The sequence below is a fragment of the Thalassophryne amazonica genome, unplaced genomic scaffold, assembly GCF_902500255.1.
Source record: "Thalassophryne amazonica unplaced genomic scaffold, fThaAma1.1, whole genome shotgun sequence".
Lineage (NCBI taxonomy): Eukaryota > Metazoa > Chordata > Actinopteri > Batrachoidiformes > Batrachoididae > Thalassophryne > Thalassophryne amazonica.
Genome location: NW_022986251.1, coordinates 89902 through 371782, shown reverse-complemented (window position 1 = coordinate 371782; position 281881 = coordinate 89902). Strand labels below are relative to the sequence as shown.

At 43.7% G+C, this 281881-nt stretch overlaps 3 protein-coding genes and 2 long non-coding RNA genes across 10 annotated transcripts; 3 read left to right on the top strand and 2 right to left on the bottom strand.

Annotated features, from left to right (window-relative positions):
- Positions 1 to 53261: 53261 nt before the first annotated feature.
- Positions 53262 to 97415, bottom strand: zcchc4 (zinc finger, CCHC domain containing 4). Its single transcript, XM_034165346.1, has 13 exons — positions 97255 to 97415; positions 85731 to 85852; positions 85567 to 85649; positions 84923 to 85195; positions 84207 to 84287; positions 64525 to 64597; positions 64294 to 64444; positions 63266 to 63366; positions 60700 to 60821; positions 57601 to 57676; positions 57466 to 57517; positions 57072 to 57219; positions 53262 to 54861 (listed from the first exon to the last, which is right to left on the bottom strand). The coding sequence occupies exons 1-13, from the start codon at positions 97337 to 97339 to the stop codon at positions 54723 to 54725; spliced, it is 1506 nt and encodes a 501-aa protein (XP_034021237.1). The 5' UTR covers positions 97340 to 97415; the 3' UTR covers positions 53262 to 54722.
- On the top strand, positions 64552 to 84217 carry si:dkey-219e21.4 (nuclear factor 7, ovary). The gene is made up of 5 exons (XM_034165347.1): positions 64552 to 66152; positions 78768 to 78863; positions 78954 to 79252; positions 79327 to 79457; positions 83509 to 84217. The coding sequence occupies exons 1-5, from the start codon at positions 65967 to 65969 to the stop codon at positions 84111 to 84113; spliced, it is 1317 nt and encodes a 438-aa protein (XP_034021238.1). The 5' UTR covers positions 64552 to 65966; the 3' UTR covers positions 84114 to 84217.
- A 3281-nt stretch (positions 97416 to 100696) lies between the features above and the next one.
- ablim2 (actin binding LIM protein family, member 2) lies at positions 100697 to 277505 on the top strand. Of its 6 annotated transcripts, none has more exons than XM_034165343.1 (22): positions 100697 to 100855; positions 139148 to 139297; positions 151971 to 152154; positions 155544 to 155656; positions 155739 to 155865; positions 159551 to 159644; positions 169861 to 169948; positions 170116 to 170174; positions 195000 to 195077; positions 196055 to 196198; positions 197146 to 197263; positions 197613 to 197855; positions 198283 to 198360; positions 203461 to 203568; positions 206419 to 206472; positions 233286 to 233323; positions 233423 to 233531; positions 233606 to 233664; positions 261553 to 261613; positions 276622 to 276629; positions 276719 to 276799; positions 277381 to 277505. In XM_034165343.1, the coding sequence occupies exons 1-22, from the start codon at positions 100843 to 100845 to the stop codon at positions 277492 to 277494; spliced, it is 2121 nt and encodes a 706-aa protein (XP_034021234.1). In that variant the 5' UTR covers positions 100697 to 100842; the 3' UTR covers positions 277495 to 277505. The 6 variants fall into 6 exon arrangements, with proteins under 6 accessions (XP_034021234.1, XP_034021231.1, XP_034021233.1 ...); XM_034165340.1 differs by lacking the exon at positions 100697 to 100855 and adding an exon at positions 134110 to 134222; XM_034165342.1 differs by lacking the exons at positions 100697 to 100855; positions 198283 to 198360 and adding an exon at positions 134110 to 134222.
- On the bottom strand, positions 264790 to 276819 carry LOC117505809. The gene is made up of 3 exons (XR_004559269.1): positions 276707 to 276819; positions 273788 to 273796; positions 264790 to 264801 (listed from the first exon to the last, which is right to left on the bottom strand). It is a non-coding gene; the product is annotated as an uncharacterized LOC117505809 (long non-coding RNA).
- A 664-nt stretch (positions 277506 to 278169) lies between the features above and the next one.
- LOC117505808 lies at positions 278170 to 278981 on the top strand. The gene is made up of 2 exons (XR_004559268.1): positions 278170 to 278325; positions 278524 to 278981. It is a non-coding gene; the product is annotated as an uncharacterized LOC117505808 (long non-coding RNA).
- Positions 278982 to 281881: the final 2900 nt, after the last annotated feature.

The following is a 281881-nucleotide window of genomic DNA, read 5'->3' as shown; positions in this document are numbered from 1 at the left end:
TTGGGTGTAATTTGGATCCTGTTGTGATTGTACACTGACGGTGTAACTTGGATCCTGTTGTGATGGTTACACTGATGGTGTAACTTGGATCCCGTTGTGACGGTTACACTGACGGTGTAATTTGGATCCTGTCGTGATTTTACACTGACGGTGTAACTTGGACCTGTTGTGACGGTTACACTGACGGTGTAACTTGGATGCTATTGTGACGGTTGCACTGACGGTGTAACTTGGATCCTGTTGTGACGGTTACACTGACGGTGTAACTTGGATCCTGTTGTGATTTTACACTGACGGTGTAACTTGGATCCTGTTGTGACGGTTACACTGACGGTGTAACTTGGATCCTGTTGTGATTTTACACTGACGGTGTAACTTGGATCCTGTTGTGACGGTTACACTGACGGTGTAACTTGGATCCTGTTGTGACGGTTGCACTGACGGTGTAACTTCAACTTCAACTTCAACTTTTTTTTCTTGTATAGCGCCAAATCACAACAAACAGTTGCCCCAAGGCGCTCCACATTGCAAGGCAAGGCCATACAATAATTATGAAACACAGTCTACGTCTAAAGCAACATAACCAAGGGATGGTCCAGGGTCACCCGATCCAGCCCTAACTATAAGCCTTAGCGAAAAGGAAAGTTTTAAGCCTAATCTTAAAAGTAGAGAGGGTATCTGTCTCCCTGATCTGAATTGGGAGCTGGTTCCACAGGAGAGGAGCCTGAAAGCTGAAGGCTCTGCCTCCCATTCTACTCTTACAAACCCTAGGAACTACAAGTAAGCCCGCAGTCTGAGAGCGAAGCGCTCTAATGGGGTAATATGGTACTACGAGGTCCCTAAGATAAGATGGGACCTGATTATTCAAAACCTTATAAGTAAGAAGAAGAATTTTAAATTCTATTCTAGCATTAACAGGAAGCCAATGAAGGGAGGCCAACACGGGTGAGATATGCTCTCTCCTGCTAGTCCCCGTCAGTACTCTAGCTGCAGCATTCTGAACCAACTGAAGGCTTTTTAGGGAACTTTTAGGACAACCTGATAATAATGAATTACAATAGTCCAGCCTAGAGGAAATAAATGCATGAATTAGTTTTTCAGCATCACTCTGAGACAAGACCTTTCTGATTTTAGAGATATTGCGTAAATGCAAAAAGGCAGTCCTACATATTTGTTTAATATGCGCTTTGAATGACATATCCTGATCAAAAATAACTCCAAGATTTCTCACAGTATTACTAGAGATCAGGGAAATGCCATCCAGAGTAACGATCTGGTTAGACACCATGCTTCTAAGATTTGTGGGGCCAAGTACAATAACTTCAGTTTTATCTGAGTTTAAAAGCAGGAAATTAGAGGTCATCCATGTCTTTATGTCTGTAAGACAATCCTGCAGTTTAGCTAATTGGTGCGTATCCTCTGGCTTCATGGATAGATAAAGCTGGGTATCATCTGCGTAACAATGAAAATTTAAGCAATACCGTCTAATAATACTGCCCAAGGGAAGCATGTATAAAGTGAATAAAATTGGTCCTAGCACAGAACCTTGTTACTTGGATCCTGTTGTGATTTTACACTGATGGTGTAACTTGGATCCTGTTGTGATGGTTACACTGACGGTGTAATTTGGATCCTGTTGTGATTTTACACTGATGGTGTAACTTGGATCCTGTTGTGACGGTTACACTGCCGGTGTAACTTGGATCCTGTTGTGATTTTACACTGACGGTGTAACTTGGATCTTGTTGTGACGGTTACACTGCCGGTGTAACTTGGATCCTGTTGTGATTTTACACTGATGGTGTAACTTGGATCCTGTTGTGACGGTTATACTGCCGGTGTAACTTGGATCCTGTTGTGATTTTACACTGATGGTGTAACTTGGATCCTGTTGTGATGGTTACACTGACGGTGTAATTTGGATCCTGTTGTGATTTTACACTGATGGTGTAACTTGTATCCTGTTGTGACGGTTACACTGACGGTGTAACTTGGATCCTGTTGTGATTTTACACTGACGGTGTAACTTGGATCTTGTTGTGACGGTTACACTGACGGTGTAACTTGGATCCTGTTGTAATTTTACACTGACGGTGTAACGTGGACACACCCCAAACACTCGCAGGTGATGCATACACAGACTATCTTGATAGGGCCCCATGTGTTCATTTCAAATTCGGACTTTTATGAAACAGGTCCATTTGTTGAGCTCTGCGAAGGTTCAAGAATCAGCTTTTAACTGTTGCTTTGAATTTAAAGAGGAACAGAAATGCTTTTTGAGAATTTGTTTGTGCATTCCTTGGTAAAAATTAAGTATTATTCATACACTTGCAGAATGTTTGAGTGTAGTGTAGATAATATTATTTGAATCCAATTTGCCGCTAAATTGACATGTAAATGGGGACTGGCTGAAGTCAGTGGAGGGCACTTCCTGTTGACGTCACTGGTTGGGGTCGTCCTCTGCTGGGGACGAGTGCAGTTTATTGAGCTCGCTCACTGAAGTTCTATTAGTCTGGTCAAGAAACAGGTGGAATACGCCAGAAAGCTGCGCATGTTGGCAAAGCCACAAACGGAGGCACAAGGGAGACAATATTTCCTTCCATAAGTAAGTGGTTTTAGTTCTTCTTGTCACATTTGGTTGATAAACAGGTGTATGTTGTATGTTTCCTGCCCGTGCCTGACGACACTCACACACAGAGATGTGCACACCACTGACTTCATGAATAAAACTCACTCAATAAAGGATAATTTTGTTTGTGTATATATATATATACATACAGTACATACTGTTTGCTCTGTATGCACCACTCTGCATTTAATCATTAGTGATTGATCTCTGCTCCCCTCCACAGCATGTCTTTTTCCTGGTTCTTTCCCTCAGCCCCAACCAGTCTCAGCAGAAGACTGCCCCTCCCTGAGCCTGGTTCTGCTGGAGGTTTCTTCCTGTTAAAAGGGAGTTTTTCCTTCCCACTGTAGCCAAGTGCTTGCTCACAGGGGGTCGTTTTGACCGTTGGGGTTTTTCTGTAATTATTGTATGGCCTTGCCTTACAATATAAAGTGCCTTGGGGCAACTGTTTGTTGTGATTTGGCGCTATATAAAAAAAATTGATTGATTGATTGATTGATTGATATATATATATATATATATATATATATATATATATATATATATATATATATATATATATATATATATATATATAAATGTTTGGTAATGGTTTTAGGAGCTGCTCTGTGCTGAAAACACCAGCAGCTCGGTTCAGCCCGGCAGCTTGGAACAGATCAGATCCCTGTAACTTTCAACGCTAATATTTGGGAATGTGTGGGTGTCAGAGTAAGTTTAATACTTTCCTGACATAATTTAATGTCATTTAATTTTACTGGCTCGATATCCAGGTCAGAACGGCATTTTAACACGTATTTTGGGAGTGTTTTTTTGAGTGTGTTCAGTCGTGAATCCCCATTGAAAATGCATTAACATCCGGGAACTTGGTCAATATTTTGCGCGGTTAAGAGACGTCATGTCGCTGTCCATGAAGGGACGCTGGTGTTTAGTGGGCAGCATTGGGAGTGTGGACTCTAGTAGTCATATATAACCTCTTTGTTGGTGCCTCTGGCAGGGAATCTCAACGAGGCTCATCTTCCCCCAACCAGTGACGTCACCCGCCTGACCTGCATAAATGGCGGCAGCTGGTCGATGTCAAACCCTCTCCAACCACGACTGAAACAAGGTTTTCTGTAGATGTTTATGGTCTTTAGTGTTTTTTGAACTATCAAAAGGATGCCTTTTTTGTGTTTATTCATGGTATACGTAATCTGTTCCCCTTTACAGTGAGGGGAACAGCCCGGAAGGCCGCACGTGAGGTGCCATCGACAGGCCTTATCTGTCCATCCTGGGGGGGATCCCAGTCCTGAATCAGTCCACCAGAGTCTCAAGGTCCCACAGTCAACATCTCAGGACTGGGAAGGGAGGGAGGGAGGGAGGGAGGGGGAAGACGAAGAGGCGGGGAAGATGAGGAGCAAGGCTATCAGGAGTGCTCCTCGGTGGGAGGATTTGATCCCAGCGGCCTTGAAGGACAGCTGGCGTTTGGAAACCAAATAGATATCCAGATTAACAGACGCCTGTCAGATTCCACAGTCTGAAACTTCAGAGTGGCTCCCAAATACATCTGAATAGAGGAGAGGAGATGTGGTCTTACTGACGATCAAAGCGGTTTTCCAGTGCAGCCATTCTCCCCGAGATGGATTCCAACGTGCGGTTGACACCCACCGACTGAGCTGACATTGCCCTTCCAATCGAATCAATCATGTGGGGCAGCCTGGACGGGCCAATTAATGCCGCCTCCACCTTCTTAATTTTCCGGTAAACCAGTGCTATGGCCGCCCCACACAGCAGAAACCCGGTCACCACAGCTCCAAATAAGTAAACATCTTCAACGTCCTCCACAGACAACGTGTACAGGCACATGACTTGCCACCTCCGCTAGCTGTCCATCACATAACCCGCCACATGTGTCCCGGCAGGACAGGTCGGGTCCTCTGCTCCCGAGGGTCTTGTGGAAAAAATAGTATCAATTGCGTTCAGAGACCACTTGATCAGATCCATTTTGCTGTTTTCCAGAGGAGCAGGGCTGGCAGCCTCACAGACAAAACACACTACAGTAGCAGGAAAGTTGGGGAGGGAGGAGGAGAGAAAAATGCGACCGTCCCGACCGAGAGCAAGAAGGCAAAAAATTACTTACTGAGGGAAGGAGGTTGTTTGCCAAAATCTCACAATACATGACCCCATCCATCCTCCCTTCAATACGGTGCAGTCGTCCTGTCCCCTTTGCAGAAGAGCACCCCCAGAGTATGATGTTTCCACCCCCATGCTTCACGGTTGGGATGGTTTTCTTGGGGTTGTTCTCATCCTCTAAACATGGTAAGTGGAGTTGATTCCAAAAAGCTCTATTCTGGTCTCATCTGACCACATGACCTTCTCCCATGCCTCCTCTAGATCATCCAGATGGTCACTGGTGAACTGCAAACGGGCCTGGACGTGTGCTGGCTTGAGCAGGGGGACCTTGCTGCCCTGCAGGATTTTAAACCATGACAGCATCATGTGTTACTAATGTAATCTTTGTGACTGTGGTCCCAGCCCTCTTCAGGTCATTGACCAGGTCCTCCTGTGTAGTTCTGAGTTTTCTCAGAATCACCCATACCCCACAAAGTGAGATCTTGCATGGAATCCCAGACCGAGGGAGATTGACAGTCATCTTGTGTTTCTTTCACTTTCTAATAAATAATCAGAACAGTTGTTATCTTCTACCAAGCTGCTTGCCTGTTGTCCTGTAGTCCATCCCAGCCTTGTGCAGGTCTACAGTTTTGTCCCTGGTGTCCTTAGACAGCCTTTGGTCTTGGCTATGGTGGACAGGTTGGAGTGTTATTGATTGAGTGTGTGAACAGGTGTCTTTTATACAGGTAACAAGTTCAAACAGGTGCAATTAATACAGGTAAAGAGTGCAGAATAAGAGGGCTTCTTAAAGAAAAATTAACAGGTCTGTGAGAGACAGAATTCTTGCTGGTTGGTAGGTGATCAAATACTTATTTGCAGCAGTAACATACAAATAAATTCTTAAAAAAATCATACATTGTGATTTCCGGATTTTTTTTTAGATTATGTCTCTCACAGTGGACATGCACCTAAGATGAAAATTTCAGACCCCTCCATGATTTTTAAGTGGGAGAACTTGCAAAATCGCAGGGTGCTCAAATACTTATTTTCCTCACTGTAATGTTAAACATTCTGACCCATTTTCCTCTCCAGATTATTAATTTATTCCTAATAAAAATGTACTTTTGTTGAGGATCATCTGTCCCTCCAAACAATAGAGTGTTGCAGCCGGGAGGTTGACTGACGTGTCACGTGACCCCATGTGGGCTGGACCGGGTCCTGATGTGACACAACAATTAAAAAAAATTGTGAGTGTAATCCTGATAATCTCACAAACGTGCTGAGATTAAATAACAGAACATATCTGATTGAACTAAATTAAGTTCAGCTTCTCACATATGTTAAAACTGAAAGGTTTTTATTTTTTTCGTGGATTTTTATACAGTTCAGACGGCGATGCTCCCATCTGATAAATTACCCAAGAGGTTTGACCTGATTCTGGCTGCACACTGTAATTAAACAAAAACAATGATAACGACCTTTCTGAGAGTCAGATATGTGCAGGAGCTCAGGTTCTCATCGACGTGCACCCAGCTGGTCCCCGGCCCGAAGGCGGTGTATCCTTACCACCAGATGGCAACCTGCCGTCCCAGGAGGGCCCAACCCCCCTCACACACCCACACCAATCCCCAAAGCTCTCCAAGCCAATCAGAGTCCAGCTCTAAAGTCAGCTGACGAGGCAGAGATGAGAAGGGGGACACTTAATGTCTCTGATGTCCTTTAAAGGACTGAAATGTCTTTGCAGGAAAAGTGCTGATCTGAAAATATTTTCCACTGGACTTTATTTGTACTGCACCAGAAACATCAAAGGAAGAGAGATTTTAACACGTGGTGGTGAACGTAAATCCACAAAAAGCTGATCAAAGACAGGTTTAATGTTGAGATGGAAACCTGAACCATCATCATGCTTTGAGCTGACAAGACCTGTTTGATTTTTAAACATCATGCTACAACATTGTGCTGACTGTTATGAGTCACAATCAGGGCAATAAATGAGGATGAGGAAGACGTCTGTTAAAAGGAATTGGGACAAATGGAGAGATGAAGAAAGTGAACATATATAAGGAGGTGTGGTGTAAGGTGAAAAGAGAAGTGCCAATGGCTGAGGAAAGGAGATATAATGAGCTGTACGTAAAGGTAAACAGCTGGAAAGGATGTGCAGCAGGTTAGGGTGGTAAAGGATGCAGATGGTAATGAGCTGACAAGGGAGGAGAGTGTGTAGAGAAGGTGGAGGGCGTATTTTGAGGAGTTGATGAATGAAGAAAATGAGAGAGAAAAGGCTGGATGATGTGGAGAGAGTAAATCAGGAAATACAAGAGATTAGTAAGGATGAAGTGAGGATGAAGAGTGGAAAGGTAGTTGGTCCAGATGACAGGGCTAGAGTTAGGGTATACAATGAGTTGTACATGAAGTTGAACACCAGGGCTGGTAGATAATAATGTGTAAAAGCCACTGTTTGAGATGATACAAGGAGAATTCAGGAGTACTTTAAACAGGTGGTCTAAGAAGACAGACGGTGGTGAGGAAGAAGAGAATATCTCATGAATGTACTGTTGTCCGATAAAGGGGGTGGCTGGCATCAATGAATTCCATGAATGTGTTGTGTGGGCCGCCAGAAGAGGAGGTACTGCTGGCCCACCACCAGAGGGCGCCCTGCCTGAAGAGCTGGCTTCAGGCACGAGAGGGCGCTGCCGCCATGGACACAGCCGGGGGTGACAGTTGTCGCTCATTACCTCTTGACAGCTGTCACCCATCTACTCAACATCATCTCACTCCATAAAGACCAGACGTCATCTCCACCTCGTTGCCAAGATATTATACTTCATAGGAGGTAATACTCTCAGCCTTTTTGTGAGATTTGTAACTCTGTTATTGTGAGAATTTGCAGGAGAACCGGTCGTTTGTGAGGAGGCTGTGCAAGACGGCGCTCCTTTTCAGCTGAGACCGCTGCAACATATTGAGTGAGAGGTGGAGGTGGCATTCCCACCGTTGTTGTTACTGGGTGTACACACACCCACACTTGACTGTCTTTGTTCTTCGCCAGCAGTACCAGATCCGACAGTCGGGGACGGTGATCACCTGGGAATTCGGGACTTGGCGGCTCCAGTATTCACCAGGTTCTGGGGCGGCGGAAAACGTGTGGTTCCGGCTCTTCTCAGGACAGACGTCTTCTATCCTCGAGCCTGCCCACACGTCACCTCTGTGTATTGACTGTTATGATATTCTGTGATTGTCTGTATGTTCGTTGTGCACATTCACAACATTAAATTGTTACTTTTTGGCTCATCTATTGACCGTTCATTTGCGCCCCCTGTTGTGGGTCCGTGTCACTACACTTTCCCAACAGAATGGCCAGCAAAGGCTGGGCTGAAGGATATCAAAGAGGTTCTGATCGTGCAATGGCTGCGCAAGAACAGACCCTGAGCAACAGGTCCATAAATGCAAAGTTCCATCAAAGCAGACAGGACCCGAAGTACAGGTTGAGACAGTCTAGCATGTAGTGGAAGAGTGCAAGATTCAAGCTGGGACAGCATAGACTGAAAGCCACAACCACGCATCTGAGTTCATGGACAGGAACATCTATGCCAAATATGGCCTGGAAGTGCCAAAGTCCAAGTAGGGAACATTGTCAAAGGTGGTTGAGAACAGCAGAGTTAAGTAGTGTGGGACTTCAACTTACACACAAACAGGTGCTGACCAACCAACCAGACACAGCTGTGGTTGGCAACAAGCAGATTGTGCAGCTGGAGTGACAATAAAAGTGATGCAACATCAAAACCCTAACCCTAACATACTGGGGGTAAAGGAAGGAAGGATGAGACAAGATGTGGATGGTCATGGACAGTTTCAAACAACAACAAACTGGACTGGACTCACAACACTGACACCCTGTACAAGAAAGGCCAGAGTTGCCTCCACCTCCTGAGGAGACTGAGATCCTTCGGAGTGAGCAGGCCTCTGCTAAAGACCTTCTACGACTCTGCTGTAGCCTCTGCTCTCCTATATGCTGTCATCTGTTGGGCCCAGGGCAGCACAGAGCGGGAGAGAAAGAGACTGAACAAGCTGGTCAGGAAGTCCAGCTCTGTCCTGGGCTGTCTTCTGGACTCTCTGGAGGAGGTGGCTGAGAGGAGGGTGTTAGCCAAGTTCAAATTCATCATGGACAACTCCTCTCACCCTCTGCACCGGACTGTAGTGGAGCTGAGCAGCTCGTTCAGTGACAGGCTGAGGCACCCTCAGTGCAAGAAGGAACGATACCGCAGGTTGTTCCTCCCTGCAGCTGTCAGACTGTACAATAACACTGTGAAATAACCACATGCAATAATATGTCCACAAACCAATTAGCTAAACTGCAGGATTGTCTTACAGACATAAAGACATGGATGACCTCTAATTTCCTGCTTTTAAACTAAGATAAAACTGAAGTTATTGTACTTGGCCCCACAAATCTTAGAAACATGGTGTCTAACCAGATCCTTACTCTGGATGGCATTACCCTGACCTCTAGTAATACTGTGAGAAATCTTGGAGTCATTTTTGATCAGGATATGTCATTCAAAGCGCATATTAAACAAATATGTAGGACTGCTTTTTTGCATTTACGCAATATCTCTAAAATCAGAAAGGTCTTGTCTCAGAGTGATGCTGAAAAACTAATTCATGCATTTATTTCCTCTAGGCTGGACTATTGTAATTCATTATTATCAGGTTGTCCTAAAAGTTCCCTAAAAAGCCTTCAGTTAATTCAAAATGCTGCAGCTAGAGTACTGACGGGGACTAGAAGGAGAGAGCATATCTCACCTATATTGGCCTCTCTTCATTGGCTTCCTGTTAATTCTAGAATAGAATTTAAAATTCTTCTTCTTACTTATAAGGTTTTGAATAATCAGGTCCCATCTTATCTTAGGGACCTCGTAGTACCATATCACCCCAATAGAGCGCTTCGCTCTCAGACTGCAGGCTTACTTGTAGTTCCTAGGGTTTGTAAGAGTAGAATGGGAGGCAGAGCCTTCAGCTTTCAGGCTCCTCTCCTGTGGAACCAGCTACCAATTCAGATCAGGGAGACAGACACCCTCTCTACTTTTAAGATTAGGCTTAAAACTTTCCTTTTCGCTAAGGCTTATAGTTAGGGCTGGATCAGGTGACCCTGGACCATCCCTTGGTTATGCTGCTTTAGACGTAGACTGTGGGGGGGTTCCCATGATGCACTGTTTCTTTCTCTTTTTGCTCCGTATGCATCACTCTGCATTTAATCATTAGTGATCGATCTCTGCCCCCCTCCACAGCATGTCTTTTTCCTGGTTCTTTCCCTCAGCCCCAACCAGTCTCAGCAGAAGACTGCCCCTCCCTGAGCCTGGTTCTGCTGGAGGTTTCTTCCTGTTAAAAGGGAGTTTTTCCTTCCCACTGTAGCCAAGTGCTTGCTCATAGGGGGTCGTTTTGACCGTTGGGGTTTTTCATAATTATTGTATGGCCTTGCCTTACAATATAGAGCGCCTTGGGGCAACTGTTTGTTGTGATTTGGTGCTATATAAAAAAAAAGTTGATTGAAGTTGATTGATTGATCGTCTCCGATCGCGGTCCCCAGTTCTCCTCGCAAGTCTGGAGGAGCTTCTGCCGGGAACTGGGGGCCACGGTGAGTCTCTCGTCCGGGTACCACCCTCAAACCAACGGGCAAGCAGAACGGGTAAACCAGGAGGTGGAACAGGCCTTGCGCTGCGTGACTGCCGCGCACCCGGCGGCCTGGAGTACCCATTTGGCCTGGATCGAGTATGCCCATAACAGCCAGGTGTCTTCAGCCACCGGCCTCTCCCCTTTTGAGGTGTGTCTGGGGTATCAGCCCCCGTTGTTTCCGGTGGTTGAGGGAGAGGTCGGTGTGCCCTCGGTCCAGGCCCACCTACGGAAGTGCTGTCGGGTGTGGCGTGCCGCCCGTTCTGCTTTGCTAAAGGCCCGGACGAGGGCAAAAGCCCATGCAGACCGTCGGCGGACCCCGGCCCCTGCGTATCGGCCAGGGCAGGAGGTGTGGTTATTCACAAAGGACATTCCCCTCAAAGTGGACTCCCCCAAGCTACAGGACCGTTACATCGACCCTTTCAAGATCCTTAAGGTCATCAGTCCAGCCGCAGTGAGGCTTTAGCTTCAGGCCTCACTGCGGATCCATCCTGTGTTTCATGTGTCCTGAGTCAAACCGCATCACACCTCACCCCTCTGTACTCCGGGTCCGGCGCCGCCTCCTGCCCGGATCATCGATGGCGAGCCGGCTTGGACTGTACGCCGGCTCTTGGATGTCCGTAGGATGGGCCGGGGCTTCCAGTATTTGGTGGACTGGGAGGGGTACGATCCCGAAGAACGCTCCTGGGTGAAGAGGAGCTTCATCCTGGACTCGGCCCTCCTGGCCGATTTCTACCGCCACCACCCGGACAAGCCTGGTCGGGCGCCAGGAGGCGCCCGTTGAGGGGGGGGTCCTGTTGTGTGGGCCGCCAGAAGAGGAGGTACTGCTGGCCCACCACCAGAGGGCGCCCTGTCTGGAGTGCGGGCTCCAGGCACCAGAGGGCGCAGCCGCCTCACAGGAGCAGCCAGGGTGACAGCTGTCACGCATCACCTGCAACAGCTGTTACCAATCATCCGATCAGCAGGGGTACATCAGCAGGACGACGTCTCCACCTCTTTGCCGAGATATCGTTCTACCTGGAAGGTAATTTCTCAGCTGACTGTGTGACAGTAACCTTTTGTGACTTTTGTGCGTTGTATAGCAGACTCCTTTTCCAACGAGAGGTGGAGGTAGTTTTCCTGCCGTGCGGATTGCTGGGTGCAAACGCGCCCACATTTAATTGTTTTTTTGTTCCTCGCCAGCAGTACCAGGTCCGACACGCGGAGGCAGTGGCCACCTGGGAGTTCGGGACTTGGCGGCTCCAGTATTCCCGGGGTCTGGTGGTGGAGGAAATCGTGTGGTTCCGGTTCTGCTTTGGACAGACGTCTCCTATCTTCGAGCCTGCCCACACGACACCTTTTGTAATTTGGCTTTTTGTCTATTGTTGTAATCTGTTGTATTTGTTGTGTCCATTCACAACAGTAAAGTGTTGTTATTTGACTTCCTCCATTGTCCGTTCATTTGCGCCCCCTGTTGTGGGTCCGTGTACCTACACTTTCCCAACAATCTCAGCTTTTTGTTTGTGTCATTAATATTAGCTAATAATATGAACGAGGCTCCATCGTGTGGACCAGAACCCCACAGACACACACACAGCTGGGATGGGCATTAACACATCGAACACAAATAAACTCACACAAAGTGGAGTGGAAACATCCCATCACAACCTCCAACAGCCGTCAGTGTCACTATGTCCAACAGCCAATGACATCAACACCTCCATCGGCCAGTGATAACACAACTACATCATTTTGATCTTTCTTTTGCAGTTTCATATATTTGGAGATTCTTCTAAACGAACAGTCAATCTGAAAGACTTCTGTGCCAGTCCTTGGCTTCTGTGCCACGCCCACTGAACCTGTGCACTGAGTGTCTTGGGACAAATGTCTGATTTGCAGAAAGTAGCTGAACAGGGTTTTGGCATTAAACACGTGAGCAGCCTCACTAAGTCCTCCGACTACAGAGACATCATTTCCTGACGGCTGCAACAAGATGCGATAATGGAAACAAAATGCTGTGCACAGATCCATAAATCATCTGCAACGGAGACAGAGCAGAAAGAACAGAGATGAAAATCACAAATCAAGAAGAAGAACAAATATCTTCAGCGCTGCTTCACAGTGAGAAAAATGAATTAATAAATGACTTGATGATGATGAGAATAATGTGACCACTCGCTCGGACCTCGTGCATGCTGGGAAAAGCTTCAGCCCCCTGCAGGCAGTTTTATTGTAAAGGCACTCTGGGGGCTTCAAAACCTCTTTAGCCTGAACTGAAACTGTCTCAGACGTCCCAGGAGAGGACAAATGGATCCATGAGAGTCACATAACTGAGCCAGAACAGAGAGCGGACCGAAGACTTGTTTGGAGTTATTCTCTGGAATCTCACTTTGTAAAGTTACAGCTATGTATCTTATTCTACACACACACACACACACACACACACACACACACACACACACACACACACACACACACACACACACACACACACACACACACACACACACACACACACACACACACACACAAATATTTACTCATAACTGCTTCTATTTTTGCTCTTCACCTCTTTGCTTTTTTCACAGATGTTTAACTGTACTCTGTAAGTATCTCAGCCACACGGGGTGTGCAGCCAGTACACTCTGAGTGCCATCCCAAACCTGGACAAATGAGGACGGCTGTGTCAGGAAGGGCATCCGGTGTCAAACAAGCCAACATAACCATGCAGACTACAAATCAAACTTCCATACCGGATCGGTCAAGGAATGGGTTAACAACGACCATCACTGATGTCGTTTCCAAACAGGGTGCCGACAGAAATTGGGCTGCTGTTGGGTGAAGAAGAACGAGAAGAGGAGGAGAACATGTTCAGAGACAGCGGGAGAACAGGAAAACAAGAAAGGTGGAAGTGAGAGTCAGGACTTTGAATGTTGTCAGTCTGACTGGTAAAGGGAGAGAGCTGACTGATATGATGGAGAGGAGAAAGGTAGACATATTGTATGTGCAAGAGACCAAGTGGAAGGGAAGTAAGAGCAGGAGCATCGGCGGTGGGTACAAGTTGTAGTATCATGGTGAGGACAGGAAGAGAAATGGTGTTGGGACCATTTTAAAGGAAGAGTATGTTAAAAAGTGTGTTGGAGGTTAAGCGAGTGTCTGACAGGGTGATGAGTGTGAAGTTAGAAATTGAAGTGGTGATGATGAATATCATCAGTGCATATGCCCCACAGGGAGGTTGCAAGATGAAGGAGAAGGAAGATTTTTGGAGTGAGTTAGGTGAGGTGGTGAAGAGTGAACCCAAGCATGAAAGAGTGGTGATAGGAGCAGACTCAGTGATGTGTGGTCAGGGGAGGCTGTTGAGGCTGTGCCTCACCTGTCATCATGGAAAGAAAAAATGTAAAATGAAAAAATTAACTAAATGCTTATATTTATCTAGTAATTTGTACTATAAAGTTATTTTCCTTTTAACGTTACCAGTTTTAGATTATTTTTTACTCAAAATCACTGAATTTTCACATTTGCTGTTCAAATACTGAGCAGAGACGTGCACTGAGGCAGCAGCCAGTCATTCCTCACCTTAGATTGCGCAATCACTGAGCTAACTGGTGGCACACTGTGCAGTCAGACTGTCTCAATGTATGTCGCTATTAAAATTGTCAAACACTTTGGTTATATGAACTTAAATTCCATAGTTTAGCTGATGTGCATAATGTACAGTGTTTTTTGTCAACAGTTGTATGTGTGTAACATGTTTCGTGTGCTGAGCGATCACAAAACAGCTGCAAAAAGGCACCAAGTGAAGCACACAGTTCTCCTGCCTCATGTTAGGAGGCACTAGTGATCCCAGGGATTCTTCTTGCAGCAACAACTCAGCTGAGGAATAAGTGACAGCAAACTACAGAGCAGCCGTTCATTTATTTTTTCCTCTTGCCTGGACTTTACTTTCAGAATGGAGGGTTACAGATCCAAACTGAAATTATTTTCTAAACTGGACTTTCAATCGAAGCAGGGGGCAAAAATTAAAGGACGACCAAAGACCGGAGCTAAAAGGTTTGCTTCAGGCAACAGAAGAGCCGCTCTCTTTTCAAACGGAGTGGGACACACATAAAGTCTGGCTGTGTGGACATCCAGCAAGGAACTGCCTTTTTCTGCTTTTCCTGCCTTATTTTCTCAACTTGTGACAATGTCTGGACTCAGATGGATATTGTGACCTGAAGAAATTACAAAGAAGTGTCATCAAACACGAGCGCTCGACCACTCACATTCAAAGTCAGAAAAGGATGAAAACATACAATTGGAACAGGACTGATGAAGGACGACTTTCTTTCCTGGCAGTGATCTCCACTGAGACAGAGAGACTTTAAAACTGAAGGAAGATAAGGAAAACTTCCACAAACAAGTCATCAATGCTTTTGTTCAGAAGGAGCGGCACATGGATGTCATTTATAAGTAAAGGTAAGGCCATAATAAGGTTTTTTAATTAATTGTTAAAAAATTGTTTTGTGTGCTACAGTTTGTATGTGTAAAGAATGCTGATATGAGATTTTAAACATAACCTGTTAACTCCTGCAAATCAAACAGTGAATAATCTGCTCTGTGGGGTTCATATGTATTTAAATCTGATTGTGATTAAGTTAGTGCCTCACCAGCCATCAACCTCACCACACGCCACTGAGCGGACTTCAATGACATGTTGGTGAAGGGAACAGAGGTGATGAGGAAGTAATGGGTAGATATCAAGGACAGGAATGTGGAAGGACAGATGGTAGTTGATTTTGCAAAAAGGATGGAAATGGCTGTGGTGAACACCTACTTTAAGAAAAGGGAGGAGCACAGGGTAACATATAAGAGTGGAGGAAGGTGCACAGGTGGACTACATTCTGTGTAGGAGATGCAAGCTAAAAGAAATTAGAGACTGTAAGGTGGTGACAGGAGAGAGTGTAGCTAGAGAGCATAGGATGGTTGTTTGTAGGATGACTTTAGATGTAAAGAAGAAGAAGAGAGTGAGAACTCAACAAAGGATCAGCTGAAGGAGGAAGACTGTTGTGTGAAATTCAGTGAACAGGTGAGAGAGGCACTGGGTGGACGGGAAGCAATTTTGGACAACTGGAAAAGTACTGCAGATGTGTTGAGGGAGACAGTTAGGACAGTACTGGGTATGACATCTGGACAGTGGAAGGAAGACAAGGAGACTTGGTGGTGGAACAAAAAGGTCCAGGAAAGCATAAGGAGAAAGAGGTTGCTGAAAATAAATTGAGATAGTCGGAGAGATGAAGAAAGTAGACAGGAGTACAAGGAGATGTAGCATAAGGACAAAAGAGAAGTGGCAAAAGCTAAAGAAAAGGCATTTAATGAGCTGTACAAGAAGTTGAAAGTAAGGAAGGAGAAAAGCACAAATTGGCCAGACAAAGGCACAGAGCTGGAAAGGATATGCAGCAGGTTAGGGTGGTAAAAGATTCAGATGATAATGTGCTGACAAGTGAGGAGAGTGTTTTGAGAAGGAGGAGGGGATATTTTGAGGAGCTGATGAATGAAGAAAATGAGAGAGACAAAAGGCTGGATGATGTGGTGAGAGTAAATCAGGAAGTACAAGAGATTAGTAAGGAAGAAATAAGGGTAGCTATGAAGAGGATGAAGAGTGGAAAGGCAGTTGGTCCAGATGACATTCCAGTGGAGGCATGGAAATGTGTGGGAGAGATGGCAGCAGAGTTTCTAACCAGATTGTTTATTAAAATCTTGGAAAGTGAAAGGATGCCTGAGGAGTGGAGACAAAGTGTGCTGGTTCCTATTTTTAAGAACAAAGGTGATGTGCAGAGCTGCAGTAACTACAGAGGCATAAAGTTGATCAGCCACAGCATGAAGTTATGGGAAAGAGTAGTAGAAGCTAGGCTTAGAAAACAGGTGAAGATCCGTGACCAGCAATGTGGTTTCATGCCGAGGTAGAGCACTACAGATGCAATGTTTGCTCTGAGAATATTGATGGAGAAGTACAGAGAAGGCCAGAAAGAGTTACATTGTGTGTTTGAGGATTTAGAGAAAGCTTATGACAGGGTGCCAAGAGAACAATTGTGGTATTGTATGTGGAAGTCTGGAGTGGCAGAGAAGTATGTGAGGTTAGTGCTGGACATGTACAAGGACAGTGTGACAGTGGTGAGATGTGCAGTAGGACTGACAGACTCATTCAAAGTGGAGGTGGGATTACACCAAGGATCAGCTCTGAGTCCTTTCTTGTTTGCAGTGGTGATGGACAGTTTGACAGATTAGATCAGCCAGGAGTTTCCATGAACTATGATGTTTTCAGAGCAAGTTGAGTCCAGCCTGGAGAGGTGGAGATATGTGGTGGATAAGTGGTGAAAGTAGATGAGTTTAAATACTTGGGGTCAACTGTTCAAAGTAATGGAGAGTGTGGTAGAGAGGTGAAGAAGAGAGTGCAGGCAGGGTGGAGTGGGTGGAGAAAGGTGGCAGGAGTGATTTGTGACCGAAGAAAATCAGCAAGAGTGAAGGAGAACGTTTACAAGACAGTAGTGAGACCAGCTATGTTGGACGGCTTAGAGACAGTGACACTAACAAAAAGACAGGAGGCAGAGCTGAAGATGATGAGATTCTCTTTGACAAGGATGGACAAGATTAGGAATGCACAAATCAGAGGGACAGCTCAGGTGGGACAGTTTGGAGACAAGGTCAGCGAGGTGAGACGGAGATGGTTTGTACATGTGTAGAGGAGGGACTCAGGGTATATAGGGAGAAGGATGCTGAGGATGGAGCCACCAGGCAGGAGGAGAAGAGGGAGGCCAAAGAGGAGGTTTATGGATGTGCTGAGGGAGGACATGCAGGTGGTTGGTGTGACAGAGGAAGATACAGAGGACAGGGTGAGATGGAAACGATTGATCTGCTGTGGCGACCCCTAATGGGAGAAGCCAAAAGAAGAAGTGAAATTGCACAAGTGTGTGTGTGTGTGTGTACCAAAAACAAACACACACACACGCGTGCGTGCGGGTGCAGACGTGGCCCTGGAGCAGATAAACACCTCTGACTCTGGATCAGCAGAAAGGCCTCTTGAGATCTTTCCGGCATGAAGCATCCGGAGAGACGAGTGGTGCACGAGGCCTTATATAGTCACAACAATGTGTTCAGACAAAAGGGCAAAGGTCAGCAGGGAGACGATGGAACAGGACCCATCCGGACAAGCAAAGTGAACTCTGTTCCTCGCGGCTCAAAGGGCCAATCACAGACATCAAAGGTGAGAAGGTCTGTGTTTTGGTTTGATCCCATACACCAACCCTGGACCCAAAGTCCCATGACCTAACTGCTCAGGAATCCATGGCAACTTCTTCAAAGTGAAGCATGTGTCCGTTTGTCTCCACGCGTTACCTGTATGACAGGAGAGGGGGCGGGGCTAAAAGCAGCATTCATGCACAGAAACGATGCTGAAACTCAGCGTGCAGCTGGAAGATGTTGTCTGCCATGCGCAGCGAGCTGAAGTGTGTGGTGTTAATGTGCTAATGTTAATGTGTTAATGTGTACTCACCCCATGGCGCCGAGAAGTCCTTCTGCTTCTGCCGCAGGTCCGCAGCAGCTTCAGGAACACGCACGTGCATGGAGAGGTCTGTCCCCCACCTCCAGACTGCAGCTCGATCCTTTTTAGGAGCTGAAGTGGACGAGGAACACGGAGAGCTGTCAGAAAGACAGCGAGACGGACAGAGACGGATCACCCCCCCTCCCTTCTGTGTGGGACACTGTGCAGGCCCTGGAGTGGGACCGGACCCCCCAGCCTCTCCACTCCGGTGTCTGTGGGAGAAAACATCTGGAGCCGTCCAGTTCTGTGGAGAAGTGCAGAACACCAACCCAAACCTTTAAACGTTTCACTCAGATGATGTCACACGTTTAGAATCTTATTGGTCTCATCTCTGAGACTCTCACTGGACTCTTCTGAGTCTAATGTTCCAGGGACTTTATTTATGATTTGGAAGTGAACTGGCTCCCCTGACAGTCAGTGAACGCCTTGAGTCCAAAAGGACAGAAAACAAGCTGGAGACACTTTACAAATCCACTGCGGGTTTTTAGTCCATGAGTCCCTGTCCAGGTATTACTGAGAACTCAGAGACACTGACTGAACTAGTCATCGTTCCGAGGAAACCTGCTGGGAAAACATTTATGTCCAGCAAAAGAAGAAGAGAAGAAACAAGGAGATTCAGAGACCCAACGTCAAAATCACTCAACAAAACATCACATTCAAAGTGACATCAAGACAGTCTCACCAACCCTGGACTGAAGGTGAAACCAAAGACTGATTTAATATAAAAAGAGAACTCAGTCCACACAAGGACCAAAACAGGGGGCTCTGTGGCACAGGACATGGTGTGTCTGGTTGAGACTACCTGCCTTTGTCCTTGGACAAGACTGCCACTTTCCAGTCCAACCAGCCAAAAATAATACTGATCTCAGTTGAAGAGTAGCCTATGATGGACCGGCATCCCTTCCAGGAGAATTCACAAACTCATCAGTTTTGTGCAACAGTGTCTGGGGGAAGCACTGACTCTCAGGGACCTAGTCCCTGAGAGTCACCTCTACTGGACCTAGTCGCCTCTACTGGACCTAGTCTAGGTGACATGTGGATTAGGGAATTCCCAAGTCACCTGAAGCAGATAGCAGTAATAAATGGACACAGGATAAGTACAGCTGAGTTCCTTCGGGGGGGGTTACACAAGGCTCAGGACTAGGCTCTGTTCTAGTCCTCTGTTCCAGAATGACATCACAGAGATTATGTAATTCTCTGAAAACAAGACAGATGATGCTCTTCTGTCGAGAACAAGACCAATTTCTGATTACGGCACTGCAGATCCACCAACACGCTCACAGACGGGACTGATACTAATCCAAAGGAAGGTCGCATCCCACATTACACACATATCTCAGGGCGAAGGTGAGAATGATGACCTCTTGACAAATAAGCGTATGGAGTCTACAGATCTCTGATCTTTGTTTCCACAACCGGCTAAAATGCCCTAAATAAATAAAATAGCTTGAGCGCTCACACGCATGCACGCACGCACACACACACACACACACACACACACACACACACACACACACACACACACACACACACACACACACACACACACACACACACACACACACACACACACACACACACACAACATACTGTGTGTCAGACCTCTGGCCGAGGTCCCCTCAGTTATTTGCTGACTTTAAAGTGTAAAGTTCATTATATGAGCTTTGCGCCATGCAGCGGTGCAAAGCTCACTCATGGTACGGGGCGTCCTAAACAGGAAGTGCCGAATTCTCAGTCACAGTGAAACAGGAAATGTTCAAATGTCAAACACTTCCTGGATTGACAGATGAGAGCCCATGGAATCTTGCGGGAACTCAGTAGCAAGCTCACACTCAAACAGGAAGTGCCGAATTCTCAGTCACAGTGAAACAGGAAATGTTCAAATGTCAAACACTTCCTGGACTGACAGACGAGATCCCATGGAATCTTGCGGGAACTCAGTAGCAAGCTCACACTCAAATAAGAAGTGCCAAATTCTCAGTCACAGTAAAACAGGAAATGTTCAAATGTCAAACACTTCTTAGCATGGGTGGAGCTAGGGTGGAGCTAGAGCGGAGGCCGGGGTTTCACTGGACTCCCCTGAAATCTGATTGGACACAGATGATTTACATGTCACGGCACCACATGTCTGGTTGAAAGAGCTGCATTTTCAAATCAGTGAGTCACACTGACTGCTAGGTTCCTCCTGTCCAGTAGTTGGTGCTGTGTACCACAAATGTTCTAATCCACCTTAGTAGAAGAAAAATGTTTGCTCCAGATTTGTACTGAACATGTCGTTTGAACTGTGGACTTCAAATCACACCAAACTTATATTGGTGAGTAGACGACTGTATTTTATGTCAGAAATGAGGTCCAGGTTGTTAAAAGCAGCATTTAATTCAGGTTTAATTCAGGTTGGCTCATATACACATTTAAGCTAACAGACAGCAGCTGGTTCATGCTCTGTTGGCTTATTAGTGCAGCAGATAACTGAAACAATCCTTCAAATGGTGATACAAGCATCAAATTCAGCACAAATACAACTGGAGCAAAATTAATGGAGCAACTTTAACTTTTGATCCCTGTACAAACTGAAACTGACCTTTGTCACCATTCTTGCTGCTTTTACCTCATAACTCCATAACATTCAGTCACAGATTGTCCAAACTATACCTTTTTGGAATCTTTATGATCAGGCAAATAATGTGGTGTAGTTTTCTATATGATTGGAGCATCTTTTAATTTTGACCAGGGGTGGGCAACTTGTTCCAGAAAGGGCCAAGAGGGTGCAGGTTTTCTTTCTGACTCCACCAGGTGATTTCACTGATTAATATCACTTTGAGCAGATGGAATCAGTTAATCGGTCGAATCACCTGGTGGAGTCAGAAAGAAAACCTGCACCCTCTTGGCCCTTTCTGGAACAAGTTGCCCACCCCTGATTCTGACCCCTGTGTAATTCTTCAGCTGACCCCTACCTGGCTGCCTATTGAAAATTCAAGTGGCCAATCAGTTTTTTTTAAAGAGTTCATGTCTATGGATTATTTGTGCTGAATTTGATGTTTGTATCACCATTTGCAAGATTCCACTCTAAATATTCTCTTATCTGCTGCACTATACCAAGTCTGTTAGAAAAGTATCCAACCTTATTATTTTTTTAAAAAACCATATGGATTTGAATCACGTGTGATTGCGTCAGACAAGCTTGAACCCTTGTGCGCATGCATGAGTTTTTTCACGCCTGTCGGTTGCGTCATTCGCCTGTGAGCAGGCTTTGAGTGAGGTGTGGTCCACCCTCTCGTCTATTTTTTATTGCTAATAAATGTCTGAACGATTTGGAGCTTTGCTGCATCAATTTTTTCCAGAAACTGTGAGAGACCTCCAGGTGGACACCGTTCGAAAAATTAATATGGCTTTCAGGGACGATTTTATGGGGATTAAACAGATTACGGGGTGTTACTGCCGCTTTAAGGACGGCCCACAACTGCTGAGAGCGCGGCGTGCTCCCAGCCCCCATCGACAGGCTGACATCCCGCTGGAACAACCAGATCATTTCCAATATGAAGGCTTTGTTGATCCGGGACCTCGTCTGACTTTCACAAAAAGGCAGAAGGCGTGGACATCAGCACTTTATCGGCACATTCCACCGTTACAGGAGTTTTTTTCATGGAAAAAGAAGCGGAGGGACGTGCCACCGTGCCGCTCATGGCGCGGCACAAAACCACCTCGGTGTTGGTCTCACAGGACGGCTTTCAGGTGGATTTCAGACAGCTGTCAGTTGCTTTTCAGTCGTGTGATTATCCGATTGTGATTGTGCATGAGCTGGACCTGCCCCAACATGTCCTGGAAGGCTTCATCACGGCGTTGCTTTGCGCCGTGCGGCTGCACCGCGACACGCGGTGGAGCAGCTTCTCTTTCCATGACAAAAAACTCCTGTAACAGTGAAATGTGCTGTTCATTTTTAAACTGGACGCTGTCTTGATCCGGTATGTCATCTGACTAGCATAGGAATTGTGAAAAGACGTGGACATCAGCACTTTTCCAGTACATTCCACCGTTACAGGAGTTTTTTTCATGGAAAGAAAAGCAGAGGGACGCGCCACGGAGCTGTTCATTACGCGGGACAAAACCACCTTGGTGTTGGTCTCTCAGGACAGCTTTCAGGTGGATTTCAGACGGATTCCAGTTGCCGTGTGAATATCCAATTGTGATTGTGCATAAGCTGGACATGCCAGAACATGTCCCGTGAGGCTTCATCACGGTGTTGCTTTGTGCCGAGCGGCTGCACCGCTACGCGTGGAACTCCTCCGCACGTCTGTCTTAATGTGCCGGAAAAGTGCTGATGTCCACGTCTTTTCACAATTCTTGTGCTAGTCAGACGACATACCGGATCAAGACAGCGTCCAGTTTAGAAATGAACGGCACATTTCACTGTTACAGGAGTTTTTGTCATGGAAAGAGAAGCTGCTCCACCGCGCGTCGCGGTCGGCGCAAAGCAGCGCCATGATGAAGCCTCACGGAACATGTTCTGGCATGTCCAGCTCATGCACAATCACAATCGGATAATCACACGACTGAAAAGCAACCAACAGCCGTCTGAAATCCATCTGAAAGCCGTCCTGTGTAACCCAACACGGAGGTGGTTTTGTGCCGCGTAATGAACGGCTCCGTGGCGTGTCCCTCCGCTTTTCTTTCCATGAAAAATCTCCTGTAACGGTGGAATGTGCCGATAAAGTGCTGATGTCCACATCTTCTGCCTTTTTGTGAAAGTCAGACGAGGTCCCGGATCAACAAAGCTTTCATGTTAAAAATGATCTGGTTGTTCCAGCGGGGTGTGAGACTGTCGATGGGGGCTGGGAGCGCGCCGCGCTCTCAGGAGTTGTGGGCCATCCTTAAAGGGGCAGTAACACCCCGTAATCTGTTTAATCCCCATAAAATCGTCCCTGAAAGCCATATTAATTTTTCGAACGGTGTCCACCTGGAGGTCTCTCACAGTTTCTGGAAAAAAACTGATGCAGCAAAGCTCCAAATGGTTCAGACATTTATTAGCAATAAAGGGTGGACAACACCTCACTCAAAGCCTGCTCACAGGCGAATGACACAACCGACAGGCATGAAAAAACTCACGCATGTGCACGAGGGTTCAAGCTTGGCTGACGCAATCACACGTGATTCAAATCCATATGGTTTTTGAAAAAAATAATAAGGTTGGATACTTTTCTAACAGACCTCGTATGTGAGATGTAAGATGTTGCTCCTCACTGTTTCTCAGTTGCCCTCAAAAGTATTGGAACACTTGGTATTTCACACATTTTAATTTATTTATTCCATTTCAAATATATATTTTTTTATAAAATTATCTTCCTTAACTCAAACTGAAAGCAAATCTCACCAACTTGATATAAATGAATTAAAAATCTAAAATCCAGCTTCCTGATGAAGTGGTGTAGAGGAGGAATTTCTTCAAAAGAAGACCTGAAAGTTCAGCTACAATTTGACAGAAAGTACATTTGAGATGAAAAACTAGATTTGATGTTTTGGTGAAAGAAACGTTTGTATTTCTTCATAATTGATGTAAATAAAGTCCAAGACATAATGTTCATGTTTCCATCCCCTAACTTGTCTGAAGAAAACTGGCAATAAAACGTATTATTATTTACAGGTTTTATCAAGATTTAGAAATTTGCTTTGAGTTTGAGTTTGAGGAAGATAATTTTAGATATTTTTATTCTTTTTTTTTTTTTTTGTATTTCTTGTATTTCAAATGGCATAAACAAATTAAAATGTGTGAAATTCCAAGTGTTCCAATACTTTCAGAGGACACAGTATCCTAACCTTATGATGAGTGTAAAATGAGTGTGATATTATTACTGTTTGGTTTAAGAAGGTTTAATTTTCACTGTTGCTGCACTTTGTATCAAATCATAGTCATATCGTTTATCATATTGATATGACAATTCAGTAAGGTATATCTTCTACACTCAACAAAAATATAAACGTAACACTTTTGGTTTTGCTCCCATTTTGTATGAGATGAACTCAAAGATCTAAAACTTTTTCCACATACACAATATCACCATTTCCCTCAAATATTGTGCACAAACCAGTCTAAATCTGTGATAGTGAGCACTTCTCCTTTGCTGAGATAATCCATCCCACCTCACAGGTGTGCCATATCAAGATGCTGATTAGACACCATGATTAGTGCACAGGTGTGCCTTAGACTGCCCACAATAAAAGGCCACTCTGAAAGGTGCAGTTTTGTTTTACTGGGGGGGATACCAGTCAGTATCTGGTGTGACCACCATTTGCCTCATGCAGTGCAACACATCTCCTTCGCATAGAGTTGATCAAGTTGTCAATTGTGGCCTGTGGAATGTTGGTCCACTCCTCTTCAATGGCTGTGCGAAGTTGCGATGACGAACTGGAGTCAGGTCGAGACCCCGATGAGGACGACGAGCATGCAGATGAGCTTCCCTGAGACGGTTTCTGACAGTTTGTACAGAAATTCTTTGGTTATGCAAACCGATTGTTTCAGCAGCTGTCCGAGTGGCTGGTCTCAGATGATCTTGGAGGTGAACATGCTGGATGTGGAGGTCCTGGGCTGGTGTGGTTACACTCGGTCTGCGTTTGTGAGGCTGGTTGGATGTACTGCCAAATTCTCTGAAACGCCTTTGGAGATGGCTTATGGTAGAGAAATGAACATTCAATACACGAGCAACAGCTCTGGTTGACATTCCTGCTGTCAGCATGCCAACTGCACGCTCCCTCAAATCTTGCGACATCTGTGGCATTGTGCTGTGTGATAAAACTGCACCTTTCAGAGTGGCCTTTTATTGTGGGCAGTCTAAGGCACACCTGTGCACTAATCATGGTGTCTAATCAGCATCTTGATATGGCACACCTGTGAGGTGGGATGGATTATCTCAGCAAAGGAGAAGTGCTCACTATCACAGATTTAGACTGGTTTATGAACAATATTTGAGGGAAATGGTGATATTGTGTATGTGGAAAAAGTTTTAGATCTTTGAGTTCATCTCATACAAAATGGGAGCAAAACCAAAAGTGTTGCATTTATATTTTGTTGAGTGTATTATATATTCCAAATCTAAGGTGGAACTCTACTAGTGTTTAAAGTACACAGAAATATAGTTTTAAAAAGAGACAGAGTATTTCCACTTAGGTGCCTGGTCTTGAGAACCAGGGATGGTAGGTTGAAAAGCTTTTTTATCCCATGGGAACTCTCACTACCCACCAAAGAGGCTCAAGAATATGGACAGCAGGTATATAAGTGACATTTACATGACAATTTATATGACAATATTGAGCTGAACACTTTGAATATTAATTTACAGCTACATAAAATAAATACTTAAAGTGGCGGGGGGTTAAGAGGGCTGTAATTAGGGGGGTCAGCTGAAAAGCAAAAAAAAAGAAAAATGCTTAAAAAGGTGAGGAGTATAGGGGGCAGAGCCCCTCCAGAAGATGAAAGGTTTTAGTCATGTTCATGCTCCCAAGAACAATTTTACTGAAAAAAGTCTGAAGGACATGGTTAGATGGTGAGGAGCTTTTCCAGGCATGTGACAGGCAAATAAAGAAAAATTCTTAAAAAAGCGGGGGTCTGGGGGGAGCAGCCGCCCAGCAGCTGAAAGGTTTTTGCCATGCTAATGCTCCCCTGAAGCATTTACTCAAAATAAAGTCTGAAGGACCTAAATGACATGGTGAGATCTTGATGAGTTTAGCTCGTTCACCTCCGCGACATATGCATACGATAACTCGATTGCAACTGACGTCACATTTCCCATGATCCTCCGCAATCCGCTCGTATCCGCCATCTTTGATGTATACAATTGCATTGTGACATGGCTCAGTGGCGGACGCGTGTAATTTTTCTAAGATTTATTGCGAATTAAGTAGCAATGATAAGGCTAGATATCATGTAAAGATCACTGAGTGTGGGGGGATCGATCCATACAGCAATCTAGTCAGTTTTGAGGACGATGTGCGCCTGTGGCCATCAGTGGACTACACCGACATTGTTAATTATTTAGTTTTGACTACGAGCTTTGTAACAGGTAAACAAATGAAAGCTTACTAAAGCCTTTCAGCCTACAATTTTTCTGTATCTGGATGGGTTCGGAACATCACCGTGAAAGTGACAGAGAGAGAGAGGAGGATTGTGTTGGCCAGGGTCAGTACAGAAACTCATGGAAAAATGTTATACCTGCAAATGTTTTCATTGTAATTCACTTTATTTATTTTTAATAATGATTTAATTGATTTTATTTAAATTTTATTACTTAGGTCAACCATTCTCAAAGGGCAAATGAAACTTCACTAAAGCCATGGGTGTTGTTGGAGGCAGATGGGGAGGTGGTTACAGCACACTGGGATTCCATGGCTGGGTAAGATTTTTTTTATTTATCTATTTATTTATTGTTTGTTTGTTGGTTTGTCCCTCCCTGTTTGGAGTTTGGGGGAAAAGGCAGGTCACTGTGCGAAGATTAAAGGTAACATTGATAAGTGTAACAGTTGTCCCTGTCTTGTACAACCATTTCACAGTTGAAATTTGTTACATAATCATTGTTATATGTATGATCAACAATTTGTTTATAGATTGAGTGAAGTTTGCAGTCATGCGCGTGCTGTGCTGCTTGCGCTGGAGGCAGGGAGCAGGATGAGGGATCAGCAGACATGCACAGACAAGAGTTGCCAGTGGGCGCTGCCACCAGCACTGAAGCAGGTAAGATCGTGTCTAAAATGTATTTGTACCAAAATGATTAAGTAAAAAACTACATCATGACTAAACAAAGTGTTTGAAAGTCAAGAGCAGCCAAGAGACAGCACAGAGAGAGGACGGAGAACTTCTACTCTAACGCTGACCCCAGGAGAATGTGGCAATGTCTGCAGCACATCACAGACTTCAGGATAGCTCCAGAACCACCACCATCAGCTCATCGGACAGCCTGCCAGACGACCTCAACACCTTCTACACCCTCTTTGAGAGCCCCACCCCACCACCTCTACAAAATACAGACACTCTGCGGCCACCCAACCCCCCTCCCCCCCGCCAGTCATCACATCAATTCAATTCAATTTTTTTTTTTTTTATAGCACCAAATCACAACAAACAGTTGCCCCAAGGCGCTTTATATTGTAAGGCAAGGCCATACAATAATGATGTAAAACCCCAACGGTCAAAACGACCCCCTGTGAGCAAGCACTTGGCTACAGTGGGAAGGAAAAACTCCCTTTTAACAGGAAGAAACCTCCAGCAGAACCAGGCTCAGGGAGGGGCAGTCTTCTGCTGGGACTGGTTGGGGCTGAGGGAGAGAACCAGGAAAAAGACATGCTGTGGAGGGGAGCAGAGATCGATCACTAATGATTAAATGCAGAGTGGTGCATACAGAGCAAAAAGAGAAAGAAACAGTGCATCATGGGAACCCCCCAGCAGTCTACGTCTATAGCAGCATAACTAAGGGATGGTTCAGGGTCACCTGATCCAGCCCTAACTATAAGCTTTAGCAAAAAGGAAAGTTTTAAGCCTAATCTTAAAAGTAGAGAGGGTGTCTGTCTCCCTGATCTGAATTGGGAGCTGGTTCCACAGGAGAGGAGCCTGAAAGCTGAAGGCTCTGCCTCCCATTCTACTCTTACAAACCCTAGGAACTACAAGTAAGCCTGCAGTCTGAGAGCGAAGCGCTCTATTGGGGTGATATGGTACTACGAGGTCCCTAAGATAAGATGGGACCTGATTATTCAAAACCTTAAAAGTAAGAAGAAGAATTTTAAATTCTATTCTAGAATTAACAGGAAGCCAATGAAGAGAGGCCAATATGGGTGAGATATGCTCTCTCCTTCTAGTCCCCGTCAGCACTCTAGCTGCAGCATTTTGAATTAACTGAAGGCTTTTTAGGGAACTTTTAGGACAACCTGATAATAATGAATTACAATAGTCCAGCCTAGAGGAAATAAATGCATGAATTAGTTTTTCAGCATCACTCTGAGACAAGACCTTTCTGATTTTAGAGATATTGCGTAAATGCAAAAAAGCAGTCCTACATATTTGTTTAATATGCGCTTTGAATGACATATCCTGATCAAAAATGACTCCAAGATTTCTCACAGTATTACTAGAGGTCAGGGTAATGCCATCCACAGTAAGGATCTGGTTAGACACCATGTTTCTAAGATTTGTGGGGCCAAGTACAATAACTTCAGTTTTATCTGAGTTTAAAAGCAGGAAATTAGAGGTCATCCATGTCTTTATGTCTGTAAGACAATCCTGCAGTTTAGCTAATTGGTGTGTGTCGTCTGGCTTCATGGATAGATAAAGCTGGGTATCATCTGCGTAACAATGAAAATTTAAGCAATACCGTCTAATAATACTGCCTAAGGGAAGCATATATAAAGTGAATAAAATTGGTCCTAGCACAGAACCTTGTGGAACTCCATAATTAACTTTAGTCTGTGAAGAAGATTCCCCATTTACATGAACAAATTGTAATCTATTAGACAAATATGATTCAAACCACCGCAGCGCAGTGCCTTTAATACCTATGGCATGCTCTAATCTCTGTAATAAAATTTTATGGTCAACAGTATCAAAAGCAGCACTGAGGTCTAACAGAACAAGCACAGAGATGAGTCCACTGTCCGAGGCCATAAGAAGATCATTTGTAACCTTCACTAATGCTGTTTCTGTACTATGATGAATTCTAAAACCTGACTGAAACTCTTCAAATAGACCATTCCTCTGCAGATGATCAGTTAGCTGTTTTACAACTACCCTTTCAAGAATTTTTGAGAGAAAGCCCATCAGCCCAGGTACACAAAGCCTCGAGGAGCGTCCGCCCCCGGAAGGCTGCCGGGCCAGACAATGTACCAGGACGCGCGCGCCCTCAGTGTCTAACGAGCTGGCTGATGATCTCACCTCCATCTTCAACCTTTCCCTCAGGCAATGCATCATCCCAAGATGCTACAAGACCACCACCATCGTCCCCCTCCCCAAGAAGAACCCCCATCCTGTCTGAATGACTTCTGGCCAGTAGCACTCACTTCAATCATTATGAAGTGCTTTCATAACAGCATCCTGGACACCACCGACCCACTGCAGTACGCCTACAGGCACAGCCGGTCTACGTCAGATGCCATCGCTGCCACCCTTCACATCTCCCTCTCTCATCTGGAAAATAAAGACTCCTCTTTATCGACTACAGCTCCGCCTTCAACACAGTCGTCCCCCACAAACTCACCCACAAACTGTTAGCCCTCGGACTTCACCCCTCCCTCTGTGACTGGCTTCTCAACTTCCTGACTGGCAGACCACAGTCTGTCAGGAACAGGAGAAGGATGTCAGCCACCATCACTACTAACATGGGGACCCCACAGGGCTGTGTCCTGAGCCCTATCCTCTACACCCTGTTCACCCACGACTGTGTCGTTTCCCACCCCAACAACACCATCATCAAGTTTGCCAATGACACCGCAGTGATAGGACGCATCACTGTCAGAGACGAGGTGGCCTACAGGAGGGAGGTGGACAGTCTGGTGACGTGGTATGGAGACAACAACCTCACCCTCAACACAGACAGACAAGACCAAGGGGATGATAGTGGACATGAGGAAGGAGAGAAGGCCTCACCAGCCACTGTTCATCCGAGGTCTTGAGGTGGAGAAGGTGAGGAACTTCAAGTATCTGGGGGTCCACATCAGCGATGACCTCACCTGGACATTCAACAGCACACAAGTGGTGAAGAAGGCTCAGCAGCGGCTCTATTTCCTGAGGAGGCTGAGGAAATTTGGGATGGCACCCAAGATCCTCAGGAACTTCTACAGCTGCATCACTGAGTCAGTCCTGACCACCTGCATCACTGTGTGGTACAGCAGCTCTACTGTGTGGGACCGCAACGCCTGCAGAGAGTGATAAGGACTGCGTCTAAGATCACCAGGACCCCACAACCCTCTCTGCAGAGCATCTACCACCGCAAAGTCCACAGGAGAGCTGTCTCCATCATCAAAGACCCCACTCACCCCCAACATGGACTATTCACACTCCTCCCCTCAGGCCACAGGTTCAGGACTGTGAGATGCAGAACCACCAGGTTCAAGAACTCCTCCTTTCCCACAGCCATTAGACTGTTAAACAGCTGAACTCCTCGCCCCCCGTCACTGGTCACTTTATCTTCTATTGGACACTTTGCTATATTACGGACACTTTATTCTATTACACTAAAATACCTGTTAACTTGAATCCATCGGCTCAATTGCACTAAATTGCACAAAACCTTTTAATGGTGAATGTTGCACAAAACAGTGAATGCTGCACACTGATGCACTATTATGTACGTATCATGTAGGCCATTACACAAGTATACTTTATATTTCCCTTCTTACACTGTATATTTCTTTTTATTACATTGCTTGTTATATTCTGTTGTTCTTACCAGCATGCTTATTTTATGTTATTTCATTTTCCCCCACTTATATTTAGATATTTTATACTTAGTTATCTCTCTCTCTCTCTCTCTCTATATATATATATATATTTGTTTATTTGGGCATCCATTGTGGGCAGCAAAGTAAGAATTTCATTGCACAGGGAAACATGTTTCTTTACTGACAATAAAAGCTTTGAATCTTGAAGTTGATGACTTGCCAGTGATTTTTTTTTTCCATATGATTATATTGCAACATCAGCATAAGCAGGTCAAAAGTTACATGGTGTTTTAGGACACACACTTGGTTACCAACTCACTGTAAAAACAAAATATATGGTACAGTTACGGGTGTTGTCAAAAGTTAAATCAAGCTCAGCAAACAAAACTAATTTACTTTCTTAATAAGTCACCAACCCACACTTTTGAGGATGTTAATATGATGATTTTATGTGAATTTTAATGTCAGTGTTTTACAAACAAAGTGATGTTTGCCCCTTCCTCCATTCGAAAATGAGTTTGCTGAACATTATTGTCAGCTGTATCTAATGTCTAGTTTTTATTTTAGGTTCCATACGTGCAGTTGCGGAGTGTGGACTTCTCATCAGCCCACAAGAAGAAGAAGGACCTTGACAACCATAATAAGTCAGCAGCAGCACCGAGGACAGTCACAGGGAGCGGTCACCTTAATAACGTCATTCCAGGCGATGAACAGAAGATGATCTTCTTCACAGAGGTTGGTTCTCGTAACTTTCAAGTTATGCTGCTCTTGATATATTTTATGAAATGGGTGTAAAACAGTATTTTTGCAATAATTTGATATAAATAAATGAATTTAAATAAATTAACCCCTTAATGCCCGTATATAAAAAAATGTTTTGTGTGGGTTTTTGCCTTTAAGTAGATGGTAAATAATGTTGAGATTATTAATTTCACTTTTGCACAAAAACTAGATCGTAATATTGGGTATTCTGGTAATGACTTTATGTTATAATGTTATAATAATAATGATGGTATGTTGCAAATTTGCGACAACGGGCATACAGATCAATTTGGTAAGTTGCATATTTGAGTCAGAGATTGTAGCATATATGCGACGATGGGCGTTAAGGGGTTAAAAAAGCTAGATGATTTTCATTCCATTACAGGGTTAGAACTTTACAGTAAAAAAGTGGTCCGTGACCACCAGACTTTGCTCTGGACCCCCTGAAACGCTCACGTTAAGAGGTCCACTTGATCACCACCATCAATAGTTAACTAACCCTGCATTAGATTAGATAGTTTTTAACCTCATTATGTTTATTTATTTTCTAAAAGCTGAACCAAACTGGAGAGAAGACATCCATCCTGTCCATCCTGCCAGGCAGCTTTAGCGATCGCATCACACCAACGCAGCAATTTCCCAGAGACCTGAGAACCCTCTTTGAGGTGGAGGCACTGGAGCTTCAGTACATTGAGCCTCAAAAGTGAAAGCTGCCTGCCAGAAAAACCCAGCAAAGCCAGCCGTCAGCCTGATTAAGTCAATCTGCTACCCAAACAAGTCTACATTTTCAAATGAAGCTACACAGTAAGTTCATTTCAGAAAGTTACAGGGGTGTCCTTGATTGGTTCCATTGAGTAGTAGACTGTAGATGACACAAGCACTAAAAAACAAATTATTCAATGCATTCAATAAAACATGGTTATGAAGGCTGTGCAAATCATGTGATGATATATGCAAAAATGACAGAAATGCCATGAACACTTATGAAAAATGTTGATATATTTTTTATATTAAATAACACAAATTAGAAAACCACAATATATTTAGTCTTTCTGTATAATTCATCTCTGTAGCGCCATGGCATCGATTAGTCCTGATTAAATAAAATATATTAATCCTGTCTCAACAATCTGAGTTTTCAGTCATCTGGAGATCTTCAGATAAGTTTTGGAGACATCCCCCGATGGTCCAACACTGCTTCGCAGAGGAAAAAACAAAGTTCTTCAAAGGGAAGCCCTCGGCTTTTATCGGTTAAACTTCGGTTATTATGAATTACATGACATTATAATTGCTTCACATCAGAATCTGAGCTTCTCCAGGGCAGGAGAACCTAAACTTTATGATCAAACTAAGGCAGGAACCTCTCAAGACTGCAAAACTTCACCCATGACAAGATGGGGCCATAAATCTTTGAGTCTCCACAACTAACTACTTTCTTTGTTTAAAGCAAAGACCTTTGGCTTGAAATAAAAATTTAGATCAGTATTTCTTTCATATATATCCAAAGACTTATAATGTTGTTTGCATGTATTATTCAAAGTGCTTTGCATGTAATCATTCCAGTTTATTGACATGTACTCATTTTAACTGATGTGTGTGTGTGAGACCTTTCTGCAGTATCTAAATGTTGAGATGGAAGTATTCTGTTTATCCAAAGGATGTGTTTAAGTGATGCTGAATAATGTGTCCATTTGAGTGTCTGAGAACAATTAGTATTTCAAATAAATTCATGTGTTTAAATAGTTGAATCATTTGTCTGCTCTGAGGAGCCTCGCTCAACCCTTCTGCACCCTGCTTCTGCCTCCTTCTCTCTCTGCTTTCTTCTTTGTAAACGCTTAAATAATTTTTTTGGGCCCGGCTCATTGCTAAACTAAGCTAAGCTACCACATGGCATTCATTCATTCTTTACTTTTGGATAAACTTAAAGTTTTAACCTGACACTTTAAGGTGCGTCAAGTCTTTTGAATTTTTAAGAGAACTTCCGAGCTGAGCTTTTCAAATTAACAGCGAATTTACATAAAAGCGACTTTTCCTTTTTCATTAATTCTCAATGCTCTTAAAATTTATTTTTTTCTAAATTCACAAAGATTTTTAATCTGGTTCAAACAAATCTTTTTAAAAAGCTACTAGGAACCATTTTCAACAAACACCTTCTACCTCTGGGCTCCTGCAAGCTGACAACAGAGCCGATTTAAAACCCTGACTGCCAGCAGATAACGTCTGCAAAGCCGACACAAGCCCTGGGATCACTCGGGGACACCTCTGGTTAACCCCTCCGACCCAGGTGAGCTCACGCTGCCCAGAGCAGAAATATTGACGACGGACGAACGAAACCAACCCTCCAACTGCAGCTAATTGACCCAGTCCAGGCTCCATGAAAGAGGTTTGTTGTCAGTGGATACAGGTGGCTCATCCTTTTTCTTTAAACGTATTCATATTTAATATTTTTCTTCATAATTGGCTTTGAAATTCATCACTAAGTTTTAAAGTGTCCCTGCCATGCCATGACGTTTTTACATATATTCTTGAAGAATAAAAAAAGCTTTTTCCAAATGTTGTCTTTGGTTTTTTACCATAAAATTACACTGAACAAGGATTTAGAAGTTTCGTTACCCATCTGAGAGTGTGAATTTACCACCTCCGAGTTGACCTACTTTTTTGCTGCGACGGATGTGACGTCAGTCGAGTAAATGTGTCGCAGCACCGCTCTGTTTACCAACACGGCAGACACGGACAGTGAAGGCATAGTGCGCGATTATAGCGAAGATTTAAGTGACATATCGATTGTTTGTAAATAATGAGCGGCTCCAAACCGTGTATGTTCCAGCCGAATGTGACAGAAAGAGGATGAAGTGCTGCTGTCAGCTGACAACAACAACAACATTGAGGAGGACGATATAAGCTGGTGAATAGTTTGTTCACTCACCACCTTTTCTTATAAAAAATCATTAATTCCTGGCACGGTGTGTTTGTGTATGAAAAAATTATTTCAGCAGCACAGCGTGCTTAAATTCAGGAGTTTGTTCTAAAATCACTGAAAATAAAGTTTCTGTACATTCTGTATATATTTAACCATTTATAAGTCAGTTTCTTGTGATTGCTAATTCTTCACATTTATTCAAAGCAAATGATTGTAAATCTTTATCTGAAAAGCTGTAGACCCACATGAGATGGGAAAAAAGATTACTAAATAAAAGAAAATTTTACTTCTATATCTGTTGTCAAATTTTATCAGGCATAATATTGTAGAAAAATGTTTATGCTAAACGGAGACTTTCCTGTCTAAAATACACATATGGAACATCTGTAATCATAAATTGTATCACATCTAATCTACTTTGAAGACGTCTGAACAAAAAACAGGCTGTTCAGTTTACATGCATATGTATATTTAGAAAACACAAAAATGTCAATGTTCTGTTTTCTTTCAGGTGTTCATGTGAACACAGTCAGCCGATGCCTCTCGTGATCGAGTCTCCTTCTCATATCAGGATCAGCTTTGCAGGTAAGTTGTCTATGTTATCTCAGTAACACCCTAACTTTCAAACAGCATTTTGTTACGTATATAAGCTATTTTTTTTTATTAATGTTGTTTTAACTTCTGTTTTAGGACTTTGGTGGCAACCCTTCATTTGAATGAAAATGCAGGAAGACAACAAAAGCAGACAAAGCAAGAGAGACCACGGTTCAGAATATACTTTCCTTAGTGGAAAAGAGGAGGATTAAGAAAGTTAGCCACAGATCCAACATGTGATATGTGGAAAAAAAAACAAAACAGATTGTTATTTGTATATTTTTATATAGCATGATAAAATGAATAAAAATACAATTTCACATAAGTTTCACATTGTTTCATTCAAATGAGAAGTGTTTTACAATTTGTTAAAAAACATTTTATTCAGTCTATGTGAGCGACAGCAAAAGAGGTTCTTCAGATCTACAAAACATCAAACCGAGCAGAAATACCCACCAATGATCCTCCTCCACTGAGCAGCCAACGTAAACGGACAAAGCTGAGGCTGATGCTGCCAAGTGGACCAGGTACCACCGATGAGCCCGACCCCTCACTCCAGAGGAGGAAACTGGAAGCCAGTGTGGTCGGATGATGGTGATGGAAAAGTCCTCCTTATTTTGAATACAACACAAGCTGGCAGTGCCAACCTTCTGTGCCTTCACAAGTGTCCCCAGCACAACCACACAAATTGCCGATATGCGATATGACGATACTTTCTGCAACAAAAAACAGTATGGATTGATGTTCAAAACAACAGTTCATTCTTTTTGTATTTGAATATTTTTTACTTTTTTCTATAAACCATGTAAATGAAACTTTCTATTTCATGTGCTGACTCGTACTGTGGAGCATCATGTGGGCATAGTGTGCCACTCTGAGGACATCTGCATCCAAACACACACTCGAGAAACTCGCCAGCTGTGTGACACATTGAGGATTTTCACCACCATGTTGCATCTCCGCCAAGACTGCAGAAATTTCCCTGCAACAGCGAGACTCGATCACGAGTGGCATCCCCTTACCAAAAAATAGTACTGATAAGTATATAAAAAGTAAACTGGAAGTATACTTGAAACATACTTGCATGTACTACTTTTTGGTAAGGGTCGGCTGACTGTGTTCACATGAGCACCTGAAAAAAACAGAACATTGACATTTTTGTGTTTTCCAAATATACATATGCATGTAAACTGAATAGCCTGTTTTTTTGTTCAGACGTCTTCAAAGTAGATTAGATGTGATACAATTTATGATTACAGATGTTCTGTATGTGTATTTTAGACAGGAAAGTCTCCATTTAGCATAAACATTTTTCTACAATATTATGCCTGATAAAATTTGACAACAGCTATAGAAGTAAAATTTTCTTTTATTTAGTAATCTTTTTTCCCATCCCATGTGGGTCTACAGCTTTTCGGATAAAGATTTGCAATCATTTGCTTTGAATAAATGTGAAGAATTAGCAATCACAAGAAACTGACTTATAAATGATTAAAATATATACAGAATGTACAGAAACTTTATTTTCAGTGATTTTAGAACAAACTCCTGAATTTAAGCACGCTGTGCCGCTGAAATCATTTTTTTCATACACAAACACCATGCCAGGAATAAATGATTGTTTATAAGAAAAGGTGGTGAGTGAACAAACCATTGTGTCATCCTCCTCAATGCTGCTGCTGTCAGCTGACAGTTGCGCTTCATCCTCTTTCTGTCGCGTTCGGGTGGAACATACACGGTTTGGAGCCGCTCATTATTTACACCCTTAATATCTTCATCAGAAACTTCCTCATCTTCTTCAAAAACAATCGATATGTCACTTAAATCGTCGCTATAATCGCGCACTATGCCTTCGCTGTCCGTGTCTGCCGTGTTGGTAAACAGAGCGGCGCTGCGACACATTTACTCGAATGATGTCACATCCGTCGCAGCAAAAAAGTAGGTCAACTCGGAGGCGGTAAATACAAATTCTCAGATGAGTAACGAAATGTCTAAATCTTGTTCAGTGTAATTTTAGGGTAAAAAAACAAAGACAACATGTGGAAAAAGCTTTTTTTATTCTTCAAGAATATGTAAAAACGTCATGGCGTGGCAGGGACACTTTAAGCTTTATCTCTATTTCTTCCAACGTCTCATGAGTGAGTACAAAAACTGTTTCCATGAATGAACTTATTTTCATCACTGTCTATCAAATGCCAGTCAAGTGTTCATTTCTTGTATAAATTGTAAATAATTCTGCCGGGGTCATTTGTGTACAGAAGGAAACTCTTGGTCAACCATATCGTAGAATTCATGACTTTCAGATCAGAGATTGATTAAATTAAATTGAGACTAATTAATTAATTTGAGACTGATAAATTAATGTTTAAATTATAGTACCTATGCTATTAAAACTAAATAGGTGGTGCCCCATTACTGATTAAATAATAAGTATTAAACCCTAAATTAATTATTTTGGTGACCTGTTACATTGGGCCTAGTCCAATCTGATTCAATTTGGGCGTTTAACTACTTATTCACTATAAATTGCTACATGCCTCTGGAGCCCCGTGTGGTGGGATTCAGTACTAAATTTATTTTATTAATTAAATGTTACATGTTTGGTGCCCCGTGTGGAGGCTTTATTATTAAAACTGTTACACATCCATTGTTGCTTCTGTGTGGAGGAATAAAGATTTAAACAAAAACATTACATATTTATGGGTCCCCATTGCGAGGCCTGAATATCTGTAAAGTGTCTCAAATGAATAAATAAAGTTTATTCAATAAATAAGAAAATGTTACATCTCAAACTGACAAAAAAAAAAAAATCAGTATTTTGTTTCAGGTGGGGATGTGAAAATGAAAAAGAGGCACAGGAATTATACTTTCAGTGCACAGCAGCTTCTCTAGCTCTTGGTGTTGGTGTGAATTTTGGCGATACTGCTGTCAGTAAAACAGCTATAAAGTACAGCGCGGTACAGCTTATAGCGCTAAACGGTGACCTTCATGCTCAGTTTCCCCTCGAACATAAAGTAGTGCTTGGGAGACTGAATATTTTAAAAACTTTGACGCAAAGACGGCAGTGTTAGCTTGGAGCAAAGAGGAGGCGGTGCACGTGGAAACAGAAGAGAGGCAAAGAGCCAGTCCGCTAACCAAGCTAAGGGCCAGTACTAGCAGGCCAGCTATTCCATCGCTGTTTTTATCCAACATTCAGGCTGCGGATAAGAAAACGGACCTGCTACAACAGAGACTGCGCCAACATGAGACGCAGAGCTGCAGAGTCTTTGTCCTGATGGACACGTGGCTTAACAACACCACACCGGACTCCGTCTTTGAGCTTGGCGAGTGACTATTCTGCTCTGACAGGGACCCGCTGCTCTCCAGAACAGTCAAAGCTAGCACTCTGCATCTCCGTGAACACAGATTGGTGTGTGAAGAGTGTTGTGGTGGACAGACACTGCTCTGTGGCTGTGGGACATTTACTCACGAAATGCCGTCCTCAGGGGCTGTTTACACTCTCCCCCCCCAAGCAGCTGCTAATGACGCCCTGAAGGAGCGACAGCGTGCTTCTGCACGACACCGTCAGTTTGTTACTAAACAAACACCCAGAAGTGTTGTTTCTGGTGTCTGGGGACTAAAACCACATGAATCTGCAGGACTTCTCCCTCTGTTCCACCAGCATGTTAACATCGCTACTCGGGGAGACAACATCTTGGACAATGTGTTTAGAAATGGACTGTGGGCTTACCGAGTAGCGCCCTGACCCCATCTCGGTGCCTCAGACCACATCTCCTCCCTGCTGGCTCCCACTTACTGCCCAGTGTGGAGGAGCAGAATCACAACAAAGACCATCTCTGTTTGTCCTGATGGTGCTGTGTCAATGCTCCAGGATGCTCTGAGACCACAGACTGGCAGGGAGGCTGAAACATCAGGAAGACGTGTGGACTTGGAGGAGTACATGTCAGCTGTCCTTGATTACATCAGGAAGTGCATGGAGGATGTGACCATTGCCAAGACTATCACATCTGACCAAATCAACCCCGAGGAGCCCCCAGTCATCCGCATAACAACAGATGAGGTGAGGAGAATGCTGCAGAGGGTCAACCCCCGGAAGGCCTCAGGCCCTGATGAGCGCCCAGATAGGGTTCTGAGAGACTGTGCACAACAGCTGTCAGGGGTCCGAACAGACATATTTAACATCTCGCTGTCCAAACTCGAGTCCCATCATGCCTGAAGACAGCAACAATCATCCCTATGCTAAAGACCTTTGCAGCTTCGTGCCTCAATGATTACCGCCCTACTGCACTCACCCCTACCAGCATGAAGGGCTTTGAGAGGTTGGTGATGAGGCACCTGAAACAGACCATCGACGTAGCAGAGGACTCTCACCAGTATGCATATAGGTTGATCTGGTCTACAGCTGAGGCCATCTCTCCATGAGGCTGCTGTTTCTGTTCTTCAGTTCTGCATTTAGTAAAATAATCCCACAGAAACTGGTGTCCAAGTTGGCAGCATGGGGAGCCTCCTGTACCTTATGTAACTGGGTCTTTCCTGATTTGATGGCCTATAGGCTACAGAATGTCAGGATCAATGACAACATATCCTCCACCATTGTCCTGAACACTGGTTCACCTCAGGGCTCTGTGCTCAGTCCACTGCTGTATACACTCGTGACCTATGACTGCAGAGCACACAAGAATAATCTTGTGGTGAAGTTTGCAGATGGCACAGTAGTGGTTGGACTCATCACCCAAGGGGATGAACAGGCTGGAGGTGGAGGACCTGGCACAGTGGTGTGGGGACAACAACCCGATCCTTAATGTCCAAAAGACAAAGGAGATGGTTGTGGATTTCCAGAGGTCTGGAATTGCTCTGCTACCTGTCCACATCGATAGTCCAGCTGTGGAGATGGCCCCCTCCATAAAGTACCTTGGGGTATACTTGACCAACACTCTCACCTAGCACACCAACACCACACCTGTAAGGAATAAGGGCCACCAGCACCTCTATTTCCTGAGGAAGGCAGGACTGGAGGCTGATGTCCTCAGTTCCTTGTACAGCTGTGTGGTGGAGAGTACCCTGACCTCCTGTCTTACTGTGTGGTGTGGGGCTGCACTGTAGCAGAAAAGAAGGCACTCCAGAGAGCAGTAAAGCCTGCACAGAGGACCATCGGGTGCAGCCTACCACCCATCAGGGACATTTAGACCACCAGATGCAGAGACAGAGCCACCTGCATCCTCTGTGACCCACCCACCCTGCTCATGAACTGTCTCCCACCCCCGCCATATGGATGGAGACTGCGCTGCACCCAGGCAAAAACATCTAGACTGAGAAACCACTTCTCCACGGATGTAGTCAGGCTGCTGAACTGCTCCCTTACATTAAATGCTTATTTGCCCACACACACTCTTTTAGTCACTCTGCACTTTCTTGACCATTTCTGCACTGACCACCTTAAACCGCTGCTGCTACTGTACATCGTGCAATGTTATACACAGGTTTTCTGATATTTGTATATTATTATGATATTGTTTATTTACTCATATGTTTACCTTAGCTTACAGAACTGACATGTGAAACTATGTTTCATTGTATTATATGTCTGAGTCAGTCGATATCCTGGAGCATTTCTGGACCTGATCCTGCAATCCGGGGATGCTTTAAGTATTCGTTCTTCTTGAGACTAGGAACAAAACACCAGCAGACACTGCCACAATTAAAGATCACAATCTGTTCAGGACATCATTCAAAAACATCATGGATGTGAAGTCAGGGTTCTCTGAACCCAAGACCCTGCCGAGGACTCGACTGAATCCTCTTCTATCTGTAACGAAGGGTGCATTTTAATTTTGGCTTGTTGTGTCCACTACAAACTGCTTTGAGCTACAGTTCTCTTAGATAAATCAGAGAACATGTTGCTCTGCCTTGTACACCACTGTAAACAAAAAAAAAAAACGGTGCACGGGGAGATCTCGGACCTACCTCTGGTCTGGAAATTAGGTGGGTCTCCAAGGACCAGCATGGAAAATATAACTGTTCTACTGGGACTTATCCTTCATATTTGTGCTAACACTAAACACACACAGACAAACAACAAAAAACAAAACAAAGCGGACTCCATATTCAGTTCAGGATTTGAAAATGATTTTCATCATGCTCCAACATCACAGAATAATCAGCTGCTAGATGTAAGAAAGTCACATTCTGATAAATCTCTGAAATGTAATCTTAAAACATCTCTCCGGTCTGTGATTTATAATAAATGCTGTATCTTCAATTCAATTTAATTAAATTTATTACATTTATATAGCACCAAATCACAGCAAAGCTGCCTCAAGGTGTGTCACACGAGTAAGGTCTAAGAACACAGGAGACAGTGGTAAGAAAAAACTCCTTCAGATGATACTGAGGAAGAAACCTCAAGCAGACCAGAAACAGAGGGGTGGTCCACTGCTTCACCCATTATATACTCAACAAAAATATAAACGCAACACTTTTGGTTTTGCTCCCATTTTGTATGAGATGAACTCAAAGATCTAAAACTTTTTCCACATACACAATATCACCATTTCCCTCAAATATTGTTCACAAACCAGTCTAAATCTGTGATAGTGAGCACTTCTCCTTTGCTGAGATAATCCATCCCACCTCACAGGTGTGCCATATCAGGATGCTGATTAGACACCATGATTAGTGCACAGGTGTGCCTTAGACTGCCCACAATAAAAGGCCACTCTGAAAGGTGCAGTTTTGTTTTATTGGGGGGGATACCAGTCAGTATCTGGTGTGACCACCATTTGCTTCATGCAGTGCAACACATCTCCTTCGCATCATCCGTGAAGAGAACACCTCTCCAGCGTGCCAAACGCCAGCGAATGTGAGCATTTGTCCACTCAAGTCGGTTACGACGACGAACTGGAGTCAGGTCGAGACCCCGATGAGGACGACGAGCATGCAGATGAGCTTCCCTGAGACGGTTTCTGACAGTTTGTGCAGAAATTCTTTGGTTATGCAAACCGATTGTTTCAGCAGCTGTCCGAGTGGCTGGTCTCAGACGATCTTGGAAGTAAACATGCTGGATGTGGAGGTCCTGGGCTGGTGTGGTTACACATGGTCTGTGGTTGTGAGGCTGGTTGGATGTACTGCCAAATTCTCTGAAACGACTTTGGAGACGGCTTATGGTAGAGACATGAACATTCAATACACGAGCAACAGCTCTGGTTGACATTCCTGCTGTCAGCATGCCAACTGCATGCTCCCTCAAATCTTGCGACATCTGTGGCATTGTGCTGTGTGATAAAACTGCACCTTTCAGAGTGGCCTTTTATTGTGGGCAGTCTAAGGCACACCTGTGCACTAATCATGGTGTCTAATCAGCATCTTGATATGGCACACCTGTGAGGTGGGATGGATTATCTCAGCAAAGGAGAAGTGCTCACTATCACAGATTTAGACTGGTTTATGAACAATATTTGAGAGAAATGGTGATATTGTGTATGTAGAAAAAGTTTTAGATCTTTGAGTTCATCTCATACAAAATGGGAGCAAAACCAAAAGTGTTGCGTTTATATTTTTGTTGAGTGTATATTTTATACTCCTTGCTTGCCTCTACTGGTGGTTGGCTCTCACTGCGGTATTGTATCACTTCCTGTTCCGGAGCACAGCGGTGTTTTTCTGTATCTGTTAGCTGTTTAATCTGCGCAGTTAGATTGATCTAGTTATCTAGATTACGATTTGTTTCCCAGTGTAATCTTTACGTGCCTTAACTAAAGCACTCCTTCTGCTGAATCACCTCTAAATTATTTACACATTATTCACTTTGCGTGTTTTTAGGAATCCGCTAGCTTAGCGTAGCTACTAGCTCTTAGCCGATTTAGCATGGCGGCTTCTCCTGTCTCTCCCGCACTTTTCTGCTCTGGGTGTGAAATGTTTAGTTATTCCTCGGCCTCTTTTAGCAGTAACGGTACTTGTAATAAGTGTAGCTTATTCGTAGCTTTGGAGGCCAGGCTGGGCGAATTGGAGACTCGGCTCCGCACCATGGAAAATTCTACAGCTAGCCAGGCCCCTGTAGTCGGTGCGGACCAAGGTAGCTTAGCCGCCGTTAGTTACCCCCTGGCAGATCCCGAGCAGCCGGGAAAGCAGGCTGACTGGGTGACTGTGAGGAGGAAGCGTAGCCCTAAACAGAAGCCCCGTGTACACCGCCAACCCGTTCACATCTCTAACCATTTTTCCCCACTCGACGACACACCCGCCGAGGATCAAACTCTGGTTATTGGCGACTCTGTTTTGAGAAATGTGAAGTTAGCGACACCAGCAACCATACTCAATTGTCTTCCGGGGGCCAGAGCAGGCGACATTGAAGGAAATTTGAAACTGCTGGCTAAGGCTAAGCGTAAATTTGGTAAGATTGTAATTCACGTCGGCAGTAATGACACCCGTTTACGCCAATCGGAGGTCACTAAAATTAACATTAAATCGGTGTGTAACTTTGCAAAAACAATGTCGGACTCTGTAGTTTTCTCTGGGCCCCTCCCCAATCAGACCGGGAGTGACATGTTTAGCCGCATGTTCTCCTTGAATTGCTGGCTGTCTGAGTGGTGTCCAAAAAATGAGGTGGGCTTCATAGATAATTGGCAAAGCTTCTGGGGAAAACCTGGTCTTGTTAGGAGAGACGGCATCCATCCCACTTTGGATGGAGCAGCTCTCATTTCTAGAAATCTGGCCAATTTTCTTAAATCCTCCAAACCATGACTATCCAGGGTTGGGACCAGGAAGCAGAGTTGTAGTCTTACACACCTCTCTGCAGCTTCTCTCCCCCTGCCATCCCCTCATTACCCCATCCCCGTAGAGACGGTGCCTGCTCCCAGACTACCAATAACCAGCAAAAATCTATTTAAGCATAAAAATTCAAAAAGAAAAAATAATATAGCACCTTCAACTGCACCACAGACTAAAACAGTTAAATGTGGTCTATTAAACATTAGGTCTCTCTCTTCTAAGTCCCTGTTGGTAAATGATATAATAATTGATCAACATATTGATTTATTCTGCCTTACAGAAACCTGGTTACAGCAGGATGAATATGTTAGTTTAAATGAGTCAACACCCCCGAGTCACACTAACTGTCAGAATGCTCGTAGCACGGGCCGGGGCGGAGGATTAGCAGCAATCTTCCATTCCAGCTTATTAATTAATCAAAAACCCAGACAGAGCTTTAATTCATTTGAAAGCTTGTCTCTTAGTCTTGTCCATCCAAATTGGAAGTCCCAAAAACCAGTTTTATTTGTTATTATCTATCGTCCACCTGGTCGTTACTGTGAGTTTCTCTGTGAATTTTCAGACCTTTTGTCTGACTTAGTGCTTAGCTCAGATAAGATAATTATAGTGGGCGATTTTAACATCCACACAGATGCTGAGAATGACAGCCTCAACACTGCATTTAATCTATTATTAGACTCTATTGGCTTTGCTCAAAAAGTAAATGAGTCCACCCACCACTTTAATCATATCTTAGATCTTGTTTTGACTTATGGTATGGAAATAGAAGACTTAACAGTATTCCCTGAAAACTCCCTTCTGTCTGATCATTTTTTAATAACATTTACATTTACTCTGATGGACTACCCAGCAGTGGGGAATAAGTTTCATTACACTAGAAGTCTTTCAGAAAGCGCTGTAACTAGGTTTAAGGATATGATTCCTTCTTTATGTTCTCTAATGCCATATACCAACACAGTGCAGAGTAGCTACCTAAACTCTGTAAGTGAGATAGAGTATCTCGTCAATAGTTTTACATCCTCACTGAAGACAACTTTGGATGCTGTAGCTCCTCTAAAAAAGAGAGCTTTAAATCAGAAGTGCCTGACTCCGTGGTATAACTCACAAACTCGTAGCTTAAAGCAGATAACCCGTAAGTTGGAGAGGAAATGGCGTCTCACTAATTTAGAAGATCTTCACTTAGCCTGGAAAAAGAGTCTGTTGCTCTATAAAAAAGCCCTCCGTAAAGCTAGGACATCTTTCTACTCATCACTAATTGAAGAAAATAAGAACAACCCCAGGTTTCTTTTCAGCACTGTAGCCAGGCTGACAAAGAGTCAGAGCTCTATTGAGCTGAGTATTCCATTAACTTTAACTAGTAATGACTTCATGACTTTCTTTGCTAACAAAATTTTAACTATTAGAGAAAAAATTACTCATAACCATCCCAAAGACATATCGTTATCTTTGGCTGCTTTCAGTGATGCCTGTATTTGGTTAGACTCTTTCTCTCCGATTGTTCTGAGTTATTTTCATTAGTTACTTCATCCAAACCATCAACATGTTTATTAGACCCCATTCCTACCAGGCTGCTCAAGGAAGCCCTACCATTATTTAATGCTTCGATCTTAAATATGATCAATCTATCTTTGTTAGTTGGCTATGTACCACAGGCTTTTAAGGTGGCAGTAATTAAACCATTACTTAAAAAGCCATCACTTGACCCAGCTATCTTAGCTAATTATAGGCCAATCTCCAACCTTCCTTTTCTCTCAAAAATTCTTGAAAGGGTAGTTGTAAAACAGCTAACTGATCATCTGCAGAGGAATGGTCTATTTGAAGAGTTTCAGTCAGGTTTTAGAATTCATCATAGTACAGAAACAGCATTAGTGAAGGTTACAAATGATCTTCTTATGGCCTCGGACAGTGGACTCATCTCTGTGCTTGTTCTGTTAGACCTCAGTGCTGCTTTTGATACTGTTGACCATAAAATTTTATTACAGAGATTAGAGCATGCCATAGGTATTAAAGGCACTGCGCTGCGGTGGTTTGAATCATATTTGTCTAATAGATTACAATTTGTTCATGTAAATGGGGAATCTTCTTCACAGACTAAAGTTAATTATGGAGTTCCACAAGGTTCTGTGCTAGGACCAATTTTATTCACTTTATACATGCTTCCCTTAGGCAGTATTATTAGACGGTATTGCTTAAATTTTCATTGTTACGCAGATGATACCCAGCTTTATCTATCCATGAAGCCAGAGGACACACACCAATTAGCTAAACTGCAGGATTGTCTTACAGACATAAAGACATGGATGACCTCTAATTTCCTGCTTTTAAACTCAGATAAAACTGAAGTTATTGTACTTGGCCCCACAAATCTTAGAAACATGGTGTCTAACCAGATCCTTACTCTGGATGGCATTACCCTGACCTCTAGTAATACTGTGAGAAATCTTGGAGTCATTTTTGATCAGGATATGTCATTCAAAGCGCATATTAAACAAATATGTAGGACTGCTTTTTTGCATTTACGCAATATCTCTAAAATCAGAAAGGTCTTGTCTCAGAGTGATGCTGAAAAACTAATTCATGCATTCATTTCCTCTAGGCTGGACTATTGTAATTCATTATTATCAGGTTGTCCTAAAAGTTCCCTAAAAAGCCTTCAGTTAATTCAAAATGCTGCAGCTAGAGTACTGACGGGGACTAGAAGGAGAGAGCATATCTCACCCATATTGGCCTCTCTTCATTGGCTTCCTGTTAATTCTAGAATAGAATTTAAAATTCTTCTTCTTACTTATAAGGTTTTGAATAATCAGGTCCCATCTTATCTTAGGAACCTCGTAGTACCATATCACCCCAATAGAGCGCTTCGCTCTCAGACTGCAGGCTTACTTGTAGTTCCTAGGGTTTGTAAGAGTAGAATGGGAGGCAGAGCCTTCAGCTTTCAGGCTCCTCTCCTGTGGAACCAGCTCCCAATTCAGATCAGGGAGACAGACACCCTCTCTACTTTTAAGATTAGGCTTAAAACTTTCCTTTTTGCTAAAGCTTATAGTTAGGGCTGGATCAGGTGACCCTGAACCATCCCTTAGTTATGCTGCTATAGACGTAGACTGCTGGGGGGTTCCCATGATGCACTGTTTCTTTCTCTTTTTGCTCTGTATGCACCACTCTGCATTTAATCATTAGTGATCGATCTCTGCTCCCCTCCACAGCATGTCTTTTTCCTGGTTCTCTCCCTCAGCCCCAACCAGTCCCAGCAGAAGACTGCCCCTCCCTGAGCCTGGTTCTGCTGGAGGTTTCTTCCTGTTAAAAGGGAGTTTTTCCTTCCCACTGTAGCCAAGTGCTTGCTCACAGGGGGTCGTTTTGACCGTTGGGGTTTTACATAATTATTGTATGGCCTTGCCTTACAATATAAAGCGCCTTGGGGCAACTGTTTGTTGTGATTTGGCGCTATATAAAAAAATTGATTGATTGATTCTAACAGTTACAAGGTTTTTACAAAGTTTAAAATGCTGAAGAAACAGAAACAGTCCTCAGTTGAACAAAAAAAAAAAACAGTTCATCTTGGGTCTTTAATCTATGCGTGTCCATGTCCAGCACAGGCAGAGTCAGTGGTGCAACAGGCAGGGCATCCTGAGGTCAGTCCAATGTCCTGGGGTGCAGGGCCAGCATCCAGTGAAGGTCTCGTCAGTCTCCTGGACAGAGAGGATCTGGAGAGAACAGAGATCGGAAAAACTGCACCTGAGGAATTAGTTCATCAGCAGGGAACGGAGAGATTACTAAAGTGGTCGCCGGCAGCTAGAACCAAGCTTCACCAACAGACCCAGAAATTAGATGAATTAAAAAGAGAGGAAGTATAGATCCATATCACACTGGAATGCTATTCATACAAGAGGGAGAATAGATGCATCTTTAGTCTGGACTTGAATGTCTCTATGGAATCTGACTGTTTTATCTCCGTAGGGAGATCATTCCACAAAACAGCCACATGGTATGAGAAAGGTCTGTGGCCTGCAGAATTTTTTTTAACCTTAGAAACAAAAAATAGTCCCGTGCCCTGACAATGCAGAGGCTGGGTTTAATTAGGGCAGCAAGGTAGGGAGGTGCCAGTCTGTGAATAATTTTATATGTTAGCAACAGAACCTTAAAATCAGATCTCACAGAGACAACAAGCCAATGAAGCTCGGCCGAAATTGGTGTAATGTGGTCAAAAGTATCTTGCATGTATGTGCATTTGCCTGTCCAAATACGTACGGGCCAGAGTGAACTGGGCTGCATTTTTTCATGACACTGGGGGGGAACTGTGGAGGCACAAGCAATTAAAGTCATCCTGCGTCACAAAGCAGTTATTACATCACTATGTGAGGAATTGGTGAATTGGTACCCTTCAGGTACAGGCCCCTCGAGTTCTGTGGCGGTTCGGCGGTTGTCTCCTGCGTAACTGAGGACGGGCGCTCTCCTCCCTGGGCCTGTGCTCTGCTCTGCATCCTGCTCCCCGTTTCCCCACTGCTCCACTCAGCAGGACCTCGCTGTCCATCTCCACAGCGTCTCTTATCTGGCAGGACAAAGTCCACTTCGGATGTAGCAGAACCAGAACTCTGCCATTTCTCTGCAGATCATCCAGTGAACGAGGCAGGCGGCATTTTAAAGCAGACAGACAGGGTGGAAGAACGGGTTCAAATATCACCAGAGAGGACAAACTGCCCACTCGAGGAGCTACGTTCACATTTCTAGTTGAAGTGACTTGATTCTGACCTTTTTTTTATGTGCCTACAAGAGTGTGTATTATCCAATTTCTACAATGCGTTTCCAGCTGCTGGAAACTCTCTTTTTATTGTCATGCACACTGACAAAATAACAATCATGAGATTTAAAATGAGACTTATCTTCATAATTAACTGGTTTATTTGATAGAGAAAAAGAATCGCTTGATTTCGCTGGCTTGGGGATGTGAGTAACATTTCAGTTTACATTTTTTTTTTTTTGGGATCTTTTCTTCTTGGTCCAGTGAGACATCAGCATCAATTTGATCAGTTAACACTGAGCCTCGGCTCGTGTGTCATACATCACACTGACAAAGTGAGGAACCTTGGGGTAATTTTTGATCCTTCGTTGTCCTTTGGCCTCCACATTAGAAATATTTCGAGGACTACTTTCTTCCACCTGAGAAATATAGTGAAGATTCATCCCATCCTGTCTATGGCTGAAGCTGAGACACTGATCCATGCCTTTGTCTCTTCTAGATTGGACTACTGCAATGTTCTATTTTCTGGTTTACCGCAGTCCAGCATTAGGGCTCTCCATTTGGTACAAAATGCTGCAGCCAGACTTTTGACATGAAGCAGAAAGTTTGACCACATTACACCCATTTTGGCATCTCTTCACTGGCTTTCTGTCCCAGTGAGATCAGATTTTAAGGTTCTGCTACTAGTTTATAAAATTATTCGCGGACTGGCACCTCCCTATCTAGCTGACCTAATTAAACCTTACGTACCGGCCCAAGCTCTGTGTTCTCAGGGTGCAGTACTACTTTGTGTCACCAGGGTGAATAGGAAGTCTGCAGGTCACAGAGCTTTCTCTTATCGTGCCCCTGTTCTGTGGAATGATCTCCCTGCGTCAATAAAACAGATTCTGTGGAGACTTTCAAGTCCAGACTTAGGAGCTAGCAGCGCTAACCCATTTCCAGAGGCTGTATAAGGGCTGCAGTCTCATGTGCTTCACGGAGACGTGGCTGGATGAACATGTACCAGACTCTGTTATTAACATGGACGGCTTCACACTTATCCATGCGGACAGGACATTGGCGGGAAGAAAAGACGAGGGGCCTCGCTGTTTATGTGAGTGAGAGATGGTGCAATGCAGCTCATGTTCATGTGAAGGATCAGATCTGCTCCTCGGACATGGAGCTACTCGCGGTGAGCATGAGGCCGTACTATCTCCCACGGGAGTTTGGGAGTGTGATTGTGCTCTGCGCGTATATTCCTCACTCTGCAGACGCCACAGCTGCCTCTGAGCGGATTCACAGTACAGTCACACGGCTGCAGACACAACACCCCTGCGCTCTCCTCCCAATCACCGGGGACTTTAACCACACTTCCCTCTCCGCCACCCTCCCTACGTTCACCCAGTATGTCACATGTAAAACCAGGGACAAAAGAATACTGGACCTTTTTTACGCTAATGTGGAGGATGCTTACACCTCCACCCCCCTCCCCCTGCTGGGACACTCTGATCACAACCTCATCTATCTGCTCCCCCAATACACACCCAGGGTGAGAAGAGAGCCAGTGGAGAAAAGGTCGGTGAAACTCTGGACTGAAGAGGCCACTGAGAGGCTGAGGGACTGTTTCAGAACCACAGACTGGAGCATGTTTCAAAACTCTCACGGAGAAGACATCAATGGCCTGACCCAGTGTGTCACTGACTACGTGAACTTCCGTGTGGAGAGTACTGTGCCCACCCGGAGGGTACGGTGCTTTCCCAACAACCACCCCTGGGTGACCCCCAAGCTGAAGGTCCTGATGAACCAGAAGAAGAGGGCTTTCAACTCGGAAGACAGAGAGGAGCAGTGTAGATTCCAACAGGAACTCCAGTGGAAGATCCGTGCAGCCAAGAAGGAGTATGGAAAGAAGATGGAGGAGCAGCTGGCCTGGAACAACGTCAAGGACGTGTGGAGATGCCTCAAGACCTCCTCCGGATTTGGGCAGGGTGCCAGCAGGACTGCAGATGGAGATTCTCGGTTTACAGAGGAGCTAAACAGTTACTTTAACCGTTTTGGCTCCTCAACACCTGCCCCCCTGCCTGCTCCCGGCTCTCCACATGTCTCCAGCAGCCAGCCCTCCAGCCCTTCTGACTCCCCACTTTCTTCCCCCTGGCCACCTCCACTGCCCCCCGGACTTTGTCCCTCCTCTCCCTGGACTGTATTCGGCACCAGCCCACCTCAGCCCCTCCCTCCCCCGTCACTGTGACTTCAACCAAGGTGAGAGGCCAGCTCCTGCAGCTGAAGCAGAGGAAAGCAGCAGGACCTGATGGGATCTCCCTGAAGCTGCTCAGGACCTGTGCAGATGAGCTCTGTGAGGTCCTCAGTGACATCTTTAACAAGAGCCTCAGCCTGGGGGTGGTCCCCACCCTGTGGAAGACCTCCTGTGTGGTCCCGGTTCCCAAAACACTGCACGCCAAGGAACCGGCCCACTACAGACCAGTTGCCCTGACCTCCCACCTCATGAAGACCATGGAGCGGCTCGTCCTGTCTCACCTCCACACCGTGGTGAGCGACATCCTGGACCCGCTGCAGTTCGCCTACAGGCCCTACATTGGGGTAGATGATGCTGTCATCTACCTGCTGCAGCGGGCGCGCACCCACCTGGAAACCAGCGCGAGCGCTGTGAGAGTCATGTTCTTTGATTTCTCCAGCACTTTCAACACTATCAGACTGGCGCTGCTGTAGGGGAAGCTGGCGGACGCAGGTGTGGATGGACACCTCGCTGCCTGGACCATCGACTACCTCACTGACCGCCCACAGTACGTGCGGCTGCGCAGCTGTCAGTCTGAGGTGGTAAGATACAGCACTGGGGCCCCCCAGGGCACTGTCCTCTCGCCTTTCCTCTTCACCCTTTACACCTCAGACTTCACCTACAACATGGACAGCTCCCACCTCCAGAAGTTCTCTGATGACTCCGTCATTGTGGGTCGTGTGTCTGAGGGGAACGAGTTGGAGTACCGGTCGGTCATCACAGACTTCATGGACTGGTGTGAGCGCAACCACTTGTGTCTCAACACCAGTAAGATGAAGGAGATGGTGATCGACTTCAGGAGGAAACCACCACCTCACCCACCGGTGAACATCCAGGGGGAGGACATAGAGACTGTGGACAGTTTCAGATACCTGGGTGTTCACCTCAACAACAAACTGGACTGGACTCACAACACCGACGCCCTGTACAAGAAGGGACAGAGTTGCCTCCACCTCCTGAGGAGACTGAGATCCTTTGGAGTGAGCAGGCCTCTGCTAAAGACCTTCTACGACTCTGCTGTAGCCTCTGCTCTCCTCTATGCTGTCATCTGTTGGGCCCTGGGCAGCACAGCGCGGGAGAGAAAGAGACTGAACAAGATGGTCAGGAAGTCCAGCTCTGTCCTGGGCTATCCTCTAGACTCTCTGGAGGAGGTGGCTGAGAGGAGGGTGTTAGCCAAGTTCAAATCCATCATGGACAACTCCTCTCACCCTCTGCACCGGACTGTAGTGGAGCTGAGCAGCTCGTTCAGTGACAGACTGAGGCACCCTCAGTGCAAGAAGGAACGATACCGCAGGTCGTTCCTCCCTGCTGCTATCAGACTGTACAATAACACTGTGAAATAACCACATGCAATAATATGTCCACAAATCATGTGCAATAACAACTCGTTTACAAATCACTGCACTAATGTCACCTTACCACATCTATATCGATATTGTAAATAAGATGCTCCTATTTTCAATCATGTTTATCTATGCATATATATATATATATATACACACTCAACAAAAATATAAACGCAACACTTTTGGTTTTACTCCCATTTTGTATGAGATGAACTCAAAGATCTAAAACCTTTTCCACATACACAATATCACCATTTCCCTCAAATATTGTTCACAAACCAGTCTAAATCTGTGATAGTGAGCACTTCTCCTTTGCTGAGATAATCCATCCCACCTCACAGGTGTGCCATATCAAGATGCTGATTAGACACCATGATTAGTGCACAGGTGTGCCTTAGACTGCCCACAATAAAAGGCCACTCTGAAAGGTGCAGTTTTATCACACAGCACAATGCCACAGATGTCGCAAGATTTGAGGGAGCGTGCAATTGGCATGCTGACAGCAGGAATGTCAACCAGAGCTGTTGCTCGTGTATTGAATGTTCATTTCTCTACCATAAGCTGTCTCCAAAGGCGTTTCAGAGAATTTGGCAGTACATCCAACCAGCCTCACAACCGCAGACCACGTGTAACCACACCAGCCCAGGACCTCCACTTCCAGCATGTTCACCTCCAAGATCGTCTGAGACCAGCCACTCGGACAGCTGCTGAAACAATCGGTTTGCATAACCAAAGAATTTCTGCACAAACTGTCAGAAACCGTCTCAGGGAAGCTCATCTGCATGCTAGTCGTCCTCATCGGGGTCTCGACCTGACTCCAGTTCGTCGTCGTAACCGACTTGAGTGGACAAATGCTCACATTCGCTGGCGTTTGGCACGCTGGAGAGGTGTTCTCTTCACGGATGAATCCCGGTTCACACTGTCCAGGGCCGACGGCAGACAGCGTGTGTGGCGTCGTGTGGGTGAGCGGTTTTCTGATGTCAATGTTGTGGATCGAGTGGCCCATGGTGGCGGTGGAGTTATGGTATGAGCAGGCGTCTGTTATGGACGAAAAACACAGGTGCATTTTATTGATGGCATTTTGAATGCACAGAGATACCATGACGAGATCCTGAGGCCCATTGTTGTGCCATACATCCAGGCCACAATTGACAACCTGATCAACTCTATGCGAAGGAGATGTGTTGCACTGCATGAGGCAAATGGTGGTCACACCAGATACTGACTGGTATCCCCCCCCCCAATAAAACAAAACTGCACCTTTCAGAGTGGCCTTTTATTGTGGGAAGTCTAAGGCACACCTGTGCACTAATCACGGTGTCTAATCAGCATCTTGATATGGCACACCTGTGAGGTGGGATGGATTATCTCAGCAAAGGAGAAGTGCTCACTATCACAGATTTAGACTGGTTTGTGAACAATATTTGAGGGAAATGGTGATATTGTGTATGTGGAAAAAGTTTTAGATCTTTGAGTTCATCTCATACAAAATGGGAGCAAAACCAAAAGTGTTGCGTTTATATTTTTGTTGAGTATATATATATATATATATATATATATATATGACCTGCCATCGATTTCAATTTCAGGGACACTTCTATAATCTTAAAAATAATAATAAAAAAGGCTGTTTTTGCTAAAGGTCTTTTTTGGTGGTGGGGGGGGTCTCGGCCAAGGAGTAACTGAGTGTAGAATTGCCACTGCAGGTGACCCTCCAGTCACTTCAGAAGTCCACCTTTCTCTCCTTAACCCTGTGACTCCATGGACCCATTGGTGAGTCGACGTCAGCATTGTCTTTGCCTCCCTGGGGTTTCCCACAGTCAGCGCTTATCTGGTATGAGGTCTCTGCAGCGGTACTCATCATCATTACTATGGACACTGTCAGTCCAAAGACCTCCAGCACCAAGTCGTCCCACCGAGTCCTCACTCAGCTCCTCAGGTGTGGCAGCGAGGGATTCCCACAGCACCACCCAGGGAATGAAGTCTGTAAACCCTTCCATGTGGACATCCACGTCAGTGGAGTCCACGAGCGTCTCCAGCACACACAGCGGGTAAAATAAGTATTGAACACATCACCATTTTTCTCAGTATATTTCTAAAGTTGCTACTGACATGAAACTTTCACCAGACGTCAGTAACAACCCAACTTATCCACACATACAGTTCATCCCGAAAGTAGTTTCACATTTTGTCATGTCAGTCTTATTCCAAAATGGATGAAATCCATTTGTTTCCTTAGTGGTTGTGGACATTCAGGTGAGGATGTGACCAGCAGGAGCCTGTTCTCCGTGAGACCACCAGTCCATCTGCAGAGGGTTAAAGGTCACTGAAACATTGGGTACTTCTGCACTGAGTGAAAGGACACACACAGCCACAACACTGCCACCATGGGGCCAAACCTAAAGGACCAACCAGGAGCCGGTCCTCCTATGTGGTTTAGAGCTGATGTCATAAAGGAGCAGGTGTGTCTTATTCATTTACTGACAGTAACAAATGCTGCTCCAGTAATAAATGTTCATGACGTCAATCCCAGGAGAACTTTAGTTTTTCCCTCTGCCGAGTAAAGGCTTCGGGAATTCTTCTTTCATCATATTTTTAAAGACTGCTGACTCATTAAAAACCTGACTAAAGAGAAACCACTTGGATGCTCTGTGGTGTTACTAAAACACTGAGCGGCTCCAGCTGACGTGTTGGCCGGCGTTCTCCATCACCGCCATTTAACACATGTGCAGGCAACCACCCACGGGCGCGCACACACACCCACACACTCTAAAGCTGGTGATTTTCTTCCTGCGGTTCCTCGGACATCATGGTCCTGATCTGCATCTCTGGACTGAAGAACCCGGCTCAGACCAGGAACCCCCAAAACCTGCAGCAGAATGCTGTTTTTTTGTTTGTTTCATTTCATGGCGTTTGAGGAAGAAGAATGTGTCGTGAGTGAAACCGCCCGTTTCCAGTCATTTAGAGCTTTTTATTGGTCGACATGTAAGAGTCACACAGAAACAGTCTGTCTTGGACTTTTTGAATGTTGAGCGGGCGTTTTGTCAGCTCTGCCAGTCGATCCGTACTTCCTCTTGGCTTTGCAGACGGGACCCTGGGACACAGTTCTGGTTCTGCCTTTGGACTGAAACCTACAGACACAAAGCACCGACTTCAGATCCTTTTTTTTTTTTTTTTTTTAAATAAAAGAGACTTTGTATTTTATTACATTTAAAATGTTTTTACTTTGTGTATTTACAGACAAACGTACGATTCCACAAACAGACGACCTCCTAATTTGTCTTGAACATAATTTATCAGACGAACCCGTCACCAGCTGAATTACTGTCGAATGATAAAGTTACACGTGTGACGTATTCAGGACCGTTTATTTATTTCATATTTAAAAACTGTCTTCATGTTTCCAGATGACATTCTGCAGTGAACTTGACTAGTTATTTTTAGTACATGTAATAGACATGTAATCCACAGTATCACCAGCCCGACTGTATTAGTACTAGATAAGTACACATAGAGTCGCACACATAGTATTACACATAAAAAAACCTTCAACAAAATTAAAAGATGATAAAGGATCTGCAAAAAATAAAAAGCTTCCAAACAGCAACATGAAGCATGAATAAAGATCTATCAAACTGGAGGACTCTGGGGGTGTGGCTTCATGCTGACCAATTGATTATTTATTGATTGTTATCTGGTTTGATTCATCTGAGAAAAAAAATCTGTCACCTCAATTTTAATTTTCTTTAATTTGTCGGGGAAAAACAAAAATAAATTCTCTGCAGAGTTTTATTTTAAAAAGTTTAAATTTTCACCTTTAAAACACAAAAATCAGGTTTTAGTGAAACACACGGTGTCTAAAACGTTTCCACAGCAGGGGACACAAGACAAAAACAAAAGTTTTGGTTTGTGTTTGAATGAATTAATCAGTTTGCTGGTGCTGTTTGAAGACATTTACTGTGACTTAAAGAGCTCACCCACAAGTTCTACCAGGACGTGTAAGGCAGGGCGCACTCTTATCCCATAATGCACTGCATCGTTTCCAATCACATCAGCACACATTAAAAACACACAGGTTAGGTGGTGGAAACTTTATAAAGCAACATTTAACATGTTCTGAGCTGAACCACAAGATTCCAGGTGAGTCCACCGTCTTTCCCTGTGGACTCAGGTCCGGCTCTGGCCTTTAGGTTATTTCCACAGGAGAGGTCTGTGGACTCACCCGGAGGTCCGGGTCTGGTCTGGTTATTTCCACAGGGGAGGACTGTGGACTCACCCGGAGGTCCGGCTCTGGCCTTTAGGTTATTTCCACAGGGGAGGACTGTGGACTCACCCGGAGGTCCGGCTCTGGCCTTTAGGTTATTTCCACAGGGGAGGACTGTGGACTCACCCGGAGGTCCGGCTCTGGCCTTTAGGTTATTTCCACAGGGGAGGACTGTGGACTCACCCGGAGGTCCGACTCTGGCCTTTAGGTTATTTCCACAGGGGAGGACTGTGGACTCACCCGGAGGTCCGGCTCTGGCCTTTAGGTTATTTCCACAGGGGAGGACTGTGGACTCACCCGGAGGTCCGGCTCTGGCCTTTAGGTTATTTCCACAGGGGAGGACTGTGGACTCACCCGGAGGTCCGGCTCTGGCCTTTAGGTTATTTCCACAGGGGAGGACTGTGGACTCACCCGGAGGTCCGACTCTGGCCTTTAGGTTATTTCCACAGGGGAGGACTGTGGACTCACCCGGAGGTCCGACTCTGGCCTTTAGGTTATTTCCACAGGGGAGGACTGTGGACTCACCCGGAGGTCCGACTCTGGCCTTTAGGTTATTTCCACAGGGGAGGACTGTGGACTCACCCGGAGGTCCGACTCTGGCCTTTAGGTTATTTCCACAGGGGAGGACTGTGGACTCACCCGGAGGTCCGACTCTGGCCTTTAAGTTATTTCCACAGGGGAGGACTGTGGACTCACTTGGAGGTCTGGCTCTGGCCTGGTTATTTCCACAGGGGAGGACTGTGGACTCACCCGGAGGTCCGACTCTAGCCTGGTTATTTCCACAGGGGAGGACTGTGGATTCACCTGGAGGCCCGACTCTGGCCTGGTTATTTCCACAGGGGAGGACTGTGGACTCAACCGGAGGTCCGACTCTGGCCTTTAAGTTATTTCCACAGGGGAGGACTGTGGACTCACTTGGAGGTCCGGCTCTGGCCTGGTTATTTCCACAGGGGAGGACTGTGGATTCACCTGGAGGTCCGACTCTGGCCTGGTTATTTCCACAGGGGAGGACTGTGGATTCACCTGGAGGTCCGACTCTGGCCTGGTTATTTCCACAGGGGAGGACTGTGAACTCACCTGGAGGTCTGACTCTGGTCTCCGAGTGGACAAGCTTGGCGTTTGTGTCCTGAACATCCGCAGCGGAAGCAGCCATCGTTCTGCTGGGTGCAGACACACGGGTGAGCCGGCAGGGCGCAGCGGTCACATGACGGGCAATGAGTCCACGCTGAGAGAAACAACACGACAAATGTCCACACAAAAGCAGGACTGTGAGGTTATTGGTGCTAAATCCATCAGCACATTTAGTTTGAGTCTCGTTTTAGTCACCTAAGACTTAGTTAACTAACATCTTGTTATCTTTAGGCGACTAAAACCAGACAAACAAGACTAAGTTATGACCACAGCATGCTGTCAAACTGAAGACAGGTGGTTCCAGATCTGGTTCCTGTGCTCAGTGCGTGTGTTTACGTACATGGCTTCACACACTTGTGACACAGCGAACAGTGCTTCCATTCACGGCCGTCCTGCACACACACAGAGAGAGACGTGTCAACGCAGCATTGACACGGCAGACTCTCCTGATTGATGGCGTGGGGGGAGGGGTTACCTTGGAGGGGCAGATGCCACATTCAGCACAGTGTTTATTCATGGCGCTCACGTATCGCTCACACACAGGGCAAAACCTGGAACATTAAAACCTGTTACTTCATCAAAAGACTAAGAAGAGAGGCAAGAATACCCCCGGCGCTGACTCCACCCACAATCTACTAAACATCAGCAAAACAGGAGAAGAAGAAGAGTCTTTTTCTTTCTCGATGTACCACCCCAGAACTAAGCTTCAGCTGGTGGGGGTAGTCGACTCAAGTCCACCTGGAAATGAATTTATGGAGTCTACTCATCCATGGGATCAACCCTGACACTCCATCTCTTTTGGGCACAAGAGTTTTTTTAATCCCATCTGTGCCACAAAACCCCCTCCTACATCCCTCTGGATCATCTAGAAGAAGGAACCTGCTGTGACTGAGAGGGAACCAGGAGCGCAGCAGACCACCATGACAACCCGCAAAGCTATACCCAGGTACAGTCAGGGCAAAACCATCCTGGGCTGTATTCAACTCCAGCGTGTACGTTTTAACTCTACCAGACAATGACAATACCCTTCTAGTCCAGGTTATACCACCATGGTGTTTTTCAAGGTCCAGAAGGTTTTCGTGTAAATGAACCCTTTATTATTTTGTGTAAGTAAGTGTGTGAGCACACACGTGTATGTGTGTGTGTGTGTGTGTGTGGGGTGTATAAACTGGACTCTGTCAAAATGGGGTGTAAACCAGGCAGGTGCCTTTCAGCCCTGGTATACTTTGGGCTGGGGGTATCCTGGGTTGTTGAGGTTAAAAGGTCAGCAGATGAAGGTGATGAACACAGAACACATTCCTTTAATTCAGGGTTCCTACAGCTGAAGGGAAGACTTACCTAAACATGACAATAACACTGGGGGTGGGGGGTATAAATCAAATATTTATGGGTCAAATATTTCTGCTAACATAGAACATGTTAAACTGTGCTGCTAAATGTTCCTTAAGAAGCAAATGTCCATTAAATTGACAGTTCATCAAGTGAAATTGTCGAGTTGAACTGAACATGTCTCTGCTCAGAGTTCCTGGAACAACCTTCAGCATTTTCTTGGTTCCATGCTCTCTTTGTGTGGCGCTACTGGATGTTTTCACTTAATTATAGTTTTAAAAGCAACGTCACAATAAAACCTGATGAAAATCTGACTTCTCATGTCCTGATTTAAGACGTTTTAATATCAGTGAAGGCCCTAATGAATTTTAAGTCTTTAACAGGATCTGCGGGAAACCTGAAATTAAACACAAATAAGGAATGTGAAAAGAACCAAACTAGCTTTTGAGTAATGGTGCTGCAGATACAACTCCAATTCCAATGAAGTTGGGACGTTGTGTAAAATGTAAATAAAAACAGAATACAATGATTTTCAAATCCTCTTCAACCTATAGTCAATTGAATACACCACAAAGACAAGATATTTAATGTTCAGACTGATAAACTTTATTATTTTTGTGCAAATATTTGTTCATTTTGAAATGGATGCCTGCAACAGGTTTCTAAAAAGCTGGGACAGTGGTATGTTTCCCACTGTGTTACATCACCTTTCCTTCTAACAACACTCAATAAGCGTTTGGGAACTGAGGACACTAAGTGTTGAAGCTTTGTAGGTGGAATTCTTTCCCATTCTTGCTTGATGTACGACTTCAGTTGTTCAACAGTCTGGGGTCTCCGTTGTCGTATTTTGCGCTTCATAATGCACCACACATTTTCAATGGGCGACAGGTCTGGACTGCAGGCAGGCCAGTCTAGTACCCGCACTCTTTTACTACGAAGCCACGCTGTTGTAACACGTGCAGAATGTGGCTTGGCATTGTCTTGCTGAAATAAGCAGGGACGTCCCTGAAAAAGATGTTGCTTGGATGGCAGCATGTGTTGCTCCAAAACCTGGATGAACCTTTCAGCATTGATGGTACCATCACAAGATGTGTAAGTTGCCCATGCCATGGGCACTAACACACCCCATACCATCACAGATGTGTAAGTTGTCCATGCCATGGGCACTAACACACCCCCATACCATCACAGATGTGTAAGTTGTCCATGCCATGGGCACTAACACACCCCCATACTATCACAGATGCTGGCTTTTGAACTTTGCGCTGGTAACAATCTGGATGGTCTTTTTCCTCTTTTGTCCAGAGGACATGACGTCCATCATTTCCAAAAACAATTTGAAATGTGGACTCATCAGACCACAGCACACTTTTCCACTTTGTGTCTGTCCATTTCAAATGAGCTCGGGCCCAGAGAAGGCGGCAGCGTTTCTGGATGTTGTTGATGTTTGGCTTTCACTTTGCATGGTAGAGTTTTAACTTGCACTTGTAGATGTAGTGACGAACTGTGTTAACTGACAATGGTTTTCTGAAGTGTTCCTGAGCCCACGGGGTAAGATCCTTTACACAATGATGTCAGTTTTTAATGCAGTGCCGCCTGAGGGATCGAAGGTCACGGGCATTCACTGTTGGTTTTCGGCCTTGACGCTTACATGTAGAAAGTTCTCCAGGTTCTCTGAATCTTCTGATTATATTATGGACTGTAGATGATGGAATCCCTAAATCCCTTGCAATTGAACGTTGAGAAACATTGTTCTTAAACTGTTGGACTATTTTTTCAAGCAGTTGTTCACTAAGTGGTGATCCTCACCCCATCTTTGCTTGTGAACGGCTGAGACTTTTGGGGATGCTCCTTTTAAACCCAATGGTGACACTCACAGTTAGTGTCCTCAGGTCCCAAAAGCTTATTGAGTGTTGTTAGAAGATGATGTAACACAGTGGTAAATATACCACTGTCCCAGCTTTTTTGAAACGTGTTGCAGGCATCCATTTCAAAATAAGCAAATATTTGCACAAAAACATTAAAATCTATCAGTTTGAACATTAAATATCTTGTCTTTGTGGTGTATTCAATTGAATATAGGTTCAAGAGGATTTGCAAATCATTGTATTCTGTTTTCATTTACATTTCACACAACGTCCCAACTTCATTGGAATTGGGGTTGTACAAACAGTTGTGGTCAAATAAAAAAAAAAACAAAAAACAAAAAAAAAAAAACCCCAGCCAGAACGACACCCAGTGTTACCTGTAGCCATCCTCTTTGGGTAGGAGGAAGTCTCTGGGTGAGATGTTGGTGAAGATTCTGACAGGAGACTGTTTCCTGCCCGTCTTCCCATGTTTATACAGAGGGTGGTTGTCATAGTCCACCTGCTCAGACAAACAAGAGTCATCAATAGATGGTATGTCCCCCCGGTCCCTACAGATCAGAAACATGAAGTGATGGGGGACCACCCAAGTACACCCTTATGCTAAATATGAATGAAATTGGTTACGTGGTTTTTGAGATATCACGTTAAAAATAAAAAATGGATGACAGACAGACACACAGATAGACATGCTGACAGATGGATGTGCCGACAGGCTAAACATCTTAAACAAATTGAGTAGTGCTCTGGGCAGAATTTTGCTCCAAACCAGAAAGCAGCTATTCATATTTTAAGAGTGGTTGTATGGAGCTAAATCCAGACAAAAAAATTTTGTAATCTGAAAATAAAAAAGATTGAAAAAATAAATTTTGAAACTGAAAATTCAGTGTTTGTTCTTGAATTTTATAATCATTTAGAAAGTATTATTAAAATAAAAAGAAGTGTAAGATATATATTTTTTAGTTTAAATAATTTTTTGATTCAGCTCTGTAATTTTTTTGATCAAATAATTTATTTTCAGTCAAATTTCTTTTTTCACCTTCAGATCTTATTTTTTCAGTTTCAAACTTTTGACCCCATTCTGGCGTGGGAGGGCGTGGCTTCGATTGAGAGGGGCGTGGAATTGTGAGTGACAGCAGAGCAATCAGTCGTCACATGATGTTGCTTTCATGACTCTGTTCCCGTCTCCATCGTGGATTACTACGCGGCTGGCGCGTGAAAGAAAATAGAGAGAATGAAAGCTTATTATGAGGCTTTAAACCCTCGAGATAAAGCTGTTTATTGTGATCGATGTGTAGCAGTTGGTTCAGTGGATCCATATGTTGTACTGGATAGTGAATTTAATGACGATGTAACAAGGTGGCCAGCAGTTAAAGCCTCGCCGGCCTTCTGCAGAGCATCACAGCGGAACTCTGAAAGCGGACTGATTGCTCTCCTGTCACTCACAATTCCACGCCCCTCTCAATCGAAGCCACGCCCTCCCACGCCAGAATGGGGCCAAAAGTTTGAAACTGAAAAAATAAGATCTGAAGGTGAAAAAAAGATCTGAAGGTGAAAAAAAGAAATATGAATGAAAATAAATTATTTGATCAAAAAAATTACAGAGCTGAATCAAAAAATTATTTAAACTGAAAAATATATATCTTACACTTATTTTTATTTTGATAATACTTTTTAAATGATTATAAAATTCAAGAACAAACATTGAATTTTCAGTTTCAAAATTTATTTTTTCAATCTTTTTTTTATTTTCAGATTACAAAACTTTTGGCCTTGATTTAGCTCCATATGGTTTGGGCTAACAGCCAATCAGTACCTGACGTCAGGAGCCATTTGCTCCATGTGATGAGTACCTCTCAGACATCAATTGGCCTATGTGAAGCAGAAGAGTAAGATTTATAATGTTCTGTAATCTACTGTAAAACCACAACTTGGGGCAATTTAACTTATGAAGCAAATTTCATATTTCTGTTTTTCATGTCATTTTATGTTATGTGTAGGTCCTAAATACCAATTAAAAGGTCAAAAACACTAACATCTGACAGACATAGTGTTTGCTCCCTCCTTCAAAACTATCTCACTGTATTAAATTATCTGATGGAGATCTCTGCCTCACTGGATAAAATTTTATCTGTAATCAGTGAGTTCTTCTGTCATCTGGATATTTTTTTCTTCCAATATTTCAAAGTGGGGTCGCTTTACTTATTTTTTTTAACCAATATAACCCTTTTAATAACGGTCTTATTTGAACATGAGCTGAACCTGGAATGATTTCATTGTAAAGGATAAAACCTGGATGAAAACGTTCTGAATCATAGTTTTTCACACTTTCTTGTTTCACTAAGTGAGACTGTGAGCTAAAGATGATCATAAGTTGCTGCTTTAACAAGCGTTTTGTGCTAAACTCTGCTGCTCACACAAATGATCATGTGATTGTCTGTAAACAGTAAACAGCTTGTATAGTTTAACCATGAGAGAAATCCTCCCTCTAAGTCCCCTCTACCCTTACCCCTCTCCACTGCTCGATTCAAACACCATCTCTGCTATTCAGCGTTTTCTCCTGTTGAACAAACACAGAGCTTTTTGGAAACACGAAGCCTTTAATCTGTAAATTAAACTGTTGTTTCTGAATGTAACAGCAGCTACAGAGACAGGAGGAACTGTGGATTATTTCATGAAGGATTTTGATGAAGTTTTTTCTTTAACTCGGACAAAGAGAAATGCTGCTTTCAGCTGTCAGTGTTATAAATGGTAGATACCAACATCGGTAAAAATGCTGAATATCGGCGCCGATAATCGATGGACCCCTACCATTGACCCACTAGACAATCTTCAAGGGTTAGGACGATGAATAAATCCACACAAAGCTTATCTATATTAACAACTTTTTTGTCTTTTTACTTGAAATATTTTGGACTTCTGGATCCTGACGGTGTGCAGACAAACCTGGTAATCCAACATGGAGAATGACGGCAGACACTCCAGGATCCGAGACTCAAAAAAGTAAGGAAAGATCCAGATCATGGCCATTTCAACATGGGCACTGTCTGTGCGCGCGCGCACACACACACACACACACACACACACACACACACACACACACACACACACACACACACACACACACACACACAGCAGAAATGACAGTAAATTATTTAAATGGGTCATTACAAATCAAATACAAAACAAATCATTTGATTTCCTGTCAATCACCTGATTGATTGTGAACTAATCAGTGCAGTCATCACTTCAGAAGCATCTGAATATAAACACCAGTGAGAAGGGCCTCCTCTGTTTTTATGTTCTTCAAGTTTTCAGGAGCCATCATGTAGTCCTGGTGGGACCTTTAGCTTTGTAAATGTGCGTTATGTTTCCCCCTGTGGCCTGTGCTTGCATCGCATATTTCAGGTGCTAAGAAGAGAGATCGGCTGATTGGTCAAGTGGACGCACCAGCCCATTGCTTCAGCTATAAACCACTAGCTGTTAACTGACCCAAACTGGGACTCTAAGCCCTCAGGACATGATCCAGCAGGCAGGTGCCTCAGTGTTGAGGATCCCACTGCCTGAAGAAGACCAAGGACACACCAACATCAAACCTGGCCAAAGGCGCGCACACATCAAACCTGGTTAAAGAGATGCTGATGTTAAACCAGGCCAAAGACAGGCCCATGTTAAACCTGATAGCAGATAGATGGTTACGTTGACAAGGTGAAACACCACCTCTTCAACGTAATCATCAGTTGTCTACCAGGTAGCTGCCATCCAGGACCCAAGGCGGTTCAGCAGTGTGGAAGATGCAGCAACCATGCATGCTTCCATACCTGAATGGACTTGTCCTGTAGAAAATACTGTCAGAAGCCTGAAATCTCAGCATGTGACAGTGTCCAGATGTGACATCATCTGACGTGTGTTTGAAACAACCACTCGGAAGACAAGCTAGAGAAGCATCAGTTGGACAAAGCTGTGATACTGACTTGGACTCTGCACCTTCCTCCATGTGTGGGAGATCTGAGAGAAGCTGTTGGCCAGAGGTTTGACCAGGCCACCGAACGGAGGGTCAGCGACCATCACCAGCCGCTGGTCTTCAGACTGCTTGAGGAAGGTCTGCAGGACTCTGCTGCCAGCCTAGGAGATAAACATTCCAATCACCCGGCATGTTCGGAGGAACAAGGTGACCGGTTTGGGTTTGGTTTAGGGTGACCTACCTCTCCGCTGAAGAAGTGGTGGTTGAACATGTTGTAGTGGCAGAACTCATCCTGGCTGTAGAACTGAGCATACCTGAAACATCACCATGGAAACAAGACGCGATCACATCAAGTCTGAAGACTCATCCCCAGTTGGATCTGGTCTTCAGTCCATCACATGTTCACAACACAGCTTTTTCCCCACTACATCACAAGTCAAACATCACCACCTAGTGGCCAACTGACTCATTACACTGCTGCTTCGTTCCACAGGGGCTTTTTTCTTCACTAATCAGCTACAATTACACACATTTCTAACAGGTTTGATCACAGCGGTTTCACCCATCTGTTTTTTACTGGTGGTGGGGGGAGAAGCAGGCGTAGAACCTCCAAGTCCTAGACTCGTCACCACACAAGCTAAACATTTTTTAACATACCTCCATTAAGTTGCCTAATACTTTAATTAATCACACAGTTTATAATTATCCTGTTTGAACTTCGAGGTGTCTGTGCGTGAGGTCAGGGTCAATGGTCAGAGGATGTCCCGTCTCTTCCACATTAGGGATTAAACTGAGGTGAATTAAGATTCCAGGCTTCCTAAAGGAACATGTCTTGGTGGGTTTTTACAGCGGGGAGCTGAAAAAAACTCACCCAGAACACAAGCAAACACAGGATGAGGTGTGGATCCAGGAAACCAGCAGGCGGGTTCAGGGTGCAGGTAGCAACCTGTCACACGCGCCACGCCCCTCTGACCTACTTCTACATTCCTTCGATGACACGTCAGGGAGACGGGTGGACGGGTCCCAGGTAAGACACTTTATCAAAGAAAACAGCCAGACTGCACGTTCAGGACGTTTCAGTGTGAACAGACGTGAGGGAGCGACTACCAAAACGCACCCATAGAGCTAAATGCAGACCAGCGTGAGCTATAAAATACACACCGCGCGCAGCCTACAAGAGCATCTCACTAAACTACAATATCATGAAAAACAGTTTGTCAGGTATTTCATATACTCAAGACCCTCTACAAGTAAACTGAACTGTTCAATCCATCATCTTGGCTTTTCTATTTTTAATTAATTTATATCAAGTTGGAGAGATGTGCTTTGAGTTTGAGTTTAAGGAAGATAACTTTAGAAATTTTATATCGAAAATCCTGATTTACTTTTTGTATTTGAAATGGCATAAACAAAATAAAATATGTGAAATATGAAGGGACTGAATACGTTTGGAGTGAACTGAATATAAAATGTTTACTTTTTTAAATAACTGGAGGAAAAATATGGAACTTTTCCCAAAACATTCAGATTTTTGTGAAGCTCCTGTATGTGTTCATTCTGTAAAACCTGTGGAGAGATGTAGTCTGGATCAGGCTTTTACAGCCGTCTGAAAAACTGAAAACTGGTTTTTACTCATCAAATGACAAGGTGTACAACGACTGAAACACGTGAACATTTCCAGACATGGAAGAAGAAAAGGAGGACCCAAAAGTCCAGAGCGATCTTGGAGTGGTCTCTGCAGGAAGCCAGCATGGACTTCAGGATGGACTGAGCTTCACTCCACTGGACTCCAACGAAGAGACTGTTCAGCCGTTCCCACGCTCACCAAAACTACAAAGACACAGAGTCACGGCTGGACGTCTGTCTGAGGTAAATGTTCATGTACAAGGTCAGACAAACTAACACAACTTCCCAAATATACACGGAAACTTCTGAGATCTATCCCAGGACCAAACCACTGCCCCACATGGTCATGTCTGAAAGCATGAAAACCTCCTGGGACAGTACAGGGTCTGGAGTCCAGCAACCTTTGGTGATGAGGAAACTATTTCAACAAGTGGTGGGCTCCAGGTTACAGAAACGGCCTTGTGACATGAGGGGATCTGGATTCAACGCCCTGATCAGTTAGGTACTATCACCAAGGTGCAGTAGTATCCTGACATCAATGTGTGAAGGGGTTAAGGTGGGCCATCAATGTAACTCAATACAGTCCATGCAAATACCTGGCCTTGTGTAGCTGACACTGGGTTCTTCAGGGCTGTGAAATGAAAATTGTGAAATCCGAGGAAAATTTGCAGGAGGTCTGGGGGGGGGGATACAGCTCCCCAGGAGCTGGGGTCTCGGCCCTGTGGGGCTCCAGAATTAAATTTTTTATCTAATGATACTTTTTCAGCATCTCCTGGAAGAACAAATCTCAATATTAGTGGATATTTAACTGATCCTACATTCAACTTTTTATTTGACCTGTCAATGATGATGTTGAAAAAACAGAATATGACATGGAAGTAGGACCTGGAATGATTTTCCTTTTAATTGTAAACTAAATTATGCATTAACTCAGAACAATTAAACTACATGAAATTCATGAAGACTGAAAAGACTGTTAAAGTATTTCAAAAACCACAGCTAAAGCTTGTAGAATATGTTAGAGATTATCCTTCATTTTTTTTATTTAAATAGTAACAGTATGATTAATGACAAGTCTATTGCTAACCACTTTAATGAATATTTTGTTAATGTTGGAAAAAATCTTGCTAGTAGTATTGACTCATCGAATAACAACTTCTGGGTCAATAATACATCATTTAATAAATCTATGTCAATGTTTATTGGTGGCACTTCTTCTTTGTCTTTCGGCTGTTCCTGTTAGGGGTCGCCACAGCAGATCAATCGTTTCCATCTCACCCTGTCCTCTGTATCTTCCTCTGTCACACCAACCACCTGCATGTCCTCTCTCAGCACATCCATGAACCTCCTCTTTGGTCTCCCTCTTCTCCTCCTGCCTGGTGGCTCCATCCTCAGCATCCTTCTCCCTATATACCCTGGGTCCCTCCTCTGCACATGTCCAAACCATCTCAATCTCGCCTCTCTGACTTTGTCTCCAAACCGTCCCACCTGAGCTGTCCCTCTGATATGTTCATTCCTAATCTTGTGCATTCTTGTCACTCCCAAAGAGAATCTCAACATCTTCAGCTCTGCCACCTCCAGCTCTGCCTCCTTTTTGTTAGTGCCACTGTCTCTAAACCATACAACATAGCTGGTCTCACTACTGTTTTGTAAACTTTCCCCTTCACTCTTGCTGATATTCTTCGGTCACAAATCACTCCTGCCACCTTTCTCCACCCACTCCACCCTGCCTGCACTCTCTTCTTCACCTCTCTACCACACTCTCCATTACTTTGAACAGTTGACCCCAAATATTTAAACTGATCTACTTTCACCACTTCTACTCCTTGTAACTGCACTATTCCACTGGGCTCCCTCTCATTCACACACATGTACTCAGTCTTGCTTCTACTGACTTTCATTCCCCTTCTCTCCAAAGCATATCTCCACCTCTCCAGATTAGACTCAACTTGCTCTCTACTCTCACTACAGATCACAATGTCATCTGCAAACATCATAGTCCATGGGGACTCCTGTCTGATCTCATCTGTCAACCTGTCCATCACCACTGCAAACAAGAAAGGACTCAGAGCTGATCCTTGGTGTAATCCCACCTCCACCTTAAATGAGTCTGTCATTCCGACTGCGCATCTCACCGCTGTCACACTATTCTTGTACATGTCCTGCACTACCCTAACATACTTCTCTGCCACTCCAGACTTCCTCATACAATGCCACAACTCTTCTCTTGGCACCCTATCATAAGCTTTTTCTAAGTCCACAAACACACAATGTAACTCTTTCTGTCCTTCTCTGTACTTTTCCAACAGTATTCTCAGAGCAAACATTGCATCTGTAGTGCTCTTTCTCGGCATGAAACCATATTGCTGCTCACAGATCTTCACCTGTTTTCTAAGCCTAGCTTCTACTACTCTTTCCCATAACTTCATGCTGTGGCTGATCAGCTTTATGCCTCTGTAGTTACTGCAGCTCTGCACATCACCCTTGTTCTTGAAAATAGGAACCAGCACACTTCGTCTCCACTCCTCAGGCATCCTCTCACTTTCCAAGATTTTATTAAACAATCTGGTTAGAAACTCTACTGCCATCTCTCCTAGACATTTCCATGCCTCCACTGGAATGTCATCTGGACCAACTGCCTTTCCACTCTTCATCCTCTTCATAGCAGCCCTCACTTCTTCCTTGCTAATGTCTTGTACTTCCTGATTTACTCTCACCACATCATCCAGCCTTTTCTCTCGCTCATTTTCTTTATTCATCAACTCTTCAAAATATTCCACCTTCTCAGCACACACTCCTCACTTGTCAGCACATTACCATGTGCATCTTTGACCACCCTAACCTGCTGCACATCCTTTCCAGCTCTGTCCCTTTGTCTGGCCAATCGGTACAAGTCCTTTTCTCCTTCCTTACTATTCAACTTCTTGTACAGCTCGCAATATGCCTTTTCCTTTGCTTTTGCCACTTCTCTTTTCGCCTTACGCTGCATCTCCTTGTACTCCTGTCTACTTTCTTCATCTCTCCGACTATCCCAAAACTTTTTTGCCAACCTCTTTCTCCTTATGCTTTCCTGGACCTCTTCATTCCACCACCAAGTCTCCTTGTCTTCTTTCCACTGTCCAGATGTCATACCCAGTACTGTCCTAGCTGTCTCCCTCACCACATCTGCAGTACTTTTCCAGTTGTCCAAAATTGCTTCCCCTCCAACCAGTGCTTCTCTCACCTGCTCGCTAAATTTCACACAACAGTCTTCCTCCTTCAGCTTCCACCATCTGATCCTTTGTTGAGCTCTCACTCTCTTCTTCTTCTTTACCTCTAAAGTCATCCTACAAACAACCATCCTGTGCTGTCTAGTGACACTCTCTCCTGCTACCACTTTACAGTCTGATTTCTTTTAGCTTGCATCTCCTATAAAGAATGTAGTCCACCTGTGTGCACCTTCCTCCACTCTTATATGTTACCCTGTGCTCCTCCCTTTTCTTAAAGTAGGTATTCACCACAGCCATTTCCATCCTTTTCGCAAAATCAACTACCATCTGTCTTTCCCCATTCCTATCCTTGATACCATATCTACCCATTACTTCCTCATCACCTCTGTTCCCTTCACCAACATGCCCATTGAAGTCTACTCCTATCACCACTCTTTCATGCTTGGGCACACTCTCCACCACCTCATCTAACACACTCCAGAAATCTTCTTTCTCCATCTCACAACCAACCTGTGGGGCATATGCACTGATGATATTCATCATCACCCCTTCAATTTCCAACTTCACACTCATCACCCTGTCCAACACACTTTTAACATACTCTTCCTTTAAAATGACCCCAACACCATTTCTCTTCCTGTCCTCACCATGGTACAACAACTTGTACCCACCGCCGATGCTCCTGCTCTTACTTCCCTTCCACTTGGTCTCTTGGACACACAATATGTCTACCTTTCTCCTCTCCATCATATCAGCCAGCTCTCTCCCTTTACCAGTCATACTACCAACATTCAAAGTCCCCACTCTCATTTCCACCCTTCTAGTTTTCTTCTTCTCCCGCTGTTCGTGGCAACGTTTTCCTCCTCTTCTTTGTCGTCTTCGCCCAGCAGTAGCCCAATTTCCACCGGCACCCTGTTGGGCAATAGCACCGGTGGCGGACGTTGTTAACCCGGGCCGCGACCGATCCGGTATGGGAATTCGATTCTGAGTCTGCATAGCTCGGTTGGCTTGTTTTACGCCGGATGCACTTCCTGACGCAACCCTCCTCATTTATCCAGGCTTGGGACCGGCAATCAGAATGTACTGGCTGCACACCCCATGTGGCTGAGTTTATTGGTGGCACTGATGAGAGAGAAATAATTGATTTGGTGTATGGTTCTAAAAGTAAGAAATCGACTGATTTTAACAGTTTGGATATGGCTTTATTGAAAAAAATTATTGATTGTGTAGTAAAACCTTTCAATTACATTTGCAATTTGTCACTGAGCACTGGTACATTTCCCTCTCAAATGAAAATAGCCAAACTAATACCTCTGTTTAAATCCGGCGATAAACACACCTTTTCTAATTATAGACCCATTTCACTTTTGCCACAATTTTCCAAAATTTTAGAAAACATTTTTGCTAAGAGACTGCAGGACTACAACCCCTGGCAAAAATGATGGAATCACCGGCCTCGGAGGATGTTCATTCAGTTGTTTAATTTTGTAGAAAAAAAGCAGATCACAGACATGACACAAAACTAAAGTCATTTCAAATGGCAACTTTCTGGCTTTAAGAAACACTATAAGAAATCAGGAAAAAAAATTGTGGCAGTCAGTAACGGTTACTTTTTTAGACCAAGCAGAGGGAAAAAATATGGACTCACTCAATTCTGAGGATTAAATTATGGAATCATGAAAAACAAAAGAACGCTCCAACACATCACTAGTATTTTGTTGCACCACCTCTGGCTTTTATAACAGCTTGCAGCAATTTACATGTTCTCTTCAGGCAGTCATCTTTATAAATCTCATTGGAACGGCACCAAACAAAAGTCACCTTGCCCAATGCAGATTCAAGATTCATCACTGAATATGACTTTCATCCAGTCATCCACAGTCCACGATTGCTTTTCCTTAGCCCATTGTAACCTTGTTTTTTTCTGTTTAGGTGTTAATAATGGCTTTCGTTTAGTTTTCTGTATGTAAATCCCATTTCCTTTAGGCGGTTTCTTACAGTTCGGTCACAGACGTTGACTCCAGTTTCCTCCCATTCGTTCCTCATTTGTTTTGTTGTGCATTTTCGATTTTTGAGACATATTGCTTTAAGTTTTCTGTCTTGACGCTTTGATGTCTTCCTTGGTCTACCAGTATGTTTGCCTTTAACAACCTTCCCATGTTGTTTGTATTTGGTCCAGAGTTTAGACACAGCTGACTGTGAACAACCAACATCTTTTGCAACACTACGTGATGATTTACCCTCTTTTAAGAGTTTGATAATCCTCTCCTTTGTTTCAATTGACATCTCTCGTGTTGGAGCCATGATTCATGTCAGTCTACTTGGTGCAACAGCTCTCCAAGGTGTGATCACTCCTTTTTAGATGCAGACTAATGAGCAGATCTGATTTGATGCAGGTGTTAGTTTTGGGGATGAAAATTTCCAGGGTGATTCCATAATTTTTTCCTCAGAATCGAGTGATTCCATATTTTTTTCCCTCTGCTTAGTCTAAAAAAGTTACTGACTGTCACAATTTTTTTTCCTGATTTCTTATAGTGTTTCGTAAAGCCAGAAAGTTGCCATTTGAAATGACTTTAGTTTTGTGTCATGTCTGTGATCTGATTTTTTTTCTACAAAATTAAACAACTGAATGAACATCCTCCAAGGCCGGTGATTCCATAATTATTGCCAGTGGTTGTATTTATCAAAATATGACACACTCTGCGAAGAACAATACGGATTCAGAAAGTCTCAGACTACATCACTTGCTGTGATGGATTTGGTGGAAAATATAGCGACTGCAATTGATAATAAACAATACATAGTAAGCATTTTCTTTGTTTTACAGAAAGCATTTGACACAGTTAATCATGGAATACTATTATCTAAATTGCAGCAATACGGAATCAGAGGTCTTGCATATGATTGGATTAATAGTTATTTACATGGCAGATTTCAGTATGTTCACTTTAACAATATCGATTCTGAACTCCAGGAAATTACGTGCGGTGTGCCGCAGGGATCAGTATTGGGTCCATTGTTATTTTTACTGTATATTAATGATATAAGCTGGGTGTCGAGATCACTGAGGTGTGTCCTTTTTGCTGATGACACAACTGTGTTTTGCAGTGGTGATAATGTCGAACAGCTTCTGTACATGGTGGAGAACGAATTGGGAAAGTTCAAGGCTTGGTTTGATGCTAATAAATTGTCACTCCACCTTGGGAAAACTGTATTATATAAACAATATGGAAATTGAGGTAGTAACAGAGAAATTCCTTGGTGTTATAACTGACAATAAACTAAGTTGGAAAGTACAAGTATAAACTATATTAAATCAAAAATGTCCAAATCTATCGCCATCTTGTAGAAAGCCAAAGACACACTATCAGGGGAAGGGTTACTTACTTTATACCATTCATTAATAGCAGCATACATGACATATTGCATTGAGTTGTGGAGAAATACTTATAAATCAAACACTAATCAAATATTCCTTCTACAAAAACGAGCCATACGTATCATCTGCAATAAACATTTTCATGAACCAACTCATTCCTTATTTATTTCTTTGAACATAATAAAATTTAGAGACATGGTGGAGTGTTGTATGGCTGGGGGGCCTGGCTGCCTTTTTGTTTCTGTCTTTTGGTTTTCCTTCCAGGTGGCTTGCATTTGGGACTGAGTGGCTGTGTTGCTGAGGTTATCAGGACCTCACCCTGATCACCTGCGGCTCGTCAGGACTCACAGCTGAGGTGCATCTATATGGATTGGAACATGGTGGCATTTAAGACTGGAGTATACAGTGTGTATTTGCCAGAGACTCGACCTTGTGACCAGACGGGTGAGATCGTCGTCTCGGGAGCCATCTCATCATCAGTGGATGCAGAGAACGTCCAGGGTTTGATGCACGGTCTGTGAAAGAGGAGGGGGTGAGGTCTCACGCTCGTCAGCACACTTCCTGAGGTACGTTAGATTTTGTGACTAACATTTATACAGTCAGTAAATGTGGTGTCCCTCACACCTTTTTATATTGAGCTGTATGTTAGTCATGTATCGGCTTCCACTGCAGTGGAGTTTTGTGAACTGGATGTTCCATGCCTGCAGGTTGGGAAGCTGATTAGTAATCAAGCCAGGAGGTGTTTGCTGTTTGTACACCTTTAAGTGTTCTCTCTGTGTGTAGAGTGTGGACTCACATAATGGTTCCTTCTTTCACAGACTCGGTTTGTTGCGGCCACCTGGGGGGTGTCGGCGGGGTCCTTGGGTCCGAACAGCTTCTGGCTCCGGACCGTTAGCGCTGCTGGGAGCGCACCACGCCAGACCGCACTTTCTTTTGTTATTTTTTGTATCACTGTTATGTATTAAATTCAGTTAGCCTTTGTACCGTGCTCTGCTTATTTCATACTGGGTCCTTCAAACGCTGGTCGGTTCTCCGAGCTGCATCCGACACATAACAGTGGAGTACACTACACTACAGATTTTGTTTAAAGCAAAAAAACCAAGCCTTGCCGAGACATGTCCAGAGGCTGTTCGAAATGAGGGTTTCTGAGTATAGTTTACGTGGCTGTGTATTATTTAATAAACCGTTAATTCGCACTAATGTAAAAGGTTTTTGTGTATCCGTGACAGGGGTGAAGATGTGGAATGAGTCTCCTATTGAGATCAAAAAGTGTGGTACTCTGGCATGTTTTAAGCGACTGCAAAAAAAGTAATTGTTTCAAAATATTGTAGTGGGATTCGTCGTGAAGTGACTGTGTCAGGCATGTAGTGTTTGCTTGTGTGTAGGTATGTATGCTTAGGTATATGTGGGTATGTCCTGTAACATGACTGGGAAGCATGGTATAGTGATGGTATATGTATTGTACAAGTATTTGTGTGTGTATATATATGTGTGTATAGATATATGTGTATGTATATTTATATATGGATGTGTGTGTGTGTGTATGTATATATGTTTGCATGTATATATATATATATATATATATATATATATATGTATATTTGCATACGTGTGTGTGTGTGAATCTAATTAGTAGTGAGTGTATTTATTGATTTCGTGGAATAAGGGGTGGGTCTTGATAAGTTATGCTTCTACCCACCCCTTTCGGTCACATGGGTTTTGATTTTGGTCAGTTTTGGATTATTGTATTTTGTTTTCTGTTTTGCTGTATTGTTGTTTTGTTTTGTGTTTGTAAATATTGTATTTCTTTTTTATTCAACCATGTGTCGAAATAAAATAATTCAATTCAATATTTGGAAAATCATGGTAAATATCAATAACATACCTTATAGTAAAAAGTCACTTATATTCTTGTGTAAATTCATGCAGCCTAAATCCATTCAAAGCCACAATGTCTTTTTTTACAATGAAAGAAAGTCTAGATTAGTGAAAAAAAGTCACATATCTTGTCTAAAATCCTGTTTGAACAGCAGAATGTTTATTTTCCAGGGAGATAAAAATTCTACCGTATTTTCCTGAAGGGGGACAGTTCACTTTTCCCGTTTCTTTTATCTTTCCAGTGTGTTGATAAAGCCAGCGACAATTCCACGGATTCTTGTCCTTATCAGACTTTTTCAAACTGTCTTTCTCACCATCTTCTTTCTGTGCGACGTCACTCCGTGACACAGACATGCTGCACAATTCTTCTTTTAAAAACTTTAGCGCTCTAAAAGTTTGGGATGTCCACATGCTACGTTTATCTTAAGCGCCGCACAGGAGCCACACAGCGTCACCGCAGCAACCAACCAGTCCTGCTTTACGACAACTGTCGTAACAGCTACACTTTGAGTGGCATTTTTCCTCCGCGAAACTCTGTGGATCCGAGGAAACTGATTTGTATCTGTAACACACAGATCAGTCCGCGGACTTATAAAACTTACACGATGTCGTAAAAAGGAGAACGCTTTGCGATAAGCATTTTAAAAACTCAGTGATGTTCACAATTAAAGAGTACATCACTAACACCCCATCCCATGGATCCGCGGAGTTTTCACAGCACTGGTTCTTGGTGGAATGTCCCGTTTGGTTTTCAATGACCTGCTGGACTCGGTCTTCAGACGTGTGTCTGTTTATGCTGTAAGTGAGACATTCACTCATCCCAGGAATGACATTCAAGTCTTTGGGTTCCAGGTGCAATTTCAATTTATTTTCATTTATATAGCGCCAAATCACAACAGTTGCCTCACTCAAGTAAGGTCTAACCTTACTAACCCCCAGAGCAGCAGTGGTAAGGAAAAAACTCCCTCTGAGGAAGAAAGCTCATCAGACCAAGACTCAAAGGGTTGACCCTCTGATTGGTCCATGCTACAGACACAAATTACAGAACAATTCACAATATATATATATATATATATATATATATGAAATGCTGTTGGTGAACAGGACAGGAGGGTCTCCAGCACAAATACCCCACCCATCTCTGGATGGAGCTGCACCTTAAACAGAGAGAAAAAACAGATCAGGCATCAGAAACGGTTGAGGAGTTGATGCATCCCCGTAATGATAAATAAGGTTGTTGTTCCACTAAACACAGCAACGAAACTGTAAACTTAATAAGTGAGTGATCAGAGACCACTGATGTAAGAGTCAATATTTGTGACAGCAATACCACGTGCGAGAACCAAATCCAGGGTATTTCCACTAATGTGCGTCGAGTCCTGAATGCACTGACGAAATCCCAATGCATCCACAATTGCCACAAATGATTTGCAGAGGGGATCAGAAGGCTTATATATATGAATGTTAAAGTCACCAATGATCAGAATGTTATCTGCACTAGTTGACAAGTTAGAGATGAATGCACCAAATTCATGTAAGAATTCAGAATATGGGCCAGGAGGCCTATATACAGTGACAAATTAATACGGCTGATTTTTATTCTTCTGATCTTGGCAATGTGTAATATCCTGAGCAGAGGAGAGAATCAGATGTTCAAAGGAGTTATATTTGTGACCCTAACAACTAATAAGCTAAACCTAGATTTATAAATAAGAGCAACACCCCCGCCTTGCTTCGCATCACGAGGGACGTGACTAAATGTATATGCTGGTGGGCAGGCCTCATTTAAGGGGAGGACAGCTGTAGGTTTAAGCTAGGTATCACATAAGCCAATCATATCTAAGTGATGATCAATAATTAGATCATTAATCAACAATGATTTTGAAGATAGTGATCTTATGTACACCTGTGAAGAGCTCATGGACTTATGAGGTTCCTGGACAGAAGGTGTTTGTGATGCTAATCCCTTGGCAGGAGAGCGAAGGTCCAAGTCTTCAGGTTACTTGTGCTGTATGGTTGAGAGACTTAGAGTCCAACTTGACTATGACTGGATGTCAACGGTAACTAGGTCTCTCCCTGGAATGACTTAGTAGTAGTTTTTCAAAAAGGTTTACTTTGATACAACCCCTGGCAAAAATTATGGAATCACTGGCCTCGGAGGATGTTCATTCAGTTGTTTAATTTTGTAGAAAAAAAAGCAGATCACAGACATGACACAAAACTAAAGTCATTTCAAATGGCAACTTTCTGGCTTTAAGAAACACTATAAGAACTCAAGAAAAAAAAAATTGTGGCAGTAACGGTTACTTTTGTAGACCAAGCAGAGGGAAAAAAAATATGGAATCACTCAATTCTGAGGAATAAATTATGGAATCACCCTGTAAATTTTCATCCCCAAAACTAACACCTGCATCAAATCAGATCTGCTCGTTAGTCTGCATCTAAAAAGGAGTGATCACACCTTGGAGAGCCGTTGCACCAAGTGGACTGACATGAATCATGGCTCCAACACGAGAGATGTCAATTGAAACAAAGGAGAGGATTATCAAACTCTTAAAAGAGGGTAAATCATCACGCAATGTTGCAAAAGATGTTGGTTGTTCACAGTCAGCTGTGTCTAAACTCTGGACCAATACAAACAACATGAGAAGGTTGTTAAAGGCAAACATACTGGTAGACCAAGGAAGACATCAAAGCGTCAAGACAGAAAACTTAAAGCAATATGTCTCAAAAATCGAAAATGCACAACAAAACAAATGAGGAACGAATGGGAGGAAACTGGAGTCAACGTCTGTGACCGAACTGTAAGAAACCGCCTAAAGGAAATGGGATTTACATACAGAAAAGCTAAATGAAAGCCATCATTAACACCTAAACAGAAAAAAAAAACAAGGTTACAATGGGCTAAGGAAAAGCAATCGTGGACTGTGGATGACTGGATGAAAGTCATATTCAGTGATGAGTCTCGAATCTGCATCGGGCAAGGTGATGATGCTGGAACTTTTGTTTGGTGCCGTTCCAATGAGATTTATAAAGATGACTGCCTGAAGAGAACATGTAAATTTCCACAGTCATTGATGATATGGGGCTGCATGTCAGGTAAAGGCACTGGGGAGATGGGTGTCATTACATCATCAATAAATGCACAAGTTTACGTTGATATTTTGGACACTTTTTTTATCCCATCAATTGAAAGGATGTTTGGGGATGATGAAATCATTTTTCAAGACGATAATGCATCTTGCCATAGAGCAAAAACTGTGAAAACATTCCTTGCAAAAAGACACATAGGGTCAATGTCATGGCCTGCAAATAGTCCGGATCTTAATCCAATTGAAAATCTTTGGTGGAAGTTGAAGAAAATGGTCCATGACAAGGCTCCAACCTGCAAAGCTGATCTGGCAACAGCAATCAGAGAAAGTTGGAGCCAGACTGATGAAGAGTACTGTTTGTCACTCATTAAGTCCATGCCTCAGAGACTGCAAGCTGTTATAAAAGCCAGAGGTGGTGCAACAAAATACTAGTGATGTGTTGGAGCGTTCTTTTGTTTTTCATGATTCCATCATTTTTTCCTCAGAATTGAGTGAGTCCATATTTTTTCCCTCTGCTTGGTCTAAAAAAAGTAACCGTTACTGACTGCCACAATCATTTTTCCTGATTTCTTATAGTGTTTCTTAAAGCCAGAAAGTTGCCATTTGAAATTACTTTAGTTTTGTGTCATGTCTGTGATCTGCTTTTTTTTTTATACAAAATTAAACAACTGAATGAACATCCTCTGAGGCCGGTGATTCCATCATTTTTGCCAGGGGTTGTAAAAGCAGGTACTCATAATACATGGTCTCATTTCACACAGCTGTAAGTGGGTACCAGCCTTGGCGGACTGGCGACCTGTCTAAGGGGGAGACGTAGACATCCACATAACGCTACAGCATCCAGAGATAAGCACCATCTTATCAACAGGTATTAGAGCTGAGCACAATATGTCATCTTTGAGAAGACCTCAATCAGGCCAACTGCCTCCATCATCAGTCTGAGGGACAGACCCCAGAGGCTAGGCGGGGCCAAAGCCATGCCCATGTCTGACCTGGCTGGCAGGTGCTGTGTCCTGGTATTTCTGAAGTCAATGACAAGCACCTTTGTCTTGTTGGTATTGAGAAGTCACTGTTCTGACATCAGGATGTGATGGCCTGGACCTCATCTCCACCAGGTTTGTGCCATCTCTGCAGTTGAATATGTAATTTGTGCTACAAATTGGAGGGCAGTCGTGTGTAAAAAGTGAGTATCAGAGTGGACTGAGAACACAGCCTTGGGGGGTGCCGGTGTTGAGGAGATGAGATGTCCAAGACCTTCATCCAGCTACAAAGGTGGTAGTCCAGGCTTGTCTTTTTGCAGGAGCAGCTGCGCAGACAGCAGGAGGAGCTGCAGGCGGAGAAGGTGAAGGTTGAGGCTCACATTCAGTCTCTGAAGAAACGGAGGGCAGATCTGTCTGTAAGTAGGAGACGGTCCTAACCCACAGACCCGCAGGTCACATGTCTTGGTGCTCTGTTGTGACTCAGCAACTTGTTTTCCTCATTGAAGAGGAGCACAGAGGTGATGAAGCAACAGCTACGGGAGCACTTCCAGAGCATGCAGACCATCCTCAAGCAGGACGAACAGACAGTCCTGGACTCTCTGGAGCTGGATTTGAGACAGACACGGAACAGACTGGACCAGGTCCTCAAGAACTGGACTCACCACCTGACCCAGGTGACGGAGAGTATCAGCACCACCCAGAAACAACTGAGCAAGACCACAGAGGAAGAACAGGAGGCGAGGACCAGAGTCCAGGACAGTCCACCAGAGCAGTTTAAGAGCAGAGGACATCAATTGTGTTCCAGGTCTGTTTGAGATCTCGAAGGACTTCTTTTCTTCCAACAGTTTGTCTCACCTATCATCTCTCTGCTCCTCACAGTTTGAAGAAACTGCATGCCTCAGAGGAAGACATTCGACTGGACAAAGAGCACTTTGAGAGGCTCCTCAGGTCGCTCAACTCCATCTCCAAAACCCTGAGAGCCCAGCTGCAGCGCAAGACCCTTATGCTAGGTAACGCTGCCATCTGACCTCTGACCTCACAGTGCTGGGGACTGCTAGTATTTGGAAATCATTAAGGACACGTCATGGTAATTAAGAGAGATTAGACTCAGATTTACATGGACCGGGACAACATGCACAATTCATATTAAGACTCAAAATTCACAAAATATAATATAAACACAGTTTGTTGAATAAGAGCATAAACAGATAAACTGTGCGGTTAGTTACAAAGACAAATCTGAAATAAATCTGTTATTTTGGAAACATCAAGGAAAAAATAACGGGAGGAAAAAAGTTAAGATGTATTTGGCTTTTTGAGAACAAAGCCAAAATGCTAAGATTAAAGACGAAATGTTGAGAATAAAGTTAACATTTCAAGATTAAAGTCAAGCTTTTGTACCAGCGTCAGTTCATGTGATGTGAGCATCTGCAGAAGGTCCTCACAACCCAGAAGCGGTGTAACAGTATATCTTCCCCCCATTAAACTCCCCCCCACCACACCCCTGAAAGGCAACATTCCTACAGGGCAGCACTGATTAAAGCCTCGGTCCCACCGAATAATAAGCCATGAATAATGAGCCACACACGGGTGTGTCAGCAGTTATTTGAAGAATGGTGCACGTTTTAAGCGATCACGTATCCACAACTGAGGCGCCTCTATGTGCCAGGTAACAGCCTCTAGTGAGCCATGACCGACCTGTCATTTGAGCCCCATCCAGCCTCGAGCGGCTTGTGTCGCCACATATGTTCCATGTAGTGCCATGTAACGTGACATTGGTGCACGTTTGGCATGGGTTTGGTCCAAACCTCCAGCCCTCCCACACTTCTCACTTCTTCTTCTCAAGATGTCACATTTTTTAAACGCAGTCCAAAAGACGCTGCACTGAGTGAATGTGGACTCCCGCGTCCAGGGATACAAATTCTGACGGGAATAACTACTTTGGCACGACACCGGCTGGTGTGTGTGCATCGGTGCTCCGGCTGCTGTTCACCTGTGTTCCAGAGTGAGTAAATGCAGCAGTTCTGTGTGTTCACCCAGCTCTCTGTGACCACACACACAAAAAAAAAAGACACCACAATGAGGTGGCCGCTTTAATTTTATACACCTGCAACTGTGTGGATCACTCCCCCCTCCAAAAAACACACCCATAACAAGACCAGCTAGAACCAAACCAGGGGTTCCTGGACAGTCGCCTCTGCGCTTCTTCTCACAGGCTTTATTTCTTCTGCGGCTTACAGTCACCGTGATCCAACTTTTAACTTTGTGTTTGACCATTAATGTCTGCAAAATCGCTCTTTTGCATGCTCTCGTTCTGTGTTCCTGGACAGTCACCTCTGCACTCCTTTTTGCTGGCTTTCTTTCCAACCACAACTTTGCTGGGTTTATTCACACAGTCATTTTGACACCATGATCCAACTTTTAACTTTGTTTGTTCATTAATGTCTGCAAAAATCACTCTTTTGGAAGCTGGCGTTTTGCATAAATGCGCGTCTTGAGTGCCAGTCATTGCTTCAGTGGGCACAGAGTGTGCCTCATCTGATCCATTAACAAGATGTTTCAGCTATGTATTAATCCTGGTAGGATGAAATGGGTGACAGTGCTACAGCAGACTTGCTATGCAGGGAGTGGGGGTAAGATATCCTAAGAACAACATTTAAGCTGCGTTGACACATAACGACAAGTCACGCATTCCACGAAGTATATATTCTTGGCCCCTGATCACGAATGCGATGATTCGGGGCAGAGGCGTCAGGTGTCCTCAGGAACTGCTGCAACCTGTTACCACTTAATGGCACGTGTTGCTGGAGAATTATCAGGAACTATTACGCACGGTCAAAAATAATGTTCCGCATTGTTGCGTGCTACCGCTCATAACAGCGCACTGTTAAGTTCTGTCACGCTGTGAGTGAGGCGAACTGTCTCCACACACACCCCCATATTCATCCAACTGTCAATTGCTGAACAATTCAGATCGCTTCAGTTTGCTCCTCAAAATCCACAGCAGAAGAACTTTGTGACTGCATGCTTAGTTGGGCTCTGTGCCATGGAGTGGCGTAGAGAGGAGGAGGAGACTGAGAGCCAGATGTCTGGCTCCACGCAGCTCTCGTCTCAGCCGTTTTCCCAAACATCAGGCACATGCGCTGAGGAGCATTGGAACAAAACTTTTAGCCAACATGACGTCACTGTCCTTCAGCATACTGCAGCAATGAAACTGAATGCGGTGCAGCAGGGTTTAATTGTGCACACGTCAGAGAAGAACGCTGTCACGCTCTATTAAAGATCACCACTAAACAAGATGGATCAACACTCTTAGTTGCGACCTCCATGACATGAGGCAAAATGAGGGTGGTGCGTGACATTCGTGGAAGATTCTTTGACAGCCAAAAACATGCTCCACGAAAATCACGAATATCACACACCAATACGTGCTATTAAGAAACCTATTCAAATGTGTTAAGAATGTCAGGAATGTGCCAAGAATGACGCAAATATGACATTCCGAACTCGTCTTGCCTATGTGTAAACGCAGCATTAAGAACTAATTAAGTTCTAAAGCCAAGGTTCTACTGTATTTTAACCCTAACCTTTTACTCGAAATCCAAAGCTTACATTATATATATATATATATATATATATATATATATACACTCAACAAAAATATAAACGCAACACTTTTGGTTTTGCTCCCATTTTGTATGAGATGAACTCAAAGATCTAAAACTTTTTCCACATACACAATATCACCATTTCCGTCAAATATTGTTCACAAACCAGTCTAAATCTGTGATAGTGAGCACTTCTCCTTTGCTGAGATAATCCATCCCACCTCACAGGTGTGCCATACCAAGATGCTGATTAGACACCATGATTAGTGCACAGGTGTGCCTTAGACTGTCCACAATAAAAGGCCACTCTGAAAGGTGCAGTTTTGTTTTATTGGGGGGGGATACCAGTCAGTATCTGGTGTGACCACCATTTGCCTCATGCAGTGCAACACATCTCCTTCGCATCATCCGTGAAGAGAACACCTCTCCAACATGCCAAACGCCAGCGAATGTGAGCATTTGCCCACTCAAGTCGGTTACGATGACAAACTGGAGTCAGGTCGAGACCCCGATGAGGACGACGAGCATGCAGATGAGCTTCCCTGAGATGGTTTCTGACAGTTTGTGCAGAAATTCTTTGGTTATGCAAACCGATTGTTTCAGCAGCTGTCCGAGTGGCTGGTCTCAGACGATCTTGGAGGTGAACATGCTGGATGTGGAGGTCCTGGGCTGGTGTGGTTACACGTGGTCTGCGGTTGTGAGGCTGGTTGGATGTACTGCCAAATTCTCTGAAACGACTTTGGAGACGGCTTATGGTAGAGACATAAACATTCAATACACGAGCAACAGCTCTGGTTGACATTCCTGCTGTCAGCATGCCAACTGCACGCTCCCTCAAATCTTGTGACATCTGTGGCATTGTGCTGTGTGATAAAACTGCACCTTTCAGAGTGGCCTTTTATTATGGGCAGTCTAAGGCACACCTGTGCACTAATCATGGAGTCTAATCAGCATCTTGATAAGGCACACCTGTGAGGTGGGATGGATTATCTCAGCAAAGGAGAAGTGCTCACTATTACAGATTTAGACTGGTTTGTGAACAATATTTGAGAGAAATGGTGATATTGTGTATGTGGAAAAAGATTTAGATCTTTGAGTTCATCTCATACAAAATGGGAGCAAAACCAAAAGTGTTGCATTTATATTTTTGTTGAGTGTGTATATATATATATATATATATATATATATATATATATATATATATATATATATATATATATATAAATATATAAAAAAAGCTTATTTTATTGTCAACATGGCCCAAATACAAATTTTTTTGGGGGGGGTCACTGACACAGTTGAGGCCATAGGTTTACATACACTGGGCTGTCCCGAGTTTATCAACAGGAACCAAAACCAGCAGAAGCCACATTTTTTTAAAAAACTGGAGAGATTTACTTATTTATTTAAATAATGCTCAATATTTAACTTTTTTTGTTTTGTTTTTAAATAGACTGGTCCCCCGTGGTGATTGACAGGCAGACCTCCCACAGTCAGATTGCAGTGACTTCAGAGGGGCGTGGCCTGTCCTTCTTAGCATCCAGCCCTTCAGCTCCAGAGCACCCCCTGCAGTTTGACAAGGTCTGCTGTGCTTTGGCTTCATCTCCTGTCACAGCCGGCCGACACTACTGGGAAGTGGACGTGCACTGCTGCTCTGCCTGGGCTGTGGGTGTGGCCTACGGCAGCCTTGAGAGGAAAGGGAGGGATAAGGGTACCAAACTGGGCCGGAACAGAAACTCCTGGTGCGTGGAGTTTCGCAACAGTCGCCTTTCTGCCTGGCACAATGACCGCCACATGGTGTGTCACGGCACCAGGCCAGCATCGCCAGGCAGAGTGGGCGTGTGGGTCAACTACAACAAAGGCCAGCTGACCTTTTACGATGCGGAAACCATGTTGGTCTTACAGAGGTTCTCAGCCGCTCTGACGCCGGTGTTTGACAGGGCCCATCACCAATTCACAGAACCACTGTACCCGGCCATGCGCTTCTTGAGACCACCAGAGAACCAGATGTGGCCAAACCACATGGAGTTTTGTAGCCTGAACACTGTGCCATTCTAGCCATGTTCCAGACTGGTTTCTGTCCATGTGTTTGTACAGACAAAGATCCCATTATAAAAAAAAAAAACAACAACAAAAAAAACTGAAACCAACCTGAAGTCGATGTCCAGAAGGAGACTCTTAATTTGTTCCCGATTCTCCTCCAGGTTCTGTAACTTGATCAGCTCCTGGAGTCTGGAACACACAACAATTGTTAGTGGTCTAATGCATTTCCAACAGCAACTCGCAGAGGAAAGTTTGAGAAATATGATGCGTTTATCTTGTTAGCAACACATACAAGTCGTGCCATTTTTCTGGATATAGAACTCACTTTGTTAAACAGACTTTCCTTGGGGCGAGCACAAGTGCACACCACAGTCTGTGCTGTTACTTAACAAAAGGATGTTTAAATTCCAAACATAAGCAAGACAGACAGATAAACGTGCTACTGGATGTTATTTGATGTGATTTGGATAAAAGACATCATTTTTTTAATCAGCTCTTTAGTTTGGGATTTTTGTGCAGTGTTGTACTTTTATAATTGGAGTTGATTTTGTTTTGTGCTTTGATTCCTGGGAAAGCCCTAAATAAACAGCTATCATGCCTATGAATAATGAGCGTGTGATTATCTGGTATAATAAGTTGCACTGGAGAACAAGTCGCAGGAGCACCCAGAAAACCGCGACTTGTCCTCACTGTAAATATAATGAGTCTATACAGAAACCAATAAAGTTTTGGTGATAATCAGGAAATTAGCATCAACACTTGCCATCTTGTAGCGTAAACACATGTTGCTGTTACACACTGGGAGGGAATGCAACAGCTCTCACCTGGGTGTTCCGACACAAAGAACTTTCTTGTAGCCCAGCCGTGTCAGCGTGTCCAGCAGGAAGTGCACGCTGCGTTCAGCAAACAGGTACTGGGCGTGGCTCTTCTTGTTGTGGAATGGGCGCAGCAGCACGCTGGGCCGCTTAAGCTGGGCTGCAGTGATGGTGGTGGATTTGTGGGAGGAGTGGGCGCCATGCTCTCCTGGAAGGAGCAGAACCTGACAATCCTGACAGAACTTCTTCTCCTCCAGCGGGAGCGAGACAAATTTTTTAAACCTGGGACAGAAGTTACAACAGGGTTACAACAGACCGCCGTCCTGTCCAGGGTCAACCCTGCTTCAGGCCCTGCGTCTGCTGGGATAGGCTCCACCCCTCATGATCCTTAACTGGAACAAGCAGGTGAAAGTCAGTGAGTGAGTTCCAAACGGATCCTGTCATGACTCGGAGACAAAGCTGTCTGAGTTTGTTAGTGAACATGCAGCAGTGAATGTACGGCCTAAAGCGACTGAACACACCTCTGGATCATGGATTTACCGTCACACTGGTCAGATTACAGGATAATCCAGAACATCTCCAGACTCTCAATAACTCAGCAGAAGAGTCACTCCTGCCATGAATACTTTGCTGATAAGTATGAGAACCATTACCTGCTGCAGTACTCGCTGTGGCTGAATGGTGGTCTCTTGGAATGGTTCTCTTCCTCTCTGGCCAACAGTCTGGCTTCTGACACCTTCCATGACACAAAATTCAAATTATCCCAGCAGGAGCCAGGTGACATACTGTCAGCCACACGGCGACCCGGTTCAAGTACCTTTTCATCGTACCACTGGAAGAAGCTGCAGTCTCTTCGGTCCCTGCAGGCCGAGCAGGCATAAAACCTGCGACCGCCGCCGTCATCTCCTCTGCACACTTTCTGAAACAACAGTGCTGGACCTGCAAAAGACAGATCACATGGCTACTACCTGCACGCTGTCACATGTACGTGCAGAAGCGTTAACGTCATGGGACTGACTGCTACATCAGTCTTCTGCACTTCCATGAAGTCCATTGGTTAGTCAGCACCTGAAATCCCTCAGGGTCTTCACCCTGACATCCTCACCCCGCCTCAGCGGTGGCCTCTGGGACTTTCAGAACATCCATGCCACACCTGCCTCTCAGAGTTTTTATCTTACACATTCTGTTCTTGTCCCACCAGGACTAGACCCACTGTGATGTCCTTCGAGCCAACCTTTTTCAACCACTGGCAGAATTTCTCCAGACCAGCCACTTCTCTCGTTTGTTGGTGAACCCACGGACCGGCTCCTTGCTCCTGGCTTCCTGAGAAACTGATTCCTGGGTCCAGGTCCTGCTGAGGTACTCATCCTAAGTAGTGGTTTAGATGCTGACCAATTCTCGGCCCCCTCCTTACAGTTACCATACAATGTCAGGGATGTAGACTGTCTGTGTCAATGGGTGAATGTGAGGCATCACTGTAAAGTGCTTTGAGCTTCTGATGCAGATGCAAAAGCACTATATCAATGCAGTCCATTTACCACAGAATCTTTCCTTCTCGTGAAACACCTCATCAAACTGGTAACCCAGTGAGCCACAGAGGTCTGGCACCACAATAGAAAACTGAAATGAATCTGTCTCTAATAATACAATAACATGCTTTTGGAGGGCAGTATGCATTTTCAGAGACCCGACGCTCATGCCCAGTTGCCCAAAATGACAGCTATTCGCACGAGTTAGACAAGGGCAAATATCTGTCATTTTGGGCAACAACATGGACAGAGGGACTCAGAAAAATGCATACCTAACAACAACAGCATGTCATTTGCATTATTATCACTTACTGAGATACACAACACGTACATAAAAAGTTGGCTCACTTTAACTTTTGTCGTGTCGGCTGGCGCGCACTGCTCTCCAAATTCTGCAATGCGTCCTCGTCAAGCTGGCTGATTTGGCTGCTGTCCATTGTCGTACTATCCATGAGAAAATCATCCGGAATATCCATATTGGGACCAACACACACTTCTCGCCTTTTTATCTTTTCCTCTGTGGACAGTTTTTTTTCCCCTCTGCGAACAGTTCTTGGGCTGCATGTTATGACGTCATTTGTTTACGCAAAGCAGGTGGGTATAGCCAGACAGAGTTGACGTAAATCTACGATACCGGCCTAGCAACGCCTCGGTAAAGTGATAATACAAGCTTGGGACTCCAACGAGAGCGGTCGCATCTCCTCCACTCTCCCTTATCTCTCTGCTTTTAACCTTCAAGTCCCTACTTCACCAGACTGTGAATTCCTCAAAACTATATTGGATTCTGGATCTATTGGACTACTATTGGATTAACCATGGAATTGATCAGCTGGTCTCTGAACGCTATTGACACCATTTTTTCTACAAGAAGGTCAGGACCGGGGGATCCTGCCTGCCCAGAAGGAAAGTATCCTGCGGGCTATGTCCTCGACTCCTGGAGTTCCTCCTGCCATGTAGCATGCTTTGCGCCTTTCTCCGTTGAGGATGTCGAGGATTTATTCATTTTTGGTCTCATGGTAGCAGGGCTGGTACTTTTTGGCTTATGTGCTGCCCTGATCTACCGGAAAATCGGCAAGACGGCGGCATCAAGAACCACGGGCCCTCGCTTGTCCGTCATGATTAACGAGGTTGGCAAGGCAGTGCATTCTCAGACTGCGTTGACTCTTGAACTCAGACGCAAATTGGATGACATCTTGGAGCTGATGCGTGCCTTGCAGTTGAAGCTGAAGGTTTCAGAGGCCAGTGAATATTCTTAATTCATAATTGGGATTTGGCTGTGTGAGTGGAACTGTTAAAAGTGTTTTCACTGCTCGGCTGCAACACTACAGGCTATCTAGCATCAAGGTCAATTGCCCACTGTTTACCTCCAGAGGAATTTATCCAGGCTCTGGTGAGATTATTCGGCTCCATTCTTATCTCAACACACAATGACAATAAACTGACAGACTTACACATGGACTGAAGCATGCTCCAGTTTTCTCCTCTCACCTCTTTCCTGCCCCTCCCTCCCTGCGGCAGGCCTCCGTTCTTTCCCAAGCTGGCAGGCGGCGTGACTTGACAGATGCAGTGGCTACCAACACACTCACATTGCCTCAATTGGAAAACGGACTGTTTCAAGTTTAGTGCACATAAACAATGTCAAATGTATATGTGTTGTCCTAATTCTTATGTGTGACATTATTACGGTAAACAAGTAATAATTGTAGATCAATTGCTGTTTGTATGTGGAATGTGAGTGCGGAAATTTCGTTGTTGTTATGACAATGACAATTCTATCTATCTATCTAATAATGTTCAATACCTTTATATGGGAACAAAGTGGATGACGTCATTGACCTGAACCACTCAGAGGGGGGATTGAGACTTGTTCTAAAGTCTCCTTTGAAACCAGATGTAAAAGTTTGGGAAGTTCTGGACCAAGGTTTTGCACACTTCTGGAAAAATTGTGCAGCAGCAGAATAATGATATGGGCCAGGTCCACTTACAATTTCCGACTTGCAGACCACATAGATCAGTGCAGCTGTTGTCAGGTGGCATTGCAAAGCACCAGCTGAATCTGGTTGACCAAACGCAGTGCATGCTGGTTAGAATACACAGTATCACCATGTCACATGACATGACACGAAAACTATCACTTTGCTGTAATTGGCTAAAGACTTCACTGACCCCACTGTGTCCTGGTTCAGATCAGTCTTCTCCTGCATCTCAAGCAACAGATAAATCAATGTTCCTAAAATTAAAAATAAAAACCCTGAAAAGAGTTCAACAATAAACTAACCTGACTGTTAAAATAAACTAACCTGGATCATAGACGTACAGAGATGGAACACCAACTCCTGATCTCGGGGGCTGAGGTTGTGCCGCGCATGCACGAGGGGAGTTTGTGTTCTTCATTTCTGGTCTTTTGCTGTGCAGCCAGTGCTTCATTCACAGGAATTATAAACTCCAATATTCTGCGATTCTGCGATATCAAATCGATATCAAACATCACAAAATAAGGTTAAAGGTTTTGATCAATTATTCTGAATATTTTACCGAGCCTTACATTTTGTAGCTGCCCCGATTATCGCTCACAGAGTCACGCTGCTATCAAAACAAAAATGCTTCGTCGGTGCTGCGCTGTTATTGGTGCGAAGGTTTGCAAACAACCGTTAGGCTGAAAGATCAAAATATAACCCACATATCCCACACATCGGGAACTATTCAACTAAAATACAACCCCAATTCCAATGAAGTTGTGACGTTGTGTAAAATGTAAATAAAAACAGAATACAATGATTTTCAAATCCACTTTAACCTATATTCAACTGAATACACCACAAAGATAAGATATTTAATGTTCAAACTGATAAACTTTATTGTTTTTGTGCAAATATTTGCTCATTTTGAAATGGATGCCTGCAACACATTTCAAAAAAGCTGGGACGGGGCAACGAAAGACTGGGAAAGTTGATGAATGACATAACTGAAAACAGATGAGTGTCACCATTGGGTTTAAAAGGAGCATCCTCAAAAGGCTCAGCCATTCACAAGCAAAGATGGGGTGAGGATCATCACTTTGTGAACAACTGCGTGAAAAAATAGTCCATCAGTTTAAGAACAATGTTTCTCAACATTCAGTTGTAAGGAATTTAGGGATTCCATCATCTACAGTCCATAATATAATCAGAAGATTCAGAGAATCTGGAGAACTTTCTACACGTAAGCAGCAAGGCCGAAAACTAACACTGAATGCCCGTGACCTTTGATCCCTCAGGCGGCACTGCATTAAAAACCCACATCACTGTGTAAAGGATCTTATCGTGTGGGCTCAGAAACACTTCAGAAAACCACTGTCAGTTAACACAGTTCGTTGCTACATCTACAAGTGCAAGTTAAAACTCTACCATGCAAAGTGAAAGCCAAACATCAACAACATCCAGAAATGCCGCCGCCTTCTCTGGGCCCGAGCTCATTTGAAATGGACAGACGCAAAGTGTTAAAGTGTGCTGTGGTCTGATGAGTCCACATTTCAAATTGTTTTTGGAAATCATGGACATCATGTCCTCTGGACAAAAGAGGAAAAAGACCATCCAGATTGTTACCAGAGCAAAATTCAAAAGCCAGCACTTGTGATGGTATGGGGGTGTGTTAGTGCCCATGGCATGGACAACTTACACATCTGTGATGGTATGGGGGTGTGTTAGTGCCCATGGCATGGGCAACTTACACATCTGTGATGGTATGGGGCTGTGTTAGTGCCCATGGCATGGGCAACTTACACATCTGTGATGGTATGGGGCTGTGTTAGTGCCCATGGCATGGGCAACTTACACATCTGTGATGGTATGGGGCTGTGTTAGTGCCCATGGCATGGGCCTCTACTGGTGGTTGGCTCTCACTGCGGTATTGTATCACTTCCTGTTCCGGAGCACAGCGGTGTTTTTCTGTATCTGTTAGCTGTTTAATCTGCGCAGTTAGATTGATCTAGTTATCTAGATTATGATTTGTTTCCCAGTGTAATCTTTACGTGCCTTAACTAAAGCACTCCTTCTGCTGAATCACCTCTAAATTATTTACACATTATTCACTTTGCGTGTTTTTAGGAATCCGCTAGCTTAGCGTAGCTACTAGCTCTTAGCCGATTTAGCATGGCGGCTTCTCCTGTCTCTCCCGCACTTTTCTGCTCTGGGTGTGAAATGTTTAGTTATTCCTCGGCCTCCTTTAGCAGTAACGGTACTTGTAATAAGTGTAGCTTATTCGTAGCTTTGGAGGCCAGGCTGGGCGAATTGGAGACTCGGCTCCGCACCGTGGAAAATTCTACAGCTAGCCAGGCCCCTGTAGTCGGTGCGGACCAAGGTAGCTTAGCCGCCGTTAGTTACCCCCTGGCAGATCCCGAGCAGCCGGGAAAGCAGGCCGACTGGGTGACTGTGAGGAGGAAGCGTAGCCCTAAACAGAAGCCCCGTGTACACCGCCAACCCGTTCACATCTCTAACCGTTTTTCCCCACTCGACGACACACCCGCCGAGGATCAAACTCTGGTTATTGGCGACTCTGTTTTGCGAAATGTGAAGTTAGCGACACCAGCAACCATAGTCAATTGTCTTCCGGGGGCCAGAGCAGGCGACATTGAAGGAAATTTGAAACTGCTGGCTAAGGCTAAGCGTAAATTTGGTAAGATTGTAATTCACGTCGGCAGTAATGACACCCGGTTACGCCAATCGGAGGTCACTAAAATTAACATTAAATCGGTGTGTAACTTTGCAAAAACAATGTCGGACTCTGTAGTTTTCTCTGGGCCCCTCCCCAATCAGACCGGGAGTGACATGTTTAGCCGCATGTTCTCCTTGAATTGCTGGCTGTTTGAGTGGTGTCCAAAAAATGAGGTGGGCATCATAGATAATTGGCAAAGCTTCTGGGGAAAACCTGGTCTTGTTAGGAGAGACGGCATCCATCCCACTTTGGATGGAGCGGCTCTCATTTCTAGAAATCTGGCCAATTTTCTTAAATCCTCCAAACCGTGACTATCCAGGGTTGGGACCAGGAAGCAGAGTTGTAGTCTTACACACCTCTCTGCAGCTTCTCTCCCCCTGCCATCCCCTCATTACCCCATCCCCGTAGAGACGGTGCCTGCTCCCAGACTACCAATAACCAGCAAAAATCTATTTAAGCATAAAAATTCAAAAAGAAAAAATAATATAGCACCTTCAACTGCACCACAGACTAAAACAGTTAAATGTGGTCTATTAAACATTAGGTCTCTCTCTTCTAAGTCCCTGTTGGTAAATGATATAATAATTGATCAACATATTGATTTATTCTGCCTTACAGAAACCTGGTTACAGCAGGATGAATATGTTAGTTTAAATGAGTCAACACCCCTGAGTCACACTAACTGTCAGAATGCTCGTAGCACGGGCCGGGGCGGAGGATTAGCAGCAATCTTCCATTCCAGCTTATTAATTAATCAAAAACCCAGACAGAGCTTTAATTCATTTGAAAGCTTGACTCTTAGTCTTGTCCATCCAAATTGGAAGTCCCAAAAACCAGTTTTATTTGTTATTATCTATCGTCCACCTGGTCGTTACTGTGAGTTTCTCTGTGAATTTTCAGACCTTTTGTCTGACTTAGTGCTTAGCTCAGATAAGATAATTATAGTGGGCGATTTTAACATCCACACAGATGCTGAGAATGACAGCCTCAACACTGCATTTAATCTATTATTAGACTCTATTGGCTTTGCTCAAAAAGTAAATGAGTCCACCCACCACTTTAATCATATCTTAGATCTTGTTCTGACTTATGGTATGGAAATAGAAGACTTAACAGTATTCCCTGAAAACTCCCTTCTGTCTGATCATTTCTTAATAACATTTACATTTACTCTGATGGACTACCCAGCAGTGGGGAATAAGTTTCATTACACTAGAAGTCTTTCAGAAAGCGCTGTAACTAGGTTTAAGGATATGATTCCTTCTTTATGTTCTCTAATGCCATATACCAACACAGTGCAGAGTAGCTACCTAAACTCTGTAAGTGAGATAGAGTATCTCGTCAATAGTTTTACATCCTCATTGAAGACAACTTTGGATGCTGTAGCTCCTCTAAAAAAGAGAGCTTTAAATCAGAAGTGCCTGACTCCGTGGTATAACTCACAAACTCGTAGCTTAAAGCAGATAACCCGTAAGTTGGAGAGGAAATGGCGTCTCACTAATTTAGAAGATCTTCACTTAGCCTGGAAAAAGAGTCTGTTGCTCTATAAAAAAGCCCTCCGTAAAGCTAGGACATCTTTCTACTCATCACTAATTGAAGAAAATAAGAACAACCCCAGGTTTCTTTTCAGCACTGTAGCCAGGCTGACAAAGAGTCAGAGCTCTATTGAGCTGAGTATTCCATTAACTTTAACTAGTAATGACTTCATGACTTTCTTTGCTAACAAAATTTTAACTATTAGAGAAAAAATTACTCATAACCATCCCAAAGACGTATCGTTATCTTTGGCTGCTTTCAGTGATGCTGGTATTTGGTTAGACTCTTTCTCTCCGATTGTTCTGTCTGAGTTATTTTCATTAGTTACTTCATCCAAACCATCAACATGTTTATTAGACCCCATTCCTACCAGGCTGCTCAAGGAAGCCCTACCATTATTTAATGCTTCGATCTTAAATATGATCAATCTATCTTTGTTAGTTGGCTATGTACCACAGGCTTTTAAGGTGGCAGTAATTAAACCATTACTTAAAAAGCCATCACTTGACCCAGCTATCTTAGCTAATTATAGGCCAATCTCCAACCTTCCTTTTCTCTCAAAAATTCTTGAAAGGGTAGTTGTAAAACAGCTAACTGATCATCTGCAGAGGAATGGTCTATTTGAAGAGTTTCAGTCAGGTTTTAGAATTCATCATAGTACAGAAACAGCATTAGTGAAGGTTACAAATGATCTTCTTATGGCCTCGGACAGTGGACTCATCTCTGTGCTTGTTCTGTTAGACCTCAGTGCTGCTTTTGATACTGTTGACCATAAAATTTTATTACAGAGATTAGAGCATGCCATAGGTATTAAAGGCACTGCGCTGCGGTGGTTTGAATCATATTTGTCTAATAGATTACAATTTGTTCATGTAAATGGGGAATCTTCTTCACAGACTAAAGTTAATTATGGAGTTGGACAAGGTTCTGTGCTAGGACCAATTTTATTCACTTTATACATGCTTCCCTTAGGCAGTATTATTAGACGGTATTGCTTAAATTTTCATTGTTACGCAGATGATACCCAGCTTTATCTATCCATGAAGCCAGAGGACACACACCAATTAGCTAAACTGCAGGATTGTCTTACAGACATAAAGACATGGATGACCTCTAATTTCCTGCTTTTAAACTCAGATAAAACTGAAGTTATTGTACTTGGCCCCACAAATCTTAGAAACATGGTGTCTAACCAGATCCTTACTGTGGATGGCATTACCCTGACCTCTAGTAATACTGTGAGAAATCTTGGAGTCATTTTTGATCAGGATGTGTCATTCAAAGCGCATATTAAACAAATATGTAGGACTGCTTTTTTGCATTTACGCAATATCTCTAAAATCAGAAAGGTCTTGTCTCAGAGTGATGCTGAAAAACTAATTCATGCATTTATTTCCTCTAGGCTGGACTATTGTAATTCATTATTATCAGGTTGTCCTAAAAGTTCCCTAAAAAGCCTTCAGTTAATTCAAAATGCTGCAGCTAGAGTACTGACGGGGACTAGAAGGAGAGAGCATATCTCACCCATATTGGCCTCTCTTCATTGGCTTCCTGTTAATTCTAGAATAGAATTTAAAATTGTTCTTCTTACTTATAAGGTTTTGAATAATCAGGTCCCATCTTATCTTAGGTATCTTGCTCTGTATGCACCAGTCTGCATTTAATCATTAGTGATCGATCTCTGCTCCCCTCCACAGCATGTCTTTTTCCTGGTTCTCTCCCTCAGCCCCAACCAGTCCCAGCAGAAGACTGCCCCTCCCTGAGCCTGGTTCTGCTGGAGGTTTCTTCCTGTTAAAAGGGAGTTTTTCCTTCCCACTGTAGCCAAGTGCTTGCTCACAGGGGGTCGTTTTGACCGTTGGGGTTTTACATAATTATTGTATGGCCTTGCCTTACAATATAAAGCGCCTTGGGGCAACTGTTTGTTGTGATTTGGCGCTATATAAAAAAATTGATTGATTGATTGATTGAAAAACAGGCGAAATAATGAAGATCTAGCTTTGTATAATCTATATCAGGGGTGGCTAAGTTTGGTCTTCGAGAGCCACATTCCTGACACTCTTAGTTGTCTCCCTGCTCCAACACACCTGAATCCAATGAAAGACTCGTTAGCAGACTTTTAATGAGACTTTCATTGGATTCAGGTGTGTTGGAGCAGGGAGACAACTAAGAGTGTCAGGAAGGTGGCTCTCGAGGACCGAACTTGGCCACCCATGATCTATATAAACAAATATTTCTCTCTAATTATAGCCTCATAATGACTGCTGATAAAAGGCAGCTGTCATCAAATTGGCACAGTGGAGTTTGTGGCAGGTCAGGCGAACTGCCACAGGACAGTTATTCACTTGTAGTTAGGTAAAATAATAATAACTGGGACTGCAAGCAGTCATATATGGGCCCTCGTGCCGCGCGACCGACTACCCAGGCCAGTGCATCCCTTTGTCACTAGATGTGGGCAGGTGCATACAGGGGCCAATCCTCATGCATGAAGGAGTTGAGAAGTTGATTGTTCATCCACTAGGGGGCGCTCAGAGCACAAACAGAGAGGCCAGGTGTGTTAAGGGGCCAACCCTCATCACAGATGTGAAGTTGCAAGTCAATTAGGCAAAACATGAAGGAGCTATCATGACTTGACGGGTTGAATTAGTACGTGCATGTGCTAGTTTGTGCACGTATTATCCGAGTGGTGCACGTAATTTTATACTCCACTAGCACTGGTGCAAGTAACTTTATCCAAGTTTTATCAACTATAAGCATCAGTAGAATGAACCAATAAAGGAATAAATAAGGAAAAAAACAATTTCCAGTGTGTTGTCTTCGTCTTCCCTGCGTTTTATGACTCTCACACATGGAGTGAGTCGCTGTGCTCTATTTGTTGTGGAAAGCTGACAAACGTCGCCAGCGGCAAAGTCCCTGGGTTCACAACATCCTCATGAGACGTTCCCAATTCGGGGAGTTTCATTATTTGCTGCAGGAGCTGCAGCAAATAACGAGCTGCAGGAGCTCCAGTTTGAGGACCTCCTGTCCCGTTCGCACATGTAAACAAAGAAAAGAAAAAAAAAAACTGGCTGCCACTGTGGTTCTTTGCTCTCTCTCCCCTCAAACTCTGTCATCATTGTGTTATAAACCAGTTGCCATCTGTTTTATTATACATCTGTGTAGTTAATAAAATTATCTTCATGGACGATTAGTTTGCGCATGTACGTGAACCTGGGAGAGGTCACTTAAAGTGATATTTTTTTCTGGCCATGAAAATTTTTAATTGAGCCCACAAATTAAGAAAATGTGCTCTCAAATTAATAAAACGTGCACACGTTTTCCTTTCGTTCAAAATGAACTCCATAATATGAGCTAAACTGTCATACTCATGAGGGGGAGACGCTTCATCCTCAGCATCCTTTTTAATGTGCTTAAACTCCAGATGATGCCATGCTTGGCAGCTGGAGTTCTCTGTATGTCCTTGTGCACCCAAACCATGATGATACACCCTGACCAGATCCATTTCTAATGGGGAAATGTATCACACTGTCTGCTGGTTTGTTGACTAATAGTCAACATTTATGTGTCAAGACAATATTGAATAACTGAGTGCATGTTTTACAAATTGTGGCCACATTTAAGTAGATTGTGCCCTTGATTTACTCAAATGATGCCTAAAACGTGCGCACAACATAAGAAAACGTGTTCACAACATAATAAAACGTGCGCACAATATAAGAAAACGTGTTCACAACATAATAAAACGTGCGCACAATATAAGAAAACGTGTTCACAACATAAAACGTGCGCACAATATAAGAAAACGTGTTCACAACATAATAAAATGTGGGTACAATATAAGAAAACGTGCGCACATTCTCTCCACATGCAAAACATTTTGTGATGACACATCCAGGGCTCCGTAGTTCCTCGCTCTCTCTCCCCCAAACGCTGTCATAATTGTGTTATAAACCAGTCACCATTTGTTTTATTATACATGTGTAGTAAATAAATAAAATAATCTTCATGGATGATTCGTTCGTGCGCGCACGTGAAAAAAAAAAAGTCTGCCACTGCTGCTGCTCTCCCCTCAAACTCTTCCCAGAGAGGAAGAGTCTGACACATTTTAAGGTTGATATAAGACTGACTTTTGGTTGTGCAAGTAATTTTTTTGTTACTCGCACCAGTGCAAGTAGGTTAAAAATGTATTTCGACCCCTGATCACGACAGCGTTTCCCACAACCAGTCCACTCATCAGCATTCCGTACACAATGAAAATGGTCCACCAAGATAAAAAATGAAAATAAAAATAATAAAATAATGTTAAATTACTGTTTCTGACGCGCACCACACGGTGCAGTACCGACCACAACCACTGGGCGGAAACGGGGCTGTCGGCAAACGCTGGATAATCGTCAAGGTGTGACATTTACGCACGTTGTGTGCATTAATTACGACGAAAGAAAGTACCGTAGTAACTGAGAAAACGGCTTTTTGTATGGCGTGTTTTTGGTGATACATGACTGAAAGTGGCGTATTTGTGACACCGTTTGCTTGCCATAGACTTTGGAGAAATGTGTAAAAAAAAAAAGCTTCTTTCGTTCTTACCGTGCGGACAAAACGGAGCTTCTTCTTCTGCTTGTGTGAGAATAACGTCCACAGAAAAACTGCTGCCTTCATCTAAATCCATCATTAAAACCAATAAAAACTAACCTTAAACTCGTCATAAAATAAAAACTCACAGCAGCTGCTGGACGCCATATTAGTCTCTGACGTCAGAGCACGACTCAGCTCGTCGTGCTGCAGCGCCACCTACAGTTTAGGAGCCGCATTGCACACCTGGGTTTTTTTTGTTTGTTTGTTTGTTTGTTTATTAATTAAACGTATTGAAAATTAGAAATGTCTCTACGAGATCTTTAGTTGACTTCCTGATAAAAGAAAATCTACAGTTATATTAAATTGTTGCAGTGCCTAAAACCTTTGCACAATGAAAGGTTTCAAAATGCTGCAAATGAAAGGAGCTTTCAAAAAAGCATGAATGGATTTTCATGCACTATACATCCATCCATTTTCTACAGGACGCCAGTCCGTAACAAAGTTTCCAGTTATGTAATATAATATATTGTTTTATTTAATTCATTATTCTATGGTATATTGTATGAAACAGCCACAACAGAGTGGACATAGATGATGAAAACATGAGGACAAAGTAGAGAAGCGTGAATCTTCGACTGGACTGGGTTGCTTGACGTGAGGACGTTTTGCTTCGCAGAAGCTTCCTCAGCTAAAATTCTTGCTCTGGAAGTCTGACTTCTGTCTTGACCCTTGTAGAGAAGAACAAACAGAAGCCACAAAGGCTGGAGTTTAACCAGACCCCTCCTACCGAGAGGCAGACTGCTATTGGCTAATGACTTGCTTTAATTAAAAGGGTAATAGTTGCAGGTTTATTTATTGACTTAAGAAAGGCTTTTGATACAATTGATCACAATATACTATTTCAAAAGCTGGAACTGTATGGGATCAGAGGAGTTGCTCTGAGTTGGATTAAAAGCTATTTACAAAACCGAAAGCAGTTTGTTAAACTCTGGGAATACTGTTCTTCATATCTGGACATCATTTGTGGGCTACCACAAGGTTGTGTGTTGGGCCCAAAATTATTTATTTTATACATTAATGATTTATGCAAAGTCTCAGATATGATTAAAACTGTGCTCTTTGCAGATGACACAAACCTGTTTTACTCAGGGGAAAATCTGCAACACCTATTATCTGATTTAGGAACAGAAATGATAAAGAGATGGTTTGATATTAACAAATTATCATAAAATTTGTCTAAAACTAAATTGATGTTATTTGGAAATTATAAAAAAGACATATTCAGTTAAATATACATGGGGTAAACATAGAACGTGTCAAAGAGAATAAGTTTTTAGGTGTCATTATTGATGAAAAAATTAACTGGAAAGCTCATATTCAGCATATTCAAAAGAAGGTATCAAAAAGTATTGCAGTATTAAATAAAGTAAAGCATGTTCTTGATTGCAGAGCACTACATACTCTGTATTGTTCATTGGTTGCTCCCTACTTGACTTATTGCGCTGAAGTTTGGGGCAACAATTACAAAACTACATTGCAACCATTATTCATTCTTCAAAAAAGAGCATTAAGGACAATTCATAATGAAGGTTATCGAGATCACACCAACCCACTGTTCATTAAATCTCAAATATTAAAACTTAATGATATGATTTCGTTCAAGACTGTTCAATTAATGCACAAAGTGAAAAATAAACAAGTGCCCTTTAGAATTCAAGAATATTTTACTGAGAGTGAAGGAAAATATAATTTACGGGACTTGTATCATTTTAAAATTGCTGGCGCTCGGATGACCAGGAAAATTTTCTGTGTCTCCATGTGTGACCCTAGATTATGCAATAACCTGACGGATGACCTCAAACGATGTCCAAATATCAATCAGTTTAAAAATCAATATAAAAAAATGATGTTTTCAAGATATGAATCTAATGAAGTACGGTGAGTTTTGTGTTGTCAGTTGTAATTGTGAAATCAGTCATTCATTTGTGTATGTATACGTGTATATATATGTATGTGTGTGTGTAATTATGTATGTATGTGAAGGTGTATGTTGGTGTGTGTATACTGTATATGTATGTAAATATGTATGTAGACGAAGACACGGTGTTCACTTGATATGTTTATGATACTGGGATTTGAGTTTGTGTTGTTAAATGTATTGTAGCATGGCCTAAGCAAAGGGTCACCCCTTAGAGTCTGGTCTGCTTGAGGTTTCTTCCTCAGTACATCAGAGGGAGTTTTTCCTTACCACTGTCTCCTGTGTGCTTGCTCTGGGGGTAGGTACTGTGTATATATGTATGTATGTATGTATATAGGGGTGGGCGTTTATAAGCTTTGCTTCTGCTCACCCCTTTTTGGTCACACATGTCACTGTGGAATTGTCTTGTATATCAGTCTTTGTTATTGACAAATTGTGTGCCAAATAAATAAGTTCAAGTTCAAAGTTCAAAGTTCAGTTAGCACCTATTGTGCTCTAGTTAACACTAGCCACTAGCCAATAGATCGAAGATTCAAACTTCTCTACTTTGGAAACCACCTGGACAACTGAGAGCCTTCACAGAAACATGAGGACAAAGTGGAATAAATGGCCTAACTGAATCTGCATTAAAAACTACACTTCCCATGATTCCACGGTGCAGGCGCAGCGGGCGCCCAGTGCAGAGCCGCTCTGGAATCTGGATCCAGACTATTTATATGTTCAGGATGCCGAACCAAAACAAAGATAAATCGCCTGAAATCACGCACCATAAACCGGAAATGCTCCTTCAAGGTAAAAGCAGAACGCACGCGTTTGACGAGTGCAGCAGCAATAATTAAACTCTGAGCTCTTAAAACTGTGGGATGTGACTGATAAAGACGATGTTTGCCAGATTAATTCCATTTGTGCTGGCTTCAGAATCATGAAAACAAATCGTTTAAAAGACCAGGGGCCATAAATGAAACAATATGTAGTTGTTCTTTAATTCAGAAATATCACATTAACCATTTTTTACGGGTATTTTTAATTTGGAGATCTTATAAATTCCTGGCCAAACTAAATACATAAGGGTTAGTTTTACTTTTCCACACAGTTTTCTCCAGTCACGTCAGGGAATGAAAACATGAGCATTTCATCGGTATTTAATGAAAATAGTCAAGCACTGTACCGTAAATCAGTGCACTGTGCACCAGGGCTTGATTTTAGTCCGGATCTCCCATGTGCCTTCTCACAAACTGATTCACAGAATCTATCAAAAAGGTCTGAAATATATAAAAATAATTTACTGGAATCGCAGATGTGAAATCTTTATTTTTTTCTGTGCAGTAACCACAGCAACACTCCAGATTTCCCACCATGCTCTGCGTATTTTAGTCTCTTTCTACTTACCGACAGGTGGCGCCTCTCATCGTAAATTGGTGTTTTTTGCCGGCGTTTTAAAGGTGCATTTTATTTGTACAGGTCGTGCCGGAAGCCGCGTTGTGCGCTGTGGGAAGCTTGTGGGTTCCTGCGCCGCGTGCCCACACCCTGCGCGCCGTGCGGTGTGGCTCCGCAGTGCGTGCGTCACTTTGTGTCCTGGCCTCTGATTGACAGCGTCAGCGCGCGGACTCACAGCACCGACCATGAGCAGCACCGGTAAGACCGTTACCGACCGTTACTGACCGTCTGTGTGGAGCGCAGGGAAACACACGATTTAATTATGGGTGCGCAGAGCGCGCGGGTGGGCACGCCGTGCGTGTCTTTTGTCATGTGACAGACAGACAGACGTGATGTGTCTGATGAGACACTGTCCCCGACGGGACACTTGCTGTCCGTGGAGGCCTGAAACTGGATCCTTTTGTTCATATTGTGAAGAAACGAGTAGACCGTTAATCTGGCACAAGTCCAGAGCTGGAGACATCTGCTGTGTCCAGGACAGAGGACAGTCATTTTGGTCCTACGTTGTCTTTTGACCTTCACATTAAAGATATTATGAGGACTGTTTTCTTCCATCTGTGAAATATAGTGAAGATTCGTCCCATCCTGTCTATGGCTGATGCTGAGACCCTGATTCATGTGTTTGTCTCTTCTAGATTGGACTACTGCAATGTTCTTTCTTCTGGTTTACTGCAGTCCAGTGTTATGGCTCTGCAACTGGTTCAAAATGCTGCAGCCAAACTGTTGACACGAAGCAGAAAGTTTGACCACATTACACCCATTTTGGTGTCTCTTCACGGGCTCCCAGTGAGATCAGATTTTAAGGTTCTGCTACTTGCCTATAAAATTGTTTCTGGATGACCTAATTAAACCTTACGTACCGGCCCGGGCTCTGCGTTCTCAGGGTGCAGGACTACTTTGTGTCCCTAAGGTGAATAAGAAGTCTGCGGGTCACTTTCTCTTATCGTGCCCCTGTTCTGTGGAATGATCTCCTTGCATCAATAAAAGAGTCAGATTCTGTGGAGATTTTCAAGTCCAGACTTAAGACGCACTTATTTTCCCTTTCATATGTCTAGCAAACTGGCATAGTATGTTTCTATGCTTTTTACTCTTTTAATTCATTTTATTAGTAATTGAAGTGGGCCGCGGCCTCAACTTTACCTAAATTCTGGGTCTTTTAGTGAAGCTTAGGGCTAGTGGCCGGCAATCACCTTAGTATTTCTCTGTTTTTCTTGTTGTTTATGGCCTAGTTCAAAAATAATGAAGCCAAAGTCTGACATAACCATCAAAATTTAAAAGTGGTCTTTTTTGTGAAATGTTATCATTTTATGTATGGTTATATATCAGAGTTTGAATATTTCTATTGGTCTCGGTTCAGTCGTTGCTAGAAATGATCAGTGCATATAAACTATAATGTGCTAGAGCGTAACGCTTGTGACAACAGTTGGAGGTATCTTCTTTAGTCTGCAGAAGCCTGAAACAAAGAAATTCTGTCCATTAGTTCTTGTTATTATTGAATTATATTCATTCTATTGAAGCAGAGTTGGAGATATAGCTAAGGATTTGACACAAATAAATCAAGGATTTATTCTCAGCATTACGCTTGTGACACCTTGCTTTAGAAACATGTTTTTTTCTACCGTTCATGTCTACCTTTACAAAAATGTATTACTGTGTGTTAGGATGAAGTACAAACAAACAAACTGACAAAATACAAGGTTATTTCTTTAACATTCAACTTTAAATGATAATGCTAAGTATCAATGTCATACAAAACTGATGAAAAAAGTGCTATTTTTGGGGTAAATTTCATGCATATCTCTGGAACCGTGACAAATTTTTTTCCATGAATTTTTCAGTACCTGTCAAATAAACTATAGGCAACTCACAGATAAATCTGGATGGTGCTAAATAAAAATAATGGCTTATACATGACAAATGCAATGCAAATCAGCAGTTAGGCTTCATTATTTTGACAAATTATCCTGTATTTGTTGTCTTTCTGATGCCTGATTCTGTTTTGTTTTTGTTTTGTTTTTTTGTCTCTCTGTTTGAGGTGCAGCTCCATCCAGAGATGGGTGTGGTGTCTGTTTCTGTAACCCTCCTGTCCTGTGCACCAGCAACATTTCCTGTATATTCGTTTTGTGAATTGTTCTGTAATTTATGTTTGTATCATGGCCCAAGCAGAGGGTCACCCCTTTGAGTCTGGTCTGCTTGAGGTTTCTTCCTCAGAGGGAGTTTTTTTCTTACCACTGTTTCTCTGGGGGTTAGTAAGGTTAGACCTTACTAGTGTGAAGCGCCTTGAGGCAACTTTGTTGTGATTTGGTGCTATATAAATGAAAATAAATTGAAAAAAAAAATTGAAATTGGGCCATGCTACCAACACAATTGACAAAACAATTCACAAAATGAATATACAGTAAATGTTGCCAGTGCACAGGACAATCCACTTCTCTCTTGATTGGATTAATCATTTCTGAGAAAAAAAAAAACGGGCTTCAAAATAAAAGCAATGCGGTTTAGATATAGTGAGGCTGAGACCTGCTGACATCACAATTTAGAAGGAGAGGAAAAGTGGTTGGACACTGACAGGGAGAACCAACGTGTCTTTAGTTCAGACTTGATGGACTCCAGAGAATCCTGCTTTTTTATCTCCGCAGGAGCATGTAAGAGCACATGTTGGGAAAGTGTAGTGACACGGACCCACAACAGGGGGCGTAAATGAACGGACAATGGAAGGAGTCAAATTATAACACTTTACTGGTGTGAATGTCACAACCAAACACATCAGAATCAGAATGTGCAACAGTCAATTAATAAAAGGTGTCGTGTGGGCAGGCTCGACGATAGGAGACGCCCGTCTGTAAACGAACCGGAACCACACGATTTCCACTGCCACCTGAACCCGAGGAATACTGGAGCCGCCAAGTCCCGGAGTCCCCAGGTGGCCACCTTCCCGGCGTGTCGGATCTGGTACTGCTGGCAGAAAACAAAAGACAGTCAAAGGGTGGGTGTGTGAACACCCAGTAACACTGGTGGGAATGCCACCTCCACCTCTCACTCAGCGCGTTGCAGCGGTCTCAGCTGAAAAGGAGCGCCGTCTTGCACAGCCTCCTCAAAAACGACCGGTTCTCCTGCAAACACTCACAATAAACAGATTTACAAAAGGCTGAGGATATTACCTCCAGATGAAGATGATATCTCAGCAGTTTGGTGGAGGTGTCTTCCTGCTTTTATACCAGATGTGTTGATTAGTGACAGCTGTCATGGATGATGGGTGACAGCTGTCACCACGGCGTGTTCCTGAGGCGGCAGCGCCCTCTCGTGCCTGAAGCCCGCACTTCAGGCAGGGCGCCTTCTGGTGGTGGGCCAGCAGTACCTCCTCTTCTGGCAGCCCACACAACAGCACACTCTGCATGTGGGGACACTGCCCCCTGCAGGCGGGCCGTCTCTAACAGCTCGATGATTATGGAATCTGGTTCCATGTAACCTGAGGGTCAAATCAAAGAATCTGCCGACCTCTCAGAGTTTAGTAGCTCTTTGTGGGGTTCAGGGTGATGTGATTAATTCATTCTTCTGGTCTGCAGAAGAACTCTGAGAAGGCAGCGCTGGGCAGATAAACGCTTCACACTCACTCAGTAGGAAGTTTTCTGCCACATGCTCTGTTGGCTGCGTTCATCTTCAGCTTTGATATGTGATGCTGACGGCGAGCTCAGGGTCATTTTAGATAAGAGGTGATAGGTTGGCAGTCACCTCTGCCTGTGGCTGATCTCAGATCAGAGGAAGCTTCTCAATGATTCTTTGATGGAAGATGTTTATCAGGATCGAACGGGAAATCTTGTGCTCAGGAAGAACAACGTCTGCCTCCTTTGCGACCTGTGCTGACCTGCCTTTGGGGGGCGCTGTGTAACCACAGGGCAGATGGCTTTGAAAGCCAAGAGGCCTTAGAAGATAAATTAGACAAATAAAGGATTAAAGGACTTTGTCCACAATCTCTCCATGAAGCCGAGCAGCAGCCAGATGTGCAGTTAGTTGTCTGGCACGTTGTTTGACCTTTGGCCTCACTGAGAGCTAGCTCTGCGGGATGTGGACTTTGAGTTTTCCGTGTTTGTGATGACAGCTGGTCTCAGCTGAATCCTTAAGGCGGGCCGCCATGATGGGCCTCAGTCACCGTGCTGGGTTCTGCCGGGAGGAGGGGCCAAACGTCTCCAACAAACCAGTGAGGACAGGATTAGTTTGAGGACCATGGGTCATGATCCTCACAGACCCACAGGCTTCCTGCCACAGGCACATGAGGTGCTCGCTGATCAATAACCCTGATCGGTTCTGTTAAAGGCTCCCCAGCCGGCCCATCCTGGTCTGTGTTGACCGGAAGCAGCAGCAGACGACTGAAACACTGCAGAGTCCCAGAGCTCCTGGAAGATCTCAGGTTTAGACCTTGTGATCTTTCACAGGACTGGATGTTGTTCCAAAACAAAGATGTTAAAGAACTCAAAAATAAAAAATCAAAACATATCACAGCGCCACCTAGTGTTAAAAGTCTTAAGTTTTGATGTTAAATGTTCCGGATCAGGAATAGTGTGTACAACCCTAATTGCAGTGAAGTTGGGATGTTGTGTGAAATGTAAATAAAAACAGAATACAACGATATGCAAATCCTCTTCAACCTATATTCAACTGAATACACCACAAAGACAAGATATTTAATGTTCAAACTGATAAACTTTATTGTTTTTGTGCAAATATTTGCTCATTTTGAAATGGATGCCTGCAACAGGTTTCAAAAAAGTTGGGACAGTGGCAACAAAAGACTGGGAAAGTTGATGAATGCTCAAAGAACACCTAATTGGAAACAGGTGAGTTTCACGATTGGGTATAAAAGGAGCATCCCCAAAAGTCTCAGCCATTCAATTCAATTCAATCAATTTTTTTATATAGCACCAAATCACAACAAACAGTTGCCCCAAGGCGCTTTATATTGTAAGGCAAGGCCATACAATAATTATGTAAAACCCCAACGGTCAAAACGACCCCCTGTGAGCAAGCAGTTGGCTACAGTGGGAAGGAAAAACTCCCTTTTAACAGGAAGAAACCTCCAGCAGAACCAGGCTCAGGGAGGGGCAGTCTTCTGCTGGGACTGGTTGGGGCTGAGGGAGAGAACCAGGAAAAAGACATGCTGTGGAGGGGAGCAGAGATCGATCACTAATGATTAAATGCAGAGTGGTGCATACAGAGCAAAAGGAGAAAGAAACAGTGCATCATGGGAACCCCCCAGCAGTCTACGTCTATAGCAGCATAACTAAGGGATGGTTCAGGGTCACCTGATCCAGCCCTAACTATAAGCTTTAGCAAAAAGGAAAGTTTTAAGCCTAATCTTAAAAGTAGAGAGGGTGTCTGTCTCCCTGATCTGAATTGGGAGCTGGTTCCACAGGAGAGGAGCCTGAAAGCTGAAGGCTCTGCCTCCCATTCTACTCTTGCAAACCCTAGGAACTACAAGTAAGCCTGCAGTCTGAGAGCGAAGCACTCTATTGGGGTGATATGGTACTACGAGGTCCCTAAGATAAGATGGGACCTGATTATTCAAAACCTTATAAGTAAGAAGAAGAATTTTAAATTCTATTCTAGAATTAACAGGAAGCCAATGAAGAGAGGCCAATATGGGTGAGATATGCTCTCTCCTTCTAGTCCCCGTTAGTACTCTAGCTGCAGCATTTTGAATTAACTGAAGGCTTTTCAGGGAACTTTTAGGACAACCTGATAATAATGAATTACAATAGTCCAGCCTAGAGGAAATAAATGCATGAATTAGTTTTTCAGCATCACTCTGAGACAAGACCTTTCTGATTTTAGAGATATTGCGTAAATGCAAAAAAGCAGTCCTACATATTTGTTTAATATGCGCTTTGAATGACATATCCTGATCAAAAATGACTCCAAGATTTCTCACAGTATTACTAGAGGTCAGGGTAATGCCATCCACAGTAAGGATCTGGTTAGACACCATGTTTCTAAGATTTGTGGGGCCAAGTACAATAACTTCAGTTTTATCTGAGTTTAAAAGCAGGAAATTAGAGGTCATCCATGTCTTTATGTCTGTAAGACAATCCTGCAGTTTAGCTAATTGGTGTGTGTCCTCTGGCTTCATGGATAGATAAAGCTGGGTATCATCTGCGTAACAATGAAAATTTAAGCAATACCGTCTAATAATACTGCCTAAGGGAAGCATGTATAAAGTGAATAAAATTGGTCCTAGCACAGAACCTTGTGGAACTCCATAATTAACCTTAGTCTGTGAAGAAGATTCCCCATTTACATGAACAAATTGTAATCTATTAGACAAATATGATTCAAACCACCGCAGCGCAGTGCCTTTAATACCTATGACATGCTCTAATCTCTGTAATAAAATTTTATGGTCAACAGTATCAAAAGCAGCACTGAGGTCTAACAGAACAAGCACAGAGATGAGTCCACTGTCCGAGGCCATAAGAAGATCATTTGTAACCTTCACTAATGCTGTTTCTGTACTATGATGAATTCTAAAACCTGACTGAAACTCTTCAAATAGACCATTCCTCTGCAGATGATCAGTTAGCTGTTTTACAACTACCCTTTCAAGAATCTTTGAGAGAAAAGGAAGGTTGGAGATTGGCCTATAATTAGCTAAGATAGCTGGGTCAAGTGATGGCTTTTTAAGTAATGGTTTAATTACTGCCACCTTAAAAGCCTGTGGTACATAGCCAACTAACAAAGACAGATTGATCATATTTAAGATCGAAGCATTAAATAATGGTAGGGCTTCCTTGAGCAGCCTGGTAGGAATGGGGTCTAATAAACATGTTGATGGTTTGGATGAAGTAACTAATGAAAATAACTCAGACAGAACAATCGGAGAGAAAGAGTCTAACCAAATACCAGCATCACTGAAAGCAGCCAAAGATAACGATACGTCTTTGGGATGGTTATGAGTAATTTTTTCTCTAATAGTTAAAATTTTGTTAGCAAAGAAAGTCATGAAGTCATTACTAGTTAAAGTTAATGGAATACTCAGCTCAATAGAGCTCTGACTCTTTGTCAGCCTGGCTACAGTGCTGAAAAGAAACCTGGGGTTGTTCTTATTTTCTTCAATTAGTGATGAGTAGAAAGATGTCCTAGCTTTACGGAGGGCTTTTTTTTATAGAGCAACAGACTCTTTTTCCAGGCTAAGTGAAGATCTTCTAAATTAGTGAGACGCCATTTCCTCTCCAACTTACGGGTTATCTGCTTTAAGCTACGAGTTTGTGAGTTATACCACGGAGTCAGACACTTCTGATTTTAAGCTCTCTTTTTCAGAGGAGCTACAGCATCCAAAGTTGTCTTCAATGAGGATGTAAAACTATTGACGAGATACTCTATCTCACTTACAGAGTTTAGGTAGCTACTCTGCACTGTGTTGGTATATGGCATTAGAGAACATAAAGAAGGAATCATATCCTTAAACCTAGTTACAGCGCTTTCTGAAAGACTTCTAGTGTAATGAAACTTATTCCCCACTGCTGGGTAGTCCATCAGAGTAAATGTAAATGTTATTAAGAAATGATCAGACAGAAGGGAGTTTTCAGGGAATACTGTTAAGTCTTCTATTTCCATACCATAAGTCAGAACAAGATCTAAGATATGATTAAAGTGGTGGGTGGACTCATTTACTTTTTGAGCAAAGCCAATAGAGTCTAATAATAGATTAAATGCAGTGTTGAGGCTGTCATTCTCAGCATCTGTGTGGATGTTAAAATCGCCCACTATAATTATCTTATCTGAGCTAAGCACTAAGTCAGACAAAAGGTCTGAAAATTCACAGAGAAACTCACAGTAACGACCAGGTGGACGATAGATAATAACAAATAAAACTGGTTTTTGGGACTTCCAATTTGGATGGACAAGACTAAGAGACAAGCTTTCAAATGAATTAAAGCTCTGTCTGGGTTTTTGATTAATTAATAAGCTGGAATGGAAGATTGCTGCTAATCCTCCGCCCCGGCCCGTGCTACGAGCATTCTGACAGTTAGTGTGACTCGGGGGTGTTGACTCATTTAAACTAACATATTCATCCTGCTGTAACCAGGTTTCTGTTAGGCAGAATAAATCAATACGTTGATCAATTATTATATCATTTACCAACAGGTACTTAGAAGAGAGAGACCTAATGTTTAATAGACCACATTTAACTGTTTTAGTCTGTGGTGCAGTTGAAGGTGCTATATTATTTTTTCTTTTTGAATTTTTATGCTTAAATAGATTTTTGCTGGTTGTTGGTGGTCTGGGAGCAGACACCGTCTCTACGGGGATGGGGTAATGAGGGGATGGCAGGGGGAGAGAAGCTGCAGAGAGGTGTGTAAGACTACAACTCTGCTTCCTGGTCCCAACCCTGGATAGTCACAGTTTGGAGGATTTAAGAAAATTGGCCAGATTTCTAGAAATGAGAGCTGCTCCATCCAAAGTGGGATGGATGCCGTCTCTCCTAACAAGACCAGGTTTTCCCCAGAAGCTTTGCCAATTATCTATGAAGCCCACCTCATTTTTTGGACACCACTCAGACAGCCAGCAATTCAAGGAGAACATGCGGCTAAACATGTCACTCCCGGTCTGATTGGGGAGGGGCCCAGAGAAAACTACAGAGTCCGACATTGTTTTTGCAAAGTTACACACCGATTTAATGTTAATTTTAGTGACCTCCGATTGGCGTAACCGGGTGTCATTACTGCCGACGTGAATTACAATCTTACCAAATTTACGCTTAGCCTTAGCCAGCAGTTTCAAATTTCCTTCAGTGTCGCCTGCTCTGGCCCCCGGAAGACAATTGACTATGGTTGCTGGTGTCGCTAACTTCACATTTCTCAAAACAGAGTCGCCAATAACCAGAGTTTGATCCTCGGCGGGTGTGTCGCCGAGTGGGGAAAAACGGTTAGAAATGTAAACGGGTTGGCGGTGTACACGGGGCTTCTGTTTAGGGCTACGCTTCCTCCTCACAGTCACCCAGTCGGCCTGCTTTCCCGACTGCTCGGGATCTGCCGGGGGGAACTAACGGCGGCTAAGCTACCTTGGTCCGCACCGACTACAGGGGCCTGGCTAGCTGTAGAATTTTCCACGGTGCGGAGCCGAGTCTCCAATTCGCCCAGCCTGGCCTCCAAAGCTACGAATAAGCTACACTTATTACAAGTACCGTTACTACTAAAGGAGGCCGAGGAATAACTAAACATTTCACACCCAGAGCAGAAAAGTGCGGGAGAGACAGGAGAAGCCGCCATGCTAAATCGGCTAAGAGCTAGTAGCTACGCTAAGCTAGCGGATTCCTAAAAACACGCAAAGTGAATAATGTGTAAATAATTTAGAGGTGATTCAGCAGAAGGAGTGCTTTAGTTAAGGCACGTAAAGATTACACTGGGAAACAAATCGTAATCTAGATAACTAGATCAATCTAACTGCGCAGATTAAACAGCTAACAGATACAGAAAAACACCGCTGTGCTCCGGAACAGGAAGTGATACAATACCGCAGTGAGAGCCAACCACCAGTAGAGGCAAGCAAGATGTGTGATTCACAAGCAAGGATGGGGTGAGGATCACCACTTTGTAAACAACTGCATGAAAAAATACTGAAACAGTTTAAGAACAATGTTTCTCAATGTTCAATTGTAAGGAATTTAGGGATTCCATCATCTACAGTCCATAATATAATCAGAAGATTGAGAATCTGGAGAACTTTCTACACGTAAGCGGCAAGGCCGAAAACTAACACTGAATGCCTGTGACCTTTGATCCCTCAGGCGGCACTGCATTAAAAACTGACATCATTGTGTAAAGGATCTTACCGCGTGGGCTCAGGAAACCATTGTCAGTTAACACAGTTCGTCACTACATCTACAAGTGCAAGTTAAAACTCTACATGCAAAGTGAAAGCCAAACATCAACAACATCCAGAAATGCCGCCACCTTCTCTGGGCCCGAGCTCATTTGAAATGGACAGACGCAAAGTGGAAAAGTGTGCTGTGGTCTGATGAGTCCACATTTCAAATTGTTTTTGGAAATCATGGACGTCATGTCCTCTGGACAAAAGAAGAAAAAGACCATCCAGATTGTTACCAGCACAAAGTTCAAAAGCCAGCATCTGTGATGGTATGGGGGTGTGTTAGTGCCCGTGACATGGGCAACTTACACATCTGTGATGGCACCATCAATGCTGAAAGGTACATCCAGGTTTTGGAGCAACATGCTGCCATCCAAGCAACGTCTTTTTCAGGGACGTCCCTGCTTATTTCAGCAAGACAATGCCAAGACACATTCTGCATGTGTTCCAACAGCGTGGCTTCATAGTAAAAGAGTGCGGGTATTAGACTGGCCTGCCTGAAGTCCAGCCCTGTCACACATTAAAAATGTGTGGTGCATTATGAAGCACAAAATACGACAACGGAGACCCCGGACTGTTGAACAACTGAAGTCGTACATCAAGCAAGAATGGGAAAGAATTCCACCTACAAAGCTTCAACAATTAGTGTCCTCGTTCCCAAACGCTTATTAAGTGTTGTTAGAAGGAAAGGTGATGTAACACAGTGGGAAACATACCACTGTACCAGCTTTTTAGAAACCTGTTGCAGGCATCCATTTCAAAATGAACAAATATTTGCACAAAAACAATAAAGTTTATCAGTCTGAACATTAAATATCTTGTCTTTGTGGTGTATTCAATTGAATATAGGTTGAAGAGGATTTGAAAATTTATTGAATTCTCATTTTACTCAACGTCCCAACGTCATTGGAATTGGGGTTGTAAATCAGCAGGTAAGTTGTTCCACAGTGTTCAGATTCCACAAAAACACCATCACCCCAGAGTTTGTATTTTGACCTCTCTTCCAAAGTCAGTGTCCATCCTTCCAGCTTCTTCTCTGCCTCCTCCCTTCACCACAGAACCGTTTACCAGACATGGAGCACAGTCTGACGGACGCTGGAACAAACATTTTCCGGGATAACTATAAGATCCCGTCTCGGTCCGTGGCCCCTGAGAGCACCACAGGGAGTGCCATGTATTTAAAGTCACCATCATTACAAGGGCTGAGTGGGTGGGAGGGGCTGAATGAGAAGATGAGTTCAAAGAAGCTGAGAGAAATGAAAACTGGTGCTGTGATCATTGTGCCTCCTCAAAAATCAGCCTCCATCACGAGAAACTGGTTTTACAAAAACAACAAATTAAGTAGGTCGGTGAGGTTGGAACTGTAGGCATGTGAGGTTGGGCCTGCAGGTCGGTTAGGTTGGGCCTGCAGGTCGGTGAGGTTGGGCCTGCAGGTCGGTGAGGTTGGACCTGACTCGTGAAGCTCCTTGAGGCAGTGTAGTTGAAAATAAAATAAACTGAAAATAAATTGAATTGGTTATTTTTCATTTCAACTCTTTGCAAAAGTCTTTTTTGTTTTTCTTCTTTGAGAGGGGTGTCCCTGATACAGTCATCATCTAAATGAAGTAAATCTGTTGTAACCTCCTCAATGTTTCCGTGGCTTTACCTACTGTCACTGCAGCAACACTGCCCCCTGGTGGTTTGATGCTGTATAAAAGCCAATGCTGAGAAATGTTAGGAAAATCCTAAAATCTGAGTCCAACATCGGAATTGTCCCTGAGGTGGGAACAACAAAACTCAAACAGGAAAACTAAAAAGAAATGATGGTGTGGAGTGACAGAGAGTGTGAAGGAAAAAAGAAACCCAGAGTCATTCCAGGTCGCATCCTGTTCGCTGCAGCGGGCAGCCTTGCGAGGCCGACACCTCCTTTCCTGGCGCCTGCCCATCCCTCTGTCTGCTGTTGCTATGGGTTACAGCTGCATTTATCCTCTTTGTTTGTAAAGAAGAGCTGGAGGAAGTGGTGTGTGTGTGTGTGTGTGTGTGTGTGTGCGCCGCCCCCTTTGTGTGTGTGTTTTTTTTAAACTAAAAACAAACTGATGACAGCAGAATCAAACTCGGGAAACACGTCATCACTTCTTCGTTTTTCACCGAAGAGGGAAAAAATGCAGAAAAGCATCAGTCCTGCAAAGACCAGCATGCTTTGCATCAAGTGACACACACGCTGACTGTGATTGGCTGAAGTCAAATTGTCCCAGTGCTGTGCTGAAGACTAACTAGAATCCCCACTAACTAGTACAAGTTATCAAGTTCTTGTTGAACAGGTTTTTATTTTAAGTTCTGTTTCTTTGTGTTGATTGCAGTTTTAGGTTCCAGAAACTGATGTGTGGTTCTTTTTCTCAGATGATTTGGGGGGGGGGGGGGGGGGTCCAGCTCAGACTGGTTTTCCTTCTTCCTCTGTCCATGTCCAACCTGTGGTGTCCCTCAAGGTTTTATCCCAGGACCTTTTGTGTTTCATTCATATGCATGAAAAGATAAAAGACTTTTGTCAACATTTGAGCCATGTTGGGTGTTCTGGATGTCTTGTGGGTCTGTTGGTTCTGATCGGTTTCCTCGTACGTCCTTTTAGGGCATGACACAAGACCCTAAAATGTTCTTAGAAAAGGATTTTTGTAGCGTAGACCTGGTAACTAAAAAAAATCCTCCTGTTTTATATGAAGATGAACATAGTGAACACATTTCAGCTTGTTACCACAAACAACACTTGCACGTTTTTTAGAAAAATTAAATAAAAATTTAATGGGAAGTTGTTGCTAAGGGGTGTGGCTGCATAGCAACCACCTATTTTGCAGTGAATCAATTTGTAAAATCACATTTTTCTTGAAATATACATCAGTTTGATTATTTACTGAGAATTGAGAAAAATAGCATAATTTACACAAAAATGTGAAATTAACTGCTTCCCACCTGCTACAGAGTACACGCAAGAGAGAAAACTGACCCACCTTTCGTCAAAAAAGTGACAGCTGCCAATCAAAATCGGCCACGTCACTAAGCCCCGCCCCCTCTATGACGTCATAGCCAATCAGAATCGATGACGTCACTATGTCCCGCCCCTAAGCCCCTCCCCTAGTCCCGCCTCCAAGCCCCGCCCCTTATGACATCACAGCCAATCATAATCGATGACGTCATTATGCCCCGCCCCTAAGCCCCGCCCCTAGTCCCGCCTCCGAGCCCCCGCCCCTTATGACGTCACATCCAATCAGAGTCGATGACGTCAGTATGTCCCGCCCCTAAGCCCCGCCCCCGGCTCCTCCCCTAGTTCCGCCCCTGGCTCCTCCCCTAGCCCCACCCCAAGCTCCTCCCCTAACCCCGGCCAAGCACCGCCTCCAAGCCATACCTCCCCTCCCACCCAGGGTCTAATATTTTAATGTCATTTTATTTCATGAATTAAAGAATGATAAAAAATACCTAGATCTTTTTAATGTATTAAAGAATTAACTAATTCTGAAATAATTAAACATAAATCAGTGTCTATTATTTAATGCCCCTTTAATATTTTTAATTCTTAAATTATTACGTTTCCTTTTCTGTTTTTTAATTCGTAAATTAAAGAAGGGGTACAAATAGCTGTCTCTCGGTTGTAAGTCTTTGCAGCAAGACGGTCAAATACCCACGCATAGAGCTGCTCGCGGAAACATGACCCCACGGCTGTAAAACCTGTTGCAGACGCTGTGTCTGTGTGTGTGCGTGTGTGTGTGTGTGTGTGTGTGTGTGTGTGTGTGTGTGTGTGTGGCGGGACACCCGCTGAGCGGAGATGCTGCCCCGAGGTGATGAACCCGAAGAACAATAAACAATGCTCCTTATCACTCACGCCAAAGGATGTTTCAATAAACAATGCTCCTTATCACTCACGCCAAAGGATGTTTCAATAAACAATGCTCCTTCTCACTCACGCCAAATGGTGTTTCTTTTAAGATATTACCCGATCATCATGGTGCGCGGGACACCCGCTGATCGGAGATGCCGCCCAGAGGTGATGAAGGCGGAAAAAAACAAAGTTTCTTCTCCGTCACTCCCGGCAGGGTGGCTGGGTGTCAGGCCAGATGGTATTTTTAGAGCAAAAGGTACCAGTAAGTGTTTTTCACAAAAAACCTCGTTTGAAAAACAATTTACCCTTTTCAACAATATTATAGGAAAGAACACAGGCCGTATAAGGTTTAGAATATGTGCTTTATTACATTCATTAAAGTCACACACAGAGAAAAAAGCAATTGTTCATGTTTATTAAACACAGCATACGTGAAGGAAAACATTAAGAAAAAAGTATTTGGTCCACTTACATGAAGAAAAAAAGTATACGTTCATGTTTATTAAACACAACATACGTGAAGGAAAACATTAAGAAAAAAGTACTTGTTCCAGTTACCTGAAGAAAAAAGCATATTTTCATGGTTATTAAACACAAATTTGGTCCACTTACATGAAGAAAAAGCATACGTCCATGTTTATTAAAGGGTAACCATCAGGCTGTCGCTGTAAATTAGCTGATAGATGATTATTATGTCTCCAGCTGCGTATAATAAACTCAAGTCTGCTCAAAGCCACTTTTCTAAGGCAACAAGTTCGCATATTTTTTTTTGTAAAGTCAACTTATTATATTTTACACATTTTGGGATTCAAACATCAAATCCTTATCTCAACACTTCACGGTAACGTTCACATGCCAGCAGCTTGGATGTTAAGTCCTAAATCTAAACATTTTCTTTGCTCACTTGTATCGCTGCAAGTTCCTGCTTTACCACCTCGTTCTGACCAAGAAACATCTGAAGTGGGTCAAAAAAATAACTGAAACTGTTCTTGAAAGCAGCTTTCTCCTGGTTAGTTTTTAATACACCCTGAAGACATCAAGATTCTCTGATCAGATTTCTTGGGAGACTTTCCAAAAGGGAGACATCTATTGTTTTAATATGAAAATCAGCCGTCAGCATTTTATGTCAAGTGTTCCCTGAAAATCACAGATAACTGAATGACGGAGAACTGAAGCAACAACTTTGAAGTTTCAAATAAAACAGGGTTCATCAGCATTTTTTGGTTTATCAGAATCTGAATCAGAACAGCTTTTAATGGCCAAGTATCCACAGAATACATGGAATTTGACTTTGGTTTGAGCCGCACTCTCTCTGTACACTGTAAATGCATGCAAACATACAAACGAATTAAGTTAACCAGACTCAGTTTTCAAGCTGTAGCTTCAAGAAAATTAAGTTGACCTGAATATGATGAATGAACAAAACTATTTTGAGAATTAAGCCGTCACTTGCTGGATGTTCACAGTAAATACATTACTGTAATTTATTTTTTTCAGTACAGCAAAATAAACAAGTTACTGTAATCTAGATTTTAAGTGTATTTGAGTACTGGACACTCGCAATAATTAAGGTAATCAAATCTGCTTCAAGACAACATAAATTACTCTGTAAGGCAGCAAGTTTGCATTTTTTGATTATTTTCATTTTTAGTAAAGTCATCTTATTATTTTTTACAGTGTATGGCATGTAGAAATACCCTAAACAGCGAATAATCCGCAGTAAAAAATTGTACAACGTGTTTTTAAAAACCGCTTGTAATTATGAACAAACTAGTTTAGCTAACAACTGCTACAGAAAGGTGAACATTTATTAAAATGAATCTGAAATACACGAGTTGACCAACATCAGGAGGGTAAGAGTTCTAATGTTAAAACTCACTGTTGTTACTCCGCTGTTTTATGATTTGTAAAAAGCTGCACCAGGCTCTTGAAAATTGCACATTTCCGACCAATTCTGTCAAAAAACATTAACAGCCTGTGAGCCGACACACTGCTGTCAGTGTGACAAGAGGAAAGTGTGTCATGTAGAATCTGTGCATTTGTTCAGAGCGTATAATTATAAATCTCATGTCCTTTTAACGTGGATAAAGATTTAAATGCGGTTGTTTTGCAGAAGTTCCACTGAAAACACACAGAAGCTGTAATTTTTACAATTCACACGCCGTATCTTTGATAGAAACAGTCGGTGGTCATTTATTGAGAAATCTAACTGGCGGAGGGTTTTACGCTTTAAACGCTTATTTGGTTGTGAAAAGCTCCACAAAAACTTCTACTTTTCGAGCTGATGCTGACTGTTTGCATAAATTTTTGGCTGAGTGGGGAAACGTCTGACATTATATAGCCAATATGTTTTTTTTCTTACTTTACGGACCTTTAAAAACTTTAGTCATATTACTAAATCATTGTTTTTCTTTTTTCTTACCTCATGAAGGCGACTCTCTCTCTCCGGCTCCCCGTGTCGTCTAATAACCCTCTGGGCTTAATTTGTCTTCTTCTTCTCGTTAAACCAGAATAAACTTTTTATGCATCGCAATTATTCTCTGTCAAAAACATTAATTAATATCAGTCCAAAATATCCTCGAACCTCCGGGCATCTTGCAGGAGCGACGGTCACGTCTCGCCACAAACTGAAAGAAAAGATGTGACTTATTAAATATTTAGCCTACACTTTAAAAAAAAAACGTCATGATGTGATTTTTTCTTCTTACCGTGTAACACGAGTCCGTCCCCGCGGCGCCCTGTTGACGGTTCGACAGACCTCCGTCGGTTAGAACACACCAGCTCCGCGTTATTAACCTGTATTTTTAATATAAATGAGATTTCAGAGGGTTTACTATCTCTGCTGCTGTGTCTGGGGGAAAAACTTGATTAAACAGCGTTAAATAAACTCCTAACAGAATATCCACAAACTGTAACACAGACCATACTTATTAATGAAATATTTACACTTTAAAAAGTTATGAGCTGATTTTCTTACGTCATAAAGGAGAGTCTGTCCCTGGCCTGTCGTGTCGTCTAAATGATCCTCTGGGGTTAATTTGTCAGGCCGAATTCTTCTGCTCCATCAGAATAAACTTTTCTCACCGTGGGGCTCTATATCTAACAAAAAAACATCATTTAAAAATGTTTTTACCGCCGAGGATCTTTTTTTAAAAAAAAAAAAACAGAAGCATTTCTATCAAAAGATTACTTAATTCACTTGCCGTGAAAGACTTTCGCACTCTGAAGAAAAAGAAAACTTCATTCCGAGAGAATGAACGTCTGCTCCGGTCAGCGGCTGGAATGAAGGAAAAACACTGCAGCAGGAGGCGGGACAGAAAACTGGACCAGCCTCCAAAACAAGCTCATTACCCACAGGTATCAGGTTTTATGGTGGACCCAAAAAACACACGTAATCATCGATCAGGGGATTTAACCTGACACCTCGGACCGAGGGACACAGCAGGACCTCAGAAAAATATTGCTTCAAACGGGATCTGTGACGCTGGTCCGGTTTGTCAAAAGAGGTGCGACCTTTTGCGCTAAACACCCCAAATACACACACACAGGCACACACTTTTAAGAGCAAATATCCCCAGACCCGCGCGTGTAGTGGTCCCATATTATGAACAAAAGTGGATGGATAGCAAAGTCATGACGGATAATACAGAAATAGTGAACCTTTTAATAGTTGCACTAAAAGAATAAAACGCTACTCACAGGAGAATTAGTTTTCCCAGCTTCAGCCTGTCTTATTCCAGACATGTCAGAAACCACATGAACAAAACATCTACATATCTTTAACACCAAAGAGATTTAAATATATCCGTACATACATATGTACATACTCATATTTTTTCCCATTTCTATTCCCATGTTTCCTTTTTGTGAATATTTACAAATAAAATAAAGGTCACTGCGTGTATTAAATATATATCAGCGCCACCGGGGCGTCGTACCAAGATGTGCTGTCTTTATACACCGAAAATACTATCGCAAACCATGATCTGGTTTCTGATTTTGTGAAAAGATATCGTAATTGCCTTAAGAAAAGGGGTAATACCTCCTGTATCCAGCTACAAGGACCTTCGCACACTTTTAAATGCTGTGACAGCTTGTGTTAACCTTTGATCCTAATTTTTTTTTAATGTTTTTTCACGTGAAAATGTAACCCCTGTCTTGGGACAACCTCCCGATCATACCTTTTAAAGTTTTATCGCGTTTGCACGCTTTAAAACATTGTTATTAAGTACAGAAAGAAGTGTTAATCTTTGATCCTAAATTTTTTTAATGTTTTTTTTCACCTGAAAATGGGTTGGATGTGTGAGAGCGGCCTTCCGATCATACCTTTAAAGTTTTACCGCGTTTGGATAATTTAAAACGTCGTTATTAAGCGCAGAAAGAAGCGTTGACCTTTGACCTTGAATTTTTTATGCGCGTTTTTTTGTGAAAAAATGCTTCTGGTGTGTTGAGAACGCTCTCCCGATCATACCTTTAAAGTTTTACCGCGTTTGGACGTGTTTAAAAATTGTCACGGCTCGTGTTAATCTTTGATCCTAAATTTTTTTATGTTTTTTTTGCCTGAAAACGGACCGGATGTGTTGAGAGCGGCCTCCCGATCATACCTTTAAAGTTTTATCGCGTATGCACGCGTTTAAATATTGTCCCTCACATAAAACATGTTCAAGCTAAAATATCTAAAAATATTTCTAGTACCCTCAACAAAGCAAAAATATTTATTGAATTACAAAGCTCTACATATTTTATATCATTCACTTGTTTCGCCATATCTGAATTACTGCGTGGACGTTTGAGGCAACATTTACAAATCCTCACTTCGACCATTACCTTTATGATACCTTGTCAGTATTCATGACAGCCAATTAAGCAGTGTCTTTACTATAACCTTGATTAGCAATTTTAATGCGTATTCTTTATTCTATACAACATATAGCCTATTGAAATGATGTAAACTAAGGTGCAGCAATACAAATTCTATGGAAAAGAAGAGACTTACATGATTAATTATAACATTTATTAAAATAAGGGCTTACTTTCATCAATCAGCAACTCCGTCACTACATAAACGGAAAGTTCACCCCTTAAAAGTCAAAATTCAGCCAAAAGAGGGGCACCTATTCTCGTTTTGAGCTTCTCACAAACCTTCATGCGCTGCGTCTCCTGGAACTCACCGTGGAAGAATATGAAGAGCTATTGTGGAATACTTTCGAGCAAAACTGCTGACAAAGATGTTCAGATGGTTCTTGCAGGATGCTAAGGTGACACTCCATGTGGTCCGGCTGCTGATGGTCTATTTCAGAGAGCCCACGGATGGACTTGTCCTTCTTGCAGACGTAAGTTTATTTCTCTTCTTTCTTAAATTTTTATTGCATTGAATAATATTCTCACAGCATGTATATATTTTCTGTACCCTATAGTCATCTTCCATAGGCTGACATCGAGAAGACCCTCACCCTGCCCATGATCTAATAACACTGCTTGGTATTTGGTGAATTCGCGCATTCGCATCAGATGAGCCGAAGTTATAGTCATCCCAGCAAAGCATGAATGTTAACCCGATTAGAGATATTTTCAAGATGCTTTCTGAAATAACTCCAATTTCATATTTCAGATGGGACAGAGCGTGTAACTGTGACGCTGTAATTTCAGTGTACTACAGTACCAAGAGGAGGCTGCCAGCACACTTGAATTCCTTCAAAAGTAAGCCTCTTCTTCTCCAATTGACCTATTCACAGCAGTCATTTTGACATTAAATTGTATGGTCAACTCTCTCGTGGTGCTGTAATGACATAAATTGAAATGAAATTAACGATAGAAGGTTCACTTCTTCTATAAACAACAACCCTCTTTTGGAGTGACAAGATTAGGAATGAACATATCAGAGGGACGGCTCAGGTGGGATGGTTTGGAGACAGAGTCAGAGAGGCGAGATTGTGATGGTTTGGACGTGCAGAGGAGGGACCCATAGGGAGAAGGATGCTGAGGATGGAGCCACCAGGCAGGAGGAAACGAGGGAGGGCAGAGAGGAGGTTCATGGATGTGCTGAGGGAGGACATGCGGGTGGTTGGTGTGACAGAGGACAGGGTGAGAAGGAAACGATTGATCTGCTGTGGCAACCCCTAATGGGAACGGCTGAAAGACAAAGAAGATGCTGAAGATCCTGTCCAAATTACTAGTGATTGTTTATCAACAATCCTGTATGTCCATATGTTTGGAATGCGCCAATAGCCATCTCATCAATAGCCACACTGCTCAAGAACCTGATGGATCTTGAGTGGAATTTCATATAGGTGACTAAGAACGCTCTACTCCCGCTCGTCTTGTCAGCAGTGTTTAAATTTTGACTTTTAAGGGGTGAACTTCCTGTTTATGTAGTGACGGAGTTGCTGATTGATGAAAGTAAGCCCTTATTTTAATAAATGTTATAATTAATCATGTAAGTCTCTTCTTTTCCATAGAATTTGTATTGCTGCACCTTAGTTTACATCATTTCAATAGGCTATATGTTGTATAGAATAAAGAATACGCATTAAAATTGCTAATCAAGGTTATAGTAAAGACACTGCTTAATTGGCTGTCATGAATACTGACAAGGTATCATAAAGGTAATGGTCGAAGTGAGGATTTGTAAATGTTGCCTCAAACGTCCACGCAGTAATTCAGATATGGCGAAACAAGTGAATGATATAAAATATGTAGAGCTTTGTAATTCAATAAATATTTTTGCTTTGTTGAGGATACTAGAAATATTTTTAGATATTTTAGCTTGAACATGTTTTATGTGAGGGACAATATTTAAACGCGTGCATACGCGATAAAACTTTAAAGGTATGATCGGGAGGCCGCTCTCAACACATCCGGTCCGTTTTCAGGCAAAAAAAACATAAAAAAATTTTAGGATCAAAGATTAACACGAGCCGTGACAATTTTTAAACACGTCCAAACGCGGTAAAACTTTAAAGGTATGATCGGGAGAGCGTTCTCAACACACCAGAAGCATTTTTTCACAAAAAAACGCGCATAAAAAATTCAAGGTCAAAGGTCAACGCTTCTTTCTGCGCTTAATAACGACGTTTTAAATTATCCAAACGCGGTAAAACTTTAAAGGTATGATCGGGAGACCGCTCTCACACATCCAACCCATTTTCAGGTGAAAAAAAACATTAAAAAAATTTAGGATCAAAGATTAACACTTCTTTCTGTACTTAATAACAATGTTTTAAAGCGTGCAAACGCGATAAAACTTTAAAAGGTATGATCGGGAGGTTGTCCCAAGACAGGGGTTACATTTTCACGTGAAAAAACATTAAAAAAAAATTAGGATCAAAGGTTAACACAAGCTGTCACAGCATTTAAAAGTGTGCGAAGGTCCTTGTAGCTGGATACAGGAGGTATTACCCCTTTTCTTAAGGCAATTACGATATCTTTTCACAAAATCAGAAACCAGATCATGGTTTGCGATAGTATTTTCGGTGTATAAAGACAGCACATCTTGGTACGACGCCCCGGTGGCGCTGATATATATTTAATACACGCAGTGACCTTTATTTTATTTGTAAATATTCACAAAAAGGAAACATGGGAATAGAAATGGGAAAAAATATGAGTATGTACATATGTATGTACGGATATATTTAAATCTCTTTGGTGTTAAAGATATGTAGATGTTTTGTTCATGTGGTTTCTGACATGTCTGGAATAAGACAGGCTGAAGCTGGGAAAACTAATTCTCCTGTGAGTAGCGTTTTATTCTTTTAGTGCAACTATTAAAAGGTTCACTATTTCTGTATTATCCGTCATGACTTTGCTATCCATCCACTTTTGTTCATAGTATGGGACCACTACACGCGCGGGTCTGGGGATATTTGCTCTTAAAAGTGTGTGCCTGTGTGTGTGTATTTGGGGTGTTTAGCGCAAAAGGTCGCACCTCTTTTGACAAACCGGGCCAGCGTCACAGATCCCGGTTGAAGCAATATTTTTATGAGGTCCTGCTGTGTCCCTCGGTCCGAGGTGTCAGGTTAAATCCCCTGATCGATGATTACGTGTGTTTTTTGGGTCCACCATAAAACCTGATACCTGTGGGTAATGAGCTTGTTTTGGAGGCTGGTCCAGTTTTCTGTCCCGCCTCCTGCTGCAGTGTTTTTCCTTCATTCCAGCCGCTGACCGGAGCAGACGTTCATTCTCTCGGAATGAAGTTTTCTTTTTCTTCAGAGTGCGAAAGTCTTTCACGGCAAGTGAATTAAGTAATCTTTTGATAGAAATGCTTCTGTTTTTTTTTTTTTAAAAAAAGATCCTCGGCGGTAAAAACATTTTTAAATGATGTTTTTTTGTTAGATATAGAGCCCCACGGTGAGAAAAGTTTATTCTGATGGAGCAGAAGAATTCGGCCTGACAAATTAACCCCAGAGGATCATTTAGAGACACGACGCACCAGGGACAGACTCTCCTTTATGACGTAAGAAAATCAGCTCATAACTTTTTAAAGTGTAAATATTTCATTAATAAGTATGGTCTGTGTTACAGTTTGTGGATATTCTGTTAGTTTATTTAACGCTGTTTAATCAAGTTTTTTCCCCCAGACACAGCAGCAGAGATAGTAAACCCTCTGAAATCTCATTTATATTAAAAATACAGGTTAATAACGCGGAGCTGGTGTGTTCTAACCGACGGAGGTCTGTCGAACCGTCAACAGGGCGCCGCGGGGACGGACTCGTGTTACACGGTAAGAAGAAAAAAATCACATCATGACGTTTTTTTTTTAAAGTGTAGGCTAAATATTTAATAAGTCGCATCTTTTCTTTCAGTTTGTGGCGAGACGTGACCGTCGCTCCTGCAAGATGCCCGGAGGTTCGAGGATATTTTGGACTGGTATTAATGAATGTTTTTGAGAGAGAATAATTGCGATGCATAAAAAGTTTATTCTGGTTTAACGAGAAGAAGAAGACAAATTAAGCCCAGAGGGTTATTAGACGACACGGGGAGCCGGAGAGAGAGAGTCGCCTTCATGAGGTAAGAAAAAAGAAAAACAATGATTTAGTAATATGACTAAAGTTTTTAAAGGGCCATAAAGTAAGAAAAAAAAAACATATTGGCTATATAATGTCAGACGTTTCCCCACTCAGACAAAAATTTATGCAAACAGTCAGCATCAGCTCGAAAAGTAGAAGTTTTTGTGGAGCTTTTCACAACCAAATAAGCGTTTAAAGCGTAAAACCCTCCGCCAGTTAGATTTCTCAATAAATGACCACCGACTGTTTCTATCAAAGATACGGCGTGTGAATTGTAAAAATTACAGCTTCTGTGTGTTTTCAGTGGAACTTCTGCAAAACAACCGCATTTAAATCTTTATCCACGTTAAACCGACTTGAGATTTATAATTATACGCTCTGAACAAATGCACAGATTCTACATGACACACTTTCCTCTTGTCACACTGACAGCAGTGTGTCGGCTCACAGGCTGTTAATGTTTTTGACAGAATTGGTCGGAAATGTGCAACTTTCAAGTGCCTGGTGCAGCTTTTTACAAATCATAAAACAGCGGAGTAACAACAGTGAGTTTTAACATTAGAACTCTTACCCTCCTGATGTTGGTCAACTCGTGTATTTCAGATTCATTTTAATAAATGTTCACCTTTCTGTAGCAGTTGTTAGCTAAACTAGTTTGTTCATAATTACAAGCGGTTTTTAAAAACACGTTGTACAATTTTTTACTGCGGATTATTCGCTGTTTAGGGTATTTCTACATGCCATACACTGTAAAAAATAATAAGATGACTTTACTAAAAATGAAAATAATCAAAAAATGCAAACTTGCTGCCTTACAGAGTAATTTATGTTGTCTTGAAGCAGATTTGATTACCTTAATTATTGCGAGTGTCCAGTACTCAAATACACTTAAAATCTAGATTACAGTAACTTGTTTATTTTGCTGTACTGAAAAAAAATAAATTACAGTAATGTATTTACTGTGAGCATCCAGCAAGTGACGGCTTAATTCTCAAAATAGTTTTGTTCATTCATCATATTCAGGTCAACTTAATTTTCTTGAAGCTACAGCTTGAAAACTGAGTCTGGTTAACTTAATTCGTTTGTATGTTTGCATGCATTTACAGTGTACAGAGAGAGTGCGGCTCAAACCAAAGTCAAATTCCATGTATTCTGTGGATACTTGGCCATTAAAAGCTGTTCTGATTCAGATTCTGATAAACCAAAAAATGCTGATGAACCCTGTTTTATTTGAAACTTCAAAGTTGTTGCTTCAGTTCTCCGTCATTCAGTTATCTGTGATTTTCAGGGAACACTTGACATAAAATGCTGACGGCTGATTTTCATATTAAAACAATACATGTCTCCCTTTTGGAAAGTCTCCCAAGAAATCTGATCAGAGAATCTTGATGTCTTCAGGGTGTATTAAAAACTAACCAGGAGAAAGCTGCTTTCAAGAACAGTTTCAGTTATTTTTTGACCCACTTCAGATGTTTCTTGGTCAGAACGAGGTGGTAAAGCAGGAACTTGCAGCGATACAAGTGAGCAAAGAAAATGTTTAGATTTAGGACTTAACATCCAAGCTGCTGGCATGTGAACGTTACCGTGAAGTGTTGAGATAAGGATTTGATGTTTGAATCCCAAAATGTGTAAAATATAATAAGTTGACTTTACAAAAAAAAATATGCGAACTTGTTGCCTTAGAAAAGTGGCTTTGAGCAGACTTGAGTTTATTATACGCAGCTGGAGACATAATAATCATCTATCAGCTAATTTACAGCGACAGCCTGATGGTTACCCTTTAATAAACATGGACGTATGCTTTTTTCTTCATGTAAGTGGACCAAATTTGTGTTTAATAACCATGAAAATATGCTTTTTTCTTCAGGTAACTGGAACAAGTACTTTTTTCTTAATGTTTTCCTTCACGTATGTTGTGTTTAATAAACATGAACGTATACTTTTTTTCTTCATGTAAGTGGACCAAATACTTTTTTCTTAATGTTTTCCTTCACGTATGCTGTGTTTAATAAACATGAACAATTGCTTTTTTCTCTGTGTGTGACTTTAATGAATGTAATAAAGCACATATTCTAAACCTTATACGGCCTGTGTTCTTTCCTATAATATTGTTGAAAAGGGTAAATTGTTTTTCAAACGAGGTTTTTTGTGAAAAACACTTACTGGTACCTTTTGCTCTAAAAATACCATCTGGCCTGACACCCAGCCACCCTGCCGGGAGTGACGGAGAAGAAACTTTGTTTTTTTCCGCCTTCATCACCTCTGGGCGGCATCTCCGATCAGCGGGTGTCCCGCGCACCATGATGATCGGGTAATATCTTAAAAGAAACACCATTTGGCGTGAGTGATAAGGAGCATTGTTTATTGAAACATCCTTTGGCGTGAGTGATAAGGAGCATTGTTTATTGAAACATCCTTTGGCGTGAGTGATAAGGAGCATTGTTTATTGAAACATCCTTTGGCGTGAGTGATAAGGAGCATTGTTTATTGAAACATCCTTTGGCGTGAGTGATAAGGAGCATTGTTTATTGTTCTTCGGGTTCATCACCTCGGGGCAGCATCTCCGCTCAGCGGGTGTCCCGCCACACACACACACACACACACACACACACGCGCGCACACACACGCACACACACACGCACACACACACACGCACACACACAGACACAGCGTCTGCAACAGGTTTTACAGCCGTGGGGTCATGTTTCCGCGAGCAGCTCTATGCGTGGGTATTTGACCGTCTTGCTGCAAAGACTTACAACCGAGAGACGGCTATTTGTACCCCTTCTTTAATTTACGAATTAAAAAACAGAAAAGGAAACGTAATAATTTAAGAATTAAAAATATTAAAGGGGCATTAAATAATAGACACTGATTTATGTTTAATTATTTCAGAATTAGTTAATTCTTTAATACATTAAAAAGATCTAGGTATTTTTTATCATTCTTTAATTCATGAAATAAAATGACATTAAAATATTAGACCCTGGGTGGGAGGGGAGGTATGGCTTGGAGGCGGTGCTTGGCCGGGGTTAGGGGAGGAGCTTGGGGTGGGGCTAGGGGAGGAGCCAGGGGCGGAACTAGGGGAGGAGCCGGGGGCGGGGCTTAGGGGCGGGACATACTGACGTCATCGACTCTGATTGGATGTGACGTCATAAGGGGCGGGGGCTCGGAGGCGGGACTAGGGGCGGGGCTTAGGGGCGGGGCATAATGACGTCATCGATTATGATTGGCTGTGATGTCATAAGGGGCGGGGCTTGGAGGCGGGACTAGGGGAGGGGCTTAGGGGCGGGACATAGTGACGTCATCGATTCTGATTGGCTATGACGTCATAGAGGGGGCGGGGCTTAGTGACGTGGCCGATTTTGATTGGCAGCTGTCACTTTTTTGACGAAAGGTGGGTCAGTTTTCTCTCTCACGCATCAAGCAGGCGGCCATGTTTTCATCCTCGAACACAGGGGCTTACCTGTAGTGCATTTATATACAGAAGAGCCTGGGTTCTACCTCGATCTAGGCATTGATCAGCCATCAATTCGAATGATTTTTTTTTCTTGGATGAAATCAATTTTTCTAGAAAATGTGCAAATCTTTTCAAGTGGTAACAGGCTGAAATTATGTATCGATAGGTAAAGACATTTTAAAAGTCATTTCCCAGTAGTTACCAGATGTGCGCTACAGAAATGAAAAATAAATGGCCACGTCTCATGGCCTATTTGGACGACGGTGTTTAGTGTCAGAACTCCGTCAGTGTTTGGGCTCCTCAGTGCTCCGGTCCGGTTCTCCTCTCTGGACTCCGTCCACATGGATCTGAACCTCTATCCAGTGTGTCCACACAGTGGATTCTGGTTCTGGATGGAACCACATGAGACTTGGTGCCACATGAGACAGGTATTGATAACATATCAGCTGATCAATAGTGATCTCAAAGCCACACAGGTTCGCCTGGTGTTGATGGATCAGCCTGGAATCTGGAATCATGTATTTATAAAAGCGTTATTTAATGTTTTATAAGCGTTATTTAACGTTGTAGTACATATGCCAGACCTGTCTGTGGCGCTGTAATGTCCCCGGAAAAAAAATGGAAACAGACTAGGGCATGCCCATAAGTCATGTAAACGCTAATTAAATTAGCGCCGAAAGCTACCGCTTTCCAATGTGACACACAGAGTAAAATTAAGCCTTTTAAGAGAAAGAGGGTCCACGCTGATCATCTGAAATAGACAGACTGTGCATTTAAAGTGAAGCATTGTGTTTGTTTTTAAAAATCACACGGTTTGGTCTGCTGGCTGCTCTCTGCTCTACATGGGGAGCGGCTGTTTGCCTGGCGGCTGGCTGCTGTCTCTCTCTCTCTCTCTCTCTCTCTCTCTCTCTCTCTGCCCGGTGTGAGATGCCGGGTGGGTCACAGCTCCTTCCACGGCTACACTGACAGTTTCTGAAAGATCCTCTCAGCAAAAGTCCACTCTTTCTTCTGTGGTTTGCTGACTCACACTGAGTGTTTCACTTTTTAATTTTTGCTTTTTTGGGCAACGCACAGCGCTTCACAAACACTTGATTAAAATAATAATAATAACTAGAAGCACACAGAGAGTGCAAACCTCCGCCAAGGCCATGGGGTCACTGACGCCATAACATCTACACGCCGTGGAATCATTGAACCTAAAAAAGTCTAACAATGATGTTTGCTCAGTAGTAAAAAAAGTTTCATCTATGTAGCATGTATCCTTAGCGCTTGGCATCACAGTTTATTGCACCTTTCCCAGAAGCTACTGTCATCTGAGCACTGATATTGATATTGCATGTGCTTATAGACAAAAACAAATAAGAGACAAAATTCAATTTATTATTCAACTAAACTGCAAATATATGATTTTTTTTTTAACATTTATGAAACACTTCTCTAAACAAGGCCATAGGGTCACTGACCCTAAAGAGATTCCCTATCTATTCAACAATTCAGTGTTACAACCAAAACTATGATACATACACTTTTCTTTCCTTCGAGCATGAAAACATACCACTAGAACTTGGAATCACTTTTATGTCTTTATTAGTTCAAAAGTTATTGTATAAAAACAATTTTTCGGTAATGGCGGTTTTCTTCTGGATCTAGCTCCATAACATTTGAAGCTACATCAAATCTGATGACACCTTACTGAATCAGTACAGATTCAGCTACAATTTGGTGTTAGTTGTGCATCTCTAGCTTCATTTGTCATCTCACACTGACACATTTTCTATTTTCCCTATATTTTTGCATATTCTGGATCACCAGATCTGGAATCCGGATCCGATCGTCACCAAACTTTGTTGTTTGATAAAACATTTGACTATGTTACATCCTAATTTTTTTCAAGCCTTTCTGCCTTGTTTTTGTGGAGTTAGAAACTAGAATGTCAAAATTCCCCCTATCCCGCAATGGTGAAGAATCCTTTAAAAAAATTCCTGGATCTGGATCGTGATCTGGATCACCACTAAAATTTAATCACTTGTTCCTCTTGTCATTTCCAACCACTCCACAAAATTTCATCAAAATCCGTTCAAAACTTTTTAAGTTATCCTGCTGACAGACAAACAAACAAATGCAACCGAAAACATAACCTCCTTGGTGGAGGTAAAAAAGTGATAGACAGGGCTGGGTCAGGTAAAAACTGCCATTTCTTCCTGTCAAGGTTTTCTCAATGGATTCCGGTACTTCAGACCATACTAATCAAAATAAGATTTTGTGCCATCTTGAAATTTGTCCAGAATCCAAGATGGCTGCCAAAAATCCAGATGGCCACCAAGATAAAGTTGGTCCTAAGTGGTAGAAACTTGTCTAAAGATCAGGGTATTTTGGCATGATTTGGTGAGTTATAACAAAGGAAATAACAATTAGTGGCTTAAAAATCATAACCAGGCATTTCCATCGTGCAAATCCAAGATTGCCACCGAGTGCGGTAACCTAAACTTCAAAGTGTCATATCTTCTATTCTAGAAGGACTATGGCCACACTTCTGGTGTTTATCCATAGGTTTTTATGGTCAAGGAATCCGTTTCCACCATTATTTTGCAATTATTTTCAATTTAAGGATTTTTGTCCCTTTTCTGAGTATTAGATTGGCGGGAAAGCTTGTTATCTCTGATTTGCAAAATTGACACTCCTGGTATGTTAGTTTTTAGTACTAACTAAAATCATCAAAATATCATTTACGCATCTATTGTTGTGTGGGCCGCCAGAAGAGGAGGTACTGCTGGCCCACCACCAGAGGGCGCCCTGCCTGAAGTGCGGGCTTCAGGCACGAGAGGGCGCTGCCGCCATGGACACAGCCGGGGGTGACAGCTGTCGCTCATTACCTCTTGACAGCTGTCACCCATCTACTCAACATCATCTCACTCCATAAAGACCAGACTTCATCTCCACCTCGTTGCCGAGATATCATACTTCATAGGAGGTAATACTCTCAGCCTTTTTGTGAGATTTATAACTCTGTTATAGTGAGAATTTGCAGGAGAACCGGTCCTTTGTGAGGAGGCTGTGCACGATGGCGCTCCTTTTCAGCTGAGACCGCTGCAACATATTGAATGAGAGGTGGAGGTGGCATTCCCACCGTTGTTGTTACTGGGTGTACACACACCCACACTTGACTGTCTTTGTTCTTCGCCAGCAGTACCAGATCCGACAGTCGGGGACGGTGATCACCTGGGAATTCGGGACTTGGCGGCTCCAGTATTCACCAGGTTCTGGGGCGGCGGAAATCGTGTGGTTCCGGCTCTTCTCAGGACAGACGTCTTCTATCCTCGAGCCTGCCCACACGTCACCTCTGTGTATTGACTGTTGTGATATTCTGTGATTGTCTGTATGTTCGTTGTGCACATTCACAACATTAAATTGTTACTTTTTGGCTCATCTATTGACCGTTCATTTGCGCCCCCTGTTGTGGGTCCGTGTCACTACACTTTCCCAACAGGATATCTCGGCCAGCGTCATGGACTCCGAGGGGCGTCACCCGGCTGTTGAATGACCAATGGGAGAACAGGGAGTGCAGGCGTCTGCAGGAGACGTGATTGGTGAGCTGCAGCACATTCTCACCGCCTTTACGGCTCGGTTGGATCAAATGACTGAGCAAAACATCCTCCTGAACCGCAGGGTGGAGGCTCTCTCCGCACAGATGGCAGCGAGCGCTCAGGGCGCTGCTGCGGCTCGTCCTCCTGCCGACCCTGTGCAGGATATAAACGTTCCAGTGGTGGTTCAACAACCCCTCCCACCATCCCCTGAAGCATACATAAGCCCTCCTGAGCCGTACGGAGGTTGTGTGGAGACGTGCGCGGACTTTCTTATGCAGTGTTCGCTCGTCTTCGCACAACATCCCGTCATGTACGCGTCAGATGCTAGTAAAATAGCTTATGTGATTACTCTGCTTCGGGGTAAAGCACGCGCCTGGGCTACGGCGCTCTGGGAACAGAGCTCACGGTTGTTATCAGCATACACTGGGTTTGTGGAGGAGTTCAGAACAGTGTTTGATCACCCTAACAGAGGAGAGACCGCTTCAACCGTGCTGCTGTCAATGAGACAGGGACGCGAGAGCGCAGCCGCTTATGCAGTCAACTTCCGCATCGCGGCTGCGAGGTCCGGCTGGAATAACGTTGCGCTCCGCGCCGCCTTCATAAACGGACTGTCGTTAGTCCTGAAGGAGCAGCTGGTAGCTAAGGAGGAACCGCGGGATTTAGATGGGCTTATCGATCTCGTTATACGGTTAGACAATTGGTTGGAGGAACGCAGTCGGGAGCGAGGCGAAGGACGTGACCGGATACGCGCCGCCCCTCTCCCTTCCGGGTTCGAAAAGGCGCCGCCCTCCCCACGCTCCACAGCCGCAGCGCTTTGTGGGGCAACAGCTCCCCCTGCTGACGTTGTTAGGGAAACGCACAGGGCCAAAATGGGGAGGCTGATCCGTGGAGAGTGTTTTCTCTGCAGCTCAACTGAGCACACACAGAGAAACTGCCCCAAACGGCCAAAACGACAACAACGTCACCTCTGTGTATTGACTGTTATGATATTCTGTGATTGTCTGTATGTTCGTTGTGCACATTCACAACATTAAATTGTTACTTTTTGGCTCATCTATTGACCGTTCATTTGCGCCCCCTGTTGTGGGTCTGTGTCACTACACTTTCCCAACATCTATTATCCAATTCACAAAATTTTATGGCTAATTTACTGGTATATAATCTGTAAAAACTAAAGTTTTTTATAAACAAAATGTATTTTGACCATGCATTTCATGATTTTGTCCAAGGTGACCAATTTGCAATAGTAACATTTTATAATTGTGTGTCTTTGATTGATCATGGGGCTGCTCTCTCCATTATGTTGATGGGATAAATAACTAAGATTTCTTTGCAGATTGTGTGATGCTGTAATTTTATCAGAGAATGTTGGTGTGGACAAGAAATAGACTTTTGTGGAAGCTACGGCAATGGCAGCAAAACCGTTCTTGAGCCAGGGAGACAGTGAGGAAGAACTGTGCATTCTTTGCAACAGTTGCATTAAAGCAAATGAGAATTTTTCTAAGGTGGCTAAAGATGGACTGAAACTGTACCGGGAGTTAGCAGACAGGTGGTCAAGAGTAGAGAGCAGTTTGTCGGTATGCTCCAAGCCTCCCTATGCTGAATTTCTTCTGGCCGCACCTCGCCTGTCTGCAGTAAACAGTGACAGTATCATTCATAACATCTGTCGCATCAATTTTCAAACTAGACTGAAACATATTGAAGGTCAGTGCAGCAAACTTCAGCCTTCTGGAGCTGTGAACAGTTCAGACTCGGAAAGTGTGGATAATGTTACTGGCACTACACCTTATAGAGTGCGCAGAGGATCCCTGCACCAAAAACAGATCTGCTTTGTTTGCAATACAGTTACGCCAAATGATGAGAATGCATATAGTGATGGTGGCATTGGGAGATGTTCTGAGGACAATGCTTATGTCAGACTGGAATGCGTGATGGAAATGGGCCTAAAAGATGGACATAAACATCATGCTGCAGCCAACAGATTGAAGGTCATTCTACTCTTGACCACCTGTCTGCTAACTCCCGGTACAGTTTCAGTCCATCTTTAGCCACCTTAGAAAAATTCTCATTTGCTTTAATGCAACTGTTGCAAAGAATGCACAGTTCTTCCTCACTGTCTCCCTGGCTCAAGAACGGTTTTGCTGCCATTGCCGTAGCTTTCACAAAAGTCTATTTCTTATCCACACCAACATTCTCTGATAAAATTACAGCATCACACAATCTGCAAAGAAATCTTAGTTATTTATCCCATCAACATAATGGAGAGAGCAGCCCCATGATCAATCAAAGACACACAATTATAAAATGTTACTATTGCAAATTGGCCGCCTTGGACAAAATCATGAAATGCATGGTCAAAATACATTTTGTTTATAAAAAACTTTAGTTTTTACAGATTATATACCAGTTAATTAGCCATAAAACTTTAGGAACTGGATAATAGATTCGTAAATGATATTTCGATGATTTTAGTACTAAAAACTAACATACCAGGAGTGTCGATTTTGCAAATCAGAGATAACAAGCTTTCCCGCCAATCTAATACTCAGAAATGGGACAAAAATCCTTAAATTGAAAATATGAATTCACCAAACTATGCTCCTTGATAACAAATTATTGCTGCATCAGCTTTAAAGCAAGTCCTAGACCATTTACTATAGTAAAGCAACGGCTTTGGCAGCCATATTGAATTTTCTGATAGACTGTATGATCTGATTTGCAAAATACTGGCAGAAATGGATTCCTTGACCATAAAAACCTATGGATAGACACCAGAAGTGTGGTCGTAGTCCTTCTAGAACAGGAGATATGACATTTTGAAGTTTAGGGGACTGTGCCCAGCGGTCATCTTGGATTTGCACGATGGAAATGCCTGGTTATGATTTTTAAGCCACTAATTGTTATTTCCTTCATCATAACTCACCAAATCATGCCGAAAAAACAGATCTTTAGACAAGTTTCTACCACTTAGGACCAACTTTATGTATCTTGGTGGCCATCTAGATTTTTGGCAGCCATCTTGGATTCTGGACAAATTTCAAGATGGCACAAAATCTTATTTTTTTGATTTTAGTATGGTCTGAGAAAACCTTGACAGGAAAAAATGGCAGTTTTTATCTGACCCAGCCCTGTCTATGACTGTGAGGCTTGAATGTTTAACCTCCAGCTGAAATGCATCTGCTCAACTGCAGAGAAAGAGGGATTTAATAAAAATGCAGGGACCCAGTACACCAACCTTCAAAAAGAGAAAAGGTTAAATTTTACAAGTTGGGGAAACCACATCCCATCGCCATTTCAGCAAAATGTCAAGATTTTGGCACAGATATTTTGCTATTTGTGTCCAAATTAAGCTTTTTTTCATGGAGGCGCTCAGGTTGTGCAGATTTTTGCTTTGATATTTGTCTCTTTTTTTATCTTTTTTGATCCTTTGTTACACGTAGTCTTGGATGTGCGTGTCTCTTCTGATTTACTAAGATTTTGGCTCAGAGACATTGTGCCATTGCATAGGGAGAGCCCTGGACTAAAACACAAAAGTACTTTTATCCGATTACTCGATTAATCACCAGACTAATCGATAGAATACTCAATTACTAAAATAATCGATAGCTGCAGCTCTAATCAGAATCATTGATTAGAGAGGTGTGGCGGTGAGACTGAAGCAAGGTTTTGATTGGCTCATTCCTCAGTTCTGGAAGAATGGGACACACCCAGGTTAGCAGGAGGAGGCGGAGCTTCTGTTTATATTCTGGACACCGTCCTGGACGAGAGACCTCAGACGGATCACAGACAGTGCCGGGGGACAAAGGTGACACTGACACATCACGACCTTTGCTCGTGCACATGTGTGTGTTTGCTTGTAAACAGTGGCACTGTGACATCACTGCGACAGCTGCGCGTTTGAGGTGGCGGACATGCAGCTCCGGTGTCGGTCTCCCGCTGGCAGCATCGCTATTTGGCTCGCTGACAGCGACGGGGAGGCGCCAAGAAGGTATTCCTGCAGGCGGGATTTATTACACTGACCTTTGACCTCTGCAGGCCACGGCACCTCCACAGGAAAGCGCGTGCTGCAGTTCTGTTCATCCTGGGCCTCAAACATGAGGTCGGGCTGACCCAAAGACACGCCCGGGGTCTCTGGGTCGAGACCATGTCCAGAAGGTCCGGGTTTGTGATCTGTCCCAAAGAGTCTGACTGGAAAATACAGCCTGATCCAGGTCCAGAACCAGAACCAGACTGATTCCTCGGAGTTCAAGTTGATTGTTTTTGTCAAAGATCACTGATGTCGTTTAACCCAACATCATGTTTCGTCCACAGGAGGGCGACATCAGGAAGATCAGTGGGTGTAGCGAACCATGTTAGGCCCCAAGCCAGGATTTATGGGGCCTGGCTCTGCTGAACCTGATGACGTCACCGTAGTGACTGAGGCTGCAGTCTTAACCACAGTTGTAAACCACATTTACAAATCCCAAAGCCAGGCTTGAATTAGTCTGGACTGTGCATCCTGTCTTTATAGGTGTCACAAAGGCCAATCCAATGTTTTAATTATAAAATTTGATTTATTTACTGAAAGTTTTCTTTTGGGGGGGGGGGGGCTGCGTTATTCCAACAGAACCCCCCCACAGAGAGTCAGTTTTTCATTCTAGGGTGTTCCCGAGGTGACGACCGGTACTGACCCGCTTCACCCTCTGGTGGTCTGCTGGAGTCCCACGTGAGAACTGGTTGGGTTCCCCACTTTGGGTCCTGAGAACCTTCGAAGGGTCGAAGGTCATGCCGAGCCCCTCATCCAGATCACAGCCGGCCCACCAGAATCCAACCACCTGAGACGCTTTGTCAAAGCGTCCTTTCAGAATAAAGGTCCGGAGCAGCTCTGTCTGGTCACAACACCTGACTCTTCTGCCGTTTTATTATTTTAATTCTTAATTTATTACGTCCACCAAGGGTGTAATAAAATCATCAGCATTTAGTTATTTATTGGTCTGTCTGTTAGCAGGATTACGTCAAAACTATTGAACAGATTTTGACTGTGTTTTCACCACAGATACATATTAGGCTGTGAAAGAACCCATTAAACTTTGGAGGTGATCCGGGTCTGGATTCTGGATCAAGCTTCACTTTATATAGACTCTGAAGGATTACGTCAAAACTACTTCACGGATTCTCACCGGATTTGCACCACAGATAGATATAGATATTGGGGCCGTGGAAGACCCCATTACATTTTGGAGGTGATCTGGATCTGGATTGGCGGAAGTCAGAAATCTCTGATTGCTCTTGTTTTTGTTGCTGTGCTGAGGACGGATAATAATCAGGAATATTATCAATATTCCTCACAATATTCAACCAGAGGTTCGGTGAGTTACAGGAACAAATGGACAGATGGAGACATAGCCGTCCTTTGTCTTGTGTCTAATGAGGACAGACATTTAATCAGTCCATCACTTTGATCTGGTTTAATTTCCTCTTGTTGGACACCAGGTGGTGCCCTGAGGGCTTTAACATTCCAAAGTTATTTATTTTTGCAACACAATAACAAAAAAGTTTGACAAATTAAAATAAAAATTTATTTGTAGCAAGAGAGTTTTTTGTTGTTGAAGATTAAAGGGAAATAAAAATTTTTAATGACTGTTTTTTGTTTTGTGCTTCAGCTGTTTGTGTTACTGTGTGATGATGTCATCAGCAGACGAGGGGTTTTTCTTTGTGTGTGTGTGAGACGGACAGCACGGTGGGGTCAGAGGTCATCTCCTCAGATGGCCTCCCAGATGTTGTGGTGTTGTGTGCTGGACGTTCCGGGACCTGGGTCTGTGGTAGGCTGGGCTGACAGTCCTGAGTGCTGAGGTCATGTGTGCAGAGTGTTTGTCAGCAGCAGCTGTGAGAACTGAAGAGGTTCCAGTGTTGCTACATGAGGAACTGGGAGCTTTCCAGTTTTCTGGACTGCAGCACCGAAATGGTTCCACGTCCCCTGAGGAATGTTGGAAGGCCTCTGCAGCTCGTGCATGTTGACTTATTAACGTGCCTGTGATGAGGGGCGTGGCCACCAGAGCGGTACATGCTGCAGTGTTTGCTTTCATGCACAGGGGTCGTCATGGGAATGGAGCAAAGCGTCATGGGATCCCGTGGGATGAGGGATGTTCTATTTTAGGAGGTTTTGGAACAGGGCTCCTGGAGAAGGCATCTGAGGTACGGCTGGGAATTCCACCCGCTGCATCTACAGCCACCGCTGCAAAGCCGAGCGCGAGCGACTCAAAGCCGAGCGGGGGACTCTGTTGAGACTTTGGGGGACTCTGTTGAGACCTTGGATGACTCTGTTGAGACTTTGGGGGACTCTGTTGAGACTTTGGGGAACTCTATTGGGACTCTGTTGAGACTTTGGGGGACTCTGTTGGGACTTTGGGGGACTCTGTTGGGACTTTGGGGGACTCTGTTGGGACTTTGGGGGACTCTGCTGAGACTTTGGGGGACACTGTTGAGACTTTGGGGGACACTGTTGAGACTTTGGGGGACTCTGTTGAGACTTTGGGGGACACTGTTGAGACTTTGGGGGACTCTTGAGACTTTGGGGGACTCTGTTGGGACTTTGGGGGACTCTATTGGGACTCTGTTGAGACTTTGGGGGACTCTGTTGGGACTTTGGGGGACTCTGTTGGGACTTTGGGGGACTATGGGGGACTCTGTTGAGACTTTGGGGGACTCTGTTGGGACTTTGGGGGACTCTGTTGGGACTTTGGGGGACTCTGCTGAGACTTTGGCGGACACTGTTGAGACTTTGGGGGACTCTGTTGAGACTTTGGGGGACACTGTTGAGACTTTGGGGGACTCTGTTGGGACTTTGGGGGACTCTGTTGGGACTTTGGGGGACTCTGTTGGGACTTTGGGGAACTCTACTGGGACTCTGTTGAGACTTTGGGGGACTCTGTTGGGACTTTGGGGGACTCTGTTGAGACTTTGGGGGACTCTATTGGGACTCTGTTGAGACTTTGGGGGACTCTGAGACTTTGGGGGACTCTGCTGAGACTTTGGGGGACTCTGTTGGGACTCTGTTGAGACTTTGGGGGACACTGTTGAGACTTTGGGGGACTCTGTTGAGACTTTGGGGGACTCTGTTGGGACTTTGGGGGACTCTGCTGAGACTTTGGGGGGCTCTGTTGAGACTTTGGGGGACTCTGTTGAGACTTTGGGGGACTCTGTTGGGTCTTTGGGGGACTCTGTTGAGACTCTGTTGGGACTTTAGGTAACTCTATTGGGACTCTGAGACTTTGGGGGACTGTGTTGAGACTTTGGGGGACTCTGTTGGGACTCTGTTGAGACTTTGGGGGACACTGTTGAGACTTTGGGGGACTCTGTTGAGACTTTGGGGGACTCTGTTGGGACTTTGGGGGACTCTGCTGAGACTTTGGGGGCTCTGTTGAGACTTTGGGGGGCTCTGTTGAGACTTTGGGGGACTCTGTTGAGACTTTGGGGGACTCTGTTGGGTCTTTGGGGGACTCTGTTGAGACTCTGTTGGGACTTTAGGTAACTCTATTGGGACTCTGAGACTTTGGGGGACTGTGTTGAGACTTTGGGGGACTGTGTTGGGACTTTGGGGAAGTTCTGAGTTTAGTTCTAATCCTGTCCAACCTCAGTGTGTTTACAGACACTTTGTGTTTGCGGTTTTTAAAAAAAGAAATGAGCCTTGTGATGTTCTGAAAGTTGACCGAAATATTTTTGGATTTAAGCCCTCAAATAATTCTGAAATTGAAGCAGTACAAAATGTTTTGAAGACCAGTGTCTATTTTTGGCTTTTTTAACTGTAAAGTATCAGACGATGTCTGACATTCCCTCACATTTTCTGTCCTCAGGCTGTTAAAATGTCTTCAGCACGAGGACGGCACTCAGAGAGGAACACGTCCACCCAGGTCCAACAATCTTCTTTAGAGCACACATGTTCACCCAGGTCCAACAGTCCTCTGGACAGCACACATGTCCACCCAGGTCCAACAATCTTCTTTAGAGCGCACATGTTCACCCAGGTCCAACAGTCCTCTGGACAGCACATACGTCCACCCAGGTCTAACAGTCTTCTTTAGAGCGCACACGTCCACCCAGGTCCATCAGTCCTCTTTAGAGTGCACACGACCACCCAGGTCCATCAGTCCTCTTTAGAGTGCACACGACCACCCAGGTCCATCAGTCCTCTTTAGAGTGCACACATCCACCCAGGTCCAAAAGTTCTTTGGACAGCACACGCATCCACCCAGGTCCAACAGCCCTCTTTGGAGCGCACATGTCCACCCAGGTCCAACAGTTCTCTTTAGAGCGCACATGTACACGCAGAACCCAGAACACAAACAGTTGTTCTTGACTACTAACCTGTGATCATGATGACTCGTCTTTGATCCTGATGGTTGAACTTTGATCCTCATCACTTATCTTTGATGTTTGCCATCTTTGACGTTGCCCATTTGTCTGTCTTTAACCCAGTAATGAGGACTAATTGACTCATAGTCAAAGATATGACCCAAGCAATAGAATCAGGATTAAAGATCTGTGATCAAAGTCAGGATCTGCTGTTGATTTGGATCTGCTGTCAACCGCGTCCTCGAGTGCTCCAGTCAGTTTCATTGAAATCTGTAAAGACGAAGGGCTTGTGCAGGTATTGGTGTTATTTCCTGTCTGACCTTTAGGTCACCGTGTAGATACGTTGAGGAGTTGGTATCACATGATGTCTGTCTGTCTGATTGTCTGTCTGTTGTGCAGTGTTCCAGCAGCAGGCTGCCCACAGCCCTCTGGACCAGCAGAAACCAGGAGGAGGTCCGGTCACCTGTCAGAACTGTGGGAAGCCCTGCAAAGGAGAGGCGCTGCGGGTCCAGAACAAACATTTCCACATCAAGTGCTTCATCTGTAAAGGTAACAGCTGGCACCAACCTTTGACCTTTGCACTGCCAGCTCGCCTCACATGTCGAAGAAAAAGACGCTGCAGTCAATGAGCATGTTTACATGAAAACTTAAGAATCACATAACTAATCTGGTCTGATGCATTTACATGCACTTCAGTAATCCGATAATTGGAAAAACCAGGTTTACTGAGTAGGGAAGCTTGAATCTTCGACTGGACTGGGTTGCTTGACGCGAGGACATTTTGCTTCAAATCGTAGAGGCTTCCTCAGCTAAAATTCTTGCTCTGGTTGTCTGACTTCTGTCTGACTCTTGTAGAGACGAATGAACAGAAGCCAACAAAAGCTGGAGTTTTAAACCTAACCAGACCCTTCCTACTGAGAGGCCGACTGCTATAGGCTAGTGACTAAACAACAGCTCTAATTAGCAACTATTGTGCTCTAGTTAGCACCCTCCTAATGACAGGGCAGCTGTCCCTCCTAATGATGGGATGGATGCCTTTCTTGATGGCTCCCTTGATGACTCTCCTGATGATGTGAATGACTCATTACCATGAACAAAAGACTGAAACTGCTTTGACCTGAGTACCCCATTGTAAACAGGGGATAAAGCGTGTCTCAGACCCCCTCCCCGGTTAAGGCTGGGTTTCAAACGTTTCACAAAATATGCCTCCTTGACCCCTCTCTCAAACCATTTCTTCTCTCTGGCTAATATTTTAACTTCCTTGTCCTCAAACGTGTGGTTAGTGTCTTTAAGGTGGAGATGAACTGCAGACTGAGGTCCACTGGCACCCTCTCTGCGGTGCTGGTATAGCCTTTTGTGTAAAGGTTGCTTAGTCTCACCTATGTAGTGTTCGTTACAGTTTTCCTGACATCTGATAGAATACACTACATTGCTCTGTTTGTAACTAGGGATCATGTCCTTAGGGTGAACTAATTTCTGTCTCAAGGTGTTAATCGGTTTAAAGTAAACTGGGATTTTGTGCTGTCTGAAGATCCATTACTGCACTGGATGACGTTGAAATTGAGCATTGCCCATTGGCTGTTCCAGCAATATCAAATATTTCATGTCTGCTACCTACAAACCGCATGGAATGTTGCAAACCTAAACCTACTTCCAAGCATCTTATATATGATACTCTGGAACCACCCCTACATCAGTCCAACTGTCAGCCCCACTGAGGTCCTTAGTATGGGTCTCATTAACATAAGATCACTATCCTAAAAATCATCGTTGAGTAACCCTTGAATGACGCGCTGTCGTGTAAAAAGTCACATGACCTAATTAAGTGGGCCTAACACTCAATCTGCTGTACTCTGAGGCTCCCTTTGAATGCGTGTTGAACATGGAGACTTCAGCCTTTATAGCAGTTTTTAAATTTTGTTAGTGGGCCTAGTATAACTTGACTTATGAGTATTTTTTGTGCCATGCATTTTCATGAATATTGTCATTTTTTGCAACGCATTTATGTAAACACACGCAGCCAAAAGGATCATTTCCTTCTCTACTGCAGCAACAACAACGGTGGGAAGAAATATGACTCCTTTTTCCTCATTGGTTTGCTGGCTAGTGAATTTTCAACCAATCTGAAGTCACTAAGCCCACATGTGTTCACTAACCTCACGTGTTTTTGATCACAGCGCACCCACCTCACGTGGGTCTGATTGTGTGTGCGTTTTCTCTTTGTTCCTGATGGGAAGCATCTAGTTAGTGTTTTGTTGTTGTTTGGGGTTTTTTGTAAAAATGAGGTGTTTTATGAATGTGGAGCAAGCACCTCAGTTATTTTTGAACTGGAGGAAGACGGAGCATGCAGGGCATTGTCAGAGTCTGAAACAGACAGTGACAAGTCTGGTGCTGAAAGAGATGGTCCCTCTTTTGTTCTGGAGGAGCAACCAAAGCAGGTGGATCCACCAACGTGCGCACGGAGATCTGAGGAGAGGGTCGGACGCAGCAGAGACACGCCCCAGCACTGACTGCTCGAACACGGAGGAGGATGCAGACACCACTCCAGCAGTAAACAGATTTCAGTCTCGGAGAACACCAGGAGTCCAGGTTGATACACTTTCCACTCAGTCCAAAACACCTTTTTCTTTTATTTATTGCAACTGACATAATTAGAACAGTTTGCACCAACACCAATAAAATTGCTAAAAAAAACAAGGCATTAGGAAAAAAAATACAACTGGACAGACATTGAAATGGAAGAGCTGTACAAATTTTTTGGACTTCTGACATACATGTCAGTGTCACTGCCAACTCCCGGACTACCGGAAACAAAATAATATTTTGTCTGTGCTCTTTCCAGAAAAAATAATGTCCAGAGACAGATTTAGATTGATATTCTGGAACATCCACCGAAGTGATCCAAATGAGGATGTCGAAAATGATAGAAAAAAGGAAACAGAAGGTCATCAAATCAAATCAAATCAATTTTATTTATATAGCGCCATATCACAACAAACAGTTGCCCCAAGGCGCTTTATATTTTAAGGCAAAGCCATACAATAATTACGGAAAAACCCCAACGGTCAAAACGACCCCCTGTGAGCAAGCACTTGGCGACAGTGGGAAGGAAGAAACCTCCAGCAGAACCAGGCTCAGGGAGGGGCAGTCTTCTGCTGGGACTGGTTGGGGCTGAGAGAGAGAACCAGGAAAAAGACATGCTGTGGAAGACAGCAGAGATCAATCACTAATGATTAAATGCAGAGTGGTGCATACAGAGCAAAAAGAGAAAGAAACACTCAGTGCGTCATGACAAACTGTTTCGAGTCAGGCCTCTTCATGATGACATCCTCAGTGCCTGCCAGGCTTATTATCACCCGAGGAGGGAGCTGGCAGTGGATGAAAGGATGGTGGCAACAAAGGTTAAAAACTAGAATGACTCAGTATTTGAAGGGCAAGCCAACAAAATGGGGCATGAAACTTTTTGTGTTGTTGTTTCAAGTAATGGCTACACACTCAAGTTCACCATTTACACTGGCAAGACTGTGATACGATGTGGTCATGAACCTGATCCAGCCATCCTCGCTTGGTACTGGGCACCACATTTACGTGGACAATTTTTACATGAGTCCCAAACTGTTCATGGACCTGGCTAACATGAAGTTTGGGGCATGTGACACATACAGGGAGAACATACGAGGATGCCCCAGAGGGAGGGCAAATGCTTTAATAAAAAAATCAGAAAGAGGATCTATAAGATTCCCTTCCAAGATGGCGCCACGTGAAGGCGCCCTGGTATTCTGGTGCTCCCTGTTTTGTCTGTTTTTGTGCGTGAATCGTGTGTCATCGTGTCCCTACACCCGCGAGGAACTTCTAAACATTAAATCATCAACACCCACGGACATTACGCCAGTTTTTTTGGTGCCTGCAGCTGAACTGGTTCACTTTTTGGCCAAAAAAGTGAGACGACGGCGGAGAGGGAAACGCGCTGGCGCTCTCGTGCGCCTCAGACGAAGGGGCACGCGCACGCCCCTACCTGGGATATTTCTCTCCAACGTCCGCTCACTCCACAACAAGATGGATGAGCTGGCACTGCTGATGAAGAAGAATAGAGATTTCTCCTCATCTTGTGTACTGTGCTTCACGGAGACGTGGTTAAATGCACAGACACCAGACTGCGCGCTCCAACTAGAGGGATTCCGACTCCTCCGCGCAGACAGAGACCGAGCACTCTCTGGTGGAAAAACTAGAGGGGGTGGACTCTGCTTCTGTATCAACAACGCCTGGTGCTCCGACACTGTGACGTCATATATTGGGGCAACTGTTTGTTGTGATTTGGCGCTATATAAGAAAAAAGTTGATTGATTGATTGATATATTCATTTCTGTGAAGACAGCATCATCCCACAGCGTACCAGGGTGAGATATAACAATGACAAGCCCTGGTTCACACTCCAGCAGCTCCGTCAGCAGAAAGAGGTGGCTTTCAGAGAAGGAGACAGAGACAGCTATAGAGGTGCAAAGTACAGATTTAGCAAGAAGGTGGCAAAGGCTAAATCCATGTACAGCTCACGTCTGCAGCAAAGGTTCTCTGCCAACGACTCGGCCTCTGTGTGGAGGGGGTTGAAAGAGATCACCAACTACAAGCCCAAAGCACCTCGTTCTATTGATGACCTCAAGCTGGCAACGACCTGAACGTCTTCTATTCACGGTTTGAAGACATGGACTCACACCTCCCCACCCCCCACACAACTGGATATTCAAACACTCTGGACCTCCCCCCTCTCACTGCTGCCCTCCCCACTCCCCCGGTTGCCCTCTCCGTCCAAGAGGAGGATGTGAGGAGACATTTCAAAAGGCTGAATCCACGTAAGGCCCCGGGCCCAGACTGTGTCTCTCCTGCCACCCTGAGACACTGCGCTGATGAGCTGGCCCCAGTCTTCACGGGGATCTTCAACACCTCCCTGGAGTCATGCCATGTTCCAGTCTGTTTCAAGTCCTCAATCATAGTTCCAGTCCCCAAGAAACCACGCATCACTGGACTTAATGACTACAGGCCTGTGGCTCTCACGTCTGTAGTCATGAAGACCTTCGAACGCCTGGTTTTATCCCACCTGAAGTCCATCACCGACCCCCTCCTGGAACCCCTGCAATTTGCCTACAGAGCCAACAGGTCTGTAGATGATGCCATAAACCTGGCCCTGCACTCCATCCTGCAGCACCTGGACTCCCCAGGGACCTACGCTAGGATCCTGTTTGTGGACTTCAGCTCTGCATTCAACACCATCCTTCCAGCTTTGCTCCAGGACAAGCTTTCTCTGCTCCACGTGCCCGACTCCACCTGCAGGTGGATCATTGACTTCCTGACGGACCGGAGTCAGCGTGTGAGGCTGGGAAAAAATGTCTCGAACACTCGGGCTCTCAGCACAGGATCTCCACAGGGCTGTGTCCTTTCTCCTCTGCTCTTCTCCCTCTACACTAACTGCTGCACCTCCAGCCACGACTCTGTAAAGCTCATCAAGTTTGCGGACGACACCACCCTCATCGGACTCATTTCGGATGGGGATGAGTCTGCCTACAGGAGGGAGGTGGACCAGCTGGTGACCTGGTGCAGCAGCAACAACTTGGAGCTCAACGCCCAGAAAACAGTGGAGATGATCGTGGACTTCAGGAAAGCCACAGCCCCCCCGCCCTCACCAACAGCCCCATCACCACTGTGGTCTGTCACCACTTCCTCGGCACCACCATCACCCAGGACCTCAAGTGGGAGTCAACCATCAGGTCCCTCATCAAGAAGGCCCAGCAGAGGATGTACTTCCTGCGGCAGCTGAAGAAGGCCAAGCTGCCTGTACAGCTGATGGTGCAGTTCTACACGGCCATCATCGAATCCATCCTCTGCTCCTCCATCACGGTGTGGTACACCGGGGCCACAGCCAGGGACAGACACAGATTGCAGCGCATTGTGGCCTCTGCTGAGAAGGTGATCGGCTGTAGCCTTCCATCTCTCCACGACCTGCATGTCTCCAGGACTCTGGGCCGAGCAGGTCGGATCACAGCTGACCCTTCTCACCCTGCACACGGTCTGTTCAAACCACTCCCCTCGGGCAGGAGGCTACGGTCCATCCGGACCAGAACCTCCCGCCATAAGAACAGTTTCTTCCCCTCTGCCGTTAGACTCATGAACTCCTCATAACTCAGTCACCTTAAGCTTAACTCTGTCACTTTATCATCTTATCACGGGTCACTTTAGACAATGTACTTTGGTTTTTAATTGCACTCCTCCCACTGCACTGTTTTTTCTGTTTCTCTGTTTTTCTGCTGCACACAGCCTTTCATATTTCTTTTTTTATCTTAGATTTTATCTTATTTTGACACATATGGTATATTTTATCTTAGCATTTTATCTCTTCTTAATGTTGCACCATTGTACCAAAGCAAATTCCTAGTCTGTGAATCCTGTTCACTGGCAATGGCAATAAACTTGTTCTGATTCTGATTCTGAAGATGATAAGAGAGGGGCCTCAGGTGTTTGTAAAGTGGATGGACACCCGGGAGGTGTCTGTGTGCTCCACCATCCATCATGAGTTTTCTGGTGAGACAGTGCGGAGAAGGGTGAAGGATGGACGCTGGATGGTGAAAGACATTCCCTGTCCTACCCCAGTGTTGGCTTATAATAAAAACATGGGTGGAGTCGACCTATCTGACCAGCTCATCCAATACTACTCCTCCCATCGGAAAACTGCACGCTGGTACAGGACAGTGTTGCTGCACTTCCTCCACATTGCAACCACAAATGCATTCATCTTGCATCATGAGATCAGCAGTGTCAAGCAAGTGCAAACAAAACAGACAAAACAGGTGTCCCACAGAACAGGAACCAGAACCACGTTCCTGTGCCAGTTGTGACAGGCACAGATCCTCTCCAAAAGGCCACAAAAGGCAGATTGAGTTGCCAACGGTCCCTTCAGGTGGGAAACAAGAGGAAGTGACACACCGTGGAAGTGTCAGGCCTGTGATGTGCCCCTCTGTGTTCTGTTGGACAGGAATTTTTTTTTTTTTTTTTTTTTTTTTGAGGCAAAAAATAATTTGTGTTGCATCTTATTTTAACATCTGATTGTTTTGTAAATAGTATATCATTATCATTTCCTGCACTATATGTTTTTGAAATGTACAATTTATATTTACATTCTAAATCTTATTGTGATTGTCTGACTGTTTTGTAAATTGTACCAAAAAACGCCTGTAGCATTTCCTGCATTTACAACCCCAATTCCAATAAAGTTGGGACGTTGTGTAAAACGTAAATAAAAACAGAATACAATGATCTGAAAATCCTCTTCAACCTATATTCAATTGAATACACCACAAAGACAAGATGTTTAATGTTCAAACTGATCAACTTTATTGTTTTTGTGCAAATATTTGCTCATTTTGAAATGGATGCCTGCAACACGTTTCTAAAAAGCTGGGACAGTGGTATGTTTCCCACTGTGTTACATCACCTTTCCTTCTAACAACACTCAATAAGCGTTTGGGAACTGAGGACACTAATTGTTGAAGCTTTGTAGGTGGAATTCTTTCCTATTCTTGCTTGATGTACGACTTCAGTTGTTCAACAGTCCGGGGTCTCTGTTGTCGTATTTTGCGCTTCATAATGCGCCACACATTTTCAGTGGGCGACAGGTCTGGACTGCAGGCAGGCCAGTCTAATACCCGCACTCTTTTACTACGAAGCCACGCTGTTGTAACACGTGCAGAATGTGGCTTGGCATTGTCTTGCTGAAATAAGCAGGGACGTCCCTGAAAAAGACGCTGCTTGGATGGCAGCATGTGTTGCTCCAAAACCTGGATGTACCTTTCAGCATTGATGCTGCCATCACAGATGTGTAAGTTGTCCATGCCATGGGCACTAACACACCCCCATACCATCACATATGCTGGCTTTTGGACTTTGCGCTGGTAACAATCTGAATGGTCTTTTTCCTCTTTTGTCCAGAGGACACAATGTCCATGATTTCCAAAAACAATTTGAAATGTGGACTCATCAGACCACAGCACACTTTTCCACTTTGCGTCTGTCCGTTTCAAATGAGCTTGGGCCCAAAGAAGGCGGCGGCGTTTCTGGATGTTGTTGATGTATGACTTTCACTGTTCATGGTAGAGTTTTAACTTGCACTTGTAAATGTAGTGACGAACTGTGTTAACTGACAATGGTTTTCTGAAGTGTTCCTGAGCCCACGCGGTAAGATCCTTTACACAGTGATGTTGGTTTTTAATGCAGTGCTACCTGAGGACTCGAAGGTCACAGGCATTCAATGTTTATTTTTCGACCTTGCCGCTTACGTCTAGAAAGTTCTCAAGATTCTCTGAATCTTCTGATTATATTATGGACTGTAGATGATGGAATCCCCAAATTCCTTTTAATTGAACATTGAGAAACATTGTTCTTAAACTGTAGGACTATTTTTTCATGCAGTTGTTCACAAAGTGGTGATCCTCACCCCATCTTTGCTTGTGAATGGCTGAGACTTTTGGGGATGCTCCTTTTATACACAATCATGATACTCACCTGTTTCCAATTAACCTGTTCACCTGTGGAATGTTCCAAACAGGTGTTCTTTGAGCATTCATCAACTTTCCCAGTCTTTTGTTGCCCCGTCCCAGCTTTTGAAACCTGTTGCAGACACCCATTTCAAAATGAGCAAATATTTGCACAAAAACAATAGTCTATCAGTTTGAACATTAAATATCTTGTCGTTGTGGTGTATTCAATTGAATATAGGTTGAAGAGGATTTTCAAATCATTGTATTATGTTTTATTTACATTTTACACAACATCCCAACTTCATTGGAATTGAGATTGTACATGTAGCTCTGATACAGGACAAATGGTTCGGTGTATTTTAATATTCATAGTGGGATTAACAGTAATAGAATATTCTGATATAGACTGTAGACAGGTATTTAACACACGCACTATACACATATATATTTATATACACACGCACACTAATGTATGATAGATTTGCAGATAGTGGCAGTAAAGTCAACTATTGTAGTAATTTGAAGAGACAACATATGATTGGGCTATATATAAATATTTATATATATAAACAAAATACTGACTAATGAATACATTATATTTCTGTATAAGAACTTGCAGATAGAAGCTATATATCCAGGCCAGTCTAGTACCCGCACTCTTTTACTACGAAGCCACGCTGTTGTAACACGTGCAGAATGTGGCTTGGCATTGTCTTGCTGAAATAAGCAGGGACGTCCCTGAAAAAGACGTTGCTTGGATGGCAGCATGTGTTGCTCCAAAACCTGGATGTACCTTTCAGCACTGATGGTGCCATCACAGATGTGTAAGTTGTCCATGCCATGGGCACTAACACACACCCATACCATCACAGATGCTGACTTTTGAACTTTGCTCTGGTAACAATCTGGATGGTCTTTTTCCTCTTTTATCCGGAGTACGCAACATCCACAATTTCCAAAAACAATTTGAAATGTGGACTCATCAGACCACAACACACTTTTCCACTTTGCGTCTGTCCATTTCAAATGAGCTCGGGCCCAGACAAGGCGGTGGTGTTTTTGGATGTTGTTGATGTATGGCTTTCGTTTTGCATGGTAGAGTTTTAACTTGCACCAATGATGTCAGGATGAAGCACTCAGAGGTCACAAAATGGACATAGAGAGGACTTGTGACCTTGCCAGAAAGATGTGTTGGCATCGATTAATAGTCTCTGGTCCACTTCCCTCCCGGGGTACTGATAAGGCATTTAGCGGGCTGACTTGTTAAATAGATGACTGGTGCAATTTTGTAGACAGCAAGGCTTTAGCTTTACTGATAACTGGCCTTTGTTCTTGGGCCGCCGTGGCTTGCTGGATATATAGCACTCCTTGGGCACATATTGCGGCACTTTGGGATTACCTTTCACTGCTATGCTGATGATACTCAGTTATACATGTCGATAACTGCTGGTAATCTCATCCACATAAAATCCTTAGAAGATTGCCTTGCATCAGTGAGAAGTTGGATGTCTAGAAACTTCCTACGTTTAAACTCTGATAAGACTGAAATGATGGTTCTTGGTCCAGTGAGACTTCGGCATCAATTTGAGCAACTAATGCTTAGCCTAGGCTCGTGTGTCATACATCACACTGACAAAGTGAGGAACGTTGGGGTAATTTTTGATCCTACATTGTCGTTTGACCTCCACATTAGAAATATTATGAGGACTGCTTTCTTCCACCTGCGAAATATAGCGAAGATTTGTCCCATCCTGTCTATGGCTGATACTGAGATCCTGATTCATGCATTTGTTTCTTCTAGATTGGACTACTGCAATATTCTATTTTCTGGTTTTGACACGAAGCAGAAAATTCAACCACATTACACCCATTTTGGGGTCTCTTCATTGGCTTCCTGTCCCCGTGAGATCAGATTTTAAGGTTCTGCTGCAAGTCTATAAAACTATTCATGGACTGGCACCTCCCTACCTATCTGACCTAATTAAATCCTACGTACTGGCCCGGGCTTTGCGTTCTCAGGGAGTAGGACTACTTTGTGTCCCTAGGGTGAATAAGAAGTCTGTGGGTCATAGAGCTTTCTCTTATCATGCCCCTGTTCTGTGGAATGATCTCCCTGCATCAATAAAACAGTCAGATTCTATACAGACTTTCAATTCCAGACTTAAGACACACTTGTTTTCCCTTTTGTATGGCTAGCATACTGGCATAGTATACTGGCATAGCATCAACTTTATCTAAAGTCTGGGTCTGTTAGTGAAGCTTAGGGCAAGTGGCTGGCGATCACCTTAATATTTCTTTTGCTCTTCTTGTGTTATGTTTCGGACGCGGTCGGAGCACCGACCCAGCGTTTGAAAGGACCCAGCATGAAATAAGCAGAGCACGGTTCAAAGGATAACAGAATTTAATAAACATAACAGTGAGTGCAGTGCTAAACAACTAAAAAGTCTGCGGTCTGGTGAGGTGGAAACACAGCGCGCTCTCAACAGCGCAAACAGTCCGGAGCCACAGCAGTTCGGACCCAGGGACCCCGCCGACACCCCCCAGGTGGCCGCGACAAACCAAGTCTGTGAAGAAAGAAAACATGAGGTGAGTCCAACTCCACACAGAGAGACACAACTCAAAGGTGCACGCAATCAGCAAACACTTCCTGGCTTAAATCTATACATCAGCTTCTTACCCTGCAGGCACGGAACAACTCAGTTCAAATCTCCACTGCAGCAGAAGCTGATTAGACAATTAGCATAACGTGACAGCTCACTAACACAAGGTGTGAGGGACACCAAATCCACTGTCATTACTTCATAAAAGTCACCAAAACCAAATTACCTCAGGAAGTGTGCTGAAGAGCGTGAGACCTCACCCAATCCTCCTTCACAGACTGTGGCGTCAAACCTGGAGCGGTCTCTGCGTCCGTGATGGTGAGATTGTTCTCCTGACGTCGATCTCACACGTCTGCTCACAAGGTCGAGTCTCTGGCAATCACACACTGTGCATTCAAGGTTTAAATGCAGCAATCTCTGATTAAGACAAAATACACCACAGCTGTGAGTCCTGATGACCTGCACGTGATAACAAGCCTCAGGTGTTCAGGGTGAGGTCCTGATGCTCAGCCACTCAGTCCTGAATGCATACCACCTGGTGGGAGAAACAGAAAACAAAAACCAAGCCAGCCAAACACCCCAGCCCACAACATCTTGTTGTTTAATGCTGACATATTATCCTGTATTTGTTGTCTTTCTGATGTCTGATTCTGTTTTTTCTCTGTTTGAGGTGCAGCTCCATCCAGACATGGGTGTGGTATTTGTTTCTGCAGGCCTCCTGTCCTGTACACGGCAACATTTTCTGTATATTTGTTTTCTAAATTGTTTTGTAATTTATATCTGTATCATGGCCTAAGCAGGTCACCCCTTTGAGTCTAGTCTACTTGAGGTTTCTTGTTCATATCATCAGAGGGAGTTTTTTTCTTACCACTGTGAGCTGTGTTCTTGCTCTGGGTGTTGGTAAGGTTAGACCTTACCTGTGTGAAGCGCTTTGAGGCAACTTTGTTGTGATTTGGCGCTATATAAATGAAAATAAATTGAAATTGAAATTGTGTGTTGGATGATGCTGGTTGGGTGTAGGTGGAGTCTGGGTGGGTGTGGGTGGAGTCTGGGTTGGTGTGGGTGGAGCTGATTAGATGTAGGTGGAGTCTTGGTGGGTGTGGGTGGAGCCGGTTGGATGTGCTTCTTTGTGACAGTGAAGTTAAAAACGTCTTTAAAGACCTTTAATTTGGTCCAAACGGAGACGTTTTATGTGTGAAATTTGGTAATCTGGTATTTGAAGGAAAAATCTAGAGTGCATCAAAATCCCATTTCAGGACCACAATGATAAACAGACTCAGGAGAAGGTCTGAAGCCAGTCAGAAGATTTATGTTGTAATAACCTGGCGACAGGTTCAATGGTGCAGATCAAAGACAGGTTTCAATTCAGCAGGAAGAAGACAATACCAAACTCCTGACCTCTGACCCCTTGACTCCTGGCTGGGGAAACCACAGCAGTGCGTGACCCCTCGACTCTCCAGACATGCGCCTGACCCTGCCGTGCTTCTGAGGAAGTGTGTTTTTGTTTATTTGGTTGTTTGTGATGTCAGAAACACAGAAACAGTCAACATCAACGTCTTTTTCTTTGATGTCATCAGTGTGGACAAGCGTGTTGGTGCTCACAGCATATTCTGTGTGTGGGATGGGCCTGAGGCTCTGCCCACTGTCCCCTCTGAAGGGCCAGTAGACCAACAAACAACGTAAAAAGTGTTTTTGAAATGTTCCTTCTGTGTTGTGAAGGTCGACCTCAGACTTCATCATGCTGTCAACAGAATGTGAAGGTCAAAGGTCAGCAGCCTTGAGACTGTGAGATTTGGATGTGGCTCGTGATGTCAGCAGCAGACTGTTGCTATGGCAACAGAGTGGATACAGAATGATGTCATGAAGTAAAGATGTTTGTTCACAGTGTGAAGGAGGGCGCAGAGACCATCAGGAAGACCGCAGCTCTGTGAATCTCAGTGAAGATTTCAGATGTTGACCAGTAATTTTCTCATTTGTCACTCTGGTGTCCTCTCTTCTCTCCTTGACTCTTTTCCTTGTTCTTCCTCCTCCATCCTCACATTGATTCCCTCCTCCCCTCCCTCCTTCTCCATGTCCTCGGTCTCTCTCTGGTCCTCTCAGTGTGCGGCTGTGAACTGGCTCAGGGTGGCTTCTTTGTCCGTCAGGGGGATTATGTCTGTACTCTGGACTACCAGCGGCTCTATGGAACTCGCTGCTTCAGCTGCCAGGAGTTCATCGAGGGTGAGGTTGTCTCTGCCCTCGGAAAGACCTACCACCCCCGCTGCTTCGTCTGCGCCTCCTGCAAGTAGGTCCTCCTCTCGTTTCAGGCTCACCTGAATGAGTCCATGTAGTCCGCCCTGACATGGTGCAATTCTGCCGACCTGTAGACCCGGTGCCACCAACCGAACATTTCCCCTAAAAATCAGCTCACCCTGATGATGTGGTTTATCACCTCGTTTCTGCTTCAGACTGCCTCCAGGCATCATCTATCTCAGCAACAGATATCTGAAGCTTTTGTACAACAGTCATTTCCACATAAATTCAACATGATTTCATCATAAAAGGCGGCAGAAGTGATCAGAGCACCACGGCTAAATGAGCTGCTAGCTGATGCGTTCACTGTGCGTCAGTCCTTTCAAAGCATCACTGAATTTCAGCAGGTTTCTGCTTAAAACTGACTTTAGAATGATTTAAGAGGTTTTACCTTTATCATCAGATGGTTAACAATCCCATTAATCCATTTGATTGCTTTGGGTGAAGAGACTCTGTCTCAGATGGGCTGCTGTGGTCCGAAATGACGCATGCGCAGATGCAAAAGGTGGACCAATTTTTAGGGGTGGACATTCGGTCTGTGACACCGGGATTGATCCGGTCTCTCAGTCCACCTGGCTGTAAGTGGATACCACCCTCAGTTGGGGAACTGACCCTCGTCAGACTGGCTTGTCTGCATCATGCTACAGCATCCAGAAATAAGCACCAGCACCAACAGGACTTAAACCCTATATAAGACTTGTCCAGTTATGGACATAAGTTTACATAAATGTTGGCTAAAAAGCAGCAGCAGCCTCTAGTGGTCACCAGCACCCTTCGGTTAGCAACAAGCCATCACAAGTAGTGTGACAGGCCGGTCAGTGTCTGGAAAAGGACAACAACATGGTCCGAGACTGGAGGTTCTCTGGTCCTCACCTGGATACCAGTGTCAGGGTTTGAGTTTTTTGTTTGCTTGTCTGTTTTATTTTCTTTTGGTCTGTTTTATTATTTTCTTTCATTCATTGGTTTTCTGTGTGTTTATTCTCTTGCTGGGTTTTCTGCTTGGGTCTGTCTGTTTCTATCTCTCTTGTCTGTCCCTGTGTTCTTGGTGGTGGGCGTTTCTCTCTCTAGCCATGCCTCTGTTCTGGTGCTTTTCATGCACACCTGTTCCTAATTTGCAGATCATCACCTGGGCTTATATAAGCTCACTGGCTGTGTTTGCTCTTCGCCAGATTGATGCGTCTTGTGGCTTCTCTCCAGCTCTCGTTCTTGTGTTCCATAGTCCTGCCTGCCTCAGTGTGTTTATCGACCTCTTGCCTGTTTTTCGACCTTGCCAAAGCCTGATGATTCTTGTACTTCTCCTGTGTATTTTGGACTGCCTTCTCATGTACCGACCATTGCTATCCTAATCACTAAAGTCTTTTACCAACCAGAGGTGTTTGTGTGAGCCTCGCATTTGTGTCCAAACGTCTTTGACTAACCTGCCTGTCAACCAGAACCTAAACTTTCACAGCTGAATATCTAATAGTTTTTACAAGTACTTATGGAAATTAGGTTTTCTGCAGTTACCTTAAGTGCACCTTTGCTTTTCAGTGTGATTTTGTGAATTGTTTTATTTTCGCACTTTCTGTAGTTACCTTATGCGCACCTTTGCTCCTGGTTTTGCTTTTCTGTATATTTTATTATGTTCTACTCACCTGCAGATTCTGTTTAGTTCTGATCACCTTTTATTAGTTTTCACATGACCTTTGACCCCATCAATCACCATCCTCCATTTTGTTCAGTCAACTCTTCCTGTGCACTTGCTCCTCCTCCTTTCCCTGATTCAACACACCTGTTCCTTCATCAGTTTGGCTATTTAAGCAATTTTGTCAGTCATTGCCGGTTCATTGTGTATGTCTCCAGTGTAAGCTACTCACCCAGGTTCCTGTATATCCTTGTGTGTAAGTACTGTTTCTTGTGTTTTCCCCAGTTTTTGACATTTTGCATTTCTGCCCCTGGTTTTTGATTTTTCACTTTGCAGCCTCTGTTGTGTTTTTGCTGCACTGTATGTATGGGATATTTTGGGACTGTTAAACACCTTTTGCACCTTTTTTGGAACTTTTTTGGAACTATGTCACAATAAATCACCTTGGTTGATATAATCATTTGTGTCTACGCTGCCTGCATTTTTGGGTTGCAACTGAACTGTAATCAAACCTTAACAATGCCTAATAATAGAGAGAAACCAGAACACTGTGCAGGTGTGTCAAAGGAGCAGGGACCCAAAGTTAACCCCATGTCAAATAATAAAGAGAAACCAGAACACTGTGCAGGTGTGTCCAAGGGGCAGGGACCCAAAGTAAACCCCACGTCAAATAGAGAGAAACCAGAACACTGAGCAGGTGTGTCAAAGGAGCAGGGACCCAAAGTAAACCCCATGCCCAATAATACAGAGAAACCAGAACACTGAGCAGGTGTGTCAAAGGGGCAGGGACCCAAAGTAAACCCCATGCCCAATAATACAGAGAAACCAGAACACTGAGCAGGTGTGTCAAAGGGGCAGGGACCCAAAGTAAACCCCACGTCAAATAGAGAGAAACCAGAACACTGAGCAGGTGTGTCAAAGGAGCAGGGACCCAAAGTAAACCCCATGCCCAATAATACAGAGAAACCAGAACACTGAGCAGGTGTGTCAAAGGGGCAGGGACCCAAAGTAAACCCCATTTCATATAATAGAGAGAAACCAGAACACTGAGCAGGTGTATCAAAGGGACAGGGACCCAAAGTAAACCCCATGCCCAATAATAGAGAGAAACCAGAACACTGAACAGGTGTGTCAAAGGGGCAGGGACCCAAAGTAAACCCCACGTCTGATAATGGAGAGAAACCAGAACACTGAGCAGGTGTGTCAAAGGGGCAGGGACCCAAAGTAAACCCCACATCATATAATAGAGAGAAACCAGAACACTGAGCAGGTGTGTCAAAGGAGCAGGGACCCAATGTAAACCCCATGCCCAATAATACAGAGAAACCAGAACACTGAGCAAGTGTGCCGGAAAGAAGGTGCTGCACAGGAACCAGGCCAACAAAATGTGACAAATGCACCAGAATAAGAACCATGAAATCCCCAAATTCCTGTCTGAGGTTTATCAAAACACACACACCCTTACTGTGGAGGACGTAGAAACAGAGCTGAGCAGGAGGACGCTGCTGCAGGCGCCCTCTCTAAATGGGTCACATGATTACCACAACTGACCTGGTTCCACATCCACAAGAAGCAAGTTCCTGCAAGGCAAACTCCAGCAGAAGACTTTTATTCCAAAATGGGTTTTTGCCACACAGATACAGAATCAGACGAACCATGAATTCCTCCTATGGTTGTTTTTTGAATCACCTCCGGTGTTTTGGATTGGATCCTTATTTTAATGCTGTATGTGGATGATGTTTGTGTGTTTTTTGCAGGCAGCCATTCCCAGCAGGCGACAGAGTTACTTTTAATGGGAAGGAGTGTATTTGCCAAAACTGCACCCAGCCCCTTCCTGCCAACAGCCCCGCTCCCCCGCAGGCCGTCCACAGTCAGTACCTCCTCTGTGTTATCAGTCCACACGCTAGCATAAGTGCTTTTCTTCATTTACCTACTTGCTCTGCTCACTGCAGACTGCTGCGGCTGTGGGAAGGACTTTCAGAATGAGCAGTCTCTGGTGGCGCTGGACAAACACTGGCACCTGGGCTGCTTCAAGTGCAAAGTCTGCAACAAGGTGCTCAATGCTGAGTACATCAGCAAGTAAGTGGCTCTCCTGGCCGTTACTGAACCGTTACAGAACTGTTACAGTGCCATGCAGGCAAATTTAGTAAGGGGGCGTCACCAGATGGTGAAGAAGGGGGCCCTCCCCTCATCTGTGTTGTGGAGCTTTTGAAAATTTTGCATCAAAATGGGACTTCTGAGGCTCCTTGAAGGACCGGAACAAATACAACAGAGCGCGAGAGGAATAATGCTTAAATAAATAGGCATTTCGACAAGGGGTCTCGCAGCCAAAACAAGAGGGCGTGGTGTCCATGTTCCCCGGTTTTGAAAAACCTAGCTGTTACTCAGCCATTACAGGGTAGTTACAGACCTTTTACTCGGCAGTTACAGAGGTGTTACAGGGTGACTACAGAGCTGTGACCGAGCTGTTACTGAGCTGTTACAGACCTGTAACTTGGCTGTTACAGGGTAGTTATAGAGTTGTGCATGAACTGTTACAGGCCTGTTACTCAGCCGTTACAGGGTAGTTATAGAGCTATTGGGCTGTAGTGGTCTGAATGTGAGTCTGATGCTATTTAAGGAACAGCTTTGATGTTCTATTGAGATCCAGTGGTCTGGCCTTCAGTGTGCTTCTGTTTAAGGAACAGTTTTGATGTCCTATTGGGCTCTTGTGGTCTGGATGCCAGTCTGATTCTGTTTAGGGAACAGCTTTGAAGTCCTATTGGACTCTTGTGGTCTGGACATCAGTCTGATTCTGTTTAAGGAACAACTTTGAATTCCTATTGGACTCTTGTGGTCTGGACATCAGGCTGATTCTGTTTAAAGAACAGCTTTGATGTCTTGTTGGGATCTAGTGGTCTGGCCTTCAGTGTGATTCTGTTTAAGGAACAGCTTTGACGTCCTATTGGGCTCCAGTGGTCTGGCCTTCAGTGTGATTCTGTTTAAGGAACAGCTTTGACGTCCTATTGGGCTCTAGTGGTCTGGTCTTCAGTCTGATTCTGTTTAGGGAACAGCTTTGAAGTGTTATTGGACTCAAGTGGCCTGGATGCCAGTCTGATTCTGTTTAAGGAACAGCTTTGATGTCCTATTGGGCTCTAGTGGTCTGGGTGTCAGTCTGGTTCTGTTTAAGGAACAGCTTTGATGTCCTATTGAGATCCAGTGGTCTGGCCTTCAGTGTGATTCTGTTTAAGTAACAGCTTTGATGTCCTATTGTGCTCTAGCGGTTTGAATGTTCGTCTGATGCTTTTTAAGGAACAGCTTTGATGTCTTATTGGGCTGTAGTGGTCTGAATGTCAGTCTGATGCTGTTTAAGGAACAGCTTTAATGTCTTATTGTGATCTGGTGGTCTGGCCTTCAGTGTTGATGTCCTATTGGGCTCTAGTGGTCTGAATGTCAGTCTGATGCCTGTTTAGTGAACAGTTTTGATGTCCTGTTGGGCTCTAGTGGTCTGAATGTCAGTCTGATGCTGTTTAAAGAACAGTTTTGATGTCCTATTGGGCTCTTGTGGTCTGGACATCAGTCTGATTCTGTTTAAGGAACAGCTTTGATGTCCTGTTGGGCTCTAGTGGTCTGGATTTGAGTCTGATTCTGTTTAGGGAACAGCTTTGAAGTCTTATTGGGCTCTAGTGGTCTGAATGTCAGTCTGATGCTGTTTAAGGAACAGCTTTAGTGGTCTGGCCTTCAGTCTGATTCTGTTTAGGGAACAGCTTTGACGTCTTACTGGACTCTAGTGGCCTGGACGCAAGTCTGATTATGTTTAAGGAACAGCTTTGATGTCCTGTTGGGCTTTTGTGGTCTGAATGTCAGTCTGGTTCTGTTTAAGGAACAGCTTTGATGTCCTATTGGGATCCAGTGGTCTGGCCTTCAGTCTGATTCTGTTTAGGGAACAGCTTTGATGTCCTATTGTGCTCTAGTGGTTTGAATGTTCGTCTGATGCTTTTTAAGGAACAGGTTTGATGTCCTATTGGGATCTGGTGGTCTGGCCTTCAGTGTGATTCTGTTTAGGGAACAGCTTTGATGTCCTATTGAGATCCAGTGGTCTGGCCTTCAGTGTGATTCTGTTTAAGGAACAGCTTTGATGTCCTATTGTGCTCTAGTGGTTTGAATGTTCGTCTCATGCTTTTTAAGGAACAGCTTTGATGTCTTATTGGGCTCTAGTGGTCTGAATGTCTGCCTGATGCTGTTTAAGGAACAGCTTTGATGTCTTATTGTGATCTGGTGGTCTGGCCTTCAGTGTGCTTCTGTTTAAGGAGCGGTTTTGATGTGCTATTGGGCTCTAGTGGTCTGAATGTCAGTCTGATGCCTGTTTAAGGAATAGTTTTGATGTCCTGTTGGGATCCAGTGGTCTGGCCTTCAGTGTGATTCTGTTTAGGGAACAGTTTTGATGTCCTGTTGGGCTCTAGTGATCTGAATGTCAGTCTGATGCTGTTTAAGGAACAGTTTTGATGTCCTATTGGGCTCTTGTGGTCTGGACATCAGTCTGATTCTGTTTAAGGAACAGCTTTGATGTCCTGTTGGGCTCTAGTGGTCTGGACATCAGTCTGATTCTGTTTAAGGAACAGCTTTGATGTCCTGTTGGGCTCTAGTGGTCTGGATTTCAGTCTGATTCTGTTTAGGGAACAGCTTTGAAGTCCTATTGGACTCTTGTGGTCTGGACGTCAGTCTGATTCTGTTTAAAGAACAACTTTAATGTCCTGTTGGGATCTAGTGGTCTGGCCTTCAGTGTGATTCTGTTTAAGGAACAGCTTTGACGTCCTATTGGGCTCTAGTGGTCTGGACGCAAGTCTGATTCTGTTTAAGGAACAGCTTTGATGTCCTGTTGAGCTTTTGTGGTCTGAATGTCAGTCTGGTTCTGTTTAAGGAACATTTTTGATGTCCTATTGGGATCCAGTGGTCTGGCCTTCATTGTGATTCTGTTTAGGGAACAGCTTTGATGTCCTATTGAGATCCAGTGGTCTGGCCTTCAGTGTGATTCTGTTTAAGGAACAGCTTTGATGTCCTATTGTGCTCTAGTGGTTTGAATGTTCGTCTGATGCTTTTTAAGGAACAGCTTTGATGTCTTATTGGGCTCTAGTGGTCTGAATGTCTGTCTGATGCTGTTTAAGGAACAGCTTTGATGTCTTATTGTGATCTGGTGGTCTGGCCTTCAGTGTGCTTCTGTTTAAGGAGCAGTTTTGATGTGCTATTGGGCTCTAGTGGTCTGAATGTCAGTCTGATGCCTGTTTAAGGAATAGTTTTGATGTCCTGTTGGGATCCAGTGGTCTGGCCTTCAGTGTGATTGTGTTTAAGGAACAGCTTTGATGTCCTATTGTTCTCTAGTGGTTTGAATGTTCGTCTGATGCTGTTTAAGGAACAGCTTTGATGTCTTATTGTGATCCGGTGGTCTGGCCTTCAGTGTGCTTCTGTTTAAGGAGCGGCTTTGATGTCCTATTGGGCTCTAGTGGTCTGAATGTCAGTCTGATGCCTGTTTAAGGAATAGTTTTGATGTCCAGTTGGGATCCAGTGGTCTGGCCTTCAGTGTGATTCTGTTTAGGGAACAGTTTTGATGTCCTGTTGGGCTCTAGTGATCTGAATGTCAGTCTGATGCTGTTTAAGGAACAATTTTGATGTCCTATTGGGCTCTCGTGGTCTGGACATCAGTCTGATTCTGTTTAAGGAACAGCGTTGATGTCCTGTTGGGCTCCAGTGGTCTGGATTTCAGTCTGATTTTGTTTTCTCATCCCAGGGATGGAATCCCCTACTGCGAGATGGACTATCACGCCATGTTCGGCATCCAGTGTGAGAACTGCAAGAAGTACATCACTGGGAAAGTCCTGGAGGTACCAGCTTCTCTCCTTTGACTTATCTACACCAGATGTGTTTGATTTCTCTGTAGTTTTTAACGGTGCTTAACCCCCTGGGGTCCGAGGGCATTTTTTGGACAGTTCACTCGCCTGGCATAAATGTTTTATTATTGCTGTTACCAGCTCTCCCTGCATACCACAATCAAATTTTATGTCTCTTTTTTCAGGGCAACCTGTACTTTCAGAATATATATGCTATAGTGGTGTTTTATAAGTGTAATAAAGGTTTACAATCAGAAATAAGAATGGAGAAACTAAAGCGGAAAATAATTTTCCATACACATTTATTCAAAACACACAGCAAACTATAATAAACAACTGCTTTGACACTTTATAAAGGTAATTTGAGGTCTTGTGTAAAAGACTGTACAACAGAGGTTCAAACAATAAACACAAATGCACATTTTGAACAATATATGTAAAATGGTCTGTACGTTTTGTTTGTCTTCATCTCAAAGCAATTTCTGTCTGCTATTACACAAAGGTCACATCACAAACTTCTACTTCTAAGTTGAATGTGTGTTTGTTCTGTCCTGCTCTGAAAGCAGCTTTCACACTTCGAGGCTCATTCACAGTTTGAGGAGCAGTCCCCCCCCCCCCCTCGCTCCATTGATATGGTAAACGGTGCTGTACGCTGGAGCGAGAGAGCTTGCCACAGGCTTATCCAATAACATTCACAGGCCGACTAGTGCTCCCAGACCACCAATAACCAGCAAAATTCTATTTAAGCATAAAAATTCAAAAAGAAAAAATAACATAGCACCTTCAGCTGCACCACAGACTAAAACAGTTAAATGTGGTCTATTAAACATTAGGTCTCTCTCTTCTAAGTCCCTCTTAGTAAATGATATAATAATTGATCAACATATTGATTTATTCTGCCTTACAGAAACCTGGTTACAGCAGGATGAATATGTTAGTTTAAATGAGTCAACTCCCCCGAGTCACACTAACTGCCAGAATGCTCGTAGCACGGGCCGAGGCGGAGGATTAGCAGCAATCTTCCATTCCAGCTTATTAATTAATCAAAAACCCAGACAGAGCTTTAATTCATTTGAAAGCTTGACTCTTAGTCTTGTCCATCCAAATTGGAAGTCCCAAAAACCAGTTTTATTTGTTATTATCTATCGTCCACCTGGTCGTTACTGTGAGTTTCTCTGTGAATTTTCAGACCTTTTGTCTGACTTAGTGCTTAGCTCAGATAAGATAATTATAGTGGGCGATTTTAACATCCACACAGATGCTGAGAATGACAGCCTCAACACTGCATTTAATATATTATTAGACTCAATTGGCTTTGCTCAAAATGTAAATGAGTCCACCCACCACTTTAATCATATCTTAGATCTTGTTCTGACTTATGGTATGGAAATTGAAGACTTAACAGTATTCCCTGAAAACTCCCTTCTGTCTGATCATTTCTTAATAACATTTACATTTACTCTGATGGACTACCCAGCAGTGGGGAATAAGTTTCATTACACTAGAAGTCTTTCAGAAAGCGCTGTAACTAGGTTTAAGGATATGATTCCTTCTTTATGTTCTCTAATGCCATATACCAACACAGTGCAGAGTAGCTACCTAAACTCTGTAAGTGAGATAGAGTATCTCGTCAATAGTTTTACATCCTCATTGAAGACAACTTTGGATGCTGTAGCTCCTCTGAAAAAGAGAGCCTTAAATCAGAAGTGCCTGACTCCGTGGTATAACTCACAAACTTGCAGCTTAAAGCAGATAACCCGTAAGTTGGAGAGGAAATGGCGTCTCACTAATTTAGAAGATCTTCACTTAGCCTGGAAAAAGAGTCTGTTGCGCTATAAAAAAAGCCCTCCGTAAAGCTAGGACATCTTACTACTCATCACTAATTGAAGAAAATAAGAACAACCCCAGGTTTCTTTTCAGCACTGTAGCCAGGCTGACAAAGAGTCAGAGCTCTATTGAGCCGAGTATTCCTTTAACTTTAACTAGTAATGACTTCATGACTTTCTTTGCTAATAAAATTTTAACTATTAGAGAAAAAATTACTCATAACCATCCCAAAGACGTATCGTTATCTTTGGCTGCTTTCAGTGATGCCGGTATTTGGTTAGACTCTTTCTCTCAGATTGTTCTGTCTGAGTTATTTTTGTTAGTTACTTCATCCAAACCATCAACATGTCTATTAATCAATCAATCAATTTTTTTTATATAGCGCCAAATCACAACAAACAGTTGCCCCAAGGCGCTTTATATTGTAAGGCAAGGCCATACAATAATTATGTAAAACCCCAACGGTCAAAACGACCCCCTGTGAGCAAGCACTTGGCTACAGTGGGAAGGAAAAACTCCCTTTTAACAGGAAGAAACCTCCAGCAGAACCAGGCTCAGGGAGGGGCAGTCTTCTGCTGGGACTGGTTGGGGCCGAGGGAGAGAACCAGGAAAAAGACATGCTGTGGAGGGGAGCAGAGATCGATCACTAATGATTAAATGCAGAGTGGTGCATACAGAGCAAAAAGAGAAAGAAACAGTGCATCATGGGAACCCCCCAGCAGTCTACGTCTATAGCAGCATAACTAAGGGATGGTTCAGGGTCACCTGATCCAGCCCTAACTATAAGCTTTAGCAAAAAGGAAAGTTTTAAGCCTAATCTTAAAAGTAGAGAGGGTGTCTGTCTCCCTGATCTGAATTGGGAGCTGGTTCCACAGGAGAGGAGCCTGAAAGCTGAAGGCTCTGCCTCCCATTCTACTCTTACAAACCCTAGGAACTACAAGTAAGCCTGCAGTCTGAGAGTGAAGCGCTCTATTGGGGTGATATGGTACTACGAGGTCCCTAAGATAAGATGGGACCTGATTATTCAAAACTTTATAAGTAAGAAGAAGAATTTTAAATTCTATTCTAGAATTAACAGGAAGCCAATGAAGAGAGGCCAATATGGGTGAGATATGCTCTCTCCTTCTAGTCCCCGTCAGTACTCTAGCTGCAGCATTTTGAATTAACTGAAGGCTTTTTAGGGAACTTTTAGGACAACCTGATAATAATGAATTACAATAGTCCAGCCTAGAGGAAATAAATGCATGAATTAGGTTTTCAGCATCACTCTGAGACAAGACCTTTCTGATTTTAGAGATATTGCGTAAATGCAAAAAAGCAGTCCTACATATTTGTTTAATATGCGCTTTGAATGACATATCCTGATCAAAAATGACTCCAAGATTTCTCACAGTATTACTAGAGGTCAGGGTAATGCCATCCACAGTAAGGATCTGGTTAGACACCATGTTTCTAAGATTTGTGGGGCCAAGTACAATAACTTCAGTTTTATCTGAGTTTAAAAGCAGGAAATTAGAGGTCATCCATGTCTTTATGTCTGTAAGACAATCCTGCAGTTTAGCTAATTGGTGTGTGTCCTCTGGCTTCATGGATAGATAAAGCTGGGTATCATCTGCGTAACAATGAAAATTTAAGCAATGCTGTCTAATAATACTGCCTAAGGGAAGCATGTATAAAGTGAATAAAATTGGTCCTAGCACAGAACCTTGTGGAACTCCATAATTAACTTTAGTCTGTGAAGAAGATTCCCCATTTACATGAACAAATTGTAATCTATTAGACAAATATGATTCAAACCACCGCAGCGCAGTGCCTTTAATACCTATGGCATGCTCTAATCTCTGTAATAAAATTTTATGGTCAACAGTATCAAAAGCAGCACTGAGGTCTAACAGAACAAGCACAGAGATGAGTCCACTGTCCGAGGCCATAAGAAGATCATTTGTAACCTTCACTAATGCTGTTTCTGTACTATGATGAATTCTAAAACCTGACTGAAACTCTTCAAATAGACCATTCCTCTGCAGATGATCAGTTAGCTGTTTTACAACTACCCTTTCAAGAATTTTTGAGAGAAAAGGAAGGTTGGAGATTGGCCTATAATTAGCTAAGATAGCTGGGTCAAGTGATGGCTTTTTAAGTAATGGTTTAACTACTGCCACCTTAAAAGCCTGTGGTACATAGCCAACTAACAAAGATAGATTGATCATATTTAAGATTGAAGCATTAAATAATGGTAGGGCTTCCTTGAGCAGCCTGGTAGGAATGGGGTCTAATAAACATGTTGATGGTTTGGATGAAGTAACTAATGAAAATAACTCAGACAGAACAATCGGAGAGAAAGAGTCTAACCAAATACCGGCATCACTGAAAGCAGCCAAAGATAACGATACGTCTTTGGGATGGTTATGAGTAATTTTTTCTCTAATAGTTAAAATTTTGTTAGCAAAGAAAGTCATGAAGTCATTACTAGTTAAAGTTAATGGAATATTCAGCTCAATAGAGCTCTGACTCTTTGTCAGCCTGGCTACAGTGCTGAAAAGAAACCTGGGGTTGTTCTTATTTTCTTCAATTAGTGATGAGTAGAAAGATGTCCTAGCTTTACGGAGGGCTTTTTTATAGAGCAACAGACTCTTTTTCCAGGCTAAGTGAAGATCTTCTAAATTAGTGAGACGCCATTTCCTCTCCAACTTACGGGTTATCTGCTTTAAGCTACGAGTTTGTGAGTTATACCACGGAGTCAGGCACTTCTGATTTAAAGCTCTCTTTTTTAGAGGAGCTACAGCATCCAAAGTTGTCTTCAATGAGGATGTAAAACTATTGACGAGATACTCTATCTCACTTACAGAGTTTAGGTAGCTACTCTGCACTGTGTTGGTATATGGCATTAGAGAACATAAAGAAGGAATCATATCCTTAAACCTAGTTACAGCGCTTTCTGAAAGATTTCTAGTGTAATGAAACTTATTCCCCACTGCTGGGTAGTCCATCAGAGTAAATGTAAATGTTATTAAGAAATGATCAGACAGAGGGGAGTTTTCAGGGAATACTGTTAAGTCTTCTATTTCCATACCATAAGTCAGAACAAGATCTAAGATATGATTAAAGTGGTGGGTGGACTCATTTACTTTTTGAGCAAAGCCAATAGAGTCTAATAATAGATTAAATGCAGTGTTGAGGCTGTCATTCTCAGCATCTGTGTGGATATTAAAATCGCCCACTATAATTATCTTATCTGAGCTAAGCACTAAGTCAGACAAAAGGTCTGAAAATTCACAGAGAAACTCACAGTAACGACCAGGTGGACGATAGATAATAACAAATAAAACTGGTTTTTGGGACTTCCAATTTGGATGGACAAGACTAAGAGTCAAGCTTTCAAATGAATTAAAGCTCTGTCTGGGTTTTTGATTAATTAATAAGCTGGAATGGAAGATTGCTGCTAATCCTCCACCCCGGCCCGTGCTACGAGCATTCTGACAATTAGTGTGACTCGGGGGTGTTGACTCATTTAAACTAACATATTCATCCTGCTGTAACCAGGTTTCTGTAAGGCAGAATAAATCAATATGTTGATCAATTATTATATCATTTACCAACAGGGACTTAGAAGAGAGAGACCTAATGTTTAATAGACCACATTTAACTGTTTTAGTCTGTGGTGCAGTTGAAGGTGCTATATTATTTTTTCTTTTTGAATTTTTATGCTTAAATAGATTTTTGCTGGTTATTGGTAGTCTGGGAGCAGGCACCGTCTCTACGGGGATGGGGTAATGAGGGGATGGCAGGGGGAGAGAAGCTGCAGAGAGGTGTGTAAGACTACAACTCTGCTTCCTGGTCCCAACCCTGGATAGTCATGGTTTGGAGGATTTAAGAAAATTGGCCAGATTTCTAGAAATGAGAGCTGCTCCATCCAAAGTGGGATGGATGCCGTCTCTCCTAACAAGACCAGGTTTTCCCCAGAAGCTTTGCCAATTATCTATGAAGCCCACCTCATTTTTTGGACACCACTCAGACAGCCAGCAATTCAAGGAGAACATGCGGCTAAACATTTCACTCCCGGTCTGATTGGGGAGGGGCCCAGAGAAAACTACAGAGTCCGACATTGTTTTTGCAAAGTTACACACCGATTTAATGTTAATTTTAGTGACCTCCGATTGGCGTAACCGGGTGTCATTACTGCCGACGTGAATTACAATCTTACCAAATTTACGCTTAGCCTTAGCCAGCAGTTTCAAATTTCCTTCAATGTCGCCTGCTCTGGCCCCCGGAAGACAATTGACTATGGTTGCTGGTGTCGCTAACTTCACATTTCGCAAAACAGAGTCGCCAATAACCAGAGTTTGATCCTCGGCGGGTGTGTCGTCGAGTGGGGAAAAACGGTTAGAGATGTGAACGGGTTGGCGGTGTACACGGGGCTTCTGTTTAGGGCTACGCTTCCTCCTCACAGTCACCCAGTCAGCCTGCTTTCCCGGCTGCTCGGGGTCTGCCAGGGGGTAACTAACGGCGGCTAAGCTACCTTGGTCCGCACCGACTACAGGGGCCTGGCTAGCTGTAGAATTTTCCACGGTGCGGAACCGAGTCTCCAATTCGCCCAGCCTGGCCTCCAAAGCTACGAATAAGCTACACTTATTACAAGTACCGTTACTGCTAAAGGAGGCCGAGGAATAACTAAACATTTCACACCCAGAGCAGAAAAGTGCGGGAGAGACAGGAGAAGCCGCCATGCTAAACCGGCTAAGAGCTAGTAGCTGCTCTAAGCTAGCGGATTCCTAAAAACACGCAAAGTGAATAATGTGTAAATAATTTAGAGGTGATTCAGCAGAAGGAGTGCTTTAGTTAAGGCACGTAAAGATTACACTGGGAAACAAATCGTAATCTAGATAACTAGATCAATCTAACTGCGCAGATTAAACAGCTAACAGATACAGAAAAACACTGCTGTGCTCCGGAACAGGAAGTGATACAATACCGCAGTGAGAGCCAACCACCAGTAGAGGCAAGCAAGTCTGATCCATGGTATCAAATGCAGCACTAAGATCTTAGACCCCATTCCTACCAGGCTGCTCAAGGAAGCCCTACCATTATTTAATGCTTCGATCTTAAATATGATCAATCTATCTTTATTAGTTGGCTATGTACCACAGGCTTTTAAGGTGGCAGTAATTAAACCATTACTTAAAAAGCCAACACTTGACCCAGCTATCTTAGCTAATTATAGGCCAATCTCCAACCTTCTTTTTCTCTCAAAAATTCTTGAAAGGGTAGTTGTAAAACAGCTAACTGATCACCTGCAGAGGAATGGTCTATTTGAAGAGTTTCAGTCAGGTTTTCGAATTCATCATAGTACAGAAACAGCATTAGTGAAGGTTACAAATGATCTTCTTATGGCCTCAGACAGTGGACTCATCTCTGTGCTTGTTCTGTTAGACCTCAGTGCTGCTTTTGATACTGTTGACCATAAAATTTTATTACAGAGATTAGAGCATGCCATAGGTATTAAAGGCACTGCGCTGCGGTGGTTTGAATCATATTTGTCTAATAGATTACAATTTGTTCATGTAAATGGGGAATCTTCTTCACAGACTAAAGTTAATTATGGAGTTCCACAAGGTTCTGTGCTAGGACCAATTTTATTCACTTTATACATGCTTCCCTTAGGCAGTATTATTAGACGGTATTGCTTAAATTTTCATTGTTACGCAGATGATACCCAAATTTATCTATCCATGAAGCCAGAGGACACACACCAATTAGCTAAACTGCAGGATTGTCTTACAGACATAAAGACATGGATGACCTCTAATTTCCTGCTTTTAAACTCAGATAAAACTGAAGTTATTGTACTTGGCCCCACAAATCTTAGAAACATGGTGTCTAACCAGATCCTTACTCTGGATGGCATTACCATGACCTCTAGTAATACTGTGAGAAATCTTGGAGTCATTTTTGATCAGGATATGTTATTCAAAGCGCATATTAAACAAATATGTAGGACTGCTTTTTTGCATTTACGCAATATCTCTAAAATTAGAAAGGTCTTGTCTCAGAGTGATGCTGAAAAACTAATTCATGCATTTATTTCCTCTAGGCTGGACTATTGTAATTCATTATTATCAGGTTGTCCTAAAAGTTCCCTGAAAAGTCTTCAGTTAATTCAAAATGCTGCAGCTAGAGTACTAACGGGGACTAGAAGGAGAGAGCATATCTCACCCATATTGGCTTCTCTTCATTGGCTTCCTGTTAATTCTAGAATAGAATTTAAAATTCTTCTTTTTACTTATAAGGTTTTGAATAATCAGGTCCCAGCTTATCTTAGGGACCTCATAGTACCATATCACCCCAATAGAGCGCTTCACTCTCAGACTGCAGGCTTACTTGTAGTTCCTAGGGTTTGTAAGAGTAGAATGGGAGGCAGAGCCTTCAGCTTTCAGGCTCCTCTCCTGTGGAACCAGCTCCCAATTCAGATCAGGGAGACAGACACCCTCTCTACTTTTAAGATTAGGCTTAAAACTTTCCTTTTTGCTAAAGCTTATAGTTAGGGCTGGATCAGGTGACCCTGAACCATCCCTTAGTTATGCTGCTATAGACTTAGACTGCTGGGGGGTTCCCATGATGCACTGAGTGTTTCTTTCTCTTTTTGCTCTGTATGCACCACTCTGCATTTAATCATTAGTGATCGATCTCTGCTCCCCTCCACAGCATGTCTTTTTCCTGGTTCTCTCCCTCAGCCCCAACCAGACCCAGCAGAAGACTGCCCCTCCCTGAGCCTGGTTCTGCTGGAGGTTTCTTCCTGTTAAAAGGGAGTTTTTCCTTCCCACTGTCGCCAAGTGCTTGCTCACAGGGGGTCATTTTGACCGTTGGGGTTTTTCTGTAATTATTGTATGGCCTTGCCTTACAATATAAAGCGCCTTGGGGCAACTGTTTGTTGTGATTTGGTGCTATATAAATAAAATTGATTGAATTGATTGAGTTATTAGCTGTTCTTTGGGTCCTGAGGACAAGGATAGGGAAACACTGATTTAGAACAAAAATCATCACATACCACCCTGAGACTGTCTTAAAAGTTCTTCTTCCACATTCCTTTAATTCTTTCATAAAAAGCAAAGTTCTGGTCCTGTGACCGCAGTGACATCTGAATTAATGAAGCCACCTGTTCAGCACCATTGCCCCTGGTGACGCTGTGCAGGTTGTCAGCTGGAAACCCAGTTAAGACCAGAACTCTGTTTCCTCTGAGAAGCTTCAACAGTTTTCAGACTTGTCCTGACTGTGGAGCAGAAAGGTCATGACCTTAATCTGGGAAATAAAAGTGTCACTTCCTGTCCAGAACTGAATCTGGAGGATGTAATGTTGGTTTATGAAATGTCAAGGTCGCGCTTTTTTCTGTCACCAGTCAACACGACCGACTCTGATTATGATTATGATCCCGTCTCTCAGACTGAACTTATCAGTTCTGAACTCTGAGTCTGATCCCGTCTCTCAGACTGACCCTGTCAGTGTCCTGTCGCTTAGACTGACCTCGTCAGTCCTGGACTCTGAGTCTGATTCCTTCTCTCAGACTGACCCTGTCATTGTCCTGTCTCTCATACTGACCTCGTCAGTCCTGGACTCTGAGTCTGATTCCTTCTCTCAGACTGACCCTGTCATTGTCCTGTCTCTCAGACTGACCTCGTCAGTCCCGGACTCTGAGTCTGATTCCGTCTCTCAGACTGACCCTGTCAGTGTCCTGTCTCTCAGACTGACCCTGTCAGTCCTGGACTCTGAGTATGATCCTGTCTCTCAGACTGGAACACTCTGGTTCCAGCTTGTATCTCTGGGCCTGGGTCAGCTTCCTGTTCCTGTGGTCTGCTTTGTGTCAGTGAAACCCGTCTCTGGAGTCTTCCTGCTCGTGTTTGTGCATGTCTCCATCTGCTGTCCATTTGCAGGGCGTTACCGTAGAAACAGTTCTTGAACGACTTCACTGTTCAAGTATGAATGTTACAACATTTAATAGGTTCCCTGGAAACGTCAGTCTGGAATGCAGGGATCAACGCAGGGTGGACTGTTTGTGCAACTTTGGGGGAAAACCTGTTGGAGGTTTTGGACAGTTTCAGCATAAAAAAACAACAAAACAATGAAAAAACAAGTTCTGATGTACTGTTTTCTTTTCCCTTAAGTACGCGTAGGAATTGAAAAGGCTCCACAGAAGATTATCACTCAGGACAAGTGCTCCACCATGTGGCTGCAGTGTGAATTACTGTATAGCGCACGACTGTTGTCATCAATTTAAAAACAGCTCAGCACCAGCTCAGACCCTCTGAGCTGGTGTGATGTTTGCCGCTCACGGTGCGCTCTTACTGGTGGTCAGTGTTATAAAGCTGAAAGCATCCAGTGTGTTTTCCAGGCTGGAGAGAAGCACTACCACCCATCGTGTGCACGCTGCACTCGCTGTGAGCAGATGTTTGCAGAGGGAGAAGAAATGTACCTGCAAGGTGAGAAATGTTTTTGGCTTTGAGAAATTTTAACAGTCTTCATGGCGACCTTTGTGTCAGCGTCCTGCGTGCACATCCACATGCATGCATGATTGAATACAAATTAAAGAGCAGACAACCTTTGCAGGAAACATGACCTCTGACATGTGCACGCTTTGTGTCTGCAGGATCTTCTATCTGGCATCCTCCGTGCAGACAAGCAGCCAAACAGGAAGAGAGGAGTAAGGTGGGCGGGTCCGAATGCAGCGACTGCACCAACCCCGACGGCCAAATCTGAGACCACAAGCTGCACGTTTAGACACCTTAGCCCTCCTCAGAAACCTGTACGGTTCTGAGGAGGGCTAAGCGGCAAAGAAGTCATAAAGAGTAGATGCCGATACCGCCTATCGGCGTTGATGAGCCTTGGGGCCGCCATGTTGGAGTGGTCACCCGCTCCACTCAGTGCTGTTTGGCAGCGCAGCACATTTAATCCATCCTAACTCTCTGAATACTAAACTGATTTTCACACATTTTTTTTCTGCAGCTGTCATACAACCCCAATTTCAAAGAAGTTGCAACATTGTGTAAAATGTAAATAAAAACAGAATCCAATGATTTTCAAATCCTCTTCAACCTATATTCAATTGAATACACCACAAAGACAAGATATTTAATGTTCAAACTGATAAACTTTATTGTTTTTGTGCAAATATTTGCTCATTTTGAAATGCATGCCTGCGACACGTTTCAAAAAAGCTGGGACAGTGGTATGTTTACCACTGTGTTACATCACCTTTCTTTCTAACAACACTCAATAAGCATTTGGGAACTGAGGACACTAATTGTTGAAGCTTTGTAGGTGGAATTCTTTCCCATTCTTGCTTGATGTACGACTTCAGTTGTTCAACAGTCCGGGGTCTCCGTTGTCGTATTTTGTGCTTCATAATGCGCCACACATTTTCAATGGGCGACAGGTCTGGACTGCAGGCAGGCCAGTCTAGTACCCGCACTCTTTTACTACAAAGCTGACTTTTGAACTTTGCGCTCGTAACAATCTGGATGGTCTTTTTTCTCTTTTGTCCGGAGGACACGATGTCCATGATTTCCATAAACTATTTGAAATGTGGACTTATCAGACCACAGCACACATTTCCAATTTGCGTCTGTCCATTTCAAATGAGCTTCGGGCCCAGAGAAGGTGGCGGCATTTCTGGATGTTGGTGATGTTTGGCTTTCACTTTGCATGGTAGAGTTTTAACTTGCACTTGTAGATGTAGTGACAAACTGTGTTAACTGACAATGGTTTTCTGAAGTGTTCCTGAGCCCACGCGGTAACATCCTTTCCACAATGATGTAGGTTTTTAATGCAGTGCCGCCTGAGGGATCGAAGGTCATGGGCATTCAGTGTTGGTTTTCGGCCTTGCCACTTATGTGTAGAAAGTTCTCCAGATTCTCTGAATCTTCCGATTATATTATGGACTGTAGCTGATGGAATCCCTAAATTCCTTGCAATTGAACATTGAGGAAACATTGTTCTTAAACTGTTTGAGTATTTTTTCACTCAGTTGTGTTGTGAAAGTGTCGTGACACGGACCCACAACAGGGGGCGTTAATGAACGGACAATGGATAAGCCAAAAAGTAACAATTTAATGTTGTGAATCGCACAACGAAGTACAGACAATAACAATATGGTGGAATGTCAATTATACACAAGGTGACGTGTGGGCAGGCTCGACGATAGAAGACGTCTGGCGAGAGAAGAGCCGGATCCCACACAGCTTCCACCACCAATGGAGCTGAAGAACACCGGAGCTGCCAAGCCCTGCGCCCCAGGTGGCCACTGTCTTCAGCAGTCAGACCCGGTACTGCTGGCAGAGAACAGAGACAGTACTGATGAGTGTGAGTTCGCACACTCAGTAATCCCACAGTCAGTGTTTAGTTAGGAGGGAGAACCTCCACCTCCGAATCACACACTCGTGCAGCTCCTGAGACAACCACTTATCTGGGTGGGGTGGGAGGCGAAGCCGTCGCAGTCCACACCAAACGCCAACTCAGCAGACAGGGTATCCGTCCCAGGAAAACGGCTGCAAAAGAGATCAGACTAATGCTCGTATTAAGGTTCAGCAGAGAATTACCTGAATGGTAGCTGATTTCTCGGTGGGGAGGTGGAGTTGCAGTCCGGCCTTTATGGTGGTGGTGATATGTAGTGGATGAGTGACAGCTGGTACGGATGATGAGTGACAGCTGTCACTCCCGGTCGCTCCAACACCCTCTCGTGCTTGAAGCCCGCACTTCAAGCAGGGCGCCATCTTGTGGTGGTGGGCCAGCAGTACCTCCTCTTCAGCGGCCCACACAACAAGTTGTTCACAAAGTGGTGATCCTCACCCCATCTTTGCTTGTGAACGGCTGAGCGTTTTGGAGATGTTCCTTTTATACCCAATCATGACACTCACCTGTTTCCAATTAGGTGTTCTTTGAACATTCATGAACTTTCCCAGTCTTTTGTTGCCCAGTCCCAACTTTTTTGAAACGTGTTGCAGGCATCCATTTAAAAAATGAGCGAATATTTGCAAAAAACAATAGTTTATCAGTTTGAACATTAAATATCTTGTCTTTGTGGTGTATTCAATTGAATATAGGTTGAAGAGGATTTGCAAATCATTGTATTCTGTTTTTATTTACATTTTACACAACGTCCCAACCTCATTGGAATTGGGGTTGTATGTGTATGCTGAGCAGGTCCGGAAGCACCTCTGTGACCCCTGACCCTTACTGCTGTTCATTGCAAACACAGACCAGGGGTTAGATTGCTGAATGATTGACAGATGGTGATGTGATTTGTCGATGCAGTTGGTGCGTTTGCGACCTGCAGCTCAGAACAGTTCAGGACGAAGACTGAGAGCCCAATCCAGATTATGATCTGAAAAGAGAGTCTACTTTCAGGGTCTCCAGCTGTGGTCGGATGTTGACAGACACTCCTCAGACTTGTTGAGCTTTTACTGATGTCTTTGGACTGTTCTTCAGTCAGGGTGGAACGATCGTACAGCAAACATCACTAATGAGAACTGAGTCTACAAGTTTGAATGTAACGTGGACCTTCTCTAATCCACACAGAGTCAAATATATACATACAGGCTCAAAGATATACATACAGGCTCAAAGATATACATACACGGATTTTGGAGGAGGGCCTTCTTTCTTGTAGAGAAGCTTGAATCTTCGACTGGACTGGGTTGCTTGACGTGAGGAGGTTTTATTTCAAATTGCAGAAGCCTCCTCAGCTAAAATTCTTGCTCTGGTAGTCTGACTTCTGTCTTGACTCTTGTAGAGAAGAACAAACAGAGGCCACAAAAGCTGGAGTTTTAAACCTAACCAGCCCCTCCTACCGTGAGGCAGACTGCTATTGGCTAGTGACTAAACAATAGCTTTAATTAGCACCTATTGTGCTCTAGTTAGCACCCTCCTAATCACAGGGTAGCTGTCCCTCTTAATGATGGGGCTGACACCTCTCCTGATGATGTGAATGACTCATTACCATGAACAAAAGACTGAAACTTTTGTGTAACGGCTGCTTAGTCTCACCTGTGTAGTGTTTGTTACAGTTTTCCTGACATCTGATAGAATACACTACATTGCTCTGTTTATAACTAGGGATCATGTCCTTAGGGTGAACTAATTTCTGTCTCAGTGTGTTAACAGGTTTAAAGTAAACTGGGATTTTGTGCTGTCTGAAGATCCTCTGTAGTTTTTTTCCCTACTCCTGCTAAATAAGGGAGAGACACTCCTTCTTGTCTCCGTCTCCTGTCTGTCTGGTCTCGTTGTTCTTTGGGACTTCTGCACTTTATCCAGAGACCATCGTGGGTACCCACATATTGTGACGGCTTTCCGGACAAGTTATTGTTCTTTTGCCGTTCCCTCTGTAGTTGTGGGGACCTGTAGGGCTCTGTGTTGAAGAGTCCTGATCACCCCGAGCTTGTGTTCAAGGGGGTGGTTTGAGCCAAAGAGCAGATATTGGTCAGTGTGAGTGGGTTTTCTGTAAACCCCTGTCTGGAGCTGCCCGTTCTCTCCAATCGTAACATCACAGACCAAGTAGGCTAAATGGTTGTTTCTGGCATCCTTGCGTGTGAATTTGATATTGGAGTCCACTGAGTTGATGTGCACTGTAAAGTCTTCAACTTCCTGTTGCTTGACTTTAACCCATGTGACATCGACATATTTGAACCGGTGACTGGGGGAGATACCCATGAACGATGCCAAGGCTCTCTTCTCCACTAGCTCCATGTACAGATTGGCCACAATGGGGGATACTGGAGACCCCATTGCACAACCATGGATCTGCCTGTAGTAATTCCCCCTAAACAGGAAATATGTGGTGTTAAGACAGATCTCCAAGAGTTGGCAGATGTGGTCTGGTGTGAGTTTGGTCCTTTCAAGTAGAGACGCATCCTCCAGCAGTCTCTGCCTCACAGCTGAGACGGCCTCACCAGTGGGGATCACAATTATTCCTTGTTTACCGTAATAATGGCACACATCTGAATTAAGACAACACATATTACCCTGCAGTGGGGAATAAGTTTCATTACACTAGAAGTCTTTCAGAAAGCGCTGTAACTAGGTTTAAGGATATGATTCCTTCTTTATGTTCTCTAATGTCATATACCAACACAGAGCAGAGTAGCTACCTAAACTCTGTAAGGGAGTTAGAGTATCTCGTCAATAGTTTTACATCCTCATTGAAGACAACTTTGGATGCTGTAGCTCCTCTGAAAAAGAGGGCTTTAAATCAGAAGTGTCTGACTCCGTGGTATAACTCACAAACTCGTAGCTTAAAGCAGATAACCCGTAAGTTGGAGAGGAAATGGCGTCTCACTAATTTAGAAGATCTTCACTTAGCCTGGAAAAAGAGTTTGTTGCTCTATAAAAAAGCCCTCCGTAAAGCTAGGACATCTTTCTACTCATCACTAATTGAAGAAAATAAGAACAACCCCAGGTTTCTTTTCAGCACTGTAGCCAGGCTGACAAAGAGTCAGAGCTCTATTGAGCTGAGTATTCCATTAACTTTAACTAGTAATGACTTCATGACTTTCTTTGCTAACAAAATTTTGACTATTAGAGAAAAAATTACTCATAACCATCCCAAAGATGTATCGTTATCTTTGGCTGCTTTCAGTGATGCCGGTATTTGGTTAGACTCTTTCTCTCCGATTGTTCTGTCTGAGTTATTTTCATTAGTTACTTCATCCAAACCATCAACATGTTTATTAGACCCCATTCCTGCCAGGCTGCTCAAGGAAGTCCTACCATTATTTAATGCTTCAATCTTAAATATGATCAATCTATCTTTGTTAGTTGGTTATGTACCACAGGCCTTTAAGGTGGCAGTAATTAAACCATTACTTAAAAAGCCATCACTTGACCCAGCTATCTTAGCTAATTATAGGCCAATCTCCAACCTTCCTTTTCTCTCAAAGATTCTTGAGAGGGTAGTTGTAAAACAGCTAACTGATCACCTGCAGAGGAATGGTCTATTTGAAGAGTTTCAGTCAGGTTTTAGAATTCATCATAGTACAGAAACAGCATTAGTGAAGGTTATAAATGATCTTCTTATGGCTTCGGACAGTGGACTTATCTCTGTGCTTGTTCTGTTGGACCTCAGTGCTGCTTTTGATACTGTTGACCATAAAATTTTATTACAGAGATTAGAGCATGTCATAGGTATTAAAGGCACTGCGCTGCGGTGGTTTGAATCATATTTGTCTAATAGATTACAGTTTGTTCATGTAAATGGGGAATCTTCTTCACAGACTAAAGTTAATTATGGAGTTCCACAAGGTTCTGTGCTAGGACCAATTTTATTCACTTTATACATGCTTCCCTTAGGCAGTATTATTAGACGGTATTGCTTAAATTTTCATTGTTACGCAGATGATACCCAGCTTTATCTATCCATGAAGCCAGAGGATACACACCAATTAGCTAAACTACAGGATTGTCTTACAGACATAAAGACATGGATGACCTCTAATTTCCTGCTTTTAAACTCAGATAAAACTGAAGTTATTGTACTTGGCCCCACAAATCTTAGATGCATGGTGTCTAACCAGATCGTTACTCTGGATGGCATTTCCCTGATCTCTAGTAATACTGTGAGAAATCTTGGAGTCATTTTTGATCAGGATATGTTATTCAAAGCGCATATTAAACTAATATGTAGGACTGCCTTTTTGCATTTACGCAATATCTCTAAAATCAGAAAGGTCTTGTCTCAGAGTGATGCTGAAAAACTAATTCATGCATTTATTTCCTCTAGGCTGGACTATTGTAATTCATTATTATCAGGTTGTCCTAAAAGTTCCCTAAAAAGCCTTCAGTTGGTTCAGAATGCTGCAGCTAGAGTACTGACGGGGACTAGCAGGAGAGAGCATATCTCACCCGTGTTGGCCTCTCTTCATTGGCTTCCTGTTAATTCTAGAATAGAATTTAAAATTCTTCTTCTTACTTATAAGGTTTTGAATAATCAGGTCCCATCTTATCTTAGGGACCTCGTAGTACCATATTACCCCATTAGAGCGCTTCGCTCTCAGACTGCGGGCTTACTTGTAGTTCCTAGGGTTTGTAAGAGTAGAATGGGAGGCAGAGCCTTCAGCTTTCAGGCTCCTCTCCTGTGGAACCAGCTCCCAATTCAGATCAGGGAGACAGATACCCTCTCTACTTTTAAGATTAGGCTTAAAACTTTCCTTTTCGCTAAGGCTTATAGTTAGGGCTGGATCGGGTGACCCTGGACCATCCCTTGGTTATGTTGCTTTAGACGTAGACTGTGGGGGGTTCCCATGATGCACTGTTTCTTTCTCTTTTTGCTCCGTATGCATCACTCTGCATTTAATCATTAGTGATCGATCTCTGCCCCCCTTCTCGGCATGTCTTTTTCCTGGTTCTTTCCCTCAGCCCCAACCAGTCTCAGCAGAAGACTGCCCCTCCCTGAGCCTGGTTCTGCTGGAGGTTTCTTCCTGTTAAAAGGGAGTTTTTCCTTCCCACTGTAGCCAAGTGCTTGCTCATAGGGGGTCGTTTTGACCGTTGGGGTTTTTCATAATTATTGTATGGCCTTGCCTTACAATATGGAGCGCCTTGGGGCAACTGTTTGTTGTGATTTGGCGCTATATAAGAAAAAAGTTGATTGATTGATATACATTTGACATTGTTTATGTGCACTAAACTTGAAACAGTCCGTTATCCAAATTGAGGCGATGTGAGTGTGTGGTAGCCGCTGCAACTGGAGTCGCGCTGCCGCCAGCTTGGGGGGAACGGGGATCTGCCGCAGCTAAAATCGCGTAGTCCCCAGAGGGGAAAGGGCTGGTGCGAGCGGTGGCCGGGATCGGGTGTATGATGGGGGACAGGAGGTGAGGTAAAAGGGAAAAATGGAGCATGCTTCAGTCCTTGTCCATATGTGAGTCTGTCTGTCCTTGTGTACTGGAGTAAGAAAGATAAGGAGGCAGCCAATCGTCCCAAGGTCATAGAGATTCTTCTGGAGGATAAACAATGGGCATTTTATCCTTGACAGGCTGATAAGACTGTCGTGTTTGTGGTTGAGCAGTGAAAAACACTTTTCTTGCTTCACATGAACAAATCAAAACCCTATTATGAAAAATTCCCCGGCCTCTGAAAACTTCTCCTGCAAGGCAGACATTTGCTCCAAGATGTTGTCCAATTTGCGTCTGAGTGCAAGGGTTAACGCAGTCTGAGAATGCATCGCCTTGCCCCATTTATTAATTCATGACGGACAAGCGAGGGGTCGTGGTTTTGGCAGCAGCCGTCTTGCCAGTCTTCTGGTAGGTCAGGGCAGCACATATAGTGAGGAAAATACGTATTTGAGCACCCTGCGATTTTGCAAGTTCTCTCACTTAGAAATCATGGAAGGGTCTGAAATTTTCATCTTAGGTGTATGTCCACTGTGAGAGACATAATCTAAAAAAAAATCCGGAAATCACAATGTATGATTTTTTTTAATAATTAATTTGTATGTTACTGCTGCAAATAAGTATTTGAACACCTGTGAAAATCAATGTTAATATTTGGTACAGTAGCCTTTGTTTGCAATTACAGAGGTCAAACGTTTCCTGTAGTTTTTCACCAGGTTTGCACACACTGCAACAGGGATTTTGGTCCACTCCTCCATACAGATCTTCTCTAGATCTTTCAGGTTTGGAGTTTCAGCTCCCTCCAAAGATTTTCTATTGAGTTCAGCTTAGGAGACTGGCCAGGCCACTCCAGGACCTTGAAATGCTTCATATGGAGCCCCTCCTTAGTTGCCCTGGCTGTGTGTTTGAGGTCATTGTCATGCTGGAAGACCCAGCCATGAGCCATCTTCAATGCTCTTACTGAGGGAAGGAGGTTGTTTGCCAAAATCTCGCAATACATGACCCCATCCATCCTCCCTTCAATACGGTGCAGTTGTCCTGTCCCCTTTGCAGAAGAGCACCCCCAGTGTTGTGAAAGTGTAGGAACACAGACCCACAACAGGGGGCGCAAATGAACGGACAATGGAGGAAGTCAAATAATAACACTTTACTGTTGTGAATGAGCACAACAAACATGGCAGATCACAATAGAATGCAATGAAGTCAATTCACAGAATGTGTCATGTGGGCAGGCTCGAAGATAAGAGACGTCTGTCCAAAGCAGAACCGGAACCACACGATTTCCTCTGCCACCGAACCCCAGGAATACTGGAGCCGCCAAGTCCCGAACTCCCAGGTGGCCACTGCCTCCGCTTGTCGGATCTGGTACTGCTGGCGAGGAGCAAAAACAGTTAGATGTGGGTGCGTTTACACCCAGCAACACTTATGGTGGGAAATCCACCTCCACCTCTCATCAGAAAACTGGTATGTGCAGGAGTATGAGTACTTATCAAAAAGGTTGGTGAAAAGTCCAACTCAGTCTCCAGCTGCAAGTACTCACTGACTACTGTCAAAAACACAAAGCAGCAATGTTTTACTGTCTGAAAGACAACACAACGGCTGAGTACGTTACCTCCTAAGAAGAGCGATATCTCGGCAAAGAGGTGGAGATGTCGTCTTGCTGATATACAAATGAAGATCAGATGATTGGTGACAGCTGTCATAGGTGATAAGTGACAGCTGTCACCCCGGCTGCTCCTGTGAGGCGGCAGCGCCCTCTTGTGCCTGGAGCCCGCACTCCAGGCAGGGTGCCCTCTGGTGGTGGTGGGCCAGCAGTACCTCCTCTTCAGCGGCCCACACAACACCCAGAGTATGATGTTTCCACCCCCTTGCTTCACGGTTTGGATGGTTTTCTTGGGGTTGTTCTCATCCTCTAAACATGGTAAGTGGAGATGATTCCAAAATGCTCTATTCTGGTCTCATCTGACCACATGACCTTCTCCCATGCCTACTCTGGATCATCCAAATGGTCACTGGTGAACTTCAAACGGGCCTGGACATGTGCTGGCTTGAGCAGGGGGAACTTGCTGCCCTGCAGCATTTTAAACCATGACAGCATCATGTGTTACTAATGTAATCTTTGTGACTGTGGTCCCAGCTCTCTTCAGGTCATTGACCAGGTCCTCCTGTGTAGGTCCAAGCTTTCTCAGAATCATCCTTACCCCACAAAGTGAGATCTTGCATGGAATCGCAGACCAAGGGAGATTGACAGTCATCTTGTGTTTCTTCCACTTTCTAATAAATAATCATAACATTTGTTGTCTTCTACCAAGCTGCTTGCCTGTTGTCCTGTAGTCCATCCCAGCCTAGTGCAGGTCTACAGTTTTGTCCCTGGTGTCCTTAGACAGCTCTTTGGTCTTGGCTATGGTGGACAGGTTGGAGTGTGATTGATTGAGTGTGTGAACAGGTGTCTTTTATACAGCTAACAAGTTCAAACAGGTGCAGTTAATACAGGTAAAGAGTGCAGAATAAGAGGGCTTCTTAAAGAAAAATTAACAGGTCTGTGTGAGCCAGAATTCTTCCTGGTTGGTAGGTGTTCAAATACTTTTTTTGCAGCAGTAACATACAAATAAATTATAAAAAAATCATACATTGTGGTTTCCGGATTTTTATTTATTTATTTATTTTTAAGCTTATGTCTCTCTTAGTGGACATGCACCTAAGATGAAAATTTCAGACCCCCCCCATGATTTCTAAGTGGGAGAACTTGCAAAACCGCAGGGTGTTCAAATACTTATTTTTCTCACTGTAAGCCAACAAGTACCAGCCCTCCTACTATGAATCCAAATATGAATAAATCCTCGACGTCCTCCACAGAGAAAGGCGGAAAGCATGCGACCCGCCACTTCTCCCAGGCGTTGAGAACATAGCGCGCAGGATAAGTTCCGTCCGTCTTCTTCTTGTAAAAAAAAAAATGGTGTCAATAGCGTTCAGAGACCAGCTGATGAATTCCATGATTAATCCAATGTAGTTTGAAGAATTCACAGCCTGGTGAAGCACAGATTCCATCACGTACAATTTGGCCAAGCACCTCAAGTGGATTTTGGCTCCTCTAGTGGGTAACTCAGACCACCATGTGGAGAACACACAAGATTTTGTGCACAAGATCAAGGACCTTCAGCTGGAGGCAGATGAAACCATGGTGTCATTTGATGTGACATCGTTGTTCACCTGCATCCCCACCGCTGAGGCCATCTCAGCTGTGAGGCAGAGACTGCTGGAGGATGTGTCTCTACTTGAAAGGACCAAACTCACACCAGACCACATCTGCCAACTCTTGGAGATCTGTCTTAACACCACGTATTTCCTGTTTAGGGGGAATTACTACAGGCAGATCCATGGTTGTGCAATGGGGTCTCCGGTATCCCTCATTGTGGCCAAGCTGTACATGGAGCTAGTGGAGAAGAGAGCCTTAGCATCGTTCACGGGCATCACTCCCGGTCACCGGTTCAGATATGTCAGTGACACATGGGTTCAAATCAAGCAACAGGAAGTTGAGGACTTTACAGAGCACATCAACTCGGTGGACTCCAATATCAAGTTAACACATGAGGATGCCAGAAACAACCATTTGGCCTTCTTGGACTGTGATGTTACGATTGGAGAGAACAGGCAGCTCCAGACAGGGGTTTACAGAAAACCCACTCACACTGACCAATATCTGCTCTTTGGCTCAAACCACCCCCTTGAACACAAGCTCGGGGTGATCAGGACTCTTAAACACAGAGCCCCACAGGTGCCCACAACTACAGAGGGAAGGGCTAAAGAACAACAACTGGTCCGGAAAGCCCTCACAGTATGTGGGTACCCACGATGGTCCCTGGATAAAGTTCAGAAGTCCCAAAGAACAAAGAGACCAGACAGACAGGAGTCGGAGACAAGAAGAAGAGGAGTGTCTCTTCCTTATTTAGCAGGAGTAGGGAAAAACTACAGAGGATCTTCAGACAGCACAAAATCCCAGTTAACTTTACCTTGAGACAGAAATGAGTTCACCCTAAGGACAGGATCCTTAGTTACAAACAGAGCGATGTAGTGTATTCTATCAGATGTCAGGAAAAGTGTAACGAACACTATGTAGGTGAGACTAAGCAGCCGTTACACAAAAGGCTATACCAGCACCGCAGAGAGGGCACCAGTGGACCTCAGCCTGCAGTTCATCTCCACCTTAAAGACACTAACCACACGTTTGAGGACAAGGAAGTTAAAATCTTAGCCAGAGAGAGAAATGGTTTGAAAGAGGAGTGAAGGAGGCATTGTATGTGAAACAGTTGAAACCCAGCCTTAACCGGGGAGGGGGTCTGAGACACGCTTTGTCCCCTGTTTACAATGGGGTACTCAGGTCAAAGCAGTTTCAGTCTTTTGTTCATGGTATTGAGTCAATTCATGTCATCAGGAGACTCTTCAGGAGAGCCGTCAGAAGAGGCGTCAGCCCCATCATTAGGAGGGACAGCTACCCTGTCATTACGAGGGTGCTAACTAGATCATACTATGTGCTAATTAAAGCTATTGTTTAGTCACTAGCAGTCTGCCTCTCGGTAGGAGGGGCTGGTTAGGTTTAAAACTCCAGCTTTTGTGGTTTCTGTTAGTTCTTCTCTACAAGAGTCAAGACAGAAGTCAGACTACCAGAGCAAGAATTTTAGCTGAGGAAGCTTCTGCGATTTGAAGCAAAATGTCCTCGTGTCAAGCAACCCAGTCCAGTCGAAAATTCAAGCTTCTTTACTATGGAAACCACCTGGACAACCGAGAGCCTTCACAGAAACAGGTTTCTTTCTTGGTCGCAACGCTCTCAGTCCATGGTGATGTAAAACTGTCATCACTCTAGACAGTGACACTGGTGTTCCAGGAGCTTCCACTTCATGACAGACCTGAGCCTTGGTGGTTCCTGGGTTGTTCCTGAGCATCCTAAACAATTTCCTGTCATCTGACAGTGACGGTTAGGGTCTTCTGCCAGTCCTTGGTAAAATGGTGACACGTCTCACCAATTTGTACTTACAAACAGTTGTTTGAACTGAAGATCTTGGAATCTGCAGTTGTTTAGAAATGGCTCCACATGACCTTCTGAGCTTATCCAGTGAGTACTGTAAAACATGTCCTTTTCATGTTGGCAAAGAGAAACTTCCAGAGCAGTGAAGAGGCCTTGACCTTCGAACCTTAAAAGGCACCGTCGAACCTTCAGCATGACTTATTAAAGGGTTAAGTGAATGTGTATACTTTTGTCCCTGTGTGAATCAGAGAAGATCTACATTAAATTCAAACTTGTGCACCCAGTTCTTCTTGTTTAGAATCATTAGTGATAAATGATCATTCCCACCTGAGAGAACAGTTCACAGACATGATTAAAAGCTCAGAATGACCATGAGGAGTGTCTGTATTCTGCTGTGCTCGAACAGTTTGAGCCCATTTCTTTTGCATCTCTCGCTGATGTTGTAAAACACATAAAATCTACAAGTTGTCCTTTTGATGTTGTTCCAGCTAAAGTGCTGAAGGAGGTTTTTAATACTGTTGGGGCGGGTCTCCTAACTTTTATCAATGCTTGTCTTAGATCAGGGTCTGTTCCAGCTGCTTTTAAACACGCTGTGGTTCGACCTCTTCTTAAAAAACCTCACCTGGACTCATCAGTTTTATCCAATTTTAGACCTGTCTCTCATCTGCCATTTCTATCTAAGGTTTTAGAAAAGGTTGTCTTTTTACAGTTACAATCATTTTTAGAAGACAATCTCATCCTTGAAAAATTCCAGTCTGGGTTTAGATCGCGACACAGCACTGAGTCAGCACTTTTAAAAGTTCATAATGATATTACTCTGTCAGTGGATGCAGGGAATCCTGCTGTGCTGGTTCTGTTGGACCTCACAGCAGCCTTTGATACTGTGGATCACACAGTACTTGTTTCCCGGTTGGAACATTTTATTGGCATTCATGGTACTGCACTTGAGTGGTTTAGATCATATTTGGCTGAAAGGAGCTTTTCTGTCATGATTGGGGACCTTTCCTCATCAACTGCTCCTCTGTGCTGTGGAGTGCCGCAGGGATCTGTCCTTGGGCCGATACTATTTTCTTTGTACATTCTGCCATTGGGGTCAATTATAACCCAGCACAACCTGTCCTTTCATTGTTATGCAGATGATCTGCAAATCTATCTGCCTGTGAGGACTAATGGGAGTGATGCTTTGTCATCATTATTTAATTGTATTCGTGATGTAAAGCAGTGGCTGTCCCGAAACTTCCTTTACCTGAATGATGGTAAAACTGAGATCATGGTGTTTGAGCGCACTGGCATACCAAATGTGGTAACACCAAATTTTTGTGCTTTGGCTAACTATGTAAAACCAGCTGTCAAGAATTTGGGAGTGATATTTGACAGCTGTTTGAGGTTCGATCAACAGATAAATTCTGTTGTCAAAGCTAGTTTAGCTCTTGGCTAAAATAAAGCACTTTCTCAGTAGACGTGATCTTGAGACGGCCATTCATGCTTTCATCAGCTCCAGACTTGATTATTGTAATGCACTTTATGCGGGCATTAATCAGTCGTCTCTTGTGCGTCTCCAGTTGGTGCAGAATGCTGCTGCTCGTCTTTTGACAAACACTTCTAGACGTGAGCATATTGCGCCCATCCTATACTCACTCCACTGGCTTCCAGTTCGTTTTAGAATTGATTTTAAAATTTTAATGTTTGTTTTTAAAGCTATTTATGGCCTTGCACCTCCCTACTTGTCTGAAATTTTAACTTTGCGCACCTACAGTAGGACGTTAAGGGGGTCTGGCCAGCTTTACTTAGATGTTCCAAGGTCAAGATATAAACGCTGGGGTGATCATGCTTTCGCGGTAGCTGGCCCCAGACTGTGGAATGAGCTACCTCTTGAGTTACGTACTATTCCTGACCTAGCACTTTTTAAATCTAAGTTAAAGACTTATTTATTTAAACTGGCTTTTAACACTTAGTGGGGAGGTGACATGTTCTGTTATTTTTATGTTCTTTTTTTTATGTGTTGTTTTAAAATTTTATTTTATATGTGTTTTATTTTGTAAATTTGTGTTTTTAATGTTAAGCACTTTGGACACCAGTCGGTGCTGTAAAGCGCTTTATAAATAAATGTTGATTGATTGATTGATTGTATACCCCCGACCACAGCTCCACTAGTGAGAGCAACAATTTTACAACCCAAACAGGACCTTGTCCATTTAATTAGGCAAAGTTCTTCATTTGTCTCATTGTCAGTTTAAATTCAATTTATTTTATTTATTACGTGCCAATGGTCTAACCCGAGGCTAACCCCTACCCTTACGCTAACCCTAACTTAAACTAATCCTCGTCTTAGTCTAACCCCTAACCTTAGGATAACCCCTAACACTAGGCTAACCCCCTAACCATAAACTAACCCTAACCTTAGGCTAACCCCAGCCTTAAACTAACCCCTAACCCTAAACTAACCCCTAACCTTAAACTAACCCTAACCTTAGGCTAACCCCCAACCTTAAACTAACCCTAACGTTGGCTAACCCCTAACCCTTAGGCTAACCTCTAATCCGAGGCTAACCCATACCCTTAGGCTATCCCCTCCCCTTACACTTTCCCTAACATTAGACTAACCCAGAACTCTAGGCTAACCCGAACCCTAAGCTAACCCCTAACCTTAGGCTAACCCCTACCCTAATGCTAACCCTAACGTTTGACTAACCTCTAACCCTAGGCTAACCCCTAACCTAATGCTAACCCTAAGCCGCGGTCACACCAGGCGCGACCAGATGCCACAAATTTGCATTGGTCTGGGACTAGAAGGAGAGAGCATATTTCACCCATATTGGCCTCTCTTCATTGGTTTCCAGAATAGAATTTAAAATTCTTCTTCTTACTTATAAGGTTTTGAATAATCAGGTCCCATCTTATCTTAGGGACCTCATAGTACCATATCACCCCAATAGAGCGCTTCACTCTCAGACTGCAGGCTTACTTGTAGTTCCTAGGGTTTGTAAGAGTAGAATGAGAGGCAGAGCCTTCAGCTTTCAGACTCCTCTCCTGTGGAACCTGCTCCCAATTCGGATTAGGGAGAAAGACACCCTCTCTACTTTTAAGATTAAGCTTAAAACTTTCCTTTTTGCTAAAGCTTATAGTTAGGGTTGGATCAGGTGACCCTGAACCATCCCTTAGTTATGCTGCTATAGACTTAGACTGCTGGGGGGTTCCCATGATGCACTGAGTGTTTCTTTCTCTTTTTGCTCTGTATGCACCACTCTGCATTTAATCATTAGTGATTGATCTCTGCTCCCCTCCACAGCATGTCTTTTTCCTGATTCTCTCCCCTCAGCCCCAACCAGTCCCAGAAGAAGACTGCCCCTCCCTGAGCCTGGTTCTGCTGGAGGTTTCTTCCTGTTAAAAGGGAGTTTTTCCTTCCCACTGTCGCCAAGTGCTTGCTCATAGAGGGTCGTTTTGACCGTTGGGGTTTTTCTGTAATTATTGTATGGCTTTTGCCTTACAATATAAAGCGCCTTGGGGCGACTGTTTGTTGTGATTTGGCACTATATAAACAAAATTGATTTTGATTTGATTTGATTGGTCGCGTGGCGACGGACGCGCCACCATCACCCGGTGTGTCGCTCTGCCTTCGCTGTGAAAATTTGCTCCAGTGTGTCATCAAATAGGAGGAGCTTCAGTTCCACTCGCCAGCTCTGGTTGTCAGTCAAGTTAAAATGATTGACGTTGATCACACAGAGCGAGTTGTTGTGGAAAACTGACAAACGTCATGAGACGTTCCCAATTCGGAGAGTATCATTATTTGCTGTGGGAGCTGCGTCTGGATGACGGCCGCTTTCAGCGGTCCTTCCGCCTCTGCAGGACCCAGTTTGAGGACCTCCTCTCCTGTTCACGCGCGCACATGTAAACAATTTAAAAAAAAAAAGACTCCACTGCCTGCTGTGGGGCTGTAGCTCACTCTTCCCCCAAACTCTGTCATAATTGTGAAATAAAGGACAAAAGGGACATAAGTCCTGCTCACAGGCTGGCTACCAGAGACAGGACATTTCACATCCAACTCAGTCAAACTCCAGACATCTCCATGTCACTACTTATCCAGTCCCTAATTGGTCTTTATGGCATGACGCAACGCAATATAGCGCCACAAATGTGCCAATCACTCAAAATTGCTTCACTCGTGTCGCTTCATTCGCGTCCATCATGTCGCGCTGCATGGCTTGGCGCCATAACGCGTCCTTCTATAGGGATTACATGGCAACCTGTCGCTGCTGTCACTTGCGTCGTGCCCAGTGTGACAGCGGTGTAACCTTAAACTAACCCTAACCTTAGGCTAACCCCTAACCTTAAACTAGAACCTAACCTTAGACTAACCCATACCCTTCGCCTAACCCCTACCCTTATGATAACCCTAACCTTAAGCTAACCCCTACTCTTATGATAACCCTAACCTTAAACTAACCCATAATCTTAGTCTAACCCATAACCTTAGGGTAACCCCTGACCTTAGGCTAACCCCTAGTAGTAGTAGGCGACGCAAGTCTCGAGAGATGATGCTAGTGCACCCTGGAAAGTTGTTCTCACCAGGCAGAGCAGGTGAAGTTTGAATCAGGCAGTGAGATGGCAGCACAGAACTTGCAACGTTCCCTTTTTTCGCTAGCTTCATCCACCTGCTTGATCCCTTGCTTCACATTTTGTCTCCAGCAACACAGATCTTCCACAATCTCCTCCCAGATTGTAGAGTCGATGTTGCAGGCTTTCATGTTGCGCTTGCAGGCATCACTGTAGCAGATTGCTGGCCGTCCTACTCATCGGCTGCCTGATGCCAACTGTCCATAGAGTACGTCTTTGGGAATGCGGCCGTCTTCCATGCACCTGACAGGGGGCTTGACTGACATCTCGTGCACTGATGTTGGTCTTCTTGATGCTGATTTTGAGGCCAAATCTAACCTTTGGCTAACCCCTAACCCTAACCTTACACTACCCCTAACCTTAGGCTAACCCAAACTTTAGGCTAACTCCTACCCCTCAAATTTCAAAAATCAAATTTATTAATTTCTATAGCAGCAATTTGCGATATCACCTCAAGGCGCATCACACAACACAATATAGAAAAACAGGAATAAAAATGAATAAAAAACATTTAAGAACACAATAAAAAGACAAAACCATAAAAGATCACAAGAATAAAAACACATCATAACACAATAAAGTTAATGATAAAATAAGGAAAACAAATGGGTCTTTACAATACGATACGATACACTTTATTGTCCCCTCAGGGAAATTTGTCTTGGACTCATGCTAGGTGCCTTACAAGAAAAGAGAAAACAAACAATACAGATAAAAACACAACCACATCCATAACAAATTAACATGACAGGAGTCAGGAGAAACACCATAAATATTGCATAATTCCAATTTTAAACATTATTGTTTAACAATTTAATAGACATGGGGACGAATGAATTTTTAAATCTATTCAGTCTACTCCGAGGAACTCTGTACCTTCTCCCAGAAGGAAGGAGAGTGTACTCTGCATGAAGAACATGAACTGAATCCATCAGTATCCTCTGAGCTGCTTTCAAAACAGACTCTTCATAGAGTGAACTGAGGGACTGATATTGTTTCTTTCCGATTATCTTCATTGCATCATCAATTTGTCTGTTAAGTTTCGTTTTAAATTGTACAGAAAGATTGCCGTACCAGGCAGTCATGCCATACCTAACTAGGCTCTCTAACACTGCCTGGTAAAACAACAACATAATTTTCTGATTGACTCCATACAAACGAAGTCTACGAAGGAAATAAAGTCTTTGATGGAATCGGGAGCACAAACTGTCCACATGTGCAGTCCAGCTGAAGGTATTGTCTATGTGCAGCCCCAAGTCAATCAATCAATCAACTTTTTTCTTATATAGCGCCAAATCACAACAAACAGTTGCCCCAAGGCGCTCCATATTGTAAGGCAAGGCCATACAATAATTATGAAAAACCCCAACGGTCAAAACGACCCCCTATGAGCAAGCACTTGGCCACAGTGGGAAGGAAAAACTCCCTTTTAACAGGAAGAAACCTCCAGCAGAACCAGGCTCAGGGAGGGGCAGTCTTCTGCTGAGACTGGTTGGGGCTGAGGGAAAGAACCAGGAAAAAGACATGCCGAGAAGGGGGGCAGAGATCGATCACTAATGATTAAATGCAGAGTGATGCATACGGAGCAAAAAGAGAAAGAAACAGTGCATCATGGGAACCCCCCCACAGTCTACGTCTAAAGCAACATAACCAAGGGATGGTCCAGGGTCACCCGATCCAGCCCTAACTATAAGCCTTAGCGAAAAGGAAAGTTTTAAGCCTAATCTTAAAAGTAGAGAGGGTATCTGTCTCCCTGATCTGAATTGGGAACTGGTTCCACAGGAGAGGAGCCTGAAAGCTGAAGGCTCTGCCTCCCATTCTACTCTTACAAACCCTAGGAACTACAAGTAAGCCTGCAGTCTGAGAGCGAAGCGCTCTATTGGGGTGATATGGTACTATGAGGTCCCTAAGATAAGATGGGACCTGATTATTCAAAACCTTATAAGTAAGAAGAAGAATTTTAAATTCTATTCTAGAATTAACAGGAAGCCAATGAAGAGAGGCCAACACGGGTGAGATATGCTCTCTCCTGCTAGTCCCCGTCAGTACTCTAGCTGCAGCATTCTGAACCAACTGAAGGCTTTTTAGGGAACTTTTAGGACAACCTGATAATAATGAATTACAATAGTCCAGCCTAGAGGAAATAAATGCATGAATTAGTTTTTCAGCATCACTCTGAGACAAGACCTTTCTGATTTTAGAGATATTGCGTAAATGCAAAAAGGCAGTCCTACATATTTGTTTAATATGCGCTTTGAATGACATATCAAGTACTTGTATGAGTTGACCTGGTCAATGGGAATACCATGTATGACCACAGGAGTATGGTCCCCAACAGTCCTTGGATTCAGAATCATTTCCTTGGTTTTATTGACATTTAAAACCAAGTGGTTGTCATCACACCACTGCACAAAGTGTTTCACTTCAAGGAAGTACTTTGTTGGACTTGAATCTTTGTGCAGTAGGCTCAAAATAGCTGTATCATCAGAAAATTTAAAAACAAAGTTATTGCAGTAGTTATTTGTACAGTTATTAGTATAAAGAGTGAAGAGAACAGGAGAACTGACACAGCCTTGTGGTACACCTGTATTTGATGATTTGAGTACCGAAAGAGCTTGATTAACTCTAACTTGTTGTAATCTATTAGTTAAAAAGGAATTATACCATCTGATTAAAAGTGGGTTAACATTCATTTCCTTTAACTTGGACAACAACAGGTATGGCTGTAATGTATTAAAGGCTGAGCTGAAATCAACCAATAAAATCCGTGCATAAGCAGTAGGATCTTCCAAGTGCTTAAGTGAAAAGTGGGTTAAGCTGTTAATGGCATCGTCAGTGCCTCTACTCTGCCTATAAGCAAATTGGAATGGATCAAGTACAGGGTTAACAACCGTCTTAAGGAAAAATAGCATAATCTTTTCAAAGCACTTGCTTACAACAGATGTTAAAGCTATTGGCCTATAGTCATTATTTCCAAGTGAGCACGATTTTTTGGCGATTGGAACAATAATGGATCTTTTCCAGAGGGTTGGTACAGTATGAAGGTCTACGGACTGCTGGAAGACAGGACACCAAGCAAGGGCCAGTTCTTCTGCACATGCTTTTATAAGCATTGCAGAGATGCCGTCTGGGCCGGTGGATTTTTTTTGTAGACACCTTCTTAAAGATTGATTGAACTCTCCATGAGTCGATTACAATCCTAGTATTTTGATCAACAGGAAGATTTTCCAGAATATTCTTACAATCATCAGAAAAATCTTGTGTTTCAAACCTCAGAAAAAAATCATTTAACTCATTTGCTTTTCCTTGATCATCATTTGTTGCAAGTGTCTTTTTAGCTGAATTCGTATTTGTTATTATCTTGATGTTATCCCACAGCCTTCCCACAGTCTGATTCACTAAAGTTCTTCTCAATAGTTTCCCTGTGTAATATCCTGGCCTTTTTCAGCAGTGTATTAAGTTCTCTTTGTACCACTTTCACACTCATTCTATCTTTGTTCTTAAATGCTATTTTTTTCCTATTAATACACTCTTTCACCTGTTTAGTTATATACGGCTTATTATTTGGGTACACTGTAACTTCTTTCTTACTCATAACACTGTCTACACAAAATTTAATGTAATCTGTTATTACTTCAGTGGCTTCATTTATTTCCATTTCATGAAATATTTCCCAATTAGTGCAGAGAAAGGATCCTTTAAGTATCTCCATATTGTCTTTGTCCCATAAAATCGCTGTCTTTGTTTGTGGCTTACTTCTTTTAAGAGCAGTCTTATAAAGCGGGATCAACTGGACAATATTATGATCCGAATTTGAAAGTGGAGGCTTTGATTTGGCAGTGTAAGCATTTTTCACACTGCCATAGCATTTATCCAACACTTTGTTTCCACGCGTTTCGCATTTTACATATTGCTGAAAACCAGGAAGAGATAATTCTAATTTACAATGATTAAAATCACCCAAGACAAACACTGGGGCCGCCGGTGTACGTTGCAACTGTTTATGAATGCATTCAGCTATAAGGCTTGCTGCTCTTACTGCATTCCCACTAGGTGGAACATAAACAACACAAATGATTATATTCCCAAACTCCCTCGGGAGATAGAAAGGCCTCAGTGACAGACACAATAATTCTACATCCATTGTACACGTAGTCTCCCTCACGGTATAGTGCCTGCACCAGCTGTCATTCACAAACAGGCAAACCCCGCCCCCTCTGCTCTTTCCTGACAACTCGGATCTGTCCCCTCGGATAAGAGAGAATCCCTCAAGTTCAACAAGAGAGTCAGGAATATCTTGATGAAGCCAGGTCTCAGAAAAGACCAACATACCAGCTTCCCGGTATTCCCAGCAAACTTTGGCGTCTATACGGAGCTCCTCGATCTTGTTTTTTAATGATCTTACGTTGCCAAACAATATGCCAGGTAATGGAGGTCTGGTTCCTCTCCGCCGGAGACGCTGACGTATTCCCCCTCGTCTGCCTCTCTTTCGCTGTCTGCCAGTTATCGGTTGTACTTTCACAACATCAATCCGCTGGTGCTGTTATTTCCCGGGGACGGAAGGCCAGCAATGCGTCTTTGGAATACCGCAGCGGTAACGGATCCATGACTTCGCCGTGGAGCATTGTTTGGCATACCGCCACCCCCAGCCAAAAAACGACGGACAACAAAAGTTTGTATGCAAAATTCATGATAGTGCTTCTTCAAGCATTCCTGACATCCCGCACACTCGCGTGCTAATAAAACAGAAACATGTTAAAAGACATAAAATAAGTTAAAAAGGCATAACAAAAGGCATCCAAACCAGCATGAGCCCGGGTCGCCAGCCGTGCAGCGCCACCGGAAGTTAGACTGATTTAAAAGTCTCCACAGTATCCGTCTGCTGTATATGTGCCAGGAGAGTATTCCACAGAGCTGGGGCATGGTAGGAGAAAGCACTCTGACCGGCAGACTTTTTATTCACCCTGGGAACACATAAAAGTCCTGCACCCTGCAAACGTAGGGCCGAGCCAGTACGTAGGGCTTCACCAGGTCAGCCAGATAGGGAGATGCAAGTCCATGAACAATTTTATAGGCCAATAACAGTACCTTAAAATCTGATCTCGCAGCAACAGGAAGCCAGTGAAGAGATGCCAAAATGGGTGTAATATGGTCAAACCTTCTGCTTCATGTTCAAGTCTGGCAGCAGCATTTTGAACCAGTCGAAGACCCCTAATGGTGGACTGCGGCAAACCAGAAAATAGAGCATTACAGTAGTCTAATCTAGAAGACACAGATGCAGGTATCAAAGTTTCAGCATCAGCCACAGGCAGGATGGGATGAATCTTAGCTATATTTCGCAAATAGAAGATCATAATATCTCTAATGTGGAGGTCAAAACACAACGTAGGATCGAAAATTACCCCAAGGTTCCTCACTTTATCTGTGTGATGTATAACATGAACCAGAGCTAAGCGCCAGCTGGTCAAATTGATGCCGATGTCTCACTGGACCAAGAACCATCATTTCAGTCTTATCAGAGTTTAAAAGTAGGAATTTACTAGACATCCAGCTTCTCACTGATGCAAGGCAATCTTCTAAAGATTTTATGTGAATGAGAGCAGTTATCAGTATGTACAATTGAGTCATCAGCATAGCAATGAAAGGCCATCCAAAAACGCCACAGTATATTCCCAAGGGCTGCTATATAAAGGGAAAAAAGCAGGGGGCCTAAAGCAGGGACCCCTGCGGAACCCCAGATTTCATGTCACTAAGGTTAGAGGTAGTGTTATTATACAAAACACAGTGAGAACAACTGGTCAGGTATGATGTCAACCATGCAAAATGATTCTCCAGCCTATCGAGTAGAATATGATGATCCACGGCATCAAATGCAGCACTGAGATCTAACAGTACCAGAACCGTAGTGGTGTCTGAATCCATTGCAAGCAGAGGATCATTCACCATTTTAGTGAGCACTGTCTCTGTGGAATGATATTTTCTAAAAGCAGACTGCAGTGGCTCAAAGAGATTATTCTCAGTAAGATAGTCTACGAGCTGCCGTGACACCACTTTTTCCAGAATTTTAGAGCAAAATGATAGATTTGATATCGGCCGATAGTTTTTCATTACACGAGGGTCAAGATTAGGTTTCTTAAGTAATGGTTTAATCACTGCAGATTTGAAACATTTAGGAACAGAAGTTAATGAGAGATTAATAATTTCCAGCACAGTTGGCCCAAGAGTGGGCCACGGGTCCTTAAACAGTTTTGTTGGTATTGGATCAAATAAACAGGTTGTGCTTTTTGTTGACGTCACAAGTTTCGTGAGTACGCCTAGTGAGATACTATCAAATTCTGTAAATCTAGGTCATACCTCAGTGGTAGCACCCACCTCAATAGCAGAGTGCAGTGGCTTAGCCAATGCATGCTGGGATATGTTTAACCTGATGTCTATTTTCTTCTCAAAGTAATCCAGGAAATCTTGTGCTGTAAAAGGAGAGCGAACTACAGGTGGTTGTCCATGAATAAGTGCTGCCACTGTGTCCAACAAGAACTGAGTTATGCTTGTTTTTGTTGATCAAATCAGAGTAATAGTTCCACTTTGTAACCAGCAGTGCATGCTTATAGTCTAAAATAGCATCACACCACGCAAGGTGGAACACCTCTAATTTGGAGCTACGCCATTTCCGTTCCATACCTCTAGCCTTCTGTCTGAGGTCACGCAAGTAACCATTGAACCAAGGTGACTGTGCCTTGGGAAGGAGGCACAATCTTATCAAGTATAGTTTTGAGCATTAAATTTAAACTATCTACAAAACTGTCTACTGATTCTGCATTTTCCAACCTTGAAGCTAAATTATCAGGCAGTCTAGCTTTTAGTTCAGTCATAGTTGAAGGTTTAATGCTTCGCCACAATAATAGACATGGTTGTTGCTGCACTAAACATGGCAGCGAAACTGTAAACCTAATAAGTGAGTGATTAGAGACCACCGATGCAAGAGGCAAACTGTCGATATTCGTGACAGCAATACCATGTGTGAGAACCAAATCTAGGGTATTTCCACTAATGCGTGTCGAGTCTTGAATGCATTGCTGAAATCCTAATGCATCCACAATTTCCATAAATGATTTGCAGAGGGGCTCAGAAGACTTGTTTATATACAGTAAATGTTAAAGTCACCAAGAATCAGAACGTTATCTGCACTAGTTGACAAGTTAGAGAGGAATGCACCAAATTCATCTAAGAATTCAGAATATGGGCCAGGGGGCCCTATATACAATGACAAATAACGTCTGGTTCCATTCTTCTGACCTTGGCAATATGCAGCACCGTGGCCAGAGTGGAGAATCAGATGCTCAAACTAATTATATTTGTGACCCCCAACAGATAATAAGCTAAACCTAGATTTATAAATAAAAGCAACCCTATCAATCAACTTCAATCAACTTTTTTCTTATATAGCGCCAAATCACAACAAACAGTTGCCCCAAGGCGCTCAAACCCTAACAATAACAACAATCAAATGAGCAAAGTACAACAAAGAATGATCAACAAAATATTCAGGTTTTCGTCCTCCACCAATTTTCATCCCAAATTGTCCTCAGACAGGCTCCATCTTCAGACAGGGGACCACCAAAAAGACCCTGAGATCCACCACCATCATCCGCAGAAGACTGACTGTCAGGATGCTGGTTCAGCATTAAACAGCAGAATCACAGATGGGATGCTTATGTAGCACTTTACTTTACTGACAGACCCAGAACTTAGATACGAGAAAACTAAGACCTGCTCCATTGTTAGTAATGTTAGACTGGAGAGGAAATGTAGTCCAGTACAATATTGGAACATCAGACCATTTTATCTCAGCAGGCAGATTGTTCCACAGATGCTCTGTGGCATGCTGACTTCTTTTTCTCTTTGCCAGTTACATCCTGTTTTATTAGATTATAGCAAAAATATTGCTCTTCTGCTTTTCTGAAAATGTTTTCATTCCCAACAGGAGTGTGAATTGATGAATAATGTGTTGGTGCTGTTCAGGTAACACGCACATCGTCTGAGAGCATCACATCGGCGCCGGCGTCCAGCACCTCAGGCTCGCCCAGCAGAGTCATCTACGTAAGCCTGCACTCCCTCCACTCACCAGTAAGGGGCAGTAAACCTTGGTTTAAATGTTAAATGGACTGCATTTACAGTATATAGAGCTTTTCCATCTGCATCAGACACTCAAAGTGCTTTACAATAATGCCTCACATTCACCCCGATGTCAGGGTGCTGCTGTACAAGGTACTTGCTACACACCAGGAGCAAGCAGGGGATTAAGGACCTTGCCCAAGGATCCTTAGTGATTTTCTGGTCAGGCTGGGATTTGAGGCTTAGTGGTTAGCACTGTTGCCTCACAGATAGAAGGTCATGGGTTTGATTCACACCTGTGGCCTTTCTGTGTGGAGTTTGCATGTTCTCCCCGTGTTTGTGTGGGTTCCCTCCGGGTGCTCCAGCTCCCTACCACATCCAAAGATATGCAGGTTTCGGTGGACTGGAAACTTTACACTGTCCGTAGGTGGCAATGTATTTGTCTGTGTGCGGCCCTGTGACAAACTGGCGTCCTGTCCAGGGTGAACACGCCTCACGCTGTGACAAACTGGGATAGGCTCCAGCCCCTCGTGACCCTTAATTGGAGTAAGTGGGTTTAGAAAATGTTCAGATGGATTATTATTACTTTGTTGTATTTTAACATCAGAAGGCTGCTTGGATTTGAAGTCGGCGTGATGTTGGCCAACAGCATCATTTCAAATTTATTTATTCATGCAGTTCCAAATCACAACAAAAGTCACCTCAGGTCTTGACCCGACCCATGAGCGAGCACACTGGTGACGTAGTAAAGAAAACGTCCTGTGGGTTGTTTTTAGCTCACCTGGTTCAAAGGTCTAATGTAGGACTTTACTGAGGGCGGACGGTGAACACAGATCACGTTCTCTAACCCATCCAGAGCAGGGCGGAGCTCATTGTTGAACCTTGTGGAATCCCACGGGAACTCTGAGCTCAGCAGAAAGTGGGTGCAGTTCTTCATGCTGTCTGTTTATTTGTGCCGTCAGGCCAAACTGGGAGAAGAGATGCTTGACTACAAGGACCTGGCAGCTCTTCCAAAGACCAAGGCCATCTACAACATCGACAGACCCGACATGCTGTCCTACTCACCCTATGTCAGCTACCCCTGTGAGGAGCAGCACTACGGAGAGGTGCGTTCTTCTCTTTGTCCCTGTACTGACGTCTTCATCACAGTACTTTAAAGCCGAGTCTGATGCACAGTGCAAAAGGTTAGTTATGAATTTAAATATTTTGTCCTTTGGCAAATACGTCAGTGACGTCACAGTTCCACTGAGTTCTGCAGTGTACAGACTAATATGCTGCATTTAAGCAGTTTGGTGCTCTGAAAGCACAACGTTATGTTTTCTCACGAAGTTATGCGGAGAGACAGAGTGTGCTGTTTATGATGACAGACTCATTCAAGGTGGAGGTGGGATTACACCAAGGATCAGCTCTGAGTCCTTTCTTGTTTGCAGTGGTGATGAACAGGTTGACGGATGAGATCAGATAGGAGTCCCCATAGACTATGATGTTTGCAGATGACATTGTGATCTGTAGTGAGAGTAGAGAGAAGGTTGAGTCTAGCCTGTAGAGGTGGAGATATGCTCTGGAGAGCAGGTGAATAAAAGTCAGTAGGAGCCACACTGAGTCCATGTGTGTGAATGAGAGGCAACCCAGTGGAATAGTGCAGTTACAAGGAGTAGAAGTGGTGAAAGTAGATGAGTTTAAATATTTGGGGTCAACTGTTCAAAGTAATGGAGAGTGTGGTAGAGAGGTGAAGAAGAGAGTGCAGGCAGGGTGGAGTGGGTGGAGAAAGGTGACAGGAGTGATTTATGACCGAAGAATATCAGCAAGAGTGAAGGAGAAAGTTTACAAAACAGTAGTGAGACCAGCTATGTTGGACGGCTTAGAGACAGTGACACTAACAAAAAGACGGGAGGTGGAGCTGGAGGTGCTGAGACTCTCTTCATGTTTTCCATTTTCAGTCCATTTGGTCTCTTCTTGGATGTGACTGTATTTTGTAGAAACCTTGTTCTGTTTTTTTCAGGTTCTAGTCCGTGTCCAGAAGACGCACTGATTTGTGTCTCTGTGTGTCCAGGCCAACGATGAGAGGTCGCCCCGTCAGCGGAGGCCCTCCAGTCCCAGCTCCAACATCTCCATGGGGGGTTATGGACGTTACACACCGTCCCGTTCCCCCCAGAACTACAGCCGAGCAGGTACTGGTGCCACGCACACACGAGAACACCTCTGTGTTTTAGAAAGTTTGATGGATTCTTCTTCATCCCTCAGAGAGTAACGCTGGGAAACTGGGAGCAGGTTCTAGCTTTTAGGTTAGTTAAAATTTGATAAAGTTTGTTGGTCCGTCACATTCATCTGCTTCCTGTTAGGAATTCTGAAAAAGACCAAGATTTTAAAAAAGACGCTTCTTTAAATGTTCTGAAATTCCAAACAGATCGAAGACAAACGTTTCACTGATGTGTGACATGAAATTAAATCTTTGTGACAAACTGAACTCCAACATCAACTACCTTTTCCCCATTTCCTGTGATCTGATTGGACATTCAGGACCAGATGTTCACCTAACCACCAATGACCCTCGACCCCTACTCTTGCCCCATGTCCTGGAGGGAGGTGTAAGGTACCCCTTGTCCTCCTCATCCTCCCTCCCCATTCAAGGTTCAGGTGGGATGGAAGGTAGTGGCAAACGCTCCCCCACACCAGCAGGTGGCAGTGGAGGTTTGTATTTACACCTGAACCCCACCACCCTGGCCATGCTCCAGCAGCACAACTTCGTCCCATTCTTCAGAGGTACTAAAGCACACAGACCAAGACCCGGTCCAGTACAGACTGCAGACAGCATGATCACGTCCAGTAACAGCTCAAAGTTCCAACGGTTTCCTTGAGTTTATTATAGAAAACTTGAAAGTCACAAAAGACTCCAAGTTGCTCTTTGGCTCTGTGTTAGACTGGGGTCAAAGTGCTGTGACAGTCGCTGAAACCATCCTGACTTCACCCTGGCATGGACCTAAGCATTGCACACTGTACTAACCCACCTGCTGTGGGTCCTGTGAGTCTGGGGTCTAACCGCTCTCTGATAACTGCTGAAGGTTTTTGCTTTGAACTGTTAATTCTGTGTTTGTTCACACGTCCTGATCAGTGTGATCCACATTCCCCAGACAGACTTTTCATGTCCAACTGCCTCCCTCTGCTTCATCTTGTCCCCTCCACTGATCACCCCCAGGGTTCAACCCGGACCCCCTCAATGACCCTAAACCTAGGATATCCCTACACCTCACGTTACCTCCAGCTAATGGTAAAACAGCAGCATTGTTCCTCGTCTCTGTGTCCCCACCCCTCCCAGTGGAATGATTGGCAGGTTTCGTGGTGATGTCCAGCTTTATGGTGTGCATCAAGGCGCATTTTTAAGACCGCTCTGTTTCCTTATTCTGCTTGCTGTGTTGACTTGTGCCTGTGGTACTGGCTGTGCATGATGGGACTGATGTGGATCTTTGAGTCTTTCTGATGGATTTGTGATGTCGTCTTGTGGTTGCCTCCAGCTTTTTGCCTGCTTTTCACTTCCTTCCTGCCTGATTGTCCGTTCTGAGTCCTTATTCTCACGTGTCGACGAGTTCACTCCTTTAGTGTTCACCTGCTGTTGTCCACGAGGCGGGCCTGGGGGTGGAGGCGGGATTATGGTTTGACTGACACCCACACTGCTTCCAGTCCAGCCTCAGTGTGCCATGACCTACACAAACCTGTATGGTGGCCATCCAGGGTGGCAGCTGTAGTCAGGAAGGGGTCAAAATGTAAAAATGCTCCAATCATACTGAAAAGTATACCACATTATTTGTCTGATCACAAAGATTAAAAAAAGGTATAGTTTGGACTATCTGTGACTGAATGTTCTGGGATTATTGGGCAAAAACAGCAAAAAAACAGTGACAAAGGTCAGTTTTAGCTTGTCGAGGGGTCAAAGGTTCAAGTAGCTCCAATTTTGGTAAAAAGTGATGCAAACTGTTGGTTAACAGGATTAATAAATGGAATGTTTGACAGTGTTGAATGTTTGGTCTCCAAAGGGCAAATGGATTTGACATTGGTTGCCCCTTAACGGTTTGCAGCCGAGTGTGAAGCGGCTGGAATGAGGATCAGCACCTCTAAATCTGAGGCCATGGTTCTCAGCAGGAAACCGATGGATTGCCTCCTCCGGGTAGGTAATGAGGTCTTGCCCCAAGTGAAGGAGTTCAAGTACCTCAGGGTCTTGTTCACGAGTGAGAGGATAACTGAGCGTGAGATTGACCAGAGAATTGGCGCAGCAGGGGCGGTGTTGCATTTGCTCTACTGTACTGTTGTGACGAAAAGGGAGCTGAGCCAAAAGACAAAACTCACGATCTACTGATCAATCTTCTTTCCTACTCTCACCTATGATCATGAGGGTTGAGTCATGACCGAAATAACTAGATTGCGGGTACAAGCGGCCGAAATGGGCTTCCTTAGGACGGTGGGTGGTGTCTCCCTTAGAGATAGGGTGAGAAGCTCCATCATCCGTGGGGAGCTCAGAGTAGAGCCACTGCTCCTTCGTGTTGAAAGGAGCCAGCTGAGGTGGTTTGGGCATCTGGTAAGGATGTCCTCTGGGTGCCTCTCTAGGGAGGTGTTTCAGGCACGTCCATCTGGGAGGAGACCCCGGGGAAGACCCAGGACTAGTTGGAGAGATTATATCTCCACACTAGCCTGGGAACGCCTCGGGATCCCCCAGTTGGAGGTGGTCAATGTGGCCTGGGAAAGGGAAGTCTGGGGTCCCCTGCTGGAGCTGTTGACCACGCGACTCGATCCCGGATAAGAGGTTGAAGATGAGCAATGAGATAGTGCCCCATAATGTGATAAATCAACATAACGCTCAGTGGTTTAAAATCACAACCAATGACGTGCATCACTTCTTACCCCAATTGGAGCAACTTTGACGTTTGACTCCACTCGGTGATGAGTATAAACGCTGAACAAATACCTTGCGGGCATCTTTGTCTTTGTGCGGGACTCGAATCAAAGCCATCTCCAGACTGTCCTCCCACAGTTTGACCAGCATCAGACCTCTCATCAGGCCTGACTTCTGTTTTTGCCCTATAACTCCAGATCATTATGTCACAGACAGTCCAAACTATACTGGGATCTTTACAGTCAGATGAATAATGTGGTGTAGTTTTCAATATGAGTGGAGTATTAAACATTGACCCCTACCTGCTCCCCGGGACACCACTGTGAAATGAAGACTTCTTCTGGGCGTGGTTGTAGGAACACAACATGCAGCATTGCATTGTGGGTACAGTGTGCTGGAATGACAGCAGGCCAAAACCAGATGGTTGTCCAGACGACCTGCATCAGACATGTTCTTCAGATTTACTTCCGAGATGCCCGTCAATAAACCATAAAGGTTTCGTCTTCAGTCGTTTTATGAAGTCTTAAGAACATGGTGCCTCTTGGACTTGACTTGACAGAGGAGGTTGAGAAAAACAACAGACGTACTCTCAAAGATTTGCAGAGAACATCACAAGCACTCCCTACAGGATGGAGCAGAGGGACGATGGAGCCACATGGGCGGAGCTGTAATTGATGGCGTGCTGGCCCGTTGCCGTGGCACCCCACATCACTTGTCGCCATCCAGCTTTCCCTTCCCCTCAGTGAAGCAGGCATTCTTGTTTTCGTGCTTTAGACTCGTGAGCCGTCAGAAGACCTGACCTCCAGATGTTTGGACGAAGCATTAACTCTCTTCTGTTGTGTCTCTGTGTGCGTGTGCATGCACGTGTTTGTGCTGATTCGTGACCATGATCTCATTCACATCGGGGAGGGAGAGAGCTGGTCCTCTTTGAGCTCCGGATGTCTGACTCCATGACCCAGTCTGTCTGTGATGTCCCACAGCAGTAACTTTAAATTCAGCAAGTCTTCACACACTTCATCCCTTTGCTGAGTGCTTAAGTGATGAGACAAAAGAAAAATCCTGTTCAGAGAAGAAGTTAGTGGATGGTGGTTATTCCTGCTGGTCTTTCTACAAGTTGAGCTCCACTACTTTACTTGTGAGCCACGTCGTTTCCATGATCGGGATCAGGTGAGATGTAGATCCCCGAGTGAGTCTTAACAATGTAGCCAAGAGTGTTCCAGTGAGTACTTCCAGAGTTCCCCATAAAGACCCGCGAGTTGCCGTACGACTGAGAGTTCAGTGTACATGTGTTGGACAGTCCATAGCAGAGGTGGGACAAAGTCACCATCAAGTCACTCTCAAGTCATGAATCAGCAAGTCCCAAGTCAAGTCTTAAATCACAATGACCATCAGTTGTTTGTAAGCTGATTTGAGACATGACTTGGGACTTGCAGATTGATGACTCTTGAATGACTTGACAGTGACTTCATCCCACCTCTGGTCCATAGTCATAGATGATCTACCAGGTCCTGATCAAGGATTTTATTGGTAAAGTTACAGGAAATTGTCTCCATTTGTATTTGAATGAAGTAAAATTCCGGATCTTGTTCAACATGAACTTACTGTTTTTATTTCATGTCAGTAGAAGTTCAATCTGTTGTTCTTTACTGCCAGCAGATGGCACATTTTTCTCTCATCAGTGGTTTGTTTTTTCATAAAATTACAGCATGAACTCAGGAAGCCGTGATTGCTTTAAAACTCTAACTTTTATGATGCTGGAAAACTGTGGACCTGGCAACATTGGGAGTGAGTCTCTTTTGGAACTTGCCTCAAGTGGCCATCCAAAGGACGGCGGGATTTGGCACATCTGTGTTGTTTCAATGCCTCTTGTTTGTGATTTGCTCGTAATTTTTGATTTTGGTTCCTTCTTCTGGTTGGCCACAAAATGTGGGTTGCGTCATGTAGGGTTTCACTCCAGGTATATCCACATTATTTAAGAGTTCCAAGGTTCAAATGACCCAACTGGTCCACAGTATGTTCCAGGAGCTGCTTGAGAAGCTGGTTCGTGAGCTGTTCCAGAAGCTGGCTTATGAGCTCTTCCAGAAGCTGGTTCAGGAGCTCTTCTGGAAGTGGTTCAGTAGCTGGTTCAGGAGCTCTTCCGGAAGTGGTTCAGTAGCTGGTTCAGGAGCTCTTCCAGAAGCTGGATCAGGAGCTCTTCCAGAAGTGATTCAGTAGCTGGTTCAGGAGCTCTTCCAGAAGCTGGATCAGGAGCTCTTCCAGAAGTGGTTCAGTAATGGTTCATGTACTCTTCCAGAAGCTGGATCAGGAGCTCTTCCAGAAGTGGTTCAGTAGTGGTTCATGAGCTCTTCCAGAAGCTGGATCAGGAGCTCTTCCAGAAGTGGTTCAGTAGCTGGTTCAGGAGCTGTTCCAGCATGTGGTTCAGGAGCTCTTCCTGAAGTTGGTTATGGTACTCTTCCATAAGCCACTTCAGGAACTCTGCCAGAACCTGGTTCTGGGGCTCATCCAGAAATGGTTCAGTAGCTCTTCCAGTAGCTGGTTCAGGAGCTCTGACACAAGCAGGTTCAGTTGCTTTTCCAGATGCTAGTTCAAGAAAACTTCCAGAAGTGGTTCAGGAGCAGAAGCTGATTCAGTTGCTCTTCCAGATGCTGGTGCAGGAGCTCTCCCAGAAGCCAGTTCAGGAACTGTGCCAGAACCTGGCTCAAGAGTTCTTTCAGAAGCTGGTACAGGAGCTCTTCCAGAAGTGGTCCAAGAGCGGGTTTAGTAGTGGGTTCAGGAGCTCTTCCAGAAGTTGGTTCAGGAGCTCTTCCAGAATCTGGTTCATGAGCTCTTCCAGAAGTAGTTCAGGAGCTCTTCAAAGGGAGTGAGAACATGGCCAGCAGCAGAAAGACAGTGTTGTGCCCCGTCAGAGCATTTGTGTGTTTTCTCTCTGATGGTGGACAAGAAGAAGGTGCTCTACAGACAGAGACACTCGTGTATGTTGAAAGTGTTTTAGGTGAGTTCTGGATCAGAAACGTCCTCTACAAACCAGCAGCAGAAGGACAGTTGTGTTTCCTCAGAGCATCTTTGTGGTTTGTCTGACAGGAAGTGGATGAGGTGGTTCAGGTTCCTCTTTTTAAGGAGGTTTCCATATGCATCAGATAGGCAGGAGATCAAAAACCCTTATCCATGTACTTCTGTCTCTGCTCTCATTGTCGGTCTCCCCCTGGTGGATCCAGAGATGTTTGCAGCAGAAAAGGAGATTGAATATTCTGTGATTTTATTTTACTGTAAAGTGGATTTTTTTTATTTCTTCATCACTTGATGGGTGAGAAGTTGACCAGAAGATCAGGAGATATCTGGGTTTTGGAGTCGCATCCTTACAGCAGTTTTCATGTTTGTCCCTTACTAAAATGGCTGCAGTAAACTTTAAATGTCCATGTAATATCATGTTTGTGTTTTATTTCCTCACATCTTGTCTAAACTCTCCCTGATACCTGACTGGAGGAAGTGAAAGTGGTCACAGCACCCCCAGCTTGTCCACCTTCTCCGACGGAAAGTCACCGTGTTCCGCCTCTACCTATGTGGCTGCTCCTCGCCACTTCCACATACCGGGTAGGTCAGAACCTGAAGGCTGCAGCCCAGCAGTTTTCACTCATCCATTCAGAGCTTTGATTAGCGGTGGGGAAGCTGAAAGTGCACCTCACCGTGTAACGCTTCCGTCCATTAGCGACACTGACTGCAAAATGTTTAACAAAACACTGCATAATTTCTGTCAGAGACACCAAAACAGGAGACACGACTTCTAAAAACAGCATTAAAAGGGCAGATACAATCTGTATCACAATACGATCCCTATCACAATATGATCCCTGTCACGATATGATGTGTGTCGCAATACGATCCATGTCATGGTACAATCCATATCAAGGTACAGTCAGTGTCACAATACGATCAATATCAATATCATTACGATTCGTATCACGTTACAATCTGTATCACAAGACGATATTACGTTACAATCCGTATCGCAGTACGATCCATATCAGGGTACGGTACGTGTCACAATATGATCCATGACAAAATACAGTCTATATCATGGTACAATCCATATCACGGTAAATCCCTGTCATGATATGATCTGTGTCACGATACGATCCATTTCACAATACAGTCCATATCACTGTACAATCCCTGTCACAATACTATCCGTGTCACCATATGATCCCAGTCACGATATGATCTATGTCACGATCAGTGATGCCGGTAACGCGTTACTTAGTAACGTGTTACTTAGTAACGCGTTACTCTAATCTGACCACTTTTTTTAGTAACGAGTAATCTAACGCGTTAATCTTTCCAAATCAGTAATCAGATTAAAGTTACTTCTCCATGTCACTGTGCGTTACTATTATTTTTCATTGTGGGTCGATAACAGCATTAAACTTGGTCCGTGGGCAGGAGGTCGGGGTTCGACTGAACTGCCCACTTTAAGCGAGCTGTGAGCTTTTAATCCGCGTTTTTTTGCAGCTGCTCGACTCGTCCTCACCTCTTAAAGCGCGGTGATCAGCACACCTGCACTGAGCTTTACAAAGACATTTTTATACTTTTTTTCCTCCTTTATTTAGAATTCTGAGCTGAGCCGCTCTGTATCTGCTCGTTAAAAACAGCTGATCCTCCGCGACGCGTCAACAACTAACACTATTTTCCACTCAAATGCACCTAAACTCTCTTTCTGAGGACCACATGATGTGAAAACGCAATAAAACTTTACCTGTAAATCTGGTCATGTTTTCTGCATAAATAAATGTTATCCATTCTTTGTGCTCAAACGCCAAAGCAGGGGTGAATCCAGATGGAATGGGGGCGTGGGGCAAGGATGTGCCCCCTCCCCCACAACACCCCTAGATTAAAGGTGCAATTTTGAAGCCGTTTTTTACTACAACTAATATTACTTAAAATAATAATAATTTCGACAAGTAAAATGTTTAGAGAGAATTTAAATGTTAGAAAAATGTTAGAATTTAATAGTTACCTTTATAAACAATGTAGGCTCGAAATTGCAAGTTTTACTGTTACAGTGCTGTCAACAGTTAAATATGAGGTCAAGAAAGACGTCTTTATTTTACTTTTTATAAAACAAGTATTTATTTTCATTGAAGTCAAGAAAGGGTGACTATAAAGTGAGTTTTGGCAAAACAGATATCTGTCATGTTGAGGTGGCAGAGGGTTGTTGTCGGCAGCTGGGAAAAGTAACTAAAAAAGTAACTAGTAATCTAACTTAGTTACTTTTACAATTGAGTAATCAGTAAAGTAACTAAGTTACTTTTACAATTGAGTAATCAGTAAAGTAAATAAGTTACTTTTTCAAAGTAACTGTGGCAACACTGGTCACGGTACAATCCATATCATGGTACAGTCCGTGTCACAATACGATCAATATCATGGTCCGATATGTATCACATTACGATTCGTATCACGCTACGATATATATAACAATACAATATTACGTTACAATCTATCGCGGTACTATCCGTTTCAGGGTACGATACATGTCACAATGCGATATTACCACATTACAATACGTATCACGTTGCAATCTGTGTCATGTATGATTTTCATTTATAAAGAATAACTGACAGTGTGTATGTAATGTTCAAGTAAGATTTACGTGTAATGCACACACATGGAGTATCAACGGCATTACTTTGATTGCACAGATTAAGGTCGGCAGTCACTTCGGTGTTACATTGAGACGTTAACTGTTAACGTTAACGTTAACTGTTTCACGATGGGTTTGCGTTACTTCAGAAAGGTTTCTTGCTCAGGTGATCTTGACTTTGGTGCTTCACACTGGCGCACGTTATTCTTGTTTCCCACGTCAGCACTGAGCGTCGCGAGACATTTGGCCATCTGTGGGAATGTTAGTCATTAGCAAGACCTGCAAATCCATGTTGGTGATTTTCTCTTATGTTTTATGCTGAGGATAGATTACAGCACTGCCATCTTGTGGGTGGCAGGTTAAACAACACATAATCAGTGGCACAAATGTTTATGTGTAAACGTGTTAAAAATGTTAAAAATCAATCGTTTTTGAGTATCAATACTATCCAGATGACCAGTTTTGTTCTGATGTGGATTTTGGTTTCTGGCATTGAAACAGTCCCATTAATATGTGTATCGGGGCCCGTTTGGGTCCACCGGCACCGTGATGTTTCTGATCACTTCTTGTTTAATCTGCACCTGTCCTGCCTGTTAATCCTGGGTGTGTGGGCTCCCTCATATGGTTTTCTCATTCAAGTTGAAAAATGAAGGGAGGCATTGTTACAAATGTTGCATGAAACGTTTGCTTCGACTCCAGTAACGGCTAACTCACGCTTCTTTTTCCTCTTTGTTCTCTCTCTTCTCTCCCACGCTGCTTCCTCTCTTCCATTTCCTGTCCCACACGTGCGCTGTCATCTCCAGAGACTATGGTCAAAGATAATCTCTATAGAAAACCCCCCATCTACAGACAGCATGGTACAGTTGCCGCCCGCTGCATGCTGCCTGCCCCTCGTCTGTGCACCCGCTGTGATGTCACATGCTGCTCCTGTTCACTCATTCACACAGTTTTTAACAAAGCAAGCAGCATTCACACCTTCACAGATGAGGACGGGAGCTGGAATCAGACCACTGTTCCTGAAATTCAAACGTGCATAGTAATAACAGTAGGGGTGGTGGCCAAGTGGTTTCAGTGTGGAAGGTTCGCGGTTCAAACCCCACCCCTGCCACATTTATTTATGTAATGTGAAGCTGCATCAGGAAGGGCATTGGTGTAAAATTTGCACCAGTTCATCACGCAAGTTTGCTCTGGCGACCCCGAGTGCAAACAAGAGAGCAGCCGAAGGGTCTTACTCTGTTCATAATAACAATAATGACAATAATCATGATGATGACGATTATGATTATGATGACAGTCATAATATTAATAATCATGATGATAATAATAATGGTGACAATTGTAATAATTGTGATTATGATAATGATGATAGTAATGATAATAATGATGATTATGATGATAGTAATTGACAATTATCATAGTAATTAATATGATGATGATTATGCTAATCACAATATAATAATAATGATGATGATCATACTAATGATAATGATGATCATAATAATAATAATGATTCTAATACCTACTCGGGAGGAGCTCGGAGAAGGAGGTGGGCCCAACTAGAGATAGTCGGGCTCACCTCCACACACAGCTTGGGCTCTGGAACCCAATTCCTGGAGAGGGGCTGGACGCTCCACATCTCTGGCATTGCCTGCGGGGAGAGCCGGTGAGCTGGGGTAGCATTGCTTATTGCTCCCGAGCTCAGTCGCCATGTGTTGGAGTTCACCTCGGTGAACGAGAGGTTCATGTCCCTACGCCTTCGGGTCGGGGACAGGTCTCTTACTGTTGTCTCGGCCTATGGGCCGAGTGGCAGTGCAGAGTACCCGACCTTCTTGGAGTCCCTGGGAGGGGTACTAGATAGTGCTCCGACTGGGGACACCATTGTTCTCCTGGGGGACTGCAACGCCCAGGTGGGCTGTCAACAGTGAGACCTGGAGGGGGGTGATCGGGAAGCAAGGCCTCCCAGATCTGAACCCAAGTGGGATGCCGTCAAGTTGAAGAAGGAGTCCTTCTTGTCTTTGTTGGTAAGTGGGACCCTGGAGGCAGCTGACAGGTACCGGCAGGCCAAGTGTGCTGCAGCCTGTGCGGTTGCAGAGGCAAAAACTCGGGTCTGGGAGGAGTTCGGGGAGGCCATGGAGGAGGACTATCGGTCGGCCTCGAAGAAATTCTGGCAAACCGTCCGGTGCCTCAGGAGGCGGAAGCAGCTCTCCGCCAACACTGTCTATAGTACAGGTGTTGGTATAGAGGGAGTTTTTCCTTACCACTGTTGCTCTGGGGGTTGGTAAGGTTAGACCTTACCTGTGTGAAGCGCTTTGCGCAACTCTGTTGTGATTTGACGCTATATAAATGAAAATAAATTGAAATTGAAATTAAAATAGGTGGGGAGCTGTTAACCAGCTGTGGAAGGAATACTTCAATGATCTCCTCAATCCCATCATCACGTCAATTCCATCGTCATGTCTTCCGAAGAGGAAGCAGAGACTGGGGACTCAGAGGCGGACTCATCCATCACCCAGCCCGAAGTCACTGAGGTGGTCAGAAAGCTCCTTGGTGGCAAGGCTCCTGGGATGGATGAAATCCGTCCTGAGTACCTTAAGTCTCTGGATGTTGTGGGACTGTCTTGGTTGACATGCTTCTGCAACATTGCGTGGCAGTCGGGGACAGTGCCTCTGGATTGGCAGACCGGGTGGTGGTCCCTCTGTTTAAAAAGGGAGACCAGAGGATGTGTTCCAACTACAGGGGGATCACACTCCTCAGTCTCCCCGGTAAGGTCTATTCCAGAGTACTGGAGAGGAGAATTCGACCGATAGTCAAGCAAGTCGAGCAATGTGTTTTTCGTTCTGGTCACGGCACACTGGTCCAGCTCTACACCCTCCATCGGGTGCTTGAGGGTTCATGGGAGTTCACCCAACCAGTCCACATGTGCTTTGTGGATCTGGAGAAAGCATTCGACCATGTCCCTCGAGTCACCCTGTGGGGGGTGCTCCGGAGTATCCCTGTACGACTGCAGCAGGAGCTTGTGTTGCATTGCTGGTAGTAAGTCAAACCTGTTTCCAGTGCACGTTGGCCTCCGCCAGGGCTGCCCTTTGTCACTGGTTCCGTTCATTAACTTTATGGACAGAATTTCTAGGCACAGCCAGGGTGTAGTGGGGGTCCGGTTTGGGAACCACAGAATATCATCTCTGCTGTTTGTGGACAATGTGGTTATGTTGGCTTCGTCAAATCAGGACCTTCAGCATGCATTGGGGCTTTTTGCAGCCGAGTGTGAAGCGTCCGGGATCAGCACCTCCAAATCCCAGGCCATGGTTCTCGACCGGAAAAAGGTGCCTTGCCCTCTTCAGGTTGGTGGAGTGTCCTTGCCTCAAGTGGAGGAGTTTAAGTATCTTGGGGTCTTGTTCACAAGTGAGGGACGGATGGAGCGTGAGATCGACATACGGATCGGTGCAGTGTTTGCAGTGATGCGGTCGCTGTATCGGACCATCGTGGTGAAGAGAGAGCTGAGCAGGGGGGCAAAGCTCTCGATTTACTGATCGATCTACGTTCCAATCCTCACCTATGGTCATGAGATTTGGCTCATGACCGAAAAATCAAGATTGCGAGTACAAGTGGCCGAGATGAGTTTCCTCCGCAGGGTGGCTGGGCGCTCCCTTAGAGATAGGGTGAGGAGCTCGGAGACGAGCCGCTGCTCCTCCACGTTGAAAGGAGCCATCTGAGGTGGCTCAGGCATCTTTTCCAGATGGCCCCTGGACGCCTCGCTGGAGAGGTGTTCCGGGCATGTCCCATCAGGAGGAGGCCCCAGGGAAGACCCAGGACACGCTGGAGGGACTACATCTCTCAGCTGGCTTGAGAATGCCTCGGGGTTCCCCCGGAGGAGCTGGGGGAGGTGTTTGTGGATCGGAAGGTCTGGGCAGCTTTGCTTGAGCTGCTGACCCCACGACCTGACCACGGATGAAGCAGAAGAAAATGGATGGATGGATGATTCTAATAATAATAACAGTGATGATGATGATGATGATGAGGATTATAATGATAATCATGATAATAATAATGACAATAATGATAATGATGATTATGATTATTGTAATTGATTATTATAATTATCATAATAATAATGATGATGATAATGATAATGTTGATAATAATGATGAGGATTTTATTTTGTAGATTTGGGGTGTCATTAAACCTCTATGCCGATGATAGCCAAATCTCTGTGCCCCTAAAGCGTGAGAATGCATTCGGTGCCACTCAACTTTTAGAGTGCATTGAGAACATTAAAGACTGGATGTCTGCAAACTTTCTACTGTTTAATGAGTTAAGTTCTTTTGGCTGGGCCAACTAAATCAGGTAGTTGTGGTTCAATAAACTTTGGACCATTGACACAGTTTATTAAATCTACTGTTTGCAGTGGTGGGCACAGTTCCGTTAATCCGCTAACCGATAATTATTGAAGCTGATGTTTTCAGAATCAGAATCGCCTTTATTGTCATTGTAATTTGCATTTCAACAAGATTTGAGTGCAACTCCAAAAGGTGCTTTTCCGAGGTGCAAGTAATTGTTAGCTAAATAGAAGATAATAACATTTAACAATAAATTATTCAAAGTATATGTACAACTAAATAAAATGTGGACCAAGAAAAATGTAAAACAAAAAAAAAACTGTGGGATAATATTGTATGGGAAATATTGCACATGGTTTACAGATATTGCTTAAGAAATTTGAAAAGTGCAGATTAAAGTGATTTGTTTTTGTTCAGTGCAGTGATCGCTCTGGGGAGAAAGCTGTCCCTGAGTCTGTTTGTCCTAGTTTTGATTGACCTATACCGTCGGCCGGGGGGTCGTAGGTCAAACAGGTGGTTGCTGGGGTGGGATGTGTCTTTGCTGATGCTGGCAGCTCTGCTGAGGTAGCGAGAGCTGGCAATGTCCTCCAGGCTGGGCAGAGAGCAGCCATTGATCCCCTGGGCCGTTTTGATCACCCTCTGCAGTGCTCTCCTGTCTGCTGCTGAGCACCCCCCGTACCACGCTGTGATGCAGTACGTCAGGATGCTCTTGATGGTGGCTCTGTAGAACAACACCAGCAGCTTCTCCTCCAGATTGTTTCTCCTGAGCACCCTCACGAAGTGGAGTCGCTGCTGGGCTTTCTTCACCACCACTGTGGTGTTGGCAGTCCAGGAGAGGCTGTCAGAGAGCTGCACTCCCAGGAACCTGATGAGCTGACCCTTTCCACACAGACCCCTTGGATGTAGAGCGAGGCTGGGTCAGCCCTGTTCTTCCTGAAGTCCAGGATTATTTCTTTTGTTTTTGTGGTGTTCAGCGGCAGGTTGTTAGCTGAACACCACGCTGTCAGTCGACTGACCTCTTCTCTGTAATCAGACTCATCCCCCCCTGAGATGAGCCCAACCACGGTGGTATCATCCGCAAACTTTATGATTGTGTTTGAGAGATGGGTCGGAGAGCAGTCGTGCGTGTAAAGGGTGAACAGGAGGGGACTCAGTACACAGCCTTGAGGGGAACCGATGCTGAGTGTGATGGTGGAGGAAAGGTGGGAGCCAGGTTTCACTGACTGTGGGCGGTTTATGAGGAAGTCCTTGATCCACTGGCAGATGGGGGTGGAGATGCCCAGATGTGTCAGTTTCTGGACCAGGATCTCTGGGATGATGTGGTTGAAGGCTGAGCTGAAGTCCAGGAAGAGCATCCTCACATAGCTCCCCTGGTGTTCCAGGTGGTTCAGCCCGGTGTGGAGTGCTGTGGTGATAGAGTCCTCTGTGGAGCGGTTTGCCCTGTAGGCAAACTGGTGGGGGTCCAGAGAGGGAGGCAGACAGGCCCTGACGTGCTGAGAGACCAGTCTTTCAAAGCACTTCATTACCACAGGCGTAAGTGCAACAGGCCTGTAGTCATTTATGCTTTCCACTGCTGACTTCTTTGGGACTGGGATGATGGTGGAAGATTTGAGGCAGAGTGGGATGATGGTCTGCGAGAGGGACAGGTTAAAGATGCGGGTGAGAACTCCAGCCAGTTGGTCAGCGCACGCTTTGAGTACCTTGCCAGGTACACCATCGGGGCCGGCTGCCTTCCTGGGGTTCACCGCCTTCAGCACACACTTCATGTTCCTGAAGTGTTAGCGTGCTAGTGCTGGAGGGTGGTGGATGTGGAGTTGCTGCTGGTCTGTCTGCTTCAAAGTGGGCAAAGAAGCAGTTCAGCTCCTCTGCCAGCGAGGCGTCAGACCTAGCATTTCCTGGGTTGCTGCTTCTGTAGTTGGTTATATAATTTATTCCCTGCCACATCCTTCTGGGATCATTCAATCAATCAATCAACTTTTTTTTTATATAGCGCCAGATCACAACAGACAGTTGCCCCAAGGCGCTCTATATTGTAAGGCAAGGCCATACAATAATTATGAAAAACCCCAACGGTCAAAACGACCCCCTGTGAGCAAGCACTTGGCTACAGTGGGAAGGAAAAACTCCCCTTTAACAGGAAGAAACCTCCAGCAGAACCAGGCTCAGGGAGGGGCAGTCTTCTGCTGAGACTGGTTGGGGCTGAGGGAGAGAACCAGGAAAAAGACATGCTGTGGAGGGGGGCAGAGATCGATCACTAATGATTAAATGCAGAGTGATGCATACAAAGCAAAAAGAGAAAGAAACAGTGCATCATGGGAACCCCCCCACAGTCTACGTCTAAAGCAGCATAACCAAGGGATGGTCCAGGGTCACCTGATCCAGCCCTAACTATAAGCCTTAGCAAAAAGGAAAGTTTTAAGCCTAATCTTAAAAGTAGAGAGGGTATCTGTCTCCCTGATCTGAATTGGGAGCTGGTTCCACAGGAGAGGAGCCTGAAAGCTGAAGGCTCTGCCTCCCATTCTACTCTTGCAAACCCTAGGAACTACGAGTAAGCCTGCAGTCTGAGAGCGAAGCGCTCTAATGGGGTAATATGGTACTACGAGGTCCCTAAGATATACTCAACAAAAATATAAACGCAACACTTTTGGTTTTGCTCCCATTTTGTATGAGATGAACTCAAAGATCTAAAACCTTTTCCACATACACAATATCACCATTTCCCTCAAATATTGTTCACAAACCAGTCGAAATCTGTGATAGTGAGCACTTCTCCTTTGCTGAGATAATCCATCCCACCTCACAGGTGTGCCATACCAAGATGCTGATTAGACACCATGATTAGTGCACAGGTGTGCCTTAGACTGCCCACAATAAAAGGCCACTCTGAAAGGTGCAGTTTTATCACACAGCACAATGCCACAGATGTCGCAAGATTTGAGGGAGCGTGCAATTGGCATGCTGACAGCAGGAATGTCAACCAGAGCTGTTGCTCGTGTATTGAATGTTCATTTCTCTACCATAAGCCGTCTCCAAAGGCGTTTCACAGAATTTGGCAGTACATCCAACCAGCCTCACAACCGCAGACCATGTGTAACCACACCAGCCCAGGACCTCCACATCCAGCATGTTCACCTCCAAGATCGTCTGAGACCAGCCACTCGGACAGCTGCTGAAACAATCGGTTTGCATAACCAAAGGATTTCTGCACAAACTGTCAGAAACCGTCTCAGGGAAGCTCATCTGCATGCTCGTCATCCTCATCGGGGTCTTGACCTGACTCCAGTTCGTCGTCATAACCGACTTGAGTGGGCAAATGCTCACATTTGCTGGCGTTTGGCACGTTGGAGAGGTGTTCTCTTCACGGATGATGCGAAGGAGATGAAAACTTAAGCAATACCGTCTAATAATACTGCCTAAGGGAAGCATGTATAAAGTGAATAAAATTGGTCCTAGCACAGAACCTTGTGGAACTCCATAATTAACTTTAGTCTGTGAAGAAGATTCCCCATTTACATGAACAAACTGTAATCTATTAGACAAATATGATTCAAACCACCGCAGCGCAGTGCCTTTAATACCTATGGCATGCTCTAATCTCTGTAATAAAATTTTATGGTCAACAGTATCAAAAGCAGCACTGAGGTCCAACAGAACAAGCACAGAGATGAGTCCACTGTCCGAAGCCATAAGAAGATCATTTGTAACCTTCACTAATGCTGTTTCTGTACTATGATGAATTCTAAAACCTGACTGAAACTCTTCAAATAGACCATTCCTCTGCAGATGATCAGTTAGCTGTTTTACAACTACCCTCTCAAGAATCTTTGAGAGAAACGGAAGGTTGGAGATTGGCCTATAATTAGCTAAGATAGCTGGGTCAAGTGATGGCTTTTTAAGTAATGGTTTAATTACTGCCACCTTAAAAGCCTGTGATACATAGCCAACTAACAAAGATAGATTGATCATATTTAAGATTGAAGCATTAAATAATGGTAGGGCTTCTTTGAGCAGCCTGGCAGGAATGGGGTCTAATAAACATGTTGATGGTTTGGATGAAGTAACTAATGAAAATAACTCAGACAGAACAATCGGAGAGAAAGAGTCTAACCAAATACCGGCATCACTGAGAGCAGCCAAAGATAACGATACATCTTTGGGATGGTTATGAGTAATTTTTTCTCTAATAGTCAAAATTTTGTTAGCAAAGAAAGTCATGAAGTCATTACTAGTTAAAGTTAATGGAATACTCAGCTCAATAGAGCTCTGACTCTTTGTCAGCCTGGCTACAGTGCTGAAAAGAAACCTGGGGTTGTTCTTATTTTCTTCAATTAGTGATGAGTAAAAAGATGTCCTAGCTTTACGGAGGGCTTTTTTATAGAGCAACAAACTCTTTTTCCAGGCTAAGTGAAGATCTTCTAAATTAGTGAGACGCCATTTCCTCTCCAACTTACGGGTTATCTGCTTTAAGCTACGAGTTTGTGAGTTATACCACGGAGTCAGACACTTCTGATTTAAAGCTCTCTTTTTCAGAGGAGCTACAGCATCCAAAGTTGTCTTCAATGAGGATGTAAAACTATTGACGAGATACTCTAACTCCCTTACAGAGTTTAGGTAGCTACTCTGCTCTGTGTTGGTATATGACATTAGAGAACATAAAGAAGGAATCATATCCTTAAACCTAGTTTCAGCGCTTTCTGAAAGACTTCTAGTGTAATGAAACTTATTCCCCACTGCTGGGTAGTCCATCAGAGTAAATGTAAATGTTATTAAGAAATGATCAGACAGAAGGGAGTTTTCAGGGAATACTGTTAAGTCTTCTATTTCCATACCATAAGTCAGAACAAGATCTAAGATATGATTAAAGTGGTGGGTGGACTCATTTACTTTTTGAGCAAAGCCAATAGAGTCTAATAATAGATTAAATGCAGTGTTGAGGCTGTCATTCTCAGCATCTGTGTGGATGTTAAAATCGCCCACTATAATTATCTTATCTGAGCTAAGCACTAAGTCAGACAAAAGGTCTGAAAATTCACAGAGAAACTCACAGTAACGACCAGGTGGACGATAGATAATAATAAATAAAACTGGTTTTTGGGACTTCCAATTTGGATGGACAAGACTAAGAGACAAGCCTTCAAATGAATTAAAGCTCTGTCTAGGTTTTTGATTAATTAATAAGAAATGGAATGGAAGATTGCTGCTAATCCCCCTCCTCGGCCCGTGCTACGAGCATTCTGACAGTTAGTGTGACTCGGGGGTGTTGACTCATTTAAACTAACATATTCATCCTGCTGTAACCAGGTTTCTGTTAGGCAGAATAAATCAATACGTTGATCAATTATTATATCATTTACCAACAGGGACTTAGAAGAGAGAGACCTAATGTTTAATAGACCACATTTAACTGTTTTAGTCTGTGGTACAGTTGAAGGTGCTATATTATTTTTTCTTTTTGAATTTTATGCTTAAATTGATTTTTGCTGGTTATTGGTGGTCTGGGAGCAGGCACCGTCCCTACAGGGATGGGGTAATGAGGGGATGGCAGGGGGAGAGAAGCTGCAGAGAGGTGTATAAGACCACAGCTCTGCCTCCTGGTCCCAACGCTGGACAGTCACAGTTTGGAGGATCCAAGAAAATTGGCCAGATTTCTAGAAATGAGAGCTGCTCCATCCAAAGTGGGATGGATGCCGTCTCTCCTAACAAGACCAGGTTTTCCCCAGAAGCTTTGCCAATTATCTATGAAGCCCACCTCATTTTTTGGACACCACTCAGACAGCCAGCAATTCAAGGAGAACATGCGGCTAAACATGTCACTCCCGGTCCGATTGGGGAGGGGCCCAGAGAAAACAACAGAGTCCGACATTGTTTTTGCAAAGTTACACACCGATTTAATGTTAATTTTAGTGACCTCCGATTGGCGTAACCGAGTGTCATTACTGCCGACGTGAATTACAATCTTACCAAATTTACGCTTAGCCTTAGCCAGCAATTTCAAATTTCCTTCAATGTCGCCTGCTCTGGCCCCCGGAAGACAATTGACTATGGTTGCTGGTGTCGCTAACTTCACATTTCTCAAAACAGAGTCGCCAATAACCAGAGTTTGATCCTCGGCGGGTGTGTCGTCGAGTGGGGAAAAACGGTTAGAGATGTGAACGGGTTGGCGGTGTTCACGGGGCTTCTGTTTAGGGCTACGCTTCCTTCTCACAGTCACCCAGTCGGCCTGCTTTCCCGGCTGCTCGGGATCTGCCAGGGGGTAACTAACGGCGGCTAAGCTACCTTGGTCCGCACCGACTACAGGGGCCTGGCTAGCTGTAGAATTTTCCACGGTGCGGAACCGAGTCTCCAATTCGCCCAGCCTGGCCTCCAAAGCTACGAATAAGCTACACTTATTACAAGTACCGTTACTGCTAAAGGAGGCCGAGGAATAACTAAACATTTCACACCCAGAGCAGAAAAGTACGGGAGAGACAGGAGAAGCCGCCATGCTAAATCGGCTAAGAGCTAGTAGCTACGCAACCTAGCGGATTCCTAAAAACACGCAAAGTGAATAATGTGTAAATAATTTAGAGGTGATTCAGCAGAAGGAGCGCTTCAGTCAAGGCACCAGACAGACCATGAAGCAGCACAGATAACGCACGGCAACAGCGCCAAAAAACAAAATAAAATAAAAATCCACCAGACAGGCCATGAAGCAACACAGGTAACGCAGGGCAAGAGTACTAAAAAATAAAATAAAATAAAACAGCGAAGTGGTCCACTATCTTTTTCTTGTAGGCAGCCTTTGCCTCCCTGATGCCTCTTTTCAGGTCAGACCTGGCCGCGCTGTACAGGGCCCTGTCCCCTGATTTAAAGGCGGTGTTGCGGCTCTTTAATAGAGACTGGACTACGCTGTTCATCCAGGGCTTCTGGTTCGGAAAAACCCTGACCCTTTTGTTGACGGTGACAGTGTCAACACAGTTGTTAATGTAACAGAGTATGGTGTCAGTGTACTCCTGCAGGTTGTGGCTGGAAAATAAATCCCATACAGTTTGTGAGAAGCAGTCCTGTAGCTGGGAGAGTGCTCCCTCAGGCCAGGTTTGGATTGGCTTTCGTTGTGGCTTTGTTCGGCTCAGCAGAGGGGTGTAGGTGGGGGTGAGGGACAGGCAGAGATGGTCTGATCCAGTGAGATGGGGGAGGGGAGTGACTTTGTGCACATGTTTTATGTTTGAGTAAACATTGTCCAAAGTATTTTCCCCTCTGGTGGCATAGTTCACGTACTGGACAAACTTAGGGAGCACAGTCTTTAAACACGCTTGGTTGAAGTCACCAGCAACAATACAAACGCCATCCAGGTGGGTCAGCTGCTGTTTATTTACACAGGCAAGCAAGAGGCTAAGGGCCGTGCTAACGTTAACATCAGGTGGGATGTAAACAGCAAACACAATGACTACTGTCAACTCCCTTGGGAGATAAAAAGGTCTGCACGAGACTGCCAGCACCTCTAAATCAGGAGAACAGTGAGAGTCAATGATTCTGCTGCTGCAGCACCACTTGCAGTTCACATAAACACAGAGACCTCCACCTCTGCACTTACCCGAATCACTGTTTCTGTCCTGCCGGTGTAGCGTGTGGCCTGCTAGCTCGACTGCAGCATCAGGGATCAGCAGGTGAAGCCACGTCTCCGTGATGAAAATAACGCTGCAGTTCCGCACAAAGCTGTTTGTGGCCATCTGTAGCTCCAGTTCATCCATTTTGTGGGTGATGGATCTGGCGTTTGAGAGGAAGAGGCTCGGTAATGCTGGCCTGTGAGGTTGTTTACGTAGCCTAGCATTGGAGCCGGACCGACATCCTCGCTTCTGCTTCCTGTCTCTATCCTGTCTTCATTATCGGATTAGCTTTTCTGATAACTTTGAAAACTATCAGCGGACTAATTATCTTCCGATAAATTTTAGACTGATAACTTATTTTTGCAGGCGTGGTGAACAAAGCTTAACAGTTATAAGGATTTATGAAGTCCAAAATCAAAGATTTGAGTACCTACCTGTTAAATGTTTTGTAGTAGATGCACAGCTCTATCCTCTGCAGACAAAGGAGAACTGGTCACAGAAAAGAAAGGCTCATTTCTTTTGACCCCATATAGAGGTGCTGGCAATATCACCCAAGTCATCCAGAGGCATACAGTTTTAACTTATGGTTAAAATTTTAACCAAACTAATTTCGGACAAGTTATTTAAATTAATGTTACGTCTCAAGTTTTCTAAAGTGAAAATATCAGATATATGTTTTAGTTTTAAAGTAATGCACTCATTTTGAAGGTTTTAGTGTGGACATTGTGTCTCCACAAAGTGCATTATGGGTAACCTCAGTACATTCACGACAGAAGAAATGCATTTGCGACGCTCTGATCAGGCTCCACACGGACAACAGCATTAAACTCTTTGTATATTGTGCCTAAAACTCTCGTGAATATATTCTCTGGGTTTATAGACATTGTTATTGTGTTTGTTTTATGTAAAAATGCCAGAAGAAGCTCAGGTTGCTTCTCCATTATTTTCAATTGGAATCATTGTGAGCTGCAATGCTTCATGTTCTTTAATGTCTTGCTTTTGTCAAACATTGACTGTCCTCTTTGTTCCAGAGTAATACAGTGGGGAAAATAAGTATTTGACCCCCTGTCAGTTTTGCAGGTTTTCCCACCTTCAAAGAATGGAGAGGTCTGTAATTTTTATCGTAGGTTCACTTCAACTATGAGGGACAGAATCTCAAAAAAAAAAAAAAAAATCCTGAAAATCACATTGTATGATTTTTCCATCCATCCATCCATCCATTTTCTTCCGCTTTATCCGGAGTCGGGTCGCGGGGGCAGCAGCTCAAGCAAAGCCGCCCAGACCTCCCGATCCACACACACCTCCTCCAGCTCCTCCGGGAGAACCCCAAAGCGTTCCCAAGCCAGCCGAGAGATGTAGTCCCTCCAGCGTGTCCTGGGTCTTCCCCGGGGCCTCCTCCCAGTGGGACGTGCCCGGAACACCTCTCCAGCAAGGCGTCCAGGGGGCATCCGGAAAAGATGCCCGAGCCACCTCAACTGACTCCTTTCGACGTGGAGGAGCAGCGGCTCGACTCCGAGCTCCTCCCGAGTGACCGAGCTCCTCACCCTATCTCTAAGGGAGCGCCCTGCCACCCTGCGGAGGAAACTCATCTCGGCCGCTTGTACTCGCGATCTCGTTCTTTCGGTCAGGAGCCAAATCTCATGACCATAGGTGAGGATCGGAACGTAGATCGATCGATAAATCGAGAGCTTTGCCCCCCTACTCAGCTCTCTCTTCACCACGACGGCCCAATACAGCAACCGCATCACTGCAGATGCTGCACTGATCCGTCTATCGATCTCACGCTCCATCCGTCCCTCACTCGTGAACAAGACCCCGAGATGCTTAAACTCCTCCACTTGAGGCAAGGACACTCCACCGACCTGAAGAGGGCAAAGCACCTTTTTCCGGTCGAGAACCATGGCCTCGGATTTGGAGGTGCTGATTTTCATCCCAGACGCTTCACACTCGGCTGCAAACCGCCCCAGTGCACGCTGAAGGTCCTGATTTGACAAAGCCAACAGAACCACATCGTCTGCAAACAGCAGAGACGAGATTCTGTGGTTCCCAAACCAGACCCCCTCTACACCCTGGCTGCGCCTAGAAATTCTGTCCATAAAAATAATGAACAGAACCGGTGACAAAGGGCAGCCCTGGCGGAGGCCAGCGTGCACTGGAAACAGGTTTGACTTACTACCGGCAATGCGACCCAAGCTCCTGCTGCGGTCGTACGGGGACCGGATAGCCCTTAGCAAAGGACCCCGGACCCCGTACTCCCGGAGCACTCCCCACAGGGTGCGCCGAGGGACACGGTCGAATGCCTTCTCCAGATCTACAAAACACATGTGGACTGGTTGGGCAAACTCCCATGAACCCTCGAGCACCCGATGGAGCGCGTAGAGCTGGTCCAGTGTGCCGCGACCAGGACGAAAACCACACTGCTCCTCCTGAATCCGAGGTTCGACCATCGGTCGAATTCTGCTCTCCAGTACTCTGGAATAGACCTTACCGGGAAGGCTGAGGAGTGTGATCCCCCTATAGTTGGAACACACCCTCCGGTCCCCCTTCTTAAACAGTGGGACCACCACCCCGGTCTGCCAGTCCAGAGGCACTGTCCGCGATCGCCACGTGATGTTCCAGAGGCGTGTCAGCCAAGACAGCCCCACAACATCCAGAGACTTAAGGTACTCAGGACGGATTTCATCCACCCTGGGAGCCTTGCCACCGAGGAGCTTTCTAACTACCTCAGTGACTTCGGCCTGTGTAATGGATGAGTCCGCCTCTGAGTCTCTAGTCTCTGCTTCCTCTTCGGAAGACGTGATGATGGGATTGAGGAGATCCTCGAAGTACTCCTTCCACCGCCCGACAACATCCCCAGTCAGGGTCAACTGCTCCCCACCCGCACCGTAAACAGTGCTGGTGGAGAGCTGCTTCCGCCTCCTGAGGCGTCGGACGGTTTGCCAGAATCTCTTCGAGGCCGACCGATAGTCCTCCTCCATAGCCTCCCCGAACTCCTCCCAGACCCGAGTTTTTGCCTCTGCGACCGCACGGGCTGCGGCACGCTTGGCCTGCTGGTACCTGTCAGCTGCCTCTGGGGTCCCACCTACCAACAAAGATAAGTAGGACTCCTTCTTCAGCTTGATGGCATCCCTTACTTCCGGTGTCCACCACCGGGTTCAGGGATTGCCGCCGCGACAGGCACCAGAGACCTTGCGACCACAGCTACGAGCAGCCGCATTGACAGTGGAGGTGGAGAACATGGTCCACTCGGACTCCATCTCGGAGACGTCGTCCTGCTGATGTACCCCTGCTGATCAGGTGATTGGTAACAGCTGTTGCAGGTGATGTGTGACAGCTGTCACCCTGGCTGCTCCTGTGAGGCGGCTGCACCCTCTGGTGCCTGGAGCCCGCACTCCAGACAGGGCGCCCTCTGGTGGTGGGCCAGCAGTACCTCCTCTTCTGGCGGCCCACACAACAGTAACCTTGGTGTGAAAATGGACGGAGATTTTAAACTTGATAAACAAAACAGTGCTGTTGTGAAGGTATGGTTCTTTCACTTGAGGCAGCTCGCTAAGATAAAGCCCTCACTTTCAAGGCATCACTTGGAGATCTTAATCCATGCTTTTGTCATGACTCAGCTGGACTGTTGTAAGGCGCTGTATGTCAGTATCAGCCAGGCCTCACTTGCACGGCTGCAGCTGGATCAGAACACTGCAGCCCGTCTTTTAACTGGATCCCGGGAGCATGACCATATTTCACCCGTTCTTTCTTACCTTCACTGGTTGCCAGTTCGATATCGTATTGATTTAAAAATTTTATTGTTTGTTTTTAAATGTCTCATTGATCATCCCCCATGATATCTGTTTGACCTGCCCGTGTCTTATTCTCCGTCATGTTCTCTCAGGTCACGAGATCAAACTGTGCTCAAACTTAGAGGTGATAGAGCTTTTTCTGTTGTTGGTCCCAGATTGTGGAATGACCTGCCTCTCAGGCAGGTGGATTCACTTCTAGTCTTTAAATGTCGCCTTAAAACATATTTGTTTTCTTTGGCTTTTGACTGGAGGGTTGATGATTTTACTGTTGTAAAGACTTATATTGTTGCCACTGTTGTCTACCATGTATCTATTTTATTTATTTATGTCTTTGTTGTACAGCACTTTGGTCAACCTTGTAGTTTTTAAATGTGCTCTACAAATAAGAGGATTATGATGCTAATCATAATAATAATCCTGATGATGATGATAATAATGATTATAATGATAAAAACAATAATGATGATGATAATGATGAGGATTATATTGATAATCATGATAATAATAATGACATAATAATGATGATGATGATGACTGTGATGATAATGATAGGCCTGTGATGGACTGGTATCCTGTCTAGGGTGAACCCTGCATTTGTGCCTTGCGTCTTTTGGCTCCAGCCCCGCTGTGACCCTTGATTGGAGTAAGCGGGTATTGAAAATGAATGAATGAATAATAATAATAATGGTAGGAACACTGTAGAGAAGAACAGCCTAACCTTGTTCTTCTCTACAAGGGTCAAGACAGAAGTCAGACTACTAGAGCAAGAATTTTAGCTGAGGAAGCTTCTGCGATGTGAAGCCAAACGTCCTCACGTCAAGCAGCCCAGTCCGGTCGAAGATTCAAGCTTCTCTAATTTGTGTGCACGCAAAGTAGAGAAGCACTTATTGTGCACGCTGACAATAAGTTGAGATGAGAAGTTCACATGGTGACACAGACAAAGACAGCGAGGAGATGACACACGTCCAAACTCACTGGTTCGCTTCTGTGCTGGCGTAATGACAATAAATCATCCGCTGTGATGTCAGAGCGGGCGTGGTCAAACAGAAGTGAAGTATTCAGGAGCACACGCGCTTTGTGTCCAGTCACAGAACTCAGGGAGAACTTTGTGCTGCTGCACAGCTTCCAGCTTGAGCTGCAGTCTGGGAGGAAACCATGAAGATCATCCAGACGTCCTCCACCCACCAACCTTCTCCTGTGGTGTCACGGTCAGCCTGTCACCGACCCCTGAGAGGGTCTGGACCTGACAGTCATGTTTCAATGGAGGAAGGGATACCAACATGGACACGGGAGTAACAGGCCCACTCCACACGCACAGGAGCTGGAACCAAACACGTTCTTTCTGTGTAGCAGGAGTCCTGACCAACGTACCAAAGACTGGTCACCTTTAAAGTCCCCCGTTAGGGTCTGAGTTAAACTATATGACCCTAAAGACCGGAAAGTCAGCATCACCACCTGATGCAACTCCAGCTTTACCTGGAGAAACACACACATGGCCCACGGTGTTCCCAACAGGTCTGGGAACAGGATTAGCGTGAATAATAATAATAACTAGGACAGCAAGCAGTCATATACGGGCCCTCGTTCCACACGACCGCCTACCCAGGGCAGTGTGTTCTCTTCTGACCAGATGTGGGCATGTGTGTACAGGGGCAATCACTCGTCCCACAGTTCAAATTTCAAGCAAATCACACAATGCATGAAGGAGTTATGACATGTTGATGGTTCATCCACTAGGGGACGCTCAGTGTACAAACAGAGGGGCCAGGTGTGTTCAGGGGCCAACCGTCATCATACATGTGAAGTTTCAAGTCAATCAGGCAAAGCATGAAGGAGTTATCATGACTTGATGTTCTATGGCGAAGGGTCAAAATGGCGGCACCACAGCAGCCACACCCTTCAACATAGCGAAAAGTTTTCGATACCTTTTGATCAGTATCATCTCTGGATGATCTGGAAGAAATTTGAAGTGCATTGGACAAAATCCCTTGGAGGAGTTAATTCAAATACAACGTGTGGAAATCAGCCCAAAGTGACAAGAAAATTCAAAATGGCTGACTTCCTGTTTGGAGTAGACCCATGGTGCAAGAGACTTTTTTGTACGTCTATGCAAGTCACACGTGTACCAATTTTCATCTCCCTACTCCAAAAAAAACCCCTATGGGGAGGGGTTTTTGAAAGTTTCAAGGGGGCGCTATTGAGGCATTTTGCCCCGTCCATGGGCGAGGCCCCTATGAATTGTAAGAGGTTGTCATGCACGACCTGTGTATCAATTTTCATGATGATATGACAAAATTAAAGCAGTCAAAAGGAAGAACGTAATTTCATGGCGAAGGGGCGATATTCGGCACGCCGCCACACAGACGCCGTTACTCAATAAGTTCACGGCGATCATCGCCTACGTTCACCAACTTATTCTGCATGTTTTAGAAGTGGAAGGAAGTTGATGGGGTTAACTATGTGACATCAGTACCTGTTTAAGTATAATGTTCCATGGCGAAAGGTCAAAATGGCGGCGCCATAGCGGCCACACCGTTTGTCATAAAGAAAAGCTTTCGATAACTTTTGATCAGTATCGTCTCTGGATGATCTGGAAGACATTTGAAGTGCATTGGACAAAATCCCTAGGAGGAGTTTGTTCAAATACAACATGTGGAAATCACTCCAAAATTACAAGAAAATTCAAAATGGCCGACTTCCTGTTTGGAGTAGACCCATGGTGCAAGAGACTTTTTTGTACGTATATGCAAGTCACGCGTGTGTACCAATTTTCATCTCCCTACTCCAAAAAAAACCCCTATGGGGAGGGGTTTTTGAAAGATTCAAGGGGGCGCTATTGAGGCATTTTGCCCCGCCCATGGGCGACACCCCTATGAATTGTAAGAGGTTGTCATGCTCGACCTGTGTATCAATTTTCATGATGATGTGACAAAATTAAAGTCGTCAAAATGAAGAACGTAATTTCATGGTGAATGGGCAATATTCGTCACGCCGCCACACGGACGCCATTACTCGTAACTTCACGGCGTTCATCGCCTACATTCACCAATTTGTTCTGCATGTTTTAGAAGTGGAATGAAGTTGATTGGGTTAAGTATGTGACATCAGGAACTCTTAAAGTAAAAATAGGACATTTCCTGCTACCACCGGGGGGCGCTATGGTGCAGGTGGGAACTTAAGATATGTAGACGTTCAGGGCAGAGCCCTCATCATGTCCAGCAAGTTTGAAGGATCTACGATGAAGTATGTGGGCGTGACAGCCGTTCGAAGTGAAATGGCGTGCTCCGAGAAGCTCGCCAAAGTTTGACGACCCCTAGCAGCCACGCCTTTTGACTTAATTCGAATCTTTTGATAACTTTTGATCACCATTGTGTTGTGATGATGTTGACCAAATTTGAAGACGATCGGATGAAATCCCTAGGACGAGTTCGTTCAAATGTAAGTAGTGATAATGGCCAAAAATGGCAAAAATTTGCTCAAAATCAAAACTTAAAATCAAAATGGCCGACTTCCTGTCGATATTTCACCATGACAGTAAGAGACTTTTTCGTGCGTCCTGGCATGGTAAATATGTGTACCGAATTTCGTGAGGCTACTACGAAAAAAGCCCAATGCGGAGGGTTTTTTGAAAATTTCTAGGAGGCACTATTTCACAATTTTTCTGCGACCATGTGCGATGCCCCCAAAATATCGAATTTCGGATCCGGCCGGACGACTTTGGAAAGGTTGGTGAGTTTTTGAGCATGGGAAGAGACCAAATTTTGATTTCAAGAGTGAGAATAATAGTAATAATAATAATAATAATTAGGACTGCAAGCAGTCATATACGGGCCCTCGTTCCGCACGACCGCCTACCCAGGCCAGTGGGTGCCCTTGTTACCACATGTGGGCATGTGCATGCAGGGGCAACCACTCATCACACAGTTAAAATTTTAAACAAATCACACAATGCATCAAGGAGTTATGACATGTTGATTGTTCATCCACTAGGGGGCGCTCAGTGTACAAACAGAGGGGCTGGGTGTGTTCAGGGGCCAACCGTCATCATACATGTGAAGTTTCAAGTCAATCAGGCAAAGCATGAAGGAGTTATCATGACTTGATGTTCCATGGCAAAGGGTCAAAATGGCGGCACCATAGCGGCCACACCCTTCAACATAGAGAAAAGCTTTCGATAACTTTTGGTCAGTATCATCTTTGGATGCTGTCAAAGAAATTTGAAGTGCATTGGATAGGAGGAGTTTGTTCAAATACAACATGTGGAAATCATTTCAAAATGAGAAGAAAATTCAAAATGGCCGACTTCCTGTTTGGAGTAGACCCATGGTGCAAGAGACTTTTTGTACGTCTATGCAAGTCACACATGTGTACCAATTTTTATCTCCCTACTCCAAAAAAAACCCTATGGGGAGGGGTTTTTGAAATTTTCAATGGGGCGCTATTGAGGCATTTTGCCCTGCCCGTGGGCGAGGCCCCTATGAATTGTAAGAGGTTGTCGTGCTCGACCTGTGTATCAATTTTCATGATGATATGACAAAATTAAAGCCGTCAAAAGGAAGAACGTAATTTCATGGTGAAGGGGTGATATTCGATACGCCACCACACAGAAGCCGTTACTCGTACGTTCACGGCGATCATCGCCTACGTTCAACAACTTGTTCTGCATGTTTTAGAAGTGGAAGGAAGTTCATGGGGTTAACTATGTGACTTCAGTGTTGTGTGGGCCGCCAGAAGAGGAGGTACTGCTGGCCCACCACCAGAGGGCGCCCTGCCTGAAGTGCGGGCTTCAGGCACAAGAGGGCGCTGCCGCCTACAGGAACAGCCGAGGTGACAGCTGCCACTCATCAACCGTGACAGCTGTCACCGATCATCTGCATCTCACCTGGAATAAAAGCAGGAAGACACCTCCACCACATCGCCGAGATATCGACTTCAGTGAGAGGTAATATTCTCAGCCGTTTAACTAACTGTGTTTAGTCTGAACTCATTTTTGCAGCTGTTTTTCCTGTGGAGTGCATTGTCTGGAGATTGGCGTGACTGGCGACAGCTTCGCTTCACACCCCGCCAGATAAGTGCTTTGTGACAGGAGCTGCACGTGTGAATCGGAGGTGGAGGTGGAATTCCCACCAATATTGTTACAGGGTGTACACACACCCACACTTGACTGTCTTTGTTTTCCCCCAGCAGTACCAGATCCGACACGCAGAGACGGTGGCCACCTGGGGACTTCGGGACTTGGCGGCTCCAGTATCCCTCGGGTTCGGTGGCGGTGGAAATCGTGTGGTTCCGGTTCGTCTCCAGACGGGCGTCTCTTATCATCGAGCCTGCCCACACGACACCTTTATTGATTGACTTGTATTCATTCTGTAATCTGCTGTGTTTGGTTGTGGCATTCACAACAGTAAAGTGTTCAAATTTCTATTGTCCGTTCATTTACGCCCCCTGTTGTGGGTCCGTGTCACTACACTTTCCCAACATTCAGTACCTGTTTAAGTATAATGTTCCATGGCAAAGGGTCAAAATGGCGGCGCCATAGCGGCCACACCTTTCAACTTAAAGAAAAGCTTTCGATAACTTTTCGTCAGTATCATCTCTGCGTGATCTGGAAGAAATTTGAAGTGCATTGGACAAAATCCCTAGGACGAGTTCGCTCAAATGTAAGTAGTGGAAATGGCCAAAAATGGCAAAAATTTGCTCAAAATCGAAACTTAAAATCAAAATGGCCGGCTTCCTGTCGATATTTCACCATGACAGTAAGAGACTTTTTCGTGCGTCCTGGCATGGTAAATATGTGTACTGAATTTCGTGAGGCTACGATGAAAAAAGCCCAATGCGGAGGGGTTTTTGAAAATTTCTAGGGGGCGCTATTTCGCGACCATGTGCGACGCCCCCAAAATATCGAATTTTGGATCCAGCCGGACGACTTTGGAAAGTTTGGTGAGTTTTTGAGCATGGGAAGAGGCCGAAATTTCGATTTCAAGAGTGATAATAATAATAATAATAATAATAAATAATAATAATAAACAGCGCAATTACAATAGGGTCCTCGTAGGACGTTGCCTACTCGGGCCCTAATAATAAACAGCGCAATTACAATAGGGTCCTCGTAGGACGTTGCCTACTCGGGCCCTAATAATAAACAGCGCAATTACAATAGGGTCCTCGTAGGACGTTGCCTACTCGGGCCCTAATAATAAAAAACAAATCCAGAAGAGTTCCAGGTCCCAGGGTGGGGTTGGGGTGATTGATGGTAAGGGCCAAAATTCCACACAGGAGAGGAAATCAGATCACGTGAACAAACAGCAGCGGCCTCTAGTGGCCCTTGGACCGTCTGTTCTAACACGTCTCCATATGGTCCCAGCTGAATTCTGATCAATCAAAGTGATTGCTGCTTCTGTTCAGCAGCGTCAGCTCCTCCTTTACACCCAGGAACTCATCTGGTTGGCTGTTGCATGTGTGTTCCCTGGTTTCTATGGTGATGCTGCGTGATCACTTTGTGTGCTCAACAATCTTTGTTTGTGTACTTGAACTGTAGCACATTTAATGATGCTGTCATGGTAACCAAATGTGTCACTCAAATGTGGTGCGTTTGAGTGATGCGTGCGTTATTAAAGAAAACAATACAAACAAAGCAATGAACGCTAAAATCTCTCAAACACCAGGGAAACTGTGACTCAGCAGAAACAAATGACTCATGTTTAAATCAAATCAAATCAATTTTATTTATATAGCGCCAAATCACAACAAACAGTCACCCCAAGGCGCTTTATATTGTAAGGCAAAGCCATACAATAATTACAGAAAAACCCCAACGGTCAAAACAACCCCCTGTGAGCAAGCACTTGGCGACAGTGGGAAGGAAAAACTCCCTTTTAACAGGAAGAAACCTCCAGCAGAACCAGGCTCAGGGAGGGGCAGTCTTCTGCTGGGACTGGTTGGGGCTGAGGGAGAGAACCAGGAAAAAGACATGCTGTGGAGGGGAGCAGAGATCAATCACTAATGATTAAATGCAAGAATTAGTTTTTCAGCATCACTCTGAGACAAGACCTTTCTAATTTTAGAGATATTGCGTAAATGCAAAAAAGCAGTCCTACATATTTGTTTAATATGCGCTTTGAATGACATATCCTGATCAAAAATGACTCCAAGATTTCTCACAGTATTACTAGAGGTCAGGGTAATGCCATCCAGAGTAAGGATCTGGTTAGACACCATGTTTCTAAGATTAGTTTAGCTGGTGATGAGTTCAAGGAAGCTGGGAGAAGTGACCACTGAAGTGTCAGATAGCACAAGAAAAGCAGCGAGTGACAGACTTCTCACCTGCGTGCCTTCAGATTAGAACAACTTTAACCTTTGACCCCTGTACAAATTGAAACTGACCTTTGTCTCCATTCTTGCTGTTTTTACCTTAGTAACTCCACAGAATTCAATCAATCAATCAATCAATTTTTTTTATATAGCGCCAAATCACAACAAACAGTTGCCCCAAGGCGCTTTATATTGTAAGGCAAGGCCATACAATAATTATGTAAAACCCCAACGGTCAAAACGACCCCCTGTGAGCAAGCACTTGGCTACAGTGGGAAGGAAAAACTCCCTTTTAACAGGAAGAAACCTCCAGCAGAACCAGGCTCAGGGAGGGGCAGTCTTCTGCTGGGACTGGTTGGGGCTGAGGGAGAGAACCAGGAAAAAGACATGCTGTGGAGGGGAGCAGAGATCGATCACTAATGATTAAATGCAGAGTGGTGCATACAGAGCAAAAAGAAAAAGAAACAGTGCATCATGGGAACCCCCCAGCAGTCTACGTCTATAGCAGCATAACTAAGGGATGGTTCAGGGTCACCTGATCCAGCCCTAACTATAAGCTTTAGCAAAAAGGAAAGTTTTAAGCCTAATCTTAAAAGTAGAGAGGGTGTCTGTCTCCCTGATCTGAATTGGGAGCTGGTTCCACAGGAGAGGAGCCTGAAAGCTGAAGGCTCTGCCTCCCATTCTACTCTTACAAACCCTAGGAACTACAAGTAAGCCTGCAGTCTGAGAGCGAAGCGCTCTATTGGGGTAATATGGTACTACGAGGTCCCTAAGATAAGATGGGACCTGATTATTCAAAACCTTATAAGTAAGAAGAAGAATTTTAAATTCTATTCTAGAATTAACAGGAAGCCAATGAAGAGAGGCCAATATGGGTGAGATATGCTCTCTCCTTCTAGTCCCCGTCAGTACTCTAGCTGCAGCATTTTGAATTAACTGAAGGCTTTTTAGGGAACTTTTAGGACAACCTGATAATAATGAATTACAATAGTCCAGCCTAGAGGAAATAAATGCATGAATTAGTTTTTCAGCATCACTCTGAGACAAGACCTTTCTGATTTTAGAGATATTGCGTAAATGCAAAAAAGCAGTCCTACATATTTGTTTAATATGCACTTTGAATGACATATCCTGATCAAAAATGACTCCAAGATTTCTCACAGTATTACTAGAGGTCAGGGTAATGCCATCCAGAGTAAGGATCTGGTTAGACACCATGTTTCTAAGATTTGTGGGGCCAAGTACAATAACTTCAGTTTTATCTGAGTTTAAAAGCAGGAAATTAGAGGTCATCCATGTCTTTATGTCTGTAAGACAATCCTGCAGTTTAGCTAATTGGTGTGTGTCCTCTGGCTTCATGGATAGATAAAGCTGGGTATCATCTGCGTAACAATGAAAATTTAAGCAATACCGTCTAATAATACTGCCTAAGGGAAGCATGTATAAAGTGAATAAAATTGGTCCTAGCACAGAACCTTGTGGAACTCCATAATTAACTTTAGTCTGTGAAGAAGATTCCCCATTTACATGAACAAATTGTAATCTATTAGACAAATATGATTCAAACCACCGCAGCGCAGTGCCTTTAATACCTATGGCATGCTCTAATCTCTGTAATAAAATTTTATGGTCAACAGTATCAAAAGCAGCACTGAGATCTAACAGAACAAGCACAGAGATGAGTCCACTGTCCGAGGCCATAAGAAGATCATTTGTAACCTTCACTAATGCTGTTTCTGTACTATGATGAATTCTAAAACCTGACTGAAACTCTTCAAATAGACCATTCCTCTGCAGATGATCAGTTAGCTGTTTTACAACTACCCTTTCAAGAATTTTTGAGAGAAAAGGAAGGTTGGAGATTGGCCTATAATTAGCTAAGATAGCTGGGTCAAGTGATGGCTTTTTAAGTAATGGTTTAATTACTGCCACCTTAAAAGCCTGTGGTACATAGCCAACTAACAAAGATAGATTGATCATATTTAAGATCGAAGCATTAAATAATGGTAGGGCTTCCTTGAGCAGCCTGGTAGGAATGGGGTCTAATAAACATGTTGATGGTTTGGATGAAGTAACTAATGAGAATAACTCAGACAGAACAATCGGAGAGAAAGAGTCTAACCAAATACCGGCATCACTGAAAGCAGCCAAAGATAACGATACGTCTTTGGGATGGTTATGAGTAATTTTTTCTCTAATAGTTAAAATTTTGTTAGCAAAGAAAGTCATGAAGTCATTACTAGTTAAAGTTAATGGAATACTCAGCTCAATAGAGCTCTGACTCTTTGTCAGCCTGGCTACAGTGCTGAAAAGAAACCTGGGGTTGTTCTTATTTTCTTCAATTAGTGATGAGTAGAAAGATGTCCTAGCTTTACGAAGGGCTTTTTTATAGAGCAACAGACTCTTTTTCCAGGCTAAGTGAAGATCTTCTAAATTAGTGAGACGCCATTTCCTCTCCAACTTACGGGTTATCTGCTTTAAGCTACGAGTTTGTGAGTTATACCACGGAGTCAGACACTTCTGATTTAAAGCTCTCTTTTTCAGAGGAGCTACAGCATCCAAAGTTGTCTTCAATGAGGATGTAAAACTATTGACGAGATACTCTATCTCCCTTACAGAGTTTAGGTAGCTACTCTGCACTGTGTTGGTATATGGCATTAGAGAACATAAAGAAGGAATCATATCCTTAAACCTAGTTACAGCGCTTTCTGAAAGACTTCTAGTGTAATGAAACTTATTCCCCACTGCTGGGTAGTCCATCAGAGTAAATGTAAATGTTATTAAGAAATGATCAGACAGAAGGGAGTTATCAGGGAATACTGTTAAGTCTTCTATTTCCATACCATAAGTCAGAACAAGATCTAAGATATGATTAAAGTGGTGGGTGGACTCATTTACTTTTTGAGCAAAGCCAATAGAGTCTAATAATAGATTAAATGCAGTGTTGAGGCTGTCATTCTCAGCATCTGTGTGGATGTTAAAATCGCCCACTATAATTATCTTATCTGAGCTAAGCACTAAGTCAGACAAAAGGTCTGAAAATTCACAGAGAAACTCACAGTAACGACCAGGTGGACGATAGATAATAACAAATAAAACTGGTTTTTGGGACTTCCAATTTGGATGGACAAGACTAAGAGACAAGCTTTCAAATGAATTAAAGCTCTGTCTGGGTTTTGGATTAATTAATAAGCTGGAATGGAAGATTGCTGCTAATCCTCCACCCCGGCCCGTGCTACGAGCATTCTGACAGTTAGTGTGACTCGGGGGTGTTGACTCATTTAAACTAACATATTCATCCTGCTGTAACCAGGTTTCTGTTAGGCAGAATAAATCAATATGTTGATCAATTATTATATCATTTACCAACAGGGACTTAGAAGAGAGAGACCTAATGTTTAATAGACCACATTTAACTGTTTTAGTCTGTGGTGCAGTTGAAGGTGCTATATTATTTTTTCTTTTTGAATTTTTATGCTTAAATAGATTTTTGCTGGTTATTGGTAGTCTGGGAGCAGGCACCGTCTCTACGGGGATGGGGTAATGAGGGGATGGCAGGGGGAGAGAAGCTGCAGAGAGGTGTGTAAGACTACAACTCTGCTTCCTGGTCCCAACCCTGGATAGTCACGGTTTGGAGGATTTAAGAAAATTGGCCAGATTTCTAGAAATGAGAGCTGCTCCATCCAAAGTGGGATGGCTGCCGTCTCTCCTAACAAGACCAGGTTTTCCCCAGAAGCTTTGCCAATTATCTATGAAGCCCACCTCATTTTTTGGACACCACTCAGACAGCCAGCAATTCAAGGAGAACATGCGGCTAAACATGTCACTCCCGGTCTGATTGGGGAGGGGCCCAGAGAAAACTACAGAGTCCGACATTGTTTTTGCAAAGTTACACACCGATTCAATGTTAATTTTAGTGACCTCCGATTGGCGTAACCGGGTGTCATTACTGCCGACGTGAATTACAATCTTACCAAATTTACGCTTAGCCTTAGCCAGCAGTTTCAAATTTCCTTCAATGTCGCCTGCTCTGGCCCCCGGAAGACAATTGACTATGGTTGCTGGTGTCGCTAACTTCACATTTCTCAAAACAGAGTCGCCAATAACCAGAGTTTGATCCTCGGCGGGTGTATCGTCGAGTGGGGAAAAACGGTTAAAGATGTGAACGGGTTGGCGGTGTACACGGGGCTTCTGTGAATTCAGTCACAGATAGTACAAAGTATACCTTTTAGGAATGTTTGTGAGCAGACTAATGTGGTTTAGTTTTCAACACGATTGAAGCATTTTAAAATTTTAACCCCTGTGTAAAAAAAAAAAAAAGAAAAAAAAGATAATCGATTATTTGCTGATAGAGATTCATATTGACGAGACCTGAAACAAAGCACACAGGGTCCAGCTGCAAAACCTGGACTGCCTCGAGCTGGGTCGCAATTACACAGTGATATAGCGCCCCTGGTGGTAGCACTCAGTCATGTCACCATTAAATATGTAGTCATATTTGATGTTCCACAGCAGAGGCCAGAGGCCTTCAGAGGACAGTGACAGACGGATGTGGGTTTGTCCTCTGTGCACAGATTTAATGATGAGTCCTAACGGTCTCTGTGGCGACACTGTGCACATCTGATGATGTCACATGTGACTGTTTTTGCAGCTTCCAGGACATCGTGGCAGGACGGGGACGACACTAAGGTGGGTGTCTGCGTCTCCGGGCTTATATCTGTTGCTGTCTTCGTCCTCTCACTGCTTTCTCATCATGCATCATTTCCCTCCCCGTGTCTCTGATTCCAGAGGACCAGCTGGATGATCCTGAAGAGTGAGATCGATGGACAAATGGGTCCAGAAGACGAGGACCCGTGCACATCCACCTGCAGCCTGCCCACTGACACCGCCCAGCCACGTAAACAACCCCCACAGACAGACATCACCTAGTGGCCGTGGACAGTATGTGTAACTATGCTCTTGTTTTGGCAGATTTTCCGTACAGCAAGTCAGCTTCGTTGCCCGGCTATGGAAGGAATGGCATCTTCAAGGTGAGCTGAACGTGTCCTAGTGTTTGGATGCCACGCTCGGCCTGGCACGCCTCACACACAGCCTCTCTCTGCTCATTACTTGGAAAAAGAGTCTGTTGCTCTCTAAAAAAGCCCTCCGTAAAGCTAGGACATCTTTCTACTCATCACTAATTGAAGAAAATAAGAACAACCCCAGGTTTCTTTTCAGCACTGTAGCCAGGCTGACAAAGAGTCAGAGCTCTATTGAGCTGAGTATTCCATTAACTTTAACTAGTAATGACTTCATGACTTTCTTTGCTAACAAAATTTTAACTATTAGAGAAAAAATTACTCATAACCATCCCAAAGACGTATCGTTATCTTTGGCTGCTTTCAGTGATGCTGGTATTTGGTTAGACTCTTTCTCTCCGATTGTTATGTCTGAGTTATTTTCATTAGTTACTTCATCCAAACCATCAACATGTTTATTAGACCCCATTCCTACCAGGCTGCTCAAGGAAGCCCTACCATTATTTAATGCTTCGATCTTAAATATGATCAATCTATCTTTGTTAGTTGGCTATGTACCACAGGCTTTTAAGGTGGCAGTAATTAAACCATTACTTAAAAAGCCATCACTTGACCCAGCTATCTTAGCTAATTATAGGCCAATCTCCAACCTTCCTTTTCTCTCAAAAATTCTTGAAAGGGTAGTTGTAAAACAGCTAACTGATCATCTGCAGAGGAATGGTCTATTTGAAGAGTTTCAGTCAGGTTTTAGAATTCATCATAGTACAGAAACAGCATTAGTGAAGGTTACAAATGATCTTCTTATGGCCTCGGACAGTGGACTCATCTCTGTGCTTGTTCTGTTAGACCTCAGTGCTGCTTTTGATACTGTTGACCATAAAATTTTATTACAGAGATTAGAGCATGCCATAGGTATTAAAGGCACTGCGCTGCGGTGGTTTGAATCATATTTGTCTAATAGATTACAATTTGTTCATGTAAATGGGGACTCTTCTTCACAGACTAAAGTTAATTATGGAGTTCCACAAGGTTCTGTGCTAGGACCAATTTTATTCACTTTATACATGCTTCGCTTAGGCAGTATTATTAGTCGGTATTGCTTAAATTTTCATTGTTACGCAGATGATACCCAGCTTTATCTATCCATGAAGCCAGAGGACACACACCAATTAGCTAAACTGCAGGATTGTCTTACAGACATAAAGACATGGATGACCTCTAATTTCCTGCTTTTAAACTCAGATAAAACTGAAGTTATTGTACTTGGCCCCACAAATCTTAGAAACATGGTGTCTAACCAGATCCTTACTCTGGATGGCATTACCCTGACCTCTAGTAATACTGTGAGAAATCTTGGAGTCATTTTTGATCAGGATATGTCATTCAAAGCGCATATTAAACAAATATGTAGGACTGCTTTTTTGCATTTACGCAGTATCTCTAAAATCAGAAAGGTCTTGTCTCAGAGTGATGCTGAAAAACTAATCCATGCATTTATTTCCTCTAGGCTAGAAAGAGAGAGCATATCTCACCCATATTGGCCTCTCTTCATTGGCTTCCTGTTAATTCTAGAATAGAATTTAAAATTCTTCTTCTTACTTATAAGGTTTTGAATAATCAGGTCCCATCTTATCTTAGGGACCTCGTAGTACCATATCACCCCAATAGAGCGCTTCGCTCTCAGACTGCAGGCTTACTTGTAGTTCCTAGGGTTTGTAAGAGTAGAATGGGAGGCAGAGCCTTCAGCTTTCAGGCTCCTCTCCTGTGGAACCAGCTCCCAATTCAGATCAGGGAGACAGACACCCTCTCTACTTTTAAGATTAGGCTTAAAACTTTCCTTTTTGCTAAAGCTTATAGTTAGGGCTGGATCAGGTGACCCTGAACCATCCCTTAGTTATGCTGCTATAGACGTAGACTGCTGGGGGGTTCCCATGATGCACTGTTTCTTTCTCTTTTTGCTCTATATGCACCACTCTGCATTTAATCATTAGTGATCGATCTCTGCTCCCCTCCACAGCATGTCTTTTTCCTGGTTCTCTCCCTCAGCCCCAAACAGTCCCAGCAGAAGACTGCCCCTCCCTGAGCCTGGTTCTGCTGGAGGTTTCTTCCTGTTAAAAGGGAGTTTTTCCTTCCCACTGTAGCCAAGTGCTTGCTCACAGGGGGTCGTTTTGACCGTTGGGGTTTTACATAATTATTGTATGGCCTTGCCTTACAATATAAAGTGCCTTGGGGCAACTGTTTGTTGTGATTTGGCGCTATATAAAAAAATTGATTGATTGATTGATTGATTGATTACTTTATTCTGGTATTTTTTTTAATACGGCCTCTGGGGATTATCTCTCTGCTCATTACTTTAATCTGTTTTTCGTTTTTTTTTTAATACAGCCTCTGTGGATTATCTCTCTGCTCATTACTTTATTCTGGTATTTTTTTTAATACAGCTCTGGGGATTATCTCTCTGCTCATTACTTTATTCTGATATTTTTTTTAATACAGCCTCTGGGGATTATCTCTCTGCTCATTACTTTATTCTGGTATTTTTTTAATACAGCCTCTGGGGATTATCTCTCTGCTCATTACTTTAATCTGTTTTTCATTTTTTTTAATACAGCCTCTGGGGATTATCTTCCTGCTCATTACTTTAATCTGGTATTTTTTGTTTTTTTTTAATACAGCCTCTGGGGATTATCTCTCTGATCATTACTTTAATCTGGTATTTTTTTTAATACAGTCTCTGGGGATTATCTCTCTGCTCATTACTTTATTCTGGTATTTTTTAATACAGCCCCTGGGGATTATCTCTCTGCTCATTACTTTTATCTGTTTTTCCTTTTTTTTTTTTTTAATACAGCCTCTGGGGATTATCTCCCTGCTCATTACTTTAATCTGGTATTTTTGTTTTTTTTTAATACAGCCTCTGGGGATTATCTCTCTGCTCATTACTTTAATCTGGTATTTTTTTTAATACAGCCTCTGGGGATTATCTCTGCTCATTACTTTAATCCAGTATTTTTTTTAATACAGCCTCTGGGGATTATCTATCTGCTCATTACTTTAATCTGGTGTTTTTTGGTATTTTTTAAAATATAGCCTATGGGGATTATCTCTCTGCTCATTACTTTAATCTGGTGTTTTTGTTTTTTTTAATTCAGCCTCTGGGGATTATCTCTCTGCTCATTACTTTAATCTGGTATTTTTGTTTATTTTTAATACAGCCTCTAGAGATTATCTTTCTGCTCATTACTTTTAATATGGTATTTTTAGTATTTTTTTAACTACAGCCTATGGGGATTATCTCTCTGCTCATTACTTTAATATAGTATTTTTAGTATTTTTTTTAACTACAGCCTCTGGGGATTATCTCTCTGCTCATTACTTTAATATGGTATTTTTGTTTTTCTTTTTTAATACAGCCTCTGGGGATTATCTCTCTGATCATTACTTTAATATGGTATTTTTGGTATTTTTTAACTACCGCCTATGGGGATTATCTCTCTGGTCATTACTTTAATATGTTTTTTTTTTTTTTAATACAGCCTCTGGGGATTATCTTTCTGCTCATTACTTTAATATGGTATTTTTAGTTTTTTTTTAACTGCAGCCTATGGGGCTTATCTCTCTGCTCATTACTTTAATATGGTATTTTTAGTATTTTTTAACTACCGCCTATGGGGATTATCTCTCTGGTCATTACTTTAATATGGTTTTTTTTGTTTGTTTGTTTTTTTTATACAGCCTCTGGGGATTATCTTTCTGCTCATTACTTTAATATGGTATTTTTGTTTTTCTTTTTTAATACAGCCTCTGGGGATTATCTTTCTGGTCATTACTTTAATATGGTATTTTTAGTATTTTTTTAACTACAGCCTATGGGGATTATCTCTCTGGTCATTTCTTTAATCTGGTATTTTTTATTTTTTTTAATACCGCCTCTGGGGATTATCTTTCTGCTCATTACTTTAATATGGTATTTTTGTTTTTCTTTTTTAATACAGCCTCTGCAGATTATCTCTCTGATCATTACTTTAATATGGTATTTTTGGTATTTTTTAACTACAGCCTATGGAGATTATCTCTCTGATCATTACTTTAATATGGTATTTTGTTTCTTTTTTAATGCAGCCTCTGGGGATTATCTCTCTGGTCATTATGTGAGCACTGAGTTTAAACTATCCACAAGACTGTCTACTGATTGGGTATTTGCCAAATGTGAAGCTAAGACATCAGGCAGTCTAGCTTCGAGTTCAGTCTTAGTTGAGGAGTTAATGCATAGCAGACACGAAATCTTTGATATTGCTGGAACAACCACTGGGCCATCCTCAATTTCAACATCACCAGTTTGCAAAGCATATCCCTCTATGATTTTTATGGACGTGTCTACAGAAGCAGGCCACAGTCTTAGCTTGTTGAATTTCCCTCCCTGGCAGATAAACTGCACTATGACCATAGTGGATTTTCTGCAGTAATTTCCCTGCTAAACTAATGGATTCCACAGCCACATTTGTCATAAGCGTTGCAGGGTCTCTAATCATCTCCGCGGCCTGCTGTAAATTTGTAATGTTACCCTCCCTGTAGAGGTCTATCTATGTTCGCAGACAAGATGGCGCCGCCTTCCCCAGTAGGGTGGAGGCCGTCCGGCATCAGCAAGCCACGGCGGCCCCAGAACGAAGGCGGCCAGTTATAATAAAGATAAAGACTAATGACTTTAATCTGGTATTTTTGGGTATTTTTTAAAATACAGCCTCTGAGGATTACCTCTCTGCTCATTACTTTACTCTGGGTTTTTTTTTAATACAGCCTCTGGGGATTATCTTTCTCCTCATTACTTTAATATGGTATTTTTTTTTTTTTTTTTTTTTTTTTTATACAGCCTCTGGGGATTATCTCTCTGGTCATTACTTTACTCTGGTATTTTTTATTTTTTTAATACAGCCTCTTGGGATTTCTCCTCATTACTTTAATATGGTATTTTTTTTTTTTTTTTTTGTAATTCAGCCTCTGGGATTATCTCTCTGGTCATTACTTTAATCTGGTATTTTTTTATTTTTTTAATACAGCCTCTGGGGATTTCTCCTCATTACTTTAATATGGTATTTTTGTTTTTTTTGTAATACATCCTCTAGGGATTATCTCTCTGCTCATTACTTTAATGTGGTGTTTTTGGTATTTTTAAATACATCTTCTGGGAATTATCCTACTGCTCATTATTTTAATCTGGTATTTTTCAATTTTAATTTTTTTTTTCATTTATATAGCGCCAAATCACAACAAAGTTGACTCAAGGCGCTTCACACAAGTAAGGTCTAACCTTACCAACCACCAGAGCAGCAGTGGTAAGGAAAAACTTCCTCTGAGGAAGAAACCTCAAGCAGACCAGACTCAAAGGTGTGACCGTCTGCTTGGGCCATGATACAGACACAAATTACAAAACAATTCACAAAATGAATATACAGGAAATGCTGTTGGTGCACAGGACAGGAGGGTCTCCAGCACAAATACCACACCCATCTCTGGATGGAGCTGCACCTAAAACAGAGAAAAAAAAACAGAATCAGGCATCAGAAAGACAAGAAATACAGTATAATTTGTCGGCATTAAACAAGAAAAACAGGAAATCCTAAGGTGATCGCCGGCCACTAGCCCTCAGCTTCACTAAAAGACCCAGAATTTAGGTAAAGTTGAGGCTGCGGCCCGCTCCGTTTACTAATAAAATGAATTAAAAGAGTCAAAAGAGTAGAACTATACTATGCCAGTATGCTAGCCATATGAAAGGGAAAATAAGTGGGTCTTAAGTCTGGACTTGAAAGTTGTCACAGAATCTGACTGTTTTATAAATGCAGGGAGATCATTCCACAGAACAGGGACACAATAAGAGAAAGCTCTGTGACCTGCAGACTTCTTATTCACCCTAGGGACACAAAGTAGTCCTGCACCCTGAGAACACAAAGCTTGGGCCGGTACGTAAGGTTTAATTAGGTCAGCTAGGTAGGGAGGTGCCAGTCCATGAACAATTTTATAGACTAGTAGCAGAACCTTAAAATCTGATCTCACTGGGACAGGAAGCCAGCGAAGAGACGCCAAAATGGGTGTAATGTGGTCGAACTTTCTGCTTCTTGTCAAAACTCTGGTTGAAGCATTTTGAACCAATTGGAGAGCCCTAATGTGGTAAACCAGAAAATAGAACATTGCTATAGTCCAATCTAGAAGAGACAAACACATGGATCAGGATCTCAGCATCAGCCATAGACAGGATGGGAGGAATCTTCGCTATATTTTGCAGGTGGAAGAAAGCAGTCATCATATTTCTAATGTGGAGGCCAAAGGGCAATGTAGGATCTAAAATTACCCCAAGGTTCCTCACTTTGTCAGTGTGTTGTATGACACATGAGCCGAGGCTGAGCGTTAACTGGTCAAATTGATGCCGATGTCTCACTGGACCAAGAACCATCATTTCAGTCTTATCAGAGTTTAAAAGTCGGAAGTTTCTAGACATCCAACTTCTCACTGATGCAAGGCAATCTTCTAAGGATTTTATGTGGATGGGATTACGCTTCTTTTATTTCTGTTTAGCACTCTTCTGGTTATTAATTGTATCGACTTTGAACGTTATTTAACAACAGTCTTGTTGTGAATCGCTAGCAGTTAGCATTTGCTAGCGGTTAGCATGTGCTAGCAGTTAGCTTTTGCTAGCTAGGTCGACCCCTCCCCTCTCCGTTGTTACTTTTTATAGCTATTTCTTTTCTACTCGTTTAATACTTCTGTTTGTTTTTCAGTTGAACTGCTGTGAATTTTAAGTAATTTTTACTCCTGTGTAAAATCTTAGGAGCGGCTAGCATTTTCGCTAGCGGTTAGCTTGCATTAGCTATTTCTGACCCTTGTCATTTTTTCACTTCATTGTTTTACACTCCTGTTAGTTAATTAACTGTTTAGTGTATTTTATAGCTGCTGCTTTTTTTTTACCTGTTTAATACTTCTGTTAGTTTTTCAGTGTAACTGCTGTGAATTTTAATACATTTATTTCCGTCTGTGTGAGCCTTAGGAGTGGTTAGCTTATCCATTATTGGTTAGCTCGTGTTTGCTTGGCTACATTTTTGAATTTCTTAGTGCACAAAGTACAGTACTAATTCTACTTTACACCCTCCGTAAATCCTGCTTGATGTTGGAAGATAGGGTGGCTCTCTTAGAGAGCTGTGTCCGTAAGTTAGAGCAGCTTCTTAGCGCAGTGGAGTTACATGTTACGGGCACTCCAGTGTTATGTGTCGGACGCAGGACGGAGAACCGACCAGCGTTTGAAGGACCCAGTATAAAATAAGCAGAGCACGGTACAAAGGATAACTGAATTTAATAACATAACAGTGATGTGATAATACAAACAAATAAGTGCGTGGTCTGGCGTGGTGGAATGCCGGTGTGCTCCCAGCAGCACTAACGGTCCGGAGCCAGAAACAGTTCGGACCCAAGGACCCCGCCGACACCCCCCAGGTGGCCGCGACAAACCGAGTCTGTGAAAGAAGAAACCATCATGTGAGTCCACACTCCACACACAGAGAGACGACTCAAAGGTGTACATAAACAGCAAACACTTCCTGGCTTAATCACTAATCAGCTTCCCACCCTGCAGGCATGGAACACCCAGTTCACATTCTCAACTGCAGTGGAAGCTGATTAAACGACTAACATAACAGCTCAATATAATAAGGTGTGAGGGACACCACATTTACTGACTGTACTTATGTTAGTCACAAAACCTAACGTACCTCAGGAAGTGTGCTGACGAGCGTGAGACCTCACCCCCTCCTCTTTCACAGACCATGGCATCAAACCTGGACGGTCTCTGCATCCATAATGATGAGATGGCTCTCAAGACGACGATCTCACCCGTCTGGTCACAAGGTCGAGTCTCTGGCAAATACACACTGTGTACTCCAGACTTAAATGCCACCATGCTCCAATCCGTGTAGATGCACCACAGCTGTGAGTCCTGACGAGCTGCACATGATCAGCCTCAGGTGATCAGGGTGAGGTCCTGATAACTCAGCCACACAGCCACTCAGTCCTAAACGCGTGCCACCTGGAAGGAAAAACAAAAGACAGAAACAGAAGACAGAAACAAAAAGCAGCCAGGCACCCCCAACCATACAACACTCCAGATGAGGTTAGTGTTGGGCTGGCTAGTGAGCCCATTAGCGTCAGCTTAGAAATGCCGGCTGTGGGGGATGGCTTTCGGACTGTGGTTAGGCGGAGGAATCCCCGTAGGGCTTGGTGCCCGGTTGTGGCACCCCGCTCACACTCGCCAGTGCGAACTGTGAATCGGTTCTCCCCCTTGGATTTGCCAGATGTGAATTCTCTGAGTCCACGCGTGACTTCCACTCCTGTCTCCAGGCCGAAACACTGGACTTTAGTGATAGGGGATTCTATCACCCGCAAAGTCAGGTTACAGACGCCGGCTGACGTTAAATGTATTCCTGGGGCCAGAGTTCCTGACATTGCATCTCATCTTAGGGTGCTGACGCTGCAGAAGGGAAGCAGTGATCTGTTTATTATCTTATTGATTATAAACAGATCACTGCTTTCTGGCTATGTCCCTCAGTATTTTAAACAGGCAATTATTCACCCTCTTTTAAAAAAGCCTAATGCTGATCCTTCACTCCTTCAAAATTTTAGACCAATTTCAAAGTTGCCTTTCATTTCCAAAGTCTTAGAGAAAGTGGTGGCCAAACAGCTTAATGAGGTTTTAGCTGAACATAATATTCTTGATAAATTCCAGTCTGGGTTCCGTCACTTGCACTCTACAGAAACTGCCCTTCTCAGAGTTTCAAACGATATTTTAATGCGCAGAGATGCAGGTGAATATTCTGTACTTGTCCTTTTAGATCTCTCTGCAGCTTTTGACACGGTGGATCATGGAGTCTTAGTTGAGAGACTAAGGACTTGGGTGGGCATTTCTGGGTCTGCTCTGGACTGGTTTTTGTCTTATCTTTCACACAGGACTTTCGCTGTTGCTGCTGGTAAATTTATGTCCTCCTCTGCCATGCTATCCTGTGGTGTGCCTCAAAGTTCTGTTCTGGGACCTATATTGTTTGCTCTATATTTGCTTCCACTTGGTCATGTCTTGAGCAGTTTTAAAGATGTCTCCTACCACTGTTATGCGGATGACATCAAGCTGTATATTTCATTCACTCCTCAAACGGTCTCTAGGGTATCTGCTCTTCAGAGCTGTGTTGAGGTTTTTGGTGAGTGGATGGCGGCCAACTATTTGTCCTTAAATATAGCAAAAACCGAGGTCCTTGTTTGTACCCCTGACGAGTTTGCTCCCACTGTGGTTGGGAATCTTGGTTCTTTGGCCCCTTTTGTTCGCTCAGCAGTGAGGAACGTGGGTGTTACGTTCGATCACTCCCTCAATTTTGACACGTATGTTACCTGCCTGGCACAATCTTGTTTTTTCCATTTGCGCAATATTGCCCGTCTGCGCAGCATTGTGTCTCGGGCAGAGATGGAGATGATCATTCATGCATTTCTGTCATCACGTTTGGATTACTGTAACTCACTATTTTTTAGCCTTAGCAAGTCCTCTTTGGACCGCTTACAAACGGTTCAGAATGTGGCTGCAAGGCTGCTGACGAGGTCATCAAAGAGGTCACATATAACCCCAATCCTCTCCTCCTTGCACTGGCTCCCCATCCATTTCAGACTCCAATTTAAAATTCTAGTACTGACTTGCATGGTCAAATGCCATCTTATTTCACCGAGCTATTACATCCATATGTAACAAGCAGGTCTCTGAGGTCTTCGGACCTGGGCCTATTGGTTGTGCATAGGACAAGACTGAAGACCAGGGGAGACTGTGCTTTTGAGGTGGTGGCACCTAAAATGTGGAATGCACTGCCTTTGGACCTACGCTCCGTGGACTCTGTTGAAACATTTAAAGTGAAGCTAAAGACCCTTTTGTATAGGCTGGCTTTTACCTAGTTTTTATGGTTTTATCAAATCAAATCAATTTTATTTATATAGTGCCAAATCACAACAAACAGTTGCCCCAAGGCGCTTTATATTGTAAGGCAAAAGCCATACAATAATTACGGAAAAACCCCAACGGTCAAAACGACCCCCTATGAGCAAGCACTTGGCGACAGTGGGAAGGAAAAAACTCCCTTTTAACAGGAAGAAACCTCCAGCAGAACCAGGCTCAGGGAGGGGCAGTCTTCTGCTGGGACTGGTTGGGGCTGAGGGAGAGAACCGGAAAAAGACATGCTGTGGAAGAGAGCAGAGATCAATCACTAATGATTAAATGCAGAGTGGTGCATACAGAGCAAAAAGAGAAAGAAACACTCAGTGCATCATGGGAACCCCCCAGCAGTCTAAGTCTATAGCAGCATAACTAAGGGATGGTTCAGGGTCACCTGATCCAGCCCTAACTATAAGCTTTAGCAAAAAGGAAAGTTTTAAGCCTAATCTTAAAAGTAGAGAGGGTGTCTGTCACCCTGATCTGAATTGGGAGCAGGTTCCAGAGGAGAGGAGCCTGAAAGCTGAAGGCTCTGCCTCCCATTCTGCTCTTACAAACCCTAGGAACTACAAGTAAGCCTGCAGTCTGAGAGCGAAGCACTCTATTGGGGTGATATGGTACTATGAGGTCCCTACGATAAGATGGGACCTGATTATTCAAAACCTTATAAGTAAGAAGAAGAATTTTAAATTCTATTCTAGAATTAACAGAAAGCAAATGAAGAGAGGCCAGTATGGGTGAAATATGCTCTCTCCCTCTAGTCCCCGTCAGTACTCTAGCTGCAGCATTTTGAATTAACTGAAGGCTTTTCAGGGAACGTTTAGGACAACCTGATAATAATGAATTACAATAGTCCAGCCTAGAGGAAATAAATGCATGAATTAGTTTTTCAGCATCACTCTGAGACAAGACCTTTCTAATTTTAGAGATATTGCGCAAATGCAAAAAAGTAGTCCTACATATTTGTTTAATATGCGCATTGAATGACATATCCTGATCAAAAATGACTCCAAGATTTCTCACAGTATTACTAGAGGTCAGGGTAATGCCATCCAGAGTAAGGATCTGGTTAGACACCATGTTTCTAAGATTTGTGGGGCCAAGTACAATAACTTCAGTTTTATCTGAATTTAAAAGCAGAAAATTAGAGGTCATCCATGTCTTTATGTCTGTAAGACATTCCTGCAGTTTAGCTAATTGGTGTGTGTCCTCTGGCTTCATGGATAGATAAAGCTGGGTATCATCTGCGTAACAATGAAAATTTAAGCAATGCTTTCTAATAATACTGCTTAAGGGAAGCATGTTGTTACGGATAAGACGCGGATTGAGGAGCGGTCCAGTATCTGACTGAACCCAGCATGAAATAATCAGAAGCAGTTCCAAAAAGAAAACACATTTATTTTTCTCCCTTTGTGCTATACATGAAATACTAAATAATTAGAGTTCTGGCGAGGTGAAAAGGCGGCGCGCTCTCTCAGCGTCTCAACAGTTGGAGTCCGAACGTTCAGGACTCAGGAGTTCCGCCAACACCCCCCCCCCCCCCCCCCCCAGGTGACTTTCCCAGACTGTACTCTGCGAAGGAGGAACAGAGATGAGATTATTCAACACTTATTACTACGAAATATTGTTTAGAGGCAAACTTATCAGCTACACGTTTAGGTCTGGTTTCAAAACTTAGTTCAAAGAGGCTGCTGCTCACAGCTAGTGGATGATCATTAATCCGCACGCCACTGCCGTGAGGAGCACACCAAACAATTTCCACCAATAATTACTTATAGCTGTGTATAAACGCCAGTTTACATTCACGGATAATCCTTTCAGAATATTCACCTCTGTCGTGTGCTGACAACGTTTGCCTCTCACCCTCATCATCCTTCACAGGCGCGATGTGAGACTCTGAAACGGACCTCAGCGTCCCCACACGGTCGTCACAAGGTCGTATTCTCCGGCAATCTTATCCAACTCACTGCTGGTTTAAATGTAGTTCTTCATCACTACATTGGTACCAGCTGGAAGTCCTCAGATCTGCACGTGAACATCTCAGGTGTCGTGGATTGTCCTGATAGAGAGCCACACGAGAATGCAACAGGTGCAGCCAATCATCGTAACAGAGGAGAGAGACTCTTCTGCAGCACGTTTTCCTCAGAGAACAGCCCCAAATCACCTGGGAAGGAAAATAAACACAAAACAACCCAACCTTGTCCAGCCAAACCCCCCCCCAACACACAACAGTACCCCCCCGTCAACGGGAAGCCTCCCGGCGACCGCACAAACCAGACCCAAAAACAACCCCACACATCAAAGGCCAAAGCAGAAAGAGGGCAGAGATCACAGCAGGCAGCAGAGCCGGGAGATGCGGTAGAAAGGCTGGCCGGCATCAAAAAAAAAAAAAAAAAAAAACCCGAAACAACCCCAAACACAAAAACAAAACACAAAACAAAAGCCCCCAGCATCCCCCCCAGAGAGTACCACAAACATACCCCAGGGAAGCACACCGGGGTAAACACAAAAGAAAAACACAATACCCAACCCAACACCCCCCCCAGAGGACCGTCCCATCAAACCCTGGGGAGGAACAAAAAACACACAAACCCAAAAACCCCAACAAAACCCCCCCAACACACTAGAACACAGGTCAAAGGAAAAAACAAACAATGCCCTCCCCTAACATGTGGAGCCCGACTTCCCCCAGGGGACCTCATCGTCAACCCCAGGAGCAACGACCATGGCAGGAGCCATCCAGGAATCCCCAGACATACAAGGGAGCCTTAACGTCCCCCAGAGGACCGTCCCATCAAACCCCAGGACACACCCCCACAACACAGGAACCCCACCCCAGCCCAACACGGCCGGTCGGCCCCACAGTCAACCTCCCCCCCAGAGGACCGTCCCATCAAACCCCGGGGGGAAACAGGAGGAAACAAAAACCCCAAACCCCCAGGGATTTCTAAAAACTACCCCAGGAGCAAACAAAAACTACAGAAAGCCCCATTGACCTCCCCAGCACCCCGAAAGACCCTCCAGGTCCGTCGGGAAAAACGTCGTGGCAATCGGCACAGGACTACTAAGCCGGAGAAGCCAATAGGAAAAACACAACCCAGCTCCACCCCCAACGGCAGGGGAAAACCGGCAAGACGGCCGGTGTCGACCCCCCGACTATACTCCAGCCTACCGGGAGGGGTGGGCAGCGGAAAAGGCGTACGGCACTGATCGGCCCCACCGCTCCGACTGGAGTATATCCCCACTGCCCGACACCTCAGCAATGCCAATGGCGAATGGTCAGAGGCACGCTGAGGCTGGAGAGGAACCGGGAAACAACTAAATCTAAGAAAAGAGCTCTGGACCCCCCCCCAGGTGCAGAGGTCCTCATGGGAATGCCCAGCAACCAACCTGCACCACCTCACAACACCAAAGATGAACGGCCAGAAGTGTGTGAGGCTGGGGTTAGGGGACAGGGAAATAAAAACCAACAAAATAAAACGACCCATTCCGCCAACAAAAATTAAATAACTATAAACAATAAAAAAAAAAAACACACGCTTACCTGAGTCCAAAGAACTCCGACCAGTCAGCCTGTTCACCCCACCAGAACTACCTCAGGTGCTATACACAAAACCTGGTTTACAAAAACTCCCATATATATCCCACAAAAATGTCCATAAAACACCTGGAGCCATGTTATGATGCTGTCTCCTGACGCTCGTTTGACCGGGGCAGTATGGCTGTTCTGACCCTTTCAAGTTGCATTGGCTCGTCCACTAGAGGAGCTAGAGGTCCCGTCGGAGGAGTCTCAGAGGAACGAAGAAGAGGCGGTCCGGACTTGTGTCGGGGAAACCCCGAGACAAAACACCCCGCTCGGACACTCGCCCTCTCTCTCGTCCATGCTCCTTAATCCGATCGTCTAGACGAATAACCAAGGATATTAACTCATCTAAATCCTTCGGTTCATCACGGACGGCTAGCTCGTCTTTCAGGGAGTCATTCAACCCGTCTACAAACACCCCCCTCAAAGCAGCAGCATTCCAACCAGACTGAGCGGAAAAGACTCGAAAATCCACAGAATAATCAGCTGCGCTTCGTCGCCCCTGTCGGAGGTTCAGCAATCATTGAACCACGATATTTGTTTTCATCGGATGATCAAAAACCAAACGAAGTTCACGGGAAAATTCATTAAAGGATTCTAGCAGTGATGATTTATTGCTCCCGAATCATCTCCAGGTGCTTCTGGACTTTCTCCTGAAATGGAACTGCTTCTGCCGCTGGGTCCATATTGGTTTGGCCGGAGAATTCTGTTATGGATAAGACGCGGATTGAGGAGCGGTCCAGTATCTGACTGAACCCAGCATGAAATAATCAGAAGCAGTTCCAAAAAGAAAACACATTTATTTTTCTCCCTTTGTGCTATACATGAAATACTAAATAATTAGAGTTCTGGTGAGGTGAAAAGGCGGCGCGCTCTCTCAGCGTCTCAACAGTCGGAGTCCGAACGTTCAGGACTCAGGAGTTCCGCCAACACCCCCCCCCCCCCCCCCCCCCCCCAGGTGACTTTCCCAGACTGTACTCTACGAAGGAGGAGCAGAGATGAGATTATTCAACACTTATTACTACAAAATATTGTTTAGAGGCAAACTTATCAGCTACACGTTTAGGTCTGGTTTCAAAACTTAGTTCAAAGATGCTGCTGCTCACAGCTAGTGGAGGATCAGCGTCCCCACACGGTCGTCACAAGGTCGTTTTCTCCGGCAATCTTATCCAACTCACTGCTGGTTTAAATGTAGTTCTTCATCACTACATTGGTACCAGCTGGAAGTCCTCAGATCTGCACGTGAACATCACAGGTGGATTGTCCTGATAGAGAGCCGCATGAGAATGCAACAGGTGCAGCCAATCATCGTAACAGAGGAGAGAGACTCTTCTGCAGCACATTTTCCTCAGAGAACAGCCCCAAATCACCTGGGAAGGAAAATAAACAGAAAACAATCCAACCTTGTCCAGCCAAACCCCCCCAACACACAACACTCCTTGCCTCTACTGGTGGTTGGCTCTCACTGCGGTATTGTATCACTTCCTGTTCCGGAGCACAGCGGTGTTTTTCTGTATCTGTTAGCTGTTTAATCTGCGCAGTTAGATTGATCTAGTTATCTAGATTACGATTTGTTTCCCAGTGTAATCTTTACGTGCCTTAACTAAAGCACTCCTTCTGCTGAATCACCTCTAAATTATTTACACATTATTCACTTTGCTTGTTTTTAGGAATCCGCTAGCTTAGCGTAGCTACTAGCTCTTAGCCGATTTAGCATGGCGGCTTCTCCTGTCTCTCCCGCACTTTTCTGCTCTGGGTGTGAAATGTTTAGTTATTCCTCGGCCTCCTTTAGCAGTAATGGTACTTGTAATAAGTGTAGCTTATTCGTAGCTTTGGAGGCCAGGCTGGACGAATTGGAGACTCGGCTCCGCACCGTGGAAAATTCTACAATTAGCCAGGCCCCTGTAGTCGGTGCGGACCAAGGTAGCTTAGCCGCCGTTAGTTACCCCCTGGCAGATCCCGAGCAGCCGGGAAAGCAGGCCGACTGGGTGACTGTGAGAAGGAAGCGTAGCCCTAAACAGAAGCCCCGTGAACACCGCCAACCCGTTCACATCTCTAACCGTTTTTCCCCACTCGACGACACACCCGCCGAGGATCAAACTCTGGTTATTGGCGACTCTGTTTTGAGAAATGTGAAGTTAGCGACACCAGCAACCATAGTCAATTGTCTTCCGGGGGCCAGAGCAGGCGACATTGAAGGAAATTTGAAACTGCTGGCTAAGGCTAAGCGTAAATTTGGTAAGATTGTAATTCACGTCGGCAGTAATGACACCCGGTTACGCCAATCGGAGGTCACTAAAATTAACATTAAATCGGTGTGTAACTTTGCAAAAACAATGTCGGACTCTGTAGTTTTCTCTGGGCCCCTCCCCAATCAGACCGGGAGTGACATGTTTAGCCGCATGTTCTCCTTGAATTGCTGGCTGTCTGAGTGGTGTCCAAAAAATGAGGTGGGCTTCATAGATAATTGGCAAAGCTTCTGGGGAAAACCTGGTCTTGTTAGGAGAGACGGCATCCATCCCACTTTGGATGGAGCAGCTCTCATTTCTAGAAATCTGGCCAATTTTCTTAAATCCTCCAAACCGTGACTATCCAGGGTTGGGACCAGGATGCAGAGTTGTAGTCTTACACACCTCTCTGCAGCTTCTCTCCCCCTGCCATCCCCTCATTACCCCATCCCCGTAGAGACGGTGCCTGCTCCCAGACCACCAATAACCAGAAAAAATCTATTTAAGCATAAAAATTCAAAAAGAAAAAATAATATAGCACCTTCAACTGCACCACAGACTAAAACAGTTAAATGTGGTCTATTAAACATTAGGTCTCTCTCTTCTAAGTCCCTGTTAGTAAATGATATAATAATTGATCAACATATTGATTTATTCTGCCTTACAGAAACCTGGTTACAGCAGGATGAATATGTTAGTTTAAATGAGTCAACACCCCCGAGTCACACTAACTGTCAGAATGCTCGTAGCACGGGCCGGGGCGGAGGATTAGCAGAAATCTTCCATTCCAGCTTATTAATTAATCAAAAACCCAGACAGAGCTTTAATTCATTTGAAAGCTTGACTCTTAGTCTTGTCCATCCAAATTGGAAGTCCCAAAAACCAGTTTTATTTGTTATTATCTATCGTCCACCTGGTCGTTACTGTGAGTTTCTCTGTGAATTTTCAGACCTTTTGTCTGACTTAGTGCTTAGCTCAGATAAGATAATTATAGTGGGCGATTTTAACATCCACACAGATGCTGAGAATGACAGCCTCAACACTGCATTTAATCTATTATTAGACTCTATTGGCTTTGCTCAAAAAGTAAATGAGTCCACCCACCACTTTAATCATATCTTAGATCTTGTTCTGACTTATGGTATGGAAATAGAAGACTTAACAGTATTCCCTGAAAACTCCCTTCTGTCTGATCATTTCTTAATAACATTTACATTTACTCTGATGGACTACCCAGCAGTGGGGAATAAGTTTCATTACACTAGAAGTCTTTCAGAAAGCGCTGAAACTAGGTTTAAGGATATGATTCCTTCTTTATGTTCTCTAATGCCATATACCAACACAGTGCAGAGTAGCTACCTAAACTCTGTAAGTGAGATAGAGTATCTCGTCAATAGTTTTACATCCTCATTGAAGACAACTTTGGATGCTGTAGCTCCTCTAAAAAAGAGAGCTTTAAATCAGAAGTGCCTGACTCCGTGGTATAACTCACAAACTCGTAGCTTAAAGCAGATAACCCGTAAGTTGGAGAGGAAATGGCGTCTCACTAATTTAGAAGATCTTCACTTAGCCTGGAAAAAGAGTCTGTTGCTCTATAAAAAAAGCCCTCCGTAAAGCTAGGACATCTTTCTACTCATCACTAATTGAAGAAAATAAGAACAACCCCAGGTTTCTTTTCAGCACTGTAGCCAGGCTGACAAAGAGTCAGAGCTCTATTGAGCCGAGTATTCCATTAACTTTAACTAGTAATGACTTCATGACTTTCTTTGCTAATAAAATTTTAACTATTAGAGAAAAAATTACTCATAACCATCCCAAAGATGTATCGTTATCTTTGGCTGCTTTCAGTGATGCCGGTATTTGGTTAGACTCTTTCTCTCCGATTGTTCTGTCTGAGTTATTTTCATTAGTTACTTCATCCAAACCATCAACATGTTTATTAGACCCCATTCCTACCAGGCTGCTCAAGGAAGCCCTACCATTATTTAATGCTTCAATCTTAAATATGATCAATCTATCTTTGTTAGTTGGCTATGTACCACAGGCTTTTAAGGTGGCAGTAATTAAACCATTACTTAAAAAGCCATCACTTGACCCAGCTATCTTAGCTAATTATAGGCCAATCTCCAACCTTCCTTTTCTCTCAAAAATTCTTGAAAGGGTAGTTGTTAAACAGCTAACTGATCATCTGCAGAGGAATGGTCTATTTGAAGAGTTTCAGTCAGGTTTTAGAATTCATCATAGTACAGAAACAGCATTAGTGAAGGTTACAAATGATCTTCTTATGGCCTCGGACAGTGGACTCATCTCTGTGCTTGTTCTGTTAGACCTCAGTGCTGCTTTTGATACAGTTGACCATAAAATTTTATTACAGAGATTAGAGCATGCCATAGGTATTAAAGGCACTGCGCTGCGGTGGTTTGAATCATATTTGTCTAATAGATTACAATTTGTTCATGTAAATGGGGAATCTTCTTCACAGACTAAAGTTAATTATGGAGTTCCACAAGGTTCTGTGCTAGGACCAATTTTATTCACTTTATACATGCTTCCCTTAGGCGGTATTATTAGACGGTATTGCTTAAATTTTCATTGTTACGCAGATGATACCCAGCTTTATCTATCCATGAAGCCAGAGGACACACACCAATTAGCTAAACTGCAGGATTGTCTTACAGACATAAAGACATGGATGACCTCTAATTTCCTGCTTTTAAACTCAGATAAAACTGAAGTTATTGTACTTGGCCCCACAAATCTTAGAAACATGGTGTCTAACCAGATCCTTACTGTGGATGGCATTACCCTGACCTCTAGTAATACTGTGAGAAATCTTGGAGTCATTTTTGATCAGGATATGTCATTCAAAGCGCATATTAAACAAATATGTAGGACTGCTTTTTTGCATTTACGCAATATCTCTAAAATCAGAAAGGTCTTGTCTCAGAGTGATGCTGAAAAACTAATTCATGCATTTATTTCCTCTAGGCTGGACTATTGTAATTCATTATTATCAGGTTGTCCTAAAAGTTCCCTAAAAAGCCTTCAGTTAATTAAAAATGCTGCAGCTAGAGTACTGACGGGGACTAGAAGGAGAGAGCATATCTCACCCATATTGGCCTCTCTTCATTGGCTTCCTGTTAATTCTAGAATAGAATTTAAAATTATTCTTCTTACTTATAAGGTTTTGAATAATCAGGTCCCATCTTATCTTAGGGACCTCGTAGTACCATATCACCCCAATAGAGCGCTTCGCTCTCAGACTGCAGGCTTACTTGTAGTTCCTAGGGTTTGTAAGAGTAGAATGGGAGGCAGAGCCTTCAGCTTTCAGGCTCCTCTCCTGTGGAACCAGCTCCCAATTCAGATCAGGGAGACAGACACCCTCTCTACTTTTAAGATTAGGCTTAAAACTTTCCTTTTTGCTAAAGCTTATAGTTAGGGCTGGATCAGGTGACCCTGAACCATCCCTTAGTTATGCTGCTATAGACGTAGACTGCTGGGGGGTTCCCATGATGCACTGTTTCTTTCTCTTTTTGCTCTATATGCACCACTCTGCATTTAATCATTAGTGATCGATCTCTGCTCCCCTCCACAGCATGTCTTTTTCCTGGTTCTCTCCCTCAGCCCCAAACAGTCCCAGCAGAAGACTGCCCCTCCCTGAGCCTGGTTCTGCTGGAGGTTTCTTCCTGTTAAAAGGGAGTTTTTCCTTCCCACTGTAGCCAAGTGCTTGCTCATAGGGGGTCGTTTTGACCGTTAGGGTTTTACATAATTATTGTATGGCCTTGCCTTACAATATAAAGCGCCTTGGGGCAACTGTTTGTTGTGATTTGGCGCTATATAAAAAAATTGATTGATTGATTGATTGAACACATGTATAAAGTGGAATAAAATTGGTCCTAGCACAGAACCTTGTGGTACTCCATAATTAACCTTAGTCTGTGAAGAAGACTCCCCATTTACATGAAGAAATTGTAATCTATTAGATAAATATGATTCAAACCAGCGCAGCGCAGTGCCTTTAATACCTATGGCATGCTCTAATCTCTGTAATAAAATTTTATGGTCAACAGTATCAAAAGCAGCACTGAGGTCTAACAGGACAATCACAGAGATGAGTCCATTGTCTGAGGCCATAAGAAGATCAATTGTAACCTTCACTAATGCTGTTTCTGTACTATGATGAATTCTAAAACCTGACTGAAACTCTTCAAATAGACCATTCCTCTGCAGATGATCAGTTAGCTGTTTTACAACTACCCTTTCAAGAATTTTTGAGAGAAAAGGAAAGTTGGAGATTGGCCTATAATTAGCTAAGATAGCTGGGTCAAGTGATGGCTTTTTAAGTAATGGTTTAATTACTGCCACCTTAAAAGCCTGTGGTACATAGCCAACTAATAAAGATAGATTGATCATATTTAAGATTGAAGTATTAACTAATGGTAGGGCTTCCTTGAGAAGCCTGGTAGGAGTGGGGTCTAATAGACATGTTGATGGTTTGGAGGAAGTAACTAATGAAAATAACTCAGACAGAACAATTGGAGAGAAAGAGTCTAACCAAATACCGGCATCACTGAAAGCAGCCAAAGAGAACGATATGTCTTTGGGATGGTTATGAGTAATTTTTTCTCTAATAGTTAAAATTTTATTAGCAAAGAAAGTCATGAAGTCATTACTAGTTAAAGTTAATGGAATACTCGGCTCAATAGAGCTCTGACTCTTTGTCAGCCTGGCTACAGTGCTGAAAAGAAACCTGGGGTTGTTCTTATTTTCTTCAATTAGTGATGAGTAGTAAGATGTCCTAGCTTTATGGAGGGCTTTTTTATAGAGCAACAGACTCTTTTTCCAGGCTAAGTGAAGATCTTCTAAATTAGTGAGACGCCATTTCCTCTCCAACTTACGGGTTATCTGCTTTAAGCTGCGAGTTTGTGAGTTATACCACGGAGTCAGGCACTTCTGATTTAAGGCTCTCTTTTTCAGAGGAGCTACAGCATCCAAAGTTGTCCTCAATGAGGATGTAAAACTATTGACGAGATAATCTATCTCACTCACAGAGTTTAGGTAGCTACTCTGCACTGTGTTGGTATATGGCATTGGAGAACATAAAGAAGGAATCATATCCTTAAACCTAGTTACAGCGCTTTCTGAAAGACTTCTACTGTAATGAAACTTATTCCCCACTGCTGGGTAGTCCATCAGAGTAAATGTAAATGTTATTAAGAAATGATCAGACAGAAGGGGGTTTTCAGGGAATACTGTTAAGTCTTCAATTTCCATACCATAAGTCAGAACAAGATCTAAGGTATGATTAAAGTGGTGGGTGGACTCATTTACATTTTGAGCAAAGCCAGTCGAGTCTAACAATAGATTAAATGCAGTGTTGAGGCTGTCATTCTCAGCATCTGTGTGGATGTTAAAATCACCCACTATAATTATCTTATCTGAGCTAAGCACTAAGTCAGACAAAAGGTCTGAAAATTCACAGAGAAACTCACAGTAACGACCAGGTGGACGATCAATAACAACAAATAAAACTAGTTTTTGGGACTTCCAATTTGGATGGACAAGTCTAAGAGTCAAGCTTTCAAATGAATTAAAGCTCTGTCTGGGTTTTTCATTAATTAATAAGCTGGAATGGAAGATTGCTGCTAATCCTCCGCCTCGGCCCGTGCTACGAGCATTCTGACAGTTACTGTGACTCGGGGGTGTTGACTCATTTAAACTAACATATTCATCCTGCTGTAACCAGGTTTCTGTAAGGCAGAATAAATCAATATGTTGATCAATTATTATATCATTTACTAACAGGGACTTAGAAGAGAGAGACCTAATGTTTAATAGACCACATTTAACTGTTTTAGTCTGTGGTGCAGCTGAAGGTGCTATGTTATTTTTTCTTTTTGAATTTTTATGCTTAAATAGATTTTTGCTGGTTATTGGTGGTCTGGGAGCAGGCACCGTCTCTACGGGGATGGGGTAATGAGGAGATGGCAGGGGGAGAGAAGCTGCAGAGAGGTGTGTAAGACTACAACTCTGCTTCCTGGTCCCAACCCTGGGTAGTCACGGTTTGGAGGATTTAATAAATTTGGCCAGATTTATAGAAATGAGCGCTGCTCCATCCAAAGTGGGATGGATGCCGTCTCTCCTAACAAGACCAGGTTTTCCCCAGAAGCTTTGCCAATTATCTATGAAGCCCACCTCATTTTTTGGACACCACTCAGACAGCCAGCAATTCAGGGAGAACATGCAGCTAAACATGTCACTCCCGGTCCGATTGGGGAGGGGCCCAGAGAAAACTACAGAGTCTGACATTGTTTTTGCAAAGTTACACACCGATTCAATGTTAATTTTAGTGACCTCCAATTGGCGTAACCGGGTGTCGTTACTGCCGACGTGAATTACAATCTTACCAAATTTACGCTTAGCCTTAGCCAGCAGTTTCACATTTCCTTCAGTGTCGCCTGCTCTGGCACCCGGAAGACAATTGACTATGGTTGCTGGTGTCGCTAACCACATTTCTCAAAAAAGAGTCGCCAATAACCAGAGTTTTTTCCTCGGCGGGTGTGTCGCCGAGTGGGGAAAAATGGTTAGAAATGTGAACGGGTTGGCGGTGTACACGGGGCTTCTGTTTAATAATAATAATAATAATAATACATTTTATTTGTATTGCACCTTACATTTCAAAGAAATCTCAAAGTGCTACAGCAAGGCTTTAAAAACAGAATTAAAACAGATTTCAAAAACCATTTCAAACGTTTAGGACTATGCTTCCTCCTCACAGTCACCCAGTCGGCCTGCTTTCCCGGCTGCTCGGGATCTGCTGGAGGGGAACTAACGGCGGCTAAGCTACCTTGGTCCGCACCGACTACAGGGGCCTGGCTAGCTGTAGGATTTTCCACGGTGCGGAGCCGAGTCTCCAATTCGTCCAGCCTGGCCTCCAAAGCTATGAATAAGCCACACTTATTACAAGTATCATTACTGCTAAAGGAGGCTGAGGAATAACTAAACATTTCACACCCAGAGCAGAAAAGTGCGGGAGAGACAGGAGAAGCTGCCATGCTAAACCGACTAAGAGCTAGTAGCTGCACTAAGCTAGCGGATTCCTAAAAACACACAAAGTGAATAATGTGTAAATAATTTAGAGGTGATTCAGCAGAGGGAGTGCTTTAGTTAAGGCACGTGAAGATTACACTGTGAAACAAATCGTTATCTAGTTAACTAGATCAATCTAACTGCACAGATTAAACAGCTAACAGATACAGCAAAACACCGCTGTGCTCTGGAACAGGAAGTGATACAATACCGCAGTGAGAGCCAACCACCAGTAGAGGTCCAGTAGGGGACTTTTATGTTTCTGCTGCTTTTTATTTCTTTGTTCTTATGTGAAGCACTTTGTGATTTCTATCTTGAAAGGTGCTATATAAATAAATCTTACTTACTTACTACTTACTTACTTACAGACAAAGGAACATGACATGAGATATAGTCACATAGTTATTCACGTTGGCACCAATGATATCAGGATGAAGAACTCAGAGGTCACAAAAATGGACATAGAGAGGACTTGTGACCTTGCCAGAAAGATGTGTCGGCATCGATTAATAGTCTCTGGTCCCCTCCCCTCCCGGGGTACTGATGAGGCATTTAGCAGGCTGTCATCATTAAATAGGTGCCTGGTGCAGTTTTGTAGACAGCAAGGCTTTAGCTTTATTGATAACTGGCCTTCGTTCTGGGGCCGCCGTGGCCTGCTGATGCCGGACGGCCTCCATCCTACTAGGAATCTACAGCAGGCCACGGAGCAGGTGATTAGAGACCCTGCAAGGCTTATGACAAATGTGGGTGTGGAATCCATTAGTTTAGCGGGGAAATTAGTGCAGAAAATCCACTATGGTGATAGTGCAGTTTATCTGCCAGGGAGGGAATTTCAATAGGTTGAGACTGTGGCCTGTTCCCTTAGACGTGTCCATAAAAATCATAGAGGGATATGCTTTGCAAACTTAATACCCATTACTATATTGGATCATGATGAAATTGAGGATGGCCCAGTGGTTGTTCCAGCAATATCAAATATTTCATGTCTGCTACCTACAATGCGTGTGGAATGTCTCAAACCTAAACCTACTTCTAGGCATCTTATATATGCCACTCTGGAACCACCCCTAAACCCAAACAGCTCAACTGTCAACCCCACTGAGGTCCTTAGACTGGGTCTCATTAACATAAGATCACTGTCCTCAAAATCATTGTTGATTAATGATTTAATTATTGATCATCACTTAGATATGATTGGGTTATGTGAAGCCTGGCTTAAACCTACAGCTGTCCTCCCCTTAAATGAGGCCTGCCCACCAGCATATACATTTAGTCACATCCCTCGTGATGCGAAGCAAGGTGGGGGTGTAGCTCTTATTTATAAATCTAGGTTTAGCTTATTAGCGGGTTGGGGGTCACAAATATAACTCGTTTGAGCATCTGATTCTCTGCTGAGGATATTACACATTGCCAAGGTCAGAAGAATAAAAATCAGCCGTATTACTTTGTCACTGTATATAGGCCTCCTGGCCCATATTCTGAATTCTTAGATGAATTTGGTGCGTTCATTTCTAACTTGTCAACGAGAGCAGATAACATTCTGATCATTGGTGACTTTAACGTTCATATAAATAAGCCTACTGATCCTCTCTGCAAATCATTTATGGAAATTGTGGATGCATTAGGATTTCGGCAATGCATTCAGGATTCTACGCACATTAGTGGAAATACCCTGGATCTGGTTCTCGCACGTGGTATTGCTGTCACGAATATTGACATCATGCCTCTTACATCAGTGGTCTCTGATCACTCACTTAAGTTTACAGTTTCACTGCCGTGTTTAGTGGAACAACAACCTTATTTATCATTACGGCAATGCATCAACTCCTTAACTAAGACTGAACTAGAAGCTAGATTGCCTGATGTCTTAGCCTCACTTTTGACAAATACCCAGTCAGTAGACAGTCTTGTGGATAGTTTAAACTCAGTGCTCAAAACGACACTCGACTTGATTGCACCACCTGTGTTGAAACCGCGCTCCCCCAAATCGCAGTCACCTTGGTTCAATGATTACCTGCATGACCTCAAGCATAAAGCAAGAGGTCTAGCATGGAAATGGCGTCGTTCAAAATTAGAAGTATTCCACCTTGCATGGCGTGATGCTATCTTAGACTATAAGCATGCACTATTGGCTACAAAGTGGACCTATTACTCTGATTTGATCAACAAAAATAAGCATAACTCAGAGTTTTTGTTCAACACGGTGGCAACACTTATTCATGGACAACCACCTGTAGTTCACTCTCCTTTTACAGCACAAGAGAAGAAAATAGATAACATTAGGTTGAACACATCCCAGCATGCCTTAATCCAGCCACTACACCCTGCCATTGAGGTGGGCGCCACTACTGAGGTATTACCTAGATTTACAGAATTTGATGGTATCTCTCTAGACATGCTGACGAAACTCGTAACGTCAACAAAAAGCACAACCTGTTTATTTGATCCTATACCAACAAAACTGTTTAAGGACCTGTGATCCACTCTTGGGCCGATTGTGCTGGAAATTATTAATCTTTCTTTAACTTCTGGATCTGTTCCTAAACGTTTCAAATATGCAGTGATTAAGCCATTACTTAAGAAACCTAATCTTGACCCTAGTGTATTGAAAAACTATCGGCTGATATCAAATCTATCATTTTGCTCTAAAATGTATAACTGAGTATCATCAGCTTAGCAGTGAAAGGTAATCCCAAAACACCGCAATATGTGCCCAAGGGGTGCTATATAAAGGGAGAAATGCATGGGGCCTAAGACAGACCCCTGTGGAACCCCAAATTTCATGTCACTGAGGTTAGAGGTAGTGTTACTGTACAAAACACAGTGAGAACGACTGGTCAATTATGACGTCAGCCATGCAAGGGCACTCCCAGTAATCCCAAAATGATTTTCCATCCTATCAAGTAGAATATGATGATCCACTGTATCAAATGCAGCACTGAGATCTAACAGCACAAGAACCATCATGGTGTCTGAATCCATTGCAAGCAGAAGATCATTCACCACTTTAGTGAGAGCCGTCTCTGTGGAATGATATTTTCTAAAAGCAGACTGCAGTGGCTCAAAGAGATTATTCTCAGTAAGATAGTCCACGAGCTGCCGTGAAACCACTTTTTCCAGAATTTTAGAGCAAAATTATAGATTTAATGTCGGACGATACGTTTTCAATACATTAAGGTCAAGATTAGGTTTCTTAAGTAATGGTTTAATCACTGCAGATTTGAAACATTTAGGAACAGATCCAGAAGTTAAAGAAAGATTAATAATTTCCAGCAACGTCGGCCCAAGAGTGGACCACAGGTCCTTAAACAGTTTTGTTGGTATAGGATCAAATAAACAGGTTGTGCTTTTTGTAGACATTGCGGGTTTCATCAGCATGCCTTGTGAGATACTATCAAATTCTGTAAATCGAGGTCATACCTCAGTAATGGCGCCCACCTCAGTAGCAGTGTGTAGTGGCTGAATTAAGGCATGTCGGGATATGTTTAACCTAATGTCTTCTATTTTCTTCTCAAAGTAATCCAGGAAATCTTGTGCTGTAAAAGGAGAGCGAACTACAGGTGGTTGAAGACTTATTCATGATCCATGAATAAGTGTTGCCACCGTTTCGAACAAGAACTTTGAGTTATGCTTGTTTTTGTTGATCAAATCAGAGTAATAGGTCCACTTTGTAGCCAGTAATGCATGCTTATAGTCTAAGATAGCATCACGCCACGCAAGGTAGAATACTTCTAATGTTGAACTACGCCATTTCCGTTCTAGACATCTAGCCTTATGCTTGAGGTCAGGCAGGTAATCATTGAACCAAGGTGACTGTGTTTTGGGGGAACACGGTTTTAACACAGGTGGCACAATCATTTTGGAATGTAGTTTTGAGCAGTGAGTTTAAACTATCCACAAGACTGTCTACTGATTGGGTATTTGCCAAATGTGAAGCTAAGTCATCAGGCAGTCTAGGTTCGAGTTCCGTCTTAGTTGAGAAGTTAATGCATAGCAGACACAAAATCTTTGCTATTGCTGGAACAACCATTGGGCCCTCCTCAATTTCAACATCGCCAGTTTGCAAAGCATATCCCTCTATGATTTTTATGGACGCGTCTACGGAAGCAGGCCACAGTCTTAACTTGTTGAATTTCCCTCCCTGGCAGATAAACTGCACTATCACCATAGTGGATTTTCTGCACTAATTTCCCTGCTAAACTAATGGATTCCATAGCCACATTTGTCATAAGCCTTGCAGGGTCTCTAATCATCTCCTCCGTGGCCTGCTGTAAATTCGTAATATTACCCTCCCTGTAGAGGTCTATCTATGTTCGCAGACAAGATGGCGCCGCCTTCCCCAGTAGGGTGGAGGCCGTCCGGCATCAGCAAGTCACAGCGGCCCCAGAACAAAGGCCAGTTATCAATAAAGCTAAAGACTAATGACTTTAATCTGATATTTTTGGTATTTTTTAAAATACAGCCTCTGAGGATTACCTCTCGGCTCATTACTTTAATCTGTTTTTTTTTATTCTGCAATGTACATACATACATACATACATACCATCCAGGACTGTGCACCTTACCTTCTAATGTTTACATCGTATATTTTTTTTTGATACATATTATTTGATATCGCTGCTTTTTTCTCACTTGCCTGCACTGATTTTGGAGTTGGATTTTAATCTCGTTGTACATTGTATGACACTGTGCACCTGTCATTATTGTATGTGTCGCTTAAGGCTTAAAGCCTTTGAAACAATCCCTGTAAGCCTTAACTTTCACAGTCCGCTAATGCTACCGTATATGAAATTCAATGGTAGCGGTGTGTGTTTGGTAGCTGGAATTTTTGACCCTGCTTGACCCACACATGCGCAGATGCGTTTGCTTATTCAGTTGACCTGTACTTTATGTCAGTCAGATTACAAGTCAGGGTTCTGGCGCCTCCTGTTGGTCACTATGAGAACTTTGTCAGCATTGGACTATCTGAAGGAGGATGTTTGTATGTGTCCTTGCAGGCTGCAGAGATGGCTGAGGATGAAGTGAACCCTGACTGTCAGAGCTGGGGGGGCACCAGAGGTGAGCTCTTCTTTTTCTGCTCAGACTGAAGCATTTTACAGTGAATCCAGAAAGTATTCACAGAGTTTCATTCATTCCACATTTGTTTACATCATAGCCTTATTCCACAATGGATGAAGTTCATCTTGCCCTCAAATTCTACACACAACATCCCATAATGACAACATGATTTTTTTATTTTTGCTAATTTATTAAAAATAAAAAATAAATCCCATGTACAAGGTCTGTTAGAAAAGTATCAGACCTTTTTATTTTTTTCAAAAACCATATGGATTTGAATCACGTATGATTGCATCAGCCAAGCTTGAACCTTCGTGCGCATGTGTGAGTTTTTTCACGCCTGTCGGTTGCGTCATTCGCCTGTGAGCAGGCTTTGTGTGAGCAGTGGTCCACCCCTCTCGTCGGATTTTTATTGCGAATAAATGTCTGAACGATTTGGAGCTTTGCTGCATCAAATGTTTCCAGAAACTGTGAGAGACCTCCAGGTGGACACCATTCGGAAAATTCAGATGGCTTTCAGGGACCATTTTATGGGGATTACACAGATTAAGGAGTGATCCAGCCAGTTTAAAGACCGCCCACAGCTGCTGAGAGCGCACCGCACTCCGAGCGCCGATCAACAGGCTCAAACCCCGCTGAAACAACCAGATCATTTCCAACGTGAAGGCTTTGTTGATCCGGGACATCGTCTGACTTACACAAAAATGGCAGGAGACGTGGACATCAGCACTTTTTCGGCACATTCCACTGTTACAGGAGTTTTTTTCATGGAAAGAAAAACGGAGGATTGCACCACCGTGCCGCTCATGGCGCTGCACAAAACCACCTCCGTGTTGGTCAGGACAGCTTTAAGATGGCTTTCAGATGGCTGTCGGTGGGTTTTCAGTCGTGTGACTAACCGAGAAATTGTGGATGAGCTGGACATGCCCCAACGTGTCCTGTGAGGCTTCATCACAGCGTTGCTTTGCACCATGCGGCACCACCGCGACGCGCGGAATTCCTCCGCTCCTCTTTCCATGAGAAAAACTCTTGTAACAGTGGAATGTGCTGTTCATTTCCAAACTGGACGCTGTGTTTTATCCGGGACGTCCTCTGACTAGCACAGGAATTGCAGAAGACGTGGACATCAGCACTTTTTCGGCACATTGAGACAGACGTGCGGAGGAATAACAGCTATTCGCCCTCGTCTAACTCGGGCGAATAGCTGTCATTTTGGGCGACTGGGCGTGAACGTCGGGCCTCTGAAAATGATACCGCCCTCAAAAGCATGTTATTGTATTATTATTTAACAGATTACATTTTTTGACTTTGTCACATACCACTGACTTATTTCATAATTTTAGCCATTATTTAAAAGATTACATTTTTAATAGGTTACATTTTAGACTTAAAACATTTTAGACATTAAATGGACTGCATTTATATAGCACTTTTCCATCTGCATCAGACGCTCAAAGCGCTTTACAATTATGCCTCACATTCACCCCGATGTCAGGGTTTTAACAGGGTATTAACAGATTACATTTTAGATTTTGTCACAACCCACTGACCTATTTCATAGTTTCATACTTACTTAATACATCTAATAATTTAATATGTTTTTTAAATAATTTAAGCGACCTTGATTCTTTGATTTCTTTGTTGAGGTTGTTCCATAATTTTACACCATTCACTGCAATACTCTGTTCCTTTACTGTGGTTCTGAATCTTGGTTTTTTTAAAGACTTCTATTCCTTTCAAATTATAACTACTTACTCTTTTTTCAAATGTATTTTGAATGTTTATTTTCAAATCAATTAAATCATGAAATTTAAGTACCCTATACTTAATGAATAAGGGATTAGATGGATCTCTAAAACGACTATTGCTAATCATTTTTAAAGCTCTTTTCTGCAGAATAAATAATGGTCGTGTATAAGTTGTACATGTTGATCCCCAGATTTCTACACAATAAGTTAAATATGGGACAATCAATGAATTGTACAATGTTAATAAACCATAACTATTCAACGACAATTTTACTTTATGCAAAACAGCAATGGCTTTTGCTATTTTTCCTTTTTAGTAATTTATGTGTGACTTCCATGTAAGATCTTCATCAATCATGACCACTAGAAATTTTGTTTCTTTTACCCTTTGTATGTCCATTCCATCTATTTTTAATGGAATGTCTATTTTGAATGGAAGTCTTCTTGAATATGATGCCAAACACTTGGTGCACCTATCTTTGGGCAGTTTGGTCCATTCCTCTTTGCAGCACCTCTCAAGCTCCATCAGGTTGGATGGGGAGCGTCGGTGCACAGCCATTTTCAGATCTCTCCAGAGATGTTCAGTCAGATTCAGGTCTGGGCTCTGGCTGGGCCACTCAGGAACATTCACAGAATTGTACTGAAGCCACTCCTTTGATATCTTGGCTGTGTGTTTAGGGTCATTGTCCTGCTGAAACATGAACCGTCGCCCCAGTCTGAGGTCAAGAGCGCTCTGGAGCAGGTTTTCATCCAGGATGTCTCTGTACATTGCTGCAGTCATCTTTCCCTCAATCCTGACTAGTCTCCCAGTTCCTGCTGCTGAAAAACATCCCCACAGCATGATGCTGCCACCACCATGCTTCACTGTAGGGATGGTGCCTGGTTTCCTCCAAATATGACGTCAAAGAGTTCAGTCTTTGTCTCATCAGACAAGAGAATGTTGTTTCTCCTCGTCTGAGAGTCCTTCAGGTGCCTTTTGTCAAACTCCAGGTGGGCTGCCATGTGCCTTTACTAAGGAGTGGCTTCCGTCTGGTCACTCTACCATACAGACCTGATTGGTGGATTGCTGCAGAGATGGTTGTCCTTCTGGAAGGTTCTCCTCTCTCCACAGAGGAATGCTGGAGCTCTGACAGAGTGACCATTGGGTTCTTTGTCACCAACCTGACTAAGATCTTTCTCCCGCGACCGCTCAGTTTAGACGGGCATCCAGCTCTAGGAAGAGGCCTGGTGGATCTGAACTTCTTCCATTTACAGATGATGGAGGCCACTGTGCTCACTGGGACCTTCAAAGCAGCAGAAATGTTTCTGTCCCCTTCCCCAGATTTGAGTCTCCAGACAATCCTGTCTCTGAGGTCTACAGACAATTCCTTTGACTTCATGCTTGGTTTGTGCTCTGACTGTCAACTGTGGGACCTTATATGTAGACAGGTGTGTGTGTGTCTTTCCAAATCATGCCCAATCACCTGAATCTACCCCAGGTGGACTCCAATTAAGCTGTAGAAACATCTCAAGGATGATCAGTGGAAACAGGAGGCACCTGAGCTCAATTTTGAGCATCATGGCAAAGGCTGTGAATAATTATGGACGTGTGATTTCTTTGTTTGTTATTTTTAATAAATTTGCAAAAGCCTGAAAAAAACATTATGGGATGTTGTGTGTAGAATTTTGACAAAAAAAAAAAGAAAAGAATTTTGTCCATTTTGGAATAAGGCTGTAACATAACAAAATGTGGACAAAGTGCAACGCTGTGAGTACCTTCCAGATGCACTGTACATTCTCTTACACAAGTGACCCAAACCGAGGGGCTCTGCTGTCTCTGGAGAAAGACAGTGATTGACAGCTGTGGAATATTAGTCTCTGCCCCGTTTCTCCCTGTTCAAAGTCCGCCCTGCAGTCTGACTCACCGGCTTCAGTTAAGAAAGTAACAATTCCATTGAAGTTGGGACGTTGTGTAAAAACAGAATCCAATGATTTTCAAATCCTCTTCAACCTATATTCAATTGAATACACCACAAAGACAAGATATTTAATGTTCAAACTTTGTTTTTGTGCAAATATTTGCTCATTTTGAAATGGATGCCTGCAACATGTTTCTAAAAAGCTGGGACAGTGGTATGTTTACCACTGTGTTACATCACCTTTCCTTCTAACAACACTCAATAAGTGTTTGGGAACTGAGGACACTAATTGTTGAAGCTTTGTACGTGGAATTCTTTCCCATTCTTGCTTGATGTACGACTTCAGTTGTTCAACAGTCCGGGGTCTCCGATGTTGTATTTTGTGCTTCATAATGCGCCGCACATTTTCAGTGGGCGACAGGTCTGGACTTAAAGGGGTGACTCTCTGCTTGGGCCATGCTACAGACACAAATTACAAAACAATTCACAAAACGAACATACAGGAAATGTTGCCGATGCATAGGACGGTTTCTGGAACAGAAACCACTCCCAGCTCTGGATGGAGCCGCACCTCAAACAGAGAGAAAAGAAAAAAGCAGAATTAAGCATCAGAAAGACAAATACAGTGAAATTTGTCAGCATTAAGCAACAAGAAAAAAACAGAAGAAATACTAAGGTGATCGCCGGCCACAAGCCCTAAGCTTCACTAAAAGACCCAGACTTTAGATAAAGTTGAGGCCGCGGCCCGCTCCATTTACTAATAAAATTAATTAAAAGAGTAAAAAGCATAGAAACATACTATGCCAGTATGCGAGCCATACGACAGGGAAAATAAGTGCGTCTTAAGTCTGGATTTGAAAGTCTCCACAAAATCTGACTGTTTTATTGATGCAGGGAGATCATCCACAGAACAGGGACACGATAAGAGAAAGCTCTGTGACCTGTAGACTTCTTATTCACCCTAGGGACACAAAGTAGTCCTGCACCCTGAGAACATAAAGCCCGGGCCGGTACGTAAGATTTAATTAAGTTAGCTAGGTAGGGAGGGGCCAGTCCATGAACAGTTTTACAGGCTAGTAGCATAACTTTAAAATCTGATCTCACCGGGACAGGAAGCCAGTGAAGAGACGCCAAAATGGTTGTAATGTGGTCAAACTTTCTGCTTCGTGTCAAAACTCTGGCAGCAGCATTTTGAACCAATTGGAGAACCTAATAGAACATTACAGTAATCCAATCTAGAAGAGACTGAATCAGGGTCTCAGTATCAGCCATAGACAGGATGGGATGCATCTTCGCTATATTTCGTAGGTGGAAGAAAGCACTCCTCATAATATCTCTAATGTGGAGGTCAAAGGACAACGTAGGATCAAAAATTACCCTAAGGTTCCTCACTTTGTCAGTGTGATTTATGACACACGAGCCGAGGCTGAGCGTTAACTGGTCAAATTGGACCAAGAACCATCATTTCAGTTTTATCAGAGTTTAAAAGTATGAAGTTGCTAGACATCCAGCTTTTCACTGATGCAAGACAATCTTCTAAGGATTTTATCTGGATGTGATTATCAGCAGTTATCGGCATGTAAAACTGTGTATCATCAGCATAACAGTGAAAGGTAACCCCAAAATGTCACAATATGTGGCCAAGGGGTGCCAAATAAAGGGAGAAAAGCAGGGGGCCTAAGACAGACCCCTGTGGAGCCCCAGATTTCATGTCACTAAGGTTAGAGATAGTGTCATTTTACAAAACACAGTGAGAATGATTGGTCATGTATGATGTCAACCATGCAAGGGCACTCCATGTAATCCCAAAATGATTCTCCAGCCTATCGAGTAGAATATGATGATCCACAGTATCAAACACAGCACTGAGATCTAACAGCATCAGAACTGTTGTGTCTGAATCCATTGCAGGCAGAGATCATTCACCACTTTAGTGAGAGCCGTCTCTGTGGAATGATATTTTCTAAAAGCAGACTGCAGTGGCTCAGAAAGATTATTCTCAGTAAGGTGGTCCACAAGCTGCCGTGAAGCCACTTTTTCCAGAATTTTAGAGCAAAATGATAGATTTGATATTGCCCTATAGTTTTTCAATACACTAGGGTCAAGATTAGGTTTCTTAAGTAATGGTTTAATCACCTCCCCCTCGAACTGCCACCTTATCGTGGTGGGGGAGTTTGCGTTCCCGGATGATCCTAGGAGCTACGTTGTCAGGGGCTGCATGCCAAAGGTAGGGTCTCCCATGGCAAACAGGTCCTAGGTGACGGGCCAGACTAAGGGCAGTTCAAAAGCTCCCATGACCGACACAGAATCAAGGGCCGAGATGTCGCCCGGTATGGCGGAGCTGGGGCCCCACCCTGGAGCCAGGCCTGGGGTTGGGGCTCACGTGCGAGCGCCTGGTGGTCAGGACTTAGCCCACGGTGCCCGGCCGGGCTCAGCCCAAAAGAGCAATGTGGGCCCGCCCTCCTGTGGGATCACCACCTGCAGAGGGGGCCATGGGGGTCGGGTGGGTAGTGGTAGTCGAGGGCGGGTTGCCCGGCGGCCCGGTCCACGCTCACAGCCTCTGGCTGTTGGGACATGGAACGTCAGCTCGCTGGGGGGGAAGGAGCCTGAGCTTGTGCGGGAGGTTGAGAGGTACCGACTAGAGATAGTTGGGCTCACCTCCACGCACAGCTTGGGCTCTGGTACCCAACTCCTGGAGAGGGGCTGGATACTCCACTTTTCTGGCATTGCTCACGGGGAGAGGCGGCGAGCTGGGGTAGCCTTGCTTATTGCTCCCCAGCTCAGTCGCCATGTGTTGGAATTCACCCCGGTGAATGAGAGGAGGAGAGAGGATTATCGGTCGGCCTCGAAGAAATTCTGGCAAACCGTCCGATGCCTCAGGAGGCAGAAGCAGCTCTCCGCCAACACTGTCTATAGTGCGGGTGGGGAGCTGTTGACCTTGACTGGGGATGTTGTTGGGCAGTGGAAGGAATACTTTGAGGATCTCCTCAATTCCATCGTCATGTCTTCCGAAGAGGAAGCAGAGACTGTTGACTCAGAGGCGGACTCGTCCATCACCCAGGCCAAAGTCACAGAGGTGGTCAGAAAGCTCCTTGGTGGCAAGGCTCCTGGGGTGGACGAAATCCGTCCTGAGTACCTTAAGTCTCTGGATGTTGTGGGACTGTCCTGGTTGACACGTCTCTGGCGGTCGGGGACAGTACCGCTGGATTGGCAGACCGGGGTGGTGGTCCCTCTGTTTAAGAAGGGGGACCGGAGGGTGTGTTCTAACTACATGGGGATCACACTCCTCAGCCTCCCCTGTAAGGTCTATTCCAGAGAGAGGAGAATTTGATCGATAGCCGAACCTCTGATTCAGGAGGAGCAGTGTGGTTTTCATCCTGGTCGTGGCACATTGAACCAGCTCTGTACCCTCCATCGGGTGCTCGAGGGTTCATGGGAGTTCGCCCAACCAGTCCACATGTGCTTTGTGGATCTGGAGAAGGCGTTTGACCATGTCCCTCGAGACGCCCTGTGGGGGGGTGCTCCGGGAGTACGGGGTCCGGGGTCCTTTGCTAAGGGCTATCCGGTCCCTGTACGACCGCAGCAGGAGCTTTGTTCGCATTGCCGGTAGTAAGTCAAACCTGTTTCCAGTGCACTTTGGCCTCCGCCAGGGCTGCCCTTTGTCACCGGTTCTGTTCATTACCTTTATGGACAGAATTTCTAGGTACAGCCAGGGTGTAGAGGGGGTCCAGTTTGGGAACCACCGAATCTCATCTCTGCTGTTTGCGGATGATCTGGTCCTGTTGGCTTCGTCAAACCAGGACCTTCAGCGTGCATTGGGGTGGTTTGCAGCCGAGTGTGAACCATCCGGGATGAAGATCAGCACCTCCAAATCCGAGGCCATGGTTCTCAACCAGAAAAAGGTGCCTTGCCCTCTTCAGGTCGGTGGGATGTCCTTGCCTCAGGTGGAGGAGTTTAAGTATCTCGGGGTCTTGTTCACAAGTGAGGGATGGATGGAGCGTGAGATCGATAGACGGATTGGTGCAGCGTCTGCAATGATGCAGTCACTGTATCGAACCATCGCGGGGAAGAGAGAGCTGAGCAGGGGGGCAAAGCTCTCGATTTACCGATTGATCTACTTTCCGACCCTCACCTATGGTCATGAGATTTGACTCATGACCGAAAGAACAAGATTGCGAGTACAAGTGGCCGAGATGCTTTTCCTTCGTAGGGTGGCTGGGCACTCCCTTAGAGATAGGGTGAGGAGCTCGGTCACTCGGGAGGAGATCGGAGTCGAGCCGCTGCTCCTCCACGTCGAAAGGAGCCAGCTGAGGTGGCTCGGGCATCTTTTCCAGATGCCCCCTGGACGCCTCGCTGGAGAGGTGTTCCGGACACGTCCCATTGGGAGGAGGCCCCAGGGAAGACCCAGATCATGCTGGAGGGACTACGTCTCTTAGCTGGCTTGGGAACACCTCAGGGTTCCTCCAGAGGAGCTGGGGGAGGTGTGTGTGGAGCGGGAGGTCTGGGCGGCTTTGCTTGAGCTGCTGCTCCCGTGACCCGACCTAGGATAAGCGGAAGAAAATGGATGGATGGATGGTTTAATCATTGCAGATTTGAAACGTTTAGGAACAGATCCAGAGGTTAATGAGAAATGAATAATTTCCAGCACAGTTGACCCAAGAGTGGACCACAGGTCCTTAGACAGTTTTGTTGGTATGGGATCAAATAAGCACATTGTGCTTTTTGTAGACGCTACGAGTTTCGTCAGCATCCCCAGTGAGATACTATCAAATTCTGTAAATCTAGGTAATACCTCAGTAATGTCACCTACCTCAATAGCAGGGTGTAGTGGCTGGGTTAAGGCATGCTGGGATATGTTTAACCTAATGTCTTCTATTTACTTCTCGAAGTAATCCAGGAAATCTTGTGCTGTAAAAGGAGAGTGAACTACAGGTGGTTGTCCATGTATGTGTTACCACCGTGTCGAACAAGAACTTTGAGTTATGCTTTGTGTTTGTGTTTTGTTGATCATATCAGAGTAATAGGTCCACTTTGTAGCCAGTAGTGTATGCTTATAGTCTAAGATAGCATCACGCCACGCAAGGTGGAATACTTCTCATTTTGAACTGCACCATTTCCATTCTAAACCTCTAGCCTTATGCTTGAGGTCACACAAGTAGTCACTGAGCCAAGGTAACTGTGTTTTGGGGGTGGGGGGTGGTTTTAACAAAGGTGGCGCAATGATGTCGAGTGTAGTTTTGAGCACTGAGTTTAAACTATCCACAAGACTGTCTACTGATTGGGCATTTTCCAAATGTGAAGCTAAGATATCAGGCAGTCTAGCTTCGTGTTCAGTCGTAGTTGAGGAGTTGATGTATTGCCGTAGTGATAAATAAGGTTGTTGTTCCGGTAAACATGGCAGCGAAACTGTAAACCTAATCAGTGAGTGCTCAGAGACCACCGACCAATGTGCGTCAAGTCCTGAAGGCATTGCTGAAATCCTAATGCATCCACAATTAAAAGTTAGAGATGAACGCACCAAATTCGTCTAAGAATTCAGAGTATGGGCCAGGGGGCCTATATATAGTGACAAAGTAATACGGCTGATTTTTATTCTTCTGACCTTGGCAATACGTAGCATCGCGAGCAGAGTGGAGAATCAGTTGTTCAATTGAGTTATATTTCTGACCCCCAACAGCTAATAAGCTAAACCTCGATTTATAAATAAGAGCAACACCCCCACCTTGCTTCCCATCACGAGTGATGTGACTAAATGTGTACACCAGTGGGCAGGCCTCATTTAAGGGGAGGAGAGCTGTAGGTTTAAGCCAGGTTTCACATAACCCAATCATATCTAAGTGATGATCCATAATTAAATCATTAATCAACAGTGATTTTGAGGATAGTGATCTTGTGCTAATGAGACCCAGACTAAGGACCTCAGTGGGGTTGACGGTTGGACTGTTTGGGTTTAGAGGTGGTTCCAGAATAGCATATATAAGATGCCTGGAAGTCGATTTAGGTTTGAGACATTTCACACTAGCAGGAACGACATCTTTGATATTGCTGGAACAGCCAACAGTCCATCCTCAATTTCAACATCATGCAATGTAGTAATGGATATTAAGTTTGCAGCATATATCCCTCTATGATTTTTATGGACACGTCTATGGAAGCAGGCCACATTCTCAACTTGTTGAATTTCCTTCCCCGGCAGATAAACTACACTATCACCATAGTGGAGTTTCTGCACTAAATTCCCCGCTAAGCTAATGGATTCCACACACACCTTTGTCATAAACCTTGCAGGGTCTCTAATCACCTGCTCTGTGGCCTGCTGTAAAATCCTAATGGTACCCTTCTTGTAGCGCTCTATCTATGTTCACAGACAAGATGGCGGTGCCTTCCCCAGTAGGGTGAAGGCCATCCGACATCAGCATGCCACGGCAGCCCCAGAACGAAGACCATTTATCAATAAAACTAAAGCCTTGCTGTCTCCTAATTGCACCAGCCACCTATTCAACAATGTCAGCCTGCTAAATGCCTCATCATTACCCCGGGAGGGGACCAGAGACTATTAATCGATGCAGACACATCTTTCTGGCAAGGTCACAAGTCCTCTCTGTGTCCATTTTTGAGACCTCTCAGTGCTTCATCCTGACATCATTGGCGCCGATGTGAATAACTGTGTGACTGTATCTCGTGTTATGTTCCTTTGTCTGTCTACCCTTTTGCAGCGTCAGCACCCTAAGATGAGAAGCAATGTTGGGAGCTCTGGCCCCAGGAATACATTTAACGTCAGCTGGCATCTGTAAGCTGACTTTGCGGGTGATAGAATCCCCTATCACTAAAGTTCGGCGTTTCGGCCTGGAGATAAGAGTGGATGTCACCCGTGGGCTCAAAGGACTCACATCAGGCATATTCAAGGGGGAGAACCGATTCACAGTTTGCAGCAGGGAGTGTGATCGGGGTACCACAACTGGGCACCAAGCCCTACGTGGCTTCCTCCGCCTAACCACAGTCCGAAAACTGTTCTCCACAGCTGGCGTTTCTAGGCTGATGCTAATGGGCATGCTAGCCGGTCCAACACTAACCTCGTCTGGAGTGCCCATAACATCTATCTCCACTGAGCTAAGAAGCTGTTCTAACGTATGGACATGGCACTCTAAAAGAGCCACTCTATCTTCCTGCATCACACAGGATTTACGTAAAGTGTGGTGTACTTTGTGCACCAGAAAATTCAAGAGTATAGCCAAGCAAGCGCAAGCTAACAATTAATGAATATGCTAACCACTCCTAAGGTTCACACAGGAGTTGATAAATGACCTAAAAGTTACACTGAAAAAGTAACAAAAGTATTGGACTGATAGGAACAGTAGTAAAAAAAAAACCCCTCTTAAGAGGAAACCACTCCTAAGATTAATGCAAGAGTAATGTAATGAACTAAAATTCACATCAGTTACACTGAAAAACTAACAGAAGTATTAAAGAAAGCGGGGGGCCGACCTAGCTAACGCAAGCTATCCACTAGCGAAAATGCTAGTCACTCCTAAGATTTACACTGTAGTAAAATAATGACCTAAAATTCACAACAGTTACACTGAAAAACTAACAGAAGTATTAGTCTGGTAAAAACATTCATAAGGTAATGGGGTGGGGGGGGTTGACCTAGGTAAGGCAAGCTAACTACTAGCAAAAACTAACCGCTATCTATTCACAATGTAGTTAAATTCAGGGTAGATACACTTCAAAACCAAAAACAAGTGTTAAACAGAAATAAAAGAAATGTATACAACCGTGTAAAGATCGGAAAAGCGTCACAACAGCAAACAATCCGTCAGAAGCAAGTTGCCAGATCTGTGAGATATTCTCATATTCGCTGCACATTTTGCAGAAAGCTGCAGTAAAAACGACTCATTTCTTGATTCAGCTGCAGGAGCGAGAGTGTCAGGATTTGGACTTTGTGTGGTATGTGTTTGGTTTACTTTTGTTATCTGTCTGTCTCTTGCTCTGCCTTTCTGCTTGGGTTTTCTCTGTCCTGCTCTTTCTTGTCTCGCTCTCTCAGTTCTTCGTGGTGGGTGTTTCGCTCTGTCTGGCCACACCCTGGTTCTGGAACTTTTCTCACACCTGTTCTTGATTCGCTGCTCATCACCTGGGTGCTTTATAAGTCTCACTGTTTTCCTTTGCCCTTCACCTGATTGATGTGCCTTTTGCCTCTTTCTAGTTCTGTTCTTCATGTTTATTGCCTTGCCCTGACTGCCTCATTGTGTTTTTCGACAACCTGCCTGTGTACCTGGACCACGCCTTAGCCTGATGATTGTGTTACTGTTGCTCTTTTTGGACTGCCTTTCTGTGTACCATCCCTTGCATTCGTACCAAGTAAACGCCTTAATTCTACAGCTGTTTCCCTGCGTCTTGCAATTGTGTCCAGCCTTCTCTGCTAGAGAGGGCTGGAAAGAAATATGGCTTGCTCAACTGGAGCAAGAGAGAGGGGTGTTAACATTGGTGGAAAACACAGGAGCTAATCAGTCACAATCACCAACTCCCACGTGGGTTTGCTGACAACACACAGACCCCGTGTGGGTGTGTGCATGCACGCATTTTGCGAACAGGACTTTTCTTCAGTCTCTGTCTTTGTGACAGCAAACAAGTACACAAATTTTTCTTTATCACTGGTGTAAAATATATTACCAAATAAACAATGATCCCCAATCCACATAATTTGCTTGCTGAGAGAAGAAAATTGTGTTTTTTTGTGGAGCGAAAAACAGAGTGCGAACAGTTTTGAAAGTCATGATATTTGCCGTGCTTGGAGTGTATTTTGGTCAGTGGTGGGCACAGCTAACCAAAAAGTTAGATTTGATAACCATTATTCAGATAACTGAAAAGTTGTCTTTTATGATGATAAACCGATAAACTGCTAAAATTTTGTTATCTTTGTTACAGATAACGATAACCGATAACTATTAGTATTGATTTGGACGCGGCCACATCAGATTACACTGTCGGCTTCTGATAAACCAGTTTCACTTTAAGCGCAGCAGGGGCTGCTGGGTAAATTCAAGGAACACAAACAGAACACAACAAAAATGAATGACTAAAAAAATAAAACCCCAAACACTGTCATCATCTTTCAAAAGCAGTAAAACACAGTATTAGAAGTCACAGTTTATCTCGGTATCAGATACACCGTCATTTACGAGCTAAAAGCTGATGCTTTTTTCACACATTTTGAACCCTGTGGCTTAAACAACCGAAATACACCCATTAATGCATTGATTGGCAGAGTAAAGTACACATAGTAAATATAAATTCTTACCTGTTAGTTTCAGTGGAATTCATCTGAATAAATAATCCACATAAAGCATCCTTTTTTTAAATCCAAAGCAGTGTCTAAACATGAAGAAAAGTCCCTCCCTCTGTACACAAAGCTGCACCATGAGAGCTCCGCTCCCCCACCAAGTCTTGGCGATTAAATTACAGCCACAAAGAAATAAAATAAAATAATGTTAAAATTAGTCTGTGTTGTTTTTGTGTCGATTGGACAAGTCACTGTAACGTCCAAAATGAACCTGAACTACAGTACCCACAATGCTTAATGATAACGTCATCAGCAAGCGACAGACAGCCAGTCTGCCACAAACACACAACAAACAGACTAAAATGTTTGATTTTAGGGTTTACAACCTTTTTTGGCCGTTAAACTTTACCATCAAAGAAAATGTTATCGGACTGAAAGTTATTGGAATTAAATTTATTGGAGGATAATTGGTCCAATGATGATTTTAAAACATTAGCTTTGATATAGCTAAAATATATTGAAGATTCGTCTCATCCTGTCTATGGCTAATGCTGAGACCCTGATTCATGTGTTTGTCTCTTCTAGATTGGATTACTGCAGTATTCTATTTTCTGGTTTACCGCAGTCCAGCATTAGGGCTCTCCAATTGGTTCAAAATGCTGCTGCCAGAGTTTTGACAGGAAGCAGAACGTTTGACCACATTACTCCCATTTTGGCGTCTCTTCACTGGCTTCCTGTCCCAGTGAGATCAGATTTTAATGTTCTGCTACGGGCCTATAAAATTGTTCATGGACTGGCACCTACCTACCTAGCTGACCTAATTAAACCCTATGTACTGGCCCGGGCTTTGCGTTCTCAAGGTGCAGGACTATTTAGTGTCCCTAGGGACTTACTTGGTGTTTTGAGTCCAGACTTAAGACACCAAGCAAGTCCCTAGGGACTACTTAGTGTCCCTAGGGACACTAAGTAGTCCTGCACCTTGAGACCAGACTTAAGACACACTTATTTTTCCTTTCGTATGGCTAGCATACTGGCATACTATGTTTCTATGCTTTTTACTCTTTTAATTCATTTTTTTTTTTTTTAGTAAACGAAGCGTGCCGCGGCCTCAACTTTATCTAAATTATGGGTCTTTTAGTGAAGCTTAGGGCTTGTGGCTGGCGATCACCTTAGTATTTCTTCTGTTTTTCTTGTTGCTTAATGCTGACAAATTTCACTGTATTTGTCTTTCTGATGCTTGATTCTGCTTTTTTTCTTTTCTCTGTTTGAGGTGCGGCTCCATCCAGAGATGAGTGTGTTATCTGTTCCAGAAACCGTCCTGTGCACTGGCAACATTTCCTGTATGTTTGTTTTGTGAATTGTTTTGTAATTTATGTCTGTAGTATGGCCCAAGCAGAGGGTCACCCCTTGTGTGAAGTGCCTTGAGGCAACCTTGTTGTGATTTGGCACTTTATAAATGAAAATAAATCGAAAATTGAAAACAGCTTCTCTTAGCCAAGGCCTACTTTAAAATCACCAGATACCTTCAAGGAATGGTAAAAGCAATTTTTTCATCGTCCGTTTTTGGTTTATGTCTGGACCCTTGCATGGTGACCCCGGGCTTCACCCCTCACACAAACAGAAGCATTTCCAGTTGTTAAGCACACATCTGTCTGAAATAATCTCCTGTTGGTGAAGACTCCTCACACTGACATACTGCAAGGGGCTCAATTGCACTCTTAGAGGAACTTGGGGATCAAGCTCCTAGCAATTTCTTCAGTTGCTTGTCTGGCAAAAAGGGTTCCTCTGGTTCTTTTAAGCCTGCCTCTCAAAGACTTGACGCTGTTTAGAATTACTGGATCAACATCAGGGCCTGGAGGATTAGAATGGAGTGTGTTTTGTCAGGCTCTTGCTTGACTTTGGGTCGTTGAATGGAGCAGCAGAACCTTTGGTTCCATTACAGTCCTTTGATTTTGCCCTTTGTTTCCATAGCAGTAAAAGAATCTCACAAAAACAGGATACAGTATTTATGTTGATGATGTCACTGTTGATCCAAGTAATAAATCTGACTGTTCTCTTTGTCTGTCTGTTTCTTGTCTTCAGAGTTCAAGGTAAGACATCCCAGACCTGCTTTTAACATTTTGTCCCTTTTCTTAAGACTGGTTGGTAAATCTCCCACCATCCTCACTGTGTGTGTCAGGTCTACCCCTATGAAATACTTGCAGTCACCCACAGAGTCAAGGTCAAGCTTCCCAGAGATGTAGACCGCACCAGGCTGGAGGTGAGCTCTGTGTGTGTCTGTTTTTCTGTCCGTGTGTGTCTGTATCACATACGGGTTCTGAAGCCTGGTCTGCAGCTGTGATTCATGGGTTGATGGACAATTACAGACGGGAGTCTGCAAGGACTATAATGTTTGTGGATGACTTAGTGATCTGTAGCAGCAGTAGAGAGCAGGTTGATGCAAACCTGGACAGGCAGAGATAGGCTCTGGAGAGAAGGGAAATGAAAGTCAAGAAGCCAGACAAAGTGCATGTGCATGAATATGAGGGAGGGCAAGGGGGCTCATATGGAGAGGTGGGAGAGGAGCATGAGTTTGAGTCCTTTAGGAACAAAGTGATGGCAGGGTGGGGTGGGTGGGGAAATGTGGCAGGAGTGATGTGTGATAGAATAGTATAGCTGCTTAGCTGGGTGTTGTGAAAATCTTTGCTGGTGAGGAAAGTTTTACCGACATTGACTTCATGGACAGTTTACTCACAATACAAGGACTCAACATGACTCCTTTCTCTGTATTTCAGGGATTTGGTTCCTTCGTGACATTTGTTGCACTGTATAATTCTTCTTTCTCGCCCTGTTCATGTGCAGAGACATCTGTCTCCTGAGGACTTCCAGCAGGTGTTTGGCATGACCCTGGAGCAGTTTGACCGCCTGGCTCTTTGGAAGAGGAATGATCTGAAGAAGAAAGCACGCCTGTTTTAGCAGAATGAAGGGAACAGAAGAGGAAAAAGAATCCATCTGATGATATTATACATCGCGCTGGCTTTCCGTTCGCCTGTGATTCCCTGGAGAGGCGCTCCATGTGGGAGCGGGGAGTCAGACACCTCTAGCTTCTTGTATGCACATTGGTGTGAATGTCTGAAGAGGAGGAGGAGCTGCGTGTGCATGGCCTCTGTTGATGCTCCTCGCCTCCTGCCTCTGATGGTTTCTTACCACCGCCTCCCCATCCTGCTACTTCCTTTTGTTTTTTATTTAATTTCAACTGGTTGTAAGTTCTTGCTGCCTGTCTTTGCATCGCTTTTACATTTTCTCCACGCTGACGATCACATTTTGATGCCGTGAAGAGACGGACATGTAGGTGTTCCGTGATGAAGCACGTTAAGGCCAAAGACTGCAGGAAGAAGCCGTGGGTCTGATCTGGAAAACTCCGGCTAACTAAAATTACAAGTTGTTTGCTTTTCCACATTTTCTAAGCCCCAGAATGGAGCGCTGGGTCCGGATCCAAGAGCAGTTAATCCATATCTGCTGAGGAGGGCCCCCATGTTAATTCCCAAAATGCAGTGCACTTGCATTAAGAGAAAATGAAATTATTTTTCTAATATATTTTTGACTTCTGGAAAGAGCCATGAAACAAAGGTGAAGATCCTGGGATGGATCCAGGTGGTCTGGGTGGGATCCTGGGTTTGGATCCAGGATGTCTGTCTGGGTTCCTAGGTTTGGATCAAGGAGGTCTGGGTGGGATCCTGGGTTTGGATCCAGGAGGTCTGGGTGGGTTTCTGGGTTTGGATCCATGATATCTGGCTGGGTTCCTGGGTTTGGATCCATGATATCTAGCTGGGTTCCTGTGTTTAGATCCAGGATGTCTGGGTGAGTTACTAGGTTTGAAACCAGGAGATCTGGGTGGGATTCTGGGTTTGGATCCATGACATCTGGCTGCGTTCCTGGGTTTGGATCCAGGAGGTCTGGCTGGTTTCCTGGGTTTAGATCCAGAATGTCTGGGTGGGTTCGTAGGTTTGGATCCAGGAGGTCTGGGTGGGTTTTGGCCTGTTGCATTTTCTGTTGTGTTGTGTGGAGTTATTCACGCGTTCTGAGTACTGCTTAATTTCTGGAACGTAGCTAAGGTGCTGTGCCATGTCCGTGAACATATACTGGACTTCTAGCAGATATATCCGTGTTTGTGCATGAGGATGGAAACGTGAACTTCAGCCTCTAACTGGCCTCCTTTCAGCCGTTCACTTTGTTCATCTTCACCTTTTGGTTAAATATTCCACATTTTTCTGCAATAATGACGGGATTTCTGGATTTTGAAGCTGGATGTTGGTGTTTGATGGATAGCATGACTGAGCTGTTAAACATATCATCTGAATGTTAAAGTGTCAAGTCTTCATTTTACTCCTTCTGTGATTAACATGTAACTGTTGCCATGTTTTCTTTCTAATCTGCCATTAAAGTGCTTTATCCAAACCACAGTCAGGATGTATACGTGTTCTGTCTTTAAATCCTGGGCCCGATTTCATAATGGACTAATCTTGTTTAGTCAGTGTTAGGGTTAGGGTTAGTTTTGTGTTAGCCAACTAAAGTTTTTAGCCTGTCGACAACTTTAGTGTCTTCATTTAGTGTCTTCCCTAAAAAATGGCAGCTATCATGTCAAATCAAATCAATTTTGTTTATATAGCACCAAATCACAACAAACAGTTGCCCCAAGGTGCTTTATATTGTAAGGCAAAAGCCATACAATAATTACAGAAAAACGGTCAAAACGACCCCCTGTGAGCAAGCACTTGGCAACAGTGGGAAGGAAAAACTCCCTTTTAACAGGAAGAAACCTCCAGCAGAACCAGGCTCAGAGAGGGGCAGTCTTCTGCTGGGACTGGTTGGGGCTGAGGGAGAGAACCAGGAAAAAGACATGCTGTGGAGGGGAGCAGAGATCGATCACTAATGATTAAATGCAGAGTGGTGCATACAGAGCAAAAAGAGAAAGAAACACTCAGTGCATCATGGGAACCCCCCAGCAGTCTATAGCAGCATAACTAAGGGATGGTTCAGGGTCACCTGATCCAGCCCTAACTATAAGCTTTAGCAAAAAGGAAAGTTTTAAGCCTAATCTTAAAAGTAGAGAGGGTGTCTGTCTCCCTGATCTGAATTGGGAGCTGGTTCCACAGGAGAGGAGCCTGAAAGCTGAAGGCTCTGCCTCCCATTCTACTCTTACAAACCCTAGGAACTACAAGTAAGCCTGCAGTCTGAGAGCGAAGCGCTCTATTGGGATGATATGGTACTACGAGGTCCCTAAGATAAGATGGGACCTGATTATTCAAAACCTTATAAGTAAGAAGAAGAATTTTAAATTCTATTCTAGAATTAACAGGAAGCCAATGAAGAGATGCCAATATGGGTGAGATATGCTCTCTCCTTCTAGTCCCCGTCAGTACTCTAGCTGCAGCATTTTGAATTAACTGAAGGCTTTTCAGGGAACTTTTAGGACAACCTGATAATAATGAATTACAATAGTCCAGCCTAGAGGAAATAAATGCATGAATTAGTTTTTCAGCATCACTCTGAGACAAGACCTTTCTAATTTTAGAGATATTCCGCAAATGCAAAAAAGCAGTCCTACATATTTACTTAATATACGCATTGAAGGACATATCCTGATCAAAGCAGATATGCACAATATTTGAGGGAATTATGACTTTGACAATAAAAGCATGAAATTTGGCACACAGAGCATACCAACCACATCGTTTTTGGCTATAGGGGCATCATAGGGGCGGCGATTTTCATAGATGGCTGCCACGGGTTTTTTTATCAGTTGCTCAGGCTCTAGAGTCTAGACTGTCAAGGCTCTTAATTTTGGTGGCTAATCCTACATATTCAAGGATGAGGAATGCAGTAGTACTATTTACAACATGCTAGCACCTACATAACATATGGCTAGCATTCAGGTAATTAAATAATTGTAAAACCATTAAAATATGTAATATTGGTGATATTATACTTGGTTTTGAACTGTGACTGAGAATACAACACAGTATCCTACTTCTCAATCTTTCATTAATTACTATTTACAAGAATTATCCAGTAGAGGGAGCCCTAAAAATAGTGTGAACTGCAGCAGCTTTTTGGAGAGACAGCAGATGCATTTTGCGGCAGCGGCATCTTGTCTCAGCATTTCCTGTGGCATCTGCGTGTGTCGCGGCAGGTCCTGTTGTTTTGTTGGCATTTTTATGTGCCGGCGCACATGCTGGTGTTTTGTTTACCTGCCGAGACACATGTCAGTGTTTTCAGTTGATTTATTTATTTCAGACATGTACCACAGATGAAAAAATAAAAATACATGCTTTCAAAATCGTTCGTCATATAACAAGTGAATGACGAGCACATGTCGGTGTTTTCAGTTGATTTATTTATTTCAAATGTGTACATGTAAAAGCATAAGCAGACCAGAGATGAAAAATAAAAATACAAGTATCAAAAAGTGCTGGCATCTGTATACTGTTGTGGCAGCTGCTGCTGTTTTTGTATTTCTCGCAGCACTTGCGGTGGCACTTCCGGTGGCATCTTAATGTGCCGTGGCACATGATGGTGTTGTATTTACCTGCGGTGGCATCTTTATGTGCCGGGGCACATGCTGGTGTTGTATTTACCTGCAGTAACATCTTTATGTGCCGGGACACATGCTGGTGTTGTATTTACCTGCGGTGGCATCTTTATGTGCCGGGGCACATGCTCGTGTTTTATTTACCTGCGGTGGCATCTTTATATGCCGGGGCACATGCTGGTGTTGTATTTACCTGCGGTGGCATCTTTATGTGCCGGGGCACATGATGGTGTTTATTTAGCTGCGGTGGCATCTTTATGTGCCAGGGCACATGCTGGTGTTGTATTTACCTGCGGTGGCATCTTTATGTGCCGGGGCACATGCTCGTGTTTTATTTACCTGCGGTGGCATCTTTATGTGCCGGGGCACATGCTGGTGTTGTTTTTACCTGCGGTGGCATCTTTATGTGCCGGGGCACATGCTGGTGTTGTTTTTACCTGCGGTGGCATCTTTATGTGCCGGGGCACATGCTGGTGTTGTTTTTACCTGCGGTGGCATCTTTATGTGCCGGGGCACATGCTGGTGTTGTTTTTACCTGCGGTGGCATCTTTATGTGCCGGGGCACATGCTGGTGTTGTTTTTACCTGCGGTGGCATCTTTATGTGCCGGGGCACATGCTGGTGTTGTTTTTACCTGCGGTGTCATCTTTATGTGCCGGGGCACATGCTGGTGTTGTATTTACCTGCGGTGGCATCTCTATGTGCCGGGGCACATGCTGGTGTTGTATTTACCTGCGGTGGCATCTCTATGTGCCGGGGCACATGCTGGTGT

Bases quoted from the DNA above. Each gene is read 5' to 3' on its own strand.
- si:dkey-219e21.4 (XM_034165347.1), top strand. From the start codon at position 65,967: ATGGAAGAAGAAAAGGAGGACCCAAAAGTCCAGAGCGATCTTGGAGTG. The intron at 78,864-78,953 runs GTAAGTAGGAGA...TCCTCATTGAAG, and splicing joins AACGGAGGGCAGATCTGTCT to AGGAGCACAGAGGTGATGAA. The intron at 79,253-79,326 runs GTCTGTTTGAGA...TGCTCCTCACAG, and splicing joins GGACATCAATTGTGTTCCAG to TTTGAAGAAACTGCATGCCT.
- zcchc4 (XM_034165346.1), bottom strand. From the start codon at position 97,339: ATGATGGATTTAGATGAAGGCAGCAGTTTTTCTGTGGACGTTATTCTC. The intron at 63,367-64,293 runs GTCAGTATCACA...GCGCGCGCACAG, and splicing joins GAGGAAGGTGCAGAGTCCAA to ACAGTGCCCATGTTGAAATG. The intron at 57,518-57,600 runs GTAACCCCTCCC...GTGTGTGTGCAG, and splicing joins GTGGCATCTGCCCCTCCAAG to GACGGCCGTGAATGGAAGCA.
- ablim2 (XM_034165340.1), top strand. From the start codon at position 134,114: ATGGGACACACCCAGGTTAGCAGGAGGAGGCGGAGCTTCTGTTTATAT. The intron at 134,223-139,147 runs GTGACACTGACA...TCTGTTGTGCAG, and splicing joins GACAGTGCCGGGGGACAAAG to TGTTCCAGCAGCAGGCTGCC. The intron at 169,949-170,115 runs GTGAGAAATGTT...TTGTGTCTGCAG, and splicing joins AGAAGAAATGTACCTGCAAG to GATCTTCTATCTGGCATCCT.